This window comes from Lepidochelys olivacea (assembly GCF_965140295.1).
Source record: "Lepidochelys olivacea isolate rLepOli2 genome assembly, chromosome: 25".
Lineage (NCBI taxonomy): Eukaryota > Metazoa > Chordata > Testudines > Cheloniidae > Lepidochelys > Lepidochelys olivacea.
Window position 1 is genome coordinate 8,584,099 of NC_140435.1, and position 277,720 is coordinate 8,861,818.

General features: G+C 49.8%; 3 protein-coding genes across 4 annotated transcripts; 1 reads left to right on the forward strand and 2 right to left on the reverse strand.

Annotated features, from left to right (window-relative positions):
• The first annotated feature begins 28,111 nt into the window (after positions 1–28,111).
• CSNK1G2 (casein kinase 1 gamma 2) lies at positions 28,112–119,607 on the forward strand. 2 transcript variants are annotated; one of them, XM_084614355.1, is made up of 12 exons: positions 28,112–28,232; positions 78,176–78,680; positions 101,137–101,177; positions 103,162–103,231; positions 104,681–104,829; positions 106,170–106,404; positions 107,253–107,338; positions 108,812–108,896; positions 109,434–109,582; positions 110,085–110,168; positions 115,466–115,572; positions 116,595–119,607. In XM_084614355.1, the coding sequence occupies exons 2-12, from the start codon at positions 78,494–78,496 to the stop codon at positions 116,647–116,649; spliced, it is 1,248 nt and encodes a 415-aa protein (XP_084470481.1). In that variant the 5' UTR covers positions 28,112–28,232; positions 78,176–78,493; the 3' UTR covers positions 116,650–119,607. The 2 variants fall into 2 exon arrangements, with proteins under 2 accessions (XP_084470481.1, XP_084470482.1); XM_084614356.1 differs by lacking the exon at positions 28,112–28,232 and adding an exon at positions 72,982–73,074.
• Positions 119,608–122,753: 3,146 nt separating this feature from the next.
• On the reverse strand, positions 122,754–164,646 carry BTBD2 (BTB domain containing 2). Its single transcript, XM_084614739.1, has 9 exons — positions 164,192–164,646; positions 153,942–154,061; positions 148,054–148,210; positions 141,493–141,598; positions 140,517–140,714; positions 137,051–137,243; positions 134,687–134,774; positions 127,964–128,110; positions 122,754–124,665 (listed from the first exon to the last, which is right to left on the reverse strand). Exons 1-9 carry the CDS (start codon positions 164,590–164,592, stop codon positions 124,504–124,506), a joined length of 1,572 nt encoding a protein of 523 aa, XP_084470865.1. The 5' UTR covers positions 164,593–164,646; the 3' UTR covers positions 122,754–124,503.
• A 19,405-nt stretch (positions 164,647–184,051) lies between these two features.
• MKNK2 (MAPK interacting serine/threonine kinase 2) lies at positions 184,052–212,137 on the reverse strand. The gene is made up of 14 exons (XM_084614648.1): positions 212,039–212,137; positions 210,583–210,751; positions 204,423–204,504; positions 203,714–203,815; positions 203,225–203,322; positions 200,210–200,289; positions 199,411–199,484; positions 198,602–198,706; positions 198,066–198,121; positions 197,402–197,497; positions 192,271–192,465; positions 191,661–191,825; positions 190,687–190,730; positions 184,052–189,612 (listed from the first exon to the last, which is right to left on the reverse strand). The coding sequence occupies exons 2-14, from the start codon at positions 210,628–210,630 to the stop codon at positions 189,354–189,356; spliced, it is 1,404 nt and encodes a 467-aa protein (XP_084470774.1). The 5' UTR covers positions 210,631–210,751; positions 212,039–212,137; the 3' UTR covers positions 184,052–189,353.
• Positions 212,138–277,720: the final 65,583 nt, after the last annotated feature.

The following is a 277,720-nucleotide window of genomic DNA, read 5'->3' on the forward strand; positions in this document are numbered from 1 at the left end:
GTCATGATACTCAAAGGAACTGGGAGCAGGGAGAGGGCTGGTTGTGCAGTACTGTACAGGGACAGAGGGACATCCTTTCCACACCCTGCAGCAATCTGCTTATGCCCTGTGGGATGAGATTTGATTACTCAGCATGCATATCTATAATAATAAATTAAACAGGGACTGGGCTTGCTTGGCTACAGAAATGGCTGCAGAAACTGTCTCCTGGGGCAGAATGAACAAAGCCCTGTGGAAAACAGGAGTCCCCTGTTCAAGCAGGCCAGGCTGAGACATCAGAGTGCAGTCTCCCCTGCAGACCTACCTCGCTGGCTTCTGCTTAGACATCCCCTGGCCCTGTCACATGTTGCATTTGCTTCCAAGAACTGGGGAGGAGAACAGAAGGAGCAGCATCTGTCCCACTTTGGAGAGATGCTGCTGAAGAGCAGAGGAGATTCGATATGAGAATAAACCTATCACCCTCCTCCCAAGACCCTGGAGCCAGGGAAGGGAGCAGAGTCAGCTACATGCCCCTACCTCTATGAAAAAACTCTGCCCTGCACCCTAGGCTACCCGAACAACTGGGACTGGCCACCCTTGTATCACGTGTGGTGGAGTGGGTCAGGCTACCACTCACACTCAAGAGAGTCCACAGCATGAGAGAGTGGTGGCCTTATCTGGCAGGTGCTCTGGTGGAAGCAGGGGGAGGAATCTGTCAGCTGAAGCCCATGGGTGAAGGCCCAGGGGTGGGCACCTGCTAAAAGTGGGGAAGGCTGGCTTGGTGGAGGCCTGAGCCGGGGAATTAGGCTGTCCGGGTTCAGCTAAAAATTGGGTAGATGCTCCCACCCACCAGGCAACCCCAATGGGCCTCCCCTAATTTGTGGGTGAGAGAGGCGTTCACACAGTGTCTCAGGCTGGCCTTTCCCCTGTTGATCTCTGGAGCAGGTGATGATTAGGGGTGTGTCCACATGGCAGTTAAAAGCCACAGCTAGGCTGTATCAGCTGACCAGCTCAGGGGCTGTTTAACTGGTGTAGACCATTCCGACTCAGGCTGGAGCCCATTCTATGGGTCTTCGCTGCAGTTAAACAGCCCTGTAGCCCAAGTCCCCAGTCAGCTGACACAGGCCAGGGGCAGGTGTTTAACTGCAGTGTAGACATACCCTACACATCTGCTCCTGCAGCCCTTATGCAGGCAAGACTCATGTCAGTGGGAGTGTTGGCTGTCTGAGGACTGCAGGCTTGCAGTGTCAAGAAACACAAGAATGAGTTTGGCCTCTCAGCCCGGTCCCTGCTAGACAGTTGTCCCCAGCTGGAAACCATAACCAGGTCTGAGGTGATTTAAGGCTTGTGGCAAATTCTGCTCAAGACAAGTCCAGGGAGCAGAGAAACAGGTACTATTGCAAGTGGCAAGGGAAGTGCCGTGGCAGAGCTGTTGGCCAGTTCCATCAGTTTAAGAAGGTCTATATACTTGTAACTGTCATTTGGAGCCTTAAAGCTCCATTTTGAGACTACGTATTTGGGCAAATTTGTACTAAAGGGGGCATGACCCAGCAGGCATATCACTGGGCTGGGGCACAGGACCTCTGGGTTCTATTTCTGGCCCTGCTACAGATCTGCTGAGGGCCCCCGTGCAAGTCCCTTCCCCTCTCTAGACCTCAGTTCTGCCAACTGGACAATGCAGATATTTACTGCCCTTTGTAAAATGGTTGGAGATCATTGGATAAAAGACCCTTTATGTGAGCTGATTATTGTTCTTACAAAAAGAATCTCTGAAAAAGTAAGTGCTTAATATGTGTGCTAGACCCCATAAAAAATTGTAACTTTCTGGGAAAAAAAAAACAAAAAACCCAAAGTATTTCTGTTTGAGAATGCGGCTATGGTGCCTCATGTGAGCCTAATTACATCTGACTAGTCAGACTGCACCTTCCATGATGTACCATGATCTGCCCTCATGGGGAGGGACACCATTGCATCCTGGGAGATCCTGGCCATGGTGTCTCATGCAGGAGAGAGTATGACTGGGGATCTGGAACCATAGAGGAGAATGGGAACATGAGGTGGCCGAACTACAAATCACATAAGGCACTGCAGCAGAATAGCCAAACCTGAATATTTTGATTTTTCCACAAAAAATGGAAATTTTCTTTCAAAAGCAGACACTTTTCATGAAAAGACTCAGTTAACAGAAAACCCAATTTTCCTTTGAAGAATTAATTTATTAAAATTAATCAACAATGAGTAGAGTGACCTTTGGAAAGATTAGTTTTGGGGGAGAAGCTGGTTCTGTTTTTTAAATCAAAGCAAGTAAATCGGGTGGTTATGTTTTAAATGTGGGACTGACTGAAAATTTTCCTTGATGATTCTGTCCTTGATCAGACTAGATGATCATAATGGTCCCTTCTGGCCTTGGAAATCTGTTAATGTACAAAATACAACTTTAAAATGACAGGCCTGCAGTGATTCTTGCATCATTTGGTAAACAGGAAACATTCCTCTAGTCTGTGACCTCATTTACAAAGTTAGCATAAGGAGGGAGTTTTTATGGCTGAATTATTTATTTGTGTGTTGTCATTTCCATAGTGTTCATCTCTAGCAGACCTGAGTTAAGCCTCAGAAGTTCCCAGTGATGAGGGCTGCCAGGCCCGTTGTGCAGATGGGAAAACAGGGGAGAGCTGGTTGAAAGGCTTCATTTGGAACTTTGTTACAAAAAATAAAGTCTTTTATGGCCAAATGGAAATACCGGATTTCAGCATCTTTATTCCAGTTGCTGAAAGTGAAATTTCCATTGTCAGGTTTTAGGTTTTTCAGTGAACATTTCTGATTAAATCAAAAACTTAAGAGAACTTTTTCAGTTTCTTTCTTGGGAACAAAAATAATTTCCTGATCTGCTGTGAATGTGAGAGTCAGTGAGGTGAAAAGACTCGCCAAGTCACGCAGCCAGTTTGCGGGAGCATCAGGGATAAACTCCTCATCTAACTGCCTGTCCTGGGCATTATCCACAAGCCTCTCCTTCCTTCCTGTTATAATCCCCTTGCAAAGCTGAGGAAATAATGGAAATATCCCGTCCGTGCCTTATTGCAGTGCAAGCGGGTTTTGCTGTAATGGTGGGCACACATGGAATTATTTATAGGGACAAAGGATATGAAAACATCTCATCCTTCTGAGCAAGCCCTTTCAAACAGGAAAATGCCATCCTGCCTAATCTGGGCATCTCTCACCACTGCAGCACCCTTGTGGGGCTGTGTACAAAATGTACCTGTTATCCAGGACACAACCTCATTAACAGTGGGTATTTCAGGGTGGGACTTTCAAAAGCACCTAAAGAATTTAGGAACATACCTCCCATTGAAAGTAATCCAGGATGCTGAGGTATGTGGAGATTCCACCTTTAATATATAGCACTACAGGGCCTGAACTAGCTCTCCCTGAAGTGAGTGGAAAGACTCCTGTTTTCTGTCTTAGTACAGCCCCTGGCACAGTAAGGTCCAAGTCCGTGGCTGGGTTCCTAGGTTCTACAGTAATAGAATAACTGATAATTAGACTTCAGCAGGAGTTGGATTAACTCCATAGTTCCTTCCAGTGGGACCTTACAGACTGTATGCACAAAGAGATCACTTTGCATCTACTCCTCCAAACAACCAGCATGAGTGGGAGGGGCGAATTTAGCTAAGGCTTGTGGGGCAAAAGGTGCCATGGGATCTTTAAACTGCCTGGAACTCAGCTAATTTCCCTTAGACGGATGACGTTCCGAGTCAGTCCCGCCAGCATTCAGAGTATTCTGAACCTGCTGCTTAGAGCTCTCGTCCGCTCCAGGTCTCCATTCCAAATCCATTTGCTGGGCGGCCGCAGCAAGGTGCAGGGACTGAAAAGGCCAAAACAGGAGACAAGATACCCAGCAGGGAAGGGCAGGGGGAGAACTGACGTTATCTGTGGCTTCTGGTCTTCCAGGTGAACCAAAGGCAATTCCAAGTGATTCATCATTTTGTATTCCGGACCCTCCTTTAATGAATCAGTGTTATTTGTTCCAGAACCTAATTTTGAACAATTTGTTGTGGTTTTTGTTCTGGAGTCTCCATTGGAATGGATCAGCTCTTTATACCCTCACTCTCATGAATCAGCCCTTTGCATTCTGGAGCTTCATTTTCAGGAATTGGCATCTTTTAATTGTTGTTTTTGATCCTCGCTCTCATGAATCAGCATTTTTTTAAATCAGTGTTCAGGGAGACAGCACTATGACTGTATGGCCTGGAAGCTGTATCTGGCTTTTCAGTGATGTATGGACCAGATCCTTTTGTCTTCTTTCCTCTGCCTACTGCCCCAGTCCTTCACACCTACCTTCATCAGAGTTCCCTACAGACTTTTATTCACTGAGCATAGTATCTGCTTCAAATGGAAAATAATGATAAAAACGCCTTTCAACCCCACACCCAACTCTGCTGTCTGTTCCCTGGCTCTAAAGCGTCTATAAACTTCCTAGACAGGGAATGGATTTTCTTCCTCCTCCTCTTCTCTATTTTTCCATTTGCATTATGATCATTCGCTAAATATATTACACGATTGACCTCAGTCCTCTGTGTGGCTTCCACCCCCTGTAGGAATTTCACAAATAGATTACTGATCCCACTTGCAACATGTTAACAGTTAATGAACTACAGAAGCACCCAGAACATTCAGAATTCTCTAACAGCTTGGCATGGCCTCGGGTGAGTCTTCAGTAGGATATTTCTTAGTAGCCATGTTTATGTCCCTAAAGTATTCCTTCCATAAACTGGATATTTTGCATAATAGTTGATGACCTCCATCAAGAGTAAACTCTGAAACTGATTTATGCGTGTATAAGAGAGAGTCAGAGTGTGTGAGTTACATAATAAAACAGGCACAAATGTCTTGATTACACAATAAAACAGGAGTATTTGTGATCAACTGGACTGTACACAAGACTGGAGTCATGAGTTCTGCCTTCTATTTCCCAGCTCTGCCACTGACACAGTCTATGAGCCCGAGGTAGGGCAGCCTAGTGGATAGAGCAGTGGCCTGGGATTTAGGAGACTTGGGTTCTGTTTCTGTCTGTTCATTTTAGGGTTTTCTACTGCCACCCGTCCCCATAGTGGGTGAGCACCTTCCATGTAAAATCAATAGCAATAGAGAAGTCTCTAGCAGACTTCATGGAGCCGTAGGCTCTGGCAACTTTTCAAGATCAAAACTCTGCTTGGGATCGGGTGTTTTTCCCCCAGGGAAGAGTCGGGAGGGTTTTAGGAATAAAAGGGGTGTCCAAATTGTGAGCGTCACTGATGGTGGAAAGACTCTCTCAGAGGATACCCTTGGTTCCTAAAGCTAATCCGACTCTGGAGTCCAGGTCCCCAACTCTCACATGCGTCCTCTGGGCTTTGAGATCCGCATTATCCCAGAAGAGCGCAGCTGTCACAGTGGTTAATAGGACTAAATTCTGTCTCTGAGGTGGCTGGGGCTTGATCCATTAATCGCTTTGAAGATTAGGACCAAGGCCTTAAACTGGCATAAGAAACTGACTGAGAGCCAATGGAGGGACCAGAGCAGAGGCCTGATGTGCTCGTGGCAGCCGGAGTCATGTAGAAGGCAGGTAGCCACATTCTGTACCTGTTGGAGCCTGGAGGTAACGAATCCATGGATCAGCGTGGGCAGGCCCTCAGCTGGGAGAAAGGGATGAGGTTTCCTAACATGCTGGACTTGAAAGAAGGTATTTGATGCTGCCTAGTCATCCAAGCTTAGCAATGAGACCTACAGGACCCTGAGACTTCACCCCACTTTGACAAATGGGGGCTGTGCCCCTTCAGTGGAAGGTGGAGACAACGTTGTCACCAGTTCATTGAAGTGTTCCCCCTTTCTAACCAGCATTGCTTTGGTTTTGCCTGGGTTCAGCTTGAGCTAGCTGCTCTTCATCCAAGACCTGATCTCCTCTGGTCTTTCCAACATTTTACCAGTGGCGGTGGTTGCATCAGGTAAGAATGAGACAGTGGAGTGTCATCAGAAACCTGTTGTCAGCTAGGCCCATGGCTCACTGTTTCTCCCAGTGATCTCATACAGATATCAAAGAGAATCGGGGATAGTTTGGATCCCTGCTGGATCCCTTTGGAGAGGAGGAGCGGTCACCCGTCACCACATCAGTTATGCTGGAGAGGGACGAATGGAGTCTGCAGTGCTGGGCTGCCTGCCCCTGCTACGTCATGTTTAGCAGCACCTTCGATGCACTGTCAAAGGCTGCAGAGAGCTCCAACTGTGCGAGCATGGAGGTCTTAACGGTGTCCACGGCCATGAGGACGTCGTGTTTACTGGCACTAGAGTTGGCTCTTGTCTGAAACCTGATCATGAGGTGTCCAGGATGTTGAGCTTGGTGGTGACTATTTTCTCAGTTATTTCACTCGGGAGTAGGAAGTTGGAGACGGGACAGTAATTGGACAGATCCTTTTGGGTGGAGTGTTGGCTTCTTGAGGACTGGGCAAACTATCGCCTCATCCAAGGAGTTTGGTAGGTGTGTTTCTCTGAAGGGGGCATTGACCATATCAGTGGTAAGGGAGGACTGTTCTTCACTGGCTTTTACTGCCAACAGGGTCCAGCATCTGCTTAACAGGTTGTGGCTCTAATATTTTTCAGGCCTTCCTGACCTTCAGCACGTGTGATGGGGCCAAATACAGTCAGGGTGGTGGAGTGTATAATAATCTAATTGGGGCGACATTTTCTTTCCCACGACTCCATCATTGACCGTCTGTTTGACCTTGGGCAAGTCCCTTCCTACCTGTTTCCCCTCTGTCCTTTGCAAGCTTTGCCGATTTATATTGTTCATTCTTTGGGGTAGGGACTGTCTCATACTATACCTCTATCCCGATATAACGCGGTCCTCGGGAGCCAAAACATCTTACCGCGTTATAGGTGAAACCGCATTATATCAAACTTGGCGGGTAAGGAAGGCTGTACCTCCCCAAACAGCCTAGCCCTGCCTCCTATCCAACCCCCACCTACTTCCCGCCCGCTGAGTGACCCCTCAGAACTCCTGACCCATCCAACCCCCCCAATTCCTTGTCCCCTAACTACTCCCTCCAGAGACCCCCCGCCCCAACCACCCCTCCGAAGACCCCATCCCCTATCTAAGCCCCCCTGCTCCTTGTCCTCTGACGCCCCCTCCAGAGACCCCCCCCATCCCTAATCACCCCCAGAACCCCACCCCCTGTCCCCTGACTGCCCTGACTCCTATCCACAGCCCCACCCCCTGACAGACCCCCCCTGGACTCCCATGCCCTATCAAACTCCCATCCTCTGACTGCCCTGCCCCCAGAACCTCTGAACTATCCAACCCCTCCTGCTCCCTGTCCCCTGACCGCCCCCCGAGACCCTCTGCCCCTTATCAAACCCCTCGGCCCTGGCCCGGCACCCTTAACACGCCGCTCAGGGCAGTGTGTCTGAGCCAGACACGTGTCACGCTGATGCTGATCCGCCAGAGCGGGCAGCCCTGCCCCCAGAGCGCTGCTTTACCACGTTATATCTGAATTCGTGTTATATCGGGTTGCGTTATATCGAGGTAGAGGTGTATGTGTCTGTACACCACCTAGCAGAGTGGGGATCTGATCTTGGCTGAGGCTTCTAGATGCAACTGTAACACGAATAATATATAATAATGAGCAGGTCATTTAAGCTCTCGGTACCTTTGTTTTTCCCATCTACACAACAGAGGTAATAGTGCTGACCCACCTGGGGAAGCTGCTTTGAAATCTACACGTGCAAAGTAGCAGTAGTTTAAATATTCAAGCTTGCAGGGACAATGTCAAGTGGCTTAGGTCACAAAATTAGATTTTGAAAAGCCAAATGTTTTGCTGACCCAAATATGAACAGAAATCTTCTCTACTAAATGTAAAATAGACAGTGACAGCAGTGTTGTGGGAGGTTAAATGATGCCTGCAGCGTTGAAAACCCAGATAAGAGAGGGTTTGTGCATGAGAAATGGTTCTTGAAACTGACTAGAAACAAACTACAAAATTGACCAGCAGTGAATTTCCATGAGGATGTCTAAAAAGTTTCTGCTGGATCTTAGTACACCCAGCTATTTGTGCTGTGTTCTGGAAGCTCTTTGGGGCTGTGACTGTCACTTACTACATGTCTGGATAGTGCCTAGCACAGTGGAGTCCTCACCTTGTTGCAGGGCCGCCTGGGGCGGGGGCGCAAGTGGGGCAATTTGCCCCAGGCCCCGCAGGGGCCCCCAGGAGCGTTTTCGGCGGCACTTCAGCCCCGGGGGTCCTTCCACTCCATTCTTCCTCGAAGTGCCCCGAAGACCCGGAGCGGAAGGACCCCTGCCATCGAAGACCCCAGGCCCCCTGAATCCTCTGGGTGGCCCTGCTTGTTGGGATCTCTAGCCCCAACCACAAGACAGATAATAATTAGGGCTGTTAAGCAAGTAAAAAAAATGAATTACAATTAATCGCACTGTTAATACTAGAATACCGTTTATTTAAATATTTTTGGATGTTTTCTACATTTTCAAATATATTGAATTCAATTACAACACAGCATACAAAGTGTACAATGATCACTTTATATTTATTTTTGATTACAAGTATTTGCACTGTAAAAAAACAAGAAATAGTATTTTTCAATTCCCCTATTACAAGTACTGTAGTGCAATCTCTTTATCATGACAGTTGAACTTACAAATGTAGAATTAAGTACAAAAAAAACCGGCATAAAAATGTAAAACTTTTGAGCCTATAAGTCCACTCATTCCTACTTCACCTAATCTCTCAAACAAGTTTGGCTACAATTTGCAGGAGATAACGCTGCCCTCTACTTGTTTACAGTGTCGCATGACACTGTTGCATCTGAGGAAGTGAGCTGTAGCTCACGAAAGCTTATGCTCTAATAAATTGGTTAGTCTCTAAGGTGCCACAAGTACTCCTTTTCTTTTTGCGAATACAGACTAACACGGCTGTTACTCTGAAAACTGTTGTAACCGGCGTCGGAAGATATTTACATGCCAGATGCGCTAAAGATTCATATGTCCCTTCATGCTTCAACCACCATTCCAGGGGACATGCGTCCATGCTGATGACGGGTTCTGCTCGATAACCATCCAAAGCAGTGTGGACCGATGCATGTTCATGTTCATTATCTGAGTCAGATGCCACCAGCAGAAGGTTGACTTTCTTTTTTGGTGGCTCGGGTTCTGTAGATTCCCCATCGGAGTGTTGCTCTTTTAAGACTTCTGAAATCATGCTCCACACCCCGTCCCTCTCAGATTTTGTACAGCACTTCAGATTCTTAAATCTTGGGTTGCGTGCTGTAGCTATCTTTAGAAATCTCACATTGGTACCTTCTTTGTGTTTTGTCAAATCTGCTGTGAAAGTGTTCTTAAAACAAACATGTGCTGGGTCATCATCCGAGACTGCTGTAACATGAAATATATGGCAGAATGCAGGTAAAACAGAACAGGAGACATACTATTCTCCCCCAAGGAGTTCAGTCACAAATTAAATTAGTGCATTATTTTTTTAACGAGCATCATCAGCATGGAAGCATGTCTTCTGGAGTGGTGGCCGAAGCGTGAAGGGGTATACAAATGTTTAGCATATCTGGCATGTAAATACCTTGCAACGCTGACTACAAAAGTGCCATGCAAATGCCTGTTCTCACTTTCTGGTGACATTGTAAATAAGAAACAGGCAGCATTATCTCCCGTTAATTGAAACAAACTTGTTTGTCTTAGCGATTGGCTGAAGAAGAGGTAGGACTGAGTGGATTTGTAGGCTCTAAAGTTTTACATTGTTTTGGTTTCGAGTGCAGTTATGTAACAAAAAAAAATCTACATTTGTAAGTTACACTTTCACGATAAAGAGATTGCACTACAGTATTTGCATGAGGTGAATTGAAAAATAGTATTTCTTTTGTTTATAATTTTTACAGTGCAAATATTTGTAATAAAAATAATAACATAAAGTGAGCACTGTACACTTTGTATTCTGTGTTGTAACAGAAATCAATATATTTGAAAATGTAGAAAAACATCCAAAAATATTTAATAAATTTTAATTGGTATTCCATTGTTTAACAGTGCGATTAAGCACAATTAATTTTTTCAATCACAAATAATTTTTTTGAGTTAATCGCTTGAGTTAACTGCGATTAATCAACAGCCCAATTATAATCAATGATGGTTCAAGTTGAGCAATCAACATCAATCAATTAAATTAATCAAACATCAAAAATTAATCAAACATCAAAAAGCAAATTAGATTTTCTTCCACGTTGATAAACTAACTTGTCACTTATGCTGTCGATCACTCTTAAAAGTGTCGAGCTGATTCAGGATATGGCCAACCCCAAGTGTTAAAAATTCATGAGTCAGGCCTAAAAAATTACAAGATTTAAAAAAAAATAGCTTTTTTTTTTATTTGTCTTTTATAGTTTCTGGGCCTTTAGAGAGCCACATTTTCAAGCTTTTCTCTGCAGCCAAGAAGGCTAGAAAATGACTTCGCTTTCATTTAAAAAAAAAAAAAAAGATTTTTAATCATATGACTGTGCGGTGGGGAGGGGGTGGCCTGGGATATACAGAGGGTCAGATTAGACAATCTGGTGGTGCTTTATGATCTTAAACTCTCTGACTATGCCTCCGGGTGCTGGAGCAAAACACCAACGAGTCTGAGATTATTGATAAAGCGGCTCAGTGGTGGCTGTGCTGGATTTTCATCTTGACAGGGTCTGTCCTATCGAATGAGAGGAAGCTAATGCATGTTTTAGACTGAGGGACCTTCTCTCACTGTGTCTGGAATGTAAAAGTTTTGTTGTTTGTTGATTCTTTTAAAATCCTAACCCTGCACAGCTGAGTTTCCACAAAGCTGAGGCAGGCTAACTGAAAATGGAAGCTTCTAGGGTTACAGTTCTATTGAGCATGAAGCCAGACATTAAAGCCTCCTGCTGTCCCCTGTCCTAGCTCTGCAACTGCCATTTAGTGTTTCTTATACCCCTGCTCCCTCCTCTCCCTCTCTCTGCTTTGATACTCCAACTTGCTTTTATAACACTGGTCTTTTGGGAGGGGTGGGGGGGAATCTTCTCTGTTTACTCATCTGAGGAAGATCCGACGCAATATTTATGTTTGACTTACACGAAGTGCTTCTATGCTCTCTGCCACTCATACACCCACACACTGTCTGTCACACTCTCTCACACACGTAAGGAACTTGTTTTCATCAAATTTGTAACAAATCCTTTTCCCTCCCAGAATATCTGAAGACAGGGTCCTCTCCCTAATGCAGAGGTACATACTAGAACGGAGAGGAGAGCAGAGCGGAGACAAATGTAAACCCCAGCTGTAAGCCACCCCTTTGACTTGCTCCTAAAGAGGTTTATGACTACAGCAGCTTCGACTGAAGGAATCCTTTAGTCTATTTAGGAACCAGCTCAGCATTTGACAGCGATAACCTACATACTCAGTGAGCTTGCATAGCTCCCTCAGCCTGCGAAGGGTATAGACAGCTTTGCCATTAGCACCTTTCCTATGGGTGCCAGCAGCTACAGATTACATAGCTATATCTATGAATGGAGCTCACTCAGCCACACGGACCTCTTGGCAGTATTTTGTCCCAAAAGCTGGCCGGCTTCAGCTGCTCGTGTACAGTAAATTATTGGATTGTGGATTTGAAAACTGGCCAGCTGTTCTGCAGCCTCTCTTAATATCAGCTAGCAGCTCAGGACACTAAAATATATTATGCATCAGCAATTTCCCATTGTGGAGCAGGCTCTGGGGGACAGTGGGGCTATTCTGATCTGTGCTGCTGTTGGACAAGGTTTTGCCTCCCCCAATGGCAGAGGAGTATTGGGTGCTTAACCAAGAGTGCTGGCTCGTGAAGGGATCTCCTCTCTGCTCCAGCCACAACGCCGATGTGATTGAAGCCCGTGGGTCTGGCTCCACTGTCAATCTCTGTGGTTGCTCTTGCTATTAATGGCATCACAGTGGCAGCTGCAGAGCCCAGAGCCGGGTACTGTCGGTGCACACAGGAAGAGACACTCCCTGACCCCAGAGAGTTTGCAATCTAAATAAAGAAGAAAGACAAAGGTTTATTGTTCCCATTTTACAGATGGGGAAACTGAGGCCCGGAGAAGGGAAGTGACTTGGTCAAGGTCACACAGGGAGCCTGTGGCAAAGCTGGCAATGGAACCCAAGCCGGCACCTTAATCACCAAACCCTCCTTCGTCTCAGGGATCTGTATCTGAAAACCAATTTCTGCCCATGGATCTGAGGGAGTCTTGTATCCATCTTCGGTGCTTATCTGGCCCCCATGATTCTATTACCTGAGCTCCATGCCATCTTTAATGTATTTATTCTCCCAATCTCCTGTATGGCAGGGCAGTGCTATTACCCCCACTGTACAACTGGCGAACTGAGTCACAGAGAGACTAAGTGACTGGCCCAAGGTCACACAGGAAGGCTGTAGCAGAGCAGGGAACTGAACCAGGGTTGCCCAGGCTAGAGCCCTAGCCCCCTGGACCATTTTTATTCTCCTCCTGCCCATCACTGCTGTTGCATCCTTGCTGTCAATACTCTAGTGTAGTGTCCACCAACGTGGTTCCCAAAGGACTGATGACCAGGCAGGGGGTGGGACTTAGGGAGCCTCCATCCTATATGAGTGCAGAACACATACCCCGAGCAATTTTTACGGGGCAGGAAAACCACTTCTTGGCCAGCTCTAGCCAGTCGCTTCATCTACCTTGTGGGGGAAATTCATATTACAGTAGCACATGCAGGCTCCACACTGCTAAGCCTAGTAAGAGCCAGCCCCTGCTCCTAGGAGCTTACAGTCTAAATGGACAAGACAGACAAAAAGTGGGAATGGAAACAGCTTGTCCAAGGTCGCACAGCAGAACCAGGAATAAAACCAAGGTCTCCTGATTGCCACTCCAATGCCTGGGCCACTAGACCATACTGCTTCTTCAGGGTAACATGGATAGCTGTAGGTCTGAGTCCAAAAGGAAAGATTCCTCTGGCCACTTCAGATTTCCATGAGTGGCTATGGGTGCAAGAACATCCCAGACTGCAATCCTCTTGGACAACCCACCCCCCAATCCCAGATCATGCACACGATATCCTCTCTCAGCTCTTCAGCCTGAGAATCCGGGGAGCCTCTGCCCTGTGGAAACTGGGGACACAGAGACTGGCAATCGGCTGCAAGGCAGTGCATTCCTGGGTGACCACTGCATACCTTGAGGATGCACAGGGGAGCTGTGATGAGACGTGAGGCTGAAGGCTCTGTGTCGCTTCTACCACATGGGAAGTGCCCTACGTATAGAATCGTAGAAATGTACAGTTGGAAGGGACTCAAAGAGGTCATCAATCCCGCTGCATTGAGGCAGGACCAAGAAAACCTAGACCATCCCTGACACCTGTTCTTAAAAACCTCCAACCTTTATAACAGCTCTTAACATATTGGAAGACTATCAGGTGCCTCCCTCAGTCTGCTTTTCTCAAGACTAAACAGGCCCTGTTTTTTTAACCATTCCTCAGAGATCAGCTTTTCTAAACCTTTTATCGTTTTTTCTTGGTCTCCTCTGGGCTCTCTCCAGTTTCTGCACATCTTCCCTAAAGTGCCTGGCATGTTCACGGTACGGAGTGATTTAGTGTGATTGTGAAATGGAACTTATAAATAAAATAAAAAGAAGGGCTTGTGAGGGGAGACTTGTATTTCCACATGGAGGGGCAAACCCCAGCTCTAAGCCAGGGGCCGTCTGGATTCCTATGAGCCCTCTGCGCTGTGGACTCTCGATTATCCCCCCTGCCCCTAGCACTCCTATAAACCCTATCTCCGCAGTGCAGCTCTGAGAGCAGGGCTTACTCCTTACCCGCGCTGACCCTGGTGTGACGATCCTGGCAGTCAATCACAACGCTGGGCTCGTGTCTGGGGCTCTAACAAACTCACTTCATAATGAATAAGGCAGGGAGGCTTTTTCAGCGAGCTCGGGTCTAGGGGGATTTTCAGCTTAAAGGAGTCCAGACAAGGAAACTGCGGGGAGGCTGTGAAACCAGAGTCTGTAATGCAAAGTGACACCACTCCAGCCCATTGAACCAGGCCTAGAGCAAATGGAAAAGTAAGGGCCTAGAATAGATCCCAACTCTCTTGGGACACTTGGCTTGTTCAGGATGGACCTCGGGGTTTGGGCCCTTCAGATCTAAAAGCAACTGATCCAAGAAGAGAAAAAGATGCATGAGAAGCACCTGGTTCTGAGATTATTTCTGGTTATTTATGGATGTTGCATAAATATGCCGAGATACTACCATGAGTGGCACCGGATAGATAGATGGTGTGTATGGGGATGGGTGGATAGATGGACAGACAGATGGGTGTCTATAGGGTTAGCTAGATTGCTTTACTGGGATATTTACCAGGGACAGAAGCACAGTCCCTTTAATTTTTGACAAGCCTGAATTTACAGTTTCAATAAATGCCCCAGGTCACACTACATCTGGGCTGGGGTCCCTAATTCTGCCTCCAACTCCCACTGGCTGCAGGGGGAATTTTAGGTGTAGAAGGCCAGCGGGATCAGGCCCTGCATGCCAGATCAGGGCAGCTGGCACCTGAGAGTTCCCCTCCCTTTGCCCTCCTCACGCAGCTCCCTATGGCATCAAGGGCACCGAGGTGGTTCTCACTGTCTGCCAGGTGGGAGTGTTCCGAGTGGGGCCCAGATGGCCGGGGCGCCTGTATCCTGGCCCTAGTTCTTGCCTCCCAGCTGCTCTGTGACCTTGGGCCAGTTGCAAAGAGTGACTCTACACTGCAGTCTCGGGGTGTGATTGCAGCTAGTGTAGACGTACCCGAGCTAGCTTTACAGAGCTCGCTGCAGTATCGGAGCAGTGAAGCCGTGGCAGCGAAGTCCAACCCTAGGAGTAATTGCTTGTTCCGGGATGGCTTGTTCAGCCCCCGCAGCTGCTGCTTCACTGCCCCAGTACCCAAGCTAGCTAGATCAAAGCTAACTCAGGTGTGTCGACCCCCTGGGATCGCAATGGAGCCATCCCCAAAGGCAGGTGGAGTGCTGACTCTCCTCGGAGCAGAGCATCCGTACACCCACTGCCTTCCCAGGTTCTTCTGCTGGCTACGCTGGATCAGAGCCCTTTATGCACCATGTGCAGGCTCAGCACATTGCCTGGGAATGAGACTTTCCTCTCACTTCTCCTTGGGATTGCTTATTAACATGGATGGTGCTTGTTGCTGACGACACCAGTCAGGACCTTGGCCATCCTCCCAGGAAACGCTCCCAGCCTCCATCTTTTGTCGGCTGCAGCTCATCTGCCTGGTCATAAAGGCAGCTGGCTGTGCTCAGGACTGCACCATGGCATTAATCCCGCTTTCATGGGCACTCAAAAGAGGTGTTGGATGGTTCGTTTCCACCACAACGCCCTCCCCAGCCCGGATCAAAGCCTGCACCGATCTGCTCCAAAGCCCGTGGGCAGCAGGGGGCGACGGATGACAATGTTTCCAGATCTGAGTCCTACCAAGGTTGGTCAGCACCTTTGAGGCAGACTTCAGTTGAGACTCCGTGCTTCACCTCTGGGATGGTCAGCCCTGGCCCTCTCATTGGTGTTTGTAAGGGGCACTGTGCCAGGCAGCCCAGGGCAGTGCTACACCAGGCCTGCTCCAAGAGAAGTCCTCCCCTGGCAGCTAAGGGACCTTTACCACCTCTGTATGCTCTGCAGCCTGACTGGCCTGGACGCGAGGGCCAGCAAAGGGACAGCGTGGCCTAGCGATTAAAGCACAGGACAGGGACTCAAGACCTGGGTTCTGTTTCTCCCCTCTGCCGTTGACTCACTGCGTCCCCTTGGGCAAATTGCTTTCCCTGCTCCGTGCCTCAGCTTCCCCAACTGTAAAATGAGGATAGTGATACGGTGCTTTGAGCTCTACAGGTGAAAACCACTCTATACACAGGTGTTGTTCATTCCTAAAGGAGTGCTGCACCGTGGGGAGGCAGGCTCCTCTGTGCCCGTAGATGCTGTCCAGACACAGAGTGAGAGGCACAGAACGTACAGTTGGAACAGACAAGGCCGACTGAAGGGCAAGAGAGGAAAGAGAGGCTCAGAGAGGGGAGGGGAGTTGCCCGAGGTCACCCGGCGGAGCTGGGACTTAGGGCACAAGGTCTCTAGAGTTCCAGACCAGAGCTCCATCCACTAGGCCTCCCAATGCAAAGAGCTTTATTACGAAAAGACAGCAGGGAGGGGAGGAGGGAGCACTGAGCCCCTTGACCTAAGGGCAGTGACTGTGATACTTCCCTTTCCCCACCAAAAATATCCCACCGCCCCATTCAAGTTATACAGTTATGACGGTGATTCCCCGCCGTCCAAAGGGGGCCGGCGCACCCCCCCACCCCCCAGCTATTTCTGGTCCCAAAGCCTCTCTATCCCCCTGGCTTCCTATGTGCAGCACAGATGACATTCGAGCTTTCCTGCTGCGTGGAGCTGCGTTACCGCGAACGGCCGCGGTACAAACCCCCAGGCCCTGCCGCTGCAGCAAGGCGCCCGGAAGGGTCACTGAGAGCAACATTTGTCCACAAGCTGTAAATCATAGGAACAGTTTGCAAAGCGAGGGGGTGGCTCTGCTTCCGTAGGGCTAAGGTGGGGGCTATGCCAGGGTCTGCTGCTGGGAACACAAGATGTACGTGTGTGTGTGTGTCTGTGTGTGTGTGAGAGAGAGAGAGATGGGGGCTCTGTGTGTGTGTGTGAGAGAGAGAGAGAGAGAGAGATGTGGGCTCTGTGTGTGTGTGTGTGAAAGAGAGACAGAGAGAGAGATGGGGGCTCTGTGTGTGTGAGAGAGAAAGAGAGAGAGAGAGATGGGGGCTCTGTGTGTGTGTGTCTGTGTGTGTGAGAGAGAGAGAGATGGGGGCTCTGTGTGTGTGTGTGTCTGTGTGTGTGTGTGAGAGAGAGAGATGGGGGCTCTGTGTGTGTGTGTGAGAGAGAGAGAGAGAGATGGGGGCTCTGTGTGTGTGTGTGAGAGAGAGAGAGAGAGAGAGATGGGGGCTCTGTGTGTGTGTGTGTGTGCGCGCGCACACAAGCGCGACTGGGTGTTGTGTGTGTGTGGCTGGATGCTGTGTACGTGTGTGTGTGCGTGCAATGGGTGTGTTTGGGTGTGTGGGTGTGTGAGTGTGCACATGACTGAGTGCTCTGAGTGTGTGTGTGTGTGTGGTGTGTATGTGCACGACTGGGTATTGTGTGTGCGTGTGTGTGACTGGGTGCTGTGTGTGCGTGTGTGTGTGCGTGTGTGTCCGCCTGACTGGGTGCTGTGTGTGTGTGCGCGTGTGCGTGACTGGGTGCTGTGTGTGTGTGTGTGTGCGTGTGTGTCCGCGTGACTGGGTGCTGTGTGTGTGTGTGTGACTGGGTGCTGCATGTGTGTGTGTGCGTGACTGGGTGCTGCGTGACTGGGTGCTGCGTGTGTGTGTGTGTGCGTGACTGGGTGCTGTGTGTGCGTGTGTGTCCGCGTGACTGGGTGCTGTGTGTGTGTGTGTGTGTGCGTGACTGGGTGCTGCGTGACTGGGTGCTGCGTGTGTGTGTGTGTGCGTGACTGGGTGCTGTGTGTCCGCGTGTGTGTCCGCGTGACTGGGTGCTGCGTGTGTGTGATATGATGTGGGAGGGTTTCAACAGCTCCAGCTCTAATCACCACTGACTCAATCCAGCTTCAGACTAAAGAGCAGCTGGAAATGGCTTCTCCTCCCATTCAATGGGCTGGGGAGTTCTTAGATTAACTTGAAGGGACCATTGGCTCATCTACTCTGACCTGTATAACACAGGCTGTTACATTTTGCCCTGTCTCCCCCTTTAAACCCAGTAACTTATGTTTGGCTAAAGAATCTCTTTCCAAAAGGCAGCCGGTCTTGAGCTGAAGAGACCACAAGACAGCCAGTCCACCACTGCCCTTGGTAGCTTGCTCCAGTGGTTAATCACAGTCCCTGTCAAGCATCTGTGCCCGATTTCTCATTGGAATGTGTCTGGCGTCAGCTTCCAGCCATTGGTTCGTGTTCTGCCTTTCTCTGCTAAATTACAGACCACTTTGTACCAGTATTTTCTCCCTGTGAAGAGGCTGATACCAAAAACTGGTTTTGACCAGAAATTCCTCCCTGGACCTTCCTAATGAAAGTTTTGTTGAAACTGACACAGCCCCACAAATTTGGCATTTGCTAAAAAAAAAAAAAAAAAAGAGTTCATCAAAGAATTCCCACCCAGCTCTACAACTGGGTGTGTATAGTGCCATGACTGAGCCTCTACCCATTGCCACAAGACAGATCCTCAGTTCAATGGATGCTCAAAACCAAGATGGCCATCAGCACACTTATCCCCTCAGCATTGACCACCCTGTCTTAGGCGGGGTGGGTCACCTGCTTCCACAGCACCAGTCCAGACCCTGTGGAGAAACCTCCGGATTCACTGCTCCATAGCTAGGAAAGGGTTGGGCTGGGATGGAGGTGGGGATGGCTTTGGTCTCTTATGGCTTTGGGGAAGATCAGTGAGGGTTGGGGACAGAACTGTCGCCCATGCCCAAAGATGGATCCTGAAGAGGATCCTGGCATAGCATCCTTCTCACTCCGCAGGAGAGGGAGATGGTGTCCCCAGCTTGGCATCAGGACCCTGTGGGGCTGCACACCGTGGATCTTTAATGACTAGAAACTTGGGGGCTTTACATCTCAGCTGCAAAGTCCATCCGGGCCAGTGTCCCTTGCTAGGCCAAAGGCTCATGCAACTCAGATTAATTCATTATTTCCAAGTTCCCGTTTTGATGCTACTGATGCTGTGTAGGTTGCAGGGAGTAGCCTGATGTCTGGGGACTGTGTGATAAGATTATCGCACATACAGAAAAAACCAACACCTCCCCACCCACACACACCCGAGCAGTAAAGAATTTTGCTGCATCAGCAGAAATCCTCTCCCAGTTTAAAGCCCTGTCGTTCCAGTCCATGGTAAAGAATCGTGAGAACTGATAAGTCCCAGGAGTAAGGGCTTTTGTGGTTTCCTAAATAGGATGGAAGATCCTGTTGTTTTGCAAACCCATTTTGCCTTTGACTTCACCCCCATCAGACAAAGGGCAGGGGGAGAGACTGTGTCAACAAATGGGGTTGTTTTGGTTGGTTGGTTATTTTTGCTGAGGTGGTGAAAATGGCTCCTGCCAGAAATAAACTGCCCTTTTCCCAACCCACGGTGCTTAAAGAGTTCCCAGACTCTGCAGCAGATGTAGAACTGTTTAATCTTATAAGGTAATGCGCACACATCCCAATGTTGCCAACGCCAGGTGTTCAAAAAACAGGAGGTTGCCCCCTCTAAAATCAGAAGATTGGCTTAACAAATCATGTGATTTTAACAAATCATAAATGTTTGGCTCTTTTTTTATTCGCTGTCTGGTTTTTAAGCCTTTCGGGGGTCACTTTTTCAGGCTTTGCTCCCCAACAACAAGGGACAGAAACTTTCTTATTATTTGAAATGAAAGGTGAGAGTCTGACATAATCACATGACTCCAGGAACTGGTGCTTGAATAAAAACGCCAAATATCAGGAGACTCATGAAAGTTGGAAACACTGCCCATGAAGGCTTGGCTTTTCAAAGGGGCCTAAGGCAGTTAGGTGCCAACATCCATTGGTGTTCACTGGGAGCTGGGAGTCTTGTGCCTGTAGGGTGTTATTGGAGGATCCACAGTCTAACACTGTGGTCTAGTGGTTTCAGCAAGGGAGTGTAGGCTATTGGCCACTCCTCCCAGCCCTGCTGATGTAATCCTAGTCAAATCACTTAATTTCTCTGGCCCTCAGCTTCCCCATCTGTAAAATGTGAGTGATCATGATCATGCTGCCCTTCTGGGCACTGTAATGATTGTTTATTGATAAACTACAATAGCATCAAAACTGGGGCCCCCACTATGCTAGGTGCTGTACAACAGAGTAAGTGACAGTCCCTGCCCCAAAGAGCTTGCAGCCTATATAGACAAAGGATGTGGGAAAGAAGCATCATGATTCCCATTTTACAGCTGTTGAAACTGAGGCACAGAACAAGCTAAAGGACTTGCCCAAGGTCACACACGGAGTCTGTGGCAGAGCCACGAACTGACTGCAAATTCCTGAATCCTCAGCCAGTACCTTAATCACAAGTTCGTGCTTTCTCTCATGAGTTGGCCACTCAAGACAACCCTTCTATGGCAAAAAGCAGCAGGGTCTTGCATGCACAAAAATCACAGAATACAGCCACCTCTGGAGTGGAATGTAGCAGCTATTTAACAGTGCAACTCCTAACATTAAGGGAGTGATGTGTGTGGGTTAGGGGAAGAAGGGACCCCTAAAATTGCAACCCTAAGGAGTTAGCATTCTTAAAGGGCCGCTGGACTTTTAAACCAGCACATAGCCGCTAAGCCTGTTAGAATACTGAAAGTAATACAGCGGATGTGCCTCTAGCCTCCGGCATTTAAATTGTGCTGTTGCAATCTGGACAATGCTGGACAAGGCAACGCCCACGGCATCTGCTGCTCCAGTATGTGGGACAGCTGCACATCCAGATCTGGGGCTGCGAGGGAACCCCACATCCTCATTTCATTGAACAACAGCTGTCTTAAAGCTGGGGCTGTCCCCAGGAAGGCAGTGTCCATGCGTGCCAGCTAGGGCTGCGGCGTGGTTGGGAGGGAAAGACAGATGAGCTTTAAGCACAGAACGTATCTTCTGGATTTCTCTGCTCAATAAACAGAACACAGATGGGAGTGAAACTCCCTGGCGGCTTTCTGAAGCTTCTAATCATAGCTCTGTGCAGGTGTTAACTCAAGTGAATGCAGCCCAAGCCCAAAGTGCCATTCTCAGTGCGGTGGGACAGGCTCCAGCTGATCGTGAAGATCTGCCAACTGTGACCCCTTTTCCCCGTATTCTCTTGCCCCACAACATGTCAATAGTGTGCCTGCTTCGAATAGCAGGGACAGGGTGTTGAATCCACGTGACTTTCAATTTCCCTGGCATATGCCTGAATTTTGCCACAGCACATTTCATAGTGACTTCTCTCAGGGTCATAAGTAATACAATAGTCATTATAATGATGATCATTTGTTTTACGGCAGTGCCTAGACACTCCAACTGAGATCAGGGCCTCATTATCCTGGGCATTGTACATCTCCTTTAGGAAAGCACTGCTCCAAAGAGCTTATAACCTCTAGAGACAAGGAAATGCTATCACCCCCATATTGCAGATGGGGAGCTGAGGGACAGGGAGGTTTTAGTGGTTTGTCCAGGCTCAGACGGGGAGTCCACAGTAGAGCAGGGAACTGAGAGTGGATCTCACAAACCCTAATCCAGTGTTTCAGTCACCAATCCAGCCTTTTATTCTGCCCACAAATATTCGAATGAAGGCATTCGCTCACAGAAATGGAAGTCTAAGTTTGAGCCAGTCATTACAGGAAATGAGTTTTTCACTTACAGGGTGAAAATTCACCCAGGAAACCTGAGTCTAAGAGTTTTGCTCAACCAGTCAGGTAATAGGACACGAGGCAGGTCATCCGTGTCCCAGCAAAACTAACTGACACCTCCCAAAGTCTGAATTCCAGATGTCAGACGTTTGGCACAAGCAGCTTGGCACTGATGCCCGGACCCAGTATTATTCATGCAAATAACCTGGTGAGTAACTTGGACCCATGAATACATTCCAGAAAATTGGAAACTGCAAACAGGAACAACCTTCGAACAGGAAAAAATTGTCACTTCAATGATTTGTGGTGAATTATTTGCTCAGCTCTAACCCTAACATAGGCCTGGGCCCTACAGACACACAATGGCCCGGCCAGGATTAACCCCATTGAAATCAGTGGGATTCCTTGCGGGAGTCATGTGACGTATACAATCAAGTGTCTGCAGAATCGGGGCTCCAGAGCCTGATCCAGGTCCCATGGAAAGTCTCCTATTAGCTTCAGTGGCCATTGTATCAAACTCTTCGGGTATGTTTATACCTGATCTGAGGTGTCACTTCCAGCTCAGGTAGACTGACATGCACCAGGTTCGATTGAGCTAGCCCACTAAAAGTAGAAGTGTGGCCATGGCAGCATGGGTGGTGGCACAGGCTACCTGCCCTGAGTACAGTCCCCTCCAAGACCCTAGGCATGCAAGTCGCCTCTCCCACTGCTTGCACCACGGCAGCTACAGGGCCATTTTTAGCACATCAGCTCAATCAAAACTAGCGCAGGTATGTCTGGCCGAGCTGGAAATTACAGCTCCAGCTCCAACGCTGACACACCCTTCAATTGTAAACTCTTTGGGGCAGAGACTGTGTTAAATCTCCAGAAGAAGGAGGCAAAGGTGGCTCTACACCACTGTTCTTCCCTCCTGATTCTGGTCTGCTTCAGAAGCTGACATTTCTACAGTCATAGACCTGAAAGCCAGAAGAGACCATCTAGTTGGGTCTCCTGCATAGCACAGGCCTGAGGCCCTCACCCAATGATTCCTGCCTCAAGCCCATCATTCTATTTGAGCTACCACAGATCGCTTAGAAAGACATCCAGTTGTGATGTAAAGACTGCAAGGAATGGAGAGTCCACCATGATCTTGGGTAAGTCCTTCCGATGGTTAATTTCCCTCCAGGTTAAACATGTGCTACACCTTACTTCTAGTCAGAATCCGTCTTGCTTCAGTGTCCAGCTGCTGGATCGTGGCTTGCCTTTTTCAGCCAGATCAAAGTGCCATCTTCTATGAGAAATCTCCTCCCTATGTGGGTGCTTGTAGACACTGATCAAGTCGTCTCTCAACCATGTCTTGGCTAAATTAAATAGACAGCTGCTTAAGTCTCTCACTGTATGGCATGTTTCCCATAGCTCAAATCACTCCTCCCGGACGCCCCCTTTAACTTAGGCAGCCTGAGATGGGATTGCTGTAAGTTACATCACCCTCCCGGGGGCTCCTATGGCTTGTGGTGCAAGCCAGTCTGGTGGTAGCCGATGCACTATGGCCCCACTCCTCCATCCCTGGCTCCACCCAGAGCACAGCCTCTATGCAGGCCAGCTCTGCACTAGAAACGTACACTGGTATATAACTAGGTCGCTCGGGGGGCGTGAAAAATCCACATAGGCTGACCTAAACCCCAGTGTAGTCTCCTGTCTACAGAGCTGCCACCTCGCATTAACTAAGCTCCCCGGTCAGTGTAGAAGTGCTAGAGTGGCACGGCAGCATCCGTGCAGCTAAGTGTAGACCTGCCCTGAGGCTGGCAGGTGAGGAGCAGCTTCATGGAAGACGTGTATTGAGGATAGTCTCTCCTGGCCCTCTGCGAGCTGTTTGCATCACTCCTACACAATGTCCTGGGGCCAGGGCTAGGCAGCAGCATCCTTCTCTCTGCTTCTGGTCTGTTCAACGGGTTGCATATTCATGGGGTGATGCAAATAGCTCAAGGTCCGTTTGATTTCGTTCCCTGTTTGAAGGTTCATTTGATTTCTCTGAAGCTTTTGTTGGGTTTCATCTGAGGTTTCGTTGCTACCATGTAACTGACCCACAACAAAGTCATGAACCCGCCAGCTCAAAAATCCCAGGTCTAATTCTTATTCGTATTGCTTATTTTGCTGCAACCCGCTCAGGTTTTCATTGATTCAGGAGGGCTACGGTCATTGAACATAACTCGGCCTAGTTAATAGATCCAGAATGTATTTCTCAGCTGTGTCACTGGGTATGTAAATAAATGTGTATGGATGCCCTCTAGTTGTTTTTTAACTCAGTTTTAAACTGTCCTTTCCAGATTAACCTCAATTGCCTATTAGGTTAATTACTAAACATTTACAAGTGTCTTCCTCTGACTGCCCACTCCATCCACCGTGAAACACTCTACTTAAAACTGCCAAAAGGAAATACAAAAGCAGTTAGTCTTTGGAACTCATTGCCACAAGAGCATAACAAAATGCAAAAACAGATTAGACATTTGTATAGATTGTGAGAACTTTCAAAGTGACAACTGCAAGGACTATAAAATAGGAGTCTGGCATGGAGATAAGACCTCCAGCTTTAGGGCATAAGTTGACCTCTAACTATGGTGGTCAGAAAGGAACTTCCCATGGGGAAGGTGATCCCATTGCTGTAGGCTTCTGCCTCTTTCCTCTGAGGCAGCTGGTGTGGGCCACTCTCAGTGTCTGAGATGCTGGAGTAGATGGACCACTGGTCTGATACAGTTTATTAGTTCCTCTGGCCCAGATCCTCAAAGGTATTTAGGCATCAGATACCCATCGATTTCAATGGGCATGACATGCTTTGCCCCACGGACTCAGATGGGAGAGCGTGGAATGCAGGATCAGGCCCTAAAGGTAGGACATTTTCATTTAAGGCGGCCTTTTCAAAAGCACTCTGCAGTGGCCTAGCTCTGCTCCCTTGGAAGTCTCTGGTAAAGCAGCCACTGGCTGCAATGAGGGCAGAGTTAAGGCAACGCAGAGTTAAGCCAAGTGCTTTGGAAAAGGCCACTTTTAAGTCACTCACAGTTCACAGCACAACCATCTCGCTTCCTTTGCTACCTTCCTTTTGGGAAAATCCAACGGCGTTTCACAGGAAATTATCACTTTCCTATAGATTTTTTGGATCATCCTATAGAATATGACAGGAAATCCCATCCCTGCTATAGAATTCTATAGGGTGGTTCTGCAAAGCTAGAGCAAGGATACTGTTCTCTATTAAATTCTGTAAGGTTTTAGATTAATGTCTATAGAATCCTATCAGTGTAATCGCCATTAAATTCCATAGGACTCTTCGTGAGGGTTAAAACAGTCAGCAAATGGTTTGCTCAGAGAAGACAACAGCTTTTATTCTGCTTTTTTTATTTTTACTGAGCCCCAAACAATTTATTATGAATTGTTGTTATTAATATGGTGCCATAAACATACATAGGGCACATTGTAAAACAAATAAAATATACAGAATCTGACCCCAAAAGCTTGCAGACATAAAAGATAACTCCATGAAAACAACCAGGACAAAGTTTTTCCCCCACTGTGTTTTCTTGTTCATATTTTTTCCCACTTTGTTTGAAGTCACACTATGAAATCTGCATTTGTAGCACAGCTTGTGATCCTCTGCATGAGGACTGCTTGCCAGCTTGTTTTTTATTTGATCTAATGCTTTTAAAAAGCTCTTTATTGCAGAAGGGTCACAGGACAAAACACTACACAACAGAAATGAAACCTAGAGCATTTGAAACCATTAAGACACTCTAAAGAGTAACTGCACACTCTTCTTTCTGGAATCCATCTCCTCCCCTTATTCCATATTTTTGGTGTATTTTATTATAAATATTTGTTGCACTGATGCTTGGAGACCCTAATCAAGATAGCAGCCCTATTGTACTTGGGGCTGTACAAACACACAGTGAGACACAATCCTTTCCCTGAAAAGTTTATAATCTCGAAAAAACTAGATTAGGGAAGGAAGGAAAACACAGGGACAGAGACCAGAAGGTGAACAAGCAATTCAGTGGCAAAACTCAGGTTTTCACTCCACTGCAGTTCCACTCCAGTACCCAGTATCCACTAGACCACGCTGCCTCTCCCAAATCCATCATCCTGCAGACTGATCTGCACGGGTGTACCCATGGAGCCCTACTGAAGTTAGGATCAGGCCTTTGATGGTAAAATTGTTAAAGATCTGCCTTCCGTGCTTCTCCTGAGAAATGCCCAGTGCACTCACAGCACTCTACAGAATCTCACAATGTCGTGATCGCTGGTAGTTTTCTTAAAGCCCTGGATCCCAAAGCCACGTTATTACGTGAGCATCCCAGCTTCCATTGTTTAGATACAGTAAGCTTCTAGCCCTCATGGCTCCTGAGAAAGCTTGAAAATGTAAATCCTAAAGGCTCAAAAACCCAAAGGCCAATAAATAGAACCCGCCATTTATTGTTTGTTAATATCTCCTGATTTTTAAGCCACTCTCATAACTTTTTGGAGCCTAAATCGTGGTTTTTGAATACTTGGGGTTGGCAATACTGCAATTATAAAAACGGGCACCCTACCTAAACATGGCGTGACAATTTACCCTGTGGGGTTGGTTATTGTAGCAGCGGGGTAAAGGGACAGCAGGTAGGGAAACATTGATTGTTTGAGCCCAGAGGTTCTGTGGGTTCTTCCATTTCATTGCCAACGTATGCAGGAACCTAGACACTTTGGCAAGTGCTTTACAACTTCCTAAGAGAGGGAGAGAGATGGCTAGAGGCAGGGTACGTATGGTGATAGATGGCTAAAATGATGGATGGCGGGGTGGATAGGCAGGCTGGGATTATGGGGGTGGAGGCAAACTGGTGAGGTGAGGGCTCTGGCTCAGCCTGGGCAGCCTTGCTGGGCAGCCCCACAGGAACCAGCACCACTCACGCCTGGGCTATTAGGTGTTAGCCTGAGTGGGCCCTGGAGGTGATTGGGTGCTAAGGTGACAGTGGCCTGAAAGGGGTCTGCGGGGGTGGGTGCACGGTGGGGAGGGTTCTGGGGGAGTCATGGGGGCAGCCATTGAGAGGGGCTGCCCTGTGGATGGGTATGAAGGTGACAGTGGCCTGAAAGGGGACTGGGGGGGCATGCACGGTGGGGAGGGTTCTGGGGGAGTCCTGGGGGCAGCCATTGAGGGGGGCTGCCCTGTGGATGGGTATGAAGGTGACGGTGGCCCGAAAGGGGACTGGGGGGTGGGTGCATGGTGGGGAGGGTTCTCGGGGTGGGTGCACGGTGGGGAGGGTTCTGGGGGAGGCATGGGGGCAGCCATTGAGGGGGGCTGCCCTGTGGATGGGTATGAAGGTGACGGTGGCCCGAAAGGGTTCTCGGGGTGGGTGCACGGTGGGGAGGGTTCTGGGGGAGTCCTGGGGGCAGCCATTGAGGGGGGCTGCCCTGTGGGTGGGTATGAAGGTGACAGGGGCCTGAAAGGGGTCTGGGGGGTGGGTGCACGGTGGGGAGGGTTCTGGGGGAGTCCTGGGGGCAGCCATTGAGGGGGGCTGCCCTGTGGGTGGGTATGAAGGTGACGGTGGCCCGAAAGGGGTCTGGGGGGTGGGTGCACGGTGGGGAGGGTTCTCGGGGTGGGTGCACGGTGGGGAGGGTTCTGGGGGAGTCCTGGGGGCAGCCATTGAGGGGGGCTGCCCTGTGGGTGGGTATGAAGGTGACAGGGGCCTGAAAGGGGTCTGGGGGGTGGGTGCACAGTGGGGAGGGTTCTGGGGGAGTCCTGGGTGGGTATGAAGGTGACGGTGGCCCGAAAGGGGACTGGGGGGGCGTGCACGGTGGGGAGGGTTCTCGGGGTGGGTGCACGGTGGGGAGGGTTCTAGGGGGAGTCCTGGGGGCAGCCATTGAGGAGGGCTGCCCTGTGGATGGGTATGAAGGTGACAGTGGCCTGAAAGGGGACTGGGGGGGCATGCACGGTGGGGAGGGTTCTGGGGGAGTCCTGGGGGCAGCCATTGAGGGGGGCTGCCCTGTGGGTGGGTATGAAGGTGACAGGGGCCCGAAAGGGGACTGGGGGGTGGGTGCACGGTGGGGAGGGTTCTCGGGGTGGGTGCACGGTGGGGAGGGTTCTGGGGGAGGCATGGGGGCAGCCATTGAGGGGGGCTGCCCTGTGGGTGGGTATGAAGGTGACGGTGGCCCGAAAGGGGTCTGGGGGGTGGGTGCACGGTGGGGAGGGTTCTCGGGGTGGGTGCACGGTGGGGAGGGTTCTCGGGGTGCGTGCATGGGGGGCCTGCCCTCTACGTGGGCGCTGGGCGGACCGTGCCCTGGAGGAGGGCGGGGGGGCAGAGGAGGGGGCTGCCCTGCCGGCCGCTGACGGGACAACGCTCAGCGCGCACATGCGCACACCGGCCTCCTGGCGCGCGCGAGAGAAAGAGTTAAAGAGGGGGCGGGCTTAAGGGGGCGGGAACCAGGGCAAGCCGCAAAGCGCACCGCCATTGTCGCAAAGCCCCTCCTCCCCGCCCCCTCCCGCCCTTCTCGGCTACCTCGTCTCGAGCGCGCTTTACGCCCACGGCGCTCCGCCGCCACCCTCCCTTCCACCGCGCTTGCGCCGGGCCCCTGTAAACCCGAGCCTTCCTCCTATTCACGGAGGGCTTTTGCGCCGCCGGCGTGGCGCGCGCTGCAGAGGCCGCCGCGGAGCCGTACGCCGCTGGAGTAGAGGCGCCGCGCTGTGCCCGCTGCCCGCGGAGTGTGTGGAGGAGGAAGGGGGGGCTGGGGGGGGGGAGGAAAAGAGGCTTAAAGAGACAACAGCCGCGGGAGGAAGCCCACGATGGAGCGGCTGGCGGGGGCCCGGGGGGCTGGCCCCCGCCTCTGAGGGGCCCCGAGGAGGTAAATAGCCCGCGCACGGGGCGTCCCGGGGCGTCGGCAGCGGGGGGGGGCTGCCCCCCCCGCCCCCCTGAGGCGGCCCTTTTCGGTGGGGGTGAAGCTCTGGGCGGGGGGGGGGTATTGTGGGCAGCCGGCACTTCGGAGCGGGGCTCCCGCCTGGGGTGGGGGGGGCTCGTGGGCCCCTGTGACCAGGGAGGGGGGCTGGGGACGTGGGGATGGTACCCTCGAAGGGTTGAAAAAGAGCAACCCACCGACGTGGGGTGTGTGTGTGTGTGTGAGAGAGAAACAGATGTTGGGAGCGGTGCGGGGGGGGGGGAAGTTGTTGCTACAATAATTATGTGCAATGGATATTTTGTGGTTTTTTAAAAAAACAACAACAACAACAAAACCCACCTCCCTGGGACTGTGTTTCACTCGCTTTATTTTTTAGGCCCAGCTGCTGCTATTTTTCTGCCTGGGCTTTGAGGCTTAGAGTGATCCTTACTAAGTTGCCTGGGTGGTTTTTGTTTGGTTTTTTCGCTTCTCTTCTCTGCCCCCCCCCCTTTCCCCCAACACACATACACCTACTGCCCCACACCAACAATATTGGCCCATGGTGTTATGAAGCAGGGCTCTGTTGGGGTGGTAAGGGGTGTTTTGTGGGGTTTTTTACTCCCCCAGAGGGATCGGAAAGTGTTTAATTGAGGGAGACGGGTGAGGAAAGATCTAGCTTAAAATAAAAAGCTCGTGAATCGGAATGAATTGGTTTGAGATACAGAAAGAATAAAGGCCCCACCCAAAAGAGGATGAACTTTTAAACATTTCCTAAGCAGCCAAGAGAGAAGACTTCAAAAAAGGAACCCCAATATCTCATCACAGTGGTTCTAAAAGTGTGGTGTTGAGCCCACCAGTGGGCTCTGACGCCTGCCTGGTGGCTTGTAGAATAGAATCTATGGAGAGTCAAGCTGTTCAGTGGGGATCGTGGACTTGGGAGAAAAGGGTCTTGCTCTTACGAAGGGTTCCACAGTCTGAACAAATTGGGGGCCTGCCATATTGTGTGTCATTTTAAAATAAAAATTAAATTGTTAAACCTTTCAGGTTGTCATGAAAGTGATAAATTATAAACAAATTGGAGGTAAGTAGGATGCTGGTCAAGCTGCATGCAAACTATAGAGGAGTAAATCTTTTGCACAGGTATATTTGGAAATTATTGCATTAACTAATTTATTAGAGCATAAGCTTTCGTGAGCAAGTGAGCTGTAGCTCACGAAAGCTTGTGCTCTAATAAATTTGTTAGTCTCTAAGGTGCTACAAGTACTCCTTTTTACGGATACAGACTAACATGGCTGCTACTCTGAAACCTTGCATTAACTAGTCCGTTTGTCTTCCCTCCATACAACAAGTGGATGGATTTCTGGATGTGAACTAAAAGGGGTGTATAAGTTTGCCTGGCAGCAACATTACCCATCCACAATGCCACACACAGGCTGCTCTCTCTTTCCCCCACCTCCTCCGGGCGCTGACCACCAGAAGAGAGAGATTTAAAAATCAGGCCTTGTGTAACAGGTTGAAACAAGGTTTAGTGTTTGCCAATATGTCTGAAAGAGAATCACTGTAAATGAAGGCAGGAGGCCTACATTGAGATAGTGTGGGAAGGCTGCCTTTTGTGGCAGCGTAGACTTACAAGTCCATAAATAACTTGCCAAAGTTGATATTCAGCGTATTTCAGATAGAGGCATCCGTTTAAAACGGCTTGATCCATGCTCAGTACTTTTCAGTATCAGGCCCTGAATAGGCAGAGGTCTTGAGATGCAAGCAAGACTTGGTCCAAATTCAGATCTGATGTGTAACTGGATGCAACTTAAGTCAGTGGAGTTGTACCCACTTAGCTAGACCTGAATTCCACCCGCCCCATCCCTCTGCTTTTTGTTTAAAGGGGCTATTCATCATCTTGTCTAGTTGTGATCTAGTAACCGTTGCTGTATGGAGTAAAAGAGTCTTGGGATTTGATAAGCCCTGTAATTAGTTTGCAAAAGTAGCAATCTCATCTTATTCTGTGTAAAATAGATGCCTCCGCTTTATTTATCCTTGCATCAAAATGGATTAGGGAATAATAGCTAGCATTTTGCATGGCTAACTTAACAGGGGAAATTACTGTAGAGCGGTTTCTTTTGAGGTGTGACGATCGTGATGTTGCTTCCCTTATTTTGTGGCTTGCATTGGGCTTTATTCTTGCTACATTCTTTTTAGGAATGAGTGGAGAGGTGGAAGCAGAGGTCACATTTTGGCAGGTTTCTGACTTTCCCCCCAAAAGCTGCCTGTTGTCATAGCACAGTAGGGAGGCTTTGCACTGCTTTGATCTTAGTCTGTATGCTACCGCTCCATTCCCCAGCAGCCCAAGTATCGTCAAAAGTGTCAAATATATTTGAGTGTGACTCAGCAGATCAATGAAAACAATATGAGGGGTTGCGTTTATGGACAATCAGTATCTCTTTTTCCAGCCAGGCTAACAGAGGCAATGTCGTCCTATAGCAGCTGCCAAGAAATTTGTTTACTGGACCTGGGCCTAATCACATTCTGTAGCCTTCTCTCTACCCGTGACCTGTGCTGTCCACCAACAGCGGTCTTGCTAGTTTCCATGGCTAGGATTGATCAGTGAACACAAGGTTGTGTTACAGCATCTGTCTAGCCGTTCTTAGCCTTGGTCAATCTGTCTAGATATGTATTTGATCCTTGTAATGTCTGAGCACCATGCCATCACTAAAGGATTTATCCTTGCAAAATCCTGGGAGATAGGGAAGCTTTACCCCATTTTATAGATGGGGGAACTGAGGCACAGGATGAATTAAGTGACTTATCCAAAGTCCTTAAGAAGTCTGTGTCTGAGCTGGGAACCAAACCCAGGTCTTGTGAGTTTTAGTTAGCATCATATCCTTAAAGCCATATTTGCTAGTCTCCCATTTCTGCCTGCTAGGTTTACCTAAAGTATCTGACAAACAAAACTCGTGTGTGTCTTGTGGCAGGGACAGTACATACCTCTGTCTGTATAGTGCCTGTTAAGGAAGGGTAGTCCAGTGGTTAGGGCACTAGCCTGGGACTTGGATACATGGGTTCAGTTCCCTAATCTGACACAGAATTCTTGTGTGACGTCGCATCCTCTCTCCACACCTCACTTCCAGTGGCAGGCGCTGACATTTTTAGCCAGGCATCCTCCACGTGGTCTGACCTCCACGTATGGCGCATGCAAGGTCACGCTGTGCAGAGGATGCCATTTTGTTCAGGGGCCAGATGGAATCATCCCAAGGGCACAGTTGGTTCTGCATGCTACTGCTCAGTTCTTGTCTGTAAATGGGGTAATAACCCAGCCCTGCCACAGTGGGGTGTCAGAGGATAAATACATTAGAAATTGTGAGAAGCTCAGGTACTGCAGTAATGAGGGTATAATCAGTACCTAAAATAGTGTCCTGCTCAGAACCAATGGGCACTACTAAATATTATTGTATAATGAAATGCCGACTAGATAGCATCGGGTTGGCCTTGACAAAATGGTAACCGTCCACTCCTAGCACAGTGGGGCCCTCGTCCATGGCCGTGGCTCCTAGGAGTTGTGGTAATACTGCTAATAATAATCTGTCTTTCCTTCTCTGCCACAGGAGGTAGGGTTGATTGGGCTAGCTTGGTAATGTTGGGAGCTGTGGAGGAGACAAGTTCTTTGTGACTCTGGAATCCTGTCTGCAAATTGGATCTCTTGCACTCAGAGAAACTGTAAATTTATAAATAGTTTTTTGAATTAAAAGTTTTATTTCTATGCTTCCTGTTGGGAGTGAGTAACTCTTCCTTATAGAATCCATCGTCACATAGAAGAGACAGGGTTCAGTTGTGGTGAAAAGACGAAGGCGACTTTCTCTTGAGGCTGCTGGACACAGATCGCCACTGTGGTTCTTTGTCTCTAGCTCCCAGACTGACTGACGCTACCTAGCCATCCCCACTCTGTTTGGAGTGTGTAGTCATGGAATGGATTACCAGCTAAATCGCAGACCCACTCATGCAGGTTATATTCACATTTTCTTACCACTGTCTGAGAAGTGGGGGAAAAACTTTAATGCAGAGCATGTATCTAGTTAAAATATTATCAATCGTGTCTATGCTACAAAATCGGCTGTTGGGTGACACTCCAAAGGCTACCACCGCATATGGTAAAACCACATATCTGTTTTTCAGAGGAGGCAAGACTTCACTGGTTTCTGAGAGGCTGAGAATCATCCAAGCTGCCTTTGGTTTGGGTAAATGGTTAGGTTCAGTGTCAGGGAACAAACACGTTATAAATGGAGCATGTGGCAAAAATAATGGTACTGTTGAGGAAACCCATAGGGAGACAGCTGCTGTCTGTTGTTGCTATTGAGAAGGTAATTTTACAGCAAGGTGGGTAGATGTCAAGATGAGGCTCAACTGGTAACTAGTTTGGTAAATGGCTCTTTTCATTAACCTGAAAGATGTGTGTAAAACTACTTACATGTAGCATTTTCAGAATTTCACACTGAACAAGATGGGTACAGATTTCTTTAGAGATTTGTAGGAAAGAGCGGACATTGCTGGGGCATAGCTTTGTAATTGGGGAAAACTTCACCACTGATTTCCTTCATTCTGAAGATCGTGGTAAGCAGGTTGATACATGTCTGCTATGATTCCTAAACGTCCAAAGATTTTGTAGTCTCAAATTGTGAAGGAAAGTAATAGTTCCTCTTTTGCAAAGAAATCTCTGGGCATACGTATCTGCTGACACCTAGTTTCTTTGCTGCCATTGGCCTGATTACACCTAAGATCTACACCTTAGATCACCTAAGATCCAATGTCAGCACGGTCCTTTCCAGGAAATACATGTGTTTTGATGTCTTGAGGCTAGTTCACCTGCGTAGTAAAATGAAGCGATCTGAAAATTTCTTTCGTTAGAAGAATTTGCCTCAGATCTGGTGACAAGATGATACCTTGAGGGGAACCTGGACTCCCATGGCAGATGGCACAAAACAGGTTAGGAATAAATTCTCTCCAGTGTGCACCATTGGCTAATGCACGACAGAGATTCTCTGCTTCCTCTGTAGCATCAGTTACTGGAGGCTGGGCATGGGTTGGATGATCCAGTGTGGTGGTAACTATGGCTGTTAAAAGGGGAAGTAGACAGTCCCATGTTCTGCTGAATGTGGGGCAGAGAAGAAAACTGGTGGAAGTGCAATATTAGCATTAGTGATGGCTGCCAACATAACAGCACAGGTCTTTGGAATGAAGACTTTCAGATACTTTGAGAGTAGGGATGGTAAGAAACTTCGGGGTTTTTGTTTTTTTTTACATTCACCAATCAAACGATATGTCTTCTGGAGCCATTCAAGTCATAAGGAAATAAAGAAGGCCCAGAGCTGAATTTCCACACTGTGGATAAAGCTGCTGGCAGATGATGCTTGGGCTTCATCAGATGGCAATACTCTGCTAACTTACTTAACATGGAGTTAATGTTCCTCTGGTGCTTGTTGATCTTATAAAACTGCCCTTTGAAAAAGCTTCACAGCCCTGCTGTGTCACAGGTGTGTGTCTTCAGATAATGACAGCATGGGAGTGAAGAGAGTCACACCCACCCAGAGTGAGAACCCTTTTCTGTTGACAACTTGAAGGATCAGCTCCTGGATGTGACAGAGATTTCTCTGGAGCACTGGAATCATTGTCATCATCAGCTCTGGATGGACTTGTACCCATTCCTAACCTTGACCCTGGAAAGTCATTAACAACCACTTGTGCCAAGACATTTTGGTTCATAAGATGCTGGAAGCTGAACATTCATTCAGGAGAAAAACAAAAGGCCAGAAGTGTGGCATTTTGACTGCCGGCTAGAACCTGTTGAGTGACAGTTAGTGGTATGAAGTGAGCTCAGTCTTCATAGAAGTCAAAACGTAAATCCTCGCAGCAGCACTTCTCTTTTTAGGTGCAAACAGCAAAATGAGAAGCCCTGCTCTATAAGTTCATTGGAGTGGGATGTTTGTAGTGGCTCTTTCTTTGCATAACTTCTCTAGTTTAGTTTCTCACAGGGGTTAGACAGAATGCTTTATAGCACCTTCCATGTCACACGGATGTGTAATATAGAATTATGCACTACATGATCATTCGGATATATGGTCTTCTCCCAACCCTTTTGAGCTCCCTTATCCTAAAGGGGACATGGGTATTCTAGTTTTTGTGCTCACTAACAGGGTGGGTGCTAATGGAAGATGATATGGTACACGTACTTAATACTCCTTTCTTTAGCTCTGTGCTTTGGAGCAGTGACTGCCATTTTGTTTTGGTGCATGGAGGGGCAGCAGAGAGATGTTGATGTGGACTAACAGAATCTAGGCTAAGGCATTGTCTACACTACAAAGCTACGGCACTTTGCCAGTGTAGCTATGCCAGCACAGTCTATGGACAAAGGACGTTTTCTGTTGGCATAGTAATACCATGTCTCTGAACAACATTAGCTATGTTGACAGAAGCACTCTTATGTTGGCATAGCCATGTCTACTCTGGGGGCTTTGCTGGCAAAACTTTGTTAGCTGGGGGATGTACCACACCTTTGACTGACATAACTATGCCGACAAAACTTGTTGTGTAGACCTGGCCTAAGACTTCTCCTTCAGACCTACCAGTGAAGTAACTGCAGAGGTGTGGAATTTGTGTGTGAGCCCCATGGTTATGGAAGCAGGTCTGTTGCTTCCTAGCCCTTCTGCCAGCTGCCAAGCATATTGAGTGGCTAATGCTTTTCAGGCCCAAGAATAATGTTCTCTCCAGAGTATGTGTGCACTCTCTTGGGCCTTCCCTATTGCACATACTCCAGAGAGTTGTGTATCTGATTGGGAGGTCCCAATAAGAGATCTCTGGAGCTTTGAACAGATCACTGTACTAGGCTTCAGCACAGAGCTGGAGTGTAGTGATAGACGTCATGCTGCATGTAGGCAAGTCGGAGAGGAGGGAATTGGAAGTGATTCTTGAGGACAATCCTTGATGATCTCTGTCATCACGTGGTGGAGGAGCCAATGACATGCTGAGCCCCAGCCGAAAGCATGGCTATGTAGTGTGCATGTGTGTGCTGGAGCAAGATAAGGAGCACTGAAACTGGGCAGCAGAATCTCGGTTGCTGAGGGCTTCTCATTCCTAGGCTTGGTGTATTGAGCTCTGTCCTCCACACCAACACTGGGGAGGAGAGGATACCCCCGCAGGACATGAAGCACTCCAACAGCTTTCAGGTGATGAGTTCAGAAAAGTGAAAGGGAAGAGCAATTAAGGCTCATGCCAGCTAAATTTAGCCTGATACAGAACAAATGCTCTTAACTGGAGATGCACATTGCATTGCAGTAACCTCTCAAGCCAAAGCCTACTAGAAAATCTGTAGCAGTGTTTGCTTTTGAGACATGGTGGACAAACTTCTGTCATCTTCAATGAGCCCTTTTTCTGGAAGTGCAGTAAAACATCAGGTTAATTCCTGTGCTTGCACCTTGTTGATTTGATTGTAGGACCTACAGGGAGTCCTGTCTTCAGCTGGAGGTGTCTGGCTGGTGTGTTGTCCTATATTTAGTTTTAGGCACTGCCATGCAGGAGACTCAGGTAGGGTAGGCTCTGTCTCTTTGCAGAGATCCTGATGGCCACTCAGGAGCAACTGGACAGAGTTCCAGCTGAAGCACTGCTCAGCTATCCCATTCATAAGCTAATCACAGCATCACAAGGCCTACATGCAAGAGACATGCATGCACCTTAGTGCCATATACGTTGGGTTCTGGGGGTGTTTATTTCTCCCTGTATTCTTGTGGGCCGAGCTGACCTCTCCATGGCTCTTACCTTTCTGAGAGCTTCCTTGTGGGATCCAGCATGTCTGTTTCTGCTGGCCATTCTGCCCAAATAGTATGTGCTTCCTCAGCAAGTGCATCCCAGATTACGTTCTGAATCTGGGACTTGGAACAGGGAGTTGGGTGTCTTCTAGAATGAAAGTTGTGTTATGGGTCTAACCTGCAGTGGAGGGGCCCAAAGCACATCCTGACAATTACAGGCTAGTGAAGTAGGGCTCTGAGGAGGCTTTTCTCCTGGTGCAGCCTGAATACCCACCTCCCTCATTTTGCCTTGCTATTGGGAGGGTCTTGTCCTAAGTTATATTCAGTGGAAGTTGCATATTATTAGAGAGGTGCTCTGGACAAGGAGAACAGACACCAAAAATCTTCTCTATTGTATGGAGCAGATGCAGTGAGATGCTGCAGTGTCTTGGCTTGGAGACCCCCCCAGCAACCTAGGTATGGTAAATAAAACACAGTAGCAAGAAACAGTTCCTGATCTTTTTTGTTACGGGCCGGGCTGGGACAGTGGAGGGTACTGAAGTTTGAGCAGTTATGTAGTACAGTACAACATGGGAACAGATGTCTAAGTCTGTCTTTATTCAATGCCAGAAATAAAAGTCCAGAGCAGTGGTTCTCCGGACAGATTTCAGAGTAGCAGCCGTGTTAGTCTATATTCGCAAAAAGAAAAGGAGTACTTGTGGCACCTTAGAGACTAACCAATTTATTTGAGCATAAGCTTTCGTGAGCTACAGCTCACTTCATTGGATGCATGAAGTGAGCTGTAGCTCATGAAAGCTTATGCTCAAATAAATTGGTTAGTCTCTAAGGTGCCACAAGTACTCCTTTTCTTCTCAGGACAGAGTAATTTAAAGGTATTCACTGTCACATGAGAGCCAATATTTAACATGTTCCTAAGATGATTGTAAGTTGGTGGAGAATGTTTTCCAGATTCTAGCTGTTTGTTTTAAGGGGAAAGTCTGAGGGAGGAACTTCCATCGCTGAAGGAGAGTGGAGAGAGAACAAATGTGAAGCCACTGTATTTTCAGAGTCCGTTAAACAACTTGGCTCTGATACAGCAGGTAACTAATGAGCTGTAAAGTGGGTGCAGCTAGAAGGAAGCCAACAAAACATGTCTATTTCAGAGGCTCTACAAGGCAGCCCAGTGCGGTGTGTATCTGCTGTCGTGTAACGGGAGTTTTCTCCTTTTCTAATCATCAAGGAGGGATTTAAAGATTCAGATTTGGGGTTTCTCTTAAATTAGGGGATCCCATATTTTGGGATGCTAAAAGCCATGCTGCCAGTGTGCCAGGATCCAGAAGACCATCCCTGAGTTGCACATAAACTTCCCAGTAAAAGCAGCTTATTACAAAATAAATGCTCCACCATATTTGCTTGTACTCTACTCATTGATAGCTCACTGGCGATTATTAGCAACTGAACCCTGTACATAGGGCCCTGTTAGAATCACACTATGTACCGTTCCCAGCAGATATATTTGCCGTGGTATTTGCAGGATTGCCTCCTTCATCTTCCATGTAGGGAATGCTGCAAATAAAGTGGTAAAATCCCATTATACAGCAAACATCCCTTATGCACTGTCTACACTGGCACTTTACAGCACTGAAATTTGAAGCACTCGTGGGGGTGTTTTCACACCCCAGAGTGAGAAAGTTGCAGATCTGTAAAGTGGCAGTGTAGACAAGCCCTAAATAACTCTGCTAGACAGTAAAAATCACAGGCTGAATAGAGACACTGGATTTATGGCTTATTATAACAATCTGTAACTCACTAATTCCCCCTTTATTGTCCTATATGACTGCAGAAGTGTTAATGGACCACTCCATCTTGAATGGTCTGTTAGCATATATGGTAACTACCTATGCAAAACAATCTGTTCCACCTAGCATTTAGCTGTGATGCTCGGACCTTTCCGAGATGTGAAGAAGAGCTCCGTGTAAGCTCGAAAGCGTGTCTCACCAACAGAAGTTGGTCCAATAAAAGACATTGCCTTACCCACTTAGTCGCTCTCATATCTTTGGATCGATACGGCTATAACAACACTGCATACGGGATTTACTAGTGCCTCTCTGAATTGAAGATTACAGCTGTTCATGACAAATGGGGAAGGATGGTTTAGTTGATAGGGTGCTGGACTGGAAACCGGGTTCAGTTCCCAGCTGTGTCATAGAATCCTTTGTGTGACTGTGGGCAAGGTCTGTGTGTGCGTAAATAAAATAAAATTAACCGTGGGTTCAATTCCTGGCTCTCTGTCTTCCTGTGTGACCTTGGGCAAATCACGTAATCAAGTAAACCTCAGTTTCCTATCCGTAATGCAGGGATAATCTGTAAAATAGGGATAATGCAAGGATGTTTAGGTGCTTAGATGCTAATGATGAGGGCCATAGAAGAACCTGTTTAGATTCATGAGCCTCTGGGGCCTAGCTGACTCGACTTCTAATCTTTCTTTATTTGGTGACCATAGAATCCTAGAATATCAGGGTTGGAAGGGACCTCAGGAGGTCATCTAGTACAACCCCCTGCTCAAAGCAGGGCCAATCCCCAATTTTTGCCCCAGATCCCTAAATGGCCTCCTTAAGGATTGAACTCACAACCCTGGGTTTAGCAGGCCAATGCTCAAACCACTGAGCTATCTCCCCCACCCCCTGCCCCGCAGTTTCTGCTGAGTTTTGTGCTAGGACTGTATTTTGGGGGGTTCATTTAAAGCAAAATTGAGGGCATGCAAACATATGTGAACCAAACCACAGAAAAGAGGTCAGACTTCTTTGCGCTGAGCCTGCTGAGTTAAGCACATCATTGAAACGTGTGGAACTTTTGCCAGTTTAACAAAGGGTCATAGCCGGCCCTAAATCTTTCTGAAATTGTGATGCAGGAAGGGAAGTATGGCAGAAGCTGCAAGTGTAACTCCTGTTCTCGTTGACTGCTCAGCATTCCCCTTGTGAATTAAAGGACTTTACTGCTGCTTGGAATTGGTAGAGGACTGAATGCAGGTATTGAAACCAGAAACAGAATGGAGATTGAGAGGGCACATGTGTAGATAAGAGAGCAAACCACAGAGAAGAAAATCAGGGTCATGCTCTACACTCGGACTCCTAAAACCAGGTGTGGTGCTCAGTACCACACATAGCATCCATTAACCAAAGGGATTTCTCATGGTACTAAGTGCTGCAGCCCAGTTTAAGTACTTCAGTCCTTGGAGGGTTCCCAGCCTGAAAGACCTTGATTTCCCAGTGGCAGGTAGCTCAGCACGTTGTTAAAAATTGGGGCCCCTTTAAGGTTTGTCTTGTTGGGCACCCAAAATCATGAGTCACTTTGTGTAATCTTGGTCTGTATCTGTAATGAGTGTTGGTGAGTTCAAGCCCTTAAATCGGATGTGTAATGAAAGAGGAAGCCAAGGGAGTTGCATCCTGTTCGCAGGGGCAGAAGATATAGACTGAACTAAAAACATGAGTAACTGAGCCAAAAAACCCATGTTTCAGATTTATTTCTGTTTACTAGTGGAAGGTTGGTATGTATTGGTTGAAGTCACTTGGATGACAAGACCGGAAGAGTAAGGACCTAGGAAATAGAGGGGTATAGGTTGTAAATTTGTCTATTATCAGTATGTAAGTGATTAGTAAAATAAGAATTGATCTGTACACCATGGGCTGACTTCTGTGCATTTCATTCACACAAGTAGTCCCACTGACTTCAAAGAGATGACTTGTATATAAGGTCATCAGGATTTGGCCCCAAGTAATTGAAGGTATATGGAGAAACAAATGGGGATACCCTAGATCCGCTGCCAGGGCTTGTGGAAACATTAACCATAAGGTGGACAGTGTAAACACTCGCTGCTCTCCTGATTGGTTTGCTTCTGTTGGCTGACTTTGTCCTGCTCCGACTCAGTTTCACTCTCAAAGTAACATGTAACCCAATACAAAAAATGTAAAGGGCAGGAAAAAAATAGCTGGAAAACTGGACTTTCCAGCTGAACATGTATTGACTGAAAAATACCCTCCTGATATCTGGGCAAATATTAGAGAGGCAAGATGGGTGACGTAATATCTTTATTCTGTTGGTGAGAGAGAGAAGCTTTTGAGCTTACACAGAGGGGAGGGATCCACACTGGGGGGAGGGATAGCTCAGTGGTTTGAGCATTGGCCTGCGAAACCCAGGGTTGTGAGTTCAATCCTTGAGGGGGCCATTTGGGTCAAAAATTGGGGATTGGTCCTGCTTTGAGCAGGGCGGTTGGACTAGATGACCTCCTGAGGTCCCTTCCAACCCTGATATTCTATGATTCTTCTTCCGGTCTGGGAAATGTACTCAGATTGTCACAGCTATTATAAGGTGGAACAGATTGTTTCGCATAAGTAGTTCACACATATTTCAAGGGACCATTCAAGGTAAAGAGGCCCATTAACATCTCTCCAGTCATGGGGATGCGGTAGTGGGTTGTAGATTATTGTAATAAGCCATAAATATAGTGTCTCTGTTCAGTCCATGATTTTTAGAGTGTAGCAAAATTATGACTTTAAGATCTCAGGCTCGCCTTTTGAAGGTGTTGTGCAGGTGTCCATTGAGGATGAGGACTGAGAGGTCATATGTGGCGTGATTGTGTCATGAAAAGGGTGACATGGTGTTTTTGTCTCATCCTTTTTTTTGTATGAGCTCATTCGAGAATATGGTTGGTGACTGTCTCATTTCACCGGCACAGTTGAGTATTTGGTGCACTGGCTGAGGTACACCACATGTTATGATAGGCATGTGTAGGACCTGTGGATCTTGAAAGGCATGTTGTGGGACCTGTTGAACGTTGTAGCAATGGAGATATGTCTGCAGATTCTGGCATGGTCTGGTGCTGCTTTGAATTGGGGTGTCCTGGTCTGGGGGTCCATTGAAATATGGTCCCTTAAAATGTCTACTTATGCTGAATGATCTGTTCCACCTTGTATTTATCTTGGATATTCTGGGTACATATGTTTCCCAGACCTGAAGAAGAGTTCTGTGTAATCTTTTATTGGACCAATTTTGAGCTATTACCTCCCCTCTCTAATATCCTCAGACTAACATGGCTACAGCACTGTATGGGCAAATATTGGAAGAGCTGATTGCAAACAATGTAAAGCATTGTTTTAAAAAAAAAACAAACCAAAAAAAAGGTACATAGTGTGCAGCACTCCTAATGCGTCTGTTTGAGGATCTCAGCATGTTCGCGTGTCTCACCACCGTTGGGATACCTGTTCCACTATATGTAGAAACTGAAGCTAGCGAAGTGAAGGGGCTACTTCACATTTGTGGCAAAACCAGAGATGGAACCCCTGTAGTTTAACCATAGACCAGCTTTCTTCCCTCCATAACTGGGAAGGATGGCCCAATGATTAGAGCATTAGTCGGGGTTCAAGTCCACGCCCGATGTAGACTTCCTGTGTGATCTTAGGCAACTCTCTTAGCCTCTCTGTGCCACGGTTCCCTAGCTGTAAGATCAGGATGAGAGCATGGCCCTACCACATGGGTGTTGCGAGGCACTGGGGTACTCTGGTAATGGGGAAGGAGGCAGATGCATGTCATTCACTGCCTCTCTGAAGATGCACTGACAGCTGCATGTAAACTCTGAAGATAGTCCTTCAGTGCCACAGAGTGCCTCTCTTCACCTTTTCCTTTATTCCAAAGGGCAATTGTTTGGTGGCTTTCTGCTTATTTATCCTTGTAGTTCCTTGTTTGTGACCTGAGATTTGGCTACTCTGAGAAGGGCTGTGGTGGTGGAGATACCTTTTTCATAGAATATCAGGGTTGGAAGGGACCTCAGGAGGTCATCTAGTCCAACTCCCTGCTCAAAGCAGGACCAATCCTCAATTTTTGCCCCAGATCCCTAAATAGCCCCCTCAAGGATTGAACTCACAACCCTGGGTTTAGCAGGCCAATGCTCAAACCACGGAGCTATCCCTCCCCCTATTTGATTGGGAGAAGGAACAGTAATGTGTGAGCTGGGGACAGGAGTGGAATCTGTTCCCATACAAACCATTTCCAGGAAGGAAGTAATTCCAGAGCTCCCAGAATGAGGAATTCAGCATACCTAAAGGGGAGAGATTCCTTCTCTCCACACTCCCAGCTCCAAGTTTTTCCTTGCTTGTAGACCTCAAAGCAGTTGAAGGGGAGGTAGGGAAATAGGCAGATCTCCAAGCAGCTAACTGTTAACAAGGAAGGGAGGTGATCATGCATACTTTCAGAATGAAGCTTGTGTCTCAGCAAAGTGAAGCTGCCCCAACCTTCCGCAGTTAATGATGTAAAAACAGACCTGGTCACCTGGTGGAAATGTCAAGTCTCCCCCTGCCACCAAAGACGTCTCAAGTTGCATCCATCCTCTTTATAGAAAGAGATGCTAGGTCTGGGACTCGGTAGGTCTGGCTTTGCTGCATCTTCCCTGCGTGACCATGGGCACATCTCTTAAACCCTGATCAAGGCTGGCGCTGAAGCATATGCATAACTTGAAGGTACATGGCTGGTTTGGAGCCATGGTCTTTCTGGGTCTCCTCTGCCAATCCCTAAAGGGGAATTATACAGATCAGTTTAGATTGTAATCTCTTTGGGGCGGGGTTCTGTTGTTGTGTGTACAACACTCAGCACAGTGGAGCCTCTGTCTTAGACCTACTGCAGTACAGCATAAATACTCTGCACCTTCCATCTGAGGGTCTCAAAGCACTACATAACCAAGTAACCCTAACCCCCCTGGGCAGTGGATAAATCCCACCTCATTTTACTGGTGGGAGGAAATAGAGGCATAGAGAGAGGGCAATCTTTGTCCAACATCAGAGTGAGTCGGTGTCAAAGCTGAGATTACAGTTCGGGACTCCCTGTGCTGTGCCTCCTTGTTAGCCAGCGCTGCTGGGGCACATTCTGGGCAGTTAGAGGAAACAAGGAAAGCAGAATTGCTCTTCTGGGTGGGAGGTGGAACCAAAGGACTCAGTGGCTACTGCTATTTGAGCATCGTAATTTTTTACACTATGATTTGCTCTTTGTACTGTTGCATACCTGGAGGCCAGGGCCCTATTGTGCTTGGGGCTGTGCAAACATAACAAGACAGTCATTGCCTAGAAGAGATGGTAATGGGCATGTTTTCGTACCATTCTTGTAGAAGCTATTGCCCACCCCCTTCCTGGCACGCAGGTTGCCCCGGGTAGTGGAGAAGATGGCCGCCGTACTTGCCCCAGCAATCTCGAAGCAGTGGCTTCAGCCAGACCACAGGTTTTTATTCCTGGGAGATGGTTGTCCATGTTTTCAGGTTGCCCTGCATGTACTTTCTCCTGCTAGACAGCTCTATTGATTTCATGTGAGGCTGCAAAACCTTTTCTCCTCTTTGGTCCATTTTCTGTTCTGGCTTCTCCCACTGGACAGGGCTGGGCTGTCAGCTGGCATCTAACAGGCTAGAGCACTGAAGCGGTGGAGAGCCAAGGAGCAAGGGGGAGAGAAATGACCGACTGCCTTTCTCCATGTTCCCCTGACAGAAAGTCGATGGCTGTTAGGATGTGGCATCTGCGTGATGTGACTTTAACGTGGGAAGGGGGAAAGTCTCTGAATGAATGTTATCTGCAAATGTGTAAAAATCACTCTCTCCTCCTTGCCCAGGCATCTAGGCCTGCCGTAAAATTGCAATACAGATGGGAGAAAATGTTCTTTTCCCCAGACCAGGAGAGAACCGCAATGGGTCAGGGCTGTGTTGCCTGAAGTGCTCATGCAAACCTGGGTGCCTCAGGAAAGGCATTCCTCAGCAGTGTCAGCCCTCTGGTGGAGATGCCCTGAAACCCACGAGTCATGTTAGACTGGTGAGGTGGTGTAATAGCCCATCTACGCAGTAGCCTCTAGAAGCTTTCTCACATGGGTCACTGTGGGGGAAGGGAGGCGGGAAGAGGGAGATAGTTATTGACTCAGTCTCTTGAGCATATGATCGAGAGATGGTGGGTTAATAGGCACAGTGCGAATTCTCCATGGAACGTTCTTCTGGCCCTCCTGAGAGTTCACATAAGGTAAAACAGGCGAACCTGCACTTTTTACACTGTGGTGGCCATGGGTGGAAATCTGGAAGTGGTTGGATCATCTGTTGACACTGTTATGGTAGCATTGTGTCCAGTTTTGGGCTCCACACTACAAGAAGGATGTGGAAAAATTGGAAAGAGTCCAGCAGAGGGCAACAAAAATGATTAGGGGGCTGGGGCATGTGACGTATGAGGAGAGGCTGAGGGAACTGGGATTGTTTAGTCTGCGGAAGAGAAGAATGAGGGGGGATTTGATAGCTGCTTTCAACTACCTGAAATGGGGTTCCAAAGAGGATGGATCTAGACTGTTCTCAGTGGTAGCTGATGACAGAACAAGGAGTAATGGTCTCAAGTTGCAGTGGGGGAGGTTTAGGTTGGATATTAGGAAAAACTTTTTCACTAGGTGGGTGGTGAAACACTGGAATGCGTTCCCTAAGGAAGTGGTGGAATCTCCTTCCTTAGAAGTTTAAGGTCAGGCTTGACAAAGCCCTGGCTGGGATGATTTAGTTGGGGATTGGTCCTGCTTTGAGCAGGGTGTTGGACTAGATGACCTCCTGAGGTCCCTTCCAACTCTGATATGCTATGATTCTATGATCTAGAGGTCCGCCTTTTGATGTGAAAGGCCCACGTAGCAAGACAGTCCTTGGCTCGCTGATTTGAGAGTATAAATAGGTGAGATGATGGGTGGGAGGAATGGTGTGGTGTTCCTGTCCGACTGATGGGGACTGAGGCACCAGAGAGATTATGAGCATGGGGAAGCCACATCCAGGGGGCCAATGGAAGAGCCAGCAGTAGAACCCAGCTCTTTTGACTCCCAGAACAGGGCCTAAGTCATGAGACCATCCTCTCTCTCAGGAGTCCCTTCAGTGGGAGAGGAGCAGCTCTGGGTCGGTGGCTGGCTGCAGTGAGAATACTTGGGTGTCTCGTGGACAGAGCAGATTCATTCCATTGCAAGAATGCAGCCAGGTGGCAGCTATGTGATAAGACTGGTTTAGAGCTACTCATCCCTTGGTCTGAGTGCCCTTCCAAGGAAGGGAAAGGCGGCTTCTCCCCATCCTAGGCAAAGTCGCAGTGCCACTGTGGCACTTGGCTGCTCGTCTATTCCCTGCAGCAAGCACATGCAGGGGCAGCATGGGTACTGTTGGGGTGTGGGGATTCTGTCTACCTAGTGCCACTTGGCTGGCTGCCAGTGTGGACGTGGAGTTAATGGCCTGCTTCCTCACTACCTCTCTGAACAGCTCCGTTCCCTCTGTGCTGTCTGCTTCCGGTCACAGGGGATGGGATTGTTGGAATCTGGGGCAGGCAGGGTGCTATAAAACATCCACCCACCTAACCTGGTAGGCCATGGAACCAGCCCCTTCCCAACAAGTTTCAAACCCTTTTTATTTCAGAGGGCTTCAGGCAGCATATTTAGAATAAGAGTCAATGGTCTGTGTTTTAGTCTTCTGTGATTCTTGGGACTGTTTGAGAGTCTGTGTGTTTCTTCTGAGAGCATCACACACAGAATAAGGTGGAGGGTACAGGCTGGGGGCTCTGGAATCCCACCTGCCCCACAGGGTGGAAGTGATCGAGTTTTCCTACTCGGGGTCTCATTGCTATCAAATGGAATTAACTCGGTGGGGCAGGAAGCCTCCTACAGTTGGAATAGAAAGGCTCCAGGACTGTGATCCAGTGTCCAATTGTGATACTTGGAGGAGTCCTGTTGCTGTACCTTCTGTGGCTCGTCTTAGGAAATGGGTTGTGAAAAGCCTCCTCTAGGAGCATCCATTAATCCAGTCTGCACATGGCAGCTGCAGTTTGCCGTGCCTGAAGGGCATGGAGGTTCCCTTGATTGATGTCCCTCTTCTGGCTGTGTCTTGGCTGCAGAGTTAACTTGAGTGCTGCTACTCCAGAGTGACAGCAGCCTCTCTGGAAGCAACAGGCAAATTGCTGTGTGCACACTGCTGCTGCACTCACCCATGTGTGATGCCAGGGCTTCTGGGGGCATGTCTGCTGGTTCTTTGCACGGTGGTAAGATGAGCTGCTCTGAATTCTTCTGCAGTGAACTGTGGGAGGTCCTGTCAGTCCTCTGGGCACATAGTGGAAGCATTTATAGTCCGCTAGCTCAACCCCTTATGCCTTGACGTGTTCCAGATTTCTGCCCCCGGCCTTCATTCCAGCCAGTGGCAAGGGATGGCTCCTACTCTGAGCAAAAAGAAAAGGAGGACTTGTGGCACCTTAGAGATGAACCAATTTATTTGAGCATAAGCTTTCGTGAGCTACAGCTCACTGCATCAGATGAAGTGAGCTGTAGCTCACGAAAGCTTATGCTCAAATAAATTGGTTTGTCTCTAAGGTGCCACAAGTACTCCTTTTCTTTTTGCGAATACAGACTAACACGGCTGCTACGCTGAAACCTGTACTCTGAGCAGTGGCCTGTGCAATATGTTGGCATTAGTGCAACCCATACAGCTGTCCTTTGTGAAAAAGAAGGCTGACCCAGGGCATGCAGTGCAGTGGGGAGGGCATTGCAGCAGCTGCTTGGCACCATGAGAACACAGCAGTGTGCTTTTCAAAGGAGGGCCAGGCTGAGACAGAGGAGTGGGGACAATTGATAGTTTAATGACTGATGAATCCCCCTGTGCTGGCTGGCAGTTGTGGGTCAGGCCCACAAACAGAGTGGCCATGCCCACCAGGGATGACTAGCAGTGGACCCAGAACCTCCACATGAAGAAGGCCACTTCCTTCAGTGCCAAGAGACACGTGAGAGGGGCTGAAGTGGGTTGCAGTTGCTGCCTGGAAGATGGTTACCCTGTATTGTTACAGATCTGTGGCTAATCAGTTCAGCATTGGCAAGTTAATCATTGGCTCAGTTGTGGCAAAGGTTTGCCATGCAGTTATTGCTTTGGTTCACCTGTGGGTAGTGAAGGTGGTAGTTCTCTCTGAAATTTAGCAAATGGGGCTTCTCACACTGGTAGGGCCATTGATGTCCCATGTGTGCCCAGTGTTGTTCCACCCTCCCCCAATCGCATGATTACCCAAATGGGAAAGGGTTTTACTCCCTCAGTACACAGGCCTTAGAGGACCATAGGCTACATCTGCGCGCTAGCTGGTGGTGGGGTGATTCTCTCCACTCATGTGTGCATACTCTCACTGACTCGATTGAGCTCATGCAAGTAGAAATAACAGTACAGCTGCCGTAGCATGGGCAGCGGCGGCATGCCGAGTACACACCCGCCTCAGACCTAGTTTGTAGTGTAGACGTAACCATAGAGGAGGTTCATGGACACCTAGATGGGAAGCATCGACAAAGTGCTGGGGCTTTGGTCCTGCCCAGTAATGTGGCTATCGATCTGGTGTATGTGCCTACTGCTTTGGGAGACCCAGTCTGTCCTCTGTTCCCTGGTTTATGAAGCCCTACCCTGGTGCGAGAGCACCTGGCAGAAGCAGGTTGAACTGAACACTGAGCAGGTGCAGGATGGTTTGCTGGAAACATGCTGCCTGTAAAGTGATGTGGACGGCAGCGTTTATTATGCAGTGGCTGATCTGAGCCTCACTGCACAGCCCGTGAGAGAAGGGGCAGTACTTTGGCTGGGAATGGACTGATAATAGTACTGGTGTATAGGCCCTTGTCAAGGTTCCTCCCCCCACTCTGAACTCTAGGGTACAGATGTGGGGACCTGCATGAAAAACCTCCTAAGCTTATCTTTACCAGCTTAGGTCAAAACTTCCCCAAGGTACAAAATATTCCACCCGTTGTCCTTGGACTGACTGCTACCACCACCAAAATAATACTGGTTACTGGGGAAGAGCTGTTTGGACGCGTCCTTCCCCCCAAAATACTTCCCAAAACCTTGCACCCCACTTCCTGGACAAGGTTTGGTAAAAAGCCTCACCAATTTGCCTAGGTGACTACAGACCCAGACCCTTGGATCTTAAGAACAATGAACAATCCTCCCAACACTTGCACCCCCCCCCTTTCCTGGGAAATGTTGGATAAAAAGCCTCACCAATTTGCATAGGTGACCACAGACCCAAGCCCTTGGATCTGAGAACAATGAAAAAGCATTCAGTTTCTTACAGGAAGACTTTTAATAAAAATAGAAGTAAATAGAAATGAAGAAATCCCCCTGGTAAAATCAGGATGGTAGATATCTTACAGGGTAATTAGATTCAAAAACATAGAGAACCCCTCTAGGCAAAACCTTAAGTTACAAAAAAGATACACAGACAGAAATAGTTATTCTATTCAGCACAATTCTTTTCTCAGCCATTTAAAGAAATCATAATCTAACACATACCTAGCTAGATTACTTACTAAAAGTTCTAAGACTCCATTCCTGGTCTATCCGCGACAAAGACAGACTATAGACAGACCCACAGACCCTTTGTTTCTCTCCCTCCTCCCAGCTTTTGAAAGTATCTTGTCTCCTCATTGGTCATTTTGGTCAGGTGCCAGCGAGGTTACCTTTAGCTTCTTAACCTTTACAGGTGAGAGGAGCTTTCCCCTGGCCAGGAGGGATTTCAAAGGGGTTTACCCTTCCCTTTATATTTATGACAGCCCTGTACAGGCAACCTGAAAGTGCTCCCAGGGGAATGGGGTGTGTGGGGCGGGGAGTGAGGAACACAAGGTGTGTCTATCTTGCTTTGGAAGGGGAAGTGAACCAGTGTGAGCACATCATCAGTGCACTTTGAGCCCATCAGGTGTCATGGGTACCTGTTCTCCTGCCCCTGTGCAAGCATGGGGTGGAGTGTGTCAGCTACTGTTGACCACGTGTATGTCCATGCATGGACTGCTGTTGTGACTGTCTCTGCCCCTGCCTGACATTCTCCGTTGGCTTCAGAACGTGGTGACTGGAGCAGGCAGGTCCCGGACTGGGGTAGGAGTCCGTGTAGATGCATTCTTGGTCCTGCTGGCCTTGATGCCAAGCAGTTGCTCCAACATGTCACTCTGCAGTTGGCAGTCGTCCTCCTTCATCCCCAGTCATGCTGGGTGTACTGACACCATTTTTTCCTCCCTCTCTAGCATCTTCTCTGTTGCTGCCTGGTTTGTCAGCTAGTTTATAGAGCTGGCTTGGCATGGTGGCAAAGTCCTTCCACATTTCCTGCAGCAGGTCATCCTGAGTTTTCTTCTTTTTGCTGCAGTTCAGCAGCCTCTGGCTTGCTCTCAGTGGCCTCCTGGAAGAGGAGTTGGGGGGTCATCCCGCCTACACTTCTCTGCTCATGGCCTACTGAGTACCAGGGTCCTTCTCCCATCAAGAAAACAGCAAGTGCTTTCCATATCTTTTTTTAATTTGGCTTTTGAGAGCACGGGTATGTACAGGGCCAGCCCAGGGAAGCAGCACGTTGCTTGTGATGGTCTTGAAGTGGTACAAGAGGATGTGAACTTGCTTGAAATCTTAGAGTGGGAAGAACAACAGGTGTCTCAGGCCTCTGGTAGAAAACCATCCATTGATGCTATGGAGCAGTTTTGTCAGCTCCTAACTGATGGGCAGATTAGTGACTGGAGGGGACTAGTGAGCTGGAGGTGTGTATGTGCTGAGCCTGCATTGCTCAGAAACCTGACTGGTCTTCTGGAGTTCCTGGGGAATGAAAAGTTCTCTGGTGTCATTCCCCAAGAGTGGACTAAAACCCATGGTAACATAAACAGGATTCTGATCTAGAATGTAGCAGGTTAGAACCACCGTTGGGGTGCTGTAGTAACGCATCTCCATTCTCTCCATGAGAGTCAAATGCAGGATCTGTTGCACCAAGAGACTTCAAGTGCTGTGCACTTAACACTGCTGCAGTGGACTTAATACCTAGGCTGCTGCTGTTCTTTAAAGTTCTAGCTGCCTTACAAAACCCCAAATGCTCATACCAGTATGGGGGTGGGTGGAGGAGAAGCACACTGGTGTATATGCCCCGAACAAGCATTCTTGTCCTACTGCTGTTCCTGATTTCAAGGCATTGCTTGGCTTATACTCATTATCCCCTGCTTTGCATCTGTGCATGCTGCAATAAATCACCAATAGCATGTTTGGATTGTTTTTCTCCCTGCGTGGATGCCATCTTGGATCACACATGTCCAGGCAAGGTTGGGGGGAATTAAAGGAGGTGGCAGGGAAAATGAAGGTACTGAAGCTGAAACTGGCATTACATAATCTCCCCATCCCAGTCATGTAACTTCCCCCATAACGGTGAGAGTGTCTTTTTGATGTGGTAGCTCCCATGACAGGAACACACGATACCATGCGTCTTACCAGTTTAAGATACCAGTTCCTCCGTCCCAGCCTGTTCTTCTGCTTCCATGTCCTCCCTAAGAAATTCCGTGAGTCCGGCCACAGTCCAGAGAGCGGTGCCCTGAAGCTGTGAACTTCCGATCCTCATGCTCAGATTTGGGGTCCTCAATGCACAGTTCAGTGACAACCCTACCCAGAGTCCTTAACCCATCCAGGATAAAATTGGACTCTGTGTTTGGGAGTGCATCTAGTCACCTGGCTCATTTTATTGTAGAACAGGCACAGCCACAGGAAGTTACTGGACTGGAGTTATGGTCTTTGACTTGCACTAGGTGGCTCTTGTGGACTCCTTCTCCCAGCCTTAAGATCCCACCTGGTGGATTACTTGCACTGCACGCTTTGAATTCTGGGTCTTGGTGCCAAAATTGTGGTCTTTGCTGGTCTAGCACTGGGGGTCCACCAGGACATTGGTGTCATCTCTGGCAAGCTGGCGCCATGCTGGGAAGATGTCCTGGTTGCCATTCCGGTCAGCCTGATCTCTGTACTGGAGCTGGAGAAGTGCTAAGATGGGTTTCAGACACTGAACCAGCCTTTATGAATTGGTAGATGATATTTGGTCTGGCAGCAGGGAATAAGAAGATGGCAAGAAAAAATAAGCTGGGGAAATTGGGAAGCATTGGAGTATTCATGTGATGCTAGCCTGTATCCACATTAGAGTGCTCATGTTAGCAGCTGAGCTGCATTCTCTTGAGTTTCAGTCTGTACCCCTTCTTGGAGCAGTCGACTTGAGTTAAAAGCGCCACCATGCTTGAGTGAAGATGTTTTTGTGTGGACAGGACTCAAGCTAAGGGGCAATACCCAAGGAATAGCAGTGAAGCCAAGCCCTCTGTGAGATCACTCGCTGAGTGATGATGAAATCACCTCATGAGCTGGGTAGGAGGAGGCTGACCAGGAAAGAGGTAGTTCTGCTTTTACATGAGTCTCTCCAGCAAATGAGAAGCTAAAAAGAACATGACTGGTAAATGGGCTCTTGCTGGCTGGCTCTTTCAGACTTTTAGAATACTTTGGACTCCTTAATGGCTGTCCTTCCCCAATCCCCTCAGTAACAGTAGCATTGATTTGTGACAGGTTTCAGAGTAACAGCCGTGTTAGTCTGTATTTGCAAAAAGAAAAGGAGTGCTTGTGGCACCTTAGAGACTAACCAATTTATTTGAGCCTAAGCTTTCCTGAGCTACAGCTCACTTCATCGGATGCATACTGTGGAAAGTACAGAAGACGTTTTTATACACACAAACCATGGAAAAATGGGTGATTATCACTACAAAAGGTTTTCTCTCCCCCCACCCCACTCTCCTGCTGGTAATAGCTTATGTAAAGTGATCACTCTCCTTACAATGTGTATGATAATCACCCATTTTTCCATGGTTTGTGTGTATAAAAACATCTTCTGCAGTTTCCACAGTATGCATCCGATGAAGTGAGCTGTAGCTCACGAAAGCTTATGCTCAAATAAATTGGTTAGTCTCTAAGGTGCCACAAGTACTCCTTTTCTTATTGATTTGTGAGTATATCTCTTTAGTGTGTGGTACCACTGAACCCAGCTCTTGGAACTAGCTGTGCTTTGGTCTGGTTTCAATCAAAATCCACAAGCATAGCCATGCAATCCACAGCACAAAAGGGGATTGACAGCTGAGACCGCTTGCTTAAGTGACTCAGTTAGCATGTATGAAATGCCTTGCTGAATACAGGTCTTGAGGTGCTAAATGGGAGCTTAATTGCAGCTGGAATATTTGCATTGAGTTAGGTAAAGAACCAGTAATCACTTTAATTGTCTACTTCATTTGAACGGTATTTGACTGGTAACCATCCAAGGGACAAGTAAACTTCTTTCCCTCTTGTTATTAGTCTTGTTGTTTAGATTATTAAAAGGAAACCACTTTAACATTCTAATTTTTTTCTCTCTCTCTCTGCTGGTAAGTCCTGATTCAGCAAAGCACTTAAGCGCATGCTCAAGCGGCCTGATTAGCCAGGATAGATTTGAGTGCTTTGCTGAATCACTGCAATGGTACATTTCAATTAACACAGTGAAAGGAGAGTAGTCAGTTTCACCTTTGTTTCTAGTCACTTTCAATGGTTCTCTCTTGGATGTTTAAGGGGGCCCCATTGCTGTAGTAATAGAACACCTTGCAGTCTTTGATGTAGGGAAATGTTATCCCCCTTTTACAGAGGAGCTGACATCCAGAGAGACTTGAGGCTTGTCTACCTACAGCAACAGGAGGGGTTCTCCCATTGGCATAGGTAATCCACATCCTTGAGTGGCGGTCGCTGGGTCAACAGGAGAAGTGTCTGGTTGACCTACGGTGTCTAACCCAGGGGTGTTAGGTTGGCTTAACTGTGTCACTCAGGGATGTGGATTTTTCACACCTCTGAGCAACATAGTTTATACCAACCTAATTTCCTTATGTAAATCCAGGCCATGGTAACTTCCCCAAGGTTACTGGCTCAGCACAGCATCCTGGCCACTGGTTGGTTCTTCCTGTCTATTTTCAGGCACCAGTGTTACTGCCTAGTACTCTGTAACTGAATATGATCCATATTTTACAAATGGGGGAAACTGAGGCATGCACTGCTTAATACACTAGCATGGTGAACCCATGCTTGGCTTCATGACGCTGCAGAAAAGCCCTTAAAGCTAACCAAAAAGCTGTTTTCATTAAACTTTTTAAAACAGAACTTTACTGCATTTTCTGTTTGGTTTGGTTTCATAAAGCTGTCTGTATCAGTCTGATTTGGAGTTTAAACTACCTGCCAGTGGCCCTTGAACTGAAATAGATCAATAGAATTTCTTATCACATGGCTTGGGTATTTGTCTTAGACTAGTACTGCCTTTGATCTTGCTAGTCTGGTTTTCAAAGCTGGTCTTATTTTAGCAGGTGTAGTTTGTGGGGTTTTTTTTCTCCCAAAAGTATTTTTAGCTCCTGCTGCTCAGTCCCTGTGCTGCTGCCAAAATTTCCATCGTGGCATTTCCGGTCCCTTTGGTATTGCACAGTTAATATTTTCCACCCAGGTGTGACCGACTTGAGACGGGATCAAGGGAGGGGAGTCAAATCCTACCCTTGGCAGGGAAGGCTGGTGGCAGATCACTAGCATTAGCAGCACAGAGAATTACTTCATGAACTTTTTCTACATGGTTGCTTTTAACAGGAGAGCATTTAGGTGTTGCCCTTTAAGTTCCATTAACTACGCAAGCTCTTTTGTGTTTAAAAATAAGACTCCACGCCGTCTTGCAGTGCTGGGTTGTGGCTATGTCTCAAGCACATTGATTTCCATTTCTGCTCATGCAAGCAAAGAGCAAACATGAATCAGAACTGTCCCAGTTCTATCGCTTAGTGTTGGATCTGTTTCCTTGTTAGATATTTTTGGGGGCAAAATAATTACTGCTGAATTACTGCCAAAATGCTGACTTTCAGTAAAGCTGACTGTATATATTATACATAGGTAAATACCTGCCCAGCACTAGGCAGGAAATTGGCCTTCTCAGCACAGAGCCATAGAAGTTAGAGGTGGCTAACACTGACAGTATTAAGCTGTCAAGTCTGTGCCCTTCTGCCAAATCAGGATTATTCTTTTTAGTGCTCTGTCCTGCTCATTTTGAAAAAATCAACGTACTGTAAACAAATTATATTTCTTTCCTTTATGTTACCATTAACCCATTAGGCACTCTCTCCTGCGACCATCACTGCAGCATCTGGGCTCCACTAGTAAAAGTGAAAATATTAAAGTACGTACTGCTTTTCACTGTTGTACCTGTTTACTTATTGCTGTTCAATGTCCAAGCAGAGAGAAATGCAAGTTAGTCACTTTCCCTTTTGTTTTTGTCCAGTTTCTTGTTCAAGCTGTCATTTGTTGCAGCACTTGAGTCGCCAACATTGCATAAGTTGTTTGGGACAAGGACTGTCTTTTTGTTCTGTTTGTACAGCATCTGACACAATGGGGTCTTGGTCCATGATGCAGGTTCCTAAGGGCAACAACAAAACAAATGTTTTTAAAACAGCTGTTTCCACTGGAATTTAAGAAGATTTTTTTTTTTTCAAAGCAGACTAGAGGGATTTAGAGACATTGTCTATTAATTTTAATGGAAGATGTGTCTTTAACCCCCCTAAACGTCTGCGGACGTTTCTGTTTGGTGTTTTGGTTTTGTGAAAAGTTTGGGGTATCTTTTTTTCAAAATCTAAAGGTTGAGTTTAACCTCCCTTTAAATATCCCAAGCCACATGAACCCTCCATTCAGGTATTTTAAATTCTCCTTTTCTTACCCTCAGAGACAGAAAATAATGTAGAGGTTCTGGTATTCACATTTTAAACAAGATGATGGAAAAATTGGAGAAGCGACAACAAAGAGACATAATAATGATTTGAGGGCTGGAGAAAACGCCTTAAAGGGAGAAACTTTACAAGATCAATCTGTTCAGTTTATCAAAAAAGATTGAGGGGGACTTGCTATAGTGTCTAAGTACCATCATAGGGAGTAAATATCAGGTACTACAGGGCAGCTACTACTGCTACTGAAGCTAGACAAAGTCAAATTAGAAATTAGACACGTGTTTTTAACAGTGAGGGTGATTAACCATTGGAGCACTCTGCCAAGTACAGGTGGATTCTCTGTTTCTGATTTCTTCAGTTCAAGGCTAGCTGCCTTTCTAGAAGATGTGCTGTAGTCAACACAAGTTATTGGGCTCAATACAGAGGTAATACGGTGATATTTAAGGGCCTGTGATATACAAAATGTCAGACTAGATCTAATGGTCCCATCTGGCCTTAAACTCTCTCTGAATCTACATGCAGCAAACATGACAGACAGATTGGGGTGTAATTTGTCTGATAAGTGAGTTTCCTCAATCAGCCTTGTAACTGAATTGTCTCTCTTTCCTGAGAATATGTTTTTTTGCTGGGCTGCTGAGATCTCAGCCCCATTCTGTTTGTACAGTCAGTACAAAAACAGCAAGAGATAATCATCCCTGCCCCAAAGAGTTTACAATCTAAATCAACCAGACAGAAAAAGTGAGGGAGAATTATCCCAGTTTTACATATTGGGGGTTGGAGACCCAGAGATGAAGTGTTTTCACCAAGATCTCGCAGGGAGTCTTTGACAAAGTTGGGGCTTGAATCCAGGTCTCCAGAGTCCCAAGCCCATTTGTGTTTTTCAGAAGCATTGTTTTGCACCTGTGTTCCCCTGATGGCTCTGCATCGGTAGTTAAGTAACAGACTGTTTAACAAGAGCTTCCTGTTCTGCTGGGGCTGCAGTTGGTACTATCACACGAGGAGGAAACAGACTAAACGGGGCCAGGTTGGCACCCGCTACATTGTAAACACCAGGGGGAAATGTCAGTAGATTGCAAACTGTAATGGGCATGGGCTGTACTTAACCCTGATATTGCTGTGTGCTGGGGCAGCGGGGAGGAGGTTCTGTCTGGCTGTGAATTCCCCCACTTCCATTTGAGTAGCTGTTCCAGTTTGTGTCACTGGGAGTTCCAGTGGCCATCCTGTCTGAGAAACTTTTGATTCCTTGCTCTGCCAGACTCCCTGGTGACCTTGGGGTTTCAGCTCACCCAGTGGGGATAATCCTTTTGCACTGGAGGCCATAAGCAGTCCCTCTGGCCTTAGTCTGTGAATAGCGTAGCGACTGGTGTGTTCGTATGGGAATTCGTCTGGCCTTTTTCTAATCCAACCGTTGTGGTTGCTATTAGAGATCTGAGTGATCGTAGCATGCACAGTGGTTGCCGAGCAAACATAAAGCATTACAGGCTTAAGCTAGCCTCTAAATTGTTGGATCTTATAGAATAAGCGTCCTTGAGCACAGGTTACCCCAACACTGCAGGGTTTCTTGCGTCTTCCTCTGAAGCAGCTATGCTGGCCGCTGTTGGTGATGGGTTAGTTGGTGTGGACAGTTGGTGTGATTCGGGCTGGTGTCTCCTATATCTGTTGTAGGTAGGATAGACTGTGCCACTGCATACCGGGGTGTGGGGGGGTAGGTAGGATGAAGTCAATGGACTGTGCTGGCCTGTGCTGGGGCAGTGTTTGGGGAGGAGGTAGCTAGCAAACTCAGACTGAAGCCATATGTACTGGTTGTGCATGTCACAGGCATATGCTTAGCAGTGAGCGAGAAGGGCTTACCAAATTGAAACCTTTCCTGTTGCCTAAGGAACAGGTCATTTGAAATCATTTGAACACAGTTCTTGGAAAGACACTTTGCGTTAAAAGCTCTATTTCACTGAGCGTCTTATTTCCTCAAACGCATCCAGCTCTCCACTCCTATAGATGTTAAGTCTTGAGTCACGGGAGACTTGGCAGCAGGTCGTGGAGCTCTGTGCCACCTCTGCAAGAGAGATGGGGAAAGCAGGACTGTTTCAATATTCTTGAGTGCATACGGGATAACACACTGCAATAATATATGATGTGACCATTGCAACAAGCTCAGTTGCGTGTCTTTGTGTGAGGTTTGCTGTGTATGTGCAGGAAAACTAAGAAATGAGACACTGAGCTGTTTTTGATCACTTATCTGTTAATGGGTTTACTCTCCAGAAAGTTGCATTCTATATTGAGGACTGGGCTTGCTTATACAAGAGAACTAATTTTGAAACCTATGTGGGCAAACTAGTGGAAAAGGCTTTCGTAGATATTAAGGTCAGAAGGGACCATTATGATCATCTAGTCTGACCTCCTGCACAATGCAGGCCACAGAATCTCACCCACCCACTCCTGCAATAGACCTCTCACCTATGTCTGAGCTATTGAAGTCCTCAAATCGTGGTTTAAAGACTTCAAGGAGCAGAGAATCCTCCAGCAAGTGACCTATGCCCCATGCTACAGAGGAAGGTGAAAAACCTCCAGGGCCTCTTCCAATCTGCCCTGGAGGAAAATTCCTTCCCGACCGCAAATATGGCAATAGCTGAACCCTGAGCATATGGGCAAGATTCACCAGCCAGATACCCAGGAAAGAATTCTCTGTAGTAACTCAGATCCCACCCCATCTAACATACCATCACAGGCCATTGGGCCTATTTACCATGAATATTTAAAGATCAATTAATTGCCAAAATCATATTATCCCATCATACCATCTCTTCCATAAACTTATAGAGTTTAATCTTAAAGCCAGATAGGTCTTTTGCCCCCACTGCTTCCCTTGGAAGGCTATTCCAAAACTTCACTCCTCTGATAGTTAGAAACCTTTGTCTAATTTCAAGTCTAAACTTCCCGATAACCAGTTTATATCCATTTGTTCTTGTGTCCACATTGGTACTGAGTTTAAATAATTCCTCTCCCTCTCCAGTATTTATCCCTCTGATATATTTATAGAGAACAATCGTATCTCACCTCAGCCTTCTTTTGGTTAGGCTAAACAAGTCAAGCTCCTTGAGTCTCCTTTCATAAGACAGGTGTTCCATTCCTCGGATCATCCTAGTAGCCCTTCTCTATACCTGTTCCAGTTTGAATTCATCCTCCTTAAACATGGGAGACCAGAGCTGCACACCATATTCCAGGTGAGGTCTCACCAATGCCTTGTATAACGGTAGTAAAACCTCCTTATCTCTACTGGAAATACCTCGCCTAATGCATCCCAAGACCGCATTGGCTTTTTTCACGGCCATATCACGTTGGCGGCTCATAGTCATCCTGTGATCAACCAATACTCCAAGGTCCTTCTCCTCTTCTGTTACTTCTAATTGATGCGTCCCCAGCTTATGACTAAAATTCTTGTTGTTAATCCCTAAATGCATGACCTTACACTTCTTACTGTTAAATTTCATCCTATTACTATTACTCCAGTTTACAAGGTCATCCAGATCTTCCTGTATAATATCCTGGTCTCTCTCTAAATTGGCAATACCTCCCAGCTTTGTATCGTCCACAGACTTTAGCACACTCCCACTTTTTGTGCCAAGGTCAGTAATAAAAAGATTAAATAAGATTGGTTCCAAAACCGATCCCTGAGGAACTCCACTGGTAACCTCCCTCCAGCCTGACAGTTTACCTTTCAGTATGACCCGCTGTAGTATCCCTGTTAACCAATTCCTTATCCACCTTTCAATTTTCATATTGATCCCCATTTTTTCCAATTTAATAATTCCCCATGTGGCACAGTATCAAACGCCTTACTGAAATCTAGGTAAATTAGATCCGCTGCGTTTCCTTTGTCTAAAAAAATCTGTTACTTTCTCAAAGGAGATCAGCTTGGTTTGGCACGATCTACCTTTTGTAAAACCATGCTGTATTTTGTCCCATTTACCATTGACCTCAAAATCCTTAACTACTTTTTCCTTCAAAATTTTTTCCAAGACCTTGCGTACTACAGATGTCAAACTGACAGGCCTGTAGTTACCCGGATTACTTTTTTTTTTTCCTTTCTTAAAAATAGGAACTATGTTAGCAATTCTCCAATCATACGGTACAGCCCCTGAGTTTACAGATTCATTAAAAATTCTTGCTAATGGGCTTGCAATTTTGGGTGCCAATTCCTTTAATATTCTTGGATGAAGATTATCTGGGCCCCCCGATTTAGTCCCATTAAGCTGTTCAAGTTTCGCTTCTACCTCAGCTGTGTAAATGCTCTTATTTGTGTAAGTGGCTTACTTTAGAAAATATAATCCAGGAAATGTAGGGCTGGAAGGGACCGTGGGAACCTAAATCTTCTTTGCTGCGGATTAAGCCTATTACTACTTTTCCAACCTTCAGTGGACGTGGAGAACAGTTGATCACCATCCTCTTTATAACAGCCCTTCTAACATATTTGAAGTCGCAGGGCTCCCTACTCCATCTTCTTTTCTCAAGACTAAACATGCCCAGTTATTTTAGCCTTTCCTCAGAGGTCAGTTTTTCAAAACTTTTTATCATTTTTGTTGCTGTCCTCTGGACTCTCTCCAGTTTGTCCCCATCTTTCCTAAAGTGTGATGCCCAGAATTGGACAAGTACTCCAGCTGAAGCTTCATCAGTGTCAAGCAGTGTGTGACAACTACCTTCCATCTTTTACATATGAAACTCCTGTTAATGCACCCCAGAAAGATATTAACCATTTTACGGCTGCATCACAGTGTTGACTCGCATTCAATTTGTGACCTACTCTTACCCCTAGATCCTTTTCAGCAGTACTATTATGTAACCAGTTATTCCCCAATTTGTAGTTGTGCATTTAATTTTCCTTCCTAAATAAAGTACTTGTCTTTATTGAATTTCATCCCGTTGAATTGTCCAAATCCTCCAAATTGTCAAGGTCATTGTAAATTCTAATCCTGCCCACCAAAGTGCTTATAACCCCTCCCACCTTGGTGTCTGCAAATTTTATAAGTATTAATAAAATCATTAATGGAAATATTGAATAGTATTGGATCCAGGACTGACCCCTGCGGAACCCCACTAAATACGCCTTCTCATTTGTTAACTACTCTTTTTGGGTATGGTCTTTCAACCAGTTGTACGCTCACCTGATGGTAATTTCATTTAGACTACATATCCATAGTTTGTTTATGAGAATGTCATGTGGGACTGTGTCAGAAGCCTTGCTAAACTGCAGATGTATCGCAGCTACTGTTTTCCCCCCAATCCATTAGTCCAATAACTGTGCCGAAGAAGAAAGTTAGGTTGGCTTGGCGTAATTTGTTCTTGACACGTCCATGCTGGCTATTCCTTATAATGCTATTATCTTCTAGGTGCTTAAAATGGATAGTTTAATAATTTGTTCTAGTATCTTTCCAGGTATCAGTGAGGCTGACTGGTCTATTACTCCCCGGGTCCTCTTTGTTCCCCTTTTTAAAGGCAGGTCCTATGTTTGACCTTCTCCAACCCTCTGGAATACCACCTGTTCTCCAGGAGTTCTCCAAGATAATTGCTAATGGTTCCGAGATTTCTTCAGTTAGTTCCTTAAGTACACTGGGATGAATGTCATCAGGCCCTGCTGACTTGAATACATCTAACTTATCTAAATATTCTTTAACCTGTTCTTTCCCTGTTTTGGCTTGCATTCTTTCCCCCTTGTTGTTAACATTAATTATGTTGAGTATCTGGTCACCATTAACCTTTTTAGTGAAGACTCAAGCAAAGTAAGTATTAAACACCTTGGCTGTCTTGATGATGATGATGTTAGTAACTTGCTCTCCTTCCTCACTAAGTGGAGGACCTAAACTTTCCTTCATATTTCTCTTGCTTCTAATGTATTTAAAGAACTGCTTCTTATTTACTTTTATGTCCCTTGCTAGGTGTAACTCATTATGGCATGGTTAAACCTGTTCATAACAGACTTAAATCTGCTTTAAGTTGAGGCCTGGTATACACTACAAAGTTAGGTCAGCTTAACTACTTTGCTCAGGGCTCTGAAAAATTTCATGTCTTGTGCAATGTAGTTAAGGTAACCAAAGCCCTGATGTAGATATCGCTAAGTCTATGGACAAATTCTTTCATCAACCTTGTTACCGCCTCTCAGAGAGGTTAATTTACTACAGTGACAAAAGAATCCCTTCTGTCGCTCTAGGAAGCATCTATGCTATAGCACTGCAGCTTTGCCACTAGTGCATTTCTAGCGTAGATGTACCCTGATGAAATAAGAGCATGCCCACGTAGCCTTTTCCACTGGTTTATAGTCCCACTTTTGGCTATACCAGTGCAACTTTCTCATGGAGATCAGCTTGAGGTACCTGCCAAGGCTGAGCTTTTTAAACCAAAACTGAATTTCTCCAAGCACAAGAAAGAGATTGGAAAATGCAGTATTTTCTTTCTCCTCCAGTGGAGCCATATGGAATCTTTCTTGTTCTCAAAAAAGCTTTCAGCGGTAGTGAGAACAGACTTGAGAAACTTCAACCCAATGGATAACTCTCTGGGAAAATGACGAGTGCAAAAAAAATGCAGAAGCTTAGTGCAGAGTTTTCCTTCGCCTGTATCCAGTCAGTCAGTACTGGGGTGGTGAAATTGCCACGAGATGCAGGGGTGAAATATTTCTGTGACATCAGGAAATTCCAAAGTGGAGAATATTAACTAAAAGGTTTGGCCACCCTTCTACCTCATTCCAGAGTGAGGAAGAGGAAGGTTGGCTTTTCCATTCCAAATTACCATAAATTTTAGGCAGCTCTGACAATCTCAGAAAGTCTCTCCCTGTTTATCCATGCACCACAGCAGTGATTGCAGTTTTGACTAGAATGACTCTTCCTGCACAGCCCAACCCTGCCTTCGTCACACACCCAAAACTCCCATGGGCTGCAGTGGGAGTTTTGGGTGCATCAGGAAAGCGAGCTTGGACCCCAAGCATGCCTGTGTGTGGTGCAGGGGTCCCTATGCTACAGAAGGGACCACAGTGTTAGAATGGCAGATATCTTTTCACTCTGCGTGAAGCCTATTGTTAACATTCCATAGCTCCCCATGTGCACCAGAAAAACATTTTGTTACTCTCTTTTACGGATCTGAGAAAGAGGTCTTCAGAGCCCCATCATGGGAGCCAAGAATCCACCTGTCTCACCTCGGATGTTAGGAAGCCTGATTAGTGTAGCTTGTACAGCATTTTGGAGACTGGGCCGTATAAAAGCCTGGCATTGATGTGACAGACTTGTTGTTAACATGCCTCTCTCTCTTGGAATTCTCAGTGTTTTTGATGTCTTTATTTTCCATTTCCAGAGACCCAGCTCTTTTCCCCCAAACAGTCTCTCTAGTATATTCCTTTTCACAAGGTGTTCCCAATGCTCCACTGCACTCCATCTCTTTCACTAAATAAGATAGCTCTTTTCTCTCTCCCTGCCCCACTTTAAGGTCAACAATGCCAGCTTACTTAGTGGCAAAGTAAGCAACGCACAAAAATACCTCTCTGAGTAGGAGTTGGTGGTGGATGGAAATAAAACTGGATCAAGTTTTGACTGAGATTTTCACATGCTGGCTTTTAACTAGCACAAAATTGCAAATGATTATGCTCCATGAGGTTGAAATGTATGCATTTAAAGAAACAGTGTTACAATATCCTCTGGAAATTCTGCAAAATAATTTCCCCCCGGTGCAAATGGTCATTAAATTATGAGGCTCTGAGGCAAGGCTCCCTGGTGAAACAACTGTATATTCCAGTTAGAGGTTTAAGGAAAGTTTCAATGCAGAGCGGGTGGGAGATGGGGCTACCAACTACCTGCCCTTAACTTGTGAACCCAGCTATACCTTCCTGGCCTCTAGTTCCCCCTATTGATCCGATACAGAGAGTTTGGAAAGTATGACAACTTCCTACACCAGCCTTGCAAAATGATCATGAAAACCTATCTGCTCAGACATACATTCTTCTCACCCCCCCAGACCTGTCTAAATTCCTTGGCCTTGGGCAAATACAACTTTGCAAGTGTGGTCTGGATTTCCTAGTGAAAAACTCTAGGACTGGATTTTCAAGGGTGCTGAGCAGCTTCACTTGGCATTGTGGGTGCTTGGCAAGCTCTCACTCAATACTTACGCTCACCATGCTGGGCGTGTATTGCAGATTCATAAATTGGCTAAATGATCATGAGCGAAAGACCCCTTCACTGCAATCCATTGGCATTTGGAAGTAAAGTGGGAGGTTGGTGCTGCACACTCGCTCTGCTGATTACCTGCTTCAGGGGTTTTGTCGGTAGAGTAACCTAGCTAATGGAGAAGTAGATCAGTTTAAATAGCTGAGCAGAGTGTTTTGTGAAACGAGCGATGAGTTTTAACTTGATGAAATACAAAGGGGCACATCATGAATCAAACCCAAAAGTTCCTATAGCAGCAACTCAGCAGTTTGTGTTTTGAACAAGATGATGGGAAAACTTTTTGTTTAATTGTGACTAGAGGTGGTCAGAAAATGAGGGGATGTGGGGGGGCTTCTTTCTGGCAAAAATCACAATCTAAATAGCCTGTCTGAAAATTGAAATAGTTGTGCCACAATGGCTCCTGGGAGTTGCAGTTCAGGTGCCTCATACTCCTACTCTTCTTTGTGGGCTGGGCTCCTTGGTCAGACTGCATCTCCCATGATGCACCATGGTTCCCCTTTTCATTGAGGGAAGGTAGTACTGGTGCATCATGGGAGATGTAGTTGGCAGGGAAGTCCAGCCCATAGAGAAGAATGAGAGTGTGAGGCATCTGAACTACAACTCCCATGTGGGACTCCAACGAACACAGCACCGTCCCTCACCAAAAGGGGTTTCTCGACATCAAAGTATTTCATTTTTTTAAAACATTTTGGTTTTCCGACACAGATTTTTCAGAGAAAATTGAAAATTTCAGTGGAAAGCAGATGCTAGTAACCAAAAATCCCTTCATTTTGTCAAAACCACAATTTTCTGCTGACCGTTTGAAATGTCTAGTTTCCATTGATTCAATTTTAATTGCAATGAAGACCCAAAGCGTATCACAAGGGATGTTCTAAGCAGGGCCATGGTTTTGTGTGCTCTTGTACAAGGCCCGACATGAGATTATTGCATCTGGTTTTGGATAAGTTAGTATAGCTGCCTGAAGAAAGTGCAGATTCTATAGGTGAAGCCGCATACTTCTAAACTGAACATCTTAATTAGCTGGATAACAGGGAGGATAGAAGACTGCACAGTTCGGAGAGGAGAGATTTTTGGAAAGTGCAATAGAATAGCAATGATTTGGGCCAGGATCGATGTATGAACTAAACAGCAACAAGGAGAAACTCCCTGGAAACTGAACTGAAGCTGAAACACCTATATACAGGACCTAACTGTGATCATGATGTCACTCAAACATAAATCGGAAGCGATCAAAATGAGTGGAATTACAGCTGTATAAAACAAGTTGATACTAAACTGGGAGGAGTGGTAGATACGCTGGAGGGGAGGGATAGGATACAGAAAGACCTAGACAAATTGGAGGATTGGGCCAAAAGAAATCTGATGAGGTTCAATAAGGATAAGTGCAGGGTCCTGCACTTAGGACGGAAGAACCCAATGCACAGCTACAGACTAGGGACCGAATGGCTAGGCAGCAGTTCTGCGGAAAAGGACCTAGGGGTGACAGTGGACGAGAAGCTGGATATGAGTCAGCAGTGTGCCCTTGTTGCCAAGAAGGCCAATGGCATTTTGGGATGTATAAGTAGGGGCATAGCAAGCAGATCAAGGGACGTGATCGTTCCCCTCTATTCGACATTGGTGAGGCCTCATCTGGAGTACTGTGTCCAGTTTTGGGCCTTCAAGAAGGATGTGGATAAATTGGAGAGAGTCCAGCGAAGGGCAACAAAAATGATTAGGGGACTGGAACACGAGAGTTATGAGGAGAGGCTGAGGGAGCTGGGATTGTTTAGCCTGCAGAAGAGAAGAATGAGGGGGGATTTGATAGCTGCTTTCAACTACCTGAAAGGGGGTTCCAAAGAGGATGGCTCTAGACTGTTCTCAATGGTAGCAGATGACAGAATGAGGAGTAATGGTCTCAAGTTGCAGTGGGGAAGGTTTAGGTTGGATATTAGGAAAAACTTTTTCACTAAGAGGGTGGTGAAACACTGGAATGCGTTACCTAGGGAGGTGGTAGAATCTCCTTTCTTAGAGGTTTTTAAGGTCAGGCTTGACAAAGCCCTGGCTGGGATGATTTAACTGGGAATTGGTCCTGCTTCGAGCAGGGGGTTGGACTAGATGACCTTCTGGGGTCCCTTCCAACCCTGATATTCTATGATTCTAACCCCAGAATCAGGCCCATGTGCCTTTTTAACCTCTGAAAATAATCTTTGCATGCCTGCAGAGATGCTGATGGAATCAGCCTTCTGAAGACCCAAGCACAAGAACATGGATGCCATCATGGTGTATAAATGGGACAGGAGATGCAGTCACTCTTGCTCAAAATGCAGAGGGTAAAGGTGCTAGTGGGAAGGAACTTCTTGGGCTATGGATTTTAGGGCCAGCGGGGATCAGTGTTACCATCTAGTCTGACCTGCACAACGCAGTAATTCAGTGATTCCTGCATCAAGCATATAACTTCTGGTTGAGCTAGAACCTACCTTTCAGAAAGACATCCACCCTTCATGGAAAGACATCAAGTGGCGAAGGATTCACCATGTCCCTTAGTGAGTTGTTGCAATAGTTTCTTACCCATGTATCTTTTAAGAGAGAAAAACAAAACACAGCACACTTTATTTCAAGTCTGAATTTGCCTCATTTCACCTTCTAACCATTGACTCTTCAGGTCTTTGTCTGCTGGGTTAGAAAGCCCTCTCTCGGAAATTGTCTCCCCATGTAGGTATTTAGGGGACCGTGAGCAAGTCTCCTCTTAACCTTCTCTTTAATAAGTTAAACAGATTGAGATCAGAGAGAGCAGGTTTTCCAGAGCTCAAATAGTTCTTCTAGCTCTTTTCTGAATCCTTCTCAGTTTGTCAACATCCTTTTTGAAGGGTGTGCCCCCGAACGGGATTCTGTATTTCAAGAATGGTCTCTTCAAGGCGGGGACAGAAGTAAGGCCATTTCCCTACTCAAACGTGAGCAGGAATTGTTGGCATTTTCCCCCCTCCTCTAGCTGTGGTTCCAAGCACAAGTAGCTGAACATTTGGAGAGCCAAGCCTGTCGGGAGATGCTCCTCTGTAGATGGCTCCATAGGAGAATGATAGGTGGAGCTGGAGACCCACACAGACTATGGGGAGGGTTGTGCTCTGTAGAATGGGGCAGGTGTTACGCTGGTGATTTGACTTCCTATGATTTCAGGCACTAGTAACCTTCAGCCCTTCCACCTTTCCTGCTGTTCATGTGGGTGTATTTTAGGAAGGGTACAATTTCACTCTACCACACAACTTCGTAATTGCAGTGAGGCAGAAGCAAGAGAGCACTGAGCTGGGGCGGACTATCTGTGTCAGCACTGGGATCATGACGGCAGACTTGAGTTTGTGGCCTGCTTGGGCTGGAGTGTTCACAAGCAAGAGGCCTTTTAAACAGCTGAACTAACCTGTTCACTTGCAGACTCTGATGCAGCTGGTTTTTGGTGCTCTGCTCCTCCTTTCTCTTCCATGGCACAATTGAGATGACTCTGAGAGGCGATCTCACCTTGGGCCACTCACCATTCACTAACTCAGCTGACAGTAGAACTCAAGGGTCCCATTCTAAACCTGGTGCTTGGTTCTAACCATTTAAAATGGTCTCCTCTGGAGAAGAGCAAACATGCTCAAAAAATCCCATATGCAACTTCCATGAACAATCATTTTGGGAAGCCTCTGAACCAAATGCCACCTTTCCCTGTGTTGTAGTGACAGGGGTTTCCTGCCGGCCCTCAAGACTGGAATAGATTTTAACTATGAACCTCCCTAGATGTCGTCTGGGACTGTCTGCAGGTTATTTTAAAACATGCTGGATCTTCCTTTGTTTTAAAACCAGCAGATGTTTATCTGTTGTAAACTAAAAACTCTTTTGACTTTTGAAAACTGCTTATGAGTCTGACTTTTAACTGCACTTGATTTCCCACCCCTTCTTCCCGTCCTGAGCTATTTACTCTTGTCCAGCCAGGTAAGTGTACCAGTTGCTCTTTGGTGGTTGGTTTATTTGGGGCCAGGAGGGGGTGGTTGTGAATACTTTAGCCTTTTAATTTGCAGTGATCTATCCCAATGGGTTAGCTAATGCCAAGAGATTTTGCTTTGTGGGTTTTTTTTAAGTCTTGTTGAGACTCTTCCTCTGGATGCAGCTGTTCCTTTTCTTGCAAAGTGTAATGTAGACAGTGAAGTGCAGGGATCAGGTGCTTAGTAGAGATGATTTTTTTAATACTTAACAATAATTAGATTGTAAACAAACACCCTTCTCATGAGGCAGTGGGTAGGGCACTTGGCTAGTAGTCAGGACTCTTGGGTTCGATTCTCAGCTCTGCCACTGATTTGTGGTGTGACCCTGGGCAAGTCATTTCTCCTCTCTGTGCCTCGTCTATTTCCTATCCCCTCCCCTTTGTTTTGCCCATTTTACTTGTAAGTTCCTTGGGGCAGGGACTGTGTGTATGTATAGCATCTAGAACAATGGAGCCCCGATCTCTGCTGGAGCTTTGAGGAGTTACTGTAAGAAAAATAATGGCTTCTTTCCTATCTTTAACGTTGGTGCTTTACTGCAATGGAAAGAATTTTAAAATTTTAGTTTACTCTTGAATATTTATGCAGTTTCTAAATTTTATTATTAGTCTCTCTTCCTATTTGGTGTCATACTTAAATCCTCAATTCATGGAGGCATGTGATCATGTGGGAATCGCTGCTTTTCCTTTCCACCAAAAAAACACCTTATGTCTCTAGCTCTCTTCCTGGTGGAGAAAAGCTTGAAGCCCAGCTGGCAAAAAGAAATAATCCAACGCTTTTATTTTTTAAAACAATTTTTCCATTTTTTTTCTGACCTGTTTCATGATACTTTTGAATGTTTGAAGTTTTTCCTTTTTAGCATTTCCCTTCGCTGGGCTGCTGCAGTCACTTACACTTGTCTCTCTCATTTATTTCACTTTTAGCTTCTCTGGATCATAGAACTTAGGTTGCAAACACTGCAAGGAGATGGTTGGTTGTTTTAAGACCATGGATCACTTGGAATTTCTTCGACCAAACTTTAAAATAATTGGATTTAAGTCCCCTCCTCCTCCATGTCTAGATTTTTTTTTTAAATCCAAATTTGAATCAAGTCGGTCTCTGTAAAGGTTTAAAAAAAAAATCCTGCCTCGACAGCAGTTTATATGGTGGTTATGATGAGGATGATCTGTTGTAAGAGTTTAGTATAGAGGTCACTATGTGCATCTCTGGGGGGAATGGCTACATCATAGTGACATTGTTGGTCAGTATAAGCCTTTACTGCTCAACAAGAGGAAAGCATGTACTGAGGGATGCGGGGTCTGAGGTACTACTTCATCCAACGCACAGTCAAACTGTGGAACTCATTGCCAGGGGATGTTGTAAAGGCCAAAAGTATAACTGGGTTCAAAAAAGAATTAGATAAGTTCATGGAAGATAGGTCTATCAATGGCTATTAGCCAAGATGATCAGGGATGCAACCCCGTACTCTGGGTGTCTCTAAACCTCTGACTGCCAGAAGCTGGGATTGGGCAACAAAGATGGATCACCGATAATTGCCCTGTTCTCTTCATTCCCTCTGAAGCATTTGGCTCTGACCGCTGTCGGAAGACAGAATAGTCATCTGGTGCAGTATGGATGTTCTTATGTTCTTACTACCTTCAACTCCAAAGTGTCCAGCAAGGTTTTTCGTTAAAGCAGTCAGAAACCCCAAATTACCCAGTACCTCTCTGCTTCTAACAGAGTCCCTGTTCACAGCTGTAAGAACTGTACCCCACTCTTCCCATTCCCCACACCGCAATATATAAAACTTGCTCTGGATGTCCCTAATGCATAGCATAAGTAAAAACCACACCTGGATATCAGCCTTGTTCATCTAGTACCATACAGCACCAAAGTCCAAAAACACCAACTCTTTGGTGTTGTTCAGCCATAGATCCAAGGTTCCGCCACACAGTCGGAAAGTTAAGCCTTATCCACATAGATCAGCAGAACTATACTGGGATAAATATCCTGCTATAGTTATGCCAGTAAAACTTCTCATGTAGAGACACTGTTCCAGAATAAGTGACTTTATTCCAGCATAATTCGAAGGGTGGCAATTTATTCCAGAATGGTATGCCCAGATGAAGAGCTATATTGATATAATTACACAGCTGTAGTTCTGCTGGTCAGTTTCCCTGGGCAGACAATCCCTGAACTGTAGTCATGAGCATCTGTCTGGCAGGATTGGAAGACAGTTGTGGAAGTGTTATTTCCAAGCTCTGGATGCATGGTCTCACGTGGGCCCAGACCAGAGTTCTGGTGAGCGAGAGCTATAGAATCACTGCTACTTTGTGTGTGCAGCTCTTCCCCCACGTCCGCCCTCCCACAGCCTGGCAGTCCCCGAGCGCTTCGCAGGAAGCCCTGTTTATTAAGACTACAAACTTATTTTTTCCCTTCTGGTAGGACATGCTGTCTGGTTTCATTGTCTAAAATTCCCTTACGCAGCCTGGCCTATGGCTCCCTTTTTAAAAGTGAAAAAAACCCGGGGGCTGGAATTCCCTTCGCAGAATCTGGCTGTCGTCTGCCTGGCTCTGTGCAAACAGTCTGACGCTGGAATTCCACAGGGCTGAGCATAAAGGTCTGATTCAAAATGCAAACTGGGTATGAAGCAGCATGGTTCACACATCGCCTGCTCACTTCCCCCAGTTTGAAGTATGCGCTGCTCCATAGGAGACAAGCGTTAATGGGGGCAGAGGGACATAAGAGGAGGTGGCAGCAGAGAAGAACAGGGAGGCTGTTCCGGATGTCAGGAATTACAGAGGAGAAGGTTCTCTTGTCCGTTGTGGAGGCACAAGGTAGAAGCAAGCAAGGGAGGGGAGTAGAAAGATAGCCTGAGGGGTGGGCAGAGGGGGCAACTCCAGGTGCTGAATCTGAAGAGGAAATTCTCAAGCAAGAGAAGAATGAACAGGACATCATGTGCTCGCTGTGTGCATGCTCAAGGCTTAGAGAACAAAGCTCAGGGAAGCCCTGCTCTGGTCCACTTTTCCCACCCTGTTTTCTGCTTTGCTGAGATGGGAGGCGGCAGTCTGGGCAGAGCAGGAGAGATGGGCTCTGTTCTCAGCTCTGCTGCTAACTCACTTGGTGTCCTTAGGCAAATCGGGTTGCTCTGTGCCTCAGTTTCCCCACCTGAGACATGGAGATCAGCACGTCCCCAGCCCCCATGGATGTAGGGCAGTAGTCAGTGTGTAGTGCCTGTGAATAGGAGCCATGGGGATGTGCGACTGACTTTCCTGTGTTTACAAGCCGTGGTGTGTGCAGCGCAGAGCAAGCGTGCAGAGGAGCCCAGATGCATCCGTGACCGGAACAGCACTTCTGCTGACCCCTGCCCTGCTGCCTTCGCACCGTCCTGCAAAACTTGGGCTGCTGCTTCTCACGCTGCCAGAGGCATCCCAGATCACCTGCAGGCCCGACTTGTGCCTTGCAGTCTGCAGCTATAGCTAGGTGTGACGTAGTATCGGGCCGGGCCACTGCGGTGCCAGGGCTTCAGCCCGGTGGGCAGAGCCAGGCAGGTCTTCGTACTACACAGGGAGCACTGAGTGACACAGATCAACCACTGTCTTCTGGCTCCCCTTCCAGAACGGCCACCTGCCAGGGACTGGTTCAGAGCAGAGGTGCCTTGTAGAATGCTGTGACTCTCTGACGCGTCTGGCTCCCAGCCCCGCCCAGAGGGACAGCAACAAAGGCTAACAACACCCCGTGCTTGCATAGCATTTTTCATCTTCAGACATTAACCCTTGCAGCATCCTTGTTCAGGGATGAGTAGTTCTAGTGTCGGAGCATGAGCTGGGCAGCTTGAATTCCAGCCCTGAAGAGGAAGCAGTCGCAATCCCTTGCAAAGCAACAGCGGGGGCCATATACAGATGGGGAGGGGGACTGTAATAGGATCACTCAGTAAGACATGGGCACCTCTGGATGGCTCTGTGCAACTCCTGGCTCTCTGCCTGCCCCTCTCCCCCCTGCCCCCATACACTCCCCATACGTGAGAGAACAGGAACGTGGACTGAGCAGAGATTTGAAAGCGGAGAGGAAGGAAGGTAGGTGGATGGGTTTGGGGGAGGGTGTACCGAGCGCAAAGGACAGCAGGAAAGAGTCAGCGGAGGTGCCTGCGTTGTGGGGTGAGGAGGGTGCTGAAGATGAGGTAGTAAAGGGCAGTAGAACTGAGTTGTGTGTGCACCACTACCTTCTACTGAAAACTGCTCATTAGTGTGTCATAGGCTCTGTAAGGTGAACACTTGTAGCTCTGTTTTATGAGGACTTTAATCTCATGCTTCAGGGCTTCAACTGGTTGCCTGAAGGGGTCAGGAAGGAATTCCACCCGCCAACCCCCACCCCCAGTGCACAGTTGTAATCTGGACTTTTCTTCTTCCTCTGAAGTAGCAAATCAGCTAGAGGCAGGTGGAATGGGCTAATGGTTTGAGGTGATATAGAAAGTCCTGTCTTAGATGCTTGGTTGGTGTCTTGCTCAGATGGTGAGGATGTAACTGATTAGCCCGATTTGGGGTCAGGAAGGAATATTCTCCAGGTCAGATTGGCAGGAACCTTGTTGGTTTTTTCCATCTTCCTCTACAGCATGGCATACAAGTCACCTGCTGGGATCATTTGGGCCCATCTCACCTCATCACTTCCCTGCTGTTGCAGGGGGCATCAGGCATTGGTGGCCCCTTAATTTCTTCTGTTTTCTGCTAGTCGAACACAGTTTAGTCTCCTGAGGACTGAAGTGGGTGTGCTCCTTGTAAGCAGCGCCATCCTTACCTATACGCAAAGTACACAGCTGCGTAGGGCACCAGGGCATTTGCATGCTGCTCCAGCCCCGCCCCCGGTCCACCCCTTCCCCAAAGCCCCTGCCCCCCTGCTGCGCCCCAGCGCCACTCCACTCCAGCTCTGCCCCCACCCTGCCTCTTCCCGTCCCAGCCCCACCCCCACTCCCCTGAGGACTGCAGCAGGGGTCGGACCTGCACTCACCAGCTGCGGGAAGTGCAGCGACCCAGCCACACCACTGGCAAGTGCTGGGGGGCGTTCCCCCCCGCCCCCCAACGCTGGGAGCCGGGGAGCAGAGCGGAGCGGGCTGGGGCCGGGTCACTCCACTTTCCCCCACCTTACACTCACTGGGCAGCAGGAAGTGGAGTGACCCAGCCCCAATCCGCTCCGCTGGCTCATGCTGGGGGGCAGTTCCCCCCAAACCTGCTCCTTCTCCCCCCCCCCCCCTGCGGAGGCCTGGGGCCTGCTTGGACACCAGACACCAGAATGGCTAGGGATGGCCCTGCTTGTAGGGGTAGTGGGTGAAATTTAATGACATGTGATTATACAGGAGATCAGACAAGATGATTCAATGGTCCCTTCTGGTCTTCAACTCTATGAAACAGTTTCTAGAGATTCTCCTTTAGTGCAGGAGGCGGGACCCTGAGCTTTTGGGGCAGGACGATCTGGGTTCTATCCCTGCAGTTGACCTGAGAGGCCATGAATTTGTGCAGTGCAAAGACAAGCTGAGTTACATGTCCATGGTCAGAGTGGGAATCAGTCTGAGCAGGGGGAGCCAGAAGCTTCTGTCAGATCATGCCCCTCCTTCTGCAAATCTAACCCTGCCCTGAGTGATACTGAGTGTTTGGGTGCTAAGCAGCCTCCTCCCTGACACCACTGGGACCCCTATAGTTCTTTCTCTCCACTGTATTTCTGTATCCTCCCTCCCCCTCGCACATTCTTTAGCATAAAAAGCCCTTTTTATTATTAATAGCTATTGAGATGCTATAAAAAGTTTTATGAGCCTTGGCTAAACCTCAGGGTTTGCAGTGTGCTCATTTCCTGGAGGTTGTGCACTGGAGAGGTGTGGGTTTGCTTGTTTAACCCATAGGTAATGCAGCGGCTTAATATATGAAAATGGAGCCAGGGCTTAGGTGGGTGTGATTGGAGCTTGCAGAGCTGGGGAAGGGAACCCAGGGCCAGGGGAGGGGCTAGTGGAGGAGTTTACTTTCCAGATCTGTTTGGTTTAAATCCAGAGGGCTGAGCTGGGACAAAGCAGAGGTGGTTAACATTGGTGGAAAGCGTGTCCCAGAATGCATTTGGCTTCTGCTGACCCTCTGCACTTCTGAGACTGTATTTAGCTTCCTGGAATTTCTAAGGTGGTGGTTTCGGTTAATGAAGGAACAAGCCCAGACCTTTGTCCAGGAAGCAGTAGGAGTTTTGCGCTGTGGAGTGAAGATGGGTGTCTCGGATGAATGGAGCGTGCACCTTCTGGGACAGAGTCCAGCTTCCAGAGCATGTAAACTGATTGTGTTTTGGGGTTTTTTTTGTTTTTTTTCTGGGAGGGGAGGGAGGCAAGGATTTGGGCTTGAATTGCACTGCAACAGGGTTGCACTGTACCGGTATCCAGAGTAAACACTGAGAGACCTTGCTTCAGGGGATGAGCAAGCCTTGACGCTTGGGGGTCAGGAGGGAACTTGCTCTGGGGGCAGGTGAGCACATCACTGCACCTTCCGCTAAAGCAGCTGGTGCTGGCCGTTATTGGTGGCAGGACCCCTGAACTGATCCAGTCTGGCAGCTTGTGTGTTTTTAGAGTTGTAAAAGTGACACAGGGATTTGGGCCAAGCAGTGATGCCAGATGTACTACAGATAAGACTTCTGCCCTGGAAACTTAACCTGAAGGCAGGATCCCTGTGTGAAACCTACACCGTGTAGCCAAGTTTGCTGAAATACAACCTAGCCAGCCTGGCAAAGGCAGGGAGGATGCCTGTTCAAGGAAAATCCTCTAAGATGCTAGTACCCTGCTCCTACTTGTCTGATTTGGTGCTTTTTCTTGGTATGGTCGTGAGGTTGCCCCCTGCAGACAAACATTCCTCAACAATGGATTAACTGTCGTTAGGATACATAATGACCTTTTACTCCTGTCTAGCTCTTTTGTGCCATCTAGCTCTGTCTGTCCATAGATCACCTAGTGCTGTACAGTGATGGGTAAGTATCTCAGTCCCCATTTCACAGCAGGAGAAACTGAGACAGAGAACAATGAAATTACTTGCCCAAAGCTACTTACTGATTCGGTGGCAGACCCCAGGTGTCCTCGCAGTCTGTTGCCCTGTCCACTGGGCTTCACTGCCTCCCTGGGCATTTTTTTACAAATGTATTTAAGAAAAATGTTTTTAGTACTGATCTCTTTGCTCTCTAAAGCATCTCTCATTAGAGGATGGTTCTAAGAACAACTTAATTGAGCCTTACAGCGCCACTTAGATGGGGAAACTGAGGCACAGAAGGAGTGTGACTTGCTTGAGGGTACATACCTGGCAAAGATCTGGATCCCTATTGCCTTGCTCCAACTTCTACACCACACATGCTCTTGTCTTTTCACCCCTTGACTTTTTCCTTCCCATCACTGATCTGAGCAATCTGTGCTGTAACAGGCTGAGACACGAGTTTTCCCAGCTTATACTCCACATCCAGGCTGAACATCCAGCACGCAAAACTAATGTGCTCTGCTGCCTACCTTTTTGTGAGCAGAAAAATTTTACTCTGCCCACTAGCAAGCTTGATAATTATTCCCTTTGGAGCTGTGTTGTAGAGAAAGAGGAGCTGTGTTGTAGAGAAAGAGGAGCTGAGAGGTGGCCACGAAATAAAACATTTTGATTCGTTGTGCAATGAGATGAGAACTCTGTGTGTCCCCATCTCCCCGGGAAGGAAACTCAAGGGAAGGGTGTCTAGTTATTCATTGTTTGTATTAAGGTAGCACCTTAAAGGCCCAGCCAAGATCGAGGCCCAATTGTGGTCGGTGCTGTACGTACGTATAAGATACGCCTACACCAGGGGTGGCCAACCTGTGGCTCCAGAGCCGCATGTGGCTCTTCAGAGGTTAAGATGCGGCTCCTTGTCTAGGCACCGACTCCGGGGCTGGAGCTACAGACGCCAACTTTCCAATGTGCCGGGGGGTGCTCCCTGCTCAACCCCTGGCTCTGCCACAGGCCCTGCCCCCACTCCACCCCTTCCCACCCCCTCCCCTGAGCCTGCCATGCCCTTGATCCTCCCCTTTCCTCCCTCCCCCCCCCCCCGCCTCCTGCACACCATAAAACAGCTGAGCATGGGAGGCGCAGGGATGGAGGGTTAGGTGCTGATCAGCAGTGCTGCTGGCGGGTGGGAGACACTGGGGGCTGGGGGGGGAGCTGATGGGGCTGCTGATATGTTACTGTGGCTCTTCGGCAATGCAGATTGATAAACCATGCCTCACCATCTACGCCAGGAGTGGGCAACTTGCGCCCGAGAAGGAGCCAGAATTTGTGAGTAGGGTGCCCTACATGCCTGAACCCTCAGAGTATGTACCCTACATGGCTGTCTGTATGCCCAAGTAGTGCCTGCCACGGGAAAGGCTCTGGTTGCCAGGAGACAGCTGGAAAAGGATCGTTATGGGGAGACAGCAGGGACCTGCCAGAGTTTTTTCCTTACTCTGTCCACCTTCTGGAGCCTCTCACTAGAGCACGTAGCTGTCCATATAGTGCCTGTATTCTATACGCTACCGTTAGTGTAGACAGTCATGGTGAGAGATTAGACCAAGCCCCAAAAAGCTCAGACTAAACAGACAACAGGCATAAGGTGGGTGGCAGGGACTGTTATCCCCATTTTACTGGTGGGGACTGAAGCGCAGACACCTTGACTGTCAAATTTTCAAACATGCCTATGTGATTTGGGAGCCTGTCTTATAGGAAGTCAATAGGATTTAGGATCAAGTGCCTAAAATCACTTTAAAATGATACTGAAGTGCTTTTTGAAAATTTCACCCTTGAAGTGACTTAGGCTCCTCAGTACTGTTGTCAAGTGACTTAGGAGCATATATCCCATTGGCTTTCTGAGACTTGGGCTCCTAAGTCACATAGGTCCTTCTGAAAACTTCACCTTCAGTGATTTGCCCAAGGTCTTCCAGGAGGGAATTAGTTCCCTGCTCTGCCATAGAACCCAGCCCTGCATCCCAGTCCAGCACTGTAGCTGCCAGCTCATCCTGATGCTCACTTGTCTCACCCCTGCCCTGGCAGCCTGCCCCACATGGTAGTCGCGCCCCACCTGCCTCTCCCCAGTGAAAGTTGCTGAGTTTATTGCTCCTCTGCAGCTGCTTCCATCCCAGAACAATAGAACTAGTTGTATACCTACTGCCTGCAGCTGTCTCTCTCTAGCCCTAGGAACCCCCTTGCCACATCCCAGTGCTTGCCAATTAACTTTGCATCCAGTTACCTCGCTGCAATGATCCTTGTACCTGTCTTTTCATGGGCCTCTCTCTTGCCTCCTTTGTTCCCAGGGTAGCTAAAGGCTGCTTGCTGCCCCCAAGATGGGATACCTTGATTCTATGTGTATGTCTACACAATGAAGAACCTGCGTCTGGCCTGCACCAGCTGACCCAGCTTGTGGAGCTCAGGCTGTATAGATTTCCGGGCTCAGGCTGGAGCCCGAGTACTGGGACCCTGTGGGGTCGAAGGGTCTGGCAGAGCAGGCTGCAATCCATTAGCACTGTCCCTGCCACTCCAGGTCTCTGCTCTGTGCTGCCCTTTCTCCTGCGCTCGCTAGCTGTATTTCTTCCCTTCACTTCCACAGGATGGGGAACGTGGAGCGTGGTCTTCCCTCCCTAAGAAGCTATCCTTGGGGATTCCGTCGTGCTTTGCCTCCCTCTGAATGCTACACAGGAACCTCTTGGCAGTCCTATAGTGCCATTCTTTAGCTGGCAGCATTTATTTAGACTGCAGTAGCATCTAGGGGCCCCAGTCACAGATCAGGACTTCACTGTGCAAGTGCTGTACAATCCCACAGCAAAAAGGCAGTTTCTGCCCTCAGGGGCTTTCAATTGAAGCAGTAGAATCTTTGTCCCCGGGCCCAGCACCCCAGCTGTCTGTTCCTCACTCTGATCAAAGGCCCCAGCAGTGATTAGCCCTGGCAGTCACCCTGCCTTATTGCAGCTTTTAAAATAAAAACAAGGCTTGTTAACAACTTGTAGGAAGTAGAGAGAATCCCAGGCCCTGTCTGCGCAGATGGGGCTGGTTTTGCACCAATGTAGCCATGACAGTGCAAATCCCCAGATGCACCACATTGGTGTGAAAAGGAGCTCACAGTAGTGTGATGTGTTTGTGTTGTAAACCAGTCCAAGCCCTGTTTTATACCAATGAAATGCATCTACACTTGGGGGTAGGGGGGTAGTACCACTGTAACTACCCCTATAGGCACTAATCTATAGACTGTTTTTAAAAATAATAATAATTCCACCCCTAACTGATATAGGGTGTAGACAGTGCTAGGCAGAACACAGACTACAGGATTGCAGCTTGTGCACAGCAAAAAGTTCTCTGACTGAGTTAGCTTGAGAGTGGATGTCTTCAGACCCAGGAAATTCCTGTGCTGGAGTGTGGAAGGGAAGATCCCCTTTTGACTGCATAGTAAATCCCAGGGTCCTTTTGTTTCACCATAGTTCCAAGTAGTCTAGTGACTCATGTCCTCTTCTGCTGCCTCTCTGGGGCTGCATCTGTCCCATCGGGTATGGCCAATAAGCAGCATCTCTCTGGTGGCTCCCTTTCAGTCCATCATTCTTTGTTTCCCCTGCCGACTCCTCCAGGAATGCTCACTAGGCATTGTGCCCCCAAACCACCCCAGTGAGCTTCTCTGTAGAAAGATGACAAAGGTTTGGAAGTCTGATACAAAATACTATCCCTCTAGTTAACCCTCTGCTATCCGGATGGGGTGTTTATCTGTCTGCTGGAGACCCTAGGATCAGTAGTGTGGGGCTGTCTTCCCCAAGCAGTGCGAGCCTGCCATTGCACTATTGCCATGGGAAGGAGCCCAGAATGCACCTGGGGCCTCAGAGCAGCCTGGATAGTTTTGTCTGGCTGTCTTTCCCTACCCTCAACCCCCACTGCAAAATAAAAACGTCTTCCGAAGGACCTCTGGACAGGAGAAACACACATACGCGAACACCCCTCTCTTGCTAAGAGCGAACAGGAGGCTGTTTAATCTGCATCTGAGGGCATTTGTCGACCAAAGTGGGTTTCTTTGGGTGCTACCCTAAGGAACCCTGCTTCATTAGCCTCTGCCATCTCAGGATTTGAACACACATCCTAATGGTTAACTAGTTAACCCTCAGTCACCCCCTGCCAGGTACATGTCCATCTGTGAAATGAGGAGGATAAACTGAGGCAGGAAGAGGGGTCAGTCAGATGAGTTTCCTGGGGTCATTCTGTTGAGCTGGGAGTAGAACCCAGTACTCCTGACTGCCAAACACTTTTTGCTCTTTTCCACTTCAGTACCTTCCCCCGCCCTGTGTTCCTCTGTAAAAGCTCTACATAATTTATAACTCCCCCTACTTTATGGAAGCATGCACACTAATTTTGTCCTCCTGTCTTTTACAGTTGGGAGCCGAAGGATCTAAGCTGGCAGGATCCTCTCCGCAGAATGTGCTCTTCACCAAAGAGCGGGCCAAAGCAGGCGAAGATGAGAATCCCGGCGGGACCTTCAGAAGCACTAACATTGCAGTAGCCCGGCGCCTGTGGGTGGCAGTGACCCCCTCAGCCCCCTCCCCTCCATCTCAGACCGTGATGGTGTATTGACCGAGAAGAGCCCTGCTTTTTTTTATTTTTCCTTCCCCTCCCTCCCCCCTCAAGTTTTGGTGGCTTTGGGATTTGTATGGCAGCAGCGTAACCGTGGAGAGGCCGGGGTATCACAAACTTATGGATTTTGATAAGAGAGGAGGGAAAGGGGAGACAGAGGAAGGCAAAAGAATGTCCAAGGCAGGTGGAGGAAGGAGCAGCCATGGGAGCCGGAGCGCAGGGACAAACTCTGGAGTCTTAATGGTGGGCCCCAACTTCCGTGTCGGGAAGAAGATTGGATGCGGCAATTTCGGGGAGCTCCGTCTAGGTGAGATGGGCCTGTTTTATTTTCATCCTTGCTGTGATTGCACACTGTGGTGCTACTGTGAAATCCATCCAGCTCTTCCCTTTCCCCACTGGGAATGCTGAGGGGTGATCCATATCAGTGCCGTCCTCCTTTATGAGAATAACAGGAGGAACCATTCCCCACCCTCCTGCTATAGATCTTTACAGGGAGCCGTGTCAGACAGCATTAAGGCTGCAGGCCCAGAAAATTGGCTCTTTTATGCAAGAGGTAATGCCCTGATTTGCATTTCACAAATATGTATTGCCTCATTTGCATAAAATCTCTCTCCCAGAAATACTCCTTTCTCCCTGGTGTCTTCTCCCCAGTGTCCTTGCTCTGGACTCCCTGACCACAGAAGCCCTGCCTGAAAGGTGTGAGTTAAAACATTTCTAAGCCCATTCTAAAGCAGAAGGGCTGATGGTCACAGAAGGGGTTTCTGATCACCCTCTTTGTGATCAGTAGGGAAGATCTGATAATGAAATTGATCCCTTTCGTCCCAGCGTTTTCAGTCCTGGAGGCAATGCCAATTTGAATGGGTTTCACAAGGTATCTACAAAGATGCATTTGTACTGGGAAAGTTCTGTGGCCTGTGTTATACAGGAGGTCAGACTGGATGATCACCATGGTCCCTTCTGGCTTTGGAATCTGTGAATCTATATCATGTGCGCCACTAAACTCCAGCAAATGTCTGTTACTCATGGGTTGCAGCGTACGGCTTATCGTTCTTCCCCAGCGGAGAAGAAAGAGTTTGGACAGAAGTCTCTTGACTACCAGGTGGCTTCCTATAAGGGCAGGCCCTCGAAGGGAGGAGAGGTCAGAGGGAGAATGGAGTGGGGGCAAGGTGTGAGACAGAGAGCATCTGCTAACAGCACATGGGGAAGAGGGTGGGAATGAATATTTGCCATCAGACAGAACATACAGCTGCAGTAGCCAAAAGCGTTCATCTCTCAATAGAGATGGTTGGAAAACAGTATTTTCTGAGAGAGATTTTGAAAAATATATTTTTTTTTAAATATCCTTGGGTACCTTCCTTTTTGGGGGAGGGGCATGTCTTAAAAAAAAAAAACAGGAAACTTTGAACAAAGCAAAAAATTTTCAGGGTGTGAAGGAGGTGGAGAGGGCCATTGCTTGTCAAAAAAGCAAAAAAAAAATAACCTCACTGGCAGGTTTTCGCCAAGCTGTAACTCTGGGCTTGGCGCACGCTGCACTGGTGTCCTGCGGCTGTGAAAGGCTCTTTGCAGTCTGGTGTTGCTCTACAGTGCCTCTAGGAATGTGAATTGGACTTCAGTGTGTTGAACAAGTATTTGCTAGGCAAAGATTTTGGCCCAGGCGGAGAATATTTGGAAAATTAACTGCGTTGGAGGGAGAACTGATGTAGCTCATTCCCAAGAGAGAGCTGGCAGTCTCAGGGATGCCAGTGGCACCTGTTGCCCCAACCTGTATCTCTCCAGACTGAGCCTAAAGCTAGATGTGGGCTTCGCTTCACACCATCTGCCTGTGGGAAGAACCAGCAAGCGGGATGGTGTCTGAAGTTCTGCAGCCTGTGAGGCAGTATGACTGGAGGGAGGGACAGAACATACCTACCTCCCTGCGTTCAACACGTTGACTCTGGGTGCGTTGAGTTCATGCTAGCTCTGCCTAGCACGACAGACTTGGTGGTGCTTGGCAAACCAGCAAGCTCCCAAACTCCCTGATGTGCTTGCAGCTTAATTGCCAAGCTTGGGAAAAGGCTGTGTTTAAAACCAAGCCAAGCGGTTCCTGCCTTCGGGGAAGTGGGAAGTCTGTCTCCCTGAATCTTGGGGAGCAGCTCAGATCCCTCCTCCCAAAATCAGACTAGCTGTGGCAGGCTGCACGCAGCACCTTACAGTGTCATGAGGGAACAGGGAGTGTCATGGCCAAATCCTCCATTCCCTCACCTGCTGCTCCCAGTGCATGGAGTGAGACAGCCCCAGTGCAGGGAGCTACCCCAGCCCTGCAGCTTCTGCACTGAATGGAATCAGTGGCTGAGATGAAGCAAGAAATCTGACTGCTGAAGATCCCCAGCTGTGGAGAAATCCTGCCGACTCCCCCTCCTGCTGGCTTGATATGCTCCACCTGGAACATCACTTGTCTGGTACAAATTTCTGTAGTAAAATGTACTTCCTTGCCAGGTAGTGATTTCTAGACTTGCTGGTGTGTCAATCTTCAGCCAGTATATGCGAGATAAAGGGGAAGCCTCCCACTCCAACCCACAAACCACTTCTGCCTGCTGGGAGTGAGAAGAACTATCTCTCTTGGATTTCTCTTCTACCCACCTCCCAGCCAAATGATTGCTGAGAGGCCTGGGGTTGATTTGTATGGGACTGGCTCTGCGACTGTTCCACTCCCGCCGTCTGTTGCAATTGAGGAGGGGTCTCCAGTCTGCTTTCTCTCAACCCTCTGGCTGCTCCAGTGTGAGTGTCTTTGCTATTGGGCCCCTTCCCCAGCCTCTCTTTCTTTAGGATCACTTCCCCAGTAAATAGCTTCAATTCCTGCATCTGCTGCCCATCAGAGACTTCTCAAGATGCAGCAGAAAGAAATTGACCAGATTTGTCAGTTTTCAGAGCCTTGTAAGCAGCTGTGATAGCAGCAGTAGAAATGGGTAAAGCCCTGGCCTGCAGTCACTTTGCTGCAGGTTGGCAAGGTCTGAGCAGCAGTAGAGGCCCAGGAGCAAGCTGCTTGCAGACTTAGGAAGACAGCACTGCATTGGTTCCTAGATGCATGGTTATGCTTGAAACCATGAGGGCTAGAAAAGGAAGTTTTCTTCTTCCACTGGAATTTGGGATTCTGCAGAGGTTGGTGCTTGTTGTGTGGATTTCTACTTGCCATTGACATTAAAGTCCCTGCATGGAGTTATTCTAGGAGGCCCACGCATCCTGTAATACATTAATGCTTGTCTGTAAAATGGCATGATAAAACAGGCCATTGGGCTGGATGGGGAGTGTCCCAGTACAATTTGCTCTGCTTGCTCCTAAAATCCAATTTACTTCCTTCTCAGATACGCCATTAACTTATTTCAAGGCTCAAGAACGCTTTCAGGAGCCAAATAAAAGTAGTCACTCATCAAAAATGCAAGCCTTGATCCATGTGCATGCCGGAGCATGTGTGAAGGAACCAAATGATTGGAGAAAATGCTGCCTGCCCAGAGAGAAATCAAATAATGCCACCCTCTTTGGGGAAGGTTTGGGGGACAAGGTGGGAGAAGCCAGCAGATCATGGCAAAGATCTTTGACAGGTTTCAGAGTAGCAGCCGTGTTAGTCTGTATTCGCAAAAAGAAAAGGAGGACTTGTGGCACCTTAGAGACTAACCAATTTATTTGAGCATAAGCTTTTGTGAGCTACAGCTCAGTTCATCTTTGTTTCAGCCGTGGTGAAGGACCTAGGACAGAGACCAATGTAGTCAGTGTCAAATGTAAATGAGACTATCTAGTGCTCTTTGTGCACACACTAATCCCCGCAGCAGTCCTTGGTAGCAGAGTTGGTAAGATTTGTCCTGGGGGAAATGAAGCACCCAAAGCAGAACTGGTTGCAAAATCCAAAATTATTTTTGGATTTTAAAAAACAGATTTTTGGACATGTTTCCAGTTGCAAGGGAAACTTGCTGCTTTTGAAAACATTATAGAAACTTTTCATGACCAAAATTAAATTGTCTTGGGTGTTTTGAGAACAGTTTCAGTTTGGGGGGAGGAGAAAACATAGGAAAATGGTCCATTTCAAAAAGGAAAATTTTCCACACACAACTTCCTTGTTTATAACATTGACCAGCTTTACCATGTGACTTTTAAAAGCTGGTGGTACTTTTTATTTGGGAAGAGAGGCGCCTTAGATCTTGATTGCCCCGCTTGGGGGAGGTGCTGAAAATCAGAAGCCACTTCTGAAAATGTTAGCTTAAGGGATATGCTGAAAGCCAGAAGGGGAATGAAAGCCAGACAACAGGAGTTTCTGGCTCCCAATGTCTCTTATTGTCTAGGGCAGGGGTTTTCAACCTTTTTTCATCTGTGGACCCCTAAAACATTTTGAATGGAAGTGTGAACCCCTTTGGAAATCTTAAACATAGTCTGTGGACCTAGAGGTGGAAAACCACTGGTCTAGGTATGTAACAGTAACACTTCAAGGCCCCAGTTGAGATCAGGTCCCTTTTTTGCTTGGTGTTGTACAGACACATACTGAGAGAGCCCCAAAAAACTTACAGGCTATACAGACAGAACTTCTTCACTGGCTTATAACCATGTAAACATTGAAACCAGGACAGCAGGAAAATGAACAGTCCTTCCGGAGAGCTGGGTTTATGAGACTGACCAAGAAGCTGCTGCAGTGCCACCAATGTGCTTCCAGTTGCCTTTCTCAGCCCGCCCACAGTGATGTCGCTCTGCTGGCCTCATGTTGGAGGGACTCCAGGGCTTGGGTGGAGAGCAACCACCTCAAACTCTGTGTGAGCGAGGCTGGTAGAAAAGCAGAGGTCATCTGAGGAACTGACAGGAGACACAACTATCTAGTCTCCAGAGGACGTCCGCACTCTTACTGTCCAGGGCTTAAACAGTCTCCGGGTCTTGTTGCTCCCAGGTGTCCAGCACTGGTATCCTTTGGCTGCCTAGGAGGTTGCGCCCTTTCCTCTTGGATAAAGATCCAACCATGGTGACTTGCCTGCTCATCCAGGCCAGCCAGCAGCAGTGGCCTTCCTCGTCCCTGCGCACCCCACCCACATCACTATCCGAGCGCCTCCCCCATCCCACCAGTTTAATTGCTTTGCTGGAAACTTGAGGCCACCTCCTGCCCTTAGGCATGTTTCAAAATGCAGCAGCTGCAGCTGGAGAGTATGGTGGGAACTGCAGGAACACCCTACATCCCCCACTGCTTACCCCCTTCCAGCTAGTTACCAAGGGCCAGGGCTACAATCTGCCTGGTGCCTTGACCAGGCTGCTTCCACGGCAGAGACCAATGCTGCTGCCTTTTGAAATTTGAAACAGGAGGAAGCTGTTTAGAGCAGGGGTGGCCAATGGGCCATGTGCCACCTCTTCCAAAGCGGCCCTGGCACCGGGCTCTGGCCCAGCGGCATACTCTGCAGAGAGGTTGTGAAGTGTGCAGCCATCTGCTTTCTCTGGCTGCCACAAGTTAAGGATGAGAGCTGGGAGACTGGCTTGTTACCAGGGTGGCTTGTGCCCAAAGGGAAGAGAGGAAAAGCACTGACATGCATGACAGAGTGCTAGCCAAGGAGCAGCAGCTAGGAAGACAGGCAGCTATGAGCCCTGGTTTGCAATGGCTGTGTAGGATACTGAGCATCAAGGCCTGATTCTCTTCCCCACCTTGGAATCTAGGGGAGTATCTCACATGACTCTGAATGGAAGCCTGAGTCCCTGGAGTGAGGCTTCTGCCTTCACAGGAGGGTGGTTACCCTGCTCTCTGAGTGTAGAAATGTTACAAACCACATGCAGTACTTTAACCAAGCGCTCCTTTGCAAGGACCCAGTGTCTGTGCATGGCTGTGTCCTCCTGTCCAGGCAAAGGGCATGAGGACCAATCTGTTAGCAATCATGTAAATCCTGGGATATCAAGCTGGGAGGGTCAGCAATGAGTCTTCTTCATGTTGGGCCATTGACCTTGAGTGCGGCCTCAAAGTGCTCTCATGTTCCCAGGTATTCAGCTTGTCTATTTTCTAGCTGAGCCTTTATCCAGCTGGGTGTCTCTCCATCAGTGGTTCTGGGTAACCACTTGCACAGGACTTCACTCGTCTGTGCATTTCCTGCAGTGGCCTTGCAGTGCAAGTGTGGATAACTTTAAAACACGTTTTTGTCATCTGAGCGAGATACTTGTGTCTGCCGCTCCCAGGATCTGTTGTGGAACCATCCATGATGGAGGGATTGGCATTTTACTGAGGGTGTTGTAGGAGTCTGTTAAAAAAAAGTTAGTCTGGAAAGTCCAAAGTTAATAGTAAACTTTTTTAAAAGTGGCTTTGCAAAGTTAAGGTTGCCCAAAGAACCTTAACTCTGCCCTGTGTCCTCCCAGCCTTTGCACCCCTTCCATCTTATGTATATGATAATGACCTCGTGCTAGAGGCTTTAAGGGCGTGATCTAGCACAGCTCGGGCTTAGGGTGCTGCCCATTGACCTATGTTACTGCATTTGGGATCCAGCCTTTCAGAGGGTCTGGGCCCCAGATGCGGTGGCTGTATGTCTGGGCTCAGTCTCATGGGGTGATCTTGCTGGGAAAGCCCAGGTGCCTGTAGGGTATTGTCCATTGGGTGTTGTGATGGGGCAAGGCCAGATGGCTATAGAAAAGTAGTGGGAGATAGATATATTAGCTCCAGGCTAAACAAATCCCTGGTACCAGGTTAAGTGAAATGGAAGCTGCTCCAGGTGAATTAAGACACCTGGGGCCAATTAAGAACTTTTCAGAAGCCAATCAGGGGCTGGCTGAAACTAGTTAAAAGCCTCCCAGTCAGTCAGGTGGGTGTGCATGTCAGGAGCTGTGGGAGGAAGTTGCGCTGTTGGAGAGGCTGAGTAGTACACACCATATCAGGCACAAGGAAGGAGGCCCTGAGGTAAGGGTGAAGTGGAGCTTGAGGAAGTGAGGGCTGCTGTGGGGGAAGTAGCCCAGGGAATTATACAAGTCATGTTTCTAAAAGGTCAGCTACCATAGCTGATACTATTAGGGTCCCTGGGCTGGAGCCCGGAGTAGAGGGTGGGCCTGGGCTCACCCCCCACCTTTGCCCCCTGATCAATCACTGAGACTGGGAGACAACAGAGACACTGCAAGGAAGGATAACTTCTCCTCACCTCCCTTGCTGGCTTATGATGAAAATGACTCAGTAGACTGTGACCCTTGTCTCTAGAGAAAGAAGGGTTACGTGGAGGGTCACAGTGAGCCTCTGAGGCTAGCGAAATCCGCCAGGAAACGCGGGACCCACGGAGGCAAGGACAGAGCTTTGTCACAGTGTCTATTGAAGAGACCTAAGAGGAAGGAGGAGGGGATGTGTGCTCACCTCAGACTGATTCATAGGCTTATCTCCTTTTAGGGTGTCCTGTACTGTTCTTTTGGGGGAGTGGGCATGCTGCCCTGCTTCCTGAGCCCAGAATGCCCCCTGCTTCTCAGCTGGTTGATAAAAGAAATACTGGTGGGGAGGGCAGAGAATAAATAAGTTGATCCCAGCTGGGACTGAAACTCCCCAAGTGCCTGTTCAAAGTACTTTGCAGCCGCATTTTCCCTTAGCGGCCTCACATCAACCTTCTGCTGGTCGCCTGCACAGAGGGGACTTTGCCCCCACAGAATACTGGCTGGGGATTTAGAGCCAGTTGAAAAATGGGAATTATATTTTGTGATAAATCTTGGAAATGTTTTTTTCCCCAAAAAATTTTCTGTGAACGTTTAATTCTCCCCTCCCCCATGCCCCTCGCTGGGTGGCAGGATGGGAGGGGAGAAGGGAAGGGGTGATTTTTGCTTTAAAAAATTTCAAGTTAAACCTTTCTTTCATAGGTCCCTGGCTGAAAATGTCTCCCTGCGGCGATGTTTCAGTCAGTTGTAGCAGCCTTAAACTGACATCGTGGTGCACTTCAAAACATGAGCCAGAATTTTCTTGGTCCAACCCGACCCTGGTTCGTGCCTTGATCTGCATCTCCGGTAAAGCTCTGACATCTCTGAAGCAGGGCAGAGAGCTCCAGTGAAATGCCTGCCCTGGCTAGACCAAGCCCTTTTTCCTAAAATGTCCCTGCTCTGCCAGTACCAGCTTGGTTCCACCAGAGGGGTGCGGCAGTGACATCCGTACCCATTCTGAGCACGCTTACATAGCACAGGTAAGGCCCCAGCAGCTGTCCAGTGCCTTGTCCACACTTCATGGTAATGCCTTTGCTACCAGCGATGGAACTGACCTAGTGATAGCAACAGGGGCAAGGCCAGTGCAGACTCACCCCAGGCCCTAGGACCCTGCGAGGTGGGAGGGTCCCAGAGCTCCAGCCCGACCCTGGAAGTCTACGCAGCAATGAAACGGCCTAAGCCCCATGAGCCTGAGTCAGCTGGCATGGGCCAGCCGCCAGCTGTGTAGACATACCCTACGTGCATCAGTTTCAGCAGCAGAAAGTCAGAAAAGTGGTTGTGATAGCTACAAACTTTCCTGTTTGCTTTAAAACGTACCTGGCTGTCATTTTGAAGGCTGCCTTGGTATCCTGTTAACATCATAGACCCTTCAGTGTCCCTGGGAATTGGGCTCTTCGCTGCATTTATAGTTTACGTATATGCTTTTTTTTCAAAAGCACTTAATTCATTTTTTAAAAGATGACTGGAAAAAAAATCCACATGTTGCTTACAAACCGGTCCCTTTCCCTTGATTACACTGTAGCGCATTAATCCATTTCACTGATCTATGCCAGTTATGGCCTGTTTACTTTGTGCATTTCTCTTGGTTGAAGCATAAGAAAATAAGAATGGCCATGCAGTATCTTGACTTGCACCTGGCATTAGCCATCGCTGGTTCAGAGGGAATGAACAGATCAGGGCAATTATCAAGTGATCCATCCCCTCTCATCCATTCCCTGCATCTGGCAGTCAGAGGTTTAGGGACACCCAGAGCATGGGGCTAACAGCCATTGATGGACCGATCCTCCAAGAACTTATGTAATTCTTTTTTTGAACCCAGTTATTCTTTTGCCCTTCACAACATCCTCTGGCAACGAGCTCCACAGGTTGATGGTGTGTTGAGTGAAGTGCTTCCTTTAAATAAATAAAAACCAAAAAAAAACCAAACAGGAGTACTTGTGGCACTTTAGAGACTAACAAATTTATTAGAGCATAAGCTTTCGTGAGCTACAGCTCACTTCAACCTGTGCTTCCTTTTGTTTGTTTTCAACCTGCTGCCTATTAATTTAATTGGGTGACCCCTGGTTCTTATGTTATGTGAAGGGGGTAAATAACACTTCCTTATTTACTTTCTCTACACCATTCATTATTTTATAGACCTCTGTCATATCCCCCTTAGTCGTCTCTTTTCCAAGCTGAACAGTGCCAGTCTTTTTAATCTCTGCTCAGATGGAAGCTGTTCCATACCCCAAATCATTTGTGTTGCCCTTTTTCTGTACCTTTTCCAATTCGAGTATCTGTTTTTTTGAGATGGGGTGACCAGAACTGCATGCAGTATTCATGGTGAGGGTGTGCCATGGATTTATAGAGTGGCATTATGATCATAGAATCATAGAATATCAGGGTTTGAAGGGACCTCAGGAGCACATCTAGTCCAACCCCCTGCTCAAAGCAGGACCAGTCCCCAACTAAATCATCCCAGCCAGGGCTTTGTCAAGCCTGACCTTAAAAAATATCTCAGGAAGAAGATTCCACCACCTCCCTAGGTAACGCATTCCAGTGTTTCACCACCCTCCTAGTGAAAAAGTTTTTCCTAATATCCAACCTAAACCTCCCCCACTGCAACTTGAGACCATTACTCCTTGTTCTGTCGTCAGCTACCACTGAGAACAGTCTAGATCCATCCTCTTTGGAACCCCCTTTCAGGTAGTTGAAAGCAGCTATCAAATCCCCCCTCATTCTTCTCTTCTGCAGACTAAACCCAGTTCCCTCAGCCTCTCCTCATAAGTCATGTGTTCCAGTCCCCTAATCATTTTTGTTGCCCTCTGCTGGACTCTTTCCAATTTTTCCACATCCTTCTTGTAGTGTGGGGCCCAAAACTGGACACAGTACTCCAGATGAGGCCTCACCAATGTCGAATAGAGGAGAATGATCACGTCCCTCGATCTGCTGGCAATGCCCCTACATATACATCCCAAAATGCCATTGGCCTTCTTGGCAACAAGGGCACACTGTTGACTCATATCCAGCTTCTCGTCCACTGTAACCCCTAGGTCCTTTTCTGCAGAATTGCTGCCGAGCCATTCGGTCCCTAGGCTGTAGCGGTGCATGGGATTTTCTGCCTATTATCTATTCCTTTCCTAATGGTTCCTAACATTGTTAGCTTTTTTTTTGACTGCCGCTGCACACTGAGTGAATGTTTTCAGAACCGTCCACAGTGACTCCAAGATCTTTCTTGAGTGATAACAGTTAATTTAGACCCCATCCGTTTGTATGAATAGTTGGGTTTGTTTGCCAATATGCATTATTTGGCATTTATCAACATTGAATTTCATCTTCCATTTTGTTTCCCAGTCACCCAGTTTTGTGAGATCCCTTTTTAACTCTTTGTAGTCTGCTTTGGACTTAATTGTCTTGAAAAGCAATGAAAACCAGTTTCATGTTCAGGTTCTTGGTGCTGATTGGGTTTCAGACACTGCAGGGGAGGGAGTTGTTTTAAGAAAGCTGTTTTCATTGGGATCTGTTTATTTTTTTAATTATGGAAACCATTTTCTGTAGGTCTGGAGGAGCCATTGTGTATTATTTACATTTGGGGCCAATTTTAAGTTGTCCTCTTCAAATTCATTGCAAATCCATGTGCCTGCCTTTACGCACTGCTATGCTGGTTTCTTTCATGCAACCAGTGCGGTGAGGAAAGAGGAAGTGTAATTTTTTAGTATACCTAGAGGCACTGCCTGAGATCAGGGCTGTCTTGCTCTGTACTGTCTGTATGCATAATGAGAGACGGTCACTGCCCCAGAGAGCTGATGATCTAAACAGACAAGGGGTGGGATGGGAAACTGGCACAGAGGGTCCCTCGGGGTCTGTGGCAGAGCTGGGAATTGTGCCCTTGTCCCCAGGCCACTGACTTAGCCTCAAGACCCCCATTTCTCTCCTCATGCTTGCAGCATGTGTGATAAAAGGTCAGAGGAAGGCTGGTGTGACGTACAGAAGCAGGTGTCAAAATAGCACTTCCAAACTTATTTTGGAAAGGAGAGGGGCAGGTGGGAAAATTATTTAAGGGGTTCAGAGAAATACACACCCTAGCTTTTACCAGTGATATTGTTACAAACAGGGAGGGTTTAAATGCTCTTGTGCCTAGTTATGCCTCTGTGGTGTAGTCCTACCCCAGCATAACCTTCCTCCGGCTGTAGACGTTTCCTCCAAGTGTCTTGCTTCTGTGCAGCACAAGCAACGCCTTGCATCAGCCAGTGCCACAAACCAAAATATTTTTGTTTTTCAGCAGCTCTCATCTCCACGTTTTTTTTTCTAAAAACCACATTCACTCATGCAGATTCTCTGGCGCTTCCTGACATGTCACTAGCAGACGTGTGGTTCCCCCTATGGTTGCCTGTGGACGGTTATAATAAAGTTCTCTCTTTGTGAAACATGCAGAGGAGGGGAGGGAAAATAGCAAACCACCAGAACCATTTTTCAGGGTGATTCTAACTCCCTTCCAGCAGACAGCTCAAGGAGGGGTTCCCACATTGTGGATGCAGTTTCTGGGGAGAAAGACCCCAGGAGGCCTGACTCCCAGCCCTCCCACTCTTCTTTAGACTGCAAACTCCATAGGGCAGGCCTCCGTCTTTAAGCACCTAGCACGCTCTGGGGGGCTAGATCAACAGTTAATAATCAAACCCTTCCCCATGCTCCCACCCCTCTCTAGCTGTTTTGTTGGAGGCACAGAACTAGTCCTGATTGGCTGGGTTATGGTACAATTTACCTGCCCTTTCCGGACCTGCATGCGGATTATGTGATTCAGTCCCAGGATCAGAAGTGTAAGCACGGTGCCATGTAACTCTGTGCACCAGCATAGCACCTGGCTGAGGGTGGTGCTCTATATTGGTGTATTATAACACCCTATCGAGGGGGCTGATACAGACTGGGCAACTGACAAACTCAGCCAGCGGGGGGCAGTGATGGTACATCTCCCACTTGCATCCCTATCCATCCACACTAACTTGTTCTCATTTAGAACAGTTACATTCCCTCCAACACCCCTACCCCACCAGCAGGGCATTTGCCTGCATGTGCTGGATGCTGCGCTGCATCAGTTATATTGCTGTCACTTATCCTGAGTGCTGGTCCTGTCATCCCCGTCGGGTGTCCGTCAAGATATGTCCTACACTCTCCTCCCTCTGCAGTCTTGTGTAAGCAGGGGGCAAATCCCCTTGCATTGGCCACCTCAGGTCTCCCCCTCCCCAGTAGGACATAATTGTATCGTTTTGGCCCAGGGGTCTCAAATTCAATTTACCTTAGGGCCAGTTCCAGTCCTTAAGTCCTCCCAGTGGGCCAATAATGTCACTGAAGATAGTCTTCAGAAAAGAGAACGTTTATATTGTGTATTTTATTTCGAATTTCTTAGAAACAATAAAACTGTCATGCAACTTCTCATACAATTCTTCACCTGCCAGAGAGTTTTTTGTTGTTTGCCAGACACCTGGCAACGCTTCAGTTCTGTCAGTTTGTGGATGTTTGGCCTCCGTGACTGAGCAGTTGAAACCTTCAGGATTGCAGCAAGATGTGCATCAGATAGCTCAGTGGTTTGAACATTGGCCTGCTAAACCCAGGGTTTTGAGTTCAATCCTTGAGGGGGCCATTTAGGGACCTGGGGCAAAAATTGGGAACTGGTCCTGCTTTGAGTATGGGTTTGGACTAGATGACCTCCTGAGGTCCCTTCCAACCTTGATATTCTATGATACACACAGTCTATGATAGTTGCGTTCGGCATTTTGACTTGTTTATATTCATTGTGGGGGGCAGCCATACTGCCTCTGTGGCTGACTCTGCCCGGCAACTAGTGATGGTAGCTCTGTCCCTCTCCCCCAGCCAGTGGGAGCAGTGGGGGGCGGCACCTGCAGCAGACCTTGCCAGCAGCATGTGTGCATGCATCTCTCCTCTGTGGGCCGCAGTGGGGAGGTTCTTGGGCCGCTGATGGCCCGTGGGCCGGGACTTTGAGACCCCTGGTTTTGACAATCAGCTGGTTGTCCTGACTCGAGGCAACTAGGGCGGCAGCAGCTGAACTGCAAGATGTGACCTGAAGTCAGCATATGCAGGTTGAGGATAGTGATCCCCATCACATGAGCTGTTGTCTCCAAGTGCTCGTGGGGTCGCTGAAGGGTTGAATGCCCCACAGGCTTAGTGCTGAGCTGAGAAGAGCTGCAAGAGCCTTTTCATGGCATTTATTCAAGCCTGGAAAAGTCTGAGTGGAGTTTGTATTTGAACATTGTTAGTCATATACTGGGGCCTCTCCCTTCAGCTGAGACCTCAAAGCTTCAGCAGCCTTTGGCTTGGGCAGTAGTGGAATGGAAAATTGCCTGGGGAAAACCAGGCAGTGGTGTCTTTCGGGTTGAGCCAGTACTGCCCAAATGCCCCAGTCCAGCAGAGGAGAGGTTAGCAGAAGGGTCCTGTTCACCATGAGCCTTTGCGAAAGAGGGAGGATGTTAGGCCTCTATCTTCAGAGGTGTTTCGGCACCTAACTCTCATTGATTTCTAGGCCTTTGAAGGTCTAGGCTGTAGTCCCTATCATCCAGCAAAAGTCTAGGGTTGGTGATTTTGTCCATGTCTACATTCTCTTTGCAGTGTCAAGTGGATCCTTCACTTTCTGTCCTCAATTATCACATAGCTGTTAAAAATCTGCTGCGTTCCACACTAGAGATGGCTGCGTTTCAGGGGTGGGTGGAGTGATCCAGCATGCTGGAGACAGTAGTTTGCATTGGTTCTAAGCAGGTTCAAGGGGGCTTTGTTCACTACAGGTAACCCCTGGGACTGGGAGAACTAAAACAGAATGAGGTGAGAGGCCAAGACCTGTTGTGTGAGAGCCTGGTGTAGATGGCTGGCTTCACTGATCCCTGGGATGGTCTGTTTTCTGTGGGCCTGTCACGCAGCAACGGGTGAGAGAAAAGCTCCTTTGAATGGGACTGTAACCCCCCATAAATGGCAGTGAGCCTTGAGGACCAGGGCAGTTCCTGCCACTACCACTTAACTCACCCTTCAGTGTCACGGTGATGCCCCCACTTTACATGTCCAGCAGTTATGGTGGTCCTGACAGAACAAGAAGCAATGATCTCAAGTTGCAGTGGGGGAGGTCTAGGTTGGATATTAAGAAACACTATTTATTTCACTAGGAGGGTGGTGAAGCACTGGAATGGGTTACCTAGGGAGGTGGTGGAATCTCCATCCTCAGAGGTTTCTAAGGGCCTGCTTGACAAAGCCCTGGCTGGGATGATTTAGTTGGTGTTGGTCCTGCTTTGAGCAGGGGGTTGGACTAGATGACCTCCTGAGGTCTCTTCCAACCCTAATATTCTATGATTGTATGAATGATACCATGGAGCACTCAAGAACTCTGTTACATTACAGAACCTTTTGTACCTGCTGCAAGTCCCAGTGTTGGCTCAGCCAGAGTCAATCCCAGGATGGGGTGGGATGCCAGCCCCCGCCTTGCCCCTGATAGCACTTAAGGATTCCCACAGTCCAACCCAGGGCAGTGGTGCAGAAATAATTTGTATAGTGATGGTGCTGAGAGCCATTGAACCAAACTGTAAACCCTGTATATTATGGAAGCCACTTCAATTCAGAGGGTGCGGCCACACCCCTAGTTCCAGCACCTGAACCAGGGAGTAAGGGGAGAGAAGCTTCTGCCACTGGCTCCCTTTTACTTTTTTACTTCTCTGCCCCCCCACCCCCCTTGTGGCGTCTGCAAAATGCTGAGGTTATGCTGAATGAAAGAGAAGCTCCCTGGGCGTGTTAATCCTCCCTGTGTTCCTCTGTTTACTGGACTGTTTCCATGTACTGTGTATCGGGAGACAGCAGCCACTGTAAAGGAGCTTAGAGCTGGGGAGTGAGGGGGGAGAGTTTGAAGAGATCAAGCATTTCAGGATTGCACAAAGGCCCCTCCTATCCAGCCCACGTGTTCACTGGGCCAGGGGCTCTCACCTTATGCAGAACCACTGAGTTTCTCCTAAGAGTTGTGGGGCAAGTGCTAGCTCATGAGAGAATTCATGCACACTGAGGGGCCCTTCCAAATGCTGATACCCATAATCCTTTGCCTTGCTTTAGTACCTTCTGTCCATGCATTGGTCATTACAGAGTGCTCGCTCGCACGCGCGCTCTCTCTCTCTCTCCTCGGAGCACTGTTCAAGCATTTGGCCCCTTGACAGGTTTTTTTTCCCCAGCTGTAAAATTGGTGTTGGTGAAAGTTAGGACTAGACCCCATGAGTCCTGGCTCCCATTCTGTAGCTGGTGCACACATCTTCCTGTACTGTCTCATGTCATCTGTCTAGAATAGATAACTGATACTTATCTAGCCCTCACCATAATATCTGAGCAGTTCAGCATCACTCTCCACATTCCTGTAAGGGGAAGTATTATTCTCACTTTACAGATGGACAATTGAGGCATAGCATTGGTGGTGTATCCTGCCCAAGATTGTGCAGGGAGTCTGTGGCTGAGCTGGGAATTGAGCCCAGATATCCTGAGGCCCAGCGCTCTGTCCATTAAACCATCCTTCCTACTATTACTGTGGTGGAGGTGGAGTGGTTTGAAATGCAGCATTGCTCTGTCATGGGGCAGGGTTCTGCTCCTCGAAAGGCCAGCCAACACCTCATGGAAAATTATACCCGGTAGGAGCAATTGTGCTCATATCTCCCCTGCATTCCTCTCCTCGTCATTCTACTGGGGACACAGTTTCACAGCAGCTGTCACAAGGAGAGGGTTATTGCTACCTCTGGTGGGCACCAAGAGCTGTGTCTGAGTAATTCAGTCACAACGAGTCAGAAATGAGACCTGTGCACCTAATATCGGATACCCACGCTGCTTAGCTGTGCCTGAATCTCATGGCTTTCTGTTCAGTTGTCTGCCTCTTAAAGGCAAACTGAAACAATTAGCTCCAATACATTCAGAGAGCTAAATGTTTATTCTGGAAGGAGATGGGTGAAATGGGAGTTTAGATCTTTTTGGAAACAGACCTCACTGAATTCTCTGCCTAACCAGGCTCAGGGGTGATACCATATGAATCCTTTAACACATTTCTAAGGTGTATGCCTGCTTGGCACTGGCTGTGGTAATATAAACCCTGTATTATGATGCAGCTTCCTTTAAAAGCCTCTGGGTGTTGGCTGTGTGCTGCATCTTTGATATTCAGGCCACTTAGTGAGGTGCTAAATGTGAGGTACCCAGCTTTGGCTGAAATTTCCTTGAGTAAATAAGCCTCCTTGTAATTTATATTCTGAAGGACGGTTCCCCTTCCCAGCTCCAGTTCATGGCTCTGTGAACAGCAGCCTCCTCTTGCTCAGCTGTGTGCATCAAGCACCGTGCTGAGGAGAACCTTTTCGGACTGGCTCACAAATCCATGCCTTCTGCCAGAGAGGTTGTGCAGAGCAGTAAGGGGCAGAGAGAAGGGTGATAGGCTTGTGCAAAAAGTGTGTTTTGGCTTTTAAAGTCAGAGATGCTTTAGGCTGTAATAATAATCCCTAGGTTTTCCTTTCCCTAGACTGCAGGTGTATGACATGCACACTCCAGTGGTCCTGCTGAGCTGGATGATAATGATTCACATTTCCTGCTCGTGCAGGATAAATACACAGCTTTAACGTGACTCTAATTCTCTCCCAACACACAGATTTTAGGTAATCTCACTGCTTCGGTTTCCACTGTGGCCCTTCCTCCTTTAAACAGGTGGAGAGGGACAAGGCATTTTCCCCTACCTCCTACCCTGGTCACCTGCCAGCCAAGCACCAGGAGGTACTGTGCTCTCAGCCTGGAGGTGCCTTCTGCTGTTTCTGTTGTTCATTGCAAAGGAAAGCAGGCCAACTTCTTCAGAAGTTCCAGCCTGTGAGTTCTAATGGCAATAGGGGGACAGAGTTAGGAAGAAAATGCTGTCGGGGAATATTGCATCTTGTGTTCGCTGTCTCGGACCATCTCCCTAGCAGCAAGTGGGCGCTCTCGCAGTGTATGGACACAATACTGTATACATATGCATATCCAGTAAAAGGCACTATAAAAATAACCAGTACCAGCGTTGCTAGAGTCGCTGGCTTTCGAAGGGGAGAGGTTCCTATTTCGGTATGGGGTTGATGAGTCTGTTTCTGACGCTCCATGTAGAATCTTCGTGACTTACCTAAAATAAGGCACAATTTTTTAACAGTGAGCGTAATTAACCGTTAGACCAATTGGCTGTGGGGCATTCTCCATCACTTGCGATCTGGATTTAAAGACTGGCTATCTTGTAAGAGAGATGCTCTAGCTCAGCCAGAAGGTATGGACTTGATGCAGAGATTATAGGGGGTGGATCTCTGGCTTGCAACATGCAGGAGGTCAGACTAGATGATTCCTTGTGGCCTTGGAATCTGAATGTTGCCCATGCCCACTAGCTGAAAAAGGGGTTGTTTATGCTAGTGGCTTTTTAACTGGAGTGAACCAATTTGCCTGGTAACTTGAGTTACCTCTCTCACATTTGTACCTGCTCATCTGGTGTGTGGGAGCCCAGAACAAGCGATTGTGGAGTGGCCTGGGTGACTTCTGTTAATGAGCAATCAGTTAACCGGATTTTTAAAAAACTCTTTGATGTCCCCAGAGGGGAGGAGGCTAGAGGCAGCCCTGGCTTCTTATGGCTGACATCTGCAGGCACTGAGCTCAGCTCTGTGGGACAGGAGGCGGAGGGGACCTGGACTTCCAGCCCAATGCCAGGGAGGCCATGACTAGCAAGAAGCAACTATAAACTGAGGACACTGGCCACGATTTTCCAAAGTGACGGGCGATTTTGGGAGCCTACTGGAGACGCCTTAAAGGTGTCTTCCAAAATATGCTGAGAGCCCTCTAATCAGGCCCCTTTCAGGCTTTTCTTGCTGGACACCTAAAATCCCACCATCAACCTCAGCCTGGACCAGTCCACACAAGAGATCCACTTCCTGGACACTATGGCACTAATAAGCGATGGTCACATAAACACCACCCTACACCGGAAACCTACTGACCACTATCTACATGCCTCCAGCTTCCATCCACACCACACCACATTCCGTTGTCTACCACCAAGCTCCACGATACAACCACATTTGCTCCAACCCCTCAGACAGAGACAAACACCTACAAGATCTCTCTCAAGCGTTTTGACAACTACAGTACCCACTTGCTGAAGTGAAGAAACAGATTGACAGAGCCAGAAGCGTACCCGGAAGTTACCTACTACAGGACAAGCCCAACAAAGAAAACAACAGAACACCACTAGCTGTCACCTTCAGCCCCCAACTAAAACCTCTCCAGCACATCATCAAGGACCTACAACCTATCCTGAAGGATGACCCATCACTCTCACAGATCTTGGGAGACAGGCCAGTCGTTGCTTACAGACAGCCCCCCAACCTGAAGCAAATACTCACCAGCAACCACACAACAAAAGCACTAACCCAGGAACAGAGTACTTGTGGCACCTTAGAGACTAACCAATTTATTTGAGCATAAGCTTTCGTGAGCTACAGCTCACTTCATCGGATGCATACTGTGGAAAGTGTAGAAGATCTTTTATACACACGATCCATCGTCTACAGCCAAGCTCTGCGATACAACTGCATTTGCTCCAACCCCTCAGACAGAGACAAACACCTACAAGATCTCTGTCAAGCATTCTTACAACTACAATACCCACCTGCGGAAGTGAAGAAACAGATTGACAGAGCCAGAAGAGTTCCCAGAAGTCACCTACTACAGGACAGGCCTAACAAAGAAAATAACAGAACGCCACTAGCAGTCACCTTCAGCCCCAACTAAAACCCCTCCAACGCATTAAGGATCTACAACCTATCCTGAAGGATGACCCAACACTCTCACAAATCCTGGGAGACGGGCCAGTCCTTGCCTACAGACAGCCCCCCAACCTGAAGCAAATACTCACCAACAACCACATACCACACAACAGAACCACTAACCCAGGAACCTATCCTTGCAACAAAGCCCGTTGCCAACTGTGCCCACATATCTATTCAGGGGACACCATCACAGGGCCTAATAACATCAGCCACACTATCAGAGGCACGTTCACCTGCACATCCACCAATGTGATATATGCCATCATGTGCCAGCAATGCTCCTCTGCCATGTACATTGGCCAGACCGGACGGTCTCTATGTAAAAGAATAAGTGGACACAAATCAGACGTCAACAATTATAACATTCAAAAACCAGTCGGAGAACACTTCAGTCTCTCTGGTCACTCGATTACAGACCTAAAAGTCACAATTCTTCAACAAAAAACCTTCAAAAACAGACTCCAATGAGAGACTGCTGAATTGGAAGTAATTTTCAAACTGGACACCATTAAATTAGGCTTGAATAAAGACTGGGAGTGGATGTGTTCTTACACAAAGTAAAACTATTTCCCCATGTTTATTCTGCCCCTCCCCCCCCCCCCCCCCACTGTTCCTCACACGTTCTTGTCAACTGCTGGAAATGGCCCACCTTGATTATCGCTACAAAAGGTTTTTTTGTTTTTTTTTTCCTCTCCTGCTGGTAATAGTTCACCTTACCTGATCACTCTCGCTACAGTGTGTATGGTAACACCCATTGTTTCATGTTCTCTGTGTATATAAATCTCCCCACTGTATTTTCCACTGCATGCATCCGATGAAGTGAGCTGTAGCTGACGAAAGCTTGTGCTCGGATAAATTTGTGAGTCTCTAAGGTGCCACAAGTCCTCCTGTTTTTGCTAAAATCACTAGTCACTTGGGAAACCCTTGGCTGCGGCTAGTCATGTGTGAATATTGCTACTCCCTGTTGCCGTAGGCAGCGCAAGGGTCCGCGCTGCTGTGTGTTCCCATCTGTCCCTTCTCTCGCTCAATAAAGACGTTGTTTATTGACAACTTCCCTCTTGCTCTAATGGTTACTAGCCAGGAGACGCCTAACTGCGTGTCTGCCCTGGGGAGGTCAAGGTCACGTACGGGTCTGTCATCCATGCTTCATGGGGCGTGGGTTGGGCTGAGATAGAGGGCACCCAGTATTCTGTGTCCAGCTGTTACAGATAACTGAGTGATGTAAATAACAGTGCACCCTGAGAGGGAGATCTCTGGACAACAGGGATTGCTTCCTCCTTACAACCTTTAGGGTACCAGACACCCCAGCTGAGGTGGGAAGGAGGTAGGCCATGGCCTGGGACCACACAGAGCTGTGGGGAGGTTGCTAGTAGCAGGTGAGGAGTTCTGCCTCCTTCAGGGGCAGTGTGACTCCGAATTGTCCCAAGCCAGGGCAGTGTGAGAACTCCTTTTGAGCAGCCTGGAAACGGGCAGAGCCTGCTAGGCTGGTCACACATGAGCATTATGCCGCACTACAGTTGTTATAAACCAGATCGGTGCCAGGGCTTGGGAGTGATGTGTGTGAACATCCCTGACCCCCATTCAGGAAAAACAGAGGAAATTTCGCCATCAGAACTGTAGCAAATCTAGAACTTGGACTGAGAATCTGCTGCCCTTCAAATAAGTGAATTTCCAAGTCCTGTTGATGGTGAAGGTTCCACCAGCAGCCCCAGCTGTGCAGCATCCCCTTCCCCAGCTGTAGGCCAGCAGGCAAGTTTCCCATATCTTAGCTTTCCATCTCGGAGTACATCACAGGCCATCGCTGATTCACCCTTCCTCCTCCTCTGCGGGATGAAAACATTATTACTTGAGATTTATGGATGAAAGGAGCTGTTTGAGATTGAAGAATTGTTATCTCCGTTGTATGGATGGGGAAACTGAGGCACGAAGCAGGAAAAGTGACTTGCCTGAGGTGACACAAATGGGTCAGGCTGGAATGGAGCCCAGGAATCCTGTGCTCTAGCCACTTGGTTGCTCGCGTTGGAATTGTAACTAAATCCATTTTGTGCATTATCTACCATTGGGCACCGTCTCGGGGCTCTGTAAGGGCCCTGTATTGATGTGGGGAGACTAGGGTCGTGCCCTTACTGCTCCCTGAGATTTGCAATCAAATCCAGCTCAGTCCTAGAGGCAGCAGCAGCAGGAGAACTGCTCCCTCCCTAGGGTGTTGTTCCTTTGAGGCATGGGAGGGGGAGGCTGTGGCTCAGTGAAGGTTGTTTGCTGTCAGATGTTACAAACCAGGAAAAGACCCCAGTGCGATGGGACTAGACAGACCCCTGGGGGCAGCGTTGGCCATCCTTAGTGTAACATCAAGCAAAAACTAATCCTCTGGTGTAACTGGAGCCTTGAGGTAAATAAAGGGACTGGGGTGTTCAAAGGAGCTCCCTTATGCTCTCTGAGGTCTCGGGATCTGCCTCGCAGGGGCTGCATGTAAACTTGTGAGACCCACTGCTCAGTGTATTGCATGTCCCCAGTACACAGAGGGTACGGGTCTGTTACAGCACCAGCTATGGAGTCCAGCTTTTTAGCTGCAGGTGCAGAGACTCCTGCGTTCGGTTCTGGAGGTGCCCGGTTCCATCCCCAATGGCTTGGCCATAAGGGAGGCTATTGTGCTTGGGCTTTCTAAATGGAGCGGTCTCTTGGGGAACCTTGCCCTGGGGCTATCTAAGGGCGGACATCCCAATTGCTGCTTGTTTTGTGCTGACTGCCGCAGGCAGCAAGCCAGAGTTCTGCAGAGCCTAGCAGTCCCTTTGTTCCCATGCCCCTCGGAGTTTCCTGGGGTGGGAATGAAGCCAGGGGGTAGCCCCATGGGGCTCCAAGCTCGTGTGTGGGTGCACCTGCAGTGTGGGTCTGTGCAGGCTGTCTCCCCAGAGGAGCTCCGTTACCATAGCAAGTAGCCATTCTGCTCCCACTGGGCCCCGGGGCTCCAGAGAAGCGATGGTTCATTAGTAGTAGTAATGTGGTAATTACAGCAGTGCCTGAGGGCCCTGTTGTGCCAGGTGCTGTACAAACACAGAGCAGCAGATGTGCTTTAAGGAAGATGCCCTGCTCCGTTCTCATCTTGGGCTGCTGTTTGCGGTGTCCTGGCTTTGGGGCTTGTGTCCCATTTTGAGACAGAGATGTGAGGTCGGCCAAGGCTCATCTGCTATTGTACAAGACCCTCTGCTGCTGGAGGAGCAGGAAACCCCCCTCCCTCCCTGCTACAGATGTTTGCAGTCGCGCGTCGCTAGTTCCCGGTGAGCTAACGGCCATGCCCAGACTTTGTCAGCTGCGCAGGGCACCTTGATAACTTGCTGGGGACCCCGCCAACTTCCATGAAATGCAGTAGATTGAAAGTACCTTCACGTACTTGTTGGAGAGATGTGGCCTGGAAAGACTACAGGTCCCAGCATGCATTGCTTCCATCCCGAGAGAACATTGGACATGGGGCCCTCTCAGTTCCCAGCGCCTTACTGGTCACCTGAAAAACATGTAGCTTCCAAATAGCAAGTGAATCCGAGTGCTCTGCCTTGGGGATAAAGAACTGCAGCATGCCCTGTCACTAACTGTACAGAGACAGTTCCTTGTTACGGGCCGAGGGAACAAAGATCTCCCCGTTCACTTGCTCTGTCAACCACCTGACCCGCTGGGGTTGCTTTTAAAAATAAGAGCTTGCTAGAGAATTTGGCTTGTTCCCAGCCTCCTGTGTTTGACACATGGGGGTTGTTTGTAAGTTTCACTCACTCCCAATGTTATTTCTCTCATCTCTTTCTACAGGAAAGAATCTCTACACGAATGAATACGTAGCTATAAAATTGGTAAGTTTCTTTTCCTTCCCTCTCACTGTGCTGTCCAGGTTAGCTAGTGTTGCAGAGCCTGGCCTTTGACTAATCAGTTAAAACAGCTCTAGCTGAGCCAGTTGTTACATAGAGGCTATGTAAGATGCGTTAAGTGGTGTTTGAGAACCTAGTGCATGCAAAGCAATTAATGCAGTTACCAAGCCGTGAGGTTTGGGCGTGAGAAGCATGTGGCTCTGAGTCGGGATCAGCTTGAACATGACAACTCCAGAACTTTCCTAGTGTCTGTCCATGATACACTAGCCATCTCTACAATTGGTACCAACAGGGAGTCTCAGCAGAGAGACCAAGAGTGAAAGGTCAGGATGAGACACACCCAGAGAGCTTCAGTATCCTCTCCTAGGTTCCCATCGGCACCTTTCACCAGCACTGCATTTCTTGCCATGCCACCTGGGACAAGGCCACCTCCTGCTCAGCCTCCCCTTGCATTGGCGTAGCAGCAGAGGGAGCAGGCAGCCTGATGCTGTCTCCCTTCCTGCAGTCTCCTCCCATCACAAGGTGTCTAACAAACTCACCTGTGGAAGCTGCATTTCTCTGCTTGGAGCAGCACTCCACTGTTGGGGCTGGTGCCAGCCTGTATCTGGAGTGCAGTCCAGGAAGGGTGGGGGGAATGGGCCCAAGTCCACATACCCCAGAACTGGTATCATGGGGTAGATGTGCCGAGAAGGGTAGAGAAACCTGGCATGGCAGAGCCTTCCACTCAGCAGCAGTAACTCAAGTGTCCCTTTGTAGCTCAGGTTTGTGAGTGAGTGGGAGACTGGGGTGGGGGATGAAAACCCCACCTGTTTGCGGAGCTCATGGAACTGCTCCTGTGTGAGGCGCTCCAGCCTCTGAGCCGGTGCAGTCCTAGCTGCACAGACATTGCCCCTCACTGCATCCTAATCTGAGCCTTCCCCCTCGTCCGGTGTAATTGGCTGTGCTCTCTCTGCGTGGCACTTCCAGGGTTCCCTGGAGGGGATGGCTAAAGCATGGGGCATTGACCTAATTCTTCTCCCGAGGCAACTGCTGGTGAAACTCCCCAAAGCACCAGCTGACCCCGAGGGTTTTAGGAACTCTCACCCCATGTGCCCGAGCTGTCCGGTGGCAAATCCCCATGTGCCCGGCCCCCACTTTGGGGAGTGCATTGCAATAAAACCGTTTGGGCATCGAACACACTGGCTTCGAGCAGCCACGTGGACTTGCCACTCAGCTCAGGGCTTTGGGAAGGAAGCGACTGTACGGCGCAGTTTGCCACAGACCAGTCGCGTGCCCAGCGTGAGCCAGATGTATCCCAGAGAGGCCTTAAATGAAAGGCTGGACAGAATACAGCATCCCTGAGGTTCCTGGTGCTAAAAGAGATTCTGTCGGAAGGAGGGTCCCAGGGGCAGGTTTCCTGCTTAGTTATTCTGCCTCTTGGCCCATGGTGCCAGAAGTGAGTGGGATTGCCAAGGTACAGATTCTCCAGCCTTTCCCCTCCCACCCTGCCCCAAAAGTGACTGAGCAGAAACAAAGTCGGAGGAGAGAGATCATCATCTCCAGCCTGGAGTCTCCATTAACCACGGCCCCTTTGCACCACCCTGGCTTTCGCGTAACTGAGGCCTTCTGCTTTGTGGTGATGCCGGTCCCTCGTTGGGATGATTTCCTGCCATGTCCATTCTCTCTCACGTAGGGACCTACGTTCTCTCCCCTGTGTCATTCTATGGTTTCGTTTCATTTCCTGTAAATTAAGAAAATTGCCCAATGGATCAGATGTCCACCCCTGAGGGTTGGTCTCCATTTCATGCCAACTTCCCATAGACCAGACCCCTTCTCTGCTCTGTAATGAACGTTTGGGTGAGCTGTAAAATGTGCCCCAGCCATTTGCCTTGCCTGAAGTCGGGGCGTCTGAAGCAAGCAGCCCTTCCTGAGACCCTGCATGGCCGCCTCATTTGCTCATCTCCTCTCTCTTTCTCTCACTTCCCTCAAGGAACCGATAAAATCACGAGCCCCACAGCTGCATCTGGAATATCGGTTTTACAAACAGCTTGGAAATGCAGGTAAGGAGCAGCTGTGTGTGCCAAGCGCTGGGGAGGGGCCCAGCTGGCCTGGAAGGACAGGAGTGGGTGTGTGTGTGCAGCTCTCATTGTAACCATGACGCTGCAGCTTTGCCCTCCATCCCCAGCCTAAGCTGCTGAGGCCCATCTGCTCGGCTGACAAAAGCAGGTTTTCCATACGCTTCTCATCTTTGATCCCCTTTGTTTTCATTTCTGTGCTAGTGTCGGGGATGCTGCTGAGCTGCCTCGGGTCATCTGGGACCCTCCTTCCCCTGCACCCCCCCTCCCAAAGAGCAGGGTGTCCTGCTCCCCAGGTGATGGGGCTGGGTGGGGGGTGTCACCCCTCCAAGCTGGGACTGACCCTGGGACTCCTGGTGCAGGGGAAGGTGGGAAAGTGTCTCAGCCAGGAGGAGAATGGTGGCCACTGAGTGCCAGCAGCCTCTGTTCCTGGTCCATGGGTGGAGTCCTGTGGGGTTCAGATCCTGCTAACGCCCTTTTGCCATGTCCCAGCTCCTTCCGGCCAGCGCCAGAGGGCTGGATGGTGTTTGGATTGTCAGACGGGTCACTGGGAAGGGTCATCTCCTTCCCCCAAAACAAACCTCAGGAACCCGGTGTGCATCAGATGTGCTTCCATCTCCCTGCAACACAGGATCCAGAAACTGAACTTGTCGTTCGTCCCCCCCCCCCCACCCCTCGCGTCCCCAAGTCTTCCAGCACTGGAGTAGAAGGGATTGGTTGTGGGTTGGGAGTGAGGGGCATCGCAGAGCTGGGGGGGGGGGGGGGGGCGGCTCAGGGCTGGAATAGCAGGGGCTGTGGGTCAGAAGTCAGGGCGTTGTCATTATGCACAAGGTGCATTGCTCAGTGCCTGGCTGCTGTCTTTCTGGTTCTACCTTGTCAGGCTGTTTTTCACAGAAACAAACTTCCCCCCCGACACCTTGGGGCAGAGGGCCAAGTCCTGTTAACCCGCTTGTAAAAATGGCATGAGGGCCCCTAGTGAGTGCCAGGGGTGCCAACATCCATCCCGGCCCAGGTTTCACCCGCAGCTGAGACCAGCCTCTTCCCCTCCTCCCTGAACAGGGCAGCTTGTGCCTCTCCGGCAGGGTGAGAGCGTGGGGAGAACCCAACCCTGCTCAGGAATAATGCAGCAGAGTAGTTCTGGGGGTGCAAGGGAGCGGCAAACTCCCCCTTGCTAACGATTCCCAATTAATGTCCTGCCCAGGGAGGGGGGGAAGCATTTGTTGCCTCGGTAACCCCCGGCATTGGCTGCTGTTCCAGTACTAGCCGCATCTCCCTGGTACCGAGGTTACCCAGCAGCGTCCACGCCCTGGATTCCTCCAGCCCCCTGCGTCTGGCCTTAGATGCTGTCTGGCCGGGGTGTGGCCGCTGGGAGGGAAGGGATTTTCCCGTCTCTGCTGCAGCTCGGCGCTGACTCCTCCACACTCGCTCTTGCAGAAGGAATTCCTCAGGTGTATTACTTTGGGCCCTGTGGGAAGTACAACGCCATGGTGTTGGAGCTGCTGGGACCCAGCCTGGAAGACCTGTTTGACCTGTGCGATCGGACCTTCACGCTCAAAACCGTCCTGATGATAGCGATCCAGTTGGTAAGCATGGTGCCCGCGATGCAGCTGGGAAGCATGGCACGCCCTGCCGTCCAATCCCCAGTGACCAGTTTGCCCCCAGAGGAGATGCCTCAGGGGCCCAGCCAGAATGTACTGTGGGGGGCTTAGGCGGGGGGAAGGAAGAAAGAGGCAAAAGCACCCAGTGTGTAACGTTCTTATTGGGGGTGCAGTCAGGGTTTGGCAGGCGGCTTCCGGGCAGGAGATCAGTAGGCTGCATGTTCTGCACCAAACCGAACAGCCCTGGAGGGAGGGGAGCGACTGTGGGGATCCAAGAGCAGGAGGGAATCCTTAGGAGACAGGTGGGCTGACTGGAAACTCCTGCTGGGGAGCCCCATCTCAGGAAGTCTTCCCTCACAGGATGCCTGTGTTGAATTGGAGACAGTGTAGCCTAGTGGGTAGAGCGCTGCACCGTGACTCGGGAGGCCTGGGTTTTATTCCTGGTTCCACCGCTGGCCTGTTGGGCGACCGTGGGCAAGTCATATCTCTCCGTGCCTCAGTTTCCAGGGATAGTGGCACTTTATTTCTCTGGGAACTGGAGGTAGGTTCATGTTGCTCAAAAATCCCAGGTGTTGGCAGGAGTCTGCAGCAAATCCAGGCTCAGAACCCATGTGTCTGACAGACCTGGTCCTGCCTGCCCTTTGTGGGGAGCTACAGTCCACGGAGACTACACCTCCCAGCCTGCACTGCTCCATGGGGGCAGCCTCCAGCTCAGGATGGAGCATGGCATGGGAACCAGAGTCCTGGCAGGCTGCAGCTGGTTCTGGTTTAGGCACACTAGGTGCAGCATGTGGCCTTCTGGTGACCTGCCAGCTTGGCCCTGGGTTCGCTGGAGGTGTTTCCTGGAGTCTGTAAGGCTCCACCCCTAAAAACAATACCTTGCTTGGGCTTTAAAATATAATAAGGCCAAGCTCTTATGCAGCACCTTTCATGGTTAGGTCCCAAAGCGCTTCAGGGTGTGTGTGTTTGTCCTCCTGGCCCTGGCAGGGCTGTTAAGTGGAGAACTGAGGCACACAGCCGCTCGTCCAAGGTCGCTTGGGAAGGCTGTGGAAAAGCAGGGAATTGGATCCCGGGCCCCGCAGGCTTAGCTAGTGCCCTGACCGTCCTTCCTCGCCTGGAGCTGGCTGGGTGGGTGGGGATCCACCGGGCCTGATTCTGAGAGCCAAGCAGAGTGGCTGCTGGCTTTAGCAGAGTTACCTCGGCTTGAGATGGGGTGAGAACAGAACGGGGCCCAGCAGGTCTGGAGTGAAAGGCCGGGCATTGTCCATGCCGGCAGAGCAAGCCCGCTCACGACTTCCCGCTGACGCCAGCCCCTCCCCCCACAGATCACGCGAATGGAGTACGTTCACACCAAAAGCCTGATCTACAGAGATGTCAAGCCGGAGAACTTCCTGGTGGGGCGGCCGGGCAGCAAGCGTCAGCACACCATCCACATCATTGACTTTGGCCTGGCCAAGGAGTACATAGACCCCGAGACCAAAAAACACATCCCCTACCGAGAGCACAAGAGCCTGACGGGGACGGCGCGATACATGAGCATCAACACGCACCTTGGGAAAGGTACCGTGCCTGGCTATCACTGGCACTGCCCAAGGGAGAGTGAGACTGGGGGGTGGATAATTCAGTGGCTCCCGCACTGCTCCAGCCCCGTGTTTCCCTGGCTCTGTGCCGAGGGGCAGCTGGAGGGGAGGCAGGTCTGTGGGGGAGCCTGTCCTGCTCCACCGGGGTCTTGCCTTTGCGGGTGTCTGCCCCAGGAATGTTCCTGTCCCCCCGTATTGCTCTGGATAAAGGGCCCCTGCGAGAGAGATGCCTGCAGCTAGGGGGGCATTTGCTTCTGACAGTGAGGTGTCATGGGCCGGGGTGGCTAGGTCTGCAGCCGAGCGCACTTCGAGCACGATGCTGGGGAGCACTAGCGCCCGAGCACCAGTGAGCTCAGGCCGCTGGCTGCTGGGCCCTGCCGCCGCTCAGATCTGCGCTGCCGTGGGCAGGACAGGGGGTGCCTCTGTGCAAGTCCACGCGGGTCGCAGCCTCTCCAGGACCAGGGCAGGAGAGTCCATGAGGCGCTCAGCCTGCTGTCGCTCACTTCATTCACCCCAGTGAAACCCAGCCGCTAATGCCATGCACCCAAGTCTGGCTGCCTCTAGCGCCCGTCTCCTGGTCCTGGTGGAGCAAGCGAGCTCCCCAGAGCCTGGTCTCATTCTGTGCCAGCCCTGGGCCCCCCCGGGAGCCCAGATGCCGCAATAGTCTGGGCCTCGCTCGCTCTCGTGAGCTGCCCTGGGCTCCTTGCACTGAAGGAGCTGCCTTAGGGCGCGACGGGGTGGTGGTGCCGGGGGCAGGGTGCGGCGCGGGGCAGCTCTGCCCTCTGAGGGATCTGCCCATGGCACTTACTGTTTCCCTCTTCTGCCCAGAGCAAAGCCGTAGGGATGACCTGGAAGCGCTAGGGCACATGTTCATGTACTTCCTGCGGGGCAGCCTCCCTTGGCAAGGGCTCAAGGTAAGTGCCATCTGGCCGCCATCCTTGCTGGGTGCTGAGCGAGCACAAGGCCCTACCTGTCTCTCTCACATGGCTGGCAGGGGGGCGCGGATCCCACCCTGAGTTTGCGAGGGTGGATGGAGTAAAGTTAACAGGGGCCTGACAGCATCAACACACACTCGCGTGGGTGCTCTGGTTTGAGCCCAGGTGCCTGGCTGGCTGGGCGCTGTAGTATGGATTTAAATCGGGAAAATGTGAGTAATTGTCAATTTCAGCTACCCTCAGAAATGGGCCCAGACCAAAAAAAGGCTTTTGATAGAACTGTCCAGAGCGGGGCCATCTACACCTCTCCCCCCGGTGGGCTGCCCTCACAGACAGCAGGGCCCCGATCCTGCCAACACTTACGCATGCCAGTCTGTTCCTCGCATGGGTGTTTGCAGGATAGGAACCCGAAGGTTTCCCAAACTCAGTCCATCCGTCAGTCACCAAGCAGCGTAGTGCTGAGTTCACTCATCGGTTACCAGCCCCAGCTCCCGGGTTCCTTAAATCTGCAACAAGGAACCATTCGTATTTTAAATTTCCTTCTGTGTGGAAATTCCTACTGGAGGTGCGGGGGGGGGGGCTTGTGGCTCATGGGAGACTTGGCGGGGGAGGCTCAGAAGTGCTTGGTGTTGGTCAGCCTCCCGAAGCAGTCCAAGCCCTTAGGGCCGCTGCTCTCCCAGGGGTGAGACGGAGGCTGAGATGCGCTGGCTGAGGGGTGGGGATTTCCAGGTCTGTTTCCTTCACTGTCGCTGTTTCTCCGTGGCCTTGGACCAGCCACTTGCTCGGTCTGTCCCCGGGGGCCGGGTGGCTGCTGAGTCAGCTCAGTGGGGAGCTGAGGCTGTGCTGGAGAGGTGGCTGTATTGCAGCGCAGATCGTTACGTGCGTTGTGTTAGCCTTTCTCCGACGAATCCCGCTCCGGCCACGGTCAGGGCCTGCGGTGCTGGGCCTCAGGCTGGTGACTTACCAACCCGCCTGGTGGCTGGCCCTTCGGCCTGTTGGGCTACCAGGCAGGTTTGGTTTCCAAAGAGGCCCTGGTAACAAGCCAGTCGCCGCTGTTCCCCTCCTCACTCTCCTACGCTGTGTCCCTGGCTGTGCACAGCGAGGTCTGCACGGCTGTGTCTCTGGGAGCTCGGCCCTGTCAGTCCCTGATTGCCGCCAGCCAGGCTCTCCCGCCTCATGCCATATGGTAGTCAGGGGAGTGGAATATGCACCCCCTCTCTGGCTGGTATCGCTGCTGCTCTGGGCATGACTGTCCTGCTGCCCAGTCTCCCCGCCTCTCCTGAAACCTGCGATGGCTCAGCGGGGTAGCCGGATGGTGGGGGTGGGAAGCCCAGTCAGCTCCTAAACCCTGGCTTAGGGTTTTGGCCAGTGTGCTCCTGCCAGGCCATCCGGGCGGGCGTGACGCTTGTCCACGGTGCCCTGCCGAGCTCTCGCCCATGCTCCCCGTTCTAGGCTGACACGCTGAAGGAGCGGTATCAGAAGATCGGAGATACCAAAAGAGCTACCCCCGTCGAAGTTCTGTGTGAAAACTTCCCAGGTAAGAGCACTGCTCAAGTTGGGAGAGCAGCGAGGGGCCGGCAGTCGTGCCCGCATTAAATAGACCTGACAGCCAGAAGCTGGGAGGGGAAACTGAGGCACGGATGGGGGACAGGACTTGCCCAAGGACACCCAGCAGGTCAGTGGCAGAGCTGGGATTAGCACCCAGGTCTCCTGAATCCCAGTCTGGTGTACTATATACTAAGCTACACTGCCACCTATGGGTTACTGCACAGCTCGGTCCCCTGCAACACCGTTCACTGCCGCCTCGCCCCCTCCTGCCCCACCTCTGAAACCTGGGCTTGCTGGACTTCTCCCCCAGCCTTTGTCTGCTGCCACAGTGGGGTGGGGGGACGGAGTGGGGTAGGATCTCTCCCTGTGGCTGTTCCTTACGGCCGTCTCAGGGCTGCATTTGTGCAGTTCGGTCCAACACCCTCCAGCCTCTTCGGGTATTTCCCTGCTGCCTCGTTCCTCCCCTGCGCCGGGTGCTCCCTCCGCACAGCTTGCGGGCCACACTGAGTCCGCTGTGCCTCCGCAGAGGAGATGGCGACCTACCTGCGCTACGTGCGGCGGCTGGATTTCTTCGAGAAGCCGGATTACGACTACCTGCGCAAGCTCTTCACGGACCTGTTCGACCGGAGCGGCTACGTCTTCGACTACGAGTACGACTGGGCCGGGAAGCCGCTAGTAAGTGCTGCTGAATGGAGGTGGGGCAGGGGGAAGATCCCGAGTGCCCCTTGTGGGGCGGGGCTGGATGGCTGCCTCTGGCTCGAAGTACATGGGAGCAGCAGGCAGAGCTTGACTGGGTGTGATTACAGCTGCTTAGTTCCCCTCTGGCTCCTGAGAGGTTAGCTCCCCGCCATCCTCCTGTTAGTTCCTTTCCACGGCTCAGTCCCTTGTCTGCCCCCCACCCAGAACACACACATTGTCTCAGCCACTTGGACCCCAGGCTTTATTTTCATTCTAGTGGCGCCAGCCCAAACCAGTCCCATCCCAGCCCCCAGGAGTGAGATCTCTCCCCTCATAACATGAGCCACAGTCCTGCCCTCCACATAGTCAGTCTGGGCCCTCCCCCAGCTCCCGGGCCCTCTCCCCACCGGATGGTAGTGAAAGCCCAAGGCACACATGGCCTGCATGGAGATTATGGGCCTTTCTTGATGATTTTTCCTCCTGGTGTCTTGATCTGCAGCCAACTCCAATCGGCACAATCCACAGCGACGTCCAGGTGCAGCCTCCAAACAGAGACAAAGCACAGCCACACACCAAACACCAGGTGAGCCGCCCGCCCGCCTGCCTGCCCCCGGCCACGCTGGCCGGGCCAGGTCCCAGCGACAGAGCAGCTTGGCCATGGTGGGGCGGAGCAAACCGATTCATAGGGGAAGCTGTGGGGAGGAGGGGTCCAGACATCATTAGCCATTCCTGTGGGGACTGGAAGGCTGAAAGGCAGGCCGGCATCTCCTCTGCCCGATCCAGGAGAGACATCGGCTTGCCAGTCCCTTTCTCTGTGGCCAGAGGGAAGGTGGTGGTGTGGAGGTGCGGGGGAAATGGAAAGCCCTTAGGAGGGATATGGAGGATTCTTCAGAGAGGTGGGGCATAGCCCCATGAAAAGTGCAAGTCCATAAGGTTTCTTGCCTCTGCATCCCTGTCGCAGCCCTGCAAGCGCTGCTGGGCCAGTGCTCTCGGTACTGGGCTGGCTCATGGGAGGCCTGGGTGCTTTGGGAGGACAGGGTGTTGGAGGCCCCAGGGCAGTTGGTACATGGCTGACCTGCTGTCAAGGCACCAGGGGGCGTGGACGGCAAGGTGGGACCATGTGCGTCATGGAGCCCTGGCTGGGGATCAGTCGGGACCTTGTCCTCCTTGGGTTCAGCACTGACTAGAGCCCAGCGCATGGGTGAGACCAGCTCACTGCTGACGGGCCTTCAGGCCAGTCTCAGAACCACCTCTTGGGTCTGTCCCAGTGCTGGTGTCACGCGATCCCAGTCCAGTTCCTTGAGCAGCGTCCGGAGAGCTGTGGCTTCCAGGACAGACTCCCATGTGACATCCCTGCCCCAGTGCATGCCCAGGTCCTTGGGGTGACGGTGGAAAGGCCCTGCTGGTGAGTCCAGAGGCCCTGATCTGGTGTTGAGGCTGCCTTGGCAGAGTCCTACAACCCCCTGTGGTGGGCGAAGGGAATGGGGCTGTGTTGGGATCGCTGGTGCAGCCTGCCACACTGGAATCAGCTGGGCAGCCTGATTCTGTCGCCCCACCTGGGTGACCATGAAGGGGACTGTGGGAGTGCTCAGCTGAGTTAAACCAGCCCTTCTGATGGGAGCTGGGCTGGCCGGCCAATTTGAGTCTCTCCATACTGCCCCATGGGGAGAGCCGCAGGTGATTTGATCTCAGCAGTCACCACTATGTGGAGGAGACCCAGCCTCTGTCTCTCTCTCTGGGGGGGGAAGGCGGGGTAGAGACATGGGTGAAGACAGCTCAGGTCTGGGAGACACCGCTGGGCTGAGTTGGAATCAGTTCGGTGGAGCCCAACTTTGCTGCTGGCAAGAGAACAGCACGTGGCAGCCTCGCCCTAGGAACCAGGAGCGCACTTTGCTGAGGCGGCTCTTCCCAGGGGCCAGTGAGGAATGGCCACGTGGAGAGGGTGCCCTTGCTGGCTCTGCGTTGGGGTGGGGAGGGAACTTGGCCTGGCTTAGCTTCTAGGAAAGCAGGGTAGAGTCCTAGCTAACTGGCCTCCTGCTGTGATGCTCCCAGAAGATGGGACAGCCAAGGAAACCCATGGAGTGGGGAGGACATTAGTGTGACCGGGCTGAGCTCCAAGTAATCAGCGCTCTCTTGTGACTTGGTCTCATGCCCTGACAAAGGGGGTTTGATTCCAGGCGATGCTGCATGCTCAGGACTTAGTTTAAAAACTGCTCGTCCCCGAGTATGGGGGGACCAGCGGGTTTCACATCCAGCCTTTGTCAGGGTTCAGCCTCCTCAGCCAGCAGCTGGAGAGAACTGGGTTCCCTTTGCCTTAACTTACCAAATAAATCCTCTTGAAGCCTGGTGCTCAGGAGCAGTGGTGGGACCTCAAGTCACCACTACCTTGGCCAAATGGAGCTGGGTTTGGCTTTTGGACCCGGTGCAGACATCCGAACCAGCTGGGTGCGGGTGGCACAGGCGACCCAGCAGTCCCACCGCTTTTATGGAGAGGGAATATTCTCCAGGACTCTTGGCTCATTCCCTAGTCTGTTATCCATGGGACCTTCTCTCTCTCTGATGGGCCACCAGCAGTGGTGGGAAGAAGGGAGACTGGTAACATCCCCAGTGGAAGGCTGTCCACAGTGTGGTAACTACACCAGGCTCTTTACTGAACGAGAGGCCCAGTGCAATCCCAGAGGATCTGATACACAGGAGGTGCCAGTTCTTCGCTGTATCTAGATTCCTAATGATCACCCAGTTTACTCTAAGCCCTGATCTTTCCTGAATCCTCCAGCTTTAAACCCTGCAGGGACGGGAACATAGACCCGTAGCTTTAATTTCTGTCAGTCTTCACTCTGCAAAATCAAACCTCAGGCAGCGTCAGCTCCCCCACCTCTTTTTAAAACACGGCTTGTCCCCTCTGCATGGCGAAACAGCTTCCACCGCTAGCGTTCTCCAAAAGCTAGCCGCACGTCTCAGCATCAGCCAAAGCGGAGGGCAGCAGATCAAGTGCCTTATCTTTCTGAACTAGTGCTCCAGAGACCCCAAGAGATCTTTACACGTTAGGGCGGCGGGGGGGGGGGGGGTGTGAACGTGCCCACGTGCACAAGCAAAGGTGTGAGTAAAGCGTGAACCCAATCAACGGACCAGCAGCCGGTCAAAGGGCTCTGAGTCCCAGACCATTCCAGTCGGATGGGATTTCACTGGGGACCACGCTGGTTTATTTGCCTTAACACACTAGTGCTTCTCTGTTTATATTTTTGCTTTTGCATGTCTTATTTTCTTGACTCCTCTCCCCCACCGTTCCTGCCCCTTCGTCTCCATCCTTCTTCTTCTTCTGTTTTGTTTCCTGTCCTGCCGGTCACTAGCAGTCGCCCGAGGGGAACGAGTTGTGTGATCCTCAGGCTAGTCAGCAGCCTGCCGAGGAACCTCTAGGAACTCACCTAGCGACCAGCAGGCTTGGGGGTTCCGTGCAGGTACATGCAGTGTGCTGAGTGGGAGTGGAGGGGGTATTCCCAAAGTGGGGGACAGGCCACCGGGGAAAGGCCCCGTCCCACAAAACTCCGGCTGCAGCAGCATCCTTTGGGCGCGATTTGTGCTTATCCCCAAGATTGGGGCTTTGCAACCTTTTGTTTCCATCTGTGAATGTGGAATCTCTGGCTTTGTCCCTTAAGCCCATCCCACGGTTCTCCTTCCCTTTCTGGTGCTCAGGTTCACCCCTCCGCTCCTCTGTCTCCCCTCTTCCACTTCCAGCATCAGCTGAGCTTGAAACCATGTCCGCTCTCAGATCTGCAGGCAGTGCTTAATCCTGCCCCATAGTCGTCGTCCTCTCCTGCTTTCTGTGACCCCAGCCCCTTGCAGATGGTCCTGGGTGTGTGTTGAAGCACGTCTCCGCTAGGGTCAAGAATCCCCCTGCCACAAACAGGGGCACCTCTGCTTCGTGTGTCTCGTGGTGAAAGGGAGAAATTCACGGGCTTAGCTGGGCCCTGGACTGTGTGCTGGGCCTCGGTGAATTTCACCCTCGTTCCATATAACTCTTCCCACAACTGTCCTCGTTCCTCACTAGTCCCTGTGCTTGTCTGTCTCTCCTCACTTGATTTGTTCCCCTGCCACGGGGCTCCTGGGGCAAAGCTTGCCTAACTCTCCCAAGCAGAGCTTTGAGTCGTGTGTGTTCTCCCTGGCTCCTGCTCCTACCACTGGCCTTCGTGAGTGGGCAAGGGACACCCAGACTATCCCCCGCCGTTCTCGCTGCACAGCTCTGCTTCCTGTGGCAATGGCCGCTAGAAACGTGCTCTCCCCCCTCAGCGTGCTCTCTAGTCTCGGGGTTTCTCTTCACCGCAGTTAACTGGAGTTATAGCTCCAATGTGGGGGTGCTGCTAACACCAGGGGGCTGGCCCCAGTGGGGGTGGAGGCTGGCGCAATGTGGCGGCCGCTCTGCGCTGTTCACGTGTGGCCTGGCCGCTGACCCGACCGTACGGCGCTGCCCTGAAGGCGCAGCCTGTGTCACTGCGGCTGGGCGTGAGCTTGCATAGTGCCGCTTCCCCGAGTGCTGGGCAAGGTGGGGACTGCCGAGTTCAAGTACTAGGCCTGGACATCAGCCAGGTAACTTGGCCTTGCCCAGAGGGCAGTGTGAAGAGGGGAGGAGGGGATCAAACAGAGTTGCTCAGGGACTGCAGTGCTGGCCCGTCCCCTCCTCTTGCCACTTCGATTCCGTCTCCCAGGAGCACAGGCAGCGAAACCGGAAGCGATCCCCGCCCAGGGACGGTGGCTCCCTAGAGATTGTAGCTGCTGGGAAGCAGCTGCCGGTTTCCTTTTGGTAGCGGTGTGTGGTGAGGTCGCAGGACCTGCCAGCGGGCGAGGGGCTTGGCCCTGGTGCATGGCAGCCGTTGGTGGCACTGCTCTGTTCCGTCTGCTGCGTGAGCCGGCGTCAGCGGCTGCAAGGGGAAGGGCCGGCACTGAGGATGGTCACCAACGGCGTGTGAGCACAGGATACAGCGCTAGGGCGAGGGTCCAAGGCGGGCCAACGTGTCTGGGACAGTGGAAGTTAGTGGGCATCCAGAGCATGTGAATAGCTCAAACCTCAGGGCGGGCCCAGGAGCTTTAGCCTTCCCCTACTTGTTTTTACTGCTCAGGAACAAAACCGGTACTGGGAGCAGAACAGAACCCCCCTCACCACCATGACCACCACCTTGGTGCACTGCTGCCCCACTGGCCTGGTCGTTCTCTGGGATGTGAATGGCCATGGAGTGAAGCGCTGCCCGGCTCGCTGGGTTGCCATTGGGAGGCAGTTTCTGAGGCTAGCAGATTTTGGGTCAGATCACATAGGAAGAGCCGGGTTTGAAAACGTGCTACAAAAATGAAATCTGGGCCCTTCCCAGGCGTGTTGTGTGGCAGGCCCTGCCGAATAGCCTTCCTGAAAACCCCTCCTCTGCTGCAAGGAGACAGGAGGGCGTTCCTCTCCGCAAGCGATGCAAGCTCGCTCAATGGCAGAGTGCTGGGAGGCTGAGGCCCGGCCCCTCTTAGCTAGTCCAGCACCTATGGCACTCGTTGCCAGCTTGGCCAGGGGCAGGTATGATTCAGCAGTGCTGCCACCCCAGGCAAAGCAGTCCCAGGTACTGGCATGTCCCTCCCCCCAACCGCTGGTAGCTCTAGGTCGCCTCCCAGGCCGGATGCTCGGAAGGAAACTTGGCTCTCTTACATTGTGGCAGTTTCTCTACAGGGGTGCTGCTTTGACCTGCCCCCTGCCGTATATAATGCGCCCTGTGGGGAAGGCAGTTTGGGCATTGTTGGGCTGTACCTGTTTCCCTACTCCATGCAGGGATTCAGTGTCAGACAGGGCAGGGCCAATGAACAGGCTCTCGGCTCTCCAGTCTCTGACTGTCCAACTTTTCCTCCCAGGTGATGAGTTCCACCAACGGAGAACTGAACACAGACGACCCGACCGCGGGACATTCGAATGCCCCGATCACAGCGCCCGCTGAGGTGGAGGTAGCGGATGATACAAAGTAAGGACCCGGCTGCGCCTGCCGTTTGCTTTTTTTGGGTGGGGGGGTGGGGGGTTGGCAGCTGCTGCACTGGCCACACTGGATGGGTTGTTGGGGTTTATTTGCTGCTGTGTTTGGCTGCAGCAGTTGTATCCTTCTCCCCTGTGTAGAGGATCGAGGGGACTGAGTTGTAATGAATCGACAGGGGATTCCGTACCGAGGCGGCTGGACGCGGACACACCCTGCCGTTCTCTCTAGCTCGCAGCCTGCTCTGCCTAATGTCACCATGTGGTGTCTCCCAAGAGCCAGGATTTGTCTATTTTAAATCTGCCGGGGATGCTGGGCTGAGGTTCCTGGCCAGAGACAGACCCTGGGGTTCATTCTAGTTCCCAGGAACGCAGGCTGCGTGGCCACGCAGGCTCTCCCCTAAACCCCAGCCTGGGCGCTGCAGCCATGGGCGGGATCATGGGCTCTCGCGCTGACCAGCATTGCATCTTCATCTGCCTGAGCACGCGTCTGTTTCCGAAGGGTCGCGATCTCACTCGTGCCCCCCTAACTCCTGTGAAAAACACTGTCCCCACCCCCAGCGTCCAGTGACTTGAGGTCTGGGCTTTTCAGTGACCAGGGAACGAGAGAGAGATGGGACCCAAACCCACTTCTCGCTGGTCTTTAGAAGTGTGAGGCTTGCCAGATGAGTTCAGACTCATGGTCCATCTCGTCCAATATCCCCTCTCTGATAGTGGCCAGCACCAGCTGCTTTGGAGGCAAGGTGTCGGAACCTCCCAGCAGCAGATGTGGGAGAATCTGCCCCCACACAGGCCACCTCCTGGTCGCTAATAGAGATCAGCTTAAGGCCACCCCCCCCCAAAAAAAAAAACAAAACCAAAAATCAAAAAACCATGTTGTCATGAACTGCCACGATTCCAGATATTCTCATTCCCCCTTGCAATGTCCAATCCCTTCTGGAATCGGGAGGAACCTGCTGTTGGCCTTAGAGAGGACAAGTGCAGTCTAGGGGCGTGACAGTCTGCCTGTCTCCACAGATGCTGCTGTTTCTTCAAGAGGAGGAAGAGAAAAACCATCCAGCGCCACAAGTGATCTGCCAGGGACAGCACGGATCAGTTTGTGCAGTATCGCCTCTAACTCTGGCTATGGATGGGTCTAGATTCCTGATCAGATCTGCAAGGCCTTCCCTCCCTCTGATTTTGATGGGGGTGGGGGAAGAGCCGTCATGACTTCACCGCCTGGCACCACGTGTGGATGGGGAGGGGGGGAGGGAAGTTCCCAAACTGCTTTACTTTTCCTCCACCACATCCACCCAATGATCGTTTACTCAAACCAAGTCAGACTTTGCCGACGTTCCCACACCCGTCTATCGTGCAGTCCACGGAGAGCATTAAGCTATTTAAAAAAGGAAACCAACCAACCAAACCCACGACGTGAATTTCTTCTGATTCTATTAACTAGTTTGAAAACGGGGATCAACTCTACAGACTCGAAAAACATTGCTGGCATAGAAGAAGCCGAAGACAATTTCAAGAGCGGTGGGCTATGGAGAATTTTTTTTTTCCCTGTCGCTTCTTTGTCTCTGAAGTTAATTTAAGTCTCGGTGCAGAGTGCTGAGTTGTCAGTCTTTGACCTTCCTCTTTTTAGTGTTACGAAATTCTGCTTTTCTTTTAAAGATTGTGTTTTCCCTGTAAGCTCCCCTTCCGCCATTTGGTTAAAACTCTTTCCTTGTGGTGGCGATTGATCGCTGTGTTAGCCGAGTCTCTGGTACGGTGATGCGTGGAGGAGGGACTCGTTTACACTTTCGTTTTACGATGCACTTTTGCTAGCAATACAAGCGATGTTTGGTCTTGAAATTAACAGTTTAGTAATTAACAGGGGAAAGCAGGTGGGGGGGGAAGCCAAATTTAGGGTCTCAGGAATGGTTGGGAGCTTATCAGAACCCTGAAGCCACGCCCTCAGCCATTTGAAATGGGCAACCTACCTTGGGGGCACCTGGCCAAGACCAAAGGGAAACTTGATGTTGAAGAGCAAGGTAGAAAAAGGATGTCTTAATGGTCCCTGCAATGAGCCTTGGGGTGGGGACTGCTTCCTGGTGCACAGGACAGCTTAGGATGTTTTTATTAAGCACAGGGGATAGCTGAGTCCTGCTTATACTCCTGGCATGAGAGTTCAGTGTCCTCGTTTTATGTGAAGTTGCTTAACTGGACTTTTTTTTAAAAAAGACTTTCCTGTTGTCCAAGCCCCCAACCCAGTGAATCTCCCCACAACTGACATTCTGATCAGCAGGGACCTCCCGGGAGGACCAAGAGCCTCCTAAATGAACCAAAACCAAGCCAGTGCAGTAAGGAAGCAGTGTGCATGTTCCCTGGGGGAAGAAGGGGAGGATGAGAGGCCAGTTGGGGAGGAATGGTTAAAACTCCCTGGGGTTCCATGTCCCACTCAAAAGGGGCAGCATGGAGTGAATCAGATTTGTAGCTTGCTGGGAAATAGTAACCCCCACTAGGATAGACCCAGCTAGGCCATTCTGTTTGTCCACTGACTCTCCTTTCTGGAAGGGCTGGAGCGAACCTTATGAAGGTTGAAACCCTCCCTGCCTGCTTGCCAGTACAGTCATGGGGCTGGAGCCCTAGGCTGGCCCACTCAGCTCATCCAACAATCAGAGGCCCATGTGCTTACTCCTTAGCTGATCACATGTGGCAGTTCCTAGTTGTGGGGTTTTTTTTAAACACACACACACACACACACAAACCTTTAAACAGCCACAAGGGGCACAACAGCCAACCTTAATTCAGTGTGAAACGACTGAGAATGTGTGTTCGGTTGTGCGTATTTACCACGGCAACAAAATTTGACTTTAGGGTTGTTTTTTTACAGGGCGGGGGGGGGGAGTAGCATGTGGGTTTTTTTTTATTTTCTGTGTAATTATGACACTTGTAATGTTTGAGCTGTAGGAGCTGGAAGCTGCTCTGAGGTTGTGCAGGAGGAGGATCAAAGCCTTTGTCTGAAATAAACACTGCCATCCTTTGCAGGCGCAAAGGGGGAGCGTGTGGGAAGTCCTCAAACGCCACTTGTGCTAGGTACGTCCTGCTTTACTCTTCTGCAGAGGCCCTCGGAATGGGGTCCTGGGCTGATTCGCCAGCGAGCCATACGGGCTACTCTATCCTGTTGCTGCAGCACGTGGGCGGCTGGGGGTAGGAATATATGGCTGTAGGGGAGGGGACTAGGGCCCACAGGCAGGGGGAGCCTGGCCCATTTCTCTCCCATTCCTGCTGGAGTACAGCGGCTTTGTCTCTCTTCCAGCCAAATTCCTTTCATTTAAATCAGCCCTGAATGCCTAAAAACAGGCTTAAGCTAGTTCAAGTGGCTTCCTCCTTCCCCAGCATCCACCCTAAGCTGTAAGGTCGGTGCCCCTTTAAAGATCCTAGGGACTGTGAATCAGACGCAGCCTCGTATTCTTGTCTGCAGTTTTACTTCAACAGCAGTGCCTCTGTCGTGCTCAAGAGAACCAAGGTGGTGGGGAGGGACAGCTGCACCGGGAGCTACACAAGGAGTGCACAGCCAGCTGCTAGAGAGCGCTTGGTTCTTGACAACTCAATGAATTCCACCAAATCAGGACCTTTGTATGGTATTTAGTTATGTGCAATGTTTGACCTTGTTTCCCAAACAATGCAAATGAAACCGCCTTAAATCTTCACTGGAACTGTTCTTCCAGTCCCCGAAGGTGTAAAATAAAAGTATGTATGTGAGTGGGTGCATGTGCGTACTTGGACTGCCATTTGCCATCTGTCTTTTCAGACAAACCTCCTGCAGGCTTACGAGGAAATAAAAGGGAAAGAGGCCAGGGCCTTTGCCCAACTCTGTCTTCTGACTCTCTTCCTGCCCCAGGGAATGGTCAGGCCCTAGGGCTGGCTGAGCTGGAGGGAGCAGTGGGACACTGTACTCACATGGTCTATGGTCTGTATTTGTGTAGCTCCAAAGCAGAAGGGCAGTGGTTCCAGTGCAAGTTTAGTTATGGCTTTAAATAAAAGCATACAGACCTGGTATTTACATTTCTCTGCTGCGTCCTGGAAGCCACAGAATTTAGGGGCTTTTTTAAAAAAAAAATAAAAAAAAAATCCAACCCCCCCAGTTTCCATCAGGATTTATTTTGGGGTGATGCTGTGAGAAGGCGCTGGCCTGTGGGACCATTAACAGATTGAACCAGCATATAGAAAGCCCTGGGTGTACTGTTCTCATACATCTACCAGCTGGAGGCAGACCAGCCCCTGCAGGACTGACAAGAGCAGAGCAAAATATGAATTTAGAGCACGAGCTGCAGGGGGAGGGGGAGTTCAGGGTGCTGAGTTGCCTTTGACAATAATGCCTCCTCCTCCATGTGAAGCAATGGCAGGGATGGGGCATGAGTGAAAGAGCAGGCCAAGAGGTGGGTGATTGCCCAGCTCAGACAGGGGCTTGCTGGGAGATGCTAGTCATGGCAGCTGATTTACATTATCCCCACTGGACAGACACAAGGGCATTTTACATACAGACTGAGTGGGGAGTTTTAGTCAGTCTAGCGAAAGGAATACAAGCCCAAGGTGGGGATAGGCTAGCTTTAAGGAAAGGCCAGGGGGGTGTTCCAGGGATGCTGCTATCTCATCTCACTGTGGCAGGAGTAATTCCTTCATTAGACAGTTGTGTAAACAGGCACTAGCATTGATGGTCAGGTGGGGCATTTGCTGCACCTTTGTGGGACCCTGGGCTCAGGGATACACAGCCTGGGCTCAGGCCTGCAAGGGGTTCTTTTGTGTCACACGCTGCTGGTGGCAGCACCTATTAAAACACTGCTTTAATTATTACCCAATTAAGTTATCCATGTGCACTGTTAAATTTATTTGCTGTGAGAATATATAAACTAAATATTTCCCCTCATACTGTTTAACTATGAGTATATAGAATTTACTGTAGTAAATGAAGCCCTTCACTCACAGTGCAGGAGCTCTTTTGATTGCTAGTTTTGGCTCTTGAACCACTGAGGTCTGAGTAGCCTGGTCTAAATAGATGTGGCAGGGACGTCTGCAGTCAGACTCAAACCAGCTCTGACTGAGTGATTGCGAGGGCATTAAGGCTGATCAGTGACAGGCCAGGCTGGTGCTGGGGTTTGACTGGTCTTGCCCAGCTGTGGATGCTGGAGGAATGAATCAAGGAGGTCTAAGCTGACTACTGCTCTGAATAGGCTTATGAGCATGGAGAAGTCAGTCTGCCTTTGTCAGCTGCCTCCCAGGCCTGGAGGGAAGAGATGGCTGCACAGTGGAGGGCTTTACCTAATCAAAGCACTAACAGTCCAGGGCTGGGCACACTCACCTGGGGCATACAATTCCCTTAAACAAAACCTGCTCACTACAGGATTGGTGTGTCCAGAAGAGAGACACTTACAGCTGCCTTTTGTTTATTCAGCTAGGCCTGCCCAACACTGGCTTCTCTTCTCCCTCCCCCCCCCCACCCCCATCCCTTGGGGGGGCCCTGTTTCCTCCCCTCTGGGTTCATGGCAGAGCCAGTAATAAAACCTGGCTTTAGTCAAATAGTTTGAAGAGAGGAATTGAAGACCATTTAGCTGCTGCTTCATCATTACCTTCTTGGGTTTAAATAAAAGAGACGAGGGGGAGGTGGAAAGGAAAACTTAAGGCAACTCACTTTCTCTCTCTTGTATATACCCACATATTTCTCAGACCACCACCTCCCTGCATTAACTTCTTCCACTGAACACTTTTCAAGACAGAATGTCCAGGGGAACAAAGGAAAATATACTTGTACATTGCTCCAAGGGTTGAACTTTTACAGCAATTTACACAGCCATTTAGAGCACCCAGGGAAAATAAATTAAGGACCCTGCCAGCATCAGCTACCTCAGTTCTCTTCCCACACTGGTTGAAGACAGACTCCTGGAAGGTGCCAGGTTCTGTTTTGCTAGCTGCTCTCTTCCACTCATGAAACTTTGTATTAAAGACAATCTCAATGTCTTTATTGATTTCCTATTTACAAAAATCACAAAGCTGGCAAAAAGCAGAGAGCGTGAACACTGAATGAGCATTTGATACATTCATTAATATAGCACTAGAGTCTAGACGTTGCCAGCTCTGTTTGAGGTGACATGATACAATAGAAACTTCTTATACTTTGGAGACAGGCATGTTCCACAATGAATCTACAAAAGACAAAATCGCCTCAAACCGCATAAAGCCCTAAGAACAAAAATTGCTCAGATGTTATTCAGAGTTTAATTTTTCTTTTTAAAACATTTTTCAGCAGGATAGTCTAAAGCGACCTACCTGCCTTGTGGCTTGAAAGCAAGACTGCAAGGAGGGAGTATTAAAAACATAAGCCTTAAAAGGAAAAAGCCACCAGGTAGGTCTACACCTCAGCCACATCTTGAGGCTAAATGCCTTACGTGTCCTGCTATTTTCATGGACCAGTGTGCAGATTTGTTTCTTCCAGGGTCCAATCATTTCTGCTATTACCACTTTATACAGAAATGCTCAGGGAGTGCTATATCCACAGCAAAGAGGTTACACCGAAAGTAATAAAATGGGCAAAGAAGCCCTGAACCCTGATGGACGTATTCCCACAACCTTTGACAAGAAGAGGGGAAAAACGGGAGCACAAAAGCAGGCAGGTCAGCTATGTACATTCCAACAGAAGGCAGTTTCCCTCTTGGAGGAAGGAGCATCTCCATTCTGTTAATCCATTTCAGAATATGTTTGCATTGCACAGAATCAGGTTCAATAACTTGAGTAGTGGACCCACCATTTTCAGTACTGGCCGTATTTTAAAAACTGCCTACTCTCAAGCAGGCTCACAATATACATCTCACAATGTCTTCCTAAAGAACAGAACATACTGACAACAGTATCTAACACCTACACGGATTATTTCTGGGTGACATTAATTTCTGATCTTTATTTTTGCTGTCTGGCTGGTGGAAAGTTACCCAGCCAGCCAGCCACAGAACCTAGACCCAGTTACTCTGGCATGCCCGGGGGAGGTGGTGGTGTCAGAATGGGATACTATTTCCCAACTGGCAACAGGCACCAAATCATCCATTGCAGTAGAGGATGACCAGCATGTAATGCTTTGCTCAGGGACTGCTATCACAAATGCAACAAGGGAGCCCTGTCATAAGACCATGTCTGGAGCAGTGGAGAGAGAGAGAGAGAGACACACACACAAAGACTTTTTAATGAACCTCAACTTATCAGAGACAACACAATCATGCACTAATTAATTCCACACCAACACCTCTGAATGGTTTGGCCACCCATGCTTACGAAGGCAGCCTTTATTTCAAATACCCTCCTCCTCGGCAGGCTGCTGGGAAGTAAAAATCCCTTTAGTCTTCGCTAGTCAGGGCAAGGGTGGGACCATTCAGGCAGTTACAAAACAAAGTCACACAGCTACTTCCCATCAAAGCAGCATCATGCTCAGCTGAAATCGCATCTGTTTATGGCGAGAGGCAACCAGTTTTGAACAGAGATAAGGGGAGAGGAGGAGGCTCTTTTGCCATCAAAGCACCCCCACCGATGTCTGGTGTTAAAGCTTTTGTTTAAGTCAACCAGGAGTCTCCAGTAAGAGCGTCATGCTGAGACAGTCTGTCCAAACACCCACTGAACAGGCTCTAGCTGTGAGGGGACAGACAAATGTGCATGGACAAGCAGAAACTCTTCAGTCGTTTTCTATTGTTTCATGAATCCCACTCCATCTGCTGATGGTTAAAGAAGTGACACTTGAACACCAAACCCCCTTCCTCTTTGGCAGCAGAGCTCTGACCCAGTATGAACAGTTAGTGAAGCAAAGAAAACAAGACAGTAGAAGAGCCATGCTGCAACTTGCCTGAAGACCGCAGCCATATACTTTACACTGGAGCCAAGCGAGGCACATTGTCAGGTAGAAGCAGCCACCGACAACTGCTACCTCGAAGTGGAAGGGATTCAGTTAGCATGGCAGCTACCAGTATGGATTCCCTGCTGCTAAACGCTGCACAGGGGATATTTAACATCCCCCATTTGTTTAAATAGCATACAGACAAAACTGCAAAAGCACCCCCAGGCCAAAGCAGGGGAGCCTGCATGTAGGTAGCAAAGGTGCTCTGCTAAGTGCTGATCTACTGGGCCTCTCCACCTACGTACAGGGTCATCTAGCCCCAGGGCGTTTCCGTTGGGTTGTACTAACTGTCCAACTTAAAGGATTGTCTCAAATTAGCAAAAATGCCCATGTAAAACTCTGGTTGATCTCTGCAGAAGTTCTCTCCTGGAGCTGGGAGGCCGTTCTGAGGTCTCCCACAATACGTAGTGCTGAAATAGGAAAACCTCCATTAACACCCGTTTCCTTAATTTTCTGAAAAGAGCAAAGGTATGTACAGCCTGGCAGTATGACAGGCACGTTTTAGTGAAACCTCTCTCAGAGAAACCTCCCCATTTTGGCAGCACAGCTGAATCGACCTGGCAAACCCTCTCATCCCAATCCCAAGTAGGGCAGAGGAAGAAAAAGTCAATATGATCCTCAATATGAATTTTCTTTTTGCAGGATTGTCACCTAGTGGAGAATTTAACCACAATCAGAGCCACTTGTTTCCATGCTTCCAACTGATGTAAAAGCATCTACATTCATGACAATAAAAAACCCATGAAATCAGAGAGGGTTATCAGTAAAATGAAGAGTTACTAGCCACAGGCAACCTATAAATGACACCGATAAACCAGTTAGTCTGTACATGGGGGTGGCAGCAGCAGCAGCTTCACTAGCACAAGGCAAAACATGAGCTTTACAATTATTTTACTGAGACCTTTGGCTAGCGTGGCTCCCACTGGCATGGCTGAATTCAGCCAGAGATTTTGTTTGGAAGGGCGTGGGAGAGAGGGAGAAGGGGAGACAAAAGTTCCTCCAACACATCTGATTCCAACAGCTGCACTATGTATAGAAGATAATCTCTGGGATCTGTCCATCCTCCACAGACGTGCCGTTGTTATTCCCAGCCGCATAACAGAACGTAAAGCATGTTTTGGCTCCTGTTGTTGGTGATTCATGGATCACTTTACGCAGTCCTTTGGTTCCGTAGTGAGAATCTGGACCCTGCATTAGTGACAGAAAATAGGGGGCAAGCCCGTTAGTAAGAGGGAATACAGCCAGGCCAGAGCGAAACCAGGCTGCTTACAGCAGCTCCGTCACGAACTCAGGGTCTGATCTTGCCGGGTGACGAGCATCCCTACAGCTCTGCGAAGTGCTCAGGGCTGAGGACGCTCGGCAACTCACCGCTACTAAATCTCAAATATTTTAAGACACCAACAGCAAGCAGCTATTTTCTGCAGTCCAAGGTTTTGACGCTGACTTGCTTCGGAGATGGTTTTCCTTTTCCAAGGGGAAGGCTCAAAAAAAGCCAAGCACAGACCTCCACCGCTAATTCACACACTCACTGGGCAGCTACTCATTTTATTCATTACTTCTTTGCACCCAACCCCCCCCCCCCCCGTCATAGAATCAGAGAATCTCAGGGTTGGAAGGGACCCCAGGAGGTATCTAGTCCAACCCCCGGCTCAAAGCAGGACCGATCCCCAACTAAATCACCCCAGCCAGGGCTTTGTCAAGCCTGACCTTAAAAATTTCTAAGGAAGGAGATTCCACCACCTCCCTAGGTAACGCATTCCAGTGCTTCACCACCCTCCTAGTGAAAAAGTTTTTCCTAATATCCAACCTAAACCTCCCCCACTGCAACTTGAGACCATTACTCCTTGTTCTGTCATCTGCTACCCTTGAGAACAGTCTAGATCCATCCTCTTCGGAACTCCCTTTCAGGTAGTTGAAAGCAGCTATCAAATCCCCCCTCATTCTTCTCTTCTGCAGACTAAACAATCCCAGTTCCCTCAGCCTCTCCTCATAAGTCATGTGTTCCAGTCCCCTAATCACTTTTGTTGCCCTCCACTGGACGCTCTCCAATTTATCCACATCCTTCTTGTAGTGTGGGGCCCAAAACTGGACACAGTACTCCAGATGAGGCCTCACCAATGTCGAATAGAGGGGAACGATCACATCCCTCGATCTGCTCGCTATGCCCCTACTTATACATCCCAAAATGCCATTGGCCTTCTTGGCAACAAGGGCACACTGTTGACTCATATCCAGCTTCTCATCCACTGTCACCCCTAAGTCCTTTTCTGCAAACTGCTGCTGAGCCATTCGGTTCCTAGTCTGTAGCGGTGCATGGGATTCTTCCGTCCTAAGTGCAGGACTCTGTACTTGTCCTTGTTGAACCTGATCAGATTTCTTTTGGCCCAATCCTCTAATTTGTCTAGGTCCCTCTGTAACCTATCTACCTCTCCTCCCAGTTTAGTGTCATCTGCAAACTTGCTCAGAGTGGAATCCACACCATCCTCCAGATCATTTATGAAGATATTGAACAAAATCGGCCTGAGGACTGACCCCTGGGGCACTCCCTTGATACCGGCTGCCAGCTAGACATGGAGCCATTGATCACTACCCGTTGAGCCCGACAATCTAGCCAACTTTCTATCCACCTTATAGTCCATTCATCTAGCCCATACTTCTTTAACTTGCTGGCAAGAATACTGTGGGAGACCATGTCAAAAGCTTTGCTAAAGTCAAGGAACAACACGTCCACCTCTTTCCCTTCATCCACAGAGCCAGTTATCTCATCATAGAAGGCAATTAGATTAGTTAGACCTGACTTGCCCTTGGTGAATCCATGCTGACTGTTCCTGATCACTTTCCTCTCCTCTAAGTGCTTCACAATTGATTCCTTGAGGACCTGCTCCATGATTTTTCCAGGGACTGAGGTGAGGCTGACTGGCCTGTAGTTCTCAGGATCCTCCTCCTTCCCTTTTTTAAGATGGGCACTACATTAGCCTTTTTCCAGTCATCTAGGACCTCCCCCGATCGCCATGAGTTTTCAAAGATAATGGCCAATGGCTCTGCAATAACATCCATCAACTCCTTTAGCGCTCTCAGATGCAGCACATCCGGCCCCATGGACTTGTGCTCGTCCAGCTTTTCTCTCCCTGCCTTCCATCAACTCCACTATCCATCCTGTACCCCATATTCAACCTCTCTTATATCTTCCATTCCCTCCCCCTACTCTCTCTCGCTATTGTGAAGTCTTGTCACTTCTTCGGGTACAGCAGTGCTTCGCAAGCTATCTGATGTGGGGGACTGGCAACTTTTGGTTTTTTTCCCAGTGTGCGCGCAGACTGGCAACCGATGGCTCGCGGACCGGCACCGGTCCATGGACCACCACTTTGAGTAGCACTACTGTACATCCCCTCTGCCATAGGCTTCCAGTTGAAAAGAACTCAGAATTAGGTAGTCTTGTAAAAAGTTCCAAGCGCTGTATGACAAATGCTCACAACCCTGGTATTCTCATCTGAAAGAGACCTCCAAGAGCCATGTTGCCCATTAACAGTATTCAAACACTAGTCAATGTCCACACTATTAAATAATTTCATGCAATACCGGATTTTTCATCACCCATCCAACTACTGACCCATTATGACCACGCTTAATTGGTCTCATCTGAAGCACATGGCTAGATTTACATTTCTATGTTCCCACAGGGAATTGGGGCACTGTTAGGACCAGAGTCAAGTTTTTGAGGCTTTCCCATGTGTTCTGTCAGTATGTACGCATACACAAAAATACTCACATGCAAAGAGAATTCTCAGGTTGAAAACTAGCTGCACCTAAGTATTCCTAGCACTGAGACAATAAAGACCTTGCATACAACTGTATTCCAGTAACACCATGAAGCCCCACCCAAGATCAGGGGCCCACTATGCTAAGGGCTGTGCAGACACACATGAAAAGCCACCTGCCTTGAAGAGTTTACAAACTAAATAGAAAGACTAAAGGTGAAAGTAGCTACAGGAAGATTTTGAACAAGCCTTTCATAAGATCTAAGGTAGAATGAAGGCCCCTTTCCCATTTCAAAAACTGCTTTTACGTTTGAACTCTAGTGTATACAGGGCCATTGTTGCATCGTTTAACCCATATAACGATGTTATCGGTTCTTGACAGTATGTACGGATATTGCTTCTTTAGTGTAGAATGCGCATAACTATAAATAAATTCACAAAACCAAGACTATCTACACTGGCCAGAAAAACACAATTTCAGCACTAATGCAGCCAGCACAGTTAGCTTGCCTAGCAAACATTTACTAAACAAAACTAACTCTGAATGTTAACCCCTGACGTGCCACTTGCTTACTGGTAAGGAGCTAAACAATAAGTGCGAAATTTCAAAGAACAGGAAGAGACCCTGGAGGTCTAAAAATAGGATCAACGTTACTTCCCACGAGACCAGCAAACCCATTAATTCTCCCTCCCATACACATACTGCAGCTAGAGCCCCATTACAGTACCTTTAGTGTCGCACAGGCTGTATAGCTGACGTTAGGTAAAATCTCAACAGGCTCTTTAAACATGACCCGGAAAGTGCTGGAGGATCCATCACAGCTGAACCCAGTGTCATTTTGACCCAGTACTGTATTGCTGTCTGTGTGGATGATCTGGAAGATGGATAAGAAAAGTAAACTTATTTAAAAAAAAAAGATGGGATTGGCATTTAATTTAGTTATTTCCTCTCTGAGTTGCACATTAGGCCCATTAGCGGAGATCTTCATTATCGAAACGCTTCTCTGGACTGGTGAAGAGAGATAAGGTAGCTTTACACAGGCTTCTTTGGTACAGATTTGTTAGCTGCATTAAGTCTGCCGACTCCACCAGTCAGACCTTTTAGAAAAATACAACGACACTGAAATGCAAACGCATCAACACAAGTCAGTACAGGGAAACGACAGGGAACAAGATTCTGAAGAGGAGCCCTCACAATGCCTTCCATACTCAGATTTAAGGGGCCTTTTGTTAGAGTCAAGTTAGAGTGAACTCGTAGACAGGGACAAACAGTACTTGACGAGATTGAATATGCCTCGCAAAGAACTGTTTAATCAGAACAAAACGGGGGTCATTGGGACGAGGTGATTTAGTGACGTATGAGACTCCACAGTGCTAGGTAGCCTGCACTGGTTTCCAGTTATTTCTGGGTCCAATTTAAATACAGATATGGATCTACACAGTCGCACAGGTTTGGATCCCAGCAATCTTTGATACCTTCTCTCCCCTTACACTGCAACTTGATAGTTGATTTCAGCTGGGATATTCTTGCTTAGGTCTCTAGTCTGGAGCTGGGGGGAGACGGGGGACTGAGGACAGTGTTCTCAGTAAGAGACCCTTCAATGCAAATGCTTTCTTCGCTGGTCAGATGGAGCTTATGTACTTCCTGTCCTTTTGGCAATGGAACTGGAGATACGTTTTTGTACAATTGCTCTTTTGATTGCTATGGTTTGATTTGAAGCTGAGCTACCCACCCCCAGAGGATAAGCAGTGTTCAACTTTCCTGAGCCAGGTATTAATGTGCCATTCCAACTCACTTCTTCCAAATGGATCCTAGAGCACTTTGCAAAGTGATTGCACTGAAAGAACAGACTAGGTGATGAGCCAACTGTCTACTGGTACTGTTCTGGAACAATGCCAGGACTGATTGTGGTAAAACCACAGATAACGCTGCTCAGTCCAACAAGTGCCCATCTGTGCATTGCCACCACATCACCCCACCCTCTCATTGTTTTGGTTTATACCACATTTTAAGGGAATCTTTCATAGAATATCAGTGTTGGAAGGGACCTCAGAAGGTCATCTAGTCCAAGCCCCTGCTCAAAGCAGGACCAATCCCCAACTAAATCATCCTAGCCAGGGTTGTCAAGCCTGACCTTAAAAACCTCAAAGGAAGGAGATTCCACCACCTCCCTAGGTAACCCATTCCAGGGCTTCGCCACCCTCCTAGTGAAAAAGTTTTTCCTAATATCCAACCTAAACCTCCCCCACTGCAACTTGAGACCATTACTCCTCGTTCTGTCATCTGCCACCACTGAGAACAGCCGAGCTCCATCTTCTTTGGAACCCCCTTTCAGGTAGTTGAAAGCAGCTATCAAATCCCCCCTCATTCTTCTCTTCTGCAAACTAAACAATCCCAGTTCCCTCAGCCTCTCCTCATAAAAGTCACGTGTTCCAGTACCCTAATTATTTTTGTTGCCCTCTGCTGGACACTTTCCAATTTTTCCACATCCTTCTTGTGGTGTGGGGCCCAAAACTGGACACAGCACTCCAGATGAGGCCTCACCAATGTCGAATGGAGGGGAAGGATCACGTCCCTTGATCTGCGGGCAATGCCTCTACTTATACATCCCAAAATGCCGTTAGCCTTCTTGGCAACAAGGGCACACTGCTGACTCGTATCCAGCTTCTCGTCCACTGTCACCCCAGGTCCTTTTCTGCAGAACTGCTGCCGAGCCATTCGGTCCCTATGGTTACTAACCTTCAGCAAGCGTTGGTCTCAAGAGGTGTTGCGCGTGTCCATCCCACGTGAGCGTGCCCCATGCACACTCACCATCAATTTTTCCCTCCGTGGTACCCGTTGGGGCAGCTCAAGTGCTTTCTGCTGCTGCACACCACTGTGCGCTGGCGGAAAGGGCCCAGCCACACCTGAGCCCCCTCAGTTCCTTCCTGCTGGACAACCCCAAGGCAAAGGGGCAGTAGGGCAGCTGTGGAATTGAAACATTCAACACATCTTGAAAAACAAGAGTTACAGACTGTTAGTAACCATTTCTTCTTCTTCGCATGATTGCATTCCCCTCTTGGCCACTCACTGGCCATAAAGTAGGAGGAGGGATCCAAGTTCATGCGCACAGACTGGAGTATAGCTTGTCGAAATTTAGCAGAGTCTCTGCAGTACCGAGCGATGGCACACTGGGGTGCAAAGGTGTAAACTGAAGACCAGGTTGCCGCCCTACAAATGGCCAGGATAGGGACTTGTGCAAGGAACACCGCAGAGGCCTCTTGCGATACTGTGGTGCTCACCAGGGAAACGCCTGCCACGTCATAACGCACACGAAGGCAGGAAGTTATGCAAGATGAAATTCTTTGCAAGGAGACCTTGAGACTCTCCATTCTGTCTGCTATGGCCATGAACAGCTGGGCTGACAAACGAAGCTGTTTAGACCTGTCTACATAGACTAGTCGAAGTTGATCGGCAGACCTAGAGCTTCAAAAGTTGACTGGATGAGATGTACGCTGGACAGTACCTGAGCCCGGATCAGCCTCTGACTAGCCAGTTGCCCAGGTAAGAGCAGTCCTGTACTCCTAGCCTCATCAGGAAAACAGTTATCACAGACATACATTTTGTGAAAACCCAGGGAGCTGCTAACATGCCAAAAGGAAGCACCGTGAACTGGTCACAGGACTGCTTTGTTACAAACCCAAAACACTTTGTAACCTTGATAAATTGCCACATTAAAGTAGGCGTCTTTTCAATCGAGGACAGCATACCAGGATCCAGGGAGAGATAATGGAAGCCCGAGTGACCAAGCTAAACTTTCTTTTTGAGAGATCTGTTGAGCTGATGCAGGTCCAAAACTGATCTGAGACCTCCCTCTGCTTTCGGACTAGAACCACTTCCCTCTGGGGAACCTCCTCTATGACCAAAGGATAGGTTGAACCTGCTGGAAGAAGAGCTCCTTGTGAGAGTGGCTCCTGAAGAGGGATGGGGAGAGGGAGCAGCAGAAACAAACTGAACTGTATATTCTACTTCCATAGATCTTAATACCCAGCCGTCTGAAGTAATCCAGAGCCAAGCACTGATGAAGTGGGAAAAGCGGTTTTGCAAATATAGGGAAAATGGAATCTGGCAGGACAGCCTCGAGCATCCCATCCAAATAGCTGTTTAGCACCCACTAGGCATCAAGACGGAGCAGGCACTGATGCAGAGACAGACGGAGGGGGTGTCTAGGTCTATAACCCCTGCTCTTCTTCCTCTGCAGGCCCTGCTGAGAAGCAGGAGCAGAGCAACAGTGAGTCTGTTTATAGGTGAAAGTGCTTTTTGGATGGGGCTGGTGCGTACGGCCCCAAAGACTTTAAAGAGTCCTTCAAGCCATGGAGCTTAGAGTCAGTTTTCTCTGAAAACAGCAAAGACATTTCAAAGGGCAGGTCTTGTAAAGTCTATTGGACTCTTGTGGAAGCCTGAGCACGCCAGCCTTGCCACTGCAGAAGTCACGGATCTAGCCACAAAGTCCAATGCACCCAGCACAGCCTGCAACAAAGATCTCGTTACATATTTCTTCTCATCAACAAGAACTCCTGCCTAATGTCCTCTGGAAGCATGTCTATGAACTCTGAAACAGAGTCCCACACTCAGAAGAACATAAGAAAGGCCATGCAGGGTTAGACCAATGGTCTGTCTAGCCCAGTATCCTGTCTTCCGACAGCGGCCAATGCCAGGTGCTTCAGAGGGAATGAAGAGAACAGGCAATCAAGTGATCATAGAATCATAGAATATCAGGGTTGGAAGGGACCTCAGGAGGTCCTCCATCCCGTCATCCAGTCCCAGCTTCTGGCAATGAGGCTAGGGACACCCAGAGCATGGGGTTGCATCCCTGTGCATCGTGGCTAATAGCCATTGATAGATCTATCTTACATGATTTTATCTAGTTCTCTTTTGAACTCAGTTATTCGTTTGCCCTTCACAACATCCCCTGGCAATGAGTTCCACAGGTTGACTGTGCATTATGTGAAGAAATACTTCCTTTTGTTCATTTTAAACCTGCTGCCTATTAATTTAATTGGGTGACCCCTAGTTCTTGTGTTATTTACTCCTTTGTATATCATTTCCTTGTTCACTTTTTCCACACCAGCCAAGATTTTATAGACCTATCATATTCCACCCCACCTTTCGTCACCTCTTTTCCAAGCTCAAAAGTCCCAGGTCGTCTTAATCTCGTCATACAGAAGTAATACCCGTAATCATTTTTGTTGCTCTTCTCTGTACCTTTTCCAATTCCAACGTATCTTTTTTGAGATGTGGCAACCAGATCTGCATGCAGTATTCAAGATATGGGTGTACCATTATGATATTTTCTGTCGTATTATCGATCCCTTTCCAAATGGTTCCTAACATTGTTCAGTTTTTTGACTGCCACTGCATCCTCAGACGATGTTTTCGGAGAACTATCCACAATGACCACTCAAGAAAGAGATCTTGGAGTAACAGCTAATTTAGACCCCATCATTTTGTACTCAAAGTCTCTAATGTTTAGAGACACTCAAATCGTACCAGCCCAAAAGCGCTCGCTGATTGGCAGTCCTGAGCTGCAATCCCCAAGTAGCATAAACTTTTCTACTCAACAGATCTAGTTTTTTCCTGTCCTTCGATTCAGGGGTTGCCCCTGTTCCCTTTCACTGGCTGTGGATATCACCAGAGAGGATGGCAGGGTGGGGGGATGAGAATAGAGACATTCAGACTCCTGGGACGGAACAGAATATTTATGTTTGTTGCTTTTTTGAGGCAGGGAAGAGATAAAGGGGTTCTGCCAGAGAGCCTTAGCAGGGTCCATAATCACCTTATTAATAGGTGAGGCCACTCATGAAGGCCCTGCTGTGGCCAAAACGTCGTCAAGGCAGTGTGAGGATTCTTTAACCTCCTCCACCACGATCTCCAGGCTTAAGGCCACCCTCTTTCGCAGCTCTTGGTTCAGTCAGTCACTGGGGGCAGGTGAAACGTCCCGAGCAGACTGCCTTATCAGGAGAGGACGAAGAAGAGGCCAGCACAGGCTCCTCCATTAGCTGTCCAGAAGGGTCTTTGTGAACTGCCTCTTGCTGCTTGTACTGGACTCAGGAACAGGCGGTGCCTGGCGAATAGACTCCCCACCTCTCTCCAATGACACAGAGCAGGAATGCCTCATATGACCTAGAAACCAGGGGGGAACCCCACGGGTTTCAAAAAGGCCACCGGACAGAGGTGGGTGCCAGGAACTCCCTGGCCACACACTTGATGGCACTCCCGTTGAAGGTTCCCTAGCAGTGCCTTGGTGGAGAGTAGTGAAACTGGCTCACACTGGGAAACAAAGGAGCAAATCTCTGATTCAGAGGAGGTCTATTATCCCTCTGCTGACCAAGGGGGAGCTCCTCCCAACAGTGCCCGAGACCACTGCTGAGCCAAAGGAGCACCTCCATGAGCCAAAACTTTAGCCTAGCTTCCGTCTTTCCTCATCCAAGGCTTAAAGTCTTTGTAGATCTGGCAACAACCCTGAATATGAGCTTCCCCGAAACGCTTTCAGCAGCTTGAGTGTGGGTTGCTCACGGGCCTCAGCCTACCACGAGAGAGAGAGCTTGAAGCCCAGGGACCGAGGCATCCCTCAGTCACACACAACATGAAAAAACCCAACTGGGGACTGAGGAAACACCTACACTCGCTACACCATTAGGTACGTACTAATTCTATGAATCTAGAAAACTGTCTACAATTAATTTACAATGAACACACAGAGCACTTGCTAAGGCAAGCCGAGCAATTCCAAGGACCATTGCAATGCAATGCAAACACTCAATATTTATATCCCATAGTATAGTTATAATATAAGTAAGATTAATACCGGCAGCATCCTACAAGTATTCCATAAAGTCTAAACATATTTTTTTTAACACTCATATCTGTGAGTAGGAAGGAACTGAGAGGGCTCGGGGCGGGTGGGCCCTTTATACACCACGCAGTAGCGTACAAGTTGCCACGACAGGTATTACTTGAGAGGAAAAAACTTCCTGACAACTGCATGCAAAGGCGCTTGCACATTGGGAGTGGAATGACACACACAATCACTCAAAGGACGCCTGTGTAAACATGTGTTTCCCTAACCCCAGCGTTTACCTGAATTGCCTCAATGCGGTCAGATTATACATTCTTATGAGCACTAAACTCCCAACATGGCAGCACTGAGATACCGCAGCGATGGATGCCATTTATAGCAGAACAGAAACAGGCTTATGAAAGTAGCTAATCCTCCTAGGCCCCGTGTGTCTCTTTACTCTGCTCAGCTAACCAGTATTTCTATAAAACATGAAGACGCCTTTTTATAAAAAGGAGTTAACTGTATAGTTGAAAAGTTTGGTGTATATTTCACTGAGCGCTACACTGGCGAGGTTTATATGGCAGCAAATAAAGGGCATGTTTAGTACAGTAAAGAGAGAATGTTTAATACCTGTATATTTACTTGGTAGTCTGTCGGCCCATGTATTGATCCATACAGTCCAAACCCAACTACAAATATCCTTTTGTTTACTGAGAACCTGTAAGATTTAGAGAGAGGTTAATAGGGAAGAGTCAGCACAAAAATGGCAAACTGGTCTGCTAAAGTAAGGAGGATGCATAGTGACCTTAGCTCACAATTTGTTTTCAGGTCTAAGACTTACTGAATTCTGTACTGTATTTTAAGTGTGCTTTTTCAATAAGGTCTTAGATCCTTGATAGCTAATGATTTGCACTAAAGGAAAATAGAATTTTGTATTCTGCTTCCATAGTAACAGCATAAGCAATTCATACTGCACCATTAACACTCAGATTGACCCCACACAAAATGGGATTAGGTGGCTATGTACATTGTCACATATGAGCTTTCATTAAAAAACAATGAACTCTCTAGCCCTTAGGACTGCAAAGTCAGCCTCCAAGATGTGAACCAAGTCAAAGCTGATGCAGTGGTCTGCCGGAATCTGGAGAGGTTGAAAATAAAGCCAAGAGAGATGAACTGCTCTTACTCACCTCCATGAGATTAACACTTTGAAGCCAAGTAAGAATACTTTAAATGTCAACATTAAATATATTCTGAAGCAGAATCATTAAGTTAATATACTTGTACATAATTGCTCGGTGTATTTGCAGCGGAACAGCTAGCTGCTGTCAAGATTGCCTGGGTAGAGAATAAGAACTCCGACAACTCCCACACCACACCTTATTCAAAACTACCTTCACCCCCCCACCCCATACCCCCAAGACAGGGAGGAAAAGGAAATACATCTGCCTTCCCATTGCAAAAACACTAGATTGCTTTTCTCTCCTCCCTGGATACCAAAATTGGATACCCCATTTCCAACACCACCTCCTCACCCCCTCAGACAACAGCTGCAATGTTAACGCGTGTTAGCAATGCACATCCAGGGCACATTCAAAGTTGATCTGCCAGCAGTGTAAAATATCGCATACCAAAACTACACAGCAGCCTGGCTCAACGTGCACCTCGAAGCTGACACTGTCAAACAGTTTCACTTAAAATAAGTTAGACAACTTTAACTCAAAGACAGAGAGGTGTCAAGAGGTTTCTCAATGTTAGATCTTTGCTCTAAAAGTTTCCTGTTGTAATAGCCTCTCCAACACAAGGTTTTACCCTACTTTAATGATGGGGAAACTAAACCAGACAAATTAAACAACCTTCCTATAGTCACTGCAAGTCAGCAGCAAATAAGGGAATAGCCCAGCTCTCCTAGACTCCCAGTGCCTTGCTCTAATCACTAGGCCACAATGCCTGCAATCAGTAAGTGGAGCCTTTAATTGAGACAGCCTTCACTTCACTGTACCCATTAAAATGACCTTGCATGAATCTATAGAATGATTAAAGGATTAGAAAACCTGCCTTACAGCTATTGAGCGCCTTGAGTCTATCTATTTAGGTTAACAAAGAGAAGGTTAAGGAGTGACTTGATTATAGTTCATCAGTATCTACGGGGGAACAAGTATTTAATAATGGGCTCTTCAGCCTAGCAGAGAAAGGTCTAACAATCCAATGGTTGGAAGTTCAAGCTAGACAAATTCAGACTGATAATAAGATATACATTTATAACAGTAAGAAATTAACCATTGGAACAATTTATCAAGGGTTGGGATAGATTCTCCTTCAGACAATTTTTAAAGCAAGTCCGGATGTGGTTCTGAGAGAGATGCTCTCATTCTGGGGCAGTTCTCGGACCTCTGCTATGCAGGAGGTCGGACTAGATGATCACAATGGCCTCTTCTGGCCCTGGCATCTATGAATCTACAGCAAGTTAGATTACAGAAGCTAGCTTGATGTTAGTAAAAAAGCTGGTGCATGATCTTAGTGTAGCAGGGAACTGGCCCAGATTTAACAGAGCACTGGTGAATCAACATGTTGTCTAGTCACCCAAAGACAAGCCATGATTTGGCATAAGGCTACAGGTAACAATTAGACAAGGGTCTGTGATACTTACTCTGTCAAAAAGAACGACTGGGTGCATTTAAGGTGTGTCTACACTAGAAAGTAGAGCCGTTTTAAGCTACACAGGTGTAATTAAAGCAGCAAACTCTCCCCACCACCCAGCATGGGCATAGTTATTATACAAAGTATAAACGAGCTTATACACATATAGCTTATTCCATTTTGGGAAGCAAATTAAGTTATACCAGTATAGGGCACCTTAACACTAGCATATCTGCATGCATGCTAGGGCCACACGCTAACCAGCAGTCATCCTGGTAGAACATTTTAGTGTAGGCCAGGCCTAAGACCACTCAAAGCTCAACAGAACAGGAAGAGATGAGCAGCAGAACTGACCTGATCCTGTCGCTAGTCCCACTGTACCCCCAGCGGCTCTCCACCTGCTGGAAACGGTTGATGCTGCACTCCTTCCCTCTCAGGCAGCAGCGTGGTCTGTCAATGAATTCCACTCGGGGTTTTGGATTGACAGTGAAGTGGAGAAACAGGCTAACCACTTCCCGGTCAGTCAGAATTCCTGACTGGGCAGGCCCTGCAAAGGAGCAGACAGAGAGCAACGCTGTCAGGACTTAAAAAAAAATTAAAAAAAAAAAAAAAGCAAAAATTGCTGCAAGTTTTACAATGGAAGGCAAATTTATGCTGAGAATACGAGTAGGTGATTCCTACATAATATACACCAGGAATGCCACACATGCTTAAATTCCCTCAGGAAAGGAAGCTAGCTTCACTGAGAACACAGTGTATACCAGGCCGCTTTCTACCTGCACATCAACATGTTGAGACACTACACATCAGCATCTGGTCTGGCATGTATTATAAATACACACCTCCATTCAGCCAACATGCTGTTATTTATTCAATTGGCCCGAGTTCTACCACAAACATTTAAGAATATCAAGGGCATGCAGCTAATTTCCCAACCCTACCCCTTTGAGAGATCAGTATTTATATTTTATGCGACAGTTACAAGATCTACACTCATTTAGTTTATTACCACTGCGGTGAAGACCCTAGATGGGATGATGTAATGGGGTAAGTACAGCAGGAAGAGATGTCGAAATTAAAAATATGCTGTCAATGTGAAAGGTAGCCCACTTTAACTGTTGAGATGGACATGGTTTCAGGTAATACCACCTACACCTGTGAACTCCCTGCCATTCTGGGGGATTTTGTTCCCACTTTAAAAAAAACACCACATTTCTCTGCCTGTTGCAGTATGCATCTTTCATACAGACAAAGAAAACTGACTATAGTTAAACAGTCTACAGAAAGTACTACATAAACTATAAACCCAAACAATTCCTCTTATCTTTCTGTTACAGTCATCTTAGGTATGCCTTCTAAAGGGACACTGAACTCAATCAATTTCCAAAAAGTTTAATTGAATGGTTCCAGTTGCTGCCAAAGCACCCTTTAAATAGCATGTCCTGACTAATTCCTTGCAGAGTAGCTTTTCTGGTACTGTGTTTAAAAGAAACTTCTGTGTGTGAGTGAGAGAGAGAGAACACCCAACAATGAAGTTGATTACACACAAAGTTGCTGTCAAATGCACAAACAAAAAATCTCCACCTCTTTTCCAGTTAGTCATCCTAAGTGTTGTTTGTAACTATGATTGGTTACATTCAGTGACTTGTAAATTAACTGTGCCCCTTTAAATAGTCTTGAAAGTCAGGTGTAAGACGGCACATGACTGCAAGAGACAAGGATGAAATAGAATTTAAAGAAATATGTATGGTTACCATTTAAATGGCTTTACAGACACCTTGATCAGCAAAAAATTACTGCAAACAGATCATGTCTAAACATACCCAGTTGCCGCAATTCCTGGTTCTGGAATGTTTCAAATTACTTGCTCTAAGGGAATGGGGTGTGACTGACCCACTAGCCAGCCAAGATGCATTTATTTTGATCTCCACTTTCTATACTAAATTATAAGCTGGTTTAGTTGAAACCAACAGCTTCCAAAATCCTCTCATATAGGCTACCAGTTCCATTTTCCCACCTCCACTGTGGTTGACACAGACGCAAGAGGCCTTGCTCTGACAATGTTAGTTTAGAGGACAAAAGTGCAGCAAATCCAAGTTATTCATCCTTATTGAAGGAGGGGCTGGACAGTATAAATTGTTAGGATATTTTAAAGAACGGAATGGACACTGGAAGAACATTTCCTATATGTAATCTCAAAACAAGACAGCAACAGTGATTTCCCTGCTATTGGAGAGGCCGCAGCTCAAACAAGCACTCATAACAGACCACACAGAACAGAGATCCTGGCTTTCCCTAGAGTCAAACTTCTCACCCTGGCACACCGAAAACCCATGCAAGCCTCCTACATAACTGAACTTGTCATCCATAAAAGTCTGAAGGGGAAGAAAAATCCAGCACCTTCCAGACGGAAAAGACAGAACAGGCAGAAACTGTTGCTTTTACTGATGAGAATTTTGACCCTGTCAAGAAGAAACGTGCTTTCTTTAGTCACACCAGATGCTACATCAGATCTGGAATTGATGCAACAATCCTGTACCCAACTAAGCAGTGGTTCAAACATAAAGGAACAAACTGCACATTGTGACCATGGATATCAACTTCAAGGTGGAGGAAAGCCATTAAATATGTACAGCAGACCAACAGGATTGAGCCACTCAGTGAGAATGGACCGAATCTCTGACCAACAAAAGGGTCAGCATGTCAGACAATGTCCAAGTCACTTCTGCGACAGGCAGCATGGCCGTTACTGCTGATTTTTAGTATACCCATCTCTTTAAATATACATTACACACTTTTTTGGTTATTGTGGCTGTCGTTATTACCAACTTTATTTTTCAGAGGTCAAAATTCATCATCAAGGAATGGAAGTCACCCCCTCCTTAGAACGGACCTACCAAAAAAAAAAAAAAGTTGTGTTCGTGCCCCCTTCTGCTTTTTATAATGTAGAATGGGAACTTCTCGATGTTTCTAAATGGCTCTTCTGCTTGGTTTTTTTTTTTTTTCTTTTCTTTTTTTCTCCCCCCCAAGAAACATCAAGTTGACTTTACTCCCTGGAGGACTGGAGAACCTCTGAGATAAGAAATCACACGAGACAAGTGGGCAAGTGAGAAAGGAAGACATTTTTAGTCAGATTGTTTAAACCAAGGGAACATCTTTTTAACTTGCACTCGTGACGGAGGCTTAGGGAAAGTGTTATTTGTGAAATAACTAACACCTCTCTCCCTTCAACTGAGGGCTGAGAAAGCTGCCATTCCAGGTGTCTACTCTGGAGAGTCCATTAGCAAAACAGGGATGACAACACTAGATATTCCTGACCCTTCTGTGGTTAAGGGGAAGCAGAAAAGTGATTCTTGTGTTTCTTTATGATGAAAGCCTGAATGGCTTACAATTCCTCCTCCCTTTGTAAGTCACCTTTCGGAATAGGATACACCACCATTACCACCACAGTTCAATACTAAATGTTAGTACTTTTTGCAGTCTACTCTTTCAAGGGAACAGGAAAAGTATATTCCTATTCAGATATCATGTTATTTCCTTTTTCATGTAGTCAGTAGTAAAAACACAGATAATATGCAGAAACAACAGGATTTAACTTTTAGAGAGCTACTGATCTTAGGTTCTCCATGGGATGTTTAAAACTAAATTACTGATAAACTGTGTGATGTACCTGTAGCTTTTGATGTCCAACAACAAATATCTAACAAGTATTTTGAGCAGTTTTGGATATTCTATGAAAGTCCTTTTTTTAAAATATACTTGATCCTCTAAGATTTGGAAGTGGAGACCAGGTCTCCCAGAAGCGCCTTTATTCAGTTACCTGCTGCAAACTCCTCAATAGTCATCAATGGGAAGCGAATAAGAGAAAGCGCTTTGCCCAGTACTTTCCGCTTGTTCTCTGGAATCACCTGAAGTTGCTGCCGCTGACATTCTGCCTCCGACCAGCGAACCACTGCATTAAACAAACGAACCTCCCGAATCCCCAAGGTATCCCGCTCCAGCACCGCAACCAGGGTGTCTGTAAGGCAGGACAGCAACAACTTTAGGCACTGACCCATATGTCCTGATTTTTAAGTGGCCAAAGTTCCCAATGCAGAATCCCAAGGCGAGGAAAGGCGTCGGAATTCAGAACTGCAGGGCTGCTCCTGAGCGCTGTATGCCCACAACCTGATGAGTAATTCCACAAGTAGGCATGCCACTGCAACAGCAAGCAGTGCCTACAGAGTGGATACATTTACTGCTGCACAGTAAAAGGAATTTCTGGTTACCTACAAGTCAAACTTGAACATAAACAGGATAAGAGCCAAAAAGTTTGTATTATCCATGCCTTAATTTGACAATTTAGCCCATTAGCAATAGAAAATGAATATTTTGACTTTTAAGTTCCATTTATGAAACGTGCACACTACAATGTCTCTGGACATAAATATTTAACACCTGAATCTTATTTCAAGTCAAAGCACTGCCAACTCCTCCCACAGAGGGTATGTTACACCCACCCTTCGCCAGCCAACAGCAACAAAAGGGATAGGCTTTGTATTATGCCCTAGAGATCAAAGTGTCACAGCCCTATAGAGCAAAGGGATGTGAATGCCAGTGTCTAGTTCTAAGAGTTCTGCTGAGAATCCCCTGCCCCTATATGCTTATGCCCAGGGACTGTCAGTTCCAGTCCCTTGAGAAGTTGTCCCTAGACAGCTAGGGCCAAACCAAAAAGGACAAACTGCCAGGTAAAGAAACTTGTGTAATCCAAAAGTCAAGCTTGTAACAAGAGTCTGCAGAAAGGAAACAAAGCTTACCTAAATCAATGTCTGTGAACCCCTCGGCATTGATGGCATCTGATGTGTTCTTGTCTATGTTCTCTAGGCACAGGCTGGCCAGCTGGGGTTCATCAAATAGTCTTGCCTAACAACGAAGCATCCATCATTAATGCAAAGAAAAAGTTGTTCTCAGTTCCTTATTTGCAGCCAATCAAGGATATTTTATTTTAAAGCATCTTTCTCCAATTACTGGATTTGCCACTAGTTTGCAAACCAAGTGAATTCATGACACAGACAACATAGCTTAGCCTTTCACAGCTAGTTAAGGAAGAGTAATAATACACATACTGGAAGAAAACTTGGCTCCAATTTAGCTGAATACATCTTCACTCAAGAGTTACATCAAGTTAGAAAGAGACTTTGAAGAGTCCTGTTAACTAGCACTATGTTAACTAGAACTTTGCAGGCAGCAGAGACAGGGACAAGTCAGGTTTGACATGTCAGCTGATAGTGGGGTAAACCCTTAACTTTCATTAAAAAAAAATGAATCAAACTAAATGTAAGAAAGCCCTTTGTAGAAGGGCTTCCTTTGTCTGAGAGCAAGTGTAATTGAGATTGCTACATCAGAAGAGGGGGAAGATAGTGCCTGAGTAAATTGGGCCAATCTACATTAATGAAATTTGCACTGTACAGCTACACCGATGCCATTACATCAAGTGAAAATGCCAAAATGTAGACAGCGTATTGATGCAAAGTGAAACCCACACTGATGCAAGTGAAACCAGTAACATACTGAAGCAAGCTGCACTCATAAAAGTTCTGCTTTGTGCCAGTGCACTTTGTCTACATGAGGGTTTGCAGAGGTGTAAATAGATCGATTTACTTACAGTAAGGAAATTCACAATAGTGTAAGTGGACTAAGTCTGGTCACACGAGAGTCCTCAGAGTTTGGAGACACTCAGAGTGGCTGAATGCGCAGCATAAGTGGCGCCAAAAGATTGAATTCCAAGGACCCAGCACCAGAGCTGTTCTGTGCCCAGCATGGGTAGCACCAACATCCTGAATCCATCTGGTACCATCTCTATGCCTAGCATAAGTACCATCAGGGTTCTTGGAGCCATTCAGAACACGTGGGCATATGCAGAGGTCACCTTGAAGAATACTTCCTATCCACCACGCTTTGTCTTTTCTATTTAGATTAAGCTCTTCAGAGCACGGATCTTACTAAACACAAACAGCACCTAGCACAACAGTGCCACAACGTGCTGGGGGCTCCATTCACTACCGTAATACAAATAATGGCTAAAAAGATGTTTTGACTTAGGAGCTTAGACAGGGTTGCACTCACGGAGCTGCTGGTTCTCTTGGTGCCTCCTGCCTCTGACTTGTGCAAGGCTGAGACAGAACTTAGTAACACCAGCTTCAAATACTGAGACCTCAAGTGCATCAGAGAACTGAAATATGGCAGAATTTCCTGCTTTAACAGAATCCTAGAATCTCAGGGTTGGAAGGGACCTCAGGAGGTCATCTAGTCCAACCCCCTGCTCAAAGCAGGACCAATCCCCAACTAAATCATCCCAGCCAGGGGCTTTGTCAAGTCTGACCTTAAAAACCTCAAAGGAAGGAGATTCCACCACCTCCCTAGGTAACCCATTCCAGTATTTCACCACCCTCCTAGTGAAAAAGTTTTTCTTAACATCCAATCTAAATTTCCCCCACTGTAACTTCAGACCATTACTCCTCGTTCTGTCATCTGGTACCACTGAGAACAGTCTAGAGCCATCCTCTTTGGAACCCCCTTTCAGGTAGTTGAAAGCAGCTACCAAATGCCCCCTCATTTTTCTCTTCTGCAGACTAAACAATCCCAGTTCCCTCAGCCTCTCCTCGTAAGTCGTGCTCCAGTCCCCTAATAATTTTTGTTGCCCTCCACTGGACGCTTTCCAATTTTTCCACATCCTTCTTGTAGTGTGGGGCCCAAAACTGGACACAGTACTCCAGATGAGGCCTCACCAATGTCGAATAGAGGGGAACAATCATGTCCCTCGATCTGCTGACAATGTCCCTACTTATACAGCCCCAAAATGCCATTAGCCTTCTTGGCAACAAGGGCACACTGCTGACTCATATCCAGCTTCTCATCCACTGTAACCCCTAGGTCCTTTTCTGCAGAACTGCTGCCTAGCCATTCGGTCCCTAGTCTGTAGCGGTGCATGGGATTCTTCTGTCCTAAGTGCAGGACTCTGCACTTGTCCTTGTTGACCCTCATCAGATTTCTTTTGGCCCAATCCTCTAATTTGTCTAGGTCCCTCTGTATCCTATCCCTACCCTCCAGCATACCTACCACTCCTCCCAGTTTAGCATCATCTGCAACCTTGGTGTGGATTGTACCCTCAGCATCCTCCAGATCATTAATGAAGATATTGAACTGGCCCCAGGACCAATCCTTGGGGCACTCCACTTGATACCGGCTGCCAACTGGACATGGAGCCATTGATCACTACCCGTTGAGCCCAATGATCTAGCAAGAATTCTATCCACCTTATCAGTCCATTCATCTAGCCCACACTTCTTTAACTTGCTGGCAACAATACTGTGGGAGACCATGTCAAAAGCTTTGCTAAAGTCAAGGAACAACACGTCCACTGCTTTCCCTTCATCCACAGAGCCAGTTATCTCGTCATAGAAGGCAATTAGATTAGTCAGGCCTGACTTGCCCTTGGTGAATCCATGCTGACTGTTCCTGATCACTTTCCTCTCCTCTAAGTGCTTCACAATTGATTCCTTGAGGACCTGCTCCATGATTTTTCCAGGGACTGAGGTGAGAATGACTGGCCTGTAGTTCTCAGGATCCTCCTCCTTCCTTTTTTTAAAGATGGGCACTACATTAGCCTTTTTCCAGTCTTCTGGGACCTCCCCCGTTCGCCCTGAGTTTTCAAAGCTAATGGCCAATGGTTCTGCAATCACATCCGCCAACTCCTTTAGCACCCTTGGTGATTGAGCAAATTCTTCAGTGGTGAAGCAACCGAGCTAAGCACACTGGAAAGCCTGAGTGCCAGCACTTTCAATGATGTGGACAAGTCCTGGCCATCTTAGACTCTGACACGTTCAAGGTCGCTTCATATCAGAGACCTACAGGAGTCTCAGTGTTTGGAAGCACACTCTCTGCATTTCTTCACTGCTCAGTGACATTTGCAAGCACATCTGGACCAGCACATTATGGTCAACTATGAAGCACAAACAATGAAGACAGCTAGCCATCAACAGATGGTTCAGCTACACTGATAGTGTTGTCAAGCCTCTGTTGATCTCGGTCATCTCAACCAGCCCTGCAATGATCTCCAACAGAATCTGACCAGGAGTGTCACAAATGCAAATCATAGTTGTCTGAGGATGAGTGGGGCTCCAGAACCAGATAATTATTTGCAACCAGTCTTGTGGGAGACATACCTTTGCAAATCTAAAGTCTGGAACTCTCATTTCAAAACTATTTGTGTTGCGGTAAAAATGGACTTTTGAGGTGGATTCCCAGGCTCAAGGACTGGACCTGGCCTTGGAGCCAGGAATCTCTCATCAGCTAGTCATTGAGATACAGCTCAACATAAATATGCCTGTTTTTCTCAGAAAGGTTGCCAGTACTGCGAGACATTTTAAGAGGCTGGGGGGCCATGGAGAGTGAATGGAAAGTACAGATACTAGTGATTACTGTCTCCCACACAGAATGGAAGATGTTTCTGATCACCTAGGTAGATCACAAGATAGGAAGGGTGCTTTAAGTCAAGAGCCAGGAACCAATCTTGTGGAAATGGAAAAAGGAACATGGAAAGCCAGTGTGTCCATCTGAAACTTCAGTAACCAGTGTATTGCTGAGACAATGGACACTTTGGTATTCAATATCTTTTGTCTTCTGAGACTTTAATACAACAAGAACCCCTTCCTCCTGTACTGCAGAGGGACATCTGACTCCAAATGAGGAAATTACTGTGGGACAAAGTTTTATCCTGCCCTGGCAATCTCTGCAGTCATCCAGTGTGGAGCCAGATGTGGACAACACAAAATCATCGCATGAAGATGACCATGAGAGGTCTTCCTGAGAAGGACTGTTTATAATCTCTTCCTTCTCCCATTCACTGAAAAAATGGAAAACGAGGTGACAGCTGCTGACAAAGCTAGGAGTCTCTGGAAACAGATCTAACAAAAAAGTCTCTTTCCAGCTCAGGGCAACGACTTCTGGTCTTGGAGACCTCAGGCAGCTTAGCCCAAATGGCCAAAAGGGCTAGGGTGCTAATCCTTAGGACTTCTATGACTGTTTCATCCCTAGAGGAATCCATGAATCAGACAGGAGCCAAGATGCAGGTACAACATAACCTGAGTTGAGGGGACCAGGAGAAAAGCATCTCAGAGTGCACACCAGGCCATATCCCAGACAGTGAGGTAGAATCTAGCAGTCCATACGCCCCAATACCAACCTGACCTGAGTGTGGTATGGGGAAAATGTAATAAGAGGAAGCTCTGATTCAAAGAAGAAAACAGAGCCAACCTAGGAGGGCATGCAGAAAGACAGCCCTTATTCATGACCAGCACCTAGAACAGAACAGAACAGAACAGGGAGTGCAGCAGCAATTACCCAGCAATCAAGCTCAGGGACAACGACGTTCACCTAAGTGGTGACACCAAAGACACCAAAAGCCAAAGCATTAAGTGCCAGAGATCCCAGAACCAGAGCATCTGGCCCAAGAGGCAACCAAAACTTGAAGCAGTCCAGGCAGAGCAACTCACACTGATGCTCCAGATGTTGAGGCACCAGAGACAGCAAACACCAGAGATTCTGGAACCAATGAAGGGCCAGACACTGATGCAGTGACCAAGATGACCAGAGTGAAGATGACTTTCTTTTTCTGTAGCTTTGAAGAGCAATGCTGGGAAGCAGAGCCCCGCAAGGACTCAGTGGGCCAGTATCATGACTTATTATTAAGGTGGACCTAAGTGCAATAGTTCATAGAGTCATAGAATCATAGAATATCAGGATTGGAAGGGACCTCAGGAGGTCATCTAGTCCAACCCCCTGCTCAAAGCAGGACCAATCCCCAGCTAAATCATCCCAGCCAGGGTTTGTCAAGCCTGACCTTAAAAACTTCTAAAGAAGGAGATTCTACCACCTCCCTAGGTAACCCATTCCAGTGTTTCACCACCCTCCTAGTGAAAAAGTTTTTCCTAATATCCAACCTAAACCTCCCCCAACTAAGTGCTAGATTCAGGGAACAGGATCACAGAGCAAGTTAACAATTCCTGGCATCAAAGCCTCCTGCACAGGACAATCTGGTCAAGTCCATCAGTGCCAGACTATCTTAAGGCATGTATCCCCTTTGATAACCGCTCCCAACTCAGCAGAGGGAAACTAATGTTGATTCCTCTAGAATCGCGATAGTCTAAGGCAGCTTTCCCACTGCATATGTGACCGGAAAGAGACCTGCACAGAACAGTCAGACAGACATGCCCTGCTCTGAAGCCGAACAAGCGAAGTGAGTTTATCCAGAACTCGCAGGGTGCCATCACAGGAGGACTATGGTTTGAAACTCATGGATTTGTCCTCAGCCATGACTAGAAAGGCCTTTCGTGGCCCAGGAAAGTCTCGGATCCCTAAACAAGAGCAAAATTCCTGATGGGGGTAAAAACTGGCATAGAATTTTACAAAATATTAACTTTTTCAGTTATCACAACAAAAAGCTTCCTATGCAGAAAGACTTAACTTCCCCAAAATAAATCAGCAGACATAATGAAGGACCCAGTAAAGGCTGATTTTCTGTCTAGAGCAGTCAGAAGGAAAAGAATGACAGCTGCGGCCTCAGCTCAGCCTCAAAAGAGGACATTGGCAGGGTCACACAGCCTCAACCAACACCCCATCCACAGGTTCCACATCTGTGCACATCACCTGCAGTGGAGATCCAAGCTGGCACTTGTTGAGGAAAAGGCCACCATCCAGTTACTTGCAACAACAAATAACTGTCCCATCTTACTCACCTCCCACCTCCTACCCTAAGGAGAAAAGGGCTGAGGGCTTTCTGCATTCTTCAGAAGTGGGGGAATCCTGGTATTATAAAGAAGTCCCTCAAAAAAGGGGCCTTCTAGATGGCTGCCAGTAGGCTCCATACAGTGAATATTTATTCCTGGAGTTGCCCTATATTTGAACACATGAATACTTTATAGTTTCCCTTCTTCAGGCCATAATACTTGTTCCAGGCGGATGAAGCTCAGTAAAGTTCTCTCTTGTTACAGAGCAATTTACTACGTTCTCACCATCATGGCATTAACAAGACACTTGGCATACCAAAAAGGTTCTTTCTGGAATAGTGACAGCAATTGATATAAGCACTTCCAATTTATGCTTTACTATTTAAAGGACTACATCATTCTTCATTAACAAGAGAACTCCTGCTAGTCATGAGAGAATTCTGGACTAAAACAATACACCGGAGCACAGTAACCCATTCCACTGCAAGCCATGCCACCTCCTTTGTCCAAAACATCCTCATCAGCCTAGATAATATAAAGCTGTTGCACCTGTTTAAAAGGACTTGAAATGCAAATAGCCTCAGAACGTACCTGTGTTAAGAGCATGAATGCGTTGTCTGCTCTGAGGTTTTTCTTTAGGAACTCCACGCAGTGGGCTTCAAGTGCAGGGACAGCGTATTTTTTAGCTGTGTAAAGTGTTGTCATAACAGTCTCTGGGCCAATCTGAACCTCGTCCGAATAAAGAAATCTGGAAGTACGCAAACAAGTACTGCTCCGTAAGCCTGCTTTAGCTAGTTGAAAGACAGCAGTAAGAGTCAGGACAGAGAACTCTAGTTCACAAAGACCATTATGTGTTCTCATCATGCTGGTGCAATTTCTTACTTTTAGTAGCAGCTATTACCCTTCCCCACTCTGCTACCATGATAAACCACCATTCCAGTTTGGAATAACCACAACTCTGCTATTAAAGGTCGTGTACGTATGGAGCATTTGAGAGATATTTTAAACTATAACACGTCTCATGCTAAATGGTTTAAAAAACACTGGCCTGCTGCATAATCAGAAACTGTTCTAGCCTGGCCTGGGTTTGGCCTGTCCACGCCGAGTTAGCTGAAGTGTTTCAGACTGTTCAATTAAAGACTAAATGAGAACAGAGCTTCAGCCATGCCGTGACTAGTCACTAATTGTTAAGATGGTGCTATGTACACAGTTTCAAGGCAAATTCAGAGGATAAGAATGATTTTATTGGTAAAACCTGTGGTAGAAACATTCAAAGATTTACACCTAATGCAATGTGATATTTCTTTCACCTATTTTTCGCATTACACACACACACTCACACCCCCTTACTGTGATGGTTCTTCAGTAGGAAAACTCATGTTCCACTTCACTATTGCTGAGCTAGCAAATTATATCAATTGTCAGATCACTCAATTAACTGAGTTGAAATAGAAAGCAAAATAGTTAATTACAATGAAAAAAATCAAGTGATGGCTTAGTAGTAAATGAAGCCCCCAGGTCAAATCTCAGATTTGGTCTCACTCTTCATAGCAGCAAAGGCTGGGAACACTGAGCTTTAGACTCTCTTGGTAAGTTAACCTAGCCAAAGGAAGCAACCCATTCCACTGGGAAGTGAGTTAGTGATGTGAGAAAGTAATTTTCCTTCGCAAGGAGGAAAACCAACAGCCTTCATGAAGGTTTAGGTCTGACCTGACCCTCCCTCATCTCAGACACAAACACATTGCCTAGACATACAGGGACACTCTTGATCCAAGCAAGTTGCTCAAGGGAGGTAGGGCTCCAGTCTAGTGGAGTTTACAGCACAGAAGAGAGGTTCCAATCCTGAAGACACTTGAGGGTTATGTCCTGCTGCAGTCAATGAGACCACCTGCATACGTTAGCACAGGACTGGGCCTAAGACAGAAGAGTAGTAAATAAAACAGTCTGATTTTTTTGAAACTTCAGTGGTTTAATGCAGAATTTATTTGCATTTATTCCAACGGCACGAATGTCTTTAGTGGCAAATATGCACCAAGCACATGACGTTACAGTTAATTCATTTATAATGCTTGAGTACTCCTCTCCACTGTGCTCTTGCCAGGTCTTCCAAACTTCCCCTAGCAATCCGGTGCCACTGACATTATAGTTCCACCTGGAGGCCCCATTCGGTATCAGAGCCCCTCTACGGGCACTGTACAAACGCACAGATATGGACCATGCCTTGGGGAACTTACAGTCCAGTCTCCTTCTGCTCAGGGTGGGGGGCATATGGCTCAAAAAAAAGGCCCATCACCACAGCAGGTGGTAGACTAAGGTAAGGCATTGCTTATGCCCACAGCCCAGCTTCCTGAGAGGCAGAGAACCCAACCCGTGATATCGGTATGCTGTGCTGCCATTGGATTGCCAATATGATGCTCATGCCAATACTTCTGAAGACACTTCTCCCTGCACACAGCTCTAGCCACAAGAGACAGCCACCAAAGTTGAGTCTGCCTAGTTAAAAGGGCCAATTATAAAAAAGCTACTAAAGATCCTTGATGGCAGCCATAAAAGGTCTAATTTCTATTCCCAGCTCCCACCATTAGCAGAACTTGGGACACCTTCTGCCTTCCCACCTTGAAGAAAGCCAGAGAGCAGATGTCCGCAGCTAAACCCTCACTCAAACTCAGAATAGGTCACTAAGCTGACCTTTTATTTGCTAGGCTCCTCTAAGAATATAACTCAAACTACTGTGTGAAATCAGGTCCCAGACAGCAATTTAAAGTAGGTTGAGGCGGTTTGTAAAGTACATTGAGAATTTACTGTAAGGTGCTCTAGAGATTAGTATTTGTTGTTAACACCATCAAGCCACTGGTTTATGTATTTTTGTCCCTCTCCCTCACATCAATCTTCTATTTTTACGAGGCTAGCATCCTTTTATTGCAAGCTAGTTTTAAAAAATTAATTGACCAATTATGTGTACTACAATACTGTGCTATTCAGTGCCATGGCTATGTTAATTGTTTTGTTTTAGTACCAAGCCCAGAAACAATACATGAAGCCAAGGAAATAACACCAGGATATATAATGGGCTTTGAGAAAAATTTAGGAGTCAGTCTGACTTCAAGTATCTACACTGCTAAGAGCCAAGAAAAGTTTAAAATAGCCAATATCCAAATGGAAAAGCAGATTGAGGCTACATAAACCTAAACAAGAGCCCATTCTGAGTTAACAAAAATATTAGCAAGAGAGGAGGACTACTATGCAGAGACAACCATACATTAGATCATTGGTCCGCCAAGTTTGGAGTCCAGCTCCTGGCAGTGACCTGCAACTGAACTTTAAGGCTAGCAGAAAGTGCAATCCTGAACATTGGTGAAAAATTCTTCCTCTCCTCATGGTATCAGCTCATGCTCTGAACCACATCCAGGAGACCACTTGTTTCCACATCAAAATTAGCATGAAGACAAGTGCTAAATTCCAAGAAAATTGTTAATCAAAGCACTTAAGCTTCATTAATCAGCCTGCTCATTGTGGGAACATACCTCCCATCTTTCCTGGGTACTTCTAAATGGACAGCCCATTGAGGCAAGAACCCTGTCAATGTCTAAAGTTATCTAGAACACTGTTGCACCACACAAGTAAAGCATGAACTTATAGTCATAAGGTATGGATGATTAAAGTGTTAAGAGTCATTACATTATCCAAGCCTTATTTTTCTTTTTTATAGCGAAAAAAAGTGTGTTTTCTTTTCTGTTATTTGACTGATCTCAAGTATTGGGCGAATGATCATTTCAGATCATCTTCCCTTCAAAGACCACTTTACTGGCCTTTCAGCAACCACACTAAAATCTCAGGCTTTCAGAAGATATCCTTGAATAACCTCAAATTTCAGCTTTTCTTAAACTCAAATCGCTATTTGAGTTTCGCTTTATTTTTACAAATCAGATGTTAAAACAAAACACCAGCTTTGTTCGTCTGGATATGAACTGAAGTTGAACCAATCAAAGGGTCTTAGTTCCACAAGCAGGAAGCACTGGTTTGTTTTGGGGTTTTTTGTTTTGGGGTTTTTTTTGGGGGGGGGGGGGTGTTTCCAGGTGCTCTCTCTTAAATCATATGCATCAGTTGAAAGGGGGGTCCTGAGCATTTCTAACCCTTCATTCTAGGGAAACACTTTAGCCTTTAAGGCTCTGCTTTCTCTTTGATGTCTTATCTATGGCAGAAGCACTTTTTCTGAAAAGGGAAGCAAAAAAAAATGTATGCCCATTGCATGAAAAACTTGATCAGTTCTTAATGTTTACCCCATGTATGAAAAATTATTCCTTTGGACATCTGACAGCATTTTGCTTAGGTACCAGGACTCACACAAGCTCCAAGACGTCAGTTTTGCAGGCAAAATGTGGTCCTTTAACAAGCACAAAGCACTCCCACTGCCTTTAGTGAGAGCTGTGAGTATGCACCTGAAAGCCACAGGAGCTTCCAAGTTTTCTGGCAACTTTAAAAATGACACTCGGCTTTAGGTTATAGGTAGGGTTGGCAGAATTTGATTTAAATTGTTAGTCATCAGTAAACATCAGTTTCACCTGACACAGAAATGGATGAAAAAAATATAACAGCAGTCATTAAAAATAGCCTCCCCCGTACCAGAAATGTGGGGAGCCATCTGTACCCCCATGGGAAGGGCGGAGAAGGGGGCAAGGCGTATCCAGCAGTAGGGAGTCCTCCCTCATACTGGGAACTCTTCCTCCTCCTCCTCGCAGTCCTGGCTGGGAGTCTCTGTCTGCCTTACAAGGACTACAGCCCACCTTGCAAGCGCAAACTCGCACTGGCCCTGCGGCTGTGCAAGGAGCCCCCTGCAGCCCTGCTATGAAAATGTATTAAAATCGATACAAATCAGAAACAAGTTTAAAAACATTAACTGCTGAATTCTCTTGTCTTACTTTCGTTATCCAATACTAGAGGCCAGGAGCCAGATCCTCAGCTGGCATCAGCTCTCACGCTTTCACTGACTTCAACAGAATTCGACCAGCTGAAACCCAGCCATTAAATCCTTTCATTTGGAAACAGGTTTTCCTCCAGTTTCCGACTGAGCTTCAGTTGTAACCCATACAATGCTAAGAGTGCTATATGCTTTCCTCCTCTTTTGAAGAGCACTACCATCCATATCAAGCCAGCTCTAGGAACAGGATTTATTAGGCCTGATCTAAACACAGTTTAGTACCAATTTAACTATTTCAGATAAGGGTGTGATTTGACAGATATAGTTAAATCTTCCAACACTGGGGGTATGACTTCACTGGTAACGTTAAGGTGGTGCTGCTGTAGCGGCTTTAATGTGGCTTGTGCAATCACAGCACCAGCGCCGGGAGAGAGCTCTCCCAGTGCTGTAAAAAAACCCACCCCCACGAGGGGAGAACAGCTCCCAGCGTTGGTGCACTGCCTACGCTGGCGGTTTACAGCCCTGAACCTTGCAGCACTCATGGGGGTGTTTTTTCACACCCCTGAGCAAGAAAGTTGCAGTGCTATAAAGAGGAAGTGTAGACAAGGCCTGAGAAACTGCACTGTTATACTGGTATGAAGGTAAAAAGAAAAGGAGGACTTGTGGCACCTTAAAGACTAACCAATTTATTTGAGCATGAGCTTTCGTGAGCTACAGCTCACTTCATCGGATGCATACTGTGGAAACCGCAGAAGACATTATATACACAGAGACCATGAAACAATACCTCCTCCCACCCCACTTTCCTGCTGGTAATAGCTTATCTAAAGTGATCATCAAGTTGGGCCATTTCCAGCACAAATCCAGGTTTTGCTGGAAATGGCCCAACTTGATGATCACTTTAGATAAGCTATTACCAGCAGGACAGTGGGGTGGGAGGAGGTATTGTTTCATATTCTCTGTGTGTATATAAAGTCTGCTGCGGTTTCCACGGTATGCATCCGATGAAGTGAGCTGTAGCTCACGAAAGCTCATGCTCAAATAAATTGGTTAGTCTCTAAGGTGCCACAAGTACTCCTTTTCTTTTTGCGAATACAGACTAACACGGCTGTTACTCTGAAACCTGGTATGAAGGTGTTTATCAGTATAGCTTATTCCTACAATCCTAGTGTAACGGTGCCCATACCAGGGGCCACACTGTTTCAGCTAGATCAGCTTCTAAAGCAATACAGTTAAAGAGGTATAAACACTATTTAGACATGTCCTTAGTTAACCTGTGCAGAAGAACCAGCAGAAGTGCAAGACATTTGTGTAGGTCTTACATAAACAATGGCTGTTTTAAAAAGGTTTATCAGATATGGAATAGAGGATTTACAAAAATTAGTATTTAAAGACCATGTTGTATCAGATAACAATTGAGATAAAAATTTGATGTAAGCTACTTGACTATCTCCGTTTTAACCAAGAGGTACAATGGATTATTTGTATTTGAAATATTCTTGTTCACAATAACCTGTGCCCAGTTATAAATTAATTACACTGTACAATAAAAGAGGCTTACTTTAGCAAAGCTAGGAAGGCAGCAGGCTCCACATCCGGCAGTTCAATCTCTGTAGAAGTTGTGGCCATTCCACCATTAAACATTGCATCGAAGACCGCACTGCCCACAGCCAACACAAACCTAACATTTAAAAATAAAAATCCTACATTAAACTACATTTTGCTATTTTTGAAAAAAAAAAATCCCATTTTAGTTTCTGCTCCCCCTACCCATCAGTTACTGTTGACAGTACTAACATAAAGTGCTCAGAAGCAATCCACTTCTATTCTAGGCCTTATCACTACTATATTACCAGTAACACCAGACAAAGTTGCAAACTACTATTTGGAAGTTCCTCCCCCTCAGCCCAGCATGCAATGAAAAAACATAATGGCTCTTGTAAAGCCAGAGTTCATGCATTTTGTAACAGACAATACATGTGCTAATGCAATTGTTTGCACTTATGTACCAACTTTCATTGGAGGACCTCAAAGCACTTTACAGTTTCATAACCCTATGTGGTAGGCCCATTTTACAGACTGAGAAATGGAGGTATAAAAGAGGGTAAATAACTCAAGGTGCCCCACGGGAGCTGGGAACAGAACCTAAGAGTATATCTAAACAGCCGTTAAAAACCCGCCACCAGGCAATGCCAGCTAACTGGGCTCACAGGGCTGGGGTTAAGTGGCTGTTGAACTTGAAGTGCCGAAGTTGAGGCTCCACAATTGAACAGACCCTTAGCCTGAGCCCAAGTCAGTTGGCACGGGCCAGCCACAGGGGTCTAATTGCAGTGTAGACATACCTTAAAAGTCCTGACTAATTGCTTTGTTCTAAAATACTGCACATCACACCCAGAAAACCAAAAGGAGTCTTAACAAGACTCAGATGGGTAGCTGGGTTAGTCTGTATCTGTAAAAGCAACGAGGAGTCCTTGTGGCACCTTAGAGACTAACACATTTATTTGGGTACATCCCACGAAAGCTTATGCCCAAATAAATGTGTTAGGCTCTACGGTGCCACAAGGACTCTTGTTTTTACTTAACAAGACTGTTTTCCATCCTTCTATCTCCCCATTAGCAATGAGACATTAAAAATTATTTTTGATTGAAGCAAAGTTAAAAAGCAAATGTGCAAATTCCTTCCACACCAGACAGAGATCCTCCTCCAAGCTGTCTGAAATGTATTCATCTCCCTACAGTTTTGTACTCAACCGTCCCACAAAAATATTCAGCAGCGGGGAGCACTGACTGGCTCGCGCTGCATTCTGGGAGGAACAAGCTTTCCTAGTACTCTTTCCAAAGGAAAAAAAAACAACAAAAAGTAGTGCTCCAGACTCATTTTCTGTAGGGATGTTTACTACTTCTGGTCACACAACTCCAATAAAGATTTTATATTATAGGTAACCTTTAAATGCAAGCACAAAGTGGTAATGGTGGGTACACAAAAGCCATTTACATACGGTCATAAGTTTACACTGCAATTAACACAAAAAGCCACATTCCCTATCCTGAAGGATATCGGTTTGGAGTGCTGTCTCAAAACGATTTAGATGCTAGAGAAACTGTTCTTTACAATTTTCTCACGTAAACGCAAGCCAACTTCATCTGTTGACAGGCACGTCTAGCTAAACAGACATTTAAGAATTAGAGCATTTGGTCCATTAGGAAACATGCAAATATGAAAGTTATGATGCCTGCCATATGCATTAGCGAAACTAAGTTCTGAAAAATGTACTCAAAAATTTAGACACAAGTTCACGCATTTTTTCCTCAGTGGTTGCAAACTAATAGCCTCTGCATCACAAATACAGTGAGGACCACTAAAGTAAGTGCATGTATTTCATCAAAGTTTTCTTTCCACAGAAGAATCTGTTGTACCAGCAAAGCTGGAGCTGTGACAGTACTGGAACCACTTCCCAACTGTTGTCATAAAGGAACGAGCTGGAAAGTTCTGGAGCCCCTAAGGCTGAAGCATGCTCAGTACAACAGAGCCCTCAACCCAGCTGGTGCATCAAAGGTCCAAAAGTCTCAAGACCTATGGGGCTTCTCTGTATGACAGAAGGCATGAGACACAAGAGTGTGAATTCTGTGTATGTGGTAGCTTTAAAGACACCCTTTCCCTGTACAGCAACCTCGATAAGATTTCTCTTTTTGTAAAAAAAGATGTTCCTTTCAGCAAATTAAACAATTCTTTTATGCAGAGTACTTTATAAGTTAGTAAAATCCTTACATGCAGAGTTGTTGTAGCCATGTCGGTCCCAGCATGTTATAGAGACAAGGTAGGTGAGGTAATATCTTCTATTGGACCAACTTCTGTTGGTGAGAGACACAACTTTCGAGCTACACAGAGCTCTTCTTTAGGTATGGCAAAGGTCATCATCATCATCCTATTACGCCTGTGGCGTTTAGGGAAGTGATGAAGCTCCTCCACTCCTGTCTGTTTCTGGCAAGTCTTTCAATGGTTCCCCAGCTGTGTCCCAGTTTTTTCAGCTTGGCTTCCACAGCTCTTCGCCAGGTTGTTTTCAGGCAGCCTCATTTTCGCTTGTCTTCAGGTGTCCATCTTATTGCTACTCTGGCGATGGAATCAGTTTCCATTCAAAGCACATGGCCAATCCATCTCCAGCGCCTCCTGGCAATGATGGCGCTCAGATCCTCTTGGCTGCACTGTGTCAACAGATCTTGGTTTGAGATTGATCTGGGCCAAATAATACGGAGGATTTTTCTGAGGCAGGTTTATGAAATTAAGACAATTTGGACATGTCATACTTTCAACACTAGTTTATAGTGCAGAATGCTGAGGAATGAGAAAGTACGCTGCTCTGATAAATCTTGAGTTTGGTTTTGGTGTTGTATTTTGATGATTTCCAGACTGTATTTAAGCTCTTGAAGGCTTTATTGATTTTGTTCCGGATGTCCTGGCTTATTCCACCGTCCTGGCTGATGGTGCTGCCCAAGTATGTGAATGTTTCTACACTGGTGAGAACATAATCCTCTATCCATACTGGTGATGGTGAGGCAATATTAAAGGTCATGATCTGTCTTATTGTGCTTGATTTCTGGTTCAATTTGCTTGCTGAATGCATTGAGTCCAGTTGTTTTTCCTTCTATAGGGTGTTGAGTATGATAGGAGAGCGACATCATCTGCAAAGTCCAGGTCTTCAAGGGATGAGAAGAGTGCCCATTTAATGCCTGTTGGCATGTCTTCTGTTGTACGCCACCAGTCAATGCAATGTTGAAGAGGATTGTGGACATGACACACCCCTGACGTACTCCTGTTTTGACTTCAAAACTGAGCTCACCATGATCAACACTACAGGTAAAGCTGAAATAGAAGCTTTTGATGATGATTATACGGAAAAGAATTCCATATGCTCACAGAATGTACCATAGGCTGGTCCTGTGAATGCTATCAAAAGCCTTCTCATCATCTATGAAAGTTATGTAGAGTTGCCGTCGCCATTCTAAGCACTGTTCTATTATGTTCCATAAAGAAAAAAGCTCTGATCTGTGCATCCATGCGCTTTCCAAAAACAAGCTTGCTCTTTTCTGAGAATGCTATCAACTGCGTCTGATATACGCTGGACTATGACCTTACTTTGCTTATCACAGAAAAAAGTGTGATACCACACCAATTACAATCTCTGAGAATTCCTCTCTTTGGTATCTTCACTATAACCCCATTGGTCCACACATCTGGCACTTTTTTCCCTTTCCCAGATTGATGTAAATTGAGGGGCCAGGACAGAGGTTGCTAATGTAGGATTTACCTTGAACAATTCTGCATTCAAGTTATCCTTGCCAGGAGCTTTCCAATTTTTAAGGATCTGATGGCTTGAATGATCTCTTCCTTAGTTGGGGTGTTTGTGTTGATATCAAGATCTTCTTCTGCCTGCTGGATGTTTGCTTCCTTTTTAGGTGGCTCCCTGTTCGACAATTCTTTGAAATGCTCTGTCCAGCACATTTCTTGTTCTTTTTCGGTTGTTAGTAGGTGTCCTTGTTTGTTCCTGATGAGAGTGTTTGTTCATGTTTGCCGGTTACCACTGATAAGCCGCGTCATTTTGTAGAAGGTTCCTTGTTCACGACAAGCAGCTGCATCCTCTTCTGGTGTTGCCAGATTATCAATATAATGCCGTTTGTCCACTCTCACAAGGCGTTTGACCTCCGGGTGTGCCTTGCTGAACTGCTCGTGGTATTTGTCCTTTAGGTTCTAGGATTTTATGTCAAACTTTTTTCTTCCGGGCTCATCTGGTTTCCATGGCGTTCCATGTGTTGGGTGTAATCCACTCCTTCCTTCTCTTCTGCCTGTAGCCTAGACAGGCTTCACTGCTCTGTTTATAAATTGTTGTTACTTTGTCCCACTTCTTGTTGATCTCCTCATCTGCATTCCCCTCTTCTTCATCAAGGTCTGCAAGTGCTTGAAACCTGTTCTTTAACTGCAGAAGGAAGGCTTTCTGTATTTCAAAGGGACTTTAGCTTGTCAATATCATAACGTCTATGTCCCTTGTTTGGTGGACCCACACATCTCAGTTTTAGGTTGATGGAGGCTGTCACAAGGTGGTGGTTGCTGCCAACATCTGCACCCCTCCTCACTTTCACATCTGTCAATGAGCGTCGCCATTTCCCATTGATCATGATATGGTCAATCTGGTTCTTATCTCTGCCATTTGGAGAACACGTCAGCTTGTGAATTTCACAATGTTCAAATAGGGTTCTGCTGATGACTAGGTCATTCATATTACAGAAAACAAGCGAGATTGGACATTGAGTACCTTTCCCAGACCTGAAAAAGAGCTCTGTGTAACTCGAAAGCGTGTCTCATGTCCCTCTCACCAGCAGGAGTTGATTCAGGAAAATCTTTAATTTTTTTTTAGGAAGGTAAGTGAAATTGTCCCTTGACTTGCAAATTTTCATGACACTCTGCTAGCTGTGTCAGCTGGCGGGGAAGGGGGTCACTGTACCATTGAAGAACCCTTTCCTCTAATGGAAGGAGAAAGACTAATTTAGCTACTGAGTTGTTTTCCCCAATTATTACCTAGCATTCTGGTTTCGTCAAAGGGCTAGGAATGCAGCAAACTGCAGTACACTAAAAGGAATAATGTATATAAGGATGTATTTCGTTGAATAATTTTGGACCGCAAGAACAAATTTTTAAGAGACTTGATTCATGATACCAGAATCACACACAAAAAATGCTTTCATTTAATTTAAAGTGGCAGTAAAAAACTTAATGGAACAGTCACATTAAAGTTTCATACCTTACTTGTTATTGAAAATAACAAGCTTATAGCTGCACTTGAGAGGGTTCCAAGGTCATGGCACATGCAGCCCCAAGTGATAAGGAACCTTCAGAGACCATTCTGAAAGGACTTGAAGTTTTAAAACTTTTCATAATTCCTGCTGGCATTTCACTCAATGGACAGATCACTTTGGTTAGTTTATAGTGGAGAGCCCTCCAAATTCTTAGCTAGGGGATGTCCCAGCAGATCTCACATTGGAAGCACAAGACTCAAAGAATGGAACTTTATTACGGTAAATCTGAAGAATGGTGGAACTTCAAAAAGAAACACCATCAATTTAAACATTACATGTCAGTCTGAAAATTGCTCACCACTAATGTTACAAGTAAAACTCAAGATTACTAGCAACAAATGAAAAACAGTTGTTGTCTAATGTATGTAGTTAGTTTCACTGTTTCCCCTGTATAGTCAGTCAATTTCCCCTGTTTATGTGGGTCTTTCAAACAGTAACTGGAAAGATTTTTAAAAATGGGAAAGTGTGATTGCAAAACCATAAAGTGTCAGAGACTCAAAGGAAGGTGCAACACCTGAAACTATTTTTAACTCATTTTTTAGAGTGATTAGATTTCAAATTGATGTCCCTTTAGAGCCAAACTAAACGAACCACTAGGGCTGGCAGGAAGATGAGCTGTATAATCCAGATGTCTTTCCTATTTCTAACTTCAAAGAAAGCGTTCACACTCATATGTGGCTGTTCTTAAAAGGGGCAAAAGGTCCCTAGTGTCCTAATCTCTCACTACTAATAATCATTTGACACAATTAGAATTCACAAATAGATTTTTTTTTAAACAATCCATACAAAGATAGTAGCCAAAATAAATTAAGCGAATGTAGGAGTTTACTGTAAGTGACAGAAGCAGCATGAAAAGATTTAGAAAGTGAATAGTAATGCCTGATATTTTGTCAATAGGAAACATTAAGGGAGTCTGAAAATTTGTGATGCAAGAATCTAATTTTTAGGAATGTAATGTACCAAGAGCTAAGAGATTATGTAAAGAAAGTCACAGAAACCTCATGAAAGGCTAAATTAACTTGTCCATCCATCTGTGAAGTTTCTGGAAGCTTCTAAGAATATTTTCCTGGAGCCAGAATATCTGTAACTCAATATCACCTAGCTGTTCTACAAACCACTCAGGAATATTATATCATTTCATACTACCTCCCTGATTCATTCCTTCTACAATACTAGTAGTTGGTAGTTTAAATCCTATAATGGAAGATGGTGCAGGCTTTGTATTTCACAAAAGCTGACAGAGGAATAAAGGATCCTAGTTGAAGGTTTGGCTACCATTTTTGATCCATCTGATATTGATTTTTCTTGCTACGACTATATTAAAAACAGAAACTTCAAGCTTGAATTTCTGTCAAGTTTTCTTAACTGTATCATGCATAGATAGTTGGCAACTTTATCTTCCCAGAAATGCCATGGGGACAAAACAAGAAACAGTTCCCAGTAATCCCCTCTGCATTCCCCCACCACTTCTGGACTGCACAACAATGCAAACCACAATCATTCAGTATGTGCGCCATTTACCAGTTAAAACTACAAATACATCCCCTCTACAATGCACTTTCTGGGGGAGCAAGTAACAACAGAATAGCTCTGCTAACGCCACATTTAACAGATAGGCAGGAGCCAAGTCAACTTTCATGTACTAGAGTATGCCCCTCCCATACCCACTTTTTGTACTTGGCTTGGTTTGTAAATCAATTGATTAAAAAAAATCTCTTCTAGTCTGGATAACCTTTAGTCATTGTCTGAAAGCCCTAATTCTGAGATTTATTTAAAAAACTGGCACAGCCATGGAACTCTGTTTTCACAAACAGGTTAGTGAATGAAAAGCATTACATCCCTCAAATAAACTGACAAAATTAAAGGTGAACCACGAAGTAACTGTGAATTAAATAAGTTTCTGTGCTGAATGCCCTCTACCAGAGGGGTTGTTGCAGGGTCATTCAGCACAGAAGTTGTTTAAACAAAAATTAAACTAATTGCCTCTCAAATCCTCTTGGTACTTCCTGGATCACCAATGTATCCCAGAATGCAAGATCACAAACACCAGAAGTCTTACTGCAACATATGTAATCTAGACTTGTGATGTCACAGCATGATGCTATGTGATAGAGCTTCAAGGAACCAGAAAGTGCCAGGAGAGTTTCAAGGCAAGAAGTTTTCAAAGGTTACTTACAACTTATTTCTGTGCTGAAAGTCTCCCACAACCTGGTTAGCATAGCATGCAGAAAAGAAATATGCTTAACTCAAATTTCCCTTTTGCTTTCAAGCTCATCTTTAAGGATGTCTACTTTGATAATTTCTAGTTGTAACATAAAAGAGAGTGTTCTTTTTTTCCTAAACTCTATCAACAAATGTAATAGAAGCTGGATTAAAATAGAAAACTAGAGACATATTTTTTGAGGGAAAAAGTTTCTAGACAATATATTTACACAGATAGCTAAGACAAAAGAAAAAATTGGGAAGGTATTGTAGGAAGAATTCCCTTGCAAAGCATTAATTTTAAGAAAAATAATGTAAGAATTCACTGGATCCCTGGCTGCTTTGTTCAGTGTTAAAATGAGGGACAATTGCACTCACTCTTCACTTGAATGACGAAACGCATTAGAACAGGAGTACTTGCTCCCAAAGCAGTAGGTGGCAACCAATGCCAGTAAACTCACCACTATATTTCAAAGGAGGAAAGTCAGAGAAGTCAAGTCTAGCATCAATTACTATTTAACTGAATCAGATATCCAATATCAAGACAAATTCAAATTCTTCCGCAAACAACCATTTTGGGGACTGCAAGCTCTTAAATTACTATTCAGCCTAAAAGTATCAGTGCAGAGTAGGTGCTTACTTTTCACTAGACTGTTTTTCATATCCAGTCGAAAGGGTGATTTTAACATTATTTTCTAGTTGTACAGTGCTAGTGCGACAGACTATCGCAAAACCAATATAAACCAAATACAGACATATCACTCAGCTACAACTAGCTTTTAGTAAAGACTTCAATAGACAAAGTTATGCCAACGTTAGCAGGAAAAGAAAATTTTCTTTTTAAAAAGTTTCCCTTTAAAATAAAAAGGATATCTTTCTAGTATTTTACACATTTTGCCCAGACCTCCTTTTTCATTTTTCACTAAAGATTTAGCTTAGCAAGCTGTTTTCAAAATATTTTTTTTCCTGGAACTGATTCAAAGTAGAATCTATGGATTCTTTATGCTACTGTATTTCTGTAGTCTATTCAAAACAGATTTCTCCCATTTCTAAGCCTTTTAGAAAAAAGTTATAAAATTGTGGGAATTAAGCCCTGTTCTGCAGCTGAAGAAAAGTGGCAAAAACTACACACTACTTCATAAGTGGAATTTTATTTAGCTGAAGTTTTACACCAAATCCCCCAACCAAAACCTCCACTGAAATCCTCTGAGATGCTTCTTTTTAAACAGGCAGTGCAAAAAGATGCATTAACTCTGGAACATGTCTACACCATAACCACCCCACTGTACCATGCTGGAAGAACTGGACACAACATCATTAAAAGAGGGCTCTATCTTGTGCACAAGAGTTAACTATGCCTTGCTACAATGCTCCTCTGGCCAAGCCTGTAGCAGTTTAGTCTATCAGTGCTTCAAGATGGGACTTCACCATGTCCCCAGCATATTAACCTTGTCAGGAGACAAACAAGTTGTAAATACCACCCACAGATGTGTGTAGTTTAGGTGAACCATATGTTTTTAAAGCCCTGTCTGTGTACATTCTTAGTATTCTGGGAGCGAGTGTTGTAACCTCCTAGCTGCAGGTAAAATCAGATGGTAATCTGATAACTAAGCGAAAGGAATAAAATCAAGGCAGGTGAACAAGAGAGACCAGCCTACATGAAAGAATACCAGGTAGCAACCCTAATTTTTTCATATTACCTCCCCAGAAGGAAGTACTGGACAGAACAGTCAGATGGCGGGACATACACACGAGGGCTTACACTTTAAGAAAATGGATCCCCACCAATACATGGACCAATATTGAGTCAGTGGCTACCCACCCTCTTCTTTTATGAGGATTCTCTGTTCTGTGCCCCATTAGGACGACCCCCCTGCCACTGCCATTCAGACACAAACAGTTGGTTACACGTCTCTCTCTGTGCCCAGTCAACACAGAACTACAGCCCCAGCTATTGAGCCCGGTTCTTCGGCTCCCGCTGTAGAGAGACAGGCTTCCTGCTCTGGAGGTGCCCGTGGGGGGACACACCAGGCTGGGTGCCCAATGGGCTGCGTGTGCTCTAACCCACCACTGCTCTGCAGCCATTCCAAACGCCCCGCTAAGGGGCAGAGCCCCCCCCACCATGTAACGCAGGCCTGAGAGCCAGACAACTTGGGGGCTGCGGGCCCAGGCTGATTTGGCAACTAGTCAGCATCCTGGTCTCTCTCACCCAGCCACAGCAGGCCTGGGAACCAGCTCTGGGTCCCTGTAAGGGAGGAGGCCCAACATCTTGGCTGCGTCGGTGGGGGGGTTAGTGTGGAGGGCCCGGGGGGGGGGGGGGCAAGCGACAGTACCAGCAAGGTATAGCAGAGGGAAGGGGGGGGACAGGGAAGGGGGGGTCCTCCTGTCTTACCGTTTCTTGCTCCCCCTTGCTTCACCCTTGTGAGAGGGTGAAGGGCGAGCAGAGTGGTGGTGGGGTGTGGTGGGGGGGGAAGGGCAGAGTGGTGGTGTGGGGGGGAAGGGCAGAGTGGTGGGGTGGTGTGCGGGGGGGAAGCCGAGTGGGGGGGCCCTCCCCCCCCCCACATGCCGGCCCACCGCGCCCCACCCCCGCCAGCCCGGCCCCGGCCCGGCCCGCGACAGGAGCGGCGGGTCCCTCGGCCCGAGCCCCACCTCGGGGCCGGCCGGCCTCCCCACTCCACCCCCGGGGCCGCTCCTCCGGCCGGCCCCTCCCTGCGGGCCGGGACGCTCCGCTCCGCCCCGGCCCCGGCCGCCGCTGCCCACCTGTGGGCCGGGATGCGCTGCGAGCCGCGGCCCTTGCCCACCAGGAAGTGCACGTCGCTGAGCACCTCGTTGTTGAAGAGGAAGGCGAAGCGCTCCTGCACCGTGGGCTTGGTGGCCTGCCAGTTGTACACCGGCTCCCGCTGCAGGGGGCCGCCCGCCGCCCCGCCCGGAGCCGCCGCCGCCGGCGCCGCCGCCGCGCCCCCGGAGCCGGGACCCCCGGCCGCCGCCGCCGCCGCCGCGGGGTTCCCGGCCCCGCACTGGTTGTAGGTGAGGCCCGGCGGGGAGGCGGGCGGGCCGTTGGTGCAGGCGGCGGCGGCGGCCCCGTTGCCCGGCGGCGGCGGGCCGGAGGAGGAGGAGGAGGAGAGGCCCCCGGGGCCCCCGCCGCTGCCACCGGCCGCCATCTTGTGCGGGGGTGGGCGGCGCTGCGGCAGCACCAGCAGCAGCACGAGCGGCCGGCGGGCGGCGGCGGCGGCGGCGGGGCCCGCCGAGGGGGGCGCGGCGGCGGCGGCGGCGGGGCGGCGGCTGCTGACACACAGGGCCGGGCAGCAGCGGCGCATGGGGCTCGGGGCGCGGCGCGGGTGGGGAGCGCGCAGGGGGCGGGGCATGGGGGAGTTGGGGGGCAGGGGAGAGGCCTGCGGAGGGAGCGGGAGGGTAGAGTTTGGGGGGGGGTCGAGGATGGGGAATGGAGGGGGGGCACGAGGAGGGGAGGATGGAGGGCGTGGGGGGGGCAGGAGGGCGTGGGGGAGGCACGAGGAGGGTGGGGACTGGAGGCGGGGCAGGAAGGTGTGGGGGGGCACGAGGAGGGGGGATGGGGTCACGAGGAGTGGGGGGCACGAGGAAGGGAGGATGGAGGGTGTGGGGGGGTCACGAGGAGGGGGGCAGGAGGAGTGGGGGGATGGGGGGCAAGAGGGAGGGGGGGGGCAGGAGGAGGGGAGGATGGAGGGTATGGGGGAGGTCATGAGGAGGGGGGCAGGAGGAGTGTGGGGGATGGGGGGCAGGAGGAGTGTGGGGGATGGGGGGCAGGAGGGCATGGGGGAGGCACGAGGAGGGTGGGAAATGGAGGCGGGGCAGGAGGGAGGGTGTGGGGGGGCACGAGGAGGGGGGAAGGAGGAGCGGGGGTGATGGGGGCAAGAGGGTGTGGGGCACGAGGAGGGGGGAAGGAGAAGCCGGGGGGATGGGGGCAAGAGGGTGTGGGGGCAGGAGGAGGGTGCGGAATGGAGGGTGTGGGGGGAGTCACAAGGAGGGTGGGAGATGGGGGCAGGAGGGTGTGGGGGAGGCATGAGGAGGGTGGGGGATGGTGGGGGGGCAAGAGGAGTGGGGGATGGAGGGGTGGGGGGGCACGAGGAGGGGGGATGGAGGGTGGGCGGGCACAAGGAATGCAGGGAAAGGGGTATGTCAGGTGTGAGGACTGCAGAGGGAGCAGTAGGGTGGGAAGGGTGTGGGAGACATGAGGAGAGGTGTGGGGAGCAGGAGGGAGGGGGTATGTCAGTTGTGAGGCCTGCAAGAGGGAGGGGTGTGGGGGCCTAGGCGTGCACAGAGGGGGGCGTGTTCTGGGGTGGGGGAAGGAGTTAGGGGTTGGAGGGAGCCGTGCAATGGGGAGCCTGAGGAACTCCCTGCTGTTTCCACCCCTGTGAAGACTCCAGGTGGGAACTAGGGGGACACGGTCACAGCTCCTCTGGGGAGGACACGGCTCTTTTTTCTTTTTCTTTTTTTTTAATAGGGGGGATCAAAGCTTTTGGAGACAAAACAACTCCTGTGGGGGGCTGCGGGAAGGTTGCCATTGACCTTGCAAGTTTGGGCCCATGAGGTGAATACCTCTGACCCTGGGGGTCGATGGCTTATGGGGAGGAGGCAGCTCCTCCGGAAGGTTAGGGAGCCTGTTGGGGATGAGCAACACTTCAGTTTATCCCCTGAAGAATAAGCCTAATGTAACCTTCTTTGCACACATGCAAACCAAGCCTTTCTAAAAACCAGACACCCAAAACTTCATTGGCACCTCAAGGCTGTGTCGATTAGTGCTCTGTAATCCCTTACAATCCTTAGGCCAAGGGACTGATGGTCTGTGGCTGATGTACCGGCTGTCCTGCCCGCCAATAAACTGATACTTCATGCTTAACGTCTGCTGTGTAAGAGTGTATTTCACACCCGCCTTGCACCTCGCTCCATTACATGCTGCTGTGGCCATGGAGATCTGTGGGAATGTTAGTGTTCTCCCACACACTGCACTGCAAGATAACACAGCAGGATGTGCATGATAAAGAGATTTTTATCTCATAGCCAGCTGGTATTCCTTACATAGAAAATGGCAGGAGGTCAGGAGGAACCTGAAAGGCCACTAATCTCTTATCCGTTCTGTGGATGACATTCTGCCCATGGATGTGCATGCATACACATTTGAGAGCAGACTTTTCGTCCTTGGTTCCACATGTTGAGTAACTGCTCAGCCACGAGGTATATTTTCTTTTCCTTGTTTTTCTGGGGTTTTAATTATCGTTTGCTTAATACACAATGACATGCTGTTTATATTGGTCCAAAGCTCCAAGACTTTTGTGTGTTGCTGGAGTTGCACAGATAAATCACTGCATCCGCCATTGCTAAGGAATACCGGATTACTGCATTCATCTACCCTGCCACTTTACAGCACTGCAACGTTCTCACTCAGGGGTGTGAAAAAACACTCCCCCGAGTGCTGCAAGTTTCAGCGCTGTAAACCGCCCGCGTAGACAGTGCACCAGGGCTGGGAGCTGCGCCCTTCGTGGAGGTGGGTTTTTTAGAGCGCTGGGAGAACTCCCTCCCAATGCTGTGCTGTGACTACACAACGGCAGCGCTTTAACGTTGCCAGTGTAGACAAGCCCTTAGTATCAAAAGCTTACACGCTCATTTGGTAACAAATATATGGAGTCTGCTGCGTGACATACATTGACACTGAAGGAAGAAGAATGAGGTGTATATATATATATGAGGTATATAGACAAATTCTGCTAGATAAGAACCCAATCTTGCAAGCACACACATATATGTAAAAATACAAGGTGGGTGAGGAAAGTTGCAGTGGGGGAGATTTAGGTTGGATATTAGGAAAAACTTTTTCACTAGGAGGGTGGTGAAACACTGGAATGCGTTACCTAGGGAGGTGGTGGAATCCCCTTCCTTAGAAGTTTTTAAGGTCAGGCTTGACAAAGCCCTGGCTGGGATGATTTAGTTGGGATTGGTCCTGCTCTGGGCAGGGGGTTGGACTAGATGGACTCCAGAGGTCCCTTCCAACTCTGTTATTCTATGATTCTATGAAAGATTTCTTGTATGGATTGTAATTGTTTAATGATACTCCATATAAGTGCCAGTGTGGGGTAGCAGGTGACAACTAGGGTTGTGTGGTTGGAGATAAAAGACATTACCTCACCCACCTTGCTCTAATATCCTGGGACCGACATGGCTCCAACACCACTGTGAACAACATGTAAGTTATTCACATGCATAGTCCCCATTGACTTAAAGGAAACTGCTCATATGATCAAATGACAGGTTTCAGAGTAACAGCCGTGTTAGTCTGTATTCGCAAAAAGAAAAGGAGTACTTGTGGCACCTTAGAGACTAACCAATTTATTTGAGCATGAGCTTTCGTGAGCTACAGCTCACTTCATCGGATGCATACCGTGGAAACTGCAGCAGACTTTATATACACACAGAGAACATGAAACAATACCTCCTCCCACCCACTGTCCTGCTGGTAATAGCTTATCTAAAGTGATCATCAAGTTGGGCCATTTCCAGCACAAATCCAGGTTTTCTCACCCTCCACCCCCGCCCCCACACAAACTCACTTTCCTGCTGGTAATAGCCCATCCAAAGTGACCACTCTCCCTACAATGTGCATAATAATCAAGGTGGGCCATTTCCAGCACAAATCCAGGTTTTCTCACCCCCCCACCCCCATACACACACAAACTCACTCTCCTGCTGGTAATAGCTCATCCAAAGTGACCACTCTCCCTACAATGTGCATGGTAATCAAGGTGGGCCATTTCCAGCACAAATCCAGGCTTTCTCACCCCCTCCTCTTCCCCCCCCCCCCCCCCGGGGACGGACACACACACACAAACTCACTCTCCTGCTGGCAATAGCTCAATAGCTCATCCAAACTGACCACTCTCCAAGTTAAACTTGGATTTAAACTTGGAGAGTGGTCAGTTTGGATGAGCTATTGAGCTATTGCCAGCAGGAGAGTGAGTTTGTGTGTGTGTGTCCGTCCCCGGGGGGGGGGGGGGAAAGGGAGGGGGTGAGAAAGCCTGGATTTGTGCTGGAAATGGCCCACCTTGATTACCATGCACATTGTAGGGAGAGTGGTCACTTTGGATGAGCTATTACCAGCAGGAGAGTGAGTTTGTGTGTGTGTTTTTTGGAGGGGGGTGAGGGGGTGAGAGAACCTGGATTTGTGCAGGAAATAGCCCAACTTGATTATCATGCACATTGTGTAGAGAGTTGTCACTTTGGATGGGCTATTACCAGCAGGAAAGTGAGTTTGTGGGGGGGGGGATGGAGGGTGAGAAAACCTGGATTTGTGCTGGAAATGGCCCAACTTGATGATCACTTTAGATAAGCTATTACCAGCAGGACAGTGGGGTGGGAGGAGGTATTGTTTCATGTTCTCTGTGTGTATATAAAGTCTGCTGCAGTTTCCATGGTATGCATCCGATGAAGTGAGCTGTAGCTCACGAAAGCTCATGCTCAAATAAATTGGTTAGTCTCTAAGGTGCCACAAGTACTCCTTTTCTTCATATGATCAAAGTTAGTGATTGCAGGATCGGACCCTAAATTCTGCACTCAGAGACACGCATGGCAAAGAGCAGAATTGGCTTTAATATAGATGATCTCTATATGGATTATAATTATTAAGTTTGTTACATTTAACAAATATGTTGTTTCTTTTTTTGTACTTGGTTTGGTGGCTACTGAGATTTGATTGTCCGAGAATTAAATGAATACAAGCATTACTTTAAAGGGACACTCTTTTTTATTTTAAAAATATATTTCTCTCTCATTCTAATATAACAGAGCAATGAACACCAAAATAAGATTTAAAACCTCATCTATGTTCTGGCTTTTACGCTGTTTGCTCTACACCTTGCAGGATGGGCCATTTTGATGATGTGTTGTTTTTATGCATCTTTGCAAGTATCAACACAAGCTTTCCAACTGCAGTCACATGATGGCTTTGGATGTTTCGCGCAGAAGCTGAACATTAGGGGGAGCTAAAGACTGCTGCATGAATGCGAATCGGAATCCTTCCCATGCCGTCAGATTATTGTTTAGGTTGGAGATGGGGGTTATTGGACACTGTGATGAATCTTGTCATTTGTTAAAAATTCATATACATTGTTGTAACCACAGGGACTGCACCTTGACGTGGTGGGAAGGCTTGTGTGTTCCAATGACCCTGTGAGCTAGGCCTGAAGAAGTTTAAACTCCTGGTAGGACCACACAAGCCAGACATGTCAAAAGGGTAGGGATGAGATGGAAAGCAGTCCATTGGTCTTCCAGGTTTGGGGTGGAGTGACAGGACAATAACCTATCCTGGCAAAAAAGTCAAGTTACAGAAAGACAACAAGGCAGCCATTCTGGCAGACAGCATGAACTCGAGTGGAGTGCAAGCCATATATGTCCTGAAAAGGGGACTAGAAGCTAGGTAGTGGAGTTATGTAGGAGAGCCACTTTTTTTCCCCTAAGTGTCTTGGGCTGTCTTACTTTTTGCATGGGTTCACCATTGATTGCTCAGATGATGTGTGTTTACTCATCTTCCCCAGATGCAGTTCCCCAGACTCATTGTGTTCCTGTACCCAGTCATCCTCGACAGACGGTGATGTCACAGATGTGGCTCGTCCCTACCCCCAATCCCACGTAGGAAGGGGTATTCACCACATGTCAAATCTGAGAGTTGATCCCCTACACTGAGTTCTATCCTGCAGCCCTTACTTGGGCAATACTCCCATTGACTTCACTTGGAGGATCAAGTCAATTAATGACTACAGCCTCATCCCTTGTATTAAATATTATTTTTCCTTCAACTCAATACATTGCACGTCAACAGAGTTACTCAGGATTTATATCAAAATAACCAAGAGCAGAATATGGTCAGTTGGTGGCCAGTAACTAATTGCCAAGTGATTAGGAAGAAATTCCTCATAGCGGGAGGTTATTCCATAATTGTCCATTTGGGGGTTTCTTGCAGCTTCCTCTGAAACATCTGGTACTAAGCAGTGTTGGAGAAAAAACACTGGACTAGATGGATCATTGGTCAGATCCAGTCTGGGGAGGGGGTCCTATGTTCTTATGTTTTCGTACATGTTGGCAAATTGCTGTCGGCACATATGGCACCATTGTAAATAATTAAGAAGAAAAGAAAGTGAGAGAGGGAAGGAGGGACTAAAGAAATGCAAAGGGGAAGAAAAAGAAGGGAAACAAATGAAACTTTAGAGTTAATCAGTGTTGTTTGAATTGGATTTATGCATATTCAGTCTTATGTTTTATTTAGGAACAGCTGTCAAGCATGTGATTTATTATTAGGGCTGTCAAGCGATTAAAAAAATTAATTGTGATTAATCGCACTGTTAACAATAGAATACCATTTATTTAAATATTTTGGGATGTTTTCTACATTTTCAAATATATTGATTTCAATTACAACACAGAATACGAAGTCTACAATACTCACTTTATATTTATTTTTGATTACAAGTATTTGCGCTGTAAAAAAACAAAAGAAATAGTATTTTTCAATTCACCTAATACAAATACTGTAATGCAATCTCTTTATCATGAAAGTGCAACTTACAAATGTAGAACTATGTACAAAAAACCTGCATTCAAAAACAAAACAATGTAAAACTTTAGAGCCTGCAAGTCCACTCAGTCCTACTTCTTGTTCAGCCAATCGCTCAGACAAACAAGTTTATTTACATTTTCAGGCGATAATGCTGCCTGCTTCTTGTTTACAATGTTACCTGAAAGTGAGAACAGGTGTTCTGAAGGCACTGTAGTAGCTGGCGTTGCAGGATATTTACATGCCAGATGCGCTAAAGATTCATATGTCCCTTCATGCTTCAACCAGCATTCCAGGGGACATGCGTCCATGCTGATGACGGGTTCTACTCGATAACCATCCAAAGCAGTGCAGATCGACACATGCTCATTTTCATTATCTGAGTCAGATGCCACCAGCAGAAGGTTGATTTTCTTTTTCAGTGGTTCAGGTTCTGTAGTTTCCGCATCGGAGTGTTCCCCTTTTAAGACTTCTGAAATCATGCTCCACACTTCATCCCTCTCAGATTCAGATTCTTAAACCTTGGGTCAAGTGCTGTAGCTATCTTTAGAAATCTCAAACTTCTTCACGTTTTGTGTGAAATCTGCAGTTAAAGTGTCCTTAAAATGTGCTGGGTCATCATCCAAGACTGCTATAACATGAAGTGTATGGCAGAATGTGGGTAAAACAGAGCAGGGGACATACCATTCTCCCCCAAGGAGTTCAGTCACAAATTTAATTAACACGTTATTTTTTTAATGAGCATAGACGCATGTCCTGTGGAATGGTGGCCGAAGCATGAAGGGGCATACGAATGTTTAGCATATCTGGTACATAAATACCTTGCAATGCCAGCTCCAAAAGTGCCATGCAAATGCCTGTTCTCACTTTCTGGTGATATTGTAAATAAGAGAGCAGCATTATCTCCTGTAAATGCAAACAAACCTGTTTGTCTGAACAAGAAGTAGGACTGAGTGGATTTGTAGGCTGAAGTTTTACATTGTTTTGTTTCTGAGTGCAGTCATGTAACCAAACAAAAATCTACATCTGTAAATTGCACTTTCACAACAAAGAGATTGCACTACAGTACTTGTATGAGGTGAATTGAAAAATACTGTTTCTTTTGTTTATCATTTTTACAGTGCAAATAAAGATTCTACAATTTGATTTCAATTATAACATAGCATACAATAGATGTGAAAATGTAGAAAACCATCCAAAATATTTAATACATTTCAATTGGTATTCTATTAACAGTGCGATTAAAACTGCGATTAATTACAATTAATTTTTTTAGTTAATCGCGTGAGTTAACTGCGATTAATTGACAGCCCTAGTTATTATGTATATCTTTTTTATTTTGCCAGCCCTTCCCTCTTTGATTTTGTTGGGTGTGGCCCAAAGAATGCTTTGCTGAGGGCAAGCCAGCCCCGCTAGCTATCACGCTATAGAGTTGCCCAATAGTTGCACAACTTATTAGCACTTCAGGCAGTTATGCAATTTCAATTAGTAAAAAATGTGACAGCATAGCCCAGAAGCCATTTTTCAAATGCTTAGAACAATATCACCAATTCCAAGCATTCACAAATAGTGAGTCAGGTACCCCAAAAATAAAGAGATGGGCTCGGAAAAAAAATGAGATTTCTGGAAATAGTAAGTTTGGGGTTCTTTTATATTTGCCTTCTGGTTTTTGAGCCTTTAGGTTTCATCTTTTCAGGCTTTCCTGCTAAAAAAACTTACCTTGGGGTTTTTTTTTAAAATAACAGATAAGATTCTCACATCATCACAGAACTCCAGGAGCTGGGTCTCTAAGAAAAACACCAACTTTCATTAGACTCACAATTAAATAGTGAGAGAGAACAGAATTTTGTAATTAACATCCCACTCCTCTGCCTCTGACTCATTCAATGATTCTTCCTCACTGAGAAATCCGATGAAGTGAGCTGTAGCTCACAAAAGCTCATGCTCAAATAAATTGGTTAGTCTCTAAGGTGCCACAAGTCCTCCTTTTCTTTTTGCGAACCACTAATTAGCTGTTTCTAACGATATGACTACACTAGCACTTTCGTCAGTAAAATTTTGTCAGTCGGGGTGTGAAAAAAACACCCTCCTGAACAACATAAGTTACACCGACAGAAGAGCTGGTGTGGACGATGGTATCTCGGAGCTCTCTCCCATTGGCATAGATCGGCTACACGGGAGACCTTACAGCGATGCAGCCGCAGTGGTACAGCTGTGCCACTGTGAAATCTCTAGTGTAGACATAGCCTAAGTCATCAATACACAATGCCTTATATTCGTTTGTCCAGCAGAAAATGTGTATCTTTTTTCCTCACATGCTTTCATCAGGATTTTGGGGCACACAAGAAACGCAGGCTTAAAGCATTGGAGGTGGGGGGGGGGTATATGTCAGAGGACTTATTGTCCAGATTTATTTGTAGTTTTCAGGCTTGATTCTGATCTTTCTTCCACTATGATAACGCCATTGACTCAGCCCATTTCAGACAGCTGACACGAAGGTGTGAGGATACTTAACATGGGGAAATAGATTCAATTAGTGTAATGACCCAGCCACTTCCAGTCTCTATTCAAACCTAAGTTAATGGTATCTAGTTTGCATAAAGAAAAGGAGTACTTGTGGCACCTTAGAGACTAACCAATTTATTTGAGCATGAGCTTTCGTGAGCTACAGCTCACTTTGAAGTGACAGCTGTAGCTCACGAAAGCTCATGCTCAAATAAATTGGTTAGTCTCTAAGGTGCCACAAGTCCTCCTTTTCTTTTTGCGAACACAGACTAACACGGCTGTTACTCTGAAACCTAGTTTGCATATTAATTCAAGTTCAGCAGCTTCTCATTGGAGTCTGTTTTAGAAGGCTTTTCTGTTGCAAAATTGACACGGTAGTTGTCCCTCCATCGTGATCGTGGTACTGATGGATCTCCTAAGTATAGGGGTTACAACAATTACCTGGTATGGTGATGGTTGAGTTGGCAGTGTGACTACCGTACAGTGCTCATATACACAGATACCTAGAGAGTAATCAAAATACATTATGGAAACACCCCACTAGAAATAAATTTATGTAACCGAGTAGAAATGCAATTCCACATTCAGTGAAACCCAGGATGGCTCTCTTACAGCTACATGCCCTTGGAATCAGAGTTTATTTAAACAGTCAAACAAGTGAGACACATGAATCATCAGCCACATGATGCCTTCTAGATCCAGGCATGTTCAAAATGACTCACCGCCTATTGGCAGCTCCATTCGCAGAGGAGCCTCCAAAGTCAGACAGACACATGCCAGGAAAAGAGAAGGGATAAGTGTACATTCTCCCCAAAAAGAAAAGGAGGACTTGTGGCACCTTAGAGACTAACCAATTTATTTGAGCATGAGCTTTCGTGAGCTACAGCTCACTTCATCGGATGCATACCGTGGAAAGTATAGATCTTTTTATACACACAAAGCATGAAAAAATGGGTGTTTACCACTACAAAAGGTTTTCTCTCCCCCCACCCCACTCTCCTGCTGGTAATAGCTTATCTAAAGTGATCACTCCCCAAGCTGCTCAGTGAGACGGGACAAGAGGTATCAGGTTATGCCACAGTGAGGCATCGGGAGCATGTTGCATAGCAGGGCTTCTAAATGAAGTAGATGGAGTCTCTTTCCAGGGGGTCTGAAAAAACCCCAGCCAACTCAGAAAGTCCCTAATGTATATTGCCTGTAACCCAGCCATCACCAGAGCACCTAGTTGCTAAATATTGTTATTAAGACACATGAAACACCATCCCTAGCTGAGCTGTTTGGGGTGATTGAACTCAGCCCCTTTGAATCCAAAAGCATGAACTTCTGCCTGAACCATACCCTCCACCAGCCGTTAGATGGGACAAAGAGCCACACTGCTAGCATGGGTAGCACTTGCCAAATTAGGCCAAAGGGAACCGCCCTGTCCTTGCTTCCCCCGTGGTTCAGCCCCTAATACTTAGCTTTTAGGCACAACAAGTGTAGGAGAGCAGCCTGAGGCCCCAACCAGGAGCATTACCAGAGATGATCCTCCACCACATCAGGAGAGGGACCAGACTCAAACTCAGGAGAAATTGAGAGGAAGGCAGTTCCTCACCCTAAAGACAACCATTGTCTGGGCTGTCATGCTAATGAAAGGTGCATGACTGAGCGCTCTGGAGATCCAAGATCTTTGAGTAGCCTAACAAGCAGCAGTGAAGGCTGCCATGGGAGGAACTATCTCTGGAGGCGATTCAGTCTCTCTGGCCCATTGCATCCTTGGCCGCCCCGCTGAGGCCGTCAGCCAAGGGGCCAACTGCAATGGTGTCTATTTTGTGATGTGGACACCTTGCTGCCAGGAACTGGACTCAACCTGTAATTAGGGCTGGGATGAGCCGATTTTTGTTAGTCAAGATTGTGAGCTCAACTCTCCACCGCACCTTACCTAAAGTCCCCATGGCCTAGTCCCTTCTCCTCATCTCAGGTAAGAATGTACTCACTGGAGAACAAAAAATAATTATCGATAAACAAAAGGCTGACAGGCCAAGCCCTTCCAGTTGGTCAAAGTGAGAGAGAAAGACCAGGAATGCACTGATGCTTTCGGGTGTTCCCATTCCTCCCCGGCTACTGCTGCTTTCTTCTTTTGGATTCTCCCTTTTATTTCCCTCATTTCACACCCCTGAGTCTGCCCTGCTGGACCCCTATACCTGTCTCCCTGCTAACTTCTGCTTGCCTCTTCCGTGTCTCTCACTCCTGCTAATATCAGAGTACTTTATGTTCTCCATCTTCCTCCAGCTAACTGCCTAGTTCCAGCGAAGGTATCACAACTGCACATCTCCAGCTGCCACCGAATCTCCTAAGCCCAGCGGGTCATCCCTTCTCACCTCACAGTGAATGTGCTGTCGGCTGACTGGACCACACTAAAGAATTGTGGGAGATTGCTCCATGCGGTGCCCCATCACCACCAACTCGTTTCACACAAGCAGCCGAACAAATGGTCCGATGATAACATCTTTGGAACATGCTCCCACGCCGTTGCACTGAAGTTCAACTCTGGTCACCTAGCGAGTAGAGAGCCTCCCTATCCTGTTACCGAGCCCCCAAGCCAGAGCTAAACCAGACTAGCAGGTCTGACATTCCGTCCAAGGGAAGACAGCGGTGACGCTTACCCATTCCCTGGTACGTGACATTTATGCCATAATGCAGAGCAGAGATAGGACAAGCTGGGCTTGGAAGCTGCACAACATCGGTCACCATCATTCTACTGCACTTTACCTTCTCCACTTCCCCTCTTCTCAGTGATCACTCTTGAGTCAATGTTATCTGTAGTCCTTATACAGCCATTTGTCTATCTCCCTGTCACTGAAGTGCAGCCACCTCTGGGGTGGAAACACAACAGCCATTCTCCGCCACCAACACTGCAGGAAGGAATGCCAAAACCAGCATATCCAGCTCAATCTACGGGAGAAACAGTCTTGGGACCTCAGTGAACAATAATGATAAACAGCCTTCCTGGCCTTTCCTGCCTCAGTGTTCAAAAGCACCTGAGGGTGTTTGACACCTCCCACCCTTTGACTTTCAATGGGTGCCTAACTCCCTGTGGCACTTTTGAAAGCCCCGCCCCTTGTCGCTCATCTTGTTTAGACTGTAGGAGTGTTGGGGCAGGGCCTGGCTATATTCTCTCTGGGTGGGCTCCACAAAGGTCATTAGGTGCCTCTTGAGATCCACAAAACTCCCGCATAGGTGCCACCAAACCATACAGGCACCTAAACGAACTGTGTGCCGAAGTTTTTTCCTCCGAGCAGGTGCCTGGCTCCTGCCTGAGCCCACGTGCAATTTACACAGCCGGAAAGTCTGGAGTTCAGCCAGACTAAGGCACATGCAGGGCCTGATCCAGAAGGTGCCTACTGAGCGCACCTAGGTCAGGCCCCTCCCGTGAGTTCACATGAAACAGCCGGGGGGTGGGGGGGCCCAATTTAGCCTAGTGATCAGGGTACTCACCCCGGGTGTGGCAGGTCCCCATTTCAGTCCCCCTTCCTCCTGGGAGGGGAGATGGGATTTGAACAAGCCTCTACCACCTTTTAGAGGAGAGCCCCAGCCTCTGGGCTGCAAAGTTGTACTAACCAGCTCTCAGAGTAACAGCCGTGTTAGTCTGTATTCACAAAAAGAAAAGGAGTATTTGTGGCACCTTAGAGACTAACAATTTTATCTGAGCATAAGCTTCCGTGAGCTACAGCATCCGATGAAGTGAGCTGTAGCTCACGAAAGCTCATGCTCAAATAAATTTGTTAGTCTCTGAGGTGCCACAAGTACTCCTGTTCTTTTTGCTAACCAGCTCTCTGGTCCAATGACCATTCCCATCTTCCATTGTTTAATTAAAGTGGAACAACTTCGACAGGCACGATTGAGGGAGCCCCGCAGCGGAATATTCCATATGGATTAGAGCACCCACCTGAGAGGTGACAGATTGCTGTACATCACATCAAATCCTCTCTCTCCCCTGGAGGAGGGGGGACTTGAGCCTAGCCACTAGGCTAAAGATTATAAGGGAGGGCCTACTCCCAAGCTGCTTTGTTTCAGGTCCCACAGGCAATTTAGGCAGCTGAATGCATATCTGCCTCTGGTTCATGGATTGCTAGCAGATAGGCACCTATCGCTCCCCATGCACTGTGTAGGAGCCGAGGCATCTAACTCAGACTTTGTGGTTGCAGTGTTGTTCCTGAGATTTTCTGGGCCCTTAAAAGTTGGGTGCCTGTGAGCTTAATAAACATGAAGAAGAACCTCCAACTTTGAGCTGGAATGTGGCTGTAGCCATGGGGCAGGGAGTGCAGTGGGATCTTTGATAACCACGAGTGGTCAAGACCTGGGTGTCACATCGCAACAGAAAGGCAGCACCTTCAGCTGCAAGAGCATCCCCCATCCTCCTTTTGCTGGATCAGACAGCAGCCCCACTGGCTTGAGTATCCAGGTGTTCCTTGGAGTTCTCCTGTCTAAACACTCCCCAAAACGGCCACACTTAGCTTGTGAGAGGCGATGAGCATGGAGACGGAATGGCCTCCCATTCCAGAGGGCTACCTGTCTCCTCTCTGGCATGCTAATTATTTCAGTTTGGCCAAGTCTGACCTCCTCCTTGCTGTTAGCACTTAGAGTCTGCTCAATGGCAACACACTGGGGTGGGATTCTGATCTCATGCACCTGATTAAGACTGAAGAGCGGAGAGCTGTGATATGTTCCACTGGGTCACCCGAAGATCACCCGATCTAGCAAGTAACTGTACACCACATGCCCTGCGACTGACCCGTGCTGCAGTTACATTCTCCAGTGCTACCGTGATAAATAACCCTGCGAATTCCAGTTATCAACATTGCGCTAACTCAGTCCAGCGTGGGAGGAGATCAGGTTCTACATAAGGATGAGCTCTGCTCGGTTCCTGCTGGGGAATAGTTTATTATGCGAATTGCTGCACACTTATTTATAGCTCTCCCCCGGATTGAGGGAGCTTATTTTGAGGTGATGCTAAAGCAGTCGAATGGCTCGGGCTATTTTAATGTTGCATCGGGCTATTTTCAGAACTGTCCTCCTCTGCTCATGCTTTGAACTGGCTTCCAAGTTCCAGGCTCTCGTGGAGGGGGGAAGGGGAAGCTTGGGGAAGAGAAAGAAAGAATTTCCGAAAGAGCTTGCAATTTAAGCTCTGTGACCCTGCTGCCATTGGATTGTTGACTTTAGCAAAGCTTTTGTTACAGTCTCCCACAGTATTCTTGGCAGCAAGTTAAAAATGTATGGATCGGATGAATGGACTATAAGGTGGATAGAAAGCGGGCTAGATTGTCAAGCTCAGCGGGTAGTGATCAACGGCTTGATGGCCAGTTGGCAGCAGGTATCAAGCAGAGTGCCCCAGGGGTCAGTCCTGGGGCTGGTTTTGTTCAACATCTTTATTAATGATCTGGATCCGGGGTCCCCAACGTGGTGCCCGCGGGTGCAATGGCGCCCCCCCAGGGCAGTCATGTGCGTCTGCAAGACACCACGCCGCTGAAATGCCGCCACCAAAATGCCGCCGGAGAACCAACCACCAAAATGTTGCCATTCTTGGTGGCATTTTGGCAGCGACGCTCTTTGCCGGGTGTCCAGTGCCCGCCACAGGCTTCTGGGAATAGGAATATGCTATTCCCACAGAAAGGTTGGGGACCACTGATCTGGATGATGGGATGGATTGCACCCTCAGCAAGTTCGCAGATGACACTAAGCTGAGGGGAGAGGTAGATACGCTGGAGGGTAGGGATACGGTCCAGAGTGACCAAGACAAATTGGAGGATTGAGCCAAAAGAAATCTGATGAGGTTCAACCAGGATAAGTGCAGAGTCCTGCACTTAGGAAGGAAGAATCCCATGTGTCGCTACAGGCTGGGGACCGACTGGCGAAGCAGCAGTTCTGCGGAAAAGGACCTGGGGGTTACAGTGGACGAGAAGCTGGATATGAGGCAGCAGTGTGCCCTTGTTGCCAAGAAGGCTGAGGGCTGTATTAGTAAGAGCATTGCCAGCAGATTGTGGGAAGCGATTATTCCCCTCTATTCGGCACTGATGAGGCCACACGTGGAGTATCACGTCCAGTTTTGGTCCCCCCAGTACAGAAGGGATATGGACAAATTAGAGAGAGTCCAGCAGAGGGCAACAAAAATGATTAGGGGGCTGGGGCACATGACTTACGAGGAGAGGCTGAGGGAACTGCAGTTAGTCAGTCTGCAGAAGAGAAGAGTGAGGGGGGATTTGATAGCAGCCTTCAATTACCTGAAAGGGGGTTCCAAAGAGGATGGAGCTTGGCTGTTCTCAGTGGTGGCAGATGACAGAACAAGAAGTTCTGGTCTCAAGTTGCAGTGGGGGAGGTCTAGGTTGGATATTAGGAAACACTGTTTCACTAGGAGGGTGGTGATGCACTGGAATGGGTTACCTAGGGAGGTGGTGGAATCTCCATCCTTAGATGTTTTGAAGGCCCGGCTTGACAAAGCCCTGATTGGGATGATTGGTGTTGGCCCTGCTTTGAGCAGGGGATTAGACTAGATGACCTCCTGAGGTCTCTTCCAACCCTAATATTCTATGAGTCAACAGCAAACTTCCCATTGACTTTAACATAGCTGACATCTGACTGAGATAAAGAAAGGCAAGAATGTAGGGCATGGAGAGTCTGAAGAGATTGTAGGGGAGGAGGTCAAGGGAGAAAGGATTTCTGGGAGTATAGAATTTTAAGGAGTGATTTAAAGGACAGAACTCAGTGGGCAAGAATTGGAAGACCCTCCCTGTAGAGGACACCAGGCTGGAAGGCATGAAACTGAAACCTGGGAGGAGTTGAGTGGTAAGGAGAATGGGTTAGGAGGAGAGGGGCAAAGGGTATGGCATAACCAAAGTAACTGGAGGAGAAAGGCAGCTGTGGCAAATTGAGGACAAAATGGAGAGGGAAGAAATGAGAGATGTGGGGAGAAAACCTGTCTCGAGCCATTAAAATGACCTTGATGGCTAATCACCCTGGCCTGTGGCATCACTGAATGGTAAATGGGGAAGCACGTGTTTACGAGATGGCGTCTCTCTGGTTATACTCCTGAGTGTGTTAGTTTGACTTGGCTGCTGAATTCAAACTTTGCAGGGAGAGGAGGAGAGTTGATGGGACCATTTCAGGCCTTGCCCAGGACACTCTTGCCAAGGTCGTACAAAGAGTTATATTTTGAAAGGGAAAGAATGAGGAGGCCACAGAAATCTTCGATGCGCGTTTGCCCATTGACTTGATGGCAGCAGAGTTAGCCCAGCGCTGTGTGCTTTCGAAACCCCATGGCTTCTAATCCTTTCTTGGACACCAACTCATTTGCGGTCTTGGGCCAGTCACTAACCCTCTCTGTCCCTTTGCTTCCCTGTCTGTAAAACAGGCTTTGGGGAAGGTACCCAATAGCCCCCACATCAGAGAACAGTTGTAACTAGAATGGTCCCTTTTTTTTTTACAAATAAAAAGCTGTTTTAAAAAAAACATCATTGGCCCCCTTAAACAAATTATTATTGGTCATGGACCAGGCATAGGCGCCGACTTCTAATGCTCAACCCCCGCCCCCTGCCCCTGGCCCTGCCCCGACTCCATCCCCGCCCCGCTTGCCCCCATTCCAACCCCTTCCCCAAAGTCCCCAGCCCAACTCTGCCCCCTCCCTGCTCCATTTGACTCCTTCCCCAAATCGCTGCCCCGGCCCTGCCGCCTCCCCTGAGCGGACCACATTCCCGCTCCTCCTGGAGCTTGCTACAGCTGTTTGGTGGTGGCAAGTGCTGGGAGGGAGGGAGTGGGGAGGAGGCGGAGGCAAGGCAGGGAGCTTGGCTGCCAGTGAGTGCAGAGCTCCAGCTCCAGAGCACACACAGAGTCAGCACAATGGGGGCCTGGTCCCATAGGCGCTAGGCCCTACACAAATGTACAAGAAAAATGCAGGCCCGGCCCCGAAGAGCTTCCAACCGAAGGCTCTGTCTGCCTTACAATCATAAGTTGACACAAGTGCAGTCGACATACAGTTGCTGAAGTTAGCGCAGGTGCGTGCATGCTTGGTTGTTGGCACTCTTACTGCGCTTACCCCCCTCGGAGCGCCTGTGGCCATGTAAAGTGCCGTGCCATGGGAAGGTATCCCAGGGTGCCCTGTGCAGCTGTCCAGTGCAATGCCTTTTGGAACATTTTTGCAATGTTTTGAGAGAGAACTCACCCGGAGTTCTCCGGCATGCAACTTTCGCCCCCCATAATGCCATCCATATCCCATCATTTTCATGCCATTTTTTTAAAAAAAATCCCACAAACCAAGGCAGCGCTTTTTGGTCTCTGCCATATCTGACAAAAGCACAGCAGGTAGGGAAGTCCCAGCAAGGTTTTTCCATTTTTAACAACAGCCTACCCCCACACCTGCAAAAGGAAATTAGCTCCTTTTTTCTGACCACATCAAAACCACCCACATATTAAAACCCCGCTGTGCAATTGGGTGAGCCATGCAGTGAGCCAGAGCACCTGTCTGAACTTCATCGGCTTCTGTACGGCAGGACCTGGGTACAACAAGTTGCTTCCCTGCTCTGTGCCTCAGTTTCCCCATCTGTGAACTGGGGATAACAACCTCTGGGGCGAGGGAGGCTGTGGGGATTAGTTAGTAGTCATACAGCACTATGGCAGTATTCACACCCAGCTATCTCCCTTTCTGGTGGTCTGGGTTAGCATCCTGCAAATCCACGGACCATTTTTGCGGATCGGGGAATCAGGTGCAGATTCAAATTTTGCATCGGCGCAGGGCTGTAGTTGGGATGCTTGACAGTGCTGCCAGAAGTGGCTGGCAGGGGACACTGTTTAGCAATGAGAGACATTCCCACAAGCCTCCCTCTCAAACATCCCTCATTGCAAGGGACGCCACCCATTTCAGTCCCAAGGCCCCTCCATTCGGCACAAATCGGGCCCCCTCTCACTTCTACTGCTGGAAATGGTCATCAGAAATAAAGTCTGGCTGAATAAAGGCTACAGCAGGCATCATTTACGCCAAGGGAAGAATGCTCCAGCATCGTAAGCTTCCTGCATGAATGTGTGTCTCCCGCTCTTTGTAGGGCTCCATAACACTGTCCCACCTTTGGACCAGGCAGGTCAGGAGGGATGCCCACACATGGGCTGAGCATGCTGCCTGTACCACACTCCCAGTCCCTGCCAGCTGGGGGGGCCAGAAGATTGGCCATGTAAACTTGGATCATGGAATCACAGCAGTTAGAGTGGAGAAGACGTATTGAGCATCCAATTAGTCCCCTGGCCAAGGCAGGGCTGTGCCCCTAGACCACATTTGAGGCAGTTCAGACCAAAAAGCCCAAAGCAACCGTGCTCCCCTTCTCCCTGGGAAGGTGACTCCTGCCCAGTATAGCTTGGTAGCAGGGAGCTTTTTGCTGACACAGCCAGATGCTTCCTTTGCTTAGTTTCATCCCATTGCTCTGACACCCCGTCGCCCTGTGTGACCCAATGAAATCCTCCCCCTTAGAGCTTAGCTTAAGTGGCAGCTTTTTCTCCTCTGAGCCATGCAAAGTGTATTTAGCTCTTTTAACCTTTACCCCTGAAGTCAGTCCCTCCAGCCCCCAACCATCTCTGCTGCACTTCTCTGAACTCCCTCCCATCCGTCAGCCTTTCTCCGAACGGGACACCCAGAGCTAAACGCAGCACGCCAGGCGTGGTCAGGCCAGAACCAAGCATCCTGCTCCCGTACGCGTAGCCACACGGTGACATGCCGCATGCTCACCTGTTAAAGGGAAGGAGTGGGTCCAATGCTGCAGCCTGAATCCGCCAGCTGCAGGCCGAATCGACGCCACCATACCTCACTCTCAACTCAGGGATCAGATTTTCAGGGTGGGCAGAAGCAGAAGAGCTACCAGCCAAGCGTGCCAGCAGCCAATTGCCAGGCACTCCACGGCAGAGGGGATCAAGCTGAGCAGCAGCACCCTGCCTTGAGCTCAGCTGCCAGACCAGTGCTGGAAAGGCCCTGCCTTGCGAGGGCAGAGTTTACAGCTTGACACCAGCACCTTAGAGAGGGACCATTATCACCTTGCCGCTGCAAGCCAGGATCCTTTGGCATCTGCAGCCTAAAACTGCCTTGCCCCAGTCATGTTGCAAACCTGGGTCTTATTTGGTCTAGCAGCTCAAACGTTTCTTTCAGCTCTTCCTGCCTCTCCGTCCCACTCCTCGGCTGCTTTGCAGAGTGGTTTCCCTCTAGATGTATTAGCGACATTAGAATCGCAGGCAGAAAAGTACAATCTCTCTGACCACTTGGGCTTGTTTACTGCCCTCATCTCCCCCCCCCCCACCCCATTTACCATCATCTGCAGATTTCACTAAAGGGTCATTCCCCCTTCCACATCACTGATGAGGATGCTCAGAGGAACAAGACCTAACCGCAGAATCTCCTGCAGGGCCTTAGGTTTAAGTGAACCGATAATGATCCTGTTCCACAAACACGTACGGAGCCCTGATCCGTGACTGGGGCTCCTAGACACGACTGCAAGACATAAGAAAAAAACCTGCCAAGTATTCTCAGGTAGGTTTCAACGCATTTATTAAATTCTTACAAAACAGAATACAAAATTCTGGCATCAACAGTTGTTACAAAGGAAAACTTCGATTGAGCTGTATCAGTTCACCTGGTACATACAATAAAGTGCTTGTTTTTTTATTTTTGTTTTTATTTCTTGTTTTTACTTTAGTTTTATTTTTAAACCAGCCCCTGGCGCGAGGCATCCATTGTACAAACCAACAGTGCGTTAAGGTGATTTTATGTCAAACCCAGCTTTGGCAGTCTTCATCAATTGTAAAGTGGAGAAAGGGCTTTCTCCTGTATTGATAAAAAAAAAGTCTGATTCACAGTAAAAGTTTCTAACCAGTTCTAAATTGAGTTAACTGACTGAAGGAGGACCAAGAGGGAAATAAGCAAAAAAATATATATTTTAATTTCCTGCTGAAACTCGCAAGAAACTTTTTGAAAAGAAAAAAAAAGTCTCCAAGACAGATGCTTTATGAGGAAAAAAAGGCTTTTAAAAAAATAAAGGAGGAAAACATGGGTTTAAAATAAAAAAAAAAAGGACTTTGGCAAGACAGGGTTAAAACTGGGCACAGAACCATGTAAGTGCTAGAGAGAAAGATTCTGGGCAAGCATTGTCTTTGGAAACAAAACCAAGGGAAAGTAACCAGTGAGGAGGTGGGATGCGGGCCCAACCCTGGGCACTAGCATTAGCGTCTCTTCTGTCTTGTTAACACCTACAGACCAAGGACCAAATTTTTCAAAAGACCTGAGCATCCATCTCCCACTTAGACACCCTCAATGGAGCCCTCTGCTCCCACTGAATAATGGCAGCTACTCGGGGCCAAATACTATGAAGTCTGATCATGGAGGTGCCTAAATGAAGCTGAACTCTGAGCCCAAGTGTGCAAGGCATTTCACAATTCCCTCCAAACACACACTGCTCTGTGCACTTCCTCAGAGCAAGTGTGCTTCTTAAAGGCAACCTAAAAAGGAAAGAGTAACTGGGCTGCCTATTTGATTCTTAAATGGCTTGGAAGTGTTTCTTCCAAAGTTTCCCCTTCATTAGCAATCCAGGGTCTTGTCTACAGCTTTTCCTGTAAGACTTTGGCTGATGGGAGGACTGCTAGCATTGCGACAGATAGATGCACCATGCCAGCGAAACAAAGTGAACTGTATTCGGATGGACTTTTAAAACACCAAGTTAAACCGGTGTGGATTTAAAACAAACTGCCGGGCAAGCCGTCAGAAAAGCTCTCCTGATAATCAACGGAGTGAGGCTGTCCCCTCTTTAAAGGGGGGAATTTTCAGAGGCACAGACAGGAGATAAGAGCCTAATGGCCCTAAAAGTGCCATCTGTGACTTTGAACCTCTCCCTCAAGAGAAGAAAAAGCTCACAAGACATGTGAGCAGGCAGATCAGCAGCAAGTGTAAATTACTAGATCTGACCCCAACTGAGGATCTGTTCAGAGATCTTCAGCTAGTCCTCCAGCAAAAACCAGGCAACCCCAGGCCTGCCTCCCTGATTTTTCTGAGGTCTGACAGAAGACCCCAGACCTTCTTTACTCAAAGCAGCAAAGAAAGGTCAACCCAGTTCACTTGCCTTTGTAAGCCACCTTTCAGGGGAGGAAAAAAGGTTTCATGGGTGGGAGGCGGGGATGTTTGCCAACAAAATCATGGAAAACCAGAACATCCCCCTCTTGCAATTCCCTTCCCATGTTTGTTTGTTTTTTAAAAGGCTGCAGCCGGCAGCATTACAATAGCTTTCACAATACCAGCTCGAGGCATCGCATACTGTACATCATTCAAGTATTTCTTAATATAAGACAACAAGGAATTATCTACAACTGATAAAAACAAAATAAGCTATAAAAAAGTAACAATGTACAATCAAGATAATGGATTTTTTTTAAAGGAGGTCTCTAGGAGTATTGCAGCCTGTTTTTCGAGGTACAGTACCCCCCTTGCTTCCAATACAGTGCTCCCCCGTATTCTCCTTGCTACCCTGGAGTTCTGCGGTCAAGGGAAGCAAGTGCTGATCACTGTAAGCAAGATGATGTGTGGATTTTGGAAATCAAGGTGTTTTACTTACAGATGGAACTGAAATTGCTTCTGCAAAACAGGGTAGGGAACAGTTACAGTTTACATTCCCGTCCCTTCCCAAAGCTTCATCGAGATCCAAACACCCAGTGATCAGCTAACCCCTGATGCTATTCACAATTGCCTCCCTGAAATCAACTAAACATATATTGCATAGTGTTGCTGTCAGCAGTCTTCGGGGGGGGGGGGGTGTGTGTGTGAAAAAACCCAGAACGTCCGCAGTCTGAGAAAGCATCCAAAATTCAGAGGAGGCAGGTTGGATTCCCAACTCAAAGGTTCCAAAACCTCCCAGCTGTGCCTACGTGAGAAGTTTGAGGTGGCTTTTAAAATATAAAGCTTGATGCATCCAGTTAGACGAGCAAGGGAGGCCAGTAACTCGTCCAGTTAGAGAGCGAGGGAGGCCAGTAATTTGCAGGGGGCACATTTCCCTCAGTCTGGACAGACTCAGACAAACACGTCGGCCTTGTTTAAGAGAGGAGCTTCCGGGGAGGCAGAATGAAGCCTCTGAGTTCACTCACTGTCAGTTTCGCACCAGCACAGCTACGCTCAGCTCAGTGGTGCTACCCTTCATCTGCACCACTGGCAAGGGCAGGCAAATCCGACCCGATATTCCGCAGGGAGATACGGGGTTTTGATTTGCAGAACAGCTGGGCGTACGCAAGCCCCAGCGTGCCCCCATCTAAGACTCAGCGCTTCTGAAAGATCAGGCCCAGAGCCCTCATTTTTCGAGAGGAAATCAAGCAAAGGGAAGGTGCTACACGCCAGGTTGGATCAGGAAACTAGGGAAGAGACTTCAGAACAAATGGAAGCACGAGATACACCTTGGGCAAGGAGAATTGCTGCCACCCACCTAGGACCCCAGCCCCACTGACAGACTCGTCCTGATTGGTCAGCCTCCAGTTGGGAAGGCTTGTGTCACAATTAAACTCCGGGAAAAAAAAAATCACTTCTATGGAACCTCCGGAAGGCGCATTCGAACCGCACATGCTCCCCTCCAATTCAGACCTCCCCGAGAGGCCCTGCTGACTAAATCTGCTCCCCTGCAAGCGTCTCAACCCAAAAACCCAACTTCCACGAGACCACGCCTCCCTCAAAGACTATTAAAGCTCTTCCTCCTCTAGTCCACCTCTGCTTCAGCATGAAGACCCAGAAACCCGCCTCCGGTCTACCCCGCTGGGGGAGCTCTCTGCCCGTCCAACGCCAGAGACTGGATTTCCTAAGGGAAAGCAGCCCACAGGCAACAGTCATGGGCAAGCCCTGGACGGATTTCTATGCCCACCTGAAAGGAAGGCTGATCACACCTTGAAAAAGCATCTCCTCCCTCTTGAGGGGGAACCTTGGGAAAATATCTGCATTTAAAAAATAAATGAAATACACCATGGAACCCCTTAAGCGACACAGATCCCACGGAAACAATACTCCTTTTCACTTGCTTCTGCCTCCCGGCGACAGAGCTGCTCGGATCCTCTCCCTGAATGCTCAGTTCGTTGCCCTAGGACAGAAAGCTCACTGAAAGCAAGAACAAATTTTTCCTTTTTAAAAAGCACCAGATTATTTCCAAGGCAGGGGATTCGCCAGCCACAGTCTGTAAGGACAGGAGCTTGGCGTTGATCCTGCCCTTTACTGGGAACCCAGCTGCTCGTGTGATCTCACAAAACTGGCAGCTGGTAATTGGGGCAGAGACCCCCTCCACACACACACACACACACACGCTCACACTCATTCCTCAGAAGAGGCTTGGGTCCTGCTCCATGGCAAAGCCCCTACAGACTTTCATAGGACAGGACCAGCCCTATAACACGTTCAGAGTTACTTCCTAACTCTGCGAACATTTCAAAAACCTGGGAACACTGGTGGAGATTCCACCAGTCCCCACCTCCGCTCCCCCATATCCAAGCTGTACCTGGCACATCATCTAACCCTAGGAAGCACCATGCCAGTACAGCTCAGTTCCCAGTCCGAGTCCGAAGGACAGAACCTAGGGGAACGAAGGAAGACACTTCTCAACGCCCTATTCAAGCAGGGTTCGCTTTAGCAAAGCACAACTAGGCGGTTTAAAGAAAAACAAAACCAAAAACCCTCAAGTGGTTTAAATAGCTTATCTTAGAGCAGGGAGCTGAGTTTCAATCCAAACCAGGGAGATCAACTGCCCTCATGAGCACAGCTCGCCCCTCTCTTCTAGCGAGAAATCCATCTGCCAGCACCACGTTCTTTCTCCAGATGAGCTGCAGAACGCCCCCCCACTTCCACAGACTTCAGCGGGAGCAGAGGGCACTAAGCTTCCAGGACCAGGGGCACCTGCGGTGACAATGACACCCCCTTCCAATGCCACGGAACCCCCCCATGCCCCAACGCCAAGCCCTGGCATTCGATGAAGATCCAGTTCCCAAACGGAGCTTCAACCAAACTCTCCCTCAACACTACAGCATCCCACTGCATTCTGGAGTCCCTACGGCAAGGGAAGCGTTGGGAGGGATGGTGGCTCAGGACTATCCCTCTCCACCCTCACCCCTTTTTTTCTGAGAGGTGCGATGCCTGGACACGTTAGCTTTTCAACACCTTAGCTTAGATCAGCCAATTCCAGCTCCGGAATGATTAATTTTTTTTCTTCACTTTTTTTTTTGTTTTTTTGTTTTTTGTTTTTTTGTTTTTTTTTTTAAAAAAAAGCTCCCCACGGTTGACTCATCTCAGCCCCAATTCAAAGAAAACCCTGCAGCTCGGTAGGAAAATAAATGTTAAAATGCTACGTTTTGTTGTTAAAAATACAACCGAGGGTCTTTTTCGTCGTCGTCGTTTTTTCACAGTTATGAAATGAGCTGAAGTTGTAAAAGTGTTGCTTATACAAATAGTCCTTTGGTGTAGGGGAAAAAAAAAGAAAAAGAAAGAAGAAGAGTCAAGGAAGAGTTCATACGTTGCCTGTTAAATGTCCTTAAATGTGCCCTGGGTGAAGCAACCTCACACTTGATTTAATACCTTTAAAAAAAAAAAAAAAGGGGGGGGGGGAGAAGGGGGTTTAAACAGAAACAAAAGAAAGCAACTTGCAAGATCAGTGAAACCTTGGAAACCAGCCAATAGGACAGAGTCCTGATCTTGTTGCTAGCTAACAACGGCATTAAAAAAAAAAAAAAAAAAAGAAAAAAAGAAAAGAAAAGAAGGACGACGCCCGGATACAGCACACACGTATGTACAGGGAGTGGTGGGGGGGGGCCACAGCGGGCAGGCGATCACGCATGATCGCCCACCAGGACTAACGGAGCGCCGAGGTGCTGGCTCGCAGCCCCCGCCTTCGTCATGCTGCTCTTCTGCCTCCGTTGGGCCAGCCTGGATTCCGAAGGGGGCGACAGCTGCATGGAGCGTGAGGTAGCTTTGATGATGATTGGTCGCGTCTCCTCCTCCTCCTCGTCTTCGTCACGCTGCATCAGCTGACGGTTGACAGCGATGGCTTCAGCGGCGAAGGAGGTGAGTTCTTTGGCACTGCTGTTCCTGGAGGGGAGACAGGCCAAGGTCAGTGAGCAGGGGCTGGACAGGTGGCATGAGACCCCGCCCCCGGACAGCAGCTACTGGAAGGAGGTCTCCCATTCCCCTCGTCACTCCTTGAACCAAGGCAGAGTATTCACGAGTGGGGAACACGAGCTTAATCAGTGTTCATGGTGCACGGGCAGCCACAGCATTGACCCAGCGCCCCCACCGACATCCTGACCCAGCATGCACCGGGCCCAGCGTTTGATCCCCAGGGAACTCATTCCAGGTCTGTCTCCTCAACTGGCCTGAAGTTCTGAGTAGGTACCTGAACAGGATGGCTGAAAGACACCCCAATGTCTTGTTCTCCTGCAGCTGGTTAGGACTTGGGACCACAGGCGCCAACTTCTCATGGCGCCAGTGGGTGCTCGCACCCTGCCCCCCTCCCCCAAAGTTCCCCCCCAACTCCGCTCCCTCCCTGCCCCTATTGGACCCCTCCCCTGAGCATGCTGCATTCCCCCTCCCTCCCAGTGCTTGCTGTGCGGAACAGCTGTTTAGCAGTGCCAAGCGCTGGGAGGGGGGAAAAGCGGGCACGCGGCACGCTCACGGAGGAGGCGGAGGTAAGCTGTGGCAGGGAACTGCCGATGGCCACAGAGCACCCTCCAATTTTTCCCCCGTGGGTGCTCCAGCTTCAAGTTCTGGGTCTAGGTGACCCACCTCACCAGGCCAGCAGGGGCTACAAGTGCCAGGGAGGTGACGGGGCAACGGGGCACGCCTTCCAGGAGAGCGGGTGGGTCACCTGGTCCACACCAAGGCCCCTGTAGCCTCCCTCGGCTGACAGGGCGTGAGCGTCAGCACTCCTGGGAGCGGGGCAGAGGACTTTTAGCACCCTGGGGTGCAGGCGTCATACCAATGCACTCTGGCTTTGGATTGTCAGGTCTGCAAGATCTGCCAGCAGATGAGCTCATCGTGTTACTATGGAGAGGGCTGCACTAACTACCGCAGAAGCTGCTGAGACACCGAGACACTGTCTCCCTCTGCAGCAGCCCCACCCCCCGTGCGTACACAGCCAGGGTGCAGGAGAAAGGACTCGCTCACCTCTGTAAGATGATGGGGGTTGGAAGAGTGTTGTCTGGAGCACACTGGAATAGAACAGAAGCAAGATTTAGAGTCAGGTGGCAAAGCTCATCGCTCCGGAGCGGATATGGGACCTACAGTCAACATCCGTGAACCCGCCTCCCAGTGGAAGCGGTGGGTGTCCTAGTGGAAGAAGGCCCCAGTGGGTAGGGCGAGCTTGGCTTGTGGGAAGTCTGGGTGCAATTCCTGCTCTGCCAAAGACTTCCTAGGTGACCTTGGACATGTCACTAGGAGCCTGAATACCGCTGTGGCCTTAGTGGCTTGGTGCCTCAGTTTCCCATCTGTACAATGGGGATAACAGCACTGCCCTACCTCCCAGAAGAAATACATTAAAGATTATGAGGGACTCAGATACACCAGCAATGGGGCCAGATAAGTACCCAAGACCAACAAATCCTGCATCGATGGCTCTAAGACTCCAGGTTTTCTTTAGGGACAGACAGTTGAGTGGTTAGAGCACAGGACTAGAAATCAGGAGACCCAAGCTTTAGTGTGGTTCTGAAAAGGACCTGCAGCAAATCATTTCTCCTTTCCCTGTGCCTCACTTTGCCCTGCTGTGAAATGGGAATAAAACATCCGTCTCTCAGGGCGCAGCGGAGGGACAGAATCATGAAGCTCAGCTGTTTGTCAACCCCAGGTGGGAGACTCAAAAGAAGTACTAAGAAGGATCATAATGCTGGTTTAAGGCAACTTCTCTCTCTGGAAGTGTGAGGCTCCAGATAAGTTATTTTTTAATGCCATTTTCTCTTCTCTCAGGTCACTCAGTCTGGGCCCGACCCATGGACCTTATGCGTGGCCATAGCTTCCTAGCCGTGTTACACAGCTGTGCCAAGAACCCACGCAATCAGGTCCAGAATCGTATGAAGTTAGAAGAATGTCTTCCAAGATCTGCAGCTCAGCAGCCAACAATCAAACCTCCTCAGAGCAGTACTCACCCCCTGCACCCAAGGATGTTCGAGGACCTGGGCCGCGCTGAGCCGATTCTTGGCATCTCTAACCAGCAGCTTGGAAATTAGATCTTTGGCTCCAAAAGAAATGTGGGCCCAGTCCTTATCAGGAAATTCATACTTCCCTTCCTGGATACTCTCAAAGAGCATGTTCTGGAAGAGAAGAGGCACCCGAGCAAAGTTTATTTTTAGAGAAGTGAAAGTGATCCTCTGCACAATCTGATTAGACCTAGGAGGCAGCTCCTCCCAAGGCGAGTGGGAGGCTTGAAGCTAAGCAGAGAATCTCCAACCTTCACAGCCCTACCAGCTGCATTCTCTGTATGCAGGGAAAGCTGATGTCAGATGTCCAGCAAAGCCACTCTATGTGGCCAGCAAAAATTAGTTGCCAGAGAGAGGCGTCTTTAACCATTGCACCGGAAGCCACACGGGGCGACTTCAACGTGGCTGTTTCAGACAGGGGTTTAGCATGCTGAAGGAGATGGGCTGTGCAGTGTGGGAGGCTGGGCCAGACAGGATAATGGACCTACTACTGCTCCTAGCTAAGAGAAAATCTCCTTTAACACAAGGGCCAGGCTGCCAGGCAGAGGGGCTGGCTCACCTGGCAGGCATGGCACGCCTCGCCGCGGTCCCAGCCGCAGTCAGTGCCACAGTGCCCCACGAAGGGCGGATAGCCGCTCAGCATGATGTACAGGATGACCCCCAGACTCCACAGGTCGCAACGCTTGTCGTAGATGGAAGCCTCCTCGTTGAAGGCCTCCACCACCTCGGGGGCCATGTACTCAGCAGAGCCGCACTGCAGAAAGGGAGAGCAGGGCAGGGTTACTCAGACGGCAATCGGGCCTCCAGAATCCAGCACTGATCTGACGAGATGCCGCGGAGGGGAAGGGAAGACTAGGCGTGACAGACGCCCCCAGATGCTACAGGTCATCACAAATGCTCAGTCCGCTGCTATCATGAGACACAGGTAAACCAAGACACCAGATCCAACCCTCACCCTGAAGGTTTGGCTCCAAATATTATGATCCATGACCGGCCCGGGCCCAAACATGGAGGCAGGACCCCTACAAAGCAGGCCGTGAGAGAGCGCAGAGCCTGGGTCTGATGGGCATCACCAAGTCGTTCATGCCCCATCACAGAACCACTATGGTGCAATCGGCAGCGTCTGCAGGTACGAACCAGTAACCAGGAGGTTAGCCTGTTGATGGTGCAGCAACTCCCCTTGCTACAACTGGCACCACTGATCACAGGGTTTGGACAAGTTGCCTGAGCGCCAAATTCACCCAAATAGAAACACAGACTAAAAACCTAGATCGGAGCTGGCAATGAAGCGAGGCCCAAGTGGGCAGCATTGCTCCAGCCAGAAGGGACCTGGGAAAGACAAAGGAACAGCCGTGCCAGAGGCAAGGAGCAGAAGCAACAAACTGAGCCACGCCACCCTGTCCTCAGATGAGATAACTCAGCTAAGAGATTTGCTCGTCGCAGAGACAGAAGGCCAAGGAAGGGCAGGCAGCACCAGCTCCCGGGGTCTGCAAACGTCTCTGCCATGCAATGGGATTCTACTCCAGTTATAGCAGCCGGAGACAAGTGGAAAGTCACAGCTGGTACATTTACCCTGCTCCCAGGACTTGACATCTTTCCCTGAACCTCCAATCTCACTCTTTTTAAGGGTGAGTCTCAAGCTCCGATGCTTACAAAGAAAACCTCCAAAGAGGTGACGGGGTGGTAGCGGATGCAGCCACCGCACTGGGAACTGCAGTGTGCCCCTGTCCACCCAAGCTCCACCAGCAGGGAGTGCTGGAACTGCACTATTGCACGAGTGCATTGGAAACAACATCTGCACCTCGCCTCAGGAGGGCAGGGCTTATTTTGTGGGCCGAGTTTAGAAAACCACTACACCCCTCTGCTCCCCAGGTCAGCCCCTGCCGCCCCGCTGTCCATATTCAGAGAGGGAGGAGGTAGAGGACATGAGAAGTTCTTTAAATAACTGACTGGGGTTTCCAGGATTTTCTGACCAGGGCTCTTGAGATCAGGCTCCCAGACATAGCTTGGCTTGAACTGCTGGGTTAATTATGCACAACAGTCCCTCTGGGAAATTGTTCCCAAGCATTGCTCTGGCAGGAGCAGATGACCACAAGCTATAAACAGACCCATTTTTCTTGGAAGGGCTGCACACAACCACCTTACGAGCATCCCCCGAGGTCCTAACATGCCACTGAAGAGCAGTGAAGAACTAGATACGACTCTGGGACCACCAGGTGGGCCACAGGGAACGAAGCACACGGTAAAGACACCCAGATGTCCCCACAGGAGAGGCCGTGCAGAGACGGATCAGTTACATCCCTGGCTGTATTCTGTCTAATCAGCAGTGTCTAATCATTGGAGAAAAGCAATCTTCTATAAGTCCCCCATCCTGTATCTAAATATCTAGCTTAATAATAAATACCTAGCTCTCATGTAGCACTTTTCGTGACCAGATTGCAAAGTGCTTTAACAAAAGAGGTTAGCATCATTATCCCCATTTTACTAATGGGGAAACTGAGGCACAGAGAAGTGACATGCCCAAGGAGCAGGCCAGTGACAGCACCAGGAACAGAACCCAAGATTCCTGAATCCCAGTCTAGAGCTCAGCCCACTGGACCAACTCAGTGGCTCAACCTCAAGATGATCCTGCCTCCTCCACTCAAATCCGTTTAAGTTTGTTACAGTCTGGATGAAGTCACAGGATGGACCCAGAATGCTATGTCCCAACTCTACCCTTGATGGGCGCTAGCTTGATAGCACATGACCTTCTAATACATTGGTCCCCAAACTTTTTTGGTCGTGTCTCCCTCCCTAATCTGGTCCCTAGGAGCCACGGCCAGGGCCAGGAGCAGGGCTGGGTGGTGCTCCCTCCCCCCCCGGGAATGTTTCTCCATGCCCCCCTAGCAGGGCGTACCCCACAGTTTGGGGACCACTGTTTTAACAGAAGTTACAGCTCATCTCGTCCGACCACACCCAGCCCTTCCCTTCCACTCTGCAGGTTTCCCTCTGAACTCAGCATATTCATTTTATACAGGCTTCTTCCCTCTTTATTACAGTGAAGGGTCCCGGGGGAGAGGGAAGCTTCTGCCCCCACATGCTTCCTGGAAATGGGAGCAGCAGGAATGGAACTGAATGTCTGGTGCCCCTTACGCAAGAATCAGACTTTAAGGATAGGAAAAGATCCCTCCCTATTGAATTCTCCACTCTCTCCCAGAAGCTGGTATTGAACCTGCGCTTCCAGAAAAGGCAGCAAACCTGGTGCAGTGCCTTGGGCCACGCAGCCACCTTGATCCACCCTCCAGGAAACCAGAGGTAATCAGAGAAATGCACCGTACTGGGGGAGAGGGCTGCTGTTTGGAAACCACCCACCATCTCCTGTACCAAAGGAGGGGGAAATCCTTCTCCACCTGTTACATCAACAGCCCCCCAGATGTGAACAGCAGCCAAAAACCAGCTGAGTCACCCTCTCATCCCCCGCCCCCAGCTGATCCCCGTGGGAGAGAGTAATGGACATCAGAATTCAAGGACTGGAAGGCCCTGCATTCAGTGAGCTAGTGAAGGGAAGGGCAGGAGTTAAACAGCTGATGTAACCAGAGCCACAGATGTCTCCACAGTCCTGTCCCTTCCCCCTCCCGCCCTTAGGCAGTCTGGGGCTTTCCAGCCCCAGCCCACGTGATGGATCAGCCCACACAGGCCTGGTGGGGGAGGGAAACAACCCCACAGCAATCAGATAATTGCTTATAATGAGAGCCGAGCACAGGAACAGCTGATGCCACAGAAAAGAAAAACCTTCTGCAAGATGAGAACCCCAGGCAGGGTTGGTGCCCGCACGAGGGGCCCCGAGCAGCTTTTCTCCTCCCCCCACAACAGCATAGGAAACAGAAAGCAGAACTTTGTCCCCCAGAAACCCCAGCCAGAGTTGTAAGCGGCACCGGAGGGGCAAGGTGCAAAGCAGAGTGGCCCCCAGAGATAAACACACGGGGGCAGATAGGCAGAGAGAGTTCCCCCGGGAGGGCAGGCGTGTTTGGCATGTCTCACCAGATTCCCACCCCCACCCAGCGTTCCCAGGCCAGCCGGGAGCAGCGCTCTTCAGCTCAGGAGAAGTTCCCGATGCCACCGTTGCATCAGCCGCGGCGCTGCCCTTCTGAAGCACACGTGAACCCAAGCCGACCTCGATGCCAGTAAACAAGGGCGTGGGGCTCTGCCTCTGCCCGACCCCATGTGCCAGGCAGTCCTTGCCTCCCAGAACCAGGCAGCGTATCCCGGGTGAGCGACAGCCCTGCTCCCCCAGGGGTTCTGGCGGCTGCAGGATGGGTTAGTGGGACCCTTTCTGCAGGACTCTGCTGGCTGCAGATCGGGGTCAGTTCGGAGCTGGAATTCTCTGGCCCAGCTCACGCTAGATGATCATAATAGTCCCTCCTGGCCTTAATCCAGGCAGCAGGGAGAAAAGCAAGTTTATGTGCCAAAGCCCCTACTTCCATGAAAAGCAGGGCAGGGAGTCATCACCCCCCAGCCTTGAAAGTAGAAGGAGGTGCTGAAATCTAAAGCACTGGGCCCAACTACCTCCCACGCCCCCACCCCAGTGCAACCAACGCTGCAAGTCAGAGACATCCCCCCCCCCCCGCCTCTCCCCCGCCATCCCGTTCCCAGCCACATCTCGCCTGACCCACTTCTGTAAGCTTCCGCCAGGGAACGGCAGATCCTGCCCCGCCCAAGCCGCTCTGGCTCCTTCCCCGCAGCCAATGGGGCCGGCTGTTGCTAAGGCTAGATTTTAACTTCTCCTCTGCACTGGCTTGGCGGTGCGCCACCCCCCTCCCCCCGTCTGAAAGCAAGCCGGGCATGCTAAAAAACGCATTATGTAACCCTTTCTCAAATTCGCTCCCCTCTCCAAGGGGGATGAATAATGCATGAGCCTCTCAAGGACAGGCTCGGGAGAGCAACGCCTGGCAGCCGATCGCCCCATCCCCATAGGGGGCGGAAACCAGTGTATGCAACAACCCCCCTCCGCCCCACAACCCTGCCCAGTGCTTTACTCTCTCCAATCATCCACCCACAGCCTCTAGTTTCCTAATGCTCCCCACTTTCCACAGGGTCTGTTTCCCAGCCCCCTTCAAAGGCCCTTTGCCTAGAGAGACCCAGTGTCAGGCTTGCCTACTTCAGGAATCCCCCAGTGCCCAGGGACGGCTGTTCTATGTCCCTCAGCCACGGCCTTCCCAGCATGCCTGGCTGTGCCTACACTTCTCAGGCTCCCCGCCGAATTACAACCCCCAGTTTCTATTCTGGAAACCAGTTACAGGAATGCCCCTGGGCCGATGCCAGCCACGGTACAGGGTAGTTAAGGGGGCCAGAGTTGCAAAGGGAGCCTTGTTGAAAAGTCCAACAGCGACTAAAAACAATAGATTATGGACACTGGTGCCAGAGCAGAGGTAACTGCAGAAGTCCAGCTGGTACTCCAAGGGGAGCAGAGCGCCAAGCGGGCTGCATCCGTTGATAGAAGTCTAGCCCTAGTGGCCAGGACTCCTGCCACAAATGCACAATGCTGGTCATCTTCCCAGACGTCTATAAGCAGCCTTAGTCTCCCACCAGCCAGCTGGTGGCTAGCCAGTCTATGGTTCAAGACCTCTCTCTCTCCATGACAGTCCCATCCTCCCCGCAAAAGCCAACTAGGCCACTCCCTCACACATTAGTGAGGGGGCAGAAATACTTACGGGTGTGAGCAGCTCAGGGGTGGAGATAGGAGAACAATCGCCATTTAATTTGATGCCACTTCCCAGGTCAAAGTCACAGATCTTCACAGGGGAAACCTAGGACAGGACAGAAGAGGCAAAGAAGTCGATCACTAAATTGAACTGCGACGCGCCTGTGAAGTTCACCATGCAAGGCCAGAGGTGACCTGGAGATCCCCCACACACTAGACGTGTCCATGGCCCACATGCATCACCCCAGCATCTCCCCCCGGGAGTCACTTCTTAGCAAATTGAAATCTGGCCTTTGCCCTCCACCGGAGGTTATCAACAGCAAAACTCTGCCCAGTCAGCCAGCCATGCTCCCTCCCCAGCTCTGAGATGGCTTCCTTCTCTGGGGGGTAGGCCCCTTCTGAGAACCTGCATGCAAAGGGTTAACATCACAGCCTTGCTGCCCACTGAACTCTCTGCCTCCCCCACCTCGTGCTACCTCCTTCCCACCAGTGCCCTCCCCACACAAGCAGGGCCCAGGCTCCCCAGGAGCCCAGACCCACGTCCCAGCAAGAGGCTAGCCCACCCGCTGGAGAGGAGCTCCCCTCCTCCAAGCCACCCCAGCTCCTGCCAAGCCAGGGAATGAAAGAGTGGCATGTCTCTGGACGTGCTGCTAGCCAGGCAGCCTGCCACTCACCTGGTCGGGACTCTCACAGAGAATATTTTCTGGTTTTAAATCCCTGTGCGCTATACCTGTTAAAAAACAAGAAACCCCAGAGTCAACAGGGGCTGCTGCTTTCCTGGGACAGTTCAGAGCCTGGCTCTTGTGCAGCCCAGGGCTTGCACGGTCGGGGAACACTAGGGGGGCTGGTTCCCCGCATCGGCAAGCCCCAGCCACCCTGCTACGGGATGCTCTGGGAAGCGCAACGGCGAGAGAAGTGCTTGGGCCCGAGACACCCTGCAAGCTCTGGCAGGCCAGTGCAGCCCGTCACCGCGTCTGCCTGGGGAAGGGAGCACCCAGGAACCTGGGGAACGGGCTACGCAGAGCCCCCATCCACTCCCTTCGCACCACCACACAGTCCTCCCGGAGAGTCTCTAGTGGCCGAGGGGTGGAGCTGGGCATGAACTCTCAGGCCTTAGGATCATGGGCTCTCCCAGTGCAAGGAGGAATAACCTCCTCCAGCCCACGCCCTCCCCCCAGAGCCCAGCAAGTGCCCGCCCTTTGCTCCTCACCTTTGTTGTGCAGGAAGTTAAGGGCACTGGCAATGTCTTGCACCACCACACTGGCCTCCAGTTCATTGAAGTGACGCCTCCTGTGGATGTGGGTCAGGATGGAGCCTAGGGCACAGGAGAGGGAGAGGGCAGCTGTTAGCAAGGCCTCATCCCCGCGTTTCTTCCTCAGCATCCCACCCCCTGGCTCCGAAGCGCCTCCCCACCAAAGCGTTCGGGAAGCAGGGACCAGGGATTTTGCAGGCCAGGAGCCAGCCGTGAGAGTCTGGAGGGAATTGCGCGCTGCTGAATGGTGATGGGCTATGACGGGACCCATCCTTGCCAAGCTGCGAGCTTCCCAGCTGGCGGAAGGGATCTCCATCAGGCCTCAGGGGGGAGAGGGGAGCCTAAATCAGTGGTTCTCAACTAGGGGACCGCGAACAGGTTTCAGGGGGGCCACCAAGCAGGGCCAGCGTTAGACATGCTGGGGCCTAGGGCAGAAAGCTGAAGCTTCACAGGGCTCCCAGCCCTGCCATCTGGGGCTGAAGCCAAAGCCCAAGCAACTTTGTGGGGCCCCCTGTGCCGTGGAGCCCTGGGCAACTGCCCTGCTTGCTCCCCCTAATCCTGGCCCTGGCTTTTATATGCAGAAAAAACAATTGTGAAACTGGTGGGCTGCAGAGTTTTTCTAGCATATTGGGGGGGGGGGGGCGCACCTCAGAAAGGAAACGGTTGAGAGGTCCTGGCCTAGAAAACACAGCCCCCGCCCCGCCAGCCAGAGGTGAACGGTGCCACGAAGAGGGAGGAGGAGGCAGTGCTCCTGCAGGGATATTTACCTCCTCGCATCTTCTCAAACACCAGGTAGAATCGATCTTCCTCTTCGAAGAACTCGATCAGCTCCAGGACGTTCCTGTAAGGAGAGCGGCGGGGGGGATATCAGCTCAGCTCTGCCCTCTTGTCCCACAAGGCTCCCCCTCCAGCCAGCCACAGGGCCTTCCCAGAGCTGGCTCCTCCACGCCACGAGCGTGCATGGGCGTGCAGACGCAGGACAGGCGCCAAGGAGAACTGGGTTTCAGTTATTGGAACCAGAAGGCCCTGGGCCCACAGCTGGTTTCCCAGCATTCCAGGGGATGTTTTCTCAGTGTCCCGCTCAAAGACTTAGCTATACCACAGCCCTAATTGTCAGCAGATGCTTCCCTTGGCCAACACGCTGCTATCGAGAAAGAGCATCGCTCAGCTTTTTATCCAGGGAGCTGGTCTTACTATTCTGCGCAGTGAGACTAAACTCTCCACAAATGCAACAAACCCCCTCTTCCCAAACCCTGCACGCGGCCTACAAGAGGGAAGAGCCCTTCAGAGTCATCTCCAGCATTCAGCAGGTTACTGGTGGGTCAACGCAGCTAAAAAGAGATCTATACTCATTGCTATAGAACAGGTGTTAATGTAGGCCAGAGATGCTCACATGGCCCGCCAAGGTTAAGGTGGGAGCAAGCACATCTTCCCACCTTTACCCTGGACTGCAAAGAGAAGGGGGGTGGCAAGTCTTGGCCGTAAGCTAAAGCAATGCCCACCCACCCAGCAACAGAGATCCCAAGAACCAGTATGCCTCTGGCCTAGCAGGGAGCTCCCCCATACCTGTGTCCTTGGCACTGGTAGAGCATCTCCACCTCCCTGAATACCCGGCTCCGGATGTGTCCAAGGCTCTTCTCAATGATCTGAAACAGAAGTAGGGAGAGGAGTTTGGAGACTGACCGTGGCCCCACAGGCTGCTTGAGGAGGGGGGGCCTTGGACCCCCCAAAGTCCCAGGGCACAGGGAGGGGATCCAGTAGGAACGATGCCAGAGCTCAGATCCCAAACTGGATTGCTACAGCGTCCTAGCTACATAAGCCAAAACACACCCCTAGAGCAGTTAACAAGCCAAACAGCACCCTGTCCACAGATCCCAGAGACCAAGCCAGGCAGGGTGGCTCCATTCAGAGATCCCTGAAGGGGTTAACCAGCTGCAGAGAAGGCTGCTTTCCTTCCCCCACCCCTCAGGGAGGTGACAGCATTAGCCATGCCAGCTTCTCCTCCACACCCTTCCCTCCGCAGGGGAGGAGCTGCTCTCATTCCAGGGGGACAGCCAAACAACGGGTCACGTGTCTAATGCGCCAAGCAAAACAGAGGCCCCTACACACTTCAAAGGGCAGCCCTGGGGTTTGGCTGCAGAGATAAGGGCCCCTTCTCCCTCCTCCCCAGGCTCTGTGGAGAGAGAGCTTGTACAAAGACAGCCATAAATATACAAGATAAGCCGGGCCACAGGCTGGGGTCGGCCACAGCAGAGTAAATCTGGAGTAAGCACTGATTGCAGTGGAGTCACTCTGGATTTACACCAGTAGAGCAGAGGTCAGAGTACAGCCTCCTGCAAAGGCAGCTCAGGGCAGGGAGTTCTAAGAAGCGCCCAAGACAGCGTAGGGGGCAGAGTGCAGGGCTGGCAATCAGGACTCCTAGGTTCTGAGCCTCCCTCTGCCACCAGTTTGCTACATGACATCAGGCAGTCACTTCCCTCTCAGTGCCTCAGTTTCCCCATGGGGGACATGGGGAATTCTACTTCCCGGACCCCCAGCACAGAGCCTGAGGCTCAGGTGTTTGTAAAGTGCTTTGAGAGCCTCACCCTGATGAATATGGTACAGGGCAGTTCCATGCCAGGCTGCTAGCTTTGGCGCATGGAACGGCCTCAGACTGCCCAGAAGGGCTTCTCCCCTTTGCTCTATTGTAGCAAAAAACGTCGGTGTCTGAAATGGAGGGTCAGATTTCTGGTCCGATACACACGGCCCTTGTTGCTCTGCTGAGGCACCAGGCGTGCCAAGCTGCTGGAGAAGGGCGGCATTGTTCCCCTCCCGTGGGCCGCTTGCCCAACGGTCCCCTGCACAAGCAAAGACGCTCCCCAGAGACTGCAGCTCAAACAGCCAACAGCTGCTCTCCTCCAAACCCAACACGCTTCCCTTTTTCAGAAGGGCATGACCCTGCGCGCAGCCCCCCACTCTCGCAGCCCTCCCCTCCACACAGGCATCCAGCCACAGCCTATCGCTTCCGTGCAGATGCCAGCACACCGCAATGGCAATGCCTGATGCCAAGGAGCCAATCGCTGTTCAGTACAAAGGGGCACCGGCTGGCCCCACTCCGCTTGCTGAGGCTTCAGCTGCACAGACCGAACAGGCTGGGTGTGGGCAAGCTTTGCACGCTGCCATACAGCGGCGCTCTTTCCCGGGAGTCCTGCAAAGAACTAGGCACGATGGCTCCCAGCCCAGAGGAGCCTGCATTGCTGCGGTAATCTGAGCCCCGACAGAACTGCACTTCGACAGGTTTCGTCTGGAGTTCCAACAGCCCGGCAGGCGATCACACAGGCAGCAGGGAGGCGGCTCGCCAGGACCTGTTCTGCTTCCCGCCCGCTTGCTGGGAGGCGTCAAGACGCCCAACACACAAATGAGTCTAACCGTCCCACTAGCATAATCCTTCCCACTCATCTGTCCTCCCCAGGTGCTCTGGGAATACTAATTTACCCTCCCAGACTCCCCTGCCTGGTAGGGATCAAGCCCACATTACAGAAGTGAAGAAACCTGCCTTAGGTCTGTCTGTCGCACAGCCAAGAGCAGAAGCCAGGTCTCGTGACCCCCAACCCCGCACCTTAATTATAAGGCCGCCTTCCCCCACACCGGGGCCGACAAGCTGAGCGATGTCAAAAGGCAGCGAGCCCATCTCTGTCTGCGGGGGGATCTAGTCTTACACAGGCTTCTTGTTTAAGTTGGACCACATCTAGGATCTTCAGCTGCATCTGTTCAGGACCAGGGTGGCCACTGAGCCCTGGGTTTTTACTCAGGGCTGCGTAAAGATCCAACTGCACTGCCCTCCCACACACAGGATGGCCTTGGGCACCGCACACAAGGGACGAACCCTCAGCAATTCACAGGGACTGGACCAGGAGGATCTCCTACACTAAGTGAGCCAGTCTTCTCAAGAGCTTCCTTTCCCCGGCTATCTTCGGACGACCCCTTTTAATTGAGCTTAGCCGCAGCTACTCTGATTTGCTCAGTAAAGCGGTTACTACAGAGCCGTCTCCCCTCCCCTCGGCACACAGTGCTGCCACCCGCTCTGCAAGTTCCAGCACCAACGCTGGTCCATCCAGGCCATTTGATGGGCACCCGGCTGGCTCAGATCCTCCCGTCTCTTGGAAGGCTAACGGCTGAAGCCCATCAAAACAGGCCAAGCAGAGCCAGCCCCATAGCGTTAGGCACCACCAACACCAACTGTCTGTCTCCTCCTCTCACCAACAGCCCTAGGCAAGTTTGGGGTGGATGGACAGTTTAGAGACTTAGCTACCTCCCTCTGCCCTCTCCTCCTGCTTCTAGGCTGAGGGGTGGGGTAAGTCTCCCAGCCTCATTATTATGTGTATCACAGTAGCGCCGACAGATCCCTCCAGAGATCAGAGCGCAAATGTGCTAAGCACTCAAGAGCATGCCATCTAAAGGGACAGGACAAATTAAGGGTGGGAGTGGAAAGCAAAGTCAAAGGAGGGAAGTGACTGCCGGAGCCGGGAACAGAACCCCGCTCTCCCCAGTGCCAGCCCGGTGCCCTACCCACTCGACCACGTGGCCTCTCAGAGCCCATACCTTCACGGCGTACTCCTTGTTGGTGATGAGGTTGATGCAGGACTGGACTCTAGCATGGGCGCCTTCCCCGAGCACCTCCTCCTGCAGCTGGTAGACATCTGTGGGGAGCAGAATGGACCTCGCTTCAGTACAGTTTTGGTTTTTTGGTTTCTGGGGGTGGGGAGGTTTGCAGAAGTTAGCTCCTGCCCCAGCGCTCGGGGCAGAGTCCCAGATGTGCAGCTGCAAGGCCAGACGGGGCACAGAGTTCTTGCCACACATCCCAGCTGCCGCTACAGAGCCTGGCTTGTGATCAAATGACATCGTGCTCTGCTCCTCTCTGCTCCATGGGTGAGTCCGCACGACTGGATCAGCTCTGATCTGGGGCAAGTGGGAAGCTCATTAAACCAAGTGCCCGCTTGAGCAGGAGGTTTCCAGGATTTTGAGGGCAAACGGCTCCCCCCTGAACTGCCAGCAGGACCACCCTGACCCGCGAATTCCTATACCTCTCACCTTCAAACCTCCCAGAGAAGCTGTCCGTAGCTCTGCATCGTTTCTTCTTCTTGTTCCTTTTCTTGGTATCAGGGATATCGATGGGCTGACTTGAAGGCATGTCTGTCCCAAAACAAAGCCATGCAGAAAGCATTAACACCACACCAGCATCCATACAGCGCAGACCTCATCTCCCGTATACACCCTCTGGATTCAGGTACTGACTAGCCACACAGGACCCAATATAGCACGCTTGGTTTACGCTTTGTATGGTCAGATATGACCCTAGCTTCCAGGTGCCCTCACCGCAAGGCGGACAAGACAATGATATGAGAGAACAGTTCAGGGATTGGAGCAGAGAAGTTTGGGGAGAGGATCCCTGGAGGTCGTGAGATTTACTGGGAAGGAAAGTGGGATCCTAGCAAACAGCAGGAGATGAGGCTTAAGCTTGGGACAGATTTTGGAAGGTGTGTCAATCTTCCAGACATGCGTCTGAGCCAGCAAGCAGCCCCATTGGCTTCAGGGAGGCTACACACATCACGTGCTTAAAATCATACACGTGCTTAAGTACTGCCCTGCATCAGAGCTGCTGGGGACGGTATTTCTGGCATCTGGCCAGGCATCTGAAGGCTGTTTGCAAGAGGGAGGAGGGGAGAAGGAACCAACATTCAACAGTCTTCATCCCTCCCCCACCCGTGTATTAAAGTCAAGCGCAGTCTGCAGAGCTCACCGGGGCGGGCCGGGCACTCAAAGTTGAAGACAGAATCCAGGTGACTTGACTGGGAGAATTCCAGGTCGAATGGGTTCTGGCCCTGGAGGTTCAGAATGGAAGAGAACAGGGTGAGTCACACACGAACATGCTGGTAGCTGCCGAGGGTCTCCATGCCACTTATCCTAGGTCTCGACATCCTGCTCTGCTCCCCTGGAATATCTTCATCCCAGCCCGTCAGCCAGCTAACATGAGTCCCGTGGAGACTGTTATGGCTCCACCAGCCTGGCTTGGGTCCCCCAGCAAGGGAATCCCACCAACACACCTCGCTGCGTACTCGGGAGTTGCAGTCACGCCAAGTCCCCTTCACCTCCACCATGGCCCAGCTCATTTTTCTACCCTTACACGCAGGCCTAGAGAAAATCGCCTTGGAGTCTGAGGTCGGCTGGTAACAGCCTTCCCAGAGGCAGTGGCTAGCTTGCGGGAGGGACAATTTAATACCCAACACCAACTAATCAGAGCTGCAACATGCACAGGGTCCCCGACAACTGAGGTGGGTAAGTTACACTGGTTTCTGGAACAGAGAATGGGCCCTTCAAGGAGAGCATCCCCGCATAGCTGGCAGTCTCTGCTCATTAAGATAAACCCAAGCAGAAAGCTGGCTCCCTGTCCCTCCCTTCCTGGCTTAAGCGCAGAAGCCCAGGCAGGATGGAAGTGCCCGGTCACTGGTTCCTGCGGTGGAGTGACTCAGGATCGTTGTAAGCAGTAGAAGTAGCTGTCTGGCACACCCAGCAGGTCACTTGTTTGAGGTGAGGCTCTGGAGTCACGGTTAGGCTGGTTGATCCAGAGCTTGGCAATACGGAAAGGGGGTGGGGGCTGTTTGGACCGAACCAGAGAGAAGAAATCCACAGTTCTCCCCGAGCTGTGGTAAGAACAAAGCCAGCTGCTCCCACGTTGGATTGGCAGAGGCAGCTAACAGCACAGCCAGCTCCATTGTCGTCAGCCAGGATCTCAATGCGCTTTACGTTCAGCCTCAACACCCCCGGGGGGGCAGTCTTCTACCCACTTTACAGCGGGGCAAACTGAGGCACGGTTTCCATTGCCCACTCGCCCCAGGGTCAGACAGCAAGTGAGCGGCAGAGTTAGGACCAAGTCCCAGGAGTCCTGCCTCCCAATCGCAGGGCCTGCCCAGCCCTCCACCCGCCCAGCATTTCACAAACCCCAGACAGAGTGGCTGTTTTACGAAGCGACAGCCTCGATGCCAGTAAAAGGGCGCAAAAATAGAGCATGACTGGTATGCCACATGACCCTGACCTGCCATCAGCTCCCAGATGAGCAGGGGCTGGCTGCTTGGGTGTCAACTTAAACCATGCTACTGCGAGCCCAAATGATAGGGTGGCAGTTCAGGCCAGCCTTCTCCCGCAGCACATTCCCCTGGGGCCTGCTCATTCACGGTTCACACCTCCTCAGAGGGAGGGACCCATTAGTCACCGGACTGGCGCAGGGAAGCTGGAGCCGCAGCAGCCGTTGCAGCTGGTGCTGGAGAGCTCGGTCCAGCCATCCCAGCCAGGGCCACAAGGATAGGCCATCACCAAGCACTTCCCCGGGGATGGTTCCCCCCCCCCGCCCCGCCAGTCTCTTGCACAGGGCCGGAGAGGGGAACAAACATGGCACGGGATGGTGCCAGGTGGCAGCTGTATTGGGGTCATTCAGAGCGGAGGGAGGTTTGAATGAAGCACAGGATTGGGTGCTGGAGAGGCGTCCAACGCTTTGCTGCTGCTCTTAATGAAACCTGCAGTAATGAGCTCTGGGTGGGACGAAGGCGATGTCTACACAGCAAACAAACTCCTGCGAGGGGGAAGGGTCCCGGAGCCGGCACTGGCGTCTGCATGCTATTTCACAGCCCCGCAGCCTGAGGAAGCTGACACAGGCCAGCGGTGAGGGTTTAATTCCTGTGTAGAGACATGAGTACAGCCACTCAACCCCAGAGTGGCAGGATGGGGACAAATTGGCCCAGACTAGTTGAATGCTTGAGCTGGCAAGTCATGGGCAAGAGCAGAGAGGGACAGGGGCCTGGGTCACTGTACTAGCATTGTGCTTTCAGAGACCTGGAAGCCACTCTCATTTTAGGTCCCAAACCAACAAAAATTGGTCCAGATGCAACCAGGAGGTGGGGACAGGTTCTGTTCTATTCTACTCCCAGCTCTACCAGTTGCCTGCCAGGTGACCTTGAGCCAGTCACTTCACCTCTCTGTGCCTCAACTTCCCCATCTGTAAAATGGGGATAATGATACTGCCCTCCTTTGAGAAGTGCGTGGCGATTACCAATGAAAAGCACTGTACACGAGCCTGGCGTCAGTTTTTGTCCCCCATCACTGAGCCGATACATACTTTGGCAAGACTGGCAGAGCAGAGCGTTCAGGGGTGGGGTTAGAGGTCACCAGTGAAAGGCACTGCCAGGGTTAGAGAAGGAACATGCACAGTGCTGGCAACCAGCCGAGCTACCAGCCTTGGGTCTTTATCTGGGAGATTCAAGCAGGCCCAAAACAGCCAGGCAGGCTGCTGCCTTGAATTAGGGGATGGCCTATATAGGACGCCTGGGGACCAATTTCCCTTCTTTATCTCTGACTCATGGGGGGCACAGCGAGGGAAAATCACATCACCACTCTGTGCCTCAGTTTCCCTAATTGTAACATGGAGAGAACACGAAGATCCCTGCATGGAAAGCACTAAGAAAGTATTATAAGCTAAAGGTCCAGGACGCTTCTCTCCCATCCCCCCAAAGAGAGCTCGTTAACCAAAGTATAAGCCTTCCCCCTGTTATGAAATGTGTTTGGGTGGAGGTGGAATTCTCGCTGAATTAAAAACAAACCACACACGCCCCACTGCCATGCCTGCGAGGAAGCGAGCCAGGAGGAAGGCTGTGTCAGACGAACGGCTGCCCCTGCAGCCAATCAGCAGGGCTTGGCACCAGCTTCCCTAACGGCTAGAAACAGCTAGAAAGCGCGTGTTTACTTTCTCCCTGGTGGAAGGCCAGCCCAATTGCCTTCAGCAGCACGGCCCAAGAGGGGACGATTCAGAACCCCTAGAATCTGGGACGCTTTGCAGGCAAGAATCTGCAGGCGATTGTGTGTCTTTTCGACTGTCAGAAGGACTCCTGGGTTTGTCAAAGTAAGAATCAACGTTTCGCAGGCACAGCACCTCCAAAGGAGCCCATTTTTACTGTGCCCCTTATAACCCAAGGTCACCCAGAGCCAGCTGCTTTCTAATCATTCGGAGAGACGCTGTAGCAAAGGCAAGCTAAACACCAGAAGTGCAGGGTCTCCGGAATTTCCCTCTGTTCTAGAGACCATCTAAGCATTCCCCTTTCGCCTCCTTCTGCAAGGCTCCTTTTTTCCTCCGCCCCCCCCCCCCACCACTATTTTCTTTCTCCACTTAGAAGTTTTGTGACCAACCCACTAACTCCGCATCATCCCCCAGCAACAGGTTTATTATGGAATGAGGGGGTTGCGTAACAGCACCCCCACCATGAGACCAAACAGAAGTTACATCACCCTGCAACGGGCACTGCTCCAGGAGCCAGTTATGCCGGGGGGGGGGGGGCGGGCGATGACGGAGGGAGAACAGGACAGGACAAAAAACCCCAACAAATCACCCAATGCTCCGAGTGCTCAGCACCCTCAACAGCATGACTCGAGAGGTCGCTCAGCATCTGGCAGGATGGGGCCTTAAATCCGAAAGAAGGAGAGGGTCGAACAAACGAGACCATTCATGGAGTCTCAACTCCCTGTGCCAGCTGCCATATCCTGAATCCACAACATGCTGACACATACAAGAGAACTGGGCTGTTAAATGCAGCCCTTCTGGCTGGTTCAGAGCAGTGGACTAATTCTGTTTTAATCCGCGCTATTTAGAGAGATGTAGCCCCAAGATAAAAGCCAAAAAACCCTTACACCAAGATTAGGTGACGGCTGGAGTAAGTTATTGATTTTGGAGAAAATTCTCTGGCCTGCATTCTACAAGAGGTCAGCCTACATGATCATGATGGCCCCTTCTGGCCAGGGAATCTATGACACATAAGCCGCACAATAGAGAGAGGGACCTCCAGAAATAGGGAGTCGTGCACAGACAAGACATTTACCATAGGGCGAAAAAAAATCCCACTAAACCCGAATCCTCTTTATGGGCCCTGATCCGAGAGAGAACTGAAGACACAGCAAGAAAAAGGACGCTCCTAGCTGGGTGCTGGAGGAGTCAGGGATTGGGGGCCTTACACCAGGAGGAGGAGGTGGTGCAGCAGCTGGGCACCGCCAAGCTTTGGGGAAAGTGCCTGTTTCACAGCCGGCTGCCTCCTGCCTGCCAGGCCTGGGACCTGGCATAGTACAGTGTGCAGCCATGGAACAACTTCCATGAGGCTGCAGGAAACAGACGCTCCAGGGACATTCATGGTGGATTTCAGGCAGCTGGGTGGCAGGATCCCAAGAGCAGCAGACAAGGCTATTTTGACATCCCCTTGGGTCTCCCACCAGCGCCAAAGACGTTTCTTCCATGTAAACGCACTGGAGCCTGTGTTCAGCGACCCTATGCAAAAGATACTGAAACCAGCAATATTTGGTCCATCCTACTAACTCTTCCGAGGTAGAGGCCTGCACAACACCGAGACCTACATCAGCTCCCACCAGAGCACCTTGCCACGCTGCCGGTAGAACCAACGCTCTTATTGCCCTAACCGTAGCCGTGCCATTGACAACAACAACTTATGGTTCAAAACCCCCTGCTCACCGAGAGGGAGAGAATCCTAATCCACAGTACTGCTCTGGTCATTTTAAGAGCAAGAGTCTTTGTAACATTGGAAAATTTATTCCCCATGCACCATTTTTAAAACCCTCAATCCATCATTGAGAGTCAGACCCAGGGCAAACATGGACCTAATAGAGGCATCTGGTGAAATCCCCCTGCAATCAGGTCAATAACCCACATCCAGGAAGCCAGGTATCTATACCACACCTTCTAACAGGAAATCTTCTTGTAGATAACGTTCTCTTTCTTCCCATCCCCTTTATTCCAAGTATGTAGCTGGAGATTTTTTTTTTTTTAATATTAATATGGTCAGGAGTTTATTAAGGCAGAGATCTGCAACACCACTGAATGGATTTAGGAGAAGGCAGCCCACTGACTCTCAATGGGACTCATGTACCTAAATGCCTTTGGCACTTTCAAAACATCTCTAACCCCCATTTTCAGATACCAAGAAGGACTTGTATTTCCTTTGGGTGGCTTTTGGGGTAGCAGAAGCCATATGATCGTTGCAACACTAACAAGGAAGTTCATCCACTGTGCACAGGTGAAGCAATATCCTGTAACATACACTGATTTCAAGCTACTGAGCCGTTGGGAATAGGTAGCTACTCTGGACCCTGATCAGCCAATGCTTAGTGACCTCTTGGCAGGGTCCCACAGCTCCAAATGTCTACACTGCAATTTTACAGCCCCTCAGTCCCAGCCCATCAAGCCTGGGCCAGCTGTGGGTGTTTAGTTTCTGTGTAGACATAACCACTGAGGCCTGATTGGCTGAGCTACTGAACACCCCTAACTCCAACACAAAAACTCTGTGCACCTCCCGCAAATCAGCCCACTGTTTTCAGTTTCACATATATTTCTCCATATAGAGAAACATTCCAGTTCGGTCATTTGTTCCTTAAATTAGCAAGACCCTAAGATTAAAAATCCTTTGAGCTAACAATGAACATGCAAGCAGTCCACCACCTCATTGGTTATTCGTATATTCATGTGTCTGCCATTCTTTTAAGCTGTTAAAGCACCACATACTCTTATTACCTAAAGAACTAGTCTCAATAGAGAGACATAAATAGGATTGCCCTAGCCAGTTTCTAATGCTCCAAGGGTTCCCCATTTACTATTGGTTCCAGCGTCCCTGAAGCTTGGCATGCATTTTTTGGACAAGATAAATTTCCTCTTGATTTCCAAGGATTCCCACCCAAATTGCAAATTCACCTCCAGAATTTACAGTCCCAGCATGAAAAAATAAGAACAAAAATAATTTCTAACTTTGATGTAAACAAACCAAAAATCAATTGACAAGTCAATTTAAAAAAAGAAAAAAACCCACCACAACAGAGGCTCAAATGCAGAACAAAAGAAAGAACTTCGTAAGGTTTACCTTGAAAGAACGATGGAAACCTTTAATTTCTGTTTTCTTCTGCACCATTTTGTTGAGATTTTTGACCAAAAAACGTTGAGGAAGGAAAAAAAAACTGAATAAAAAGATGGGGGGAAAAAAGTAAATTGGGAAAGCAGGAGAGCTAGTTCTGATTGGCTGGATGGAGACCCTAGAGGAAAAGGAAAAAGATACAGGGATTGTTAGACGGCTTCTGGGGAGCCTATACGACATCCTGTGACATTTTTACTCAGGGAGAGGGCACAGATACATTTTAATGCTGGATGAATGGCCTGCCCGCTCTACCTATAAAGCCATTAATTCTCCAGCACCTCAATCTTGCACATACAAATAAAGATTATTTTCAAAGCAATAGCCCTAACTTCTACTTCCCTGGGCCTCTTCCGACTGCTTCCCCAGCACACAAATCCTGAACCAAAACAAAGCCCCCAGGGTGCTCCCCGCCAGCTGATCCATGCAAAACAAGGCAGAACAGGCTGCAATGCGAACAGCCCCCCCCCACCTCATCAGACTCTCCCCCCATCCCAGTAGCCAGGTCAATAAAACTCCCCGGTGTTTGGTTCTAAATGAGAAGCGAGAGGGGAAGCTTCTGGCATTGCAAGATCTGAAACCATTGCGCGTCCATGCGCCTCAGTGACAACAAAGAGAATTATTCTGAACCAGGACTATTTGGGGGACAGGGCAAACGGCACCAACTCAGGTTCCTTGTGCGCTGCGGGGGTCCTCTGGGCTACAAACCACCCCGAGCCCCCCCAGGAGAAAGGGGTTTTGCAGCACACACGAGTCATCTGCATCTCACAGAGCCACCTTTTTTGGTGGTGGGGGCGGGGGGATTTCACCTTAATGCAAAACACACACACCACACCCCCTGCAAGATTAGATCTCTCTAAAAGAGAGATTATAAGGGTTTGATCTCCCCGAAAAACAACCCCCCCACACACACACTCCTTAAACCAGCTTCAGCTCCGGGCCCACTAGTAGGAATGGCCTGGGGTCAGCCCCCCACCCCACTTGAAATCCATGCAAGAAAAGCAGCAATTCCCCCGCCACAAAGGTCTCTCCTTTGCAGCTGCTTTCGGGGGTCCCCGCGCTTCGTCCCCAGATCAGCGGGGGGCGGGGGGGAGGCGTTTGCACGGATCCAGGGGCTTCCATTGCAACCACCCTCCCCCACAGGCGTCTTGCTTGGGGGAGTCTCTGCCACCCCCTGTCTAAAGGGACCCCCCCACGCCCAGTAGTCCGCTCCCCCCTCCGGGCCCCCCCCATGCCCTGCAGTCCGCCCCCACCCCCCGGGGCCCCCCCATGCCCTGCAGTCCGCCCCCCCGGAGCCCCCCCCATGCCCTGCAGTCCGCCCCCCCGGGGCCCCCCCCCCATGCCCTGCAGTCCGCCCCCCCGGGGCCCCCCCCATGCCCTGCAGTCCGCCCCCCGGCTCAGTCCCTACCGAGCCCGGGCTCCGCAGCGCTGCCGCCACTGCTGATGGTACACACGGCCCGGGCCGCCGGCGCTGCAAGGGGGAGTTACGGGGCCGGGGTGCGGGACGCGCCGCCCTTTATATCCCTCCCCTCCGCTGCTGGGCTCCAAGGCCGGCCCCGCTCGTCAGCTGATCCGCGCCCTACGTGCCGCCCGACAGCAGCCACCCCGGACCGGTCTGGGCCGGGCCACCCCCCGCAAGCTATTGCAGGGACAGAGCTACCTCCCCCCCGGCATTGCACCGCCCCCAGCCCCAGGGACCGACTCTTCCCCCCCCCGCAATTCCCCTGGTATTGCACCAGCCCCAGGGACCGACACCCCCCCCCGGCATTGCACCGCCCCCAGCCCCAGGGACCGACCCCACCCCCAACCCCCCGGCATTGCACCGCCCCCAGCCCCAGGGACCGACACCCCCTCCCGGCATTGCACCGCCCCAGGGACCCCCCCCCGGCCAATTCCCCTGGCATTGCCCCCCCCCGCCATTCCCCTGGCATTGCACCGCCCCCAGCCCCAGGGACCGACTCTCCCCCCCCCCCCCCCGCAATTCCCCTGGTATTGCACCAGCCCCAGGGACCGACACCCCCCCCCGGCATTGCACCGCCCCAGGGACCCCCCCCGGCCAATTCCCCTGGCATTGCACCCCCCCCCCGCCATTCCCCTGGCATTGCACCGCCCCCAGCCCCAGGGACCGACCCCACCCCCGGCATTGCACCGCCCCAGGGACCCCCCCCCGGCCAATTCCCCTGGCATTGCACACCCCCCCGCCATTCCCCTGGCATTGCACCGCTCCCAGCTACAGGGACCGCCCCCCTCATTCCCCAGGCATTGCACCGCCCCCAGCCCCAGGGACGGACTCCACCCACCCCCCCAATTCCCCAGGCATTGCACCAGCCCCAGGGACCGACCCCACCCCCACCCCCCTGGCATTGCACCGCTCCCATCCCCAGGGACCCCCCTCCGCCAATTCCGCTGGCATTGCACCTCCCCCCCCCCCATTCCCCTGGCATTGCACCGCTCCCAGCTACAGGGACCGCCCCCCTCATTCCCCAGGCATTGAACTGCCTCCAACCACAAGGACCGTCCCCCCATCCCCAGACTCCCTTGGCATTGCACCGCCCCCAGCCACAGGGACAGACTGACCCCTGTCTGTTGCCCTGGTATTACACCAACCCCCCAGTTACAGGGACAGAGCCCTGCCTGTTCCCCCAGTATTACACACACACACGGCTACAAGGACACGTATAGACCCCTCGGGCCTTTACAGTGAGAAGTCAATGCCCATCCCTGCCTTGCAGAGCCCCTCCCCCCAACTCACAGCTACAGAGACACCCCCATTTCCTCCCCCCTTCCTCAGTGCTGCTTTGACACGACAGCATGACATAAACACCGTCCCAGAGCCATCCTGCAGCTTGAGACCCTGATTATTTTCTTGCCTTCCTTTTTCCATCAACTCAACCCAGCAATGCACAGCCCCCTGCTACTTCCCAAGCTCCAGCCCACAAGATGCACCCTGATCAGGGACAGCCCACCCCTAAATCTCCCATCTAACCCCGCTTCCTGACATACACACTTCTCCAGAAACACCCCCCCAACCCAGGGCTGCAAAGAACCCCCCCCTTCCCTCTCTCTGCGTCCTTCCACTGTGCAACTCTGATATCGTTATACAGCATGGGATGCCAAACGTTAACACCGCCCCCCCAGCACAGCAACCACACAGGATCACTTCTGCACAGGGCTTTTCCTGTTGTCGGCACTTCACTGCTTGGTGGTTGTTTTTGAAGCCAGTACAACCACTTTCCGAGGCCTCTTAAGAAAGCTAGACCTCTTTGCAACACTAATCTCCTCCTTCTCCTCTCCCCCCCCCCCCCCCGCAAAACAAAGAATGCTATTGTCTTTGCACCCTTTTTATGCACGTGTGCACCACCCATTTCAAGAGCAATGGCGGGTACCTAACATGTATTTGTTCCTTACTATACTTTTTCCTTTTATCCCTTTATCAGCAAGTTGGCTCTGGTTTTATTTCTCAAGGCACAGAGTCTTAGGGGCATAGGGTTTACCATTATCAGATCCCAGCATTGATTCCTGCTAGTCTGGCATTCTGCCTCCAGCAGGGCTCCCACTGTCAGTTTGGATGAGCAGGATAGTGAGTTGGTGGGGGGTGGGGGGGGTGAGAAAACCTGGATTTGTGCTGGAAATGGCCCACCTTGATTATCATGCACATTGTAGGGAGAGTGGTCACTTTGGATAAGCTATTACCAGCAGGAGAGTGAGTTTGTGTGTGTGTTTTGGGGGGGGAGGGAGGTGAGAAAACCTGGATTTGTGCTGGAAATGGCCCACCTTGATTATCATACACATTGTAAAGAGAGTGGTCACTTTGGATGGGCTATTACCAGTAGGAGAGTGAGTTTGTGGGGGTGGGGGCAGAGGGTGAAAAAACCTGGATTTGTGCTGGAAATGGCCCAACTTGATTATCATACACATTATAAGGAAAGTGATCACTTTAGATAAGCTATTACCAGCAGGAGAGTGGGGTGGGAGGAGGTATTGTTTCATGGTCTCTGTGTATATAATGTCTTCTGCAGTTTCCACAGTATGCATCCGATGAAGTGAGCTGTAGCTCACGAAAGCTTATGCTCAAATAAATTGGTTAGTCTCTAAGGTGCCACAAGTCCTCCTTTTCTTTAGACCTCGCTAAGTGTTCAATAGATAGCAGTTTGGGAGCCAATTCCTTCTTGAGCTCTGGGGTGAGTGTCTCCAGCTTTGAAACATGGGATTTGTTTACCCGTATCTTAGCAGGCATAAGACATGAAAGGACCCAGGACAGCTTTGAGTGTGTGGGTATAAGTCTTTGTGGGTTTAAAGCTCAACTGCTGATTGTGATGTTCACACAGAGGGGAGGGGGCTATACAGTGTGCAGAGAGGGTTAGGGGCACATCTAGAACTGATAAAAGAACTGCAGTTTCTTTTTTGCAAAATGCAACCAACCTGTGGAACTCAGTGCTACAAGATACTTACTGAGACAGATAGCTTGTTCAGATTGGATCTTGACTGGGTAGCAATAAGGATAACAACACTTGCTTTCAAACTAGTTAGGATAAAAGTCACACTCATGCTTCAGAGCATATGTTGATCACCAACTGAGGTCAGGAAGAAATTTTTCTCCTCGATTGGAGGCAACATGGTGGTAGCTGGTCAGTGTGTGTGTGGGAAGAACAGGATACTAAACTAAATTGGGGTGGTATTTCATAGATTCCAACACTTGATTGATTATTGTAATAATCTAGGTTTCAGAGTACCAGCCGTGTTAGTCTGTATTCGCAAAAAGAAAAGGAGTACTTGTGACACCTTAGAGACTAACCAATTTATTTGTTACTCTAAAATAAAATAAATTGGTTAGTCTCTAAGGTGCCACAAGTACTCCTTTTCTTTTTGTAATAATCTAGTATGACCTGTACAACACAGCCCAGCGAACTGCCCCAAAATCATTCCTAGGGGAGATCTTTTAAGAAAATCCAGTCTTGATTTTAAAATTGTCAGTGACGGAGAATCCACCATGACCCTTAGTCAGTTGTTTCGAGAGTTAATTACTTTCACTGGTAAAAATGTACCCTTATTTCCAGTCTGAATTTGGCTAGCATCCACTTCCAGCCATTTCCTACCTTCCTAAAATCTCTTCCTGTATTCCTTCAGTTCCCGAGTTAGCCACGGTTTTGCATGACTATGCTTCCCATCTGCCTGCGCCTGAGGCAATGCTGATATGGTAGGAGGTGGACTGGAAAGCACACAGCTGCTCCACTAAACTAGATGACTTCAACTACAGGAGCAGGCTAAAACCAGATTCAGGCTTATTAAGACACTGCTCATACTGTAGGATAAAGAGTGACAACACACCCAGCCAATTAACAACAAGAGCGGAGCATGACATCATCAGAACCAATAATCATTGGCTGATTGGTGAGCCTATTTGTGTTACTGGCCTCATGACATGTTTTGCTTTGTTATTTTAAGTGTCATCTGAGTTCAGTTTTTCCTCACAAAAAGAGCAAACAGGTAGCTGGCCTGGTTCTCACTTTACCTAGTAGTCAGCAGTGCAAGGTGTGTGCAAAGTGTTGGCAAATCAGAATGGTAGCTTTTCACACCCACTTTGCACCAGTGTAAACAAGCACTCACGTAATGGGGAAACTGGCCCTTTGGTTTCAGAGTAGCAGCTGTGTTAGTCTGTATTCACAAAAAGAAAAGGAGTACTTGTGGCACCTTAGAGACGAACCAATTTATTTGAGCATAAGCTTTCGTGAGCTACGGCTCACTTCATCGGATGCATTCAGTGGTGTTTGTTTAGTTTACAGAGGCACAGAAGTCAAATCTCCAGGTGAGAGCAGGGTGTGTGCATCTTCTGTGTGAGGCAACAGCTCTCAGACCAAAATGAACATTACACAGTTCCCCATCTACAGGCACCTTCTCAATGACTCAGTTCAACACTTTCCCCAGATTTGGCTGCCCTGGTTATTTCTCACCCATATTTTTATCCATCACAATATTTCAAGGTGTGGGAAGAACTTCTAGACATCTGTTCATGGCCTCCCCTCCACTCTGATCCCAAAGTAAAGCATATCCCAGACTTCCTCCAGCCCAAGGCAGAGACTATCAATTTAAATAGCTCCTGCCCCAGTTCCCACCCGCCCAGGAGAAATTTTTTTCTCACTGACTAGAAAACTGCCCATTCTCTCCCATGGTTTGGCTGCTTGTCATAAACACCACATTACTAGTGCAAAGACAACTGCTGCTAGGAACAGGCATATGAAAAGTTTCACAAGTAAAGAGGAACCATCAATTTTTGATGGAATCACAAAAATGGGTGCTTTTCTCCCCCCAAAATGATCCGTTTTGCCCTAGGGCAGTTTTGTGAATTTACGGCCGTCGCACTGCAGCTGACTTATTTAATCAGTTTTAATCTCTCGCTCTCAAAGCATTTAAATAAGCAGTTCTCGACTTTTTAGCTACTGGGATGCCCCTCCCCTGTAGCCAGGATTGCCCTTCCATTCCGCACTACGGGCAGTGTGAGATGGTCTGACCCCCTAACTTCTGTTTATGACCCCATCCCCCCACAATGATGGGATCCCACATTGGGAGCCCCTGATTTAAATGTATCAAATACCCTTTTGGAATAGTCTTCAAAACTGTTTTAGGTCAGACTGTGTTTCAGCCAATCAGAACTGAGAAAAATGTAACTCTCTTTTAGAGGACACTTACTACACTTTCTGAGTGGCTGACTCAGCATCATGGGGCCCAAATTAGTTTTTCAGGCATTACCGTGGTAAGTTACTGCACATGCTCGGGTCTGTCTACGCTGCAGTCGTGGGGTGTGGTTGCAGCATGTGTAGACAGAGCAGACCCAAGCTAGCCTTAAATTAGCTCAGGTTACCAATAGCAGTGAAGCCATAGGGCTGTGAAAGTGCATTCTGGGACCCTGGATCCGTGCTGAAGTCTAATAGACTCCCAGACTCTAAGACCCAAAGGGACTACCATGATTGTCTAGTCCAGCGGTTCTCAAACTGTGGGAACCCGTTTTAATGGGGTCACCGGGACTGGCGTTAGACTTGCTGGGGCACAGGGCCGAAGTCTGAGCCCCACTGCCTGGGGCCGAAGCCAAAGCCCGAGAGCTTCAGCCCTGGACGGCGGGGCTCAGACTTCGGCTTCAGTCTTGGGCGGCAGGACTCAGGATACAGGGCCCCCACCCGGGGCTGAATCCTTTGGGCTTTGGCCGCCCGCCCCGACCTGGGGCGGCAGGGCTCGGGAGGGGTCAGGTTTCGGTCCCCCATCCTGGGGTCATGTAGTAATTTTTGTTGTCAGAAGGGGGTCGGGTGCAATGAAGTTTGAGAACCGCTGACTAGTCTGAGCTCCTGCACATTGCAGGCCACAGAACCTCGCCCACCCACGTCTGTAATAGACTCGTAACCTCTGGCTGAGTTACTGAAGTCCTCAAATCTTGATTTAAAGTCCAGCTTCAGTGCTATCGGTGTGTGAGCTAGCTACAGCAAAGCCAGCTGGGGCCTGTCTACATGTGCTGTAATTATACCTTGCAACTGCAGTGCACAGATACCCTCAGACGCACCGTGCCTCTGAAACTGGCCCCGGGCTCCCACAAGTGAGATATACACCCTATTGTTCTTGTGAAAAGAATGGGAACATGGACTCACGCCCCAACCTTGATTGTGAAATAATGCTGTCTTGCTGTGGCCTGGCTTTGTGGGTATGAGTGAGTGGGATGTTGTTCTCTAGTGGCTAAGCCCCATAGGCAGGATAAGAGTCCTATTACTGCTGACAGCTGGAGTAGGGTTGCCAGGCATCCGGTTTGCGACTAGAACGCCTGGCCGAAAAGGGACCCTGGTGGCACCGGTCGACGCCGCCAACCAGGCGGGCAGCACACAGAGCCTCCCTGGCTACCCATGTGCCTAGGGGCCACAGGGACCTAGCGGCCACTTCCTGAGAGCGGGGGTAAGCGCCACTGGGACCCCGCACACTGAATCCCTCCCTGCACCCCAACCCTCTGCCCCAGGCTGGAGTCCCCTCCCGCACCCAAATTCCCTCCTGGAGCCCGCACCCTTCACCCCCCCACACCCCAACCCCCTGCCCCATCCTGGAGTCCCCTCTTGCACCCCAAACCCCTCATCCCTGGCCCCACCCCAGAGCCCATACCCCCAGCCCTAGCTCTCACCTCCCCTGCCCCAGCCCGGAGCCCCCTCCTGCACCCCAAACTCGGAGAAGGGGCAGGGCCTCAGGGAAGGGGTGGGGCAGGGGCAGGGCAAGGGTGTTCAGTTTTGTGTGACTAGAAAGTTGGCAATCCTAAACTGGAGATGTCCTGTAGCTCTAGTAAGAGAGGCCTGTGTTTCTGACCCTGAAAGAGCAGCCTTTGAGTCTTGCTTCCCCAGTTGTGTGTATGATTTATAAACTTGGGTTCATTGTTCTCTTTCCCTTTGGGATTACACCTTACAATGGAGCTGATCCAAGCACTTCTTCCTGCTAGGAAAGTTTAGAACCCATCCGGGCCTGAATTTTGAGTCTTGGGCCCCACTCTGGTTGTATCAAAATTAGCAATAGATTGAATCCACTCTTAGCAATGGTCAGATCTTGGTTCTTAGGTCCTCCGTGCTGAGTATGGATTTTGGATTCTGAGCACCACAGCAGAAGGGAGATAGTTGGGGCTGGGGGCGTAGGAGGGAGCTATAGCAGGAGGAAGGATGTCAGGAGCCAGAGAGGGTGATGAGGGTGAAACCACTAATTTCTTTAGTACCAGATCAGAGGAATGTGTTTGTTGGGTATGTGGGTGGTGTGAAGTTAAGGATATTCTTAGCCTGGGGCTCTCACATGTTTCCACAGTGTAGGCCATAACTGAACAGAGAGATCATCCTGTGGGCACGTCCACTCTTATCAAGACCACATGTACAGCTGGTCCAAAAATGTCCCAGTGGCAACATTTCTCAATAAAAAAATGCCCTGATGGTTTGGTTTGAAATTTTTAAAACTGAAACGTTTCCTTTCCAAAACCTGGGCTTTTGTCGACCCTCCCCTTTCAGTTCCCCACTTTTCACCAACGGAAATCGAGGGGGGGGAATCTGAAAAATCGTTTGAAATTCCCAGCAGAACAAGTGGTAATTTGGGGCCAGACCTAGTCATACAACAGCCTATGGAAACCACTGTTTATATGGAAAAGTAATGTGATGGAACGCATCTAGTGTATTCTAAGCTTTCTTTAATGTGGGGCAGCAGCTGGAAACAAAGAGAAAAAGCCAGCACCATGTGACTGGCCCTTCAGACCAACAGCAAAAGGTACAGCTTGGGAACCACTGTCTTTTAACTGTTCATGTCTTTGCTTGTGATAGCTTAGGGGGTTGTGAATAATGTGCTAGGTGGCAAGGTCACTAGGTGGCAGCTGTACATTCTGTGGGGTTTGAATCTTGTCTTGGCCGGGGGTCGTGCAGCTTGTAACACAATGGGGCTCCTATCTCGTTGATAAATTGGAGAGGGCTCAGAGAAGAGCCAGGAGAAGGATTAAAGACGTGCCTTACAGCAGTGGGTTTCAAACTTTTTTTCTGGCGACCCAGTTGAAGAAAACTATTGATGCCCGTGACACATCGGGGCTGGGGATGAGGGGTTTGGGGTGTGGGAGAGGGCTCAGGGCTGGGGCAGAGGGTTGGGGTGCGAGGGTCAGGGCTGCGGAGTGGGGCCGGGAATGAGAGGTTCAGGGTGTCGGAGGGGGCTCTAGGCTGGGGCAGGGGGTTGGGGTGTAGGAGGGGAGTTAGGGCTTTGGGCTGGGGTGCAGGCTCTGGGGTGGGGCTGGGGATGAGGGGTTTGGGGAGCAGGAGGGGGCTCCAGGTTTGGGGGCAGCTCAGGGCTGAGGCAGGGGTTGGGGCGCGGGCTTACCTCCAGCGGCTCCTGGTCAGTGGCACAGCCGGGGTGCAGAAGCAGGCTTCCCGCCTGTCCTGGAACCGCGGACCACGCTGCACCCCAGAAGCAGCCAGCAGCAGGTCCGACTTCTAGACAGAGGCATGCAAGCGGCTCCGCGGGCTCTCGCCCGCAGGCACCACCGCCCCCCGCCCAGCTCCCATTGGCCGGTTCCTGGCCAATGGGAGTGTGAAGCTGGTGCTCGGAGCAGGGGAAGCGCGTGGAGCCCCATGGCCCCCCCCTGCCTAGGAGCCGGACCTGCTGCTTGCCTCTTCCGGGGCGCAGCACAGTGTCAGAACAGGTAGGGACTACTCGTTTTTACTGACCGGCTGCCAGTCTCCCTGGGTGCTGAGCAAGGCAACCCAGTACTGGGTTGCGACCCGAAGTCTGAAAACCACTGCCTTACAGTGGTATCCTCAAGGAGCTCCATCTATTTAGCTTGAAAAGAGAAAGTTAAGGGGTGACTTGAACAAAGTCTATGAGTATCTACAAGGGGAACAAATAGTTGATAATAGGCTCTTCAATCTAGCAGAGAAAAGTCTAACACAATCCAGTGGCTGAAAGTGAAGCTAGAGAATTTCAAACCGGAAATAAGGCGTACATTTTTAACAATGAGAGTAATTAACCACTGGAACAATTTACCCAGGGTCACAGTGGATTCTCCATCACTGACAATTTTTAAATCAAGCCTGGACGTTTTTCTAATAGATCTGCTCTAGGAATTATTTTTGGGAAGTTCTTTGGCCAGTGTGATACAGGAGGTCAGACTAGATGATCACCATTGTCCCTTCCGGCTGTGGAATCTGTGAATCTTTTGCAGTTTCTTTTGGGTAATAAAACTTGTGAATACACAAGAAGTCCCCAGTCTTCTTTAGACTAAGCAACATTAGACTCAAAGAAGATTAGGATTGGAAGAGACCTCAGGAGGTCGTCTAGTCCAGTGCCCTGCTCAAAGCAGGACCAACCCCAACTAAATCATCCCAGCCAAGGCTTTATCAAGCTGGGCCTTAAAAACCTCTACGGATGGAGATTCCACCACCTCCCTAGGGAACCCACAGTGCTTCTCCACCACTCTTATTATGATATGTATTACAGTAACACCTACAGGCCCCAAACAAGATTGGCACCCTGTTGTGCCAGGCACTGTACCTGCATAGTCCCTGCCCCAAGACGCTTGCAATCAAAATAGACAGAGCTCTTCTGATATCCCGTCAGCTGTTCTAGTCACTAGTCTCTGCTGCCTCTCACAGAGCTCAGATGAGTTTGCAAAGAGGTTTCTTAAAATTGCATAGCCATTGTGTTTTATTTACACCCCCCCATCTCGCAGTAATGGACTAGTGGTGTCTAGGCCTAGAATCAGAACTGCTCGACTGTGAGTCATAAGCCCTGTATTGCAAATGGAGAATTTCCTTTAGTTACGTGATAGAGGCCTGTGAGTCTCCAGCAGAAGAGCCTCAGCTCTGTCTTCACTGTCGCCGTGACGTTCAGCGTCCTGAACACATGAACTTTGTAAGCAATGCTGGATTTGCCCATTTCACCCCACCCCTTCAGAGTGCAAACCGACGTGGCAAAGAGATTGAGCAAGACTTTATGTAGGGTGCCTGAGATGGTAATTGCATATCAGTGAACAACAGGAGTTACACAGAGTACAGTGGCTGGGCTGGGCCGCTGAGTGGTTCTAGCATGATACACAACCGGTGCTGCTCCCCAGCGGGGAGGGGAAAGGTGTGACCCAGGGTGGTTCCCAGGCACCAGGACCACCATGGGGGTGGCAAAGGGCTCTGGCTTGAGTTCCACGCCGGGGGGTGGGGCGGAAATCTCCCTTTGACAAAGCCGCATGCTGAATTTCAGGGGCCACCTGGCTCTGGGCCTAGCGGCCGGGAGGGTCTTAGGGAGGGGGGAAGGCCCGCTCCACTCTAGGGCTGCCATTCCCATCCCAGAACATTTGTGCCCTGCGGCCCCTCCGCGTTACTGGCGGGGTGGGGGAATACTGCTGGAGCCATGGAGCTGCAGACCCACTGGCAACCCCCTCCCCAAATCCCTGCAGTGCCATGATTCGCGGAGAAGCCTGGCAGGTGGCAGGGTCCCCTGAGCAGGCTCCTCAAGTCCTGCTCCACTGCGGCTGGAAGAGGGGGTGGGATTAAGCCCCTAGAAAAGCAAGCGGCCCCAAAGCACTTTACCAAGTGACAGGATAGACACAGGCAAGGCCGGGCCTGGCTTTCACAAGGCCTCCTGGGTCAGGTGTTGAATACAGCCCTGGAGCCAGAGAGATAGGCCAGGGGGCATGTGGGTGCAGGCCCCATTTCTCCCAATCCCCAGAAGCTTGGAGGGAACATGGGTAGCCTCCAGAGGAGCAGCTCTGGGCCCACCTCTGCTTCAGGGGCCAGGTCCATTCCTCCCCAGAGCCACTGCACACCCGGGCCCAGACTCACAAAGGTGCATAGGTGCCTAACTCCCATCCAAAGCAAGGGGAGTTAGGCGCCTCAATACCTCTGTGAATCTGGGTCTTGGTTGCCAGGCGGTTTTGGCTGCTGAAGGACCTGGTTGTCCCTGGGAAAGAGCAATTGGTCAGGATCCCTGGGACCGCTCTTATCATAGACTGTGAGCTCCTCACACCAGGGACCACCCCTCTTCTGTCTAGCTAGGTACTGACACAGCCCTCCCCACTGCAGCACCGCACACCCCTCCCTTGGGGCAGGACGGGGTGCTATTACCCCGCTGCACAGATGGGAACCGAGGCGAAGGATAAGTAGCCTGAGCGAGGTCACCCAGCAGCTCCAGGGGCCGAACTGGGCATTGAACCGAGGTCCCGCCCTAGTGCCCTAGTCACTGGACCCCGCGTGTCTGCAAAGTACCTGGCACAGAGTGGGAGCTAGTGTGACAATCCATTATCATCACAATTCTCAAAGACACACGGCTGCAGAGTTTGCCCTGAGCTGCTTGCTTGGCCTGGGTTCACTGCACTTCTAGCTTGGTTGCAGATTGGCTGCATGACGCTATCTAATCACCTACAGACCACTGGACCATAATTCCTCCCTCGTGTGAGCTGGGCTGGGAGCTGCGCCGGTGAGAAGGCCGGGGCGCAGGGCACAGCGGTTACTTTGGTTACTTGCTTTGGTTACTCCCGGTCAAGGGACACCCCGCGGGTGGGCCTGACCCCTTCTATGTGGCTGACCTAAAAACCCTTGCAAGTCAGAAGCTTTACTGTGGTTTTTAAAAGCAGGAAGGGACCAAATTAAATGCGGGGCAAAGGGAGCTCCAGCACCGCCAGCCGGGAGCTCGGATGGGTGCCGCCATGCAGGATAAGGCCAACCAGATCTCATGCTGTAGGGCGTACCCCGGTCACTAGGAGGGCAGCAAGTGGTTCCCCCCCACTCTCCCCGTGCAGCAAGGCTACCAGCCAGGAGCACTGCTGAGCAGAGCAGCTGTCTTTCCGCATGTGATGGCCCAAGGGCCTGACCCAGAACCGAAAAGCCAGCATGAGGGTCTGATCCAGCTCGCACTGAATTCCGTGGGAGCACGGCCAAGTGGTTAGAGCCCTGTGCTGGCACACAGAAGACCTGCTCTAGCCCCAGCTGTGACCTTGAGTAAATCATTGCCCGCCTCTGTTCCCCCTCCCACCCTTTGGCAGTCTTGCCTACTTAAATTGTAAGTTTTTCAGGGCAGGGACTGTCTCTTACCACGCATGGGTGCAGTGCCCAGCTCAATAGAGCCCTGAGCTTGGCTGGGGTTCCCAAAACGCACCCCATAAAAGTGGGATGAGAACACAACCCTCAGTTACTTGTACAGATGAGCTGGGACGGGCATTTGGATCCCCACTTTCCTCCACCTACTTTACCTTTTCTCCTCCACCTATAGCAACAGAGACTTCCCTGATCAAAGGTGATCTGTCAAGGAAAAGAAGAGGGCAGGGGCTGAGCTATCCGTTGCTTCTTTCGGCTAGAGAAAGGAGACCCGAACGGATTTTTTTTTCCTTCCGCCCACCCCACAAAACGATTGTTCAAGCAACTGCATGAAGGACCCACCAGCAGGGCTGCACTGTCACTGATCAGCTCCCAGACACACAAACGCCAACACCTGCCTCTGTCGGCACTGAGCCCCTCGCAGCCGGTTACTCGTCTCCCTGCAGAGCGACTGTAGCTCGCTCAGTGTCCTGCCGCCACTATATTCAGCGCCACAAGGCTGCCACATCCACAGGCCCCCAGGCTGGCAGCCCCACGCCTGATTCCCGAACGCTGGGGCTCTCTGGCTGCGGACTCGGCCCTGCGGGCAGTGCCTCACTTCCTGGCTGAAGACTCCCCCTTTCTGATGCAACTGTCAGGGCTGCCACCTCTGGATACATGTCAAGCAGGTAGCCAGGGCCTGGGACACAACAAAATGGTGGCATGGACAGCAGGAAACTCAGCAGAGGGGCCGTGGATGGGCCCTAGAGACTAACTCCCCATTGACCCCTAGAAGTGGCCTCCAGGATGGGGCTGAGGCACGTTGGTGGGAGCGGTGGGGGAGGTCACCCTGCTGACGGTGCAGCTGTTCTGCGTACCCCAGGTGTGTTTTCCCCATGGTGATGGTGGGGCTAAGGCCAAGCAGCCCCCGAGGAAGCGTGCATACTGGTTTCACTTCTCTTTCGCTTTCCGCCTCTCAGCTGCTTGCATTGGCTCTTGTCTGTTTCTAGGCAGCTGGTGCATTTCCTCCCAGAGCTGTCACGGGTCTCTTCCTCCAGCGCCGAGCCGGGGCTGCCTGGCCTTGTTCCCAAGGCCTGGAATGCGCCGGATGGCTCTGACCTGGAGCAGCACGCCCAGGGAGCTGAACCCAGCGCGAGGGCTGGCACGGCAAAACACAGCCATGTAGCCGCCTCGTGTTCTCCACCCACGGAGCAGGAGCCTGTGAGGGAAACGGCAAAGCAGCAGGGAGGAAGGTGGTCCACATAGACACGCCTCTGTCCAGGGTCTGGAGCAGAGCCAAACGGGGACTTCTCCCCAGTTCTATTCCAAGGGCCGATCCATCACCCGCAGTGGGCAGCGATATTTATGTGTGTGTGTGCAGTAGTCTGCAGGTGAGTGTACGCAGCTGTGTAGGGGATATTCATCCACGCACGCATTTGGGTATGTTTATGCCAGCATTTATGTGCCTCACTGTACGCATAGCCATCAGTCTGTACCGTGTGTGCATCCACATTTATTTACACACAGGGGTTTGTGGGGGGGTGTGACTATGCCTGCATGTGCAAGGAGGGGAGTATGTAACATTAATGCATTAATCTGCCTGCCCATGCCTGGAACATTTGCAAACACAGTTATGCACAGGTGCTTGCATGCCTGTCACTGTGGATAAGTGTGTGCGTGCATCCAGGGGTGTGTAATGTTAGCGCATGAGGGGCATTTGGTTGTTATATTTGTCCCTGCGTTGACAGGTAGACCAGCATTTGCATGCCTTCCCGTGCACATGCCTATCCGCCTGTATGATGTGGGCACGTGCACTGATTAATGCACAGGGGTATGCCTGCATACATGTGTCGCTGTGCATACGGGGGGGGGGGGGCGCGTGTGCAGACTTGCACATAGCGCCGGTACATGAGCCTGCATGTGTAATCATTGTCCAGGCATGTTTGAGCACACATTTGCATGCATAGTTATGTGCATCGTTGCCCAAGCCCCCATCGGTCTGTACCACATTGCAAGTGGATTTAGTTCTGCAGAAGGCTTTGCATGGATGGAGCTGTGTAACTGTGGATGTACGGCTGTGTGCATGCCTGTCTATAGATGAAGATACATGTGTGTGTGGGTCGGTGAGTGCAGACTTGGGTACACAAGTGGAACAATGACACCATGGAGCAGTGCTGCCATCTCCTCCCCTTCCTCTGCAGCACAGTGCTGCCTTGGCAGGCAGCCAGGTAATAGGGCCGGCATCCAAACCAGAACAAAATTCCTGTATTTTTCCTCACGGCTCTCATTTACAAGGAAGGGCGGGGGAGCAGGAGCTCCTTTGTGTGGCTCCCACTGCATGGCAGGGCTACAAATCTAGTGATGTGGAGGCGGCTGAGAAATAAGGCCCTGCTGAGGAGCAGTTGGTCTTCTCAGGGGGCTTTTGTCTGTGCAGAAATAAACTGCAGCGAGCGCCCTGCGGGTGAAAAGGTCTCCGGGGGTGGGGCCGGGGGGCTCTGAAAGGGACGGATTAGGTAGATCACAAACCCATTTGGATGGCTGCTGCAATCTATTCACTGATTTCTGCTGGAGTGGAAAGAAAGAAAGAGGTGATGGACGCAGCGTATGAAGGGGGGAGTCCAGGAGCTTGGGGTTCCCCAGGGCTCGCACTCAGAACTAACCCAATTCAAAGCACAGGGACCGGCAGCTGAAGGGCAGTGCTGTCTGCGGGTTGGACAGTTGGTGTGACTGCCTACGCACAGCTGCTCCCATCCCCTGTCAACAGCAGAGCTACACAATCCTACGCCCAACCGTAGAGCCAGGCCTCTGGCCAGGGATGATGCTCACCCTTAGCAATAGACACACTAGCCCTGGACGGAATCAGGGCTGCTCAGCTGCACGTCATAGTCCCCACACCGCTAATGGAGATTCCCCTTTAGGTCAAGCAGTAGGGGACCTGTGCTTTTGCATTGGAGGGATACAGATTGTACCCCTCAAGTGGCTGGGCAGCTGAGCAATTGTGGCTTTCAGTGTGGTGACAACCACACGGTCCACGGACTGGCAGTGTTGTCAGCTCTCATGCTGTTACCACTGGGGCTTGGGCTAGCTGATGTTTTCCTTAAAGCCCGAGCCCCGGGAACCCTGACACTAGGCGAGACGCTCAGCTTGCTTCCTTTAAACTCGATTCTAGGCTGCCATGTTGCAGCAAAATGCTTGACAATGTGACCCTGAAAGGCACATAAAAGAACCCCACGTTTCTTATTTTTAAGCCAGTCATGACGTTTTAGGGGCTGACTCGTGGTTTTTGAATGCACGGGGTTAGCAACAGTGTCTCACTTTGCACTTTTAAAGATGCAGCGTCAGGCTGATGGGTGCTGCCCCTGGCTCTGAGGGTCGCTTAGCCAGAGCTCGTTCATTCACTAAGGTGAGGCATTCACGTGTTTTACTTCACGCGGCAGCTGCAGAAATCACTCTTGTGATCTCGCTACCACTGACCGGCAGCCTGGCTGACACCCTCAGACAGGAGGCTAAGGAACGATTTCCCCATGCATCCCCTGCCTACAGAGGACACATGGGAAGGCGATGCCTGGGAAGGAGCAGGGGAAAGCTTGCTCTGCTACAGACTCCCTTTGGGAGCTTGGTCAAGTCACTTAGGCCGTATCTACACTAGCACTTATGTCGGCAAAACTTATGACGCTCAGGGGTGTGAAAAAACACACCCCTGAGCGACATAAAAGTTTCACCGGCGTAAGCGGTAGTGTGCACCGGGCTATGTCGGCGGGAGAGCTTTGCCCTACCACTACTCGTGTGGGTGATTTAATTAAGTTGACAAGAGAGCTCTCTCCCATCGGCATAGAGCGGCTACACGAGAGCTCTTACAGCGGTGCAGCTGCTAGGTCCCTAGTGTAGACATAGCCTTAGTCTCTTTGTGCCTCAGTTTCCCCCTATAAAATAGGGATGCCTCTCACCCTTCGCCTTCCTACTTAGACTGTAAACTCTTTGAGGGCAGGGACCACTCTGTACGTGCAGCACAAAGGGGCCCTCTAGGCACTACTGCAAGCCAAATAATAATACTAGAGTTGTCAATCTGGTGCCCTTTGACAGCATTAAATTCACCCTGAAAATGGAGCCAAACACAAGCAGGTATCTTGAACCTTAAAAAAACTGAAGAATGTTAAAGCCAAGTTACAGGTGGCTCTCAGAGCTGGTCACAGAAAGGTACAGCTGTTCCTCACAACAATTCAGAAGAGAGGAACTTTTTAATTTCATTTGATTTTTTCAGTGAAAATATTCATAAAAAGAACCATTGAAAAATGAAACATTGACCCAAATAACAGTAACAAGAAACAACATTTTTCCCCATAAATGTTGTTTTCAAGGATCTCTATTCAGAGATTCATAGGCCAAGATTTTCACAACTGACTAAAGATTTTGGGGGCCAGTCTGGGCCACAAGCCTTGAGTGTCCAACTTGAGACATCTTAAAGAGTTGCTGGAGCCGTGTGGATCCCAGGATATGAGCGAGACAAGGCAGATGAGGTAATATCTTTGAATGGACCAACCTCTGTGGGTGGAAGGGACAGAGACAAGCTTTCAGGTTTAGGAAAGGGAGTCAGTGTCACGGATAACTACAAGGTGGAACATCTGTGTTAACTCCTACGCTTAACAATCTGTTCCACCTTGTATTTAGCTGTGACACTGAGTATCTTTCCCAACCCTGGAGAAGAGCTCAGGGTAGCTCAAAAGCTTTTCTGTGTCTTATTGGACCAACTTCTGTTGGTGGAAAGGATATTATCTCTCCCACCTTGTGTCACTCACATCTCAAAGGGTGCAGATTTTCAGCAGGCTGTTGCTTGGCACGTTCTGAAAGTCAGGTCCCTTTAAGGTCTCAAACTGAGGACCTAGACTGAGTTCTTCAAAGGTATTTAGGTGCCTAACTCCAGTTGGGAGCTGGGTGCCTAAATACATGTGACGAGCTGGACCCTAGTCACTTTGGAAAACTTTGGCCATAGATTCTAAGTCTAGACACTTAATTGTTTTTTAAATGAAAGCTGAGATTCTCATGTGATTACAGGGTTCCAGGAGCTGGGGCTTTAAGAGAAATACCTAATCTCATGAGACTCTGCAATGCTGTTTGCACAGACACTGATAACTGGCCAACCCATCCTCTGTTACTTAGCTACCGAGACCCCTACAAAAGTGTGAGAGCCTGCCAAAATACAACCCCTGCCTCAAACGTCTCTCAGAGTGATTCTCCAGCAATCTCATGCTCTGTTTCTGTGATGCCCGTTGCCTACTTCTCTGGCTTGGGCTCACTGCCTATTGCCACCCTAACAGCCAGCCTGCAGAGGTTTTCCAGCCTCATCTTGCCTGCTCCAACACTCACCTCTCTGCTTCTCTGGCTCATTGGTGGATGCAGTAAGTGGGGTGTCATAAGAGCCCTGAGAGATTGCTCTGCTGATGAACCAACCTCTCCCCTGAGAGAGGCAGTGTTGCCTAAATGATAGAGCACTGGATTCCTGGACTGGGAATCAGAAAACCTGCATTCTGTGCCTGGCTCTGGCCTTGATGGGTGCCCTTGGGCAAGACACTGCATCTCTGTGCCTCAGTTTCCCTATCTGTAAAATGGGGATAATGATATTGACCTCCTACGTAAAGTGCTTTGAGATCAACTGATGGAAAGAGCTAGATAAAAGCTCTGTATTGTTATAATATAGATTACACTCACACACATGCTAACCGACTGTCTTGGAACATACAGCTCCCACTGATTTTAGGTTTGTCCATTTATTTGGCTGACCAACCCAAGGCACACCAGGGTACTGAGCATCCACAACCCCCACTTGATCTTTGAAAGTCAGGCTCCCCTCAAGCTGGGCTCCAATCATTGAAGCCCCACAAATCCATGACCACGTTTGAACATTTAGGCCTCAACGGCTGGAAATGTCAAATGCAGAATTTCTCATCTTGCTGCTTTTACACAGAGCCTGGGGGCCAGGTATGCAAAGGAATTTAGGTTCCTAAATGTAGGCCCCTACCAGCCTTTTCAAAAACACCTCGGTGCCGAACTCCTAGTGATTTCTAGGGGTGTTCGGCACCTCGGAACCCCTGAAAGCTCCAGCAGATCCCTATCTGCATCTGTACTGCCCAGATACCTGTGACAATCTCTCCCTGGCCGTCTTACCGAAAGATCCACTGAGCTCAGCCATGAGTTATTGGGCTCAAGAGTGTCACTTCCCTTGTAGGGACAAGTCATAACCATGGAAGTGTCAGGTTGGAAGTGACCTTGAGAGAACATTACATCCAGCCCCCTGCACTGAGGCAGGACCAAGTAAACCTAGACCTAACCTAAATGTCCCTTGCTGCAGATTAATGCAGGACAAGAAGTAATGGGCTTAAACTGACATGGACACACATTGACCACTGTCCTCTTTAGAACAGCCCTTAACATATCTGAAGACTGTTATCAGGTCTGCTTTTCTCAAGACTAAACATACCCAGAGTTTTTTGAAACCTTTCCTCATTGATAAATTTCAGAGTAGCAGCCGTGTTAGTCTGTATCCGCAAAAAGAACAGGAGTACTTGTGGCACCTTAGAGACTCACAAATTTATTAGCGCTTTCGTGGGCTAGAACCCACTTCATCGGATGCATAGAATGGAACATATAGTAAGAAGATATATATATACATACAGAGAAGTTGGCAACTTCCAATTTATCTGTATATATATATATATTCTTACTATATGTTCCATTGTATGCATCCGATGAAGTGGGCTATAGCCCACAAAAGCTTATGCTCTAATAAATTTGTTAGTCTCTAAGGTGCCACAAGTACTCCTGTTCTCATCGATAAAAGTTTTTCTAAACCTGTTACTCCTCTGGGCTCACTTTAATTTGTCCAAATCTTTCTGAGAGATTGGACACAGTTTTCTGGCTGAGGCCTCCGTCCACTCTCTGGCTGGGGTGATGCAGGAGATCAGATTTGTTTGGTCCTCTCTGGCCTTAAAAATCTATGACTTCATGAATCTTAGAAGACTGGGAGCCCCATTTGAGCTCCCTTTGACTCAGAGGTGGGAGCCATCTGCAGCCCCTAATCCAAACACCTCAGCCTTTGGAATCTGTAACTTTTTGTAAAGACAGTGGAAAAGTGGCAAATGATTTACTTAACAAGAGCATATGCCTCGCACCTACGCAGGTCTGATTTACTGTCTGGGTCAGGTTCTTGGTGGCCAGGCAGAGCACTAGGGCATCAGATTACTGCAGGAGGCCACCACCTTCCTTGCCGTGGTCTGAGATCTACCAAGCTGGAGCTCACCTCTCCAGGCGGATGATAAATCATTTTTAAATTCAATGAGCTAGATTCTCCCCACAGTTACTCCAGGGGAAGTCAGGCGTAATCCTTCCGCTGTCAGTGTAGTTATGCCTTATTTACACCAGAGTGGGGGAGGCTCAGAATCAAGCCCCTTATCTGGCCCCAGGAGCAAGCCACCTCCTCATTCTGGTGTAAATCAGGAGTGGAGCTGCACTGATGTGACACTGGTTCCCAGTCAGGATCAGGTTCTTCATCTGGTGGGGAGAGTGGCCGTAATGCTCCTCCTCAGCCAGCGCTGAACCCCCAGCGATGGAGCACGTCCTCCGCAGAGACTCCACAGTGTGGGCATGGAGCGGGCCAGGCCTGAGTTCTGCTCCTGTTTGCACAGAGGTCAGCAGAGCTGCCCTGGGGGATCTGAGAGCAGAACCTGACCCCGTGGCTGAGGCCCGGGAGTGGGACCTGCCGCCCTGTCCCTGGGCTCCTCCTGGCATTGTTCACAGCACCTCATGAGAATTGACTACCGCAAACGCCTTGGAAACCATCCTGCACCGTGACAGCTTCCCCCCATGCCCACCCTGCCATTGCCTGGTCCATGAGAGTGGGTCCTGCCCCAGCATACAGACACCCCCCCTTACTGCCCCTGCTCACGTGTGCACATACACGCACCCCCCCTTTGCTGACCCTACACGCACACCCCACCTACTGTCCCCCCAAATAGCCCCTCATCTCCTACCCCTTCCTTCAGGCTCTTCCCTCCAGCCTCATGCCACACCTACCCTCGGTGCTCCCCTCCTTCCTTCCTTCCCTCCCCTCCCCTGTCCGATCCCCTCCTGTCAATGTCTCCTGTCCCTTCCCTTGTCCCTTCCTTCAGTCAATCCCCTCCCAGAAATCACACCACATTAACATGCCTTTTGTCCTGTCCTTCCCCCCCCACACACACACAAACATTCACAGCCTTTCCCCCCACCCAATGGATGGGGTCTGTTGAGATCAGAATCTCTCTGGGGCAGGGATTGACTGTCTGTGCAGCGCCTGGCACCCTGGGGCCCAGTTCTCGGGCAGCCGTTTGGCACCCCCGTGACACAAATCCTTCTACTACTGCTAATGTGAGAGGAAATCCATTCCTGTTTGTAAAGCACTTTGTGATCCTCAGCCGGAAAGTGCTGGAAGGGCTGAATGTTACTAATTAATTAATGCTATTCATTATTTGTATTCCCCTAGCACCTAGGAGCCCCCCTCATGGCCCAGGACCCCATGGGCCTACGTGCTGTAGGGACACAGCCTCGGATCTTTGATTTAAATGCAACTCAACCTTCACTATGGAGCTGTGACCAGGGTCTTTGTAATCCAGGATAACCACAGCTGCAAGACACAGTTCAGAGGGCAGGTGGGTGTGTTGGGGGCAGGCAGGAGGGCAGAGACACCTGGGATATAGGCCACCTCCCGCTGGGAGCTCAGCAAGGCTATTGGCTCAGCTAGGGGGAGGGTTCCCCTTCAGATAACCTGGGAAATGCTCCTGTCTAGGGCTGGTGAGCAGCCCGCTGCCAGGGTCAGCTAAGGTGAGAGGCAAAGCTCACACAGAGCCAGGGGACAGTGTTGGCATCTGCTCTAGGCCATGGTCACCCCAGAGAGGCTCATCGCTCTGATGAGGGGGGTATGGAAGTGCCTGGCTGCTCTGGGCTACCTCCCCGCACAATCCTAGTGACAGCAGGGGCCATGCAAGTGCTCAGCACCTCACCAAAATCTGGATTTCCATGAGGCATGGTACAGCCCCACAGGACGTTCGCCTTAGGGAAATAGGGAACCAGGGGCTGTAAGGTGGGTGCGCAACGGGTACTCAAAGAGTTGTGATCAGTGGTTTGCTGGCAAACTGGGGCCCCACAGGGTCTGTCCTGGGTTGGGTACCATTCGATATTTTCATTAATGATTTGGATAATGGAGTGGAGGGGATGCTTAGAAAATCTGCAGATGACACCAGCCTGGGAGGAGTCGCCAGCACTTCGGGGGGCAGGATTAGAATTCAAATGACCTTGACAAATTGGAGGGTTGGTCTGAAAGCAACAAGATGAACTTCAGTAAAGACCGGTGCAAAGTACTATACTTAGGAAGGAAGAAAAATAAATCATAGGCACAACTACGGAAGGGGGAAAAACGGGCTAGGTGACAGTTCTGCTGCAAAAGATCCGGCGGTGATAATAGATCGCCAAGCGAGTCTGAGTCAACCATGCGATGCTGTGACCAAAAAGTATCATTCGGGGATGTCTGAACAGTTGTGTTTGTCTGTAAGACACAGGAGGTAGCATTTCCTCTCTACTTGTCACTGGTGAGGCTTCAGCTAGAGTCCTGTGTCCAGTTCTGGGCACCACACCCTAGGAAAGATGAGGACAAATTGGAGAGAGTCCAGAGGAGAGCAAGAAAAGTGATAAAAGATTTCAAAACCTGACCTCTGAGGAAAGGTTAAAAATCCACAAATGGGCCTGTTTAGTCTTGGGGAGGGAGAAACCTGCCAGCAGTGTTCAAATCTGTTAAGTGCTGTTATACAGAGGACAGGGATCAATTGTTCTCCACGTCTGCTGAAGGCAGGACAAGAAGCAATGGGCTTCATCTGCAGCCAGGGAGATTTAAGTTAGATATTAGTAAAAACTGTAAGTACAAGGCTAGCGAAGCTCTGGAACAGGCTGCCAAGGGAGGCTGAAGAATCCCCGTTCCTGGAGGTTTTAAGAACAGGTTGGACAAACCCCTGTGAGGGATGGTCTACGTTGGCCTCAGCATAGGGGGCTGGATTTGACCTCTGGAGGTCCTGTCCTACATTTCTATCAGACCCTGGGAACCAACTTGGCAGGTCTGTCAAGCCATCGGCTGGGCCCAACTCCTCGGGCGCTGCTGGACGCTGCTCTCTGGCGGGATGGATGGGGCTGCAGCCCTGGTCTCCTTTGCAGAGACACAGCCCCCTTTGTCCTGCTCCTTGGCCATGCAGCAGAGAGCCACTCCTGCGCCCCTCTGTGCAGCGGCACAGAGGAGGGCTCCAGTTCGGGGTGCGTGTAACATACCCCAGCTACGCACAGATAGACTGTCAGAGACTGACCCTGGAACCTTCAGCATCAAACACGCAGGACCCTAAGCACTAAACAGCCGCCCCCTCAGCAGCTGGGGCTTGATTTTAGCAGGGGCCATGATCACAAAGGAACAGCTGAGGCAATCTGGGTCAGGGGCTGACTGCAGGGTGGGGGAACCCTGGGCATCGGGAACGGAGATCCTGTGCCCCATAAGGCAACAGCCAGGGTGAAAACAACTGGGCACAAGGACCTTGCTGCAGCTGTGACATAAACAGACGGGAGGAGAGAGCCAGCAGAAAAATATTTGTCCCAGAATCAACCGCACGGTCACCCCCCCCTCGCCCCTTCTCCCAGCCTGCTCCGGGCCAAGCGATGGCATCCAAGAATGTGTCAGCTCCCAGGAGCGGGTAGGGTAGGGCAGGGCAGGTACATGATTAAAGAGTCAATAGTGAATCCACCCCCCACTCTGGACCCAGTGACCCATGTGAGTGCTGGGAACTCGCGCAACTACTGGTCCTTGGCAGGCAGAAGGGGACAGTGGGTGACTCTCGGGTTTCCCTGGCGTCCCGCTGTTCCTGCTCTCCAGCTGCCTGTTCTGTTTACTCCAGGGGCTCTGATCCTCTGCTGACGCTGCTAGGGGGTGGGGAGGGGACAGAGTAACATACTGTGCTCAGAATAAGCCCCCCCTCCCTTCCCAGTCAGCAAATAGCTCCCAGCTGGAGAGGCTTGGAGGCAGAAACAGCTCCCGCCACACCAGCTGGAACATGCTGTGAAATCGAGGAAAGGAAAACACCGCCCCCCTTCGTTCCAATTTGGTGCATTGAACTTTTCCTACTAAGATTTGGTTTTAAAGCATTTTGCGCGCCAGGGAAAGGGACTGGCACTACGGGCCCCGCAGACGGTTGCCGTTGGTTTTTATTGACGTCGCAGTAAATCCCGCAGGTCTCCCCTGAACTCATGCTAATCCCCAGCTCTCCTATCAACCAATCCTGACAGCACTTTGTCATCCCCATCTGTCAAGTGAAGAAGTGGAAGCGCAGCTCAGGTCCAGCTGCTGAGCGGTATTTAGGCACCAAACTCCCATTGATCTGGGCCCAAGAGACTGGCCCAAGATTACCCAGCAGGCTAGTGCCAGAGCAAAGAACAGAAGCCAGGTTTCCTGGGTCCTGATCCAGTGCCCCATCCACTAGGCCACACTGTCTCCCCACTGGGCAGACACAGTCCCTGCCCCAAAGTGCAAGCAGACCAGACAAAGGGCGGCAGAGAGCAGGCAGGCCTGGGCTGTACTGACTCTAACGGGGAGTCTGTAGGGAGGCTGCTGGACACACACCGACCCTGGGATGCTCTTTGCCTTAGGAGCTGCCACCCTGAGCTGTCTAGAGTCACTGCGCAACGACCCCCCAAGCCCGAGCCTGGTGAGCGCGGAAGGGACTCCGGCCTGCAACGGACCAGCTTGCTTGTTATTTAGCACTGGTCTCAAACCGAAGGCAGGGTCGGACCCAGCGTGTCCCGGCTGAGATGCTGTTGGCATGGACGGTCGGGTCCATGCACCCTCAGAATTGTGTGGGACAAAACAGGAAACCAAGCCCTCTGTCCTGCCAGCCAGGAAGCCTGCTGTTGTTGCAGCTGGGAGAGCTCGGGGCTGTAGGGAAAGTGCAGCACCGACAGCGCCTCGCAGCTCCAGCCTGGCGCAGGCAAGAAGAGGCTGGTGGATTTGTTTAGAGCAAGGGCCTAAAATGTTGCAGGGCCCAACTCGTCTCTGCCGCTTTGTACTGCCACTGTGCTGCCATTCTGACCTGGTGTTGTTCTCTACCGGGGGTCTCAAACGCAAATGACCACGAGGGCCACCTGAGGACGAGTAGATTGGCCCGAGGGCTGCATCACTGAGCCCCCCACCCCTTCCAGGAGGCCCCGCCCCACCTCTTTCCACCCCTTCCCTGCCCCCATTCCAACCCCTTCCCCGAAATCTCCACCCCAACTCCGCCCCCTCCCTACCCCCAGGGGGTGCAGGAGGGGAGCAGGGTGCGGCAGGGGGCTCAGGACAGGGGGTTGGGGTGCAGGAGGGGTGTGGGGTGCAGCAGGGGGCTCAGGGCAGGGGGTTTGGCTGCAGGAGGGGTTCGGGGGGTGGGTCCGGCCTGGCGTGCACCAAGGGCAGGGCAGGCTCCCCGCCTGTGCCCTGCCCCCGTGCCGCTCCGGAAAGCGGCCGGGACCTGGCAGGGAGGGGAGGGGGCACAGGGGTCTGTGTGTTGCCCTGGTCACGCCTCCAGGCACTGACCCCTGCAGCTCCCATTGGAACAGGGAACCGTGGCCAATGGGAGCTTCGGGGAAGGTACCTGGAGGCACGGCCTGGGCAACACACAGACCCCTGTGACCCCCTTCCCCAGGTCCCGGAGCGGCGTAGGGGCAGGGCAGGCAGGTGGGGAGCCTGCCCTGTCCCCGGTGTGCACCAGGCCAGAGCTGCTCTAGGTAAGCGCTGGAGTGGCGGGGGGGCATGGAGAGCTGGTGGGCCGCAGAAAATAACTGCATATTTGACACCCCTGTTCTATACCCACTTTGCCCTGTTACAACTGCACTGGAGGGGTGGCATAGAAGATGTGTCGCCACCAAGGGACTATCCAGCCTTGCTCATGAGTGAGTGTTGAGTTCGGGGCAGACATGCAGAGACGTTAGATTACAACAAATACTCCTGCTGGAAGGTTGCAGTGTAGCACTGCCTTTATTCTTTGAATCCAGAATGACAGACACACAGTAACCAAAACCAGAAAGAGACAAAGCAGGCTGCTCCCCAAGGCACCGAGATACAACTCACCCCACCTTGTTCGAGACCAGCTCTTTCCAGAACGACTCAGACCTCCTGCTTCTCTGGGGAGCCCCCTAGCCTGCGAGCAGGGTCAGGGAAACCCCCTGTTAGTTCCCACCCCACACATTCACTCAAAGTGAGAGCTTGCGATTCCAACACAGTCCTCACATGTAGCACAGTTAGGAATCGTCCTCTCCCCAGCAGAGAAGACATAGAACCAATATCTCCTGCTTGGGGAATCCTCGATATATCTTGACCCCTTCCCGGCTTTCTGTGCAGCCTCACTACCCCTCTGCCATGTGCCAGAGCCCAGAGATACCGACCAGCCTTGCTTTCCATCCGGATGTCTCCTCCAATATGCTGTGACCTCAGCAGCCTCCCACCACTACCTTCTCCTCCAGAAAGCAGGTCTGATTCGGAGGGAATCCCAGCACGCTGGGATGGCTCCAGTCCTGGGCTGCTCACTCAGTGTGAAGGCCAAGAGAGGGGGAGCCCACTGGGGCTATCACAGCAGAGCTTGGGTCCATCTCAGGCCAGCTGCTTTGCATGTGTGGCACGCACCGTAATGCCAACCCCACTGCCCAAGAGCACCTTCCCCCTAAGAGCCCAAAGCACTTTAGAGAGACAGATTTTCACCCTCCCCCTGCCCCACTGCTCCAGATTTACACAGGTGTAACAGAGCAGAACCTGGCCCATGGGATCTGGCACCACCCCAGCTGCTGATCCAGCTACCACAGCAAAAATAAATAAGACGGTGGGTTGGGAGGGTGGAGCACATCACCATGCACATGGTGTCGCTCCCAAGCAAGCTGCCAAACATTGTGTAATAGCATAGCACGAGACATGGCTTTGTTTAAACACAGGTGTTTACCCATTTGTCCCGCACAGGTAAGAGCTTTATCATAAGAAAAGAAGGGGCGTGTATTCTCGGCTCGGTTACTGGCTCACTGCAAGACCTAAGCAAACCACTTAAGTTCCGTGCCTCAGTTTCCCCACCTGTCAGCAGGGATAACAGTGAAATGAACTGGCTAGTCTGTATCTGCACAACTGCCCCCTACTGGATGGAACCAGGGCTGATCTCACCTCTACGTCATAGGGCCTACATTGTGCTCACGAAGATGCACTTTGCACATGGGGACCATGTGCTTTTAAAGCAGGAGGCTGTAAAGTCCGTCCCTACTGTCTCATGGTGAAATTCTGTGTCACCAGCACGTGCAGGAACAGGACAGCGGATACACCCAGGCCATTTGTTAGCAACATCTGCCTTCTCCCAGGGCGGCTGTGAGGCTCAGTTCAGTTGAGTCTATGCAGAGCTGTGGGGTGAGAAGGGCATTGGATGCGCTTATTGCTATAAGGGTGCTGCACATCTCCCCATTCCGATCCCCAGCAGGCTAGGAGCAGGCATGGCTCCATGGGCTACTGACTCGCCCCCTCCCTGCCCCCCAGCCTGCCGCGCTTCAGCAAAACATGGTTTTCTTCATGGTTTTATACAAGCAGCATTTAGAGTGGAATTCAGGTTTCTCGGAAACTCAGGAGGCCCAGAAAGGGTCTGAACTTTTGCTCCCAAAACCTCTCCCCTGGGGGTTTCGAGGAAGCGTGGACACACACAGAGGCACGCATGTACCCCGCCCGGCCCGGAGAGCGCAGGAAGGCATTAGGTACGCTGGCTGCTGATCTTGCAAGCTGCATTTTCAAACCCTGCTGAACGGCCAGCCCCAACCCGGCCACATGAGGGAGAGACCCTGCCCTGCGCGAGGCGTGGAGCCAGGAGGAGGTGCTAGCGAGGCTGGCAGGCCCCGAGCATGACCCTTCTTATGGCTTCTTGGATGTAGGCAACAATCCGTTCCATTCAATGTTCATTCCCCCCGCCCCAAAAAGCCACAAGTTTTAATGCTGCTTTTTTGTTTTGCAAACAATAGGGGGCAGAAGCCCAGTCCTCAGGAGCAACCCTACAAAAAACAACTAGCACGTGCAGCCCTAGTCCCCAGCAGAGCCTCAACCACAGAACCCAACCTTAGCCCCAGTGACAAACTCCAGAGTGCAACGAGAAGCCGGTATTTGCTAGGCGGCCCTTCTGAGCAACCCTACAATAAAGCCCCTTGCCTAGCCCCAGCCCCCACCAGTGAACCTCGAGTACGGCAACTCTGCCCTACGTGCACACAGCACAGGTCTGTCCATCAGATGCAGGGATCCTGCCTCTCGATCAGAGTAGCTGCCGTTACCTGGCTCTACGACCCCGTTCCCCAGCTGGGCCCCACCCAAACCACACCGGCCTGTTAATCTAAGGAGCTCCTTTCATATAAAGACAGCTCCGGAACCACCGTGGCAGCTCTCAAAGTCGCCGTCTCAGGCTGTCGCCCAGCCGCTGCCCCAGGGGCCCAAGCTACGTGCCTCTCCTTCACCCTGTTCTCTCCTGTTATAAATCCCGATTTATAATGTGATTAATCACACCGTTAAACAATAGAATACATTTATTTAAATATTTTTGGTTGTTTTCTACATTTTCAAATATATTGATTTCAATTACAACATGGAATATGAAGTCTACAGTGATCACTTTATATTTATTTTTGATTACAAGTATTTGCACTATAGAAAAAATAGTATTTTCAATTCACCTCGTACAAGTACTGTAGTGCAATCTCTTTATCATGAAAGTGCAACTTACAAATGTAGAATTATGTACAAAAAATAACTGCATTCAAAAATAAAACAATGTAAAATTTTAGAGTCTGCAAGTCCACTCAGTCCTACTTCTTGTTCAGCCAATCGCTCAGAAAAACAAGTTTGTTTTTAAAGCAATAAAGGCAATAAATAAATAAATAAATAAAGGGGCAATAAAGCCCCTTGCCTAGCCCCAGCCCCCACCAGTGAACCTCGAGTACGGCAACTCTGCCCTACGTGCACACAGCACAGGTCTGTCCATCAGATGCAGGGATCCTGCCTCTCGATCAGAGTAGCTGCCGTTACCTGGCTCTACGACCCCGTTCCCCAGCTGGGCCCCACCCAAACCACACCGGCCTGTTAATCTAAGGAGCTCCTTTCATATAAAGACAGCTCCGGAACCACCGTGGCAGCTCTCAAAGTCGCCGTCTCAGGCTGTCGCCCAGCCGCTGCCCCAGGGGCCCAAGCTACGTGCCTCTCCTTCACCCTGTTCTCTCCTGTTATAAATCCCGATTTATAATGTGATTAATCACACCGTTAAACAATAGAATACATTTATTTAAATATTTTTGGTTGTTTTCTACATTTTCAAATATATTGATTTCAATTACAACATGGAATATGAAGTCTACAGTGATCACTTTATATTTATTTTTGATTACAAGTATTTGCACTATAGAAAAAATAGTATTTTCAATTCACCTCGTACAAGTACTGTAGTGCAATCTCTTTATCATGAAAGTGCAACTTACAAATGTAGAATTATGTACAAAAAATAACTGCATTCAAAAATAAAACAATGTAAAATTTTAGAGTCTGCAAGTCCACTCAGTCCTACTTCTTGTTCAGCCAATCGCTCAGAAAAACAAGTTTGTTTACATTTGCAGGACATAATGCTGCCTGCTTCTTGTTTACAGTGTCACCTGAAAGTGAGAACAGGCATTCTCATAGCACTGTCATAGCCGTTGTCACAAGATATTTACGTGCCAGATGCACTAAAGATTCGTATGTCCCTTCATGCTTCAACCAGCATTCCAGAGGGCATGCGCCCATGCTGATGACGGGTTCTGCTCGATAACCATCCACAGCAATGAGGACCAACACACGTTCATTTTCATCATCTGAGTCAGATGCCACCAGCAGAAGGTTGATTTTCTTTTTTGGTGGTTCGGGTTCTGTAGTTTCCGCATCGGAGTGTTGCTCTTTTAAGACTTCTGAAAGCATGCTCCACACCCCATCCCTCTCAGATTTTGGACAGCACTTCAGATTCTTAAACCTTGGGTCCAGTGCTGTAGCTATCTTTAGAAATCTCACATTGGTACCTTCTTTGTGTTTTGTGAAATCTGCAGTGAAAGTGTTCTTAAAACAAACATATGCTGGGTCATCATCCGAGACTGCTGTAACATGAAGTATATGGCAGAATGTGGGTAAAACAGAGCAGGGGACATACCATTCTTCCCCAAGGAGTTCAGTCACAAATTTAATTAACGCATTATTTTTTTAACAAGCATCAGCAGCATGGAAGCTTGTCCTCTGGAATGGTGGCTGAAGCATGAAGGGACGACAGGGTTCCATAGGTCAATATTCGCTCGTTGTCTCAACTGCACTTGTTAGCCACTTCAAGAAGGAACTCTCAGCATCTACTCTTTATACCCTCTTGAACAGCTTTGTCAAGCGTTGCATCTCCTAGAGCGATCGTGGACACTGCGCTGAAATTAACAGCGCACAGTGGCAAGTGACTGGCTGCGTCACTCAAGTTGACTTCCAGGAGTTCAGCGTCCAATACAAGGGATGCTCTTTGGAAACAATGTTCTCGCTAAAAGACCCCGCAAGAAAGACAGGAGGGGGTCCAGCATCTTGAAGGCTTTACCACCAGATTCCAGTTGGAACAGTTTGTTGATTCTGGAGAATTCATGCAGAATCGGTGTTAGAATCTGTAAATACAGTTTATTCACAGGGCCACAATACATCTGATGCAGAAGTTCTGCATCATAGCATTGCGGCTGATCTTTGCTCAGTTGGAAATGCAATTTCAACTCATCCCACTGATCCAGCACGCGCACATAACAGCCGTGAATGGACAGCCATCTCGTCGCTGATAGCTGGAATAGCTCTGCATATGCACGCTGTCTCTGGGGGCTGTGAGAGACCCAGCTGTAGGAACGGGAGAGTAAAAACACTAGATGGCATGGCTGCATTGCGACAGCTTTACGGGCACCCAGCTGGGTACAGCAACGTACGCATTTGATGAGACGGAGCCGGTCATTCTTCTTGAGCAGACGGAGCAGGTCCGGCTCCAAGGCAGAGGCCCGTTGGCTGGAGCCGGTGCTGTAAACGATCACTTACCTTATTACCTGCCTCTGGAAATTTCCACTACGTGCATCCAACGACGTGGGTATTCGCCCACGAAAGCTTATGCTCTGATACGTCTGTTTGTCTATAAGGTGCCACGGGACTCTTTGCCGCTTTTACAGACCCAGGCTAACACGGCTACCCCGTCCGATACTTACCTCATGATTTTACTATTAAGTGTTGTAATTAAAAATGGTAGGTGGACCACAGGGGCCCACCACGGTCCCCAAAGTTGCCCTACACCTACGCCATCCTGAACATGGAGTGGGCAACAGCACTGCACTCCCCCACACACCGCGCGAGGCCCATGCCACGGCCTCCCCACACACACACTCTCAGCTGTGCCCCCCCTCAGCCCCTGAGACAGCCGGTCCTGCTCTAGCCCCCAGCGACTGACCAACAGCCATCACTCCCCAATCCCCCCACCGACTGGCCTCCTTGCCCCGAGCCAGTGCTGCAGCTCCCCCCACCCGGCTGTGGGCCTGCCACCCCACAGCCCCATCCCCCACACAAACCCCCACAGCCTGTGTCCCCCCCTGCCCCTCGCAGACCATGAAAAGACCCCCCCACACAGGTGCACTCTGTGCCACCACCCAAGACGCACCAACAACACCAAGAAAGTCCACCATAGCTGAGCTTTTATTTAAATACACACACACACACACGTCCACAGCGCCACCGGCCGACTGCCAGTGCAGCCATAATACCACCGGCCCCCTCAAACCTCCCCACCCCGCTGGTGCACCACACCACCAGAAATGCCCCAAGAGTCACTGACCAACCATGGTGGCACGGTGCCACTCCAATCCCGCCCCCACAGCCCCCTGAAGCCCCACCCCCACTGCCCCCAGGCCCACTCCATCTGTGGCAATCCCCAATCCTCCCCCCGACTCGTCCCAAGCCGTGTGCTGCAGCCCCCCCCCACAAACCCCCACAGCCATCCCCCTGCCCCTCGCACCTCCCCCCCCCAACAGACCTCCCCTCACTGTTGCAGGAAGTGCACCACCACCAAGATGCACCACCAGAAAGACCGACTGTGACATTGCACTCCATATGATTTTATGAAAACATGCTAATGAGTGTGAATATAATGTAACTGGAATATGCTTCATGCAAAAGGTCTCTTGTAAGGTATCATTACAAAGCTTATAATCTACTGAGTGTGGTCATCCTATTTGCATAAATGTATCATTCTTGTATCTGAAACTAAAAATATAATGCTAAGGTCTTATTGTAATTATGCAAAAAAAAAATTATGTGGGCCAGTAATGGTGGTTTAGAATCTTGATGGCTTCCATCAACTAGGACAATTGGTTGTAAATGGCTCTGTTTACTTGCAAGCCTTCCTGTGAGTCAGGCCAGGAAGAATGAAGGCTTGGGGTTTCACAGGACATGTGACCATGTCACCTGGTACTGGAATCCATCTTAAACCTGGTGCTTTTCCATTTAGAAGGAGGGGTGGGGACCCAGAGAGACAAAAGATTCCCGCCTTGTGCCAAAGCTATATAAGGGGGTGGAACAGAAAAAAGGAGGTTCCAGTCATGAGAAATCTCCTAGTTACCACCTGAGATGTAGCTAACAAAAACTGTACCGGGGAACGGATTGGGCTCAGACTAGGAAGGAGTCTAGTCTGTGAAAGAAGTTTATTGGAACATCTCTGAGGGTGAGATCTGGTAGGGGTAGCTCAGTGGTTTGAGCATTGGCCTGCTAAACCCAGGGTTGTGAGCTCAATCCTTGAGGGGGCCATTTAGGGATCTGGGGCAAAAATAGGGGATTAGCCCTGCTTTGAGCAGGGAGTTGGACTAGATGATCTCCTGAGGTCCCTTCCAACCCTGATATTCTATGATTTTATCTGTAATCAGTTTCTCAATGTATTAGGCTTAGAGTTGTGTGTTTTGTTTTATTTTGCTTGGTAACTTACTTTGTTCTGTCTGTTATTACTTGGAACAACTTAAATCCTACTTTTTATACTTAATAAAATCACTTTTGCTTATTAATTAACCCAGAGGAAGTAATTAATACCTGGGGGAGAAAACAGCTGTGCATATCTCTCTATCAGTGTTATAGACGGCGGACAATTTATGAGTTTACCCTGTATCAGATTTATACAGAGTGAAACGGATTTATCTGGGGTTTGGATCCCATTGGGAGCTGGATGTCTGGGTGCTGGAGACAGGAGTACTTGCTGAGCTGTTTTCAGTTTAGTCTGCAGCTTTTGGGGGACATGGTTCAGACCCTGGGTCTGTGTTTGCAGCGGGCTGGCATGTCTGGCTCAACAAGGCAGGGTTCAGGAGTCCCAAGCTGGCAGGGAAAATGGGCTCAGCGGTAATCTCAGCACAGCAGGTGACCGTCCCAAGGGGGTCTCTGTGACCGAACCCGTCACACTGACCACAGCTGAGCTTTTACTCAGAAGTTCAGCCAAGCCACTGCAGGCACTTACCGTGGGGTGCGCTCAGCTGAACTTGTCTTCTTCGCTTCTTCAAGTCGCGCAGTGGCGTGGCGGTCCGCGTCAGAGCAAGGCAGGCCGGCAAGAGTGACATGCCAGTCGGTGCTGGTGGTGGTGTCAACCAGCACGGATGGTGAAAAAATATAAAAAATAAACAAAAAGCCAAAAACCCCCCCACAAGCAATCAGTGCAGAACCAGCGGCCAGGCAAGAGCAGGCAAATCGCAGACAGCTGCTGCTCCAGCCTGGCCCTGCCAGCCTGCTGCTATCAGTACCCCCCATCAAACCTCAGAACCCCCAAGCCAACAAGCAACCCCCCCGTACCAAAGGAGCCGCTTTGGGGGATCCCCTCTGACACTGTCCCCAGGGCAGCACCTTCCCCCGGCAGCGTGGGAACTAGGCAGGGGCAGGAACCGGTTTTCCCTCTCTGCCCCTCACCTTGTCCCAGGAAAGTCAGTCTGCCCCGGGATGCTGCGGGCAATGGAACTCAGAACCTGCCTGCCCCTTTCCGTCTCTCCATCTCCCTCTGCATGGAAGAGCTGGTTACTGCCCTGCCGCTCCTGGGGGCGTTTCCACTCCAGTAGCTGCTGCCACGGCTAACAGGAGCGTGGGCCTGGGTGTGTCGGGGGCAGCCGCTCTGGGACGCTCAGAGGTGGGGCGAGCAGGGGTTGTGCGTGCAGAGTCACTTTCCTGCCTGTCCCCAGCGCTTTCCTCAAGTCTCTCTCGTCACCTGGCGTCTCTGGCTCGATGCCAGCAGAGCCCGGGTATGCCCTAGACCAGTGGTGTTCAAAGGTTTTTTCTGGCGACCCAGTTGAAGAAAATGATTGATGCCTATGACCCAGTGGAGCTGGGGATGAGGGGGTTGGGGTGTGGGAAGGGCTCAGGGCTGGGGAGAGGTTGAGGGTGTGGGGGTGAGGGCTGCGGGGTGGGGCCAGGAATGAGGGGTTCAGGGTGTGGGAGGGGGCTCTGGGCTGGGGCAGGGGGTTGGCATGCAGGAGGGGGTCAGGACTCTGAGCTGGGGGTGCAGGCTCTGGGGTGGGGCTGGGGATGAGGGGTTGGGGGTGCAGGAAGGAGCTCCAGGTTTGGAGGAGCTCGGGGCTGGGGCAGGGGATTGGGGCACAGGGTTTCCTCGGGCGGCTCCTGGTCAGCAGCGCAGTGGGGGTGCAGCAGCAGTGGAGGTGCAGAGGCAGTGGGGGTGCAGAGGCAGGCTTCCTGCCTGTCCTGGCACCGCAGGCCGCACTGCTCCCTGGAAGCGGCCAGCAGCAGGTCCGGCTCCTAGGCGGAGGCCCATTGGCTGGAGCTGGTGCTCAGGGTGGGGGCAGCACGCAGAGCCCTGTGGCCTCCCCCTGCCTAGGAGCCGGACCTGCTGCTGGCCGCTTCCGGGGCGCAGCGTGGTGTCACAACAGGTAGGAACTAGCCTGCCTTAGCTGGGCAGCACCGCCAACGGGACTTTTCACGGCCCGGTCGGCAGTGCTGACCAGAGCCCCCGCCACCCAGCGCCTTCCATCCCGCAGTTTGAAGACCGAGGCACAGGCCTGCGTCCAAGTCTGCTGGCAAGAGGCTGATGCAGGCAGTGCGCAGCCTTCCAGTGTCAGATATTCTGTGACATCTCAGAACCCAACTCTTCTCCGGGCAAAGAGCTACTTCAGAGAATGGCGTCTTTCTCCAGAATTCTGACCTAATGGAAGCATCTGGTGCTGGCCACTCAGAGATGGGATCCTGGACCGGATGAACCACGTCGGATCCTACGTGCCTAACTCAGCAGGGGCCTGATCCTGCAAAATACTGGGCACCCTCAACGCCCACTCGATTTCAGTGAGACCTGATGCTGAGCACCTGGCCCAATCTTACCCTAAATTCATCGCTCCTCTCCAGCCAGTCTTGTTACCGAAGTCCCTTACTGTGTTTCAGGCTGACTTTACCTTCTTAAAAGCCCAGGAGCCTAACAGTCTGCAAGAACTAATTGTATGGACCACGGCAGCCTGGTTAGACCCGGAAAGGTAGAACTTTAAATCCCAGGGATGCTGTGTAGACTTTAGTGTCTTTTGGTGCCTGATCAAGCTTGTGCTCTCCGGTCATTTTATTCTGTGTTTGTAGAGTGCTTAGCACCATAGATCTGCTATAGGAATTATAGTGGGGAAGCTCTCTGGCCTGTGTTATACAGGAGGTCAGACGGGATGATCACAAGGGTCCCTTCCAGCCTTGGAATCTATGAATGGGAACTCCTAGATGCTACTGGGATACAGACCAGCATGGCCTGGCATCAATCTGGGAGGCTGCCCAGACAAGGGGTGACTCCACAAACATACAGCCTCCTTGCTCCTCTAGCTGCATTTGTAGACAGCCACCCTTCATCTCCACTCCACTGAATGTGGCTTTCCAATGGCTGCGGCACAGTTCCCTCGGAGCTTGAGTTTTGCCAATTTTCAACTCTTCTGCCAGGGACCAGTGAGCTCAGCAGGCCCATGGACGGGAGCCTGCATGGGCCAGCGCAGCCCAAGACGCAGCGATGGATTTAAAGGTGACCTGGAGATGTCCTTCACTTGATCCAGTTTCTGTATACGCTAAATGCCACAATTAGCAAAGGCAAGATGCATTCAATAGAGAAGCGAATCTGCATTAGTGTAACAGTAATTCCTGTTCCCTGCACGTTTAGATTCCCATAGATGCTGACTGCGTCTCTTCCCTTTCACTGATAGAAGCATCTAGTCCCTAACTTTATGTTTAGTTGATCTTAAAAACAATATTTGCAAAGCACAATCAGCCGAACTCTGTCACATGGGCCAGGCTGGTCAAGCTGCACGTACAAAGACAGCTTTATTACCCTTCATGCCTCCTAACTGAAAACATCCGTCAGCCAGGTATTCGGAGCAGGTAAGGTCATTTGCCGTGTAGCCAAAGGACCTTGCCAAGCTTCGCCCTTATCAGTGTTTGAGAGCGTCACAAGGGGAACAGCCGAGCCTTGTGTTAAAAGGGAAATATTTCTCTAAAGTTGTTGGCTGAGTGTGATAGCAGCTCATAGTCATCTGTAATGTCTATCACAACACGACAAATGGTCCTGTTTTAAGGTCTGGGCCATGCACGACGCTACAAGCCTGGATAGAGGTATCTGTGTGGTATCCGAGCACTGTTGACGATACATTTAGCAACCCCTTCTCCAGACTGATCCTTTCTAATCAGAAGACAGAGCCTGCTCCTGCTGCCGGAGGGCTTCCAGAGCTGCTGGACTCATGTGCTCAGTGTTTCTGGAAGTCAAGCCCTGAGTGGCAAAACTCCCACTGACTTCAGTGATGTGGGCCTGGGCCTGGAATCTTTGCAGCAAAGCCCCCGAGCACTCACTGGTCTCAGGGTGACTTTTAATTGTTTGTCCCTTCCCTTTAGCACCAGGTTTCAAAGCTCCTATGTGCTAAGCGCCACCGGAAAAGTTATTTGGAGTAGCACTGGCTGATCAGCAAATGGCTGGCGATGGAGAATCTATAATGACTAGTACTTAGCCAAGAGTCCAAAGGGGAGGGCGCAATATAAGAATGTACCTAGGTGGGCCTGACTGCTGGGCCCCATTTCGGTTCTTGCATGACTTGGATCATAAGCTCATTGGGACAAGGTCTCTCTTTAGTCTGTGTTTGTACAGCACCTAGCACCATAAGATCCTGGGCCGTGACTGTGGATCGCAGGTGCTACAATAATACAAATCTCTAATAAGCGCATTGAGCATGTGCTGTGGCTGGGCAAGGTGGAAGGTGGAGGCTGCTTCCTGGTAGCATGGTAAAGCTGAGGAGGAGGTTGCTCGGCATCAGCTGATGCAGAAGTGAGACGCCCTGAGTGAGTCCTGCGGTCGGGGGGGAGAGGTTTGACGGGTGCCATTATCAAGCAGATAAAGATAAGCCAGCTCCAACTGGCTCCTCTCTCTTGCTGGGGAGGTGGTGAGACTTAACGGGAATGTAAGCCCATTAACAATTATTGTAAGAAAAATCTTGTCCCCTCCATCAAGAGCACATTGACGGCAGCACTGCTCACTGACCTGGGACATGCAGCCCACCGGGCCTGCTCTGAGTCACCCATCGCCCCTGCCAGGGCACTGGTGTGGACTGAATGATGGCAGCATAGTAGGGTGGGTGGATCACCCGCACTGCGAGGGATTAAGGGGAAAAGAGACACACTGACCTCCCTTCTCCTGGGTGTACAAAGCACGGCCCCACCCCTATGGTTACCTGCAACGTTCGCACTGCATTGCCCAGAGCTCTTGCACCCCCTGGGGCCCAGGCAGTAAATCCTCCCACTCACCAAGCTGTTCTTCACAGGCAGGGTGTAGATCTCTGCTCTCAAGCTTGACTGCAGGGAGGTATGAAACCGAGTTGTTCCTGATACATTCCACTATCAAACACAGTAAGAGTCTAATTGCAACCTGCAGAGCCTCTATACATTGCCCTTTCTGCGGGATTTCTGCGGGTTCTTAAATCCACCTTTATTTGGGGGCGGGGAGGGGGTGCATGTTATTGCAGGGGAAAATAAGGCCCCAAAACACAGTCTCTCTTTCTCTGTATTTCTGCAATTTCATCCGCACCTCTGCTAGAATATCTGGACAGAGACTGGCAGCTTGTTTCAAATTTATAGCGAGTCATGTGGGGATGGTCCTAGAGCAGGGGTAGGCAAACTTTTTGGCCCGAGGGCCACATCTGGGTACGAATGAGTGTGGTGGGCCAAGAATGCTCATGAAATTGGGGGTTGGGGTGCAGGAGGGGGTGATGGCTCCAGCTGGGGGTGCGGGCTCTGGGGTGGGGCTGGGAATGAGGGTTTGGAGGCAGGAGGGAGATCTGGAGGCAGGAGGGAGATCAGGGCTTGGGCAGGGGCAGGGGCATGAGAGAGGGTCAGAGGTGCAGTCTCTGGGTGGCATTTACCTCAAGCAGCTCCCAGAAACAGTGGCATGTCCCTCTCTGGCTCCTACGCAGAGGCACGGCCAGGCAGCTCTGCACGCTGCCTCATCCGCAGGCGCCGCCCCTGCAGCTCCCATTGGCCATGGTTTCCAGCCAATGGGAGCTGTGGGAGTGGCACTTGGGGTGGGGACAGCATGTGGAGCCTCTTAGCTGCCCCTACGCGTAGGAGCTGGAGTGGGGACATGCCGCTGCTTCCGGGAGCCGCGCAGAGCAACAGTACATGCAGAGCGAGGCAAGCCCATGGACCCTGCTCCCCGGCGGGAGCTCAAGGGCCAGATTAAAACATCTGAAGGGCTGGATGCAGCCCCCGGGCCATAGTTTGCCCACTCCTGTCCTACAGTCTAGTCTAGCTTATAATTGAACTGCAGTGTAAGATAAAAAGGTTGCAGTGAAGCAGTAATTGTTATTATTTGTGTTGTGGTAGCACCCACGAGGCCCAATCATGGGCCAGAATCCATTGCGCTAGGCACTGTACAGACCCAGAACAAAAAGATAGTCCTGCCCCAAAAGCCGTATGTTCTAAGTACTAACACGCTGCAGGATCTCAGCCTGCTTTAAAAAGTCGATCGCAGCTTCCTTACAGAAGCAGAAACTGAGGTAGAGGGAAGCTACACGATTCCTCCAAGGCCACAAAGTGAATCAGTGGCAGAGTCAGGAATAGAACCTAGGTGTCCCGGCTCTTAATTCCACTTCCTTACCTACTGGCACCATTGATGGTTGTGCAGTGTGTTGTTCCAGGATGGCTGATGCAGGCATGGAGGGGTTTGGAGCCACACACACCAATTTGGAATGAAGCTGGAGCGGCTTCAGAAGGCGGCTGGTTGCTGGGTTCTGTGCAATGCTGATCTGAAATGGCCCTTGTGTGGCAGGGAGCCAGCTGGCTGGGGGGGTTGATTTATTTTGACAGGTAAGCCCCTGTCTATTTTTGGGTGCCTCTGGCAGGCGAGATGCAGCGGCAATTGGCCTGGCAGCATGGCATGCTCCCTCCGTTCCCATGTATGGAGAGCCCAAGCTGCTGGCCTGTGACTCCTGCCAATCCGAGCCTCCGTTTGCACCTCAGAGTCACTTTCTGAGAAACAGGCAGAGAGCGTAGCCACTTCTGAGAAAGAAATGGAGCAGGGAGGTGTGAGAGGACACCCGGGGCATGTGTCTCACTGGATTATCAGTGTTAGGAGGGGGCTGTGTTTTTTAAGTGGGAGTCGGGGGGGGTCCTATTCCCAGTGCTGCCACTGACATTAGAACCTCCGTGCCTCAGTTTCCCCAGCTGTAAAATAGGACTAACACTACTTGGCAGCAGCACTAAGATTTCATGAGAGGTGTGCAGGCCTCCCACAGTCATAGGCGCCGACTCCGTGGGTGCTCCGGGGCTGGAGCACCCACGGGGAAAAATTGGTGGGTGCTCTGAGCTCCCCCCAGCTCACCTCCGCCTCCTCCCCTGAGTGCGCCGCCGAGTCCTGCTTCTCCCCCCCTCCCACCCAGCGCTTGTGCCACGAAACAGCTGTTTCTCGTACGTAGGAACACGGCACGCTTGGGGAAGAGGCGGGGCCGGGGCCTGGGCAGGGATTTGGGGAGGGGTCCAATAGGGGCAGGGAGGGGGTGGGGCCAGGAGGGGAGGGCGCGAGCACCCACTGGGGCCAAGGAAAGTTGGTGCCCGTGCCCACAGAGTGCAGTCACAGGTTCCCACACGGCAGCGTGATGGCTGGCAGGATGGAGAACGCTGGAACGCCGGGCCAGAGCGTACCGCACTTCTGCCAACACAAGCGGATACAGCGTGGATGCAACACGTGGGCACAAGCGGCCGAGTGTGAATACACGCCACTGAAATCATAGTGTTGGCAGAACTTTCGCCAGTGCAACTTTCTGGTGGAGGCCAGGCAAGTAAAGGGGCAGGTACCCAGAGGAATCTAAGCACTCCAGGCTGACTTCCTATTTCTTCAAAGAGAAAATTGACAAAATACAACATGAACTTCCCCCTCCTACAGCTCTCTCCTTTGCCCTGTCCCAGATCTTCTCCCCAACCCCTCCGCTTGCCCCAGTGATCCCATCTCCTGATCTCCCTCCCCCTCAGTCTCATCCCTTGCCTTGCTCTTCTCCTTAGACACTCACTATCTTCTGGGGCTTTCCCCCACACAACGCAAACAGCCTCTAGTGTCTCCCATCTTAAAAATAGCCACCCTTGACTTCACGTGCCTTTATAGCCGTTGTAGACGCCGCATGTGATCCCTGCTGCTGGGGGTTCCTCTCCTCCGATTCCATCCCTTGCGCTCCACTGTAAAGGGAGACCTCTTTTTAAGCCAGATCTCAGAAGCCGTCCTCCATCCTCAGCCTCCTTTACCGGTCAGCCGCCTCCACAAAAACAATTCCAGCTACCACGTCCAGGCCAATGACTCTCAGATCTACCTCTCTGCTACAGCCCTGGCTCCTCCTGTCCAAGGCAAAATCTCAGCCTGGCTCTCTCAGCTCCTTGGGGATGTCTAGCTGTTAACTCAGCCCCAACAGAGCTCTTCATCTTTCCCCCAGACCCTCTCCCCCCACTTTCTTGATCACTGGACTCACGCCCATCCTGCGGGTTCTCAAACTTTTTCTTTCTGAGCCCCCCTCCCCCGAGGCTTCAGCTTTTCCCCCTGGGCCCCAGCAACTCTAATGCCGGCCCTGAAAAACTCCTGCAGGTCTTGGTGGACTCCCTGAAACCTGCTCGCAGCCCCTCAGTGGGCCTTGGATGCCTGGTTGAGAACTGCTGGTTCAGACCCCCGCAGACCCCTCTCTAGGTCCTCACAGCCAGGCTGTTTCTTGCAGAGTCTTTCTGCAAGGCATGTCTAAGATCCAGCCTTTCCTGTCCATCCATGCACCTAAAATTCTCAGCCAGGCTCTCACTGTCTCGATTACTGCCCCCCTCTGGCCTTGACAAACGGCCTCTTGCCCCGCGCATGTTCAGTCAGAATGCTGCTGCAAAGCTTGTCGCCTTGACCACATCACCCCTCTCTTTGCATCCCTCCCCTGGCTCTCCCGGCTCCAGCATACCAACTGGAAGCCCGCCCACTGCTAAAGGACCCTCCCCCAGCCCGTGGGGAGAATCCACACGGTCCAGGAACTCAAATAATTATGGGGGAGAACCAAAAATATAGCAGGGACAGGTGTGAAGGTCAAAGGGTCAAACAAAGGGAACCTGAAGGGGACCATCGAGCAGAGATCCCCGGACAGTGCCCACCACAGGCGCCAACTTTCGTTGGCAGTGGTGGGTGCTCGTGCCCCCCCGGCCCCGCCCCTACTGGACCCCTCCCCAAATCCCTGCCCCGGCCTCTTCCCCGAGTGCGCCGCATTCCTCCTCCTCCCCCCTCCCTCCCAGCGCTTGCCGCGTGAAACAACTGTTTCGCGGCACGAGCGCTGGGAGGGAGGGGGGAGAAGCCGGATGCAGCGGCGCGCTCAGGGGAGGAGGCAGAGGCGGAGCTGGGGCAGGGTGGGGAGGTGCCGGTGGGTGCAGAACACCCACAATTTTTCCCCGGCCCCGGAGGACCCACAGAGTCTGCGCCTATGGTACCCTCTGCTCCTCGAAGGTGACAAGGGAGCCAGTGGACGCCGCCCAAAGGAACTCTGCCCGGATACGTGAGCAAAGGCAGGATCGGAAATAGGCCCCACAGTCGCAGGAAACCCCTTCAGCCGACCTCCTCTCCCTGGTCTTGTAGACAGCCACTTTGGCCAGCGCTAGGAGGAGGTGAACAAAGAGGTCCTGTGACTTTGTGGGGCCACAGATAGGGTGTGAGTTTAGGAAAAGGGGAGGGGAAAAGTGCAGCCAGAAACGTAAAAGGATCATAGAATCATAGAATCATAGAATATCAGGGTTGGAAGGGACCCCAGAAGGTCATCTAGTCCAACCCCCTGCTCGAAGCAGGACCAATTCCCAGTTAAATCATCCCAGCCAGGGCTTTGTCAAGCCTGACCTTAAAAACCTCTAAGGAAGGAGATTCTACCACCTCCCTAGGTAACGCATTCCAGTGTTTCACCACCCTCTTAGTGAAAAAGTTTTTCCTAATATCCAACCTAAACCTCCCCCACTGCAACTTGAGACCATTACTCCTCGTTCTGTCATCTGCTACCATTGAGAACAGTCTAGAGCCATCCTCTTTGGAACCCCCTTTCAGGTAGTTGAAAGCAGCTATCAAATCCCCCCTCATTCTTCTCTTCTGCAGGCTAAATAATCCCAGCTCCCTCAGCCTCTCCTCATAACTCATGTGTTCCAGTCCCCTAATAATTTTTGTTGCCCTTCGCTGGACTCTCTCCAATTTATCCACATCCTTCTTGAAGTGTAGGGCCCAAAACTGGACACAGTACTCCAGATGAGGCCTCACCAATGTCGAATAGAGGGGAACGATCATGTCCCTCGATCTGCTCGCTATGCCCCTACTTATACATCCCAAAATGCCATTGGCCTTCTTGGCAACAAGGGCACACTGCTGACTCATATCCAGCTTCTCGTCCACTGTCACCCCTAGGTCCTTTTCCGCAGAACTGCTGCCTAGCCATTCGGTCCCTAGTCTGTAGCTGTGCATTGGGTTCTTCCGTCCTAAGTGCAGGACCCTGCACTTATCCTTGTTGAACCTCATCAGATTTCTTTTGGCCCAATCCTCCAATTTGTCTAGGTCCTTCTGTATCCTATCCCTCCCCTCCAGCATATCTACCACTCCTCCCAGTTTAGTATCATCCGCAAATTTGCTGAGAGTGCAATCCACACTATCCTCCAGATCATTTATGAAGATATTGAACAAAACCGGCCCCAGGACCGACCCTTGGGGTACTCCACTTGATACCGGCTGCCAACTAGACATGGAGCCATTGATCACTACCCGTTGAGCCTGACAATCTAGCCAGCTTTCCACCCACCTTATAGTGCATTCATCCAGCCCATACTTCCTTAACTTGCTGACAAGAATACTGTGGGAGACCGTGTCAAAAGCTTTGCTAAAGTCAAGAAACAATACATCCACTGCTTTCCCTTCATCCACAGAACCAGTAATCTCATCACAAAAGGCGATTAGATTAGTCAGGCATGACCTTCCCTTGGTGAATCCATGCTGGCTGTTCCTGATCACTTTCCTCTCATGCAAGTGCTTCAGGATTGATTCTTTGAGGACCTGCTCCATGATTTTTCCAGGGACTGAGGTGAGGCTGACTGGCCTGTAGTTCCCAGGATCCTCCTTCTTCCCTTTTTTAAAGATTGGTACTACATTAGCCTTTTTCCAGTCATCCGGGACTTCCCCGGTTCGCCACGAGTTTTCAAAGATAATGGCCAATGGCTCTGCAATCACAGCCGCCAATTCCTTCAGCACTCTCGGATGCAACTCGTCCGGCCCCATGGACTTGTGCACGTCCAGCTTTTCTAAATAGTCCCTAACCACCTCTATCTCCACAGAGGGCTGGCCATCTCTTCCCCATTTTGTGATGCCCAGCGCAGCAGTCTGGGAGCTGACCTTGTTAGTGAAAACAGAGGCAAAAAAAGCATTGAGTACATTAGCTTTTTCCACATCCTCTGTCACTAGGTTGCCTCCCTCATTCAGTAAGGGGCCCACACATTCCTTGGCTTTCTTCTTGTTGCCAACATACCTGAAGAAACCCTTCTTGTTACTCTTGACATCTCTGGCTAGCTGCAGCTCCAGGTGCGATTTGGCCCTCCTGATTTCATTCCTACATGCCCGAGCAATATTTTTATACTCTTCCCTGGTCATATGTCCAACCTTCCACTTCTTGTAAGCTTCTTGTAAGGATGTCCAGGAGGAGCCGGAATAGGGGCTACAACCTGGCACACTCCCGGTACACATGTGCCAGGGTCTCCCTCATGCCGCAAAAGGGGCAGGCGTTAGGGATGGGGGTGAACCGCGCCAAGAACATGCCCATGCTCACGGCTCTGTGGAGGAGCCGCGAACTAATATCCCCGGCGGGCTTCGGGTGGAGTATATGCTGGCCCACTGGGGTCCCTCACCCCCAAAAGGTGGCAGTAGGTCCCGCCACTTCGCATCAGGACGGGACAGGAGGGTGAGGAAATGAAGGATGTGGCACACGAGTGTGTATAGATGTTTCCTTGGCACGGTCCAGAAATAAACTGGCTACAAGTTGTGCAGCCAGCTCGTGGTGTACGGGTGGGACAGCCGGGGGGACTCATGGGGCAGGGGTGCAGGGTGGCCAGGGAGCACCCTCCAGCAGGACCTGGTCGAGGGAAAACCTGAGCAGTGGGCAGTAAGGCTGCCCTCACTTCCTGAAGTACATGCCGGGGAGTACGAAGGGTGGATAGTCCCATGTGCTGAGCTGGTGGGCCGAGACCATGCTGACTGCAGCTGTCCCCTTATTCCCTTGTCCTCCCCCATCCGTCTGTATCCATCTGTTGTCTCATGTTTTAAGAGTTTAAGCATCTTAGAACAAGCACTGCCTTTTTGGTCTGTTTGTACAGCACCTGGCACACTGGGGTCCTGGCTCGTGTCCGGGGCTTCTAGGCGCCATGGCAAAACACATACTTAAGAACAACTACCACGCTGTTTTTCCTGGCTCCTAGTGCTGTGTTCTGGCCACTAGCCCGTCCCTCTGCTTTGATGCAAAAGATGTGGGTTTTGCTCTTTTTAAAGCCTCTGGGTACATTGCTGAGTTTACCTCCCATTGTACGTGACACGCGTCAGGCGAAAATGTCTTTCCTAACTCATTTCTATTGGCCAATCCATAATTATTTCTCCCTCCCTCCCTCTGTTTTCTGTTAATGGAGCACAGGGACAGGATGTCAACAAATTGTTTAAATCATCAGTGATGGCAGCAGAGTTCTGAGAACAGAGTTCACGAGTTAACACCCGCCCCGGGCTGGCAGACGTTCTGCTGCAGCCAGAAGCAAAACACAGCAGGGGACCTCGTGCCACAGAGGTGAGCAGCCGTGGAAAACAACAGTGCCCTTGGACTTCTTTTGTGCAGCTTTATGATGCAAAGGGGGAGGGGGAAAAGCTAAGTTTTGTCCTGTTTGCTTTTATATTAGCAATTCAGCTCTGGTCTACACTCCTTTTCTCGGAGAGATTCTGTAGGTAACGGACAGCTGGGCTCTAGACCCAGCTCTGCCGCTGCCTCGCCGGATAATCTGGGTCAAGTCACTTCCTTGCCCTCTGCCTCAGTTTCCCCAGCTGTACAATGAAGCTAATGATACTGACCTCCTTTGTCAAGCACTTTGGATCTGCTGTTGCAAAGCAACGTATAAGAGCTAGGATTATTATCAACAGAGTTTGACATCAAGCACCAGGCAAGTGAGAGCGGATGAACTGAGAAGGGTGGGGATTTTTACCCTGACTTCTTAATTGGATTGCGGGGGGGGGGGGAAGGGGAGGGTGTTAGTGTGTGTATTTAATTCAAATGGCCAAACAGTTGCTAAAGATTTGACACTCCTCACCCCATCTGCTAAGGGGCCCAAGCCACGTCCCTGTGGGCTCCAAGGAGATCTGCACCAGCCCTAGCAAGAAACAAAGCTTGAGATTCTGCATTGTTTGAGTAAGTGACTTTTGAGGATGGCCATCACCTGCCCTTTCTTTACGGCTGTGTGCGGGGAGGCTCTAAAACTCTGTCTGTCCTAAGGTGGAGTCACGGTAAGGAAGAAGTGAGAGCCACTGGTCTGTGGCCTAAGCCAAACAAACCGAAGCTGCAGTTCTTCCAGGCCTCCTTTAGCCACAGCAAAGCAAGGTAGACAGAGCACCCATCTAATGGTGCTCCTCTGCGAGGTCCCTTTAAGAGAATTGTTTGTAGCAAAGTTAGTGCACAAATAGACACAACCCAGCCATGCACTCTGATGGGCCTTCAGTGAAGCAGGAGGTGTGTTTGGGTAGTGCCCAGGAGATAAGACCTGCTTTACAATGGCAATAGGCTAAGAACAAGGGAAACTTTCTCCTCCCTCTCCATAAGAAACAAAACTCCCATAGGGTAATGGACCAGAACTCAAACAACAACCAGCTCTGCAAATAGCCCTGCCTCTGCTGTGACTTATAAATCTTCTAAGGAGCTGATGCAACCCCTGCCCTGCATTTGTGGTTAAATACAACTCAACCCAAACCAAAGTGCTCTGCCGCTTTCCAGGAAATTGTGTAACAGGCACTTGGAGGGATTCCCCGCCAAGTCCTCCACCACCACCACAGCAAGAGATCCCATCCCCGCAGCTCCCCCCTGAGCCAGCTCTGCGGTCTGTGCCTTGCCATGTGGTCTCAGAATCATCCCATAAATGTTCTGCAGGGAAATAAAGTTACGAGGCTGGAAGTGGGGGGCGGGGGTGCTGAGCCGTGGGGCTGTAATGTGGCCAGATGCTGCAATGAGGGTTTGGGGTGGGGAAAAGGGAGGTTATAGGGTTATTTTAAACAGGGTGTTTGTGTGATAGGGCTATCAGCCTCCCCCACTCCCACCCCCCCCCCCAATCTCTTGGGAGACAGGGAAGCAAACAAAAGGGTGGGATTGCTTTTTGTTACCTTAGCCTTTCAATGTGAACTTAGTGCTGGTGCAAGATACCAGCTGGACGGCCCTGGAGCCCCCAGTTCGCTCAGCCAGGACACATGCAGTGTCTTTATCCCCCTCCAGACCGGACCAGAGGCAACACCTCGGCGCGGGAACTCAGAGCCCCACGAGGGACTCACAAGGCAGCTGTTGCATCCGGCCTGGTGCACACAGGCAAACACTGAGTTAACATGAAACGGGGAGCTGGGGATTAGATTGAAGGGGAAGACTGATGAGCTGATGCTAGCCAATGCATGCGATGATTTTGGAGCGGCATCAGTTAACCCCTTACTTTCCATTCCTCAGTGCATGGGCAAAGCCTCTACTGGCCCTGTCTCCAGCACCCCCTGTTATCTGCTGCCCCCTGCTTGCAACCACTTTGCCAATGCACTTCAATCCTGACCTGCAGCCCCTTTAGTCCTCCTGACCCACTCCCCCACTACACAGCTCCGCTGATGTCCCTCAGTCCCAAGGGTTACCACCTGGCTGGTATTTGACCGGCCTGGCCAGGTTTCTTATGGAGTTCCAGAAAAATAATTTAATCTGCCAGGGTTTTTCCCCCCAGCCTCCCATAGGTCTAGAGATTTGCATTATTATCCCAGTACACTGGGATAGCTCATGTTAAAAGTGTCTATGTCCAGCCAAAGAGGCTGCAGTGTTCCCACTTCCGCAGTTTAAGCGATAACAGATCAAAGCTGTTGAAAATACAGCAGCTGGCTGCCCATCATCACACGAGCATGCTGCGTGTGTGAGAGAGAGCAGACATGATGTTATCAAGCTGATCTGTATGCGTTCTCTCTCTAGATACTAACTGTGGCTGTTGAATAGGGGAGATGCGGAGTTGCCTTGTGGTGGACTTGCCTTGGCATTGGGTGGGGGGAGGGGGCGGCGGCTTTTTTTGCATTTCCAAGGTGGTAACCTTAGTCCCAACCTGCAGTCACCTTGCCTCAGCACCCGATGTCTTAGCAGACTGGCTGCCTCAGTCATGCTACACGCCTCATTTTGTGTTGCAGAGTAATGCACGTTAGGGGAGCTCAATACATAACCCCTGGAGTCCAGTTCCTGCAGGATCTAAACAGATCCCTTTAAAGCCAGGCCTCCCGGCTACTCCACGCTGCTGCTGCCCTGATCCAACTTAGGTGCGTTTCTCCTTTAAACCTTGATTCCATGCGCTGTATAATACATCCTCCCTGCAGCAGATGTAGAAATCCCCCTTCACCATCCTCATAAACTACAACCATCAAAGTTCCTTCTGCGGTGAGTTTCAGTTTCACTTGGCCAGCTGCGAGGAAGTCCACCGCCTGTTTAGATTTTCCAGTCCCAGCTTTCTTGCTTACCCACCACTGGGGAGCTGAACCGCCCTGAGCTGGTCTGGGCCGGAGTCCCTACATCCGCCTTCCACAGTGCTGGGTTAATGTTCCTCCCTAGGGACAAATGGTTGGGAAGTGTCTGGCCTTTACCAACACAGTTGCTTCATGAGCAGGCAGGGCAGCAATAGTCAGAGTTGCAGGGGAGAGATCTTTGCTGAGCAAGCTGAGAGGTCAGGGCTTGTGCCGAGAGGCCAGACTTTGGCTGGGGTTAGCCTGGCCCCAGTCGCATTCCAGAGTCTGTCACAGTTCTACTGGACTCCAGTTCCACTGGACAGCTCTGGCCTGTGAGTGGATGCTGAGCACGGGGTGGGGGAAGGAAGGATCATTATCCCACTGCGTAGGGAAGATGGGAAGTATGGCAAGAGACCATCCTGGCTTAACCAGGAGATCATCAATGATCTGAAACTCAAAAAAGAGTCCTACAAAAAGTGGAAACTCGGTCAAATTACAAAGGATGAATATAAACAAATAACAAGTACGTAGGGATAAAATTAGAAAAGCCAAGGCGCAAAATGAGATCAAACTAGCTAGGGACATAAAAGGAAACAAGAAAACATTCTACAAATACATTAGAAGCAAGAGGAAGACTAAGGACAGAGTAGGCCCATTACTCAATGAGGGGGGAAAGACAATAACAGAAAATCTGGAAATGGCAGATGTGCGTAATGACTTCTTTGTTTCGGTTTTCACCAAGAAGGTTGGTGGAGATTGGACATCTCACATAGTGAATGCCAGTGAAAATGAGGTAGGATCAAAGTCTAAAACAGGGAAAGAACAAGTCAAAAATTACTTAGACAAGTTAAATGTCTTCAGATCACCAGGGCCTGATGAAATACATCCTAAAATACTGAGGGAGCTGACTGAGGAGATATCTGAGCCATTAGCAATTATTTTTGAAAAGTTATGAAAGATGGACACATTCCAGAAGACTGGGAAAGGGCAAATCTAGTGCCCATCTATAAAAAGGGAAATAAGGACACCTGGGGAATTACAGACCAGTCAGCTTAACTTCTGTACCGGGAAAGATAACAGAGCAAATAATTAAGCAATCAATTTCCAAACACCTAGAAGATAATAAGGCAATAAATAACAGTCAGCATGGATTTGTCAAGAACAAATTGTGTCAAACCAACCTGATAGCTTTCTTTGACAAAAGTAACAAGCCTTGTACATAGGGCAGAAGCGGTAGATGTGGGCTATCTTGACTTTAGTAAGACTTTTGGTACGGTCTTGCATGACCTTCTCATAAACAAACTCGGGAAATAACCTAGATGGAGCTACTATAAGGTGGGTGCATAACTGGTTGGAAAATTGTTCCCAGAGAGTAGTTATCAGTGGTTCACAGTCATGCTGGAAGGGCAGAATGAGTGGGGTCCCGCAGGGATTGGTTCTGGGTCCAGTTCTGTTCAATATCTTCATCAGTGATTTAGATAATGGCATAGAGAGTACATTTATAAAGTTTGCAGACGATACCAAGCTGGGAGGGGTTGCAAGTGCTTTGGAGGATAGGATTAAAATTCAAAATGATCTGGACAAACTGCAGAAATGGTCTGAAGTAAATAGGATGAAATTTAATAAGGACAAATGCAAAGTACTCCACTTAGGAAGGAACAAGCAGTAGAATATCAGGGTTGGAAGGAACCTCAGGAGGTCATCTAGTCCAACCCCCTGCTCAAAGCAGGACCAATCCCCAATTTTTTTGCCCCAGATCCCTAAATCCCTCAAGGATTGAACTCACAACCCTGGGTTTAGCAGGCCAATGGTCCCCCCACTGAGCTATCCCTCCCCCCAAATAGGAAATGGATGTCTAGGAAGGAGTACTGCGGAAAGGGATCTGTGGGTCATAGTGGATCACAAGCTAAATATGAGTCAACAGTGTAACACTGTTGGAAAAGAAGCAAACATCATTTTGGGATGTATCAGCAGGAGTATTGTAAGCAAGACACAAGAAGTAATTCTTCCGCTCTACTCTGCGCTGATTAGGTCTCAACTGGAGTATTGTGTCCAGTTCTGGGCGCCACATTTCAGGAAAGATGTGGAGAAACTGGAGAAAGTCCAGAGAAGAGCAACAAAAATGATGAAAGGTCTAGAAAACATGACCTCTGAGGGAAGAGTAACAGAATTGGGTTTGTTTAGTGTGGAGAAGAGAAGACTGAGAGGGGACATAACAGTTTTCGAGTACATAAAAGGTTGTTACAAGGAAGAGGGAGAAAAATTGTTCTTCTTAACCTCTGAGGATAGGACAAGAAGCAATGGGCTTAAATTGCAGGAAGGGCGGTTTAGGTTGGACATTGGGAAAAACTTCCTAACGGTCAGGGTGGTGAAGCACTGGAATAAATTGCCTAGGGAGGTTGTGGAATCTCCGCCATTGGGGATTTTTAAGAGCAGGTTGGACAAACACCTGTCAGGGATGGTCTAGATAATACTGAGTCCTGCCTGAGTCCTGCCTTGAGTGCAGAGGATTGGACTAGATGGTCCCTTCCAGCCCTACGATTCTATCCACCGTCGAATTCCTCCTCAAAACTCTCCTGTACCATGATGCCTACAAAACACTTGACCCTGGTTAGGCAGCCCCTGTGTTGACACTGCACCTCGTCACGCTGACCAATAGCGTCCCACTGTTTTCCTTGTGCCCTCCACCTGTCTGTATCCATCTGGTGCCTACTTAGATTATAAGGTCCTTGGGGCAGGGATGGCCTCTTTGTTCTTCAAAAAGAAAAGGAGGACTTGTGGCACCTTAGAGACTAACAAATTTATTAGAGCATAAGCTACGGCTCACTTCATCAGGTAAGGTGAGCTATTACCAGCAGCAGAGCCGGGGGGGAAAAATCCTTTTATAGCGATAATCAAGGTGGGCCATTTCCAGCAGTTGACAAGACTGTCTGAGGAACAGTGGGAGGGTGGGGGGGAGGAAATAAACATGGGGAAATCGTTTTACTTTGTGTAATGACCCATCCACTCCCAGTCTTTATTCAAGCCTAAGTTAATTGTATCCAGTTTGCAAATTAATTCCAATTCAGCAGTCTCTCCTTGGAGTCTGTTTTTGAAGTTTTTTTGTTGAAGAATTGCCACTTTTAGGTCTGTAATCGAGTGACCAGAGAGATTGAAGTGTTCTCCGACTGGTTTTTGAATGTTACAATTCTTGACGTCTGATTTGTGTCCATTTATTCTTTTGTGTAGAGACTGTCCGGTCTGGCCAATGTACATGGCAGAGGGGCATTGCTGGCACATGATGGCATCTATCACATTGGTAGATGTGCAGGTGAACGAGCCTCTGATAGTGTGGCTGATGTGATTAGGCCCTATGATGGTGTCCCCTGAATAGATATGTGGACACAGTTGGCAATGGGCTTTGTTGCAAGGATAGGTTCCTGGGTTAGTGGTTCTGTTGTGTGGCTGCTGGTGAGTATTTGCTTCAGGTTGGGGGGCTGTCTGTAAGCAAGGACTGGCCTGTCTCCCAAGATCTGTGAGAGCGATGGGTCATCCTTCAGGATAGGTTGTAGATCCTTGATGATGCGTTGGAGAGGTTTTAGTTGGGGGCTGAAGGTGATGGCTAGTGGCGTTCTGTTGTTCGTTCTGCGTTTCTGTGTTTTTCCAGCACCTTGCACAGGGGGGCCCTGGTCCATGACAAGGGCTCTGGGATGGGGTCTATACCCCACACTGGCGCTGAGGAGTCACAGTAAGCGGGAGAGCTCAATTAGGATAACTGCTTACAGCTACAGGGCATTACGGATGAGAGACACTGAGCTGGGGAGGAGCTGGATGACTAATGTAAAGGAAAGGTTTAAGGCACAGTGACTTGGGCAGGAAGCCCCTGGCGGGGGAAGGGGCAGAGTTGGCCTTACGAGTCCTCTCCTGAGCTGGGAATGGTGACAGCAGCCAGGAGAGACACAGGGAAGCCACAAGTTTGGATTGAGTCCCTGTGATACACATGGGCAGGCAGTGGATCTCCACAGGGAAAGCCCAGGAGCGCTTGCTGCCAGAGCTGGAAAGGCCTGGGCGGAGCCAAGATAGGAAGAAATCCAGGGAAGCAGCCAGGGATGAGAGGAAGCAGCCAGTGGCTGCTCCCTTCGGGGACCCTGGACTGGAATCCACAGGAAAGGGAGGGCCAGGCTGCCCCTCCCAGCCACCAGGTAAGGTGGCATGAAACCCAGCCGGAGACAAGGGGTGTAAGGAACCAGGCTCAGTGCTGAAGACCTGACTCAAGATCCTCAGCAGGTTTGGCGGGGGGGGGGGGGGGAGAACGACTACAAGGGGATGGCTACACTACAAAGGTGGGGGGGGGGCAGCTGCATCTTAGAGCCTGCTTACCTCTCTCGGGCTCGCACTGCGGGGCTGAAAGGAGCAGTTTAGACTTTCGGACTCGGGCTGGAGCCCGGGCTCTGTAACCCAGGGCAGCTGCTGGAGCCCGGGCTCTGGCCTGAGTGGGAATGTCTACACTGGTATTTTCTGCCCTGCAGGGCTGCCTCAATTGACCCAGACTCTGAGACTCAGCGCCGCGGGTTTCTCTTTGCAGTGTAGACGTACCCAGGAGGGCTCTTTAAAGCTGAGTCACAAGAAGAAGGCTCCTGCAGGGTTGGAGCAGGCATCCGGGGGGAGAGGGGGGCGGTTGTGTGGGGGGGGGGGCAGCACCAGACGGGGAGCCTGCTACTGCTACACCAGTTCCGGCCGTGAGGAGCTGCGCCGGCCAGTGAATCGCTCTTGGCCTGGCTCTGCAAGACCAGGAATAATGGCTCTCCTGGGGCTGGGCTGGGGGAGGTTGCTTAGCCCTGGTCTGCCCTACAAACCCACGTCAGTGTAACAACGTTGCTCAGCGGGGTGGGAAATCCACACCGCCAAGGGCCGCGGGCCAGCGCTCTGCTGACGGGAGGGTTTCTCCCGTCCGCGTAGGTAGCAGCTTCACTAAGTGCCTCGGCAGCGCAGCTGCCCTGCTGTGCGTGGAGACAAGCCCAGAGCCTTTGAGGGGAGCAGCTACTTCCCTTCTGCGCCCCTCTCCTGCGCCCTGTGGAGGCTGCAGGGTCGCTCTCGGTGCTGGGCGTAAGTAGGGTGACCAGAGAGCAACTGTGGAAAAAACGGGAGAGGGGGTGGGGAGTGATAGGTGCCAATATAAGAAAAAGTCCCCAAAAACAGGACTGTCCCTTTACAAACAGGACAGCTGGTTACCCTAGGCATAAGGGAACTGACCTGGCTGCTACTGCTAAGGATGCTCGGAGCCACAGGGGCCTCTCCCAGCGTGCGGGGAAGAACCTGCCCTTGGCCACAGGAGGAAGTCAGGTTTGCCAAGTTTCTCTTCTCATGGAGCTTCCTCGCCCTGGACCGTGGGGGAGATTCCCCAGGCAGGGATCCCGGCCCGGGAGACGGGGCTCCTCAGAACAGGAAAGCAGAAGCTCAGCTCGTATTTCTAGTAACCAGTCAGTTCTGCCCAGCCTCTGCTCCGCGTGGTGCTAACAACCCTCGAATCTCTGTACTGCCTGGAAACCCCAGGGCGGGGGGGGGGGGGGCAACACAGAATGAACAAAGAGGCTCCACCTGGCTGAGGCCTCGAGCCTGCGACTTTGGGAGCAGTCCCCCGGATGTCACTCCACCACGTCCGGAGGGGTCCCCGTGAGCGCGGAGTGAGCGGACGCTGACCCCGACCCCACTCAGGGTGTATTTTACACTAGCACGGACTCCCTCACTCACTGCTCAGGGGGTAACTTACACCCCCTGTTCCTGACCAGTGTGTTAAAACAACCCTCTGGCTCCCAGACGTTGCCCACAACAGCGAAGCAAGGGGTGAGGTACTCCGCCCTACGCATGCTATTTGAAAGGGGCCTGGGTGTCTCCCTTGGCCACGCCCCCACGTAAAGGGGAATTCCAGGTTTCCTGGCTTCCCAGAACGTAAGAATTTTCCGTGGATTTCCCTTTCCTGCCAGGCTCCTGGTGTCAGATCTCCAGGAGATAAGAGCTCAGGGATGTTCAGCCCTCTCTTTCGGGGGTAACTGACAGGCCCTGCTTTGGGAGAGCCAAATACCAGTGGCAGAGGAGGGCGGGGAGGAGATGCTGGGCGGTTATTTTTCCAGAATGGGCAGGGGGGAGATGGGTTGTGCCTCAGGATTGTGCCCTGCCCTGGAGTCCACCCCAGCACACACACAAGCCGATGTAACCCAACCGCAAACCGCCCTCCTCTCTGTCTGAGTCAGCTGCTGTCACCACTGGCCAGAATTCCCCAGCTCGCCGCGGGGGACGTGATGGGCCCTCTCGGCTGGAATCCCCTCTCCGGAGCCTCTGTGCATCACATGGCAGCACAGCCCAGGGAGGCAGCCGGGAGAAGAGGCTCCTGAAACATCAGCCGGGGGGAAGTGAAATTGCTGTGGCTGCACTGGGATTTGCACAGGCAAATCACAGGCTGGGATTTTCCCAAGCAGTTAAGGGAGTTAGGAACAGAAGTTCCATTGCCTTTCTAAGGGATTTTTGCTCCTAACTCCCTTAGGCACTTTGGAAAAATCCCACCCATAATAATGGGGTGAATCTGACTTCTATCCCACTTTTGCCCCACAAAGGCTCTTGGGGTCAGGCCCCAGAGCAGCCAAAGCTCCACATACCCCACCTGAATCTTAACCACACAGGTTGGGATGAGACCTTTAACTCAGGCTTGGCTGAGCATTATCATAGAATCCCAGGGTTGGAAGGGACCTCAGAAGGTCGTCTAGTCCCACCCCCTGCTCAAAGCAGGACCAATCCCCAATTTTTGCCCCAGATCCCAAATGACCAACAAGGATTGAACTCACAACCCTGGGTTTAGCAGGCCAATGCTCAAACCACTGAGCTATCCCTCCTCCCACTGGGAGGCTGCTGCAACGCAGTTACTCCTGACTCCCGGGGGGGAGGGGGGAGGATCGGGCCCATTCGGTAGAAGCAGCCCAGAGCCGGGCAAGGTGCCTGTGGGGGAAGGGGCTGGGTTGCAATGTGCGGCTCCAAAGGCCGAGTTTGCAACAGCTCTTTGCTGGGAGATTCTAGATCTCAGCCACTTTCAGCGAAGTCGCCTCCAGCAAGTGCCGATGGATGCCCTGTGCTGGGGGAGCGTCTGACCCCTGCAGTCATAGAGAAGGGCTGTAATTAACTCCCCAGACTGACGGGGCTGAGCCAAACAGAGCTGGCCCAGGGCACGCACTGTGGCAGCTCTTCATCACGTCCTTTGGCTGGAGGGGAGGAGGGGGGTGCGACCCAAGCTCCTCCACGTAGGAGCTCTGCTGTGGGGAACACCTCAGATCAGTGATGGTGCTGGGGGGGGGGAGGCGTTATCTGCCCTGAATGCAGTTATTGTCACGTCTCTCGGTGTTTTACAGCCATTGGTTAACCCCCATGGTGCCCTGTAGCTGATCGCTGACTGACCACCGCAGCGCCTCCTGCTGGTTGCTCCGGGGATTAGCTCAATTCCGGCACCCAGAGCACCTCCTGCTGGCCGGTGTCTCTCCTGCCTCAGGCCCCTTGTCCCTCCCAGACCCTGGTGCCCCTTACCTTGGGGTGCTGCCCCACAGCAGTGCCCCCATACTCTGGGTCTCCCCTCCCAGGGGAACCCCCAACCCTCTATGCCCACCTTGCCTCAGTGGTTACTGCCAGTCATCAACTAGCCCCCATTCTTTGGGGCAAACTGCAGTCTGTAATGACCACTCATCACTGGCAAGGGGGTTGGACCTGCTGTCCTTCTAGGCCCGGCTATCTCCCTGCAGCCCCAGTACCTCCTTTGGCCTTCAGCAAGGCCTCAGCCTGGGCACTCCCCAGCACTGCCTGCCCTTCCCCAGCACTGCTCTGCTCTGGGTACCCTGTGCTCCTTCAAGCAGCCAGGTCCTTCCCACTCCAAGGCTGGAGTAAGAGTAACCAAGCTCTTCTCTTAGCCCTTAGATCAGGGCCAGGTGTGTCCTGACTGTGTGTGGCCACAGGTGTGGCTGCCTCTTCCAATCAGCCTACCTTTCTCCCCAGGAGCAGGGTAACTGCCCCGCTACATGCCCCATCAGGGCAGGCAACATTGTCTCCATTTCCCAGCTGGAGAAACTGAGGCACAAATTATTGTTCAATACGTGTATTACGGTAGCCCCTCAGGGCCCCATTGTACTGGGCATTCCACGGACGCAGCGTGGGAGACAATCCCTGCCCCGATGCACTTACAATCCTAATAGGCAAGACAGGCAGAGGGTAGGAGGAGGAAACTGAGGCACAGAGAGGCGGAGTGACTTTCCCAAGGTGACACAGCAGGTCAGGGGCAGAGATAGGAATAGAACCCAGGTCTCTTGACTCCTGGCTAGGACCTTGAGGTCGCATGTCCCAGCCACCATCTGACTGGCTCTGGCTATGAACTGGCTGGGGCTATAAAGGCTGCTCCTTACCCATAGGTTTCAGAGTAGCAGCCGTGTTAGTCTGTATCCGCAAAAAGAAAAGGAGGACTGGTGGCACCTTAGAGACTAACACATTTATTTGAGAAAAATAAATTTGTTAGTCTCTAAGGTGCCACAAGTCCTCCTTTTCTCTTTACCCACAGAGGCTGCTGTAAATCCGAGTTGCCCTGTGAGATCACACAGCTCCCCTGTGAATGCTGATCCAGGATCAGGGCAATATCACCTGCATAAACATCACTTACAAAGAGATCCCTGGCAACTGATGAGAACCTGTGGCCAGTGTCCCAGTGCAGCCCACCGGTGAGTTGTTTTACAGGTTCCCTGCTGCCCAACCCACAGACAACATGAGTCTTACACCCCCGAGGCGAGGGAGCTACAGCATTTAGCTCTGGGGGTACCCAGGTCAAGTTTTGGTTAAAACACCTGAGCTCCAGGGCTGACACACCCCGAAGCTGCAGGTGTCATTTCCAGTTGGAGGAGCTATCCCAGCATGAGCTCTCTGAGCTAACATGCTGAAAATAGCCAGGTAGCCCTGGCTGGCCCAAGTTCATTCCTGCCTGCAATCCAAGGCATGTGCATGGGGCAGGGAGTCCATGGTGCTGGGTCAGAGTTGTAGGGGGACAGGGTGCCAGGAGCTGGAGATTACAGCCCCGCTCTGAGCACAGCTTCTCTCTAGCACTCTGTGGTTCTAGTTCATAGAATCTCAGGGTTGGAAGGGACCTCAGGAGGTCATCTAGTCCAACCCCCTGCTCAAAGCAGGACCAATCCCCAATTTTTGCCCCAGATCCCTAAATGGCCCCCTCAAGAATTGAACTCACTACCCTGGGTTTAGCAGGCCAATGCTCAAACCACTGAGCTATCCCTCTCTCCCCCCCTCCAAGGAAGGGGCCCCCATGGTGAATCAAAGCCAGGTCACTTGCACTGCAGGGCAAAGATCCTGTGTTACCGTCCCGGAGCAGCCTGTGCCCCACTCCGTCAGGGCTTGTGCAGCACAAAACTTCCCACGCAGTAGCTCCCCCTCACTTTCCAAACCCAAGCGGTTGCGTTTGAACCAAGAGGCAGCTGCCCCAGCCAGGAAGAGCTAAGTTCTGGGAAACATGAAAGCTGATCTGCCCCATCCCCTGGTTTTCTCTCAGACTCTCGCCCTCCTCCCCGCGGCCCACTGTCCACATTCCACCCATCTTCCTGTTATCTGTCTCGCTGCCGAGCTTTCATCAGCTCTTGTACGTGCAGGATGCAACAGGTACTGAGCCTTGTGCAGGCAGGGCTCAGGTTCCCCCACTGCTGCAGGCCGGTGAGAAGCAGGAGAGAAGATTCCTGGCTCTGCAAACACGGTTGCTCAACAGGGCTTGGCTTTCCTTCTAACCCAGCAGGGCCAGGAGGTCACAGGGCTTGTGTGAAGGACGTGCTAGAACACTGGATCTCTGCGAGCCCTCGATTCCTGGGACAATCCCGAAATCTGATAGGGGACCCCGAGGCCTGGCTGCTGCCCGAGTCCCCTATGCAAGAAAGAAGGGGAGTGGGCCAAACTGAAAGGGATTGGATGGGGGGAGGAAGCACTGACGCCCAGATCCACTGGGACCGAGAGGATTGCTGGTCCTCCAAGGATAACCTTGTTTTGCCCCCTTTCCCCCTACAAAAGCTGAGCTGGCTGGCTAAGGTGGCGGAAGCCCCAGGGCAACGGAGCCTCCTACGAGAAATGAGCCCCAGCCCCATCCTCGCACAGGAGAGTCCCAGGGGCCCCTCTCGCTAGCCCCAGGCCTTCAGTCAGTTTCAGAGGAGAGCTGCTGACACCAGTAGCTGCATCCTGCCCGGGCTGCCCTGGCTGGCAGAGACGCTATTAATCACACTGACCTTCTGGCACAGGAAGCTGGGTGGGGTAAGCGATGGCTGGAGCCTGGCTGCTGCTGTGTGGTTAAAACCAAGGCAGGGTCAGAGGGCAGCAGCTGTTTAAATTTGAAGTGGGGCGGGGTGGGGGGGGGGGAGGGAGGGAGATGACATGGATGATTCACAAGCCCATCAGCACACTGGGGCAACTGGTTCTCCGAGCCAAGGGAAAGCACGCCAGAGAAGCTTCTCCCAGCAACGTCAGCGTGACGCCCTGCCCCGGCTCTGGCTCGGAGTTGGGCAAGCACAGCTATTCATGTGGCACTGCGGATAGTTACCCAGGTCGTGTCGGTACCTGTTCTGAGCAACGACTCTTATTGTGTGCGCCGTGCATTCTGCAGCACACGCTTGTGACTCCTTGCTGCACGGGGGTGTCACAATCAAGTACATTAGCTCATGGGTTAGGTTTTTGGGGAGTGGAGGAGGGGGAGGGACAAGCCGCAGGATTAACAGAAATGAAACGGTCAATCACTGCCAGCTGGAAATGCTCCCACTGTCCAGACATTAAAGGTCCCCTGGCGGTTTCCTAGGAGAAGGGGTTTGTCCTGTTGTCTCAATTACCCGTCCCACCACCGGTAGGCAACAATAGTCTGAACAATAGGTCTACTTTGTAAATCAAATCCTCAGAGCTGAAAGATCAATAGCCCTGTTCTATTGAGAGGGAAACCGAGGCAATAAGCGGTGAAGAGTTCCCCAAGGTCATGCACAGGAATGGAACCTAAGAGTCCTGACTGTGTGTCATATGCCCTATACTGCTAATGGAGACTCTCCTTTAGCATCAGGGACTGGGCTTTTGTACAAGGCAGGTGTCTTTGCTGTTGCCTTGAAGTTCCAGGCAACTGTAGTGTGCAGTGTAGTGATAACCAGGCATTGCTAAGTGGTCCCCAGTGTGTTACAGCATCATTACCAATTAGCACTAGTTGGGAACTTTTGGAGTCTCTCATCATAAAATGCTGATTTGCAATAGCTCGATAATTAGGGCTGTCACTTACAATGTGGGAGATGCAGGTTCAAGTCCCCGATTTGCCATAGACTTGAACCCAGGTCTCTCATGTCCGGTGGTGAAAGTGTGAGGAGCAGCAAGGAGCTGCAGAGCGGGCCATAGAAACCAGCTGGCATGCACTTTAAGCACTGGCTTACCAAAGCTGCTGCTCCCCCCAGGTTATGATAGGCAGCCCTCACTTTTTTCAGACAGCGTTAAGCCCTGCCCGTCTCCCAGGTGAGTGACCTGACCCTAGAAGCGAGGCTATTTCGTGGGCTGTTTCAGGAGGTTTGGCTTTCTTTCCAAGTCAGAATGGAAACAAATATCAAAACCTTGATTTTTTTATTTATTCAATTTTGCAACACGGAATTCTTGTTTTTTGGCCGGCCAGCCCTATTACTAATCTGAGTCTCCTTCCTTTCCCCCGAAACTCCCCTGCCCTCACGCCCCAGCGCCTTGGTGCAGTCAGCACACAGGTACTCGGACTCCTCTCTGCCTCAGGGCAGGGGCCTGAAAGCAGCGTCTTTCTCGGGGCCCCAGATGGCTACCACGGCTCTCGATGCCCACAGTGGCTGAGGCCCAGCTCCACAGAGGGCTGAACTTGAAACCAATGGGAGTTAGGAGCCCAGCGCCCTTTGTGCCTCAGGGCCTGGTTGCCTTTGGGAGTCACTGACCGAAACGCTGCAGAAGCAGCTTTGAAAAGGTGCCCACCAGCTGGTGCCTGAAACCGCAGGTCCCTGCGTCAGACTGGAGCAAACCCAACCCCCCAGGAAGGAAAGTTACTCCCACCCATTGAGGCAGGACTACCCAGGCAGTGCACGGTCCTCCAGGCTCTGGGTGACCCCTTCCCAGCAGGCTGATGTGAGGCTGGGATGTGATGGGGGGAGGCTCACCGCAGTGGGGCGGGGCGGGGGGCGCGGTGGGTGGCGCCTCACACGACCACCGCAGGCTCGATTTCGCTCTGGAGGCAGCAGGCTCAGCCCTGGGGGGGGACACACGCCTGTCTCTCTGCACTGGCCCCTCTGGACGCAGCGTCACAGCCTCCCTTGGCGAAAGGCACGTGACAGTGCCCGGACACCCAGTAGTGAGAGCTGGCATGGCACAGCCGTTCACACATTGCCGCACAGTGCTTCGGGGGAGGGAAGGCACCAGCCCCTTTGTACACAGGAAGAGAAGTGACTTGTCCGAGGTGACACAATGAGCTAATGACTGAGCTTGCTCTGAACCCAGGAGTTCTGCCTCTCAGCCCCACCAGCTCTCACCGCTAGACCGCACACTCTCCCAGAGCTGGGCAAAGAACCCAGGAGTCCTGCCTCCTGATTCCACTGCCCACACGCCCTCCCAGCCCCGTCTGTTCTAACCACTGTGCTACAACAAATCTGTAACAAGATGGTTATGGGGTATAGTCAAATCTAAGCTGTTTAGCAGACACGGACGCGCGATCTGGCGTACGGGGGGGGCTGCAGCCATGGGGCATGTGCTTCTGCTGTGTGGGGTCCCCTCCTAGGGAGCTAGAGGTCGCCTTGTCTTTCATCCTCCTCGTTCTGTCGTCGGGGATGTTGTACCAATAAAATAAAAACCAGCAGGATCTTATTAAAGGGAAAAGGCAAAATACCACATTTATTGTAAATACAGAAAGAATCATAGTAAGCAGTTAGTTATAGCTATAACATTCCATTCAATCTCATATTTATTCACACATTCATTCATACAAACACACACCCACACACATACAGGTTCTGCAAGGTTGTTATCATAGTTACCAGCCTTAGAGTTGCTCATGCCAAGCCACTGGCCAGGTGGCCTGGACATGAGGAGGGAGCAGGGCCTTGTCAGATGCTCATCTGATGCTCCTGGAAGTTGGTTTGCAGAATCAGACCCCAAAGTTCTCACTTTTTAGAGTCTATTTTTATAGGAATTTCTTCCTATGCCAGTCTATGGGAATTGCTTCATCATGCTGTTGCTGAATCAATCAGCAGATAGCACATTCCTGATGGCTCCAAGATGTTATCTTGTTCTTTGGTTCTCCCATCCTTGAGGCTGTTGGGTGGATTCCAGTCTGCCCTCCGGGGGGGGGGGTCGTCTGGTTATTTCCACTTGACGCCTTCTTCAGCCGATGGACACTGGATTCTTAGGCTGGCACCTCCCTGATCATTCAGTTATTATCCACACCAAGCATCCATCCACATACATCCTCTATCTCTATTTTAATCACAATTGTTAATATAACAAAAGGGTGGGGAGTCTCTGGGTGCTGTTTCTGTTGTTACAGAGTATTGCTTTGAGTCTCTCTCTCTTGTGAATTGCTTTGAGAACAGACTCTGTCTTAGAATGTACTAACACAGTTAGCAGCTTGCAAGTTTCACACATAGAGGGAGAGAAACAGCACCAAAAACCAAGAGACCTCTTAATTAGTAATACCCTGGAATTGAAACTATGGGGAATCAAACTCATTTGTGATTTTTAATACAGAATTTCTTTAATATGATCCAACAGGGAGAGCAGGGAGGATCTGTGCGAAGCACAACAGACACTTAGGGCCCCTCAGGGCTCTTCCACCTGCCCCCCCCCACCCCCACGCCAGCACTCAGCAATCCTCCTCCATGTGGGGAGGGGAGAGTTTGCAGCTGCAGAGGGGAGCTTGCTGGGGAGCAGAGGAAGCCTCTACCCGCACCGAATGTGGCTTGGGGTCGCTGCAGTCGTGTGTTCTTATCCCAGGGATCAGGACGACTTTCCCACCCATGTCACCCCTTGGTAAGGGGACACTCCTGGAGTAGGCAGCCGGCGCATTGTGCCCTTGTGAGCCAAAACTTGGCAGTGTGTTGCTGCATGGCTTCGGCGCTCTGCCCTAGAGGTGGCTGCATTTCAGTGCTGGGAGCTGTAAAGCGCAAGGGGATCCTAGGACGCTGCAGGTCTCGAACGAATCCCGCTGGGAGCAGGAGATCTCTGCATCCATCTCCCTGCTCAAGCCTTTCTCCTGAGGATCCAGCCAGCTGACTCTGAGCTTATCTGGGGCACCTCTCTAACCGGCCCCCTTCCTTTGTGGACATTTCCCCTCGCCTGGCTGGCCCCCTTCCTTTGTGGACATTTCCCCTCGCCTGGCCTGGTGCTGTGACATTTGTTTACTGTTGCTTCCCCTTCCACCTTTGCCCTCTCCCCTGACCTCCCTCTCCCAGGGAGACAAGGATCTGTGCAGCCGCAGCCCAGACCCTGGCTCAGCACCACACAATACTGGCAGGGCATGCAGCTGTGTGTGTGTTTCAGTGGGGGGTGGGGGTGTATCCCTGTGCCCCATGGGTAAGTGGAGGCTATAGCCTCCTCCATGCGCTTTCCTTCCCTCACTGCAATGGGTCAGTTCCCCCATCTCCCCAGCCACGTTTAATGCCAAGAATGAAACCAGGAGGGCTGTGTTCCTCCCTCCGAGCCACCCCGGCCCCTCCTTTGCACCCATTCCCTGGGGGACCCAGGGAGGCAGGGGAGCTCTGCTTTGGCCCTAGTGTGACCCAGTGACTTCAGCCGAGCCAACAACTCATCTGCACTGGTGTCATCGGGATCAGAACCGCCCCGCGTGGATCACAGAGCAAGTGGGCTGCTTGTGTCTGGAGCCACACCGGGGGGAGCTGCTCAGCAGCGTGAACTCCTGACGCTTGCACAGAAAGGCCCTGTGTCACCTAGCTCCCTCTGCCTGGCAATGAGCACTGTCCTGGGGCAGCACGGGGCGGGGTGGAGGCTTCGCTTGGGAGAGAGAGACTGTTATATTTTATCTCGGTGATCAAACAAAAGGGTGAAAAGTGACTCACTTTGGAGCATTATGTTGGCAAGGATGGGGGGGCTGCAGTCAAAATTACCCGCTCTTTCCTGATTGGTCATGAATGGTTATGCCCAATATCACCCTGCTTCCTCCCCCAATGCCTCGTTGATTCCCCATCCCCACATACAGGGCCTTGGTGCCAGAGTTTGTACATCTTGCAGATAGTTTGCAAGTGGAATTAAGACTCTTGAGTTGGAAATCTGGGGTTCTAAATTCCTTGGTAGCTAGCTAGGTATAGATGTATGGGATGGATAGATTGAGGGATCTGTACAGGGATAGATAGATAGATAGATGGGGTGTACAGGGATAGATGGCTAGCTAGCTAGCTAGATGGATAGACAGATAGATTGATGGGGTGTATGGAGATAGATAGGTTGCGTGTGGGGATGGATAGATGCATCCTCTGGGGGTGCTGCCTTGGAGGATTCATTTGGGGTCGGATTATTATTACTGCTTGTATTCCAGTGGGGCTGAGCCCTACCCAAGGTTGAGTCCCCCATGGCGCTAGGTGCTGTACGTGCCACTACATATTAGCCCCATGGGGCCACAAGCTTGGCTGTGGGCTTTCGGCATCATGGTAATACAAATAATCAACATCACGGTAGCAAGTGGGTTCCCTAGTATTTTTATCTCTCGCTTAACCCAGTAAAAGCCTGCTGCAAATTGACTCCTAGCCCGGGGCATTTAGGACCCATCATGCACCACCAGAGTAGGCAAGAGGGTGATGCTAGTTACAAATCCATCATCTGTTCTATTCTAGGGACATATCTGAGCCCCCTTTGCTGTAGGGTCTGAGCACAGGGCAGTGCTATTTCACAGATGGGGACCTGAGGCACAGAGAAGCTAAGCCCCAAATTCTCAAAGGGATGTTGGCACCTAACTCCCATTGGCATGAATGGAGCTAGGCACCTAAATCCCTTTAAGGATCTGCACCTAAGCGTTTCACAGGGAGTCTGTGGCAGAGCAGGGAACTGAACCTGAGTCTCTCAAAGCCCATGCTAATACCCTAACCAGCTTCCTCTCCATCATGCCCTTCTACATAGCCACGGGATGGATGTGACCAGCTACTGCTGGTTAGCTTAGTGCTGATCAGCTCACAGCTCCAGCCCGTTTACACGTCTGGCTAAGCACACATGGGCTCTCCATCCACTGCGGAAGCCGAATGCCAGAGACCCAACACCAGCACTGCTGATATTTCAGTGTTTGCTACTTGACACTTAGGACGCAAGAATCCCATGCACCGCTACAGACTAGGGACCGAAAGGCTTGGCAGCAGTTCTGTAGAAAAGGACCTAGGGGTTACAGTGGATGAGAAGCTGGATATGAGTCAGCAGTGTGTCCAGCGGAGGGCAACAAAAATTATTAGGGGTCTGGAACACATGCGTTATGAGGAGAGGCTGAGGAACTGGGATTGTTTAGTCTGCAGAAGAGAAGAATGAGGGGGCATTTGGTAGCTGCTTTCAACTACCTGAAAGGGGGTTCCAAAGAGGATGGATCTTGACTGTTCTCAGGGGTACCAGGTGACACAACAAGGAGTAATGGTCTCAAGTTGCAGTGGGGGAGATTTAGCTTGGATGTTAGGAAAAACTTTTTCACTAGGAGGGTGGTGAAGCCCTGGAATGGGTTACCTAGGGAGGTGGTGGAATCTCCTTCCTTAGAGGTTTTTAAGGTCAGGCTTGACAAAGCCCTGGCTGGGATGATTTAGTTGGGGATTGGTCCTGCTTTGAGCAGGGGGTTGGACTAGATGACCTCCTGAGGTCCCTTCCAACCCTGAGATTCTATGATTCTATGACACCAGGAACAAAGTGGTAACTGTTCAGAAGCTAATCAGGGCTTGTCAGGGATCTGCCTGCAGAGCTCGGGGGGGCAACAGAGGAGGAATTAGGAAAGTCGTTCCCTGGCCAGTTTGTTGTGTCAAACCTTAGGGCTTCTACAGTAGCTGCCAGATTTGTTTCCTTCTGGGTAGATTTATTTCTCTCTCCTGTGACATGGGGAGGAAAATCAAAACCCTGTTGGGCCGTTAGCCCAGAACGTCAATGCCGTCGGCTCGTCCCTGCCCTGCTATCGCACTGCAGCCCTGCCTCAGCACACCCTCCAGCCGGGCGCGATGTTCCCAGCTTTCCAGGACGGAGGAGCATCAGCTCTGTTCTCAGTTAGACTCTGTGGAGCTGTAGTAACGCCAGAGCTGTCGGGACGGGGGCGCAACAGAGACCAGGCCAGGCCGTCGCCTCCTTGTTTGTGTCAGCCAGGCAAGAGGCAAACACGGCCCTGATTTACTCTCCGTATTTGGCCTGGTTCTGGGTTGCACTTCCTGAGAGGCAAAGAGCATGTGCAATGGTGCCCTGAGGCCACATTTACACCTCCCAGATGCCTGGGGCTGGACTGGCCCTAGGGTGACCAGATGTCCCGATTTTATAGGGACAGTCCCGATTTTTGGGTCTTTTTCTTATATTGGCTCCTATTACGCCCCCACCCTCTGTCCCGATTTATCACACTTACTGTCTGGTCACCCTAACTGGCCCCCAACACAAATTTCAGCCGCCTTCCCCAGACTGCCTATGGGCTAGAGGGCAACCTGAGGACAAAGCATTCTGGCTACCTGCCCTTTTGCCCCTGCCCGTATGCTGGGGCTGTGATGGTGAGCGAGCAGAGTAGGGATGCCCCTGCCAGCTCAATGCTGCCCCTGCGCTCAGAGAATTCCCTCGGGGTTGTTGCGACCCCTTTGCACAGCATCACATCTAACAGTGGTAGATTGCCAGGCTTCCTATGTGTTTGTGTAACAGAGGCTGTGCGGGGTTGGTCATGTGCGTGGGGTGACTTGGTGAGACTAGAGTGGTGCAAGCTGGTGTGTTATTGTAGGGTTGGTCAGGTCACGAGTGCTGGCGTGTTATTGTAGGGTTGGTCAGGTCACGAGTGCTGGCGTGTTATTGTAGGGTTGCTTGGTGAGACTAGAGTAGTGGCTTTCAAATTGCAGGTCCCAACCCAGTACTGGGTCGCGGGATGGAAGGCGCTGGGTGGCGGGGGCTCTGGTCAGCACCCCGACCAAGTCGATAAAAGTCCCGTTGGGGGTTGCCACCTGGCTAAGG

Bases quoted from the DNA above. Each gene is read 5' to 3' on its own strand.
- MKNK2 (XM_084614648.1), bottom strand. From the start codon at position 210,630: ATGGTGCAGAAGAAAACAGAAATTAAAGGTTTCCATCGTTCTTTCAAG. The intron at 203,323-203,713 runs GTGAGAGGTATA...TGCTCCCCACAG, and splicing joins CTTCTCTGGGAGGTTTGAAG to ATGTCTACCAGCTGCAGGAG. The intron at 190,731-191,660 runs GTGAGTACTGCT...GTTCTATTCCAG, and splicing joins AACATCCTTGGGTGCAGGGG to TGTGCTCCAGACAACACTCT.
- BTBD2 (XM_084614739.1), bottom strand. From the start codon at position 164,592: ATGGCGGCCGGTGGCAGCGGCGGGGGCCCCGGGGGCCTCTCCTCCTCC. The intron at 140,715-141,492 runs GTAAGCTTTGTT...CCTGCCTTACAG, and splicing joins GTTCACAGACATTGATTTAG to ACACCCTGGTTGCGGTGCTG. The intron at 134,775-137,050 runs GTCAGTTCTGCT...TAAATCTTACAG, and splicing joins GGGACTAGCGACAGGATCAG to GTTCTCAGTAAACAAAAGGA.
- CSNK1G2 (XM_084614355.1), top strand. From the start codon at position 78,494: ATGGATTTTGATAAGAGAGGAGGGAAAGGGGAGACAGAGGAAGGCAAA. The intron at 106,405-107,252 runs GTACCGTGCCTG...TCTTCTGCCCAG, and splicing joins CAACACGCACCTTGGGAAAG to AGCAAAGCCGTAGGGATGAC. The intron at 115,573-116,594 runs GTAAGGACCCGG...CTGTCTCCACAG, and splicing joins GAGGTAGCGGATGATACAAA to ATGCTGCTGTTTCTTCAAGA.